Source organism: Pseudonaja textilis, chromosome Z (genome assembly GCF_049901715.1).
Source record: "Pseudonaja textilis isolate UNSWEBS1 chromosome Z, rPseTex1.2, whole genome shotgun sequence".
In the NCBI taxonomy this organism is placed as follows: Eukaryota; Metazoa; Chordata; class Lepidosauria; order Squamata; family Elapidae; genus Pseudonaja; species Pseudonaja textilis.
This window is the reverse complement of record NC_142008.1, coordinates 54,670,667-54,959,024: the sequence shown is the minus strand read 5'-3', so window position 1 is coordinate 54,959,024 and position 288,358 is coordinate 54,670,667. Positions and strand designations below refer to the sequence as shown.

The 288,358-nt window shown below is 39.2% G+C and overlaps 4 protein-coding genes across 15 annotated transcripts in view; 2 read left to right on the top strand and 2 right to left on the bottom strand.

Moving 5' to 3' along the window:
• Window positions 1-425, bottom strand: part of UBA5 (ubiquitin like modifier activating enzyme 5) — a 12,714-nt gene extending 12,289 nt beyond the window's left edge. For both annotated transcript variants that reach the window (XM_026720387.2, XM_026720389.2), the window contains exon 1: window positions 140-425. In XM_026720387.2, the coding sequence (XP_026576172.1) occupies window positions 140-291 (152 nt within the window). In that variant the 5' untranslated portion in view covers window positions 292-425. The remainder of the gene's footprint in view (window positions 1-139) is intronic.
• Window positions 426-469: 44 nt separating this feature from the next.
• Window positions 470-75,524, top strand: ACAD11 (acyl-CoA dehydrogenase family member 11). Of its 6 annotated transcripts, none has more exons than XM_026720385.2 (20): window positions 470-1,081; window positions 8,290-8,389; window positions 8,988-9,113; window positions 14,145-14,306; window positions 15,236-15,400; window positions 25,682-25,829; window positions 38,210-38,331; window positions 39,091-39,197; window positions 39,579-39,705; window positions 40,510-40,587; window positions 45,265-45,403; window positions 45,491-45,598; window positions 60,383-60,481; window positions 68,967-69,033; window positions 69,431-69,516; window positions 70,141-70,212; window positions 70,643-70,797; window positions 70,990-71,106; window positions 74,943-75,052; window positions 75,286-75,524. In XM_026720385.2, exons 1-20 carry the CDS (start codon window positions 945-947, stop codon window positions 75,398-75,400), a joined length of 2,340 nt encoding a protein of 779 aa, XP_026576170.1. In that variant the 5' UTR covers window positions 470-944; the 3' UTR covers window positions 75,401-75,524. The 6 variants fall into 6 exon arrangements, with proteins under 6 accessions (XP_026576170.1, XP_087772838.1, XP_087772842.1 ...); XM_087916712.1 differs by having other exon boundaries at window positions 483-1,081; window positions 39,558-39,705; XM_087916716.1 differs by lacking the exon at window positions 15,236-15,400 and having other exon boundaries at window positions 483-1,081.
• A 28,685-nt stretch (window positions 75,525-104,209) lies between these two features.
• Window positions 104,210-110,157, top strand: LOC113449329 (uncharacterized). Its single transcript, XM_087917158.1, has 10 exons — window positions 104,210-104,229; window positions 104,559-104,773; window positions 104,809-105,047; window positions 105,132-105,525; window positions 107,140-107,174; window positions 107,283-107,747; window positions 107,873-108,031; window positions 108,107-108,582; window positions 109,166-109,332; window positions 109,955-110,157. Exons 1-10 carry the CDS (start codon window positions 104,210-104,212, stop codon window positions 110,155-110,157), a joined length of 2,373 nt encoding a protein of 790 aa, XP_087773284.1.
• A 5,827-nt stretch (window positions 110,158-115,984) lies between these two features.
• On the bottom strand, window positions 115,985-267,787 carry DNAJC13 (DnaJ heat shock protein family (Hsp40) member C13). Of its 6 annotated transcripts, XR_015740156.1 has the most exons (58): window positions 267,522-267,787; window positions 209,003-209,083; window positions 207,203-207,278; window positions 203,607-203,756; window positions 202,937-202,978; window positions 201,520-201,720; window positions 200,952-201,158; window positions 198,573-198,668; window positions 198,254-198,345; window positions 197,400-197,566; window positions 197,215-197,294; window positions 196,884-197,053; window positions 195,325-195,424; window positions 194,595-194,702; window positions 190,945-191,100; window positions 190,492-190,569; window positions 189,065-189,186; window positions 187,525-187,600; window positions 186,559-186,654; window positions 186,250-186,393; window positions 185,189-185,203; window positions 184,104-184,186; window positions 183,864-184,017; window positions 182,298-182,401; window positions 182,050-182,209; window positions 175,812-175,874; window positions 170,039-170,140; window positions 169,574-169,678; window positions 167,457-167,659; window positions 166,838-166,922; window positions 166,520-166,674; window positions 165,714-165,759; window positions 163,241-163,395; window positions 162,841-163,042; window positions 159,660-159,775; window positions 159,287-159,365; window positions 157,502-157,637; window positions 156,512-156,696; window positions 155,928-156,002; window positions 153,489-153,608; window positions 152,888-153,067; window positions 144,293-144,460; window positions 135,198-135,311; window positions 133,838-133,954; window positions 133,330-133,507; window positions 133,043-133,134; window positions 132,092-132,191; window positions 131,122-131,196; window positions 130,895-131,007; window positions 130,379-130,548; window positions 129,631-129,673; window positions 128,964-129,137; window positions 128,125-128,304; window positions 127,181-127,321; window positions 118,038-118,181; window positions 117,719-117,818; window positions 117,214-117,328; window positions 115,985-116,776 (listed from the first exon to the last, which is right to left on the bottom strand). XR_015740156.1 is itself a non-coding variant. In XM_087916707.1 (57 exons), the coding sequence occupies exons 2-57, from the start codon at window positions 209,068-209,070 to the stop codon at window positions 116,679-116,681; spliced, it is 6,759 nt and encodes a 2,252-aa protein (XP_087772833.1). In that variant the 5' UTR covers window positions 209,071-209,083; window positions 267,522-267,787; the 3' UTR covers window positions 115,985-116,678. The 6 variants fall into 6 exon arrangements, 5 of the variants coding, with proteins under 5 accessions (XP_087772833.1, XP_087772835.1, XP_087772834.1 ...); XM_087916707.1 differs by lacking the exon at window positions 117,214-117,328; XM_087916709.1 differs by lacking the exon at window positions 117,214-117,328 and having other exon boundaries at window positions 190,513-190,569.
• Window positions 267,788-288,358: the final 20,571 nt, after the last annotated feature.

Here is a 288,358-nt window from a genome sequence, read left to right as displayed (position 1 = left end):
GCCCATCACAATCTCGAACAGCAGACTCCGAGACACTTCCTGTCACGTAGTATTGCTGCTTCAAAGAACGAATGTGAACTGCAATGTGGCTGCAAACATTTGTTCTATGATTAAGAACGATGGTGTACGGACCACTCACCTGTACGGATTGGAGTCCGTCACCTCGGGGCTCATCTCCGCGATCCGTGCTCGTAGGCCCCGACTGCCTCCTCTCTCTCGGACCAGCTCTTCCTCCAGTTCTTGGATGCGCCGCCGTAGCTGTTCTACCTGGTTCCCCGAGGTGGCCATCATCGGGGCCTGCAGTTCTAAAACAGCACCCTCTTTCACCAAAAAAAACCTTAGACGTGTAGATTTCCACCGGTGTCCAGCCACTCAACTCAGTTCAAACCAGTCAATCCCATCAATAGAGACACGTCTATGTCTCCAACGCTTCCTGGGGTAGCAGCAAAAGCCATCCCTGCCGCAACCCACTTCCGGCAAACATTGTTCCGGCGTTAAAAGATTTCTGGAATGGTATCATATGCTTTCAAATTATGGCACCTTTTAGATGGCTAAGCAAGCGCAATTCAGGATAAGTCTACTTTCTCTCTTAGTTTTTAACAGAACTGCCTTTCGTAACAAGTCTACGTTCGTTGACCTACCACATCCCTCATCCAGCAATATGTACCCAAGGAACTGCAGTCTATTCACATCAGGTGAATCTTCGAAAGTCTGATTAGGATCGCAGCTATAAGTAATCTTTTTTTTCAGAAAGTGCGATGTTACTTCTAAGAGGAGAATGTAAATTGCGTAGAAAGCCATTCGCCACACTACGGGATCTCTGCCCGCCTCCAAAAGTGGACGGTATTACGTCCTGGGCGTAGACTGGGTAGGCTTCACTTCCTGTAACCTTCGTTCTGCGAAAAGATCAGCCGGTGGTCTGAAGCGAATTCACCTCCGCAAAAATGGCAAGTGAACCTGATACTACTGAAGTGCGGGAACAGCACCAATTTTGCCAGGGAGCTTTGGAGGAATACCTTTGCCGCTCCCTGCCTGGGTTTCCCGTGGAGCCTTGCGAAGTTCTCACGATCAGGCAATACAGGTAAGGATCCCCTGACGCGGCTGGGGAATCAGAAGGAGGCAATTCCTCCCGATCTCACTTGCCAAGTATGCTTGCTTTTTTTGAGAAAAAGTCATAGCAGCAGGATTGATCTGTCTTTACACAGTCAAGGCTCCGAAGGAAATGTCCGCGAACGGAATACACATGTTTAACCTTCCCCATATTTCTTCATTTACAGCCGTTGGATGGCCATAGGAATAAAGGGGAACACGCGGCCTAAGTATTCATTGTTTTAAAGTGGGGGGATAGTTGAGGAAGATAGGGCAGTCTTCCAGTCAAATTCTGTCCGGTGCTGATGGGGCTTCAAGGTTGTCTCTAGTCTCCCACAAGGATATCTGGACTTACAAAATTCCTAACCCTATTAATTCAAGTTCCAGAAATATCTTACTGAAATGGCAAATTTGTTATCAGTGTCTGAGATTCTTTCATGACATTCATGAAATGTAGTGCAGAGAAAGACACCACGCGCACACACATAACTGAACATCTTGTTTCTTTTTCTATCTTTGAATTATTTTTTTTTGCTGCTGATATCTCATTATGCAGAAGATTATTTTGAAATCTGGACTGCTTGTATTAATTTAGAAGTTAACTATTTTGGGAATAAAATTATGAGATTTACAGCCCACCCACTCCAGTTTCTTTCTGGAGTTCAGCGTGTCAAGTAAGCAGTTCTGTTCCATTTTCATTGTAGCAACAATCCTTGTGAAGTAGTTTGGGCTAAGAATTAATAACTCCAAGTCTGAGATTTTTTTATGGTTGAAAATGGCTTTAGACTTACTCAAGTCTTTCCAGATCTAGTCCAAAATTTTAACTATTTTAAAGGTTGAAGAACCATGGTGGTGCAGTGATAGAACGCAGTATTACAGGCTAACTCTGCCGACTGCCAACAGTTCAATCCTCCCCAGCTAAATGTTGACTCAACTTTCCATCCTTCTGAGGTTGGTAAAATGACACCATCAGAAATAGAATAATTGCTCAACACTATTCATATATACAGCCAAAATGTTGCCATGGAGTTTGCAGTGGACAAATGTGCCACATTTACTATCAAACAGGGAAAAATAGTGAAAACTGAAGGAATCAAAATATTCTGTGAAATAACATAAAGAGTTTTCGGTATCCTTCAAGCTGACAACATCAAGCACACTAAAGTCAAGAAGAAGCTAAATGTGAATACATCAAGAGAGTGAAGAAGATCTTAAAGTCCAAACTTAATGGACTAAATACAATCAAGGCAATCAACACCTGAGCAATTCCATTCCTTACATACATTAGAATATTGGACTGAACTCAAACAGAACTAAAAGCAATGGATAGGAAGACCTGAAAAAATAATGACAATGAATCATGTCCTTCTTCCTTGCAATGACATTGACAGAATCTACCTTCCAAAGAAAAGAGGTAGGTGTGGAATGTTGCAGTACATCAAATGGCTGAAAAAGGAAAAATGGGCATTGGAAGAATATCTGAAGGACAATGAAGAAGATGCACTAAAGTTAGTATACCAGGAAGGCTTACTGATTACTGGAGAGACCAATCTGGCTTACAAAAAAGACCAAATAAAGAACAGAATGGAGACATGGGAAGACAAAGCACTATGTGGCCAATACATTAAAAAAAAACCTAGATGGGCTCCCAGGGGAAATATACAAAACTATGGGTGAACTGATAGAACCATTAATACTGGAAGTATACAATGATGTATTGATGGAAGCAAGATTACCAGAATCTTGGAGGAAGGCATATATCTCTTTAATATCAAAAGAGGGTAGAGACAACAAACAAATTCAAAATTACAGGCCAATATCATTGTTGAATGCCGACTACAAAATATTCACAACTATAGTAGCAGAAAGGCTGAAAAAATTATTAAATCAATCTATATATATTCAGACCAAAATGTATTTCTGCCAACAAGACAAATTAGGAATAATACAAGAACAGCAATAAACATATTGGAATATTATAAGACCTTTCCAGAAAAGCGAGCTGCTCTAGTTTTTCTGGGTGCACAAAAGGCTTTTGATAATCTTAATTGGCAGTTTATGATACAACAAATTAAAGATATGAATTTAGGAGACAAATTCAAGAAAATGATAGAGGCGATATATTCCACTCAAAAGGTGAGTATATTACTAAATGGGGAGAATACAGAGACATTTAAAATAACGAAAGGGATAAGGCAAGGATATCCATTGTCACCTCTATGTTTTATCCTGATGCTAGAAATATTATTAATTCAAATTAGACAAAATCCAAAAATAAAAGGAACTAAAATAAAAAAAGAAGAATATAAAATTCAAGCTTTTGCAGATGACCTGGTATTCATAAAAGACCCAAAGGAGGCAGGAAATATTTTAACATGAGAATTAGAAAAATATGGAGAAGTATCAGGTCACAAAATTAATAGAGAAAAGTTAAAATATTTAGTTAAAATATTAACTAAAAAATTAACAGAAAAACAGAAAAGAAAGGGTAATGAGACTGCAAATTACAAAGAAAGTAAAATATTTAGGAATATGGCTAACTGTGAGATGTTCATCGATAAAAGAAAATAACTATATGAAATTGCAACAAATAAAGATTTGGAATCATGGGGGAAATTACAATTATCTTTATTAGGAAGAATTGCCATGGTTAAAATGAATATTCTACCCAAATTACTTTACTTATTTCAAACAATCCCCATAAAATTAGATAATAATTTTTTTACGGAACTGAATAAAATCACTTTAAAATTCATACGGTCAGGTAAGAAAGCTCAAATAAAATTAATAGCGTTACAGGATAGTAGAAGTAGAGGTAGCTTTGGACTTCCAGAGTGGGAATTCTATTATAATGCTGCAGCGTTGATATGGATCAAGGAATGCGTCAATTTGAACAACAAAAGGATTTTAACCCAGGAGGGTCATGTTTTACAGATGGGTTGGTATGGCTTCCTATGGGAAAAGAAAAGTAAGAAACATATATTTTTACGGATATCCCCCACAATATGAGGGATTGTCTGATACAGATTTGGAATAAAATTAGGAAAAAACATCATATGAAAATACTGGCCTGGCTACCCAGCGTGGAAGCGATGATCTACCCCAATACATCGGATTTAGGCAAAATGGTCAGATACAAAAAAATATTAGATAATCAGGGAAAATTAAAAACAAATCAGGCTTTAAAAGAGCAAGGTGTAATCATAGGTTGGTGGCCATATCTCCAGCTGCAAACCAGATACAAAAAAGATGTAGAAGAATTTGGATTTTATACTGATTACAACAACTAGATAAAATTTTAGTAGACCCTGAGGAGAAATTCATAACAAGGATGTATAATTATTTATTAAAATTTGCTTTGGAAGAGGAGGTAGTAAAAGGTTGCATGATAACATGGGCAAAAAATATTGGACATAATATAGACTTAGAAGATTAGGAAAAAATTGGGAATAAAAATTACACATTAACTAGCTTATAAAGAAAACATATACAAGATGTTTTACTGTTGGCATTTGACACCAATGAGATTGCCCAAAACGTACTCTAATATGAATCCAAGATGTTCTATCGCATGTGGTGGTTATGCCCAGAAGCCCAAAAGTACTGGACCAAAATATGGAATTGGATACAAGAAATAGTAGATCAGATAGAGTTTAAACTGGAATTGTTCTTGTTGGGAATAATTAAAGGAAAATTTAATAAAAAGATTAAATATATTCTACTACATATATTGACAGCAGCGAGGATAGAATTTGCACAATGTTGGAAACAAAATAACATACCTTCAGAGGAATTAGTAATTCAAAAAATCTTAGATTGTGCTGAAATGGTAGTAGTAGACAGTCTAAGGTTAAAGTTTTTGGGGTTTGGGGAAGGAGCCACAGAGTCAGGTAGAGTATTCCAGACATTGACCACTCTGTTGCTGAAGTCGTATTTCCTGCAATCAAGTTTGGTGCGATTAACCTTGAATTTGTATCTATTGTTTGCGCTAGTGTTGTTATGGTTGAAGCTGAAGTATTCATTGACAGGTAGGACATTGCAATGTATGATTTTATATGCCATACTTAGATCGGACTGAAGGCGGCGTAGTTCTAGGTTTTCAAGGTCTAGAATTTCGAGTCTGGTGGCATAAGGTATTCTGCAATGAGTAGAGGAGTGGAGAACTCTTCTTGTGAAATATTTCTGGACTTTCTCAACTGTGTTTATATCAGATACATGATATGGGTTCCAGACTGATGAGCTGTATTCGAGTATTGGTCTAGCAAATGTTTTGTATGCTCCAGTTAATAGTGTAATATTACCAGAGAAAAAGCTACATAAGATTAGGTTAACAACTCTTAACACCTTTTTGGCTATGTCGTTACAGTGGGTTCTAGCACTTAGGTCATTTGAGATGAGTACTCCAAGATCCTTGACGGAGTTTGGATCATCAACAAGGTCTTGACTATTCAGCCTCTATTTTATTTTCTGATTTTTTTTGCCAATATGTCGGACAGAGCATTTATTTGTTGAGATTTGAAGTTGCCATTTGTTTGACCATTCTGATAGCCAAGATGTTTTTGAAGGGTAGCAGTATTGTCTGTGGTATTGAACAGCTTTACATCATCAGCGAAGAGAACGCAATTGCTCTTAATATGATCACAGAGATCATTTATGTACAGTATGAAGAGAGTTGGTCCTAGAACACTGCCTTGGGGGACACCACTATTGACATGTACAGAATTTGATAGGACACTCCCAATTTTGACCATTTGTTGTCTGTTTGACAGGAATGCTTCTATCCAGTAATGCAGTTGTCCAGAGATACTATAAGATTTTAGTTTTAGGAGTAGTTTGTCGTACACCACTGAATCAAAGCTTTACAGAATTCTATGTAGATTGCGTCTATTGCTTTGCCCTGATCGAGTTGTGTAGTCCATATGTTTTTGCAGTGTAAGAGTTGCAGATTACATGATAGTTTTTTCCTAAAACCAAATCATTTATTAGAGAGTAGGTTGTTTGTTTCTAAGTGGGGGATGATGGATTGGTTAATAATTGATTCCATGACTTTACAGGTGATGCAGCATAAAGAGATTGGTCTGTAATTTTCAACTAGGCTGAGGTCTTTCTTTTTAAAGATGGGGATGACCGTGGCTTGTGACCATAGTTTTGGCAAGGAGCTGGTCTTGAAAGATTTTTCAAAGATTATGCTTAGAGGTTCAGCTATGGCAGTGGGTAGCTTTTTTAAGAAGTAGGCACATATTCCATCAGGTCCAATAGATAGAGATGGTTTTAGATTGCGTAGTGCTTTTTCAACAATGTCTTCTGTAAAATTGATATGTATTAGATCATTGTAGTTGTCTGTGGTTTGACTAGGAATTACTGGGCATGATCTATTGCTCTTTACAAATATTGAGCCAAAGAATGTGTTAAAGAGGTTGGCTTTAATAGTGTCATTGTTGCAGTCTTTACCATTAGGTCTTTTTAGGGATGGGATGGACCTTGAGTCTTTTAGTTTGTTGTTTATAAAATTGTAGAAAGCACGGGTGGAATTGGTGCGTAGAAGGTTTTCTTCTTGTTTAATGTGATAATTGGTGCATTCAGTTGTTATCTAGTGGCATAAATTTTTGTATCAGCTTTTGAAATTGGCAACGTGACCAGATTTGTTTTTCCGCCAAAGTGATTTCTTTTTGGATTGAAGCTTCCTTATTGTTTTGGGTAATTTGTTTTTTTCTGGTTTTGGGAGTTGTTAATGGTACATATAGTTTGATGACTCTTTTGACTTCAAGTAAAAATATGTTGTAATGGTCTTCTACAGTATTGCATCCAGAGAATAGAAATTGCCAATCAAGGGATGAGAGATCGTTGTTTATAAGATCATAGTTGCCTTTTTTGAAGTTATAATTGGGGATTCGTCGTTGTGATGATTTTTGTGTGGACGTATGTTGAGACAAAAGTCAATCATGTTGTGGTCACTGTTGGAAAAGAGTTTACCTTTCTGGGATTATTAACAAATATGGGGCTGCTTTCCAAGAGCATGTTTCTCCTTTTCTCATCCAAGGAAATATAATATTCTGCCTTTTTAATATTTCCTAAATATTTCATTCTTCTAGGAGTGGCTGGGTGGATGCTAACTTTCTTCACATGGCATAATCAAGTTGTGGAAGAGGAAATACAAGGCTTGCCATATTTGACTAGGATGACCATCTGGAGATGTCAAATGAAGGGGCTGATGTGTAGAAAGGAGGGAACAACTATACACAGTTTAGTCAGTCTGGATTTGATGCATTCTATCAGGAGACTTCTGAAATATTTTTGTTGGTTTGAAGAGTAAAAACAATAGTGAGTTTTATGGCATTGCAATGGCTAATGTATTAATTATGTGATTTGATTTAATGAATCCCAATCTACTTCATCAATATGAAGTATTGTCTTAAGAAATTGATATTACATATAAACAAAGTTTTTGGTGGATGCAGGGAGAAGCATGGAGAGGAGAAAAAGAAACTGATGGTGAAAGGAAATGTGAAAGGCATATTTAATATAATCAGAAATTTTGATCTTCTTTTAATCTATGAGAAATAATGCTTCATCACACTTTCATCTTTCATCACACTGATAAAATAAACAACTTAGTGTGGGAGTTTTGTTTTGAAATTGTTTTTTCTCATTGGTGCAAACTGAGGAAACCCTACTCCTCCTTTGATCCCTTATCATTGTCCATACTGGCTGGGAGGTGGACCTTTCCATTTGGAAAATCATCCAAATGAAATAAAATGTGATTTAAGCATAATTAGAGGAAGAGGCCATAGTTCTATCGTTGAATGTGTATTAATATGCAGAGGACTGCTCATTCAATTCTTAACATCATCAGATCTAAAAAATACTTCTGGGAAATTATTCAAAGTCTGCTTGAACAGTACTGGGCTTGAGGAACTCAAGCCGGTGGAAGAAGCCGATAGAAGCCGGTGGTTCTTAAACTGAGGTTAATTTTGGAATATCCTGCGGGTAATGGAACAATTTGTTTGTGAGTTGAGGGACTGCTGCTGTTGAGACTTTTCTGTAAATTGGGAGAATCTGAGGCCTTTTTTGTGGAGCTAATAACTTATTCGAGGCTTGGAAAAGTCTAATTTAAGAGCCACTGATGTAAATAATAGCTTCGTATCTACTCATTAGTGTTCTTTGACTTATTATCTGTTACATCTCACTATGTTCATGTAGCTCTGGACAATCAAACCCCACCTTTTACTTGAAGAAAGGACTTAAAACCTACGTACTTAGAAAGAAGCCTTATGGCCCTCTCCTACCTCAGGCTCACAAGGTACTAAACTCTTATAATTAAGTATTATTGCTCTTTGGGTTTGTCTTGGGAATGCTTTGGCAGTTTGGCAAGCCATCTTGGGAGATACTATGATTCAGTAGTGAGTAAAACTACTGTAACACTACATTTTTTAAACCTCCAGCTGAAAGTTGTTTCTTTCCATGTCCCCTCCCTCCAGCATGATTTTCATTCTAAATTATAAATCACAAATTTTAGGATCAATTTTGATTTACTTATTCAAGACCAATGAAGCTGAAAAACTATTCAGGATCCCCAAAACACCCCAGGGGAGGCAATTTATCTCTGTACTCTGTTGATGCTCATATTCTAGTAAGTAGGAAGTCTATTTGATATTATTTTTCATGATATAAAAATAGAGTTTTAAAACGGATATGAGCTCCATTGTATTTATAGAAATTATTATGCTTATGAAGTGATACACTATCATTTGCTGAAATGTATAAGAATCAAGAACTTCATTAAATTCTTCAATTCTACCAATTTGAATGCAAAAAAACCAAACTTCTGTGGATCATATAATCTCCTATTCATATTCTTAATGTCCGTATTTTTGTATGTCCTACAATATCCTATTCAGATTGACAGAGAATATTGGATTCAGAAAGCTTTGTTTGCAGCTGGGTTTCCGGTTCCTGAACCTCTTTTATATTGCAGTGATGTTTCAGTGATTGGAACAGAATTTTATATGATGCAACATATTAAGGTTAGTATCCTCCTTGCAGCCACATTGACTTGACTGTTCACATTTTTAGATCAGAATCCAGAGATCCCTGTAGTTACTATAGCATCATAGGAAGCGGCGCCCTCTAAATCAACACAGGCAAATTTGGTGTGGCTAAGGATATTGTTTTTCTTCATATCAGAGGGTAATACTGATATGGGATGTGGCTCAATGATTTACAGCTAGACTGCATAGAAGTAAAACATGCTTGGGATTTTTTTGTGTTGGGGGAATTTAGAGGGAAAATATTCTTTGGTTGCTGTATATTTTCATTTTTCTGCTTATGATGGAAATTGTTTTTAACTTTTTAAATTTTTTTATTCTAGAAAAAACATTTATTTGACATACATTTAAAACAGACAAATCAATAAGAATATATATATTCTTAAGTTTTCACGGGTATTTATTTGTATGGTATTCAGCTTTGTTCTTCCACCACCTTTTGGAACCTAAGATGAAATGATGCTTTCTCTAATTCCATGTGTACCATTGAATCCCGGAGTTCGCAGTAAAGCTCTTTCCAATTTTGTTCTGAATCCTCTAATTTCTCTCCACTATCTCCATTCTTGCCTCTACTAAATTTAATTTCTATTCATTTTTTATCACTTCTTCCAATCTTACTATTCAAATTTCATTTTTCACTTCTCCTATTTCAGTTCTCATCTCTGTTTTCATGTTTTCATGGTTCCTCGCTATCAATTCGTGGGTTTTTGTCATCATTTCCTGCATCATAGTGAGCATTGTCTGTACTGTCTGCAGGCTTTGAGCTGAACTAGTTTTTTCTGCCAATAGCATTGCATCTATAGATCTCTGCCACATAGGTGAAGACATTGTTGTTGTAGTTTTCTTTCCTGATTTTACATTTGTGATTGATGTTGTCACCATTTTAACTATCTGTAGCAGATCTTTCCAATCTACTATCAACTATCCCTAGTAGAGCACTATTTTCCTCTCCTTTTCAATTCAATAGTAATATTAATACATATATTATTATATTATTAATTACCGAAACTCTATTATGGAAATTCACAATCAGCTCTTATTTCTATTTTTTCTTATTGAACTTATTCAACTATTACAATACTTAAGAGAATTCAATATTAATCAAATACAAATATATTTACTCACAGAATCAACAGTCTTATATGCTTAATTAATTAATTTAAAGCAGCCAATTCATTAAAGTAATTAATTTTTTATCTATGTATAAATATCAATCTATTTCTTTAGTTCTTAATTATATGCTTATCTCAGAATAAAAATATCTAAGTTTCTTACTATATGATTAATATTTAAAGGTCTGAGTTCTATATTTATACAACACACTTTCAATTGTTCAGTTATTCAAAAATTATTAACCAGTATTCTTAGCTCAATATTCTAACACATATATATCTATTAAGATTATGTTTTACCAATATTATTTAGTTATATCTATGTTTGACCAGTTGAGTGATGTCCATGATCATCATCTTTTTTTTTTGATAAATACCTTATTACAGTTCTTAGTTTGAGTTCAAAATGTCCTCTTTAAATTTGCAGTCACTTCCACATTTTGTTTCTCCTTTCTATTTTGACTTCTTCTTGCTCCTTTATTCTTTTTCTCCACACGGTCCCAGTTCCACTTATAAATCTTAGTTATCTTATTTCTTCCTTTTTTCGTTATCACAGTTACCAGACAAATATTGCAATTATAAAGTTTTTTTCCTCAATCCTTTCCTTAAATCTTTTGAAGTGTTCTCCTTTCAAGTTTTTACTCTCAGCTGTTCTTCCGATCTCTCTCTCTCTCACTTGGACACTGTTACTTTCTCTTTCTCTTTCTTCCCACAGTTCTCAAACATCAAACACCAAAAAATATAATTATACAACCCACTTTTCAACTCCCAAGATAAAAGTAAATGTTGTCTCACCCTTCAGCTCCTCCGTTTACAGCACTCCATTAATCAGCACGAATTACTGCTGTTTCTTTAGTTAGTACTCCTTCCGATGTTTCTGCCGCTTCGCTACACTGTTCGGTTTGGAGTTTCAATTTTCAATTTCCCTTTGTAGTATAAATCAGCATTCTGGAAATCTTCTTTAATTTCACCTTTCCACTACTCAATTTGCTGTTCTCCACTCTTTGCTTCCTTCCTTCTTCTTTAAGCTGCTGGGCTGCCACGTCTTTGGTTCCGATCTGTACGATCTCCCTCTTCTGATGTTGGTTTTCGGGGGGTTCACTTGTAGTCTCTGGGATCGCGGCACCTACCTGAGATCTCCAGGTCTTCCCCTTTCATCTGTCTACCCCTCCGAGGTCCATCATGCTCCTGGAAGCCACCAAACAGTGAAAATCGGATCCTTTCAGAGCAGCAATCCACTCCTCAGCTCCGCATCAATGCAGCGCCCAACCAGAAGCCTCTGTTTTTAACTTATTTTAAATTGATTCACGACCCAGATCACTTGCTGAAATGAGTAGCCATACACAGTTAATGAGTGAGTCAGTTAATAAATGAATGAAGTACATACCTCAAACTTTACAATAAAAATGATTTCCTGTGAAAGATTGTGGGACTCTCCATAAGAATATTTGAGATGCGTAGGGCTAAAATGGGAAAGGATAATTTGCAAAAAATAACTCCTTAGTGTCAAAGGTACATCTTTTGTTGTGTTATACTGCTATTCAGTTGTTTCTGGATACTATTCAAGGTTATCATTTTTCCACCCAGTCAGCGTACATTGGAGATTTCTTCCCTAAATTTTGTTATCTTGTGGGACCTTGGAAATACATCCAAGACATGATATTTCTACCCCTCTGAAACACAATTCTCCCTGAATTTAGAGGCCCTCTCCACTTTATCAGCCTTTTGGAGGGCTGTGAATATTTGCCTTATCATCCTGGCATTGGTCTAGGATAGAAGCGAACCTTGTAAATATAAATGTAGAATGAGTATGATGTTGTGATTAGGATACATGTGGCTCTGATGAATTGCTGGGAATCAGGTAGCATATACATTTAATATATTGGTAATTAATTAATTATATCAATAATGTATTTAATACATTGTTACCATGTTTCTCATAAAACACGACCCACCCCAAAAAGAAAGCCAAACACTGTTTTGTATGCATGCGGTAAAATTAAGTCCTGTCCCCCAAATTTGGCTCTATTTAAGCACATGTGCGACTGGTTTCTCATGTTGCTTGCATTGCAGACAATTCGAGGTAGTGAGGGAAGAGGGGAAAGGGCGGAGGGAGGAACTTGCCCCACTCGCCCCACGCACCTCGCCTGGCCACCGAGCCGCTTCTTTCGCAGCCCATGCCCCTTGCTTGGTCAACGGGCCACTTCTTTCCACTTCTTTCTTCCTCTGCTTTTGGCTGCACACAAGGAAAGCAGCAGAAGTCTTTCTTTCTCTCCCCCAAACTCCACCAGAAATGAGTCTTTGGGACTCTGCAAGGCATCCTGCTCCAAGAGGCTGCACTGGCGTTACAAGTCTCACAAAAACTCATTTCTGACAGAGTTTGGGGGAGACAAAGACTTCTGCTCCTTTTGCTGCTTTCCTTGCAGGAAGCCAAAAGCAGAAGCAGCAGAGACCCTGGGAACCCCCCAAATCTTCAGGAAAATCCCCCACCTCATCTTCCTACCGATTGATCATTCTTTATTTGGGATCGCAGGATACCTTATCTCTCTCTCTCTCTCCCTCCCTCCCTCCCTCTCTCTCCCTTTCTCCCTCTCTCCCGACACACACACACACACACACACACACACACACACCGAACTCCCTGACACACACACACACGCACAACCTCCAAGGCAGCCACATTCCTTTACTAACCTGCTTTCCAGCTCCATTCTCAGGGGGAGAGAGAAAGATGTTATCCTGCGATTCCAAATAAAAAACAATCGATCAGTAGGAAAATGAGGCGGGGGGATTTTTCCTGCAGATTTTTTTGGGATTTCCCCAGGGTCCCTGCTGCTTCTGCTTTTGGCTTCATGCAAGGAAAGCAGCAGAAGCAGCAGAAGTCCTTCTTTCTTTTCCCCAAACTCCGCTAGAAATAAATCTTAGTGAGACTTGTCATAATGGCTCAGCCTCTTGGAGCAGGATGCCTTGCAGGGTCCCAAAGACTCATTTCTGGAGGAGTTTGGGGGAAAGAAAGACTTCTGCTGCTTTCCTTGGGTGCAGCCAAAAACGAAGCAGCAGAGATCCTGAGAAAATCCCCCAAATCTGCAGGAAAATCCCCCCCATTTTCTTACTGATTGATCGATCGTTCTTTATTTGGGATCGCAGGGTACCATCTCTTTCTCTCTCTCTCTCTCTCTCTCTCTCTCTCTCTCTCTCTCTCTCTCTCTCTCTCTCTCTCTCCTCCCCCACCGAGAATGAAGCTGGAAAACAGGTGAAGTAATGTGGCTGCCTTGAAGGGTGTGGGGGTGTGTGAGTGAGGTGTGTGTGTGGTGGGGGGGGAGAGAGAGAGAGAGAACATTACTGCCAGCCCTCCAAGGTTAGATTGGATCTCTCTCCCTTTCCCTCTCCCTGTCCCCAGCAGCAGTGGTGGAGCTTCAGTGCCTGCCTGGCAGGGAGCCAGACAAGGCATATCGTTTGCTCATTTTGGCCACGAAAGAAGTGGCCCAGCGGTCAGGCAAGGCATGGGGGGGAAGTAGGACACCCCTTGAAAAGACGGCCTAGCCATTTTGGGGGGGAGGTCAAAAGAAAATAAGGCCCTACCTTATTTTCTAAGAAACACAGTATTATATCAATAATGTATTTAATACATTGTTATTAACACAGTTATATTTATGCAGGTTTCCTTGAATATCATTATGAGCCACCTAAGATTAGATAGGCAGATAAATATCAGAAAGGAAGGAAGGAAGGAAGATTTCACGCCCCTTTAAGTAAAATGAAATCTCCTCATGGGTCAGCAAGTTTGAATTTAATTCTGGTATTTCAAATAATTAGACAAAGATAGTGGAACCAAGTCCTTTTATATTTCAATGCTATTTTTTTCTCCTATTTCCTTATGATTTCAATTATGTCTCAGGGTCGCATCTTCCGAGATATCACATTACCTGAAGTAGGCCCAGCAGAAAGATCTGCTTTGTATATAGCAATAGTAGAAACTCTTGCAAAGCTGCACTCCTTCAATGTTAATTCATTAGGCCTCCAGGACTATGGACGAGGAACAGGTTACTGTAAGAGGCAGGTAAATATTTCATAAATCCTTTCCCATTCTGTCTACTCTTGTATATTGTAAATATTGCTGGTTTAAGACCGTAATAAAGTTATATTCATTCTATTCATTCATTCTGTCTACTCTTATGATTTTCTTAGTGAAAAATAAGTAATTGAAAAGTACAGAGACACTTGCTATTTACAGATTGAAAATTTTGATGCTTTAAACTTTGTGGTCTTAAATAAAGTTATCAGCATTTAAGGAGATATGAAATATTGGATGATGTTCAGTGTTGTGAAGCATTTTACTAACTTCTCACAATAATTACATTAGTACAGTGGTTAGGAAAAACAGCCCAAAAGGTGAAATGCTAAGGAAGTGATTATTGATTTTTGTTTGTACAGCTGTGATGGTGAACCTATGGCAAGCTGCTGTCACCAGCTGCTCTTCTGGTTTCTGGTGTGCACATGTGTGCCAGTCAGCTGGTCTTTGCGGGCACTGGAATACCAGAAAACAGCTTTAAAATGGCCAAAAACAGGCCACTTTTTGGGCTGTTTTAAGGCCTTTTTCCAGGCCATTTTTCAGGCTGGAAAATGGTCTGAAAATGGCTGAAAAATGTCCCCAAAATTATCAAAAATGCCCCCAAAACAGGCAGCTGGTCTTCGGGGTTCTGGCATTTTCGGCATACGCACATGCATGTGAATGCACACACGTTCCGGTTTGGGCACTTGGTGCTGAAAAGGTTCTCCATCACTGGTATATTGGCTGTAGCGAGGAACAGAAAGTAATTCCAACAGAGATGAAAACATAAAAATGGCAGCACACCAATAATAGCAATTAAAATAACTGGAAATTGTTTAAAAGACAGTTTAGTGAATGTGATATTCCAAGGGTTCTTCTCAAAAATCAAGGTCTCTTTCACTCGCTTCAGACTAATTTTGATTATGGTTTGCTTTTAGGTATCAACTTGGATGAGGCAATATCAGGCAGCCACTCATATCCACATTCCAGTTATGACCGAATTATCCGAATGGTTAATGAGCAATTTACCTGATGATGATAATGAAATTACTTTGATCCATGGTGACTTTAGAATAGATAACATCATCTTTGATCCAAGAGAGGTATCTTGAAATAATGCAGACAGCATTTTTAAAGTAGCTTCTTCTATTTCTTTTTGTGACAGCCTTTTATTGTTATAGTGTATAATAATAGAATCTTATAAGTGTCGAAATTTCCCTCTACCTACATTTAATACTAAACAAAATCAGGAGAGGACTTTTTTGAGTTTCTCTGCCTTTCTTTCTTCTTTCCTAAAAATAAGCTTCCTAAAACAGAGTAATCTTTTCTGGACCTCCCCCTCTTCTCTTAATGGTTTGTTCATTCATTCTCAGTGCCAAAATTATGTGCGATCACATCAGATTGCTAGGAATGTAGTTAAACAACTTTGGGAGTGTTTGAAGTATGAATTAAATCACCTTGCATAAGCAACAAATTATGCAAACCTACAGAATAAATTAACAAGAGTCATTTCTCCTATGAGCTGCTCGGAGCATCCAGTGATGGGAGGTGCTTCAGTCTCTGCTTGCTTAGGCTGAGCTTGAATTGAAGAACGCCCCTCCTCCTTCATGTGACTCTTCCCGGGCGTTCCCCAGTTTTTGCTCAGCCTCGTGAGAGACAGGCTGTTCTGTTCGTTGCTCCTTGGCTGAAGCAGGAAATTTTCTAATCTATTCAGCTCTAGATCAGCTTTACCTCCAGGTTTGATTCGTTTTCTCTCCTTAGCCCTGCACAATTGCTTGATTTGGCATTATTGCCATTAAGGGGAAGTGCAGTTTTCGCCCCCAGGGGAGGCGAAGGGAGGGGCAGTAGCGATCCTCGCACTACCTCCCATAGCCTGAATTCTCTCTCTCTGCCCTTAATCGCTGTCGCTTGCCTTTTTCGCTCTGTTTTTAAGCGGCTTGCTTTTACTTGCTCCGGGAGCCGTACTGCGATTCCCCCCCCCCATATCCTCGAACACCGTTTTTTTCTGTTACAAGGAGAAAGCCTTTGCTTTCCTTTTCCAACTACTGCTGTAAACTGAGTTCTTTTCTTGCTTGCCAGGCGGGGAAACGCGCGCCTGAAAGGCGCACAGCTATAGTGGCCGCCATTTTGGAGGCTCCCTCGTGGCACGCGCCATTTTGTTTCTATTTAATTGAGGCTGTGAGTGGACTTTCACAAGGTTACAGGCCCCGCCTGGCGTTATCTTAGCTCTCTCTTAATTTTTGGCTTGTATTTAATTAATATAATCGTTGGCTCAACCCCACAGCTTCTCTCCAGCAGCGCAGCAACTCACCCAGGCCTAGTTTCAGCCTGTGCAGAAGGGCTGCTGCAGGCCCTAGTCTTAACTCACTGGGCCCAGGCGTTCTTGTCATTTGGCTAATTGGCTCTCTTCCTTATCCCAGGAGCAGGGATACAGCTTTAATAACCATCTAAATATATTCTTGATTCAGATTTAACAGTATAATATTTTTATAATCAAAATATTATCACTGAGGTACGGCTCAATTATCTCCTCTTTGTTTTTCATATTCATTTCTCCACATAGAGATATAAATATATATATATTTTCATTCTTAAGTTTTCGCGGGTACTTACATGTATGGCATTCGGCTTTGCTTGGGTATTTTCCCACGTCATAATAGTTGTGCTTTTAAAGTTGTAGCGACGTTTCAGCAGAATCTCATCTGCCATCATCAGGCTTGTGTGTGTGTGTGTGTGTGTGTGTATGGATCTTTGGTTATTTGGGTTTTCTCCCGCGTAAGATTGGCAGTATCTAGGCAACGTTTTGATGAAGTCTCATTCATCATCTTCAGGCTTCTGTCTTCGGCTCTGTGCTTCTCAGAGTGATGAGAGCTTGCAGCTGCTTCTTCCTTTTAACTGCTAGTGGGGGTGTGACTTGACTGGGTGGGGGCTTGGCTGTGTTCTGATTGGGTGGGGGTGTGTTCTCCTTGGTAGGGGGTTTGGCTGTGTTCTGATTGGTTGGGGGGTTGGCCGTGTTCTGATTGGCTGGAGGCGTGTTCTGTTCAGGTGGGGGCTTGGTTGTGCTCAGGTTAGTCTTAGTTGCTGGGGGATTTGAGCTGGTGAGCTCTGATCTTGCTGTTTGGCTTTGAGTTCGTGGTCGTGCTGCATCTTCATAGTGGGTGTCAGTTTGCTTCATGTATGGCTCGGAGGGGTTTGAAGTGGGTAGTGATGCAGCTGCAGTGCGGCTTCTGGTCCGTGGTCGTGTCTCATCTTCTGAGGGGGTATGAGTCTGTTTTCTACGTGGAAGTGTGATGGTGCCATCTTGTGTGGCTCTCATGGGTGTGGGTCTGGTGTCATTCTTCATGTTAGGTACTCGTCTGTTCATGAGGGCGGGTTTCCAAATGGCTGGTAGGTGGGAGGTGTCATCTCGTTTATTCATGCTGTGTGGGCGTTTTTCTATCTCTATGGCTTCTCTGATTATTCTGCTGTTGAAGTGTTCGGTTTTGGCGATAGTTCTGGTATTTTTAAAGTCAATCTCATGTCCTGTGGCTTTGAGGTGTTGGACCAGGGAAGAGGTCAGTTCTTCTTTTTTGATTGAGTTCTTATGTTCTTCAATGCGTGCACTTATTCTTCTGTTAGTTTGTCCAATGTATGTGGTGGGGCAGGCATGCAAGGGATTTCGCATACTCCTTGGTTTTCTAATTCGATTTTGTCTTTGGGGTTTCTTAGGATGGTGGATATTTTTCTGTTTGTGCAGAATGCTGTTTTAATGTTGAAATGTCCAAGGATGAGGGGCTCACCCCTGACCAGCCCGCCTTCGCGGGCCTCTTTAAGCTGCAACAATTCAAATCTTTATTGTATAAGGCCAAAAATATTTCAGGTCTGAGTAAGCAATCCCCCTCAGTCCTCTCTACCCCTTCTGGGGAAGGACCCGAAGACCTCATTTTTAACCAATCAGTGGTAGAGGCCGAGACTATCCCAGCCCCCCCTATCCTCGCAGATCTGGTCCAAAAGCAACTGCGTCTGCAGGGGTCCCCACAGCCCCCTCTAACCATGAAAAAAATTTCTTCAACCTGGATCCGGATTTCCCAAGTTGTTGAACACCCCCGAGGTTGACGAGCCCATCGTAGGCCTGGCATCCTCCTCGACTCCTACTGAGGCGTTAGAGGCCCTAAAACCGGAGGAAAAGCGGGCCAGGTTGGCCCTGCGCAGGGCCCACCATTCGGACGCATGGGCCATAAGATCGGCTATGGCCACATCTTTCTTTACTAGGTCTTCCATTCTATGGTTGCGCCAGCTCAAGCAGCATGTCCCGGCTTCTAACACCAGAGCTCACCAGTACATCACTAAGATCACCGCTGCAGCTGAGTTTTCAGCGGACGCCACCTATCATACTGTCAAATTTTCTTCCAGGGCAATTACATCGCACATCCAGGCCCGCCGCCTGCTGTGGCTCAGACACTGGCAGGTGGATTTTAAAAACAAAGCCAAGCTGGCTTCCTCTCCCATAGTGCGGGACAAACTATTTGGCCCATCCCTGGACCCCTTACTCATGGAGACCAGGAACAGAAAGAAATTTCTTCCTTCCCTCACCTGAAGGTCAGATTCCAGACAGCTGCAGCCCTTTCAGAGGAGCTCCTTTCAGCCCTCCTATCAAGCCCCCTTCTCCCCCAGATATCAGAGGCCTCCCTCTTTCAGACTGGGCCAATTCCAGGACAGACCCGACTCTGGAGAAAGGAGTAGGGGGGCAACCAATATAAAAGGCCTTTTCGGGGGTCCAGAGGCAGGCCTTTCCATCATCCCAGATAAACATAAGGACTCTATGCCCATTTGCGGGCGCCTAAAGTCATTTGCCAGTATATGGGACTCTTCCACCTCTGACTCTTGGGTCAGGGATACCGTTAGATTTGGCCTTGCCCTTGAGTTCCATTCCACCACCCCCAAACTTCTTTATCTCATCCCCCCTCTCCAAAGACCCAATCAAACGCAATCTGATGGCTTCCGCCATCCAGCACCTCCTTAATATAAGTGCTATCCAACCTGTCCAGGCCAACCAGTGAGGTTGGGGCTTTTATTCCCACCTTTTTGTCGTCCCAAAGCACTCGGGGGGATGGCGGGCCATCTTAGATCTGAAGCGACTTAACCACTTCCTAACATACCGCAAGTTCAAGATGCACACCCTTCAATCTATACGGTTGGGGATTAGGCAAGGAGATTTCCTCACATCCATAGACTTAACAGAAGCTTACCTACACATCACCATCCAACCTTCCCATTCCAAATTCCTAAGATTCTGTTACAATAAGGAACACTTCGAGTACGTGGCCCTTCCCTTCGGATTGGCTTCCGCCCCCAGGACTTTTACCAAGGTCCTGGCAGCCCTGGCGGCTCATATCAGAAACACCCCCATCCGTCTCCAATGCTATTTAGACGATATTTTGATTCAGTCACCATCTATCAATCAGGCAGTAAGGGACACCCAGGCCACCTTAGATTCCCTTCAGGAACATGGGTTCCTCATAAATTGGAAGAAGAGCCAATTATCTCCTTCTACCCAGATAATCCATCTGGGGGCTCTTATCAACACAGTGGAAGGTAAGGTTTACCTCTCCTCAGAGAGACTCCTTAGTATTCAGAAATTGGTTAAGATAATTAGGCACCGCAAGGGGGTGCCCTTACTGGAATTGTCTAAATTATTGGGGAAAATGATCTCATGCATTTCTATTGTTCCCTGGGCCCGTCTTCATACCAGATCCCTACAGTGGTTCCTGCTCCCGTACCAGAGATCCAGAAGAAGCAATTCCAAGTTCCCAGTCAGGGTCCCGCTCAAGGTCCTCACGTCCCTCCTCTGGTGGGCAAGACCACTCATCAACAAGGGCTGCTTCTTCAAGGAACCTCAAAGGCTGACCATCACCACAGATGCCAGCCTATCTGGATGGGGTGCCCACTTCCAATCCCTCTCATCCCAGGGGAGATGGACTGCAATAGAACAATCATGCAGTCTAAATTGGCTGGAGCTTTACGCCATTCTCCTGGCCCTGCGCAGCTTCCTCCCCCAGGTACGCAGGCAACACCTCATTTTGACAGACAACATCACAGCCAAAGCACACATCAACAAACAAGGGGGCACACATTCATTCCAGCTGATGAAGGAAGCCGAGCGCCTCTGTCACTGGGCAGAGTCTAACCTTCTGTCCATCAAGGCAGAGCACATATCAGGGCTATCAAATATCCAGGCAGACTGGTTGAGCAGGGCCACCATAGACCAATCAGAGTGGCGCCTCCACCCATCCCTGTTCAGAGAGGCAACAAGAATATTCGGAAAACCGGTGATAGACCTGTTTGCCTCCCCTCTCAATATCCAGCTCCCGCGGTTCCTGTCAAGGTACCCGTCCCAAGGGGTGGAGAATGACAATGCGTTCTGCTGCCCATGGCCCCCAGGACTCCTCTATGCATTCCCTCCTCTGGCTCTGGTACCCAGGGTGATCCAGAAGCTGCTCCACGAAAAGGCGGAGTTGCTCCTGGTGGCCCCTTTCTGGCCCAGACGGCCGTGGTTTGCGGACCTCCTCACTCTCTCGGTGTCCCCTCCCTGGAGGATCCTTCCAGATAGGATTTCCTTGTCCCAGGGGCCCCTCCTACATCCGGACCTGCAATGGCTCTAACTGACCATCTGGAGGTTCAGCGGAGCACCTTGAGGAAAAGACAGCTCTCAAATAGGGTCATTGACACTATTCTAGCTGCCAGGCGACCATCAACCACACGAATTTATAATGCCACATGGGCCATATTCTGTCGTTGGTGCAACAAACTTAAAATTAACCCAATTTCTCCCTCCATAGCTCAAATTTTAGAATTTCTTCAGGAGGGACTTGACAAGGGGCTGTCCTCTAACACACTAAGGCGTCAGGTAGCTGCCCTGTCCTCAGTCCTTGCTTACGAGGGTCTCAGTTCTCTCTCTCACCACACCCTCATCCGAGCCTTCCTTAGAGGGGCTACCAACTTACACCCCCCCACAGGGCACTGTTACCCTACCTGGGACCTCAATAAAGTCCTCCTCGCCCTCACCAAAGAGCCTTTTGAGCCTTTGAGGGAGATGGGTCTCCAGTTCCTAACATATAAAGTAGTTTTCCTGGTAGCCATTACTTCAGCCCGACGTATCTCGGAAATAGCAGCCCTTTCTGTCAGGCAAGACCTCTGTGTCTTTCATGCAGATAGGGTGATCCTCCGACCCGACCCCACCTTTCTGCCTAAGGTTAATTCGGCTTTCCACAGAGCTCAGGAGCTCATCCTCCCAAATTTTTGTCCCAATCCGTCGCAGGAAAGGGAACAAAAATGGCACAAACTCGATGTAAGACGCGCTCTGCGAATTTACATCAAACACACAATGCCCTTCAGGAAATCGGAGGCCCTTTTTCTTTCCTTCCAACCCAAAACACAGGGACATAGGGTGTCATCTACTACCATAGGACGATGGATTAGGGCGGCCATAGCCAAATTGTATCAGTCCCAGGCCCTTCAGGTTCCTAAGGGCATAACAGCCGATTCAACCAGGAGCGCAGCCACCTCTGCGGCCTGAGCTACCCAGGCACCCATAATCGAAATATGCCGGGCTGCGACTTGGGTCTCACCTTCCCCCTTCATTCGGCACTATAAAATTGACGTGTTTGCATCTGCAGAGGCCTCTTTTGGTAGGCGAGTCCTGCAGCGTGTTCTTAGGGACCCTAGGGAAGTTCAGGACCAGACGGAATCCCCCCCTTAGAACAGGACAAGCTTTGGTATGTCCCATCACTGGATGCTCCAAGCAGCTCATAGGAGAAGGGGCGTTGGTACTTACCTGATACGCCCTTTCTATTTGAGCTGCGAGGAGCATCCAGCCCCACCCTAAATTCCGTCTGGTGGGGCCTCTCACTCCCTCGGCCAAGGACCAATATTTGTTTAGGTGATAGGGATAGGAGCAACCCTTTTTTCCTCTCGCCTTTGCAAAACTAGGGAATGCCCAAGAAGAGTCACGTGAAGGAGGAGGGGCGTTCCTCAATTCAAGCTCAGCCTAAGCAAGCAGAGACTGAAGCACCTCCCATCATTGGCTGCTCCGAGCAGCTCAAATAGAAAGGGCGTATCAGGTAAGTACCAACGCCCCATCTCATCTGAACTAATATATGCTTGAACAATATTATTCTATGAAATTGTAGTGCAACACATGTAGAAACAGATCTGAAAATAGCAAGATCTCTCCATCTATCAACTCCTTGGCATATCAGCATATCATATAGGGTAAAATGCATTTTCCAGTCAAGAGTGCATTTGTATTTTGCGGCATTAATTCTAATGGATCTATTTTAAAACAAATGCCAATAGTATTTGTAGAGTAATGAATAATCCTAATACATTTTAAAATCCTGTTGATTGAAAGATTATGCTAGAGACAAAATGAAATATGTACTGCATTTATCCCTATGGTTTAATTCCTATCCTTTATTTAGTACTAGATCACTGAAATCAGAATTAGTTTCCAAGAACTTTAACATTTTATCTTTAACTTTGAAATGGCTAAAAGGACCAAAAGATTTTAGGTCTAAGCCTGCTCGCCTGCCTCCACTAGTAATCATCACATTATTTATTAGACATACTCTGCAGCTGTTGGAAGCTAAAAACAATTGTAAAAATGTAGTGCAGGCTCAGTTAAAAAAAATGAATTCAGTAATTTGACAATAACAGTAAACCATAATATTTCTTGTGTGTGATTCTAGGTGCTAATTTCCCCTTCTGTAAAACAGGATTAGAGTCTATTATCCTTCTTGCATATTTTTGAAGAATAGCTACATGAAATGTTCCTATTAGAAATTAGAAACGCTTGGAGTATCCTTATTTGATTTTAAACATTTTTGGTGTGTTGGTTGCTATCATATTCATGTGTTACTAACACATCATTTCTGTATCATCATACAGTGAAGTGCTAACATGCTTGAGTTTACTATGCATTATATTTTGTTCTATATTTTGTCCTCATAGTTCTATATATGCAGGGATGGGATTCAGCTGGTTTGTACCGGTTCATGCAAACTGGATGTTAATTTTACATCCAGTTCGGTAAACTAGTAGTTCCGAAGACCAGCTAGCCCCTCACCACCCCTCCCAGGAGTCCCCACACGCCTGGTTCTGGCTCCCAGGTAAGTGCAGGGAGGCTTTCTAGGCCCAAAATGGGATGCAGCAAGGTGCGGCACCTCCCTCATTTTGGTTCTCCTGATCCTCCAGGGAGGCTTGCTATACCCAAAATGGGACGCGGAGGGCTGTGACGCACCTGCCCTGCAGCCCATTTTGGGCCTAGGCCTCCCTGCAGCCTCATGGGAGCAAAAACAAGGTGTGGGGAGGTGCGGTGTGCCCCCCCCATCCTGTTTTTGCGCTCAGAAGGCTGCAGGGAGGCTTACAGGGGCACAGGGAGGGTGGAAAGAAAAAAGGAAGGAAGGAAGGAAGGAAGGAAGGAAGGAAGGAAGGAAGGAAGGAAGGAAGGAAAGAAAGAGAAAGAAAGAAAGAAAGAAAGAAAGAAAGAAAGAAAGAAAGAAAGAAAGAAAGAAAGAAAGAAAGACTCCTACAAAAATGAAGGAGTCAATCTATTTTCCAAAGCACCAAAAGACACAGCAAGAAACAATGGATGGAAACTAACCAAAGACAGAAGCAACCTAGGACTAAGGAGAAATTTCCTAAGGGTGAGACCAATCGACCAATGGAATAACTTTCCTTCAGAAGTTGTGGGTGCTCCATCTCTAGAGGCTTTCAAAAAGAGTGAGGGAAAAGGACAATGCCAAGAACCACTAAAACAATGCAGAAAACTTAAAGTATATGATGAGCTTAGAGAAATGGCAAAATAAGAATATATGGAATACACAAGAATCATTCTTACCCTACAGTTGCGAATAGTTAAAAATAGCCTAGTACAGAAATCTGGAGGAGTGAAGCCTCAGCCCTTTGTTTCCTAGTTGATCCTAACACAGTGATATTATATAGTACTTGTCAGGTGGTGCTCCATTCAAAATTCAAGAAAGAAAAACTTAGACTCTTTAGATTTAGATTAGAGCAAAGAAATCTTTTAATGAAAATGAAGTGGTAGCATCAAATAGAATTCTGAATCTAAGAAAATAGGCGCGCAGACCACATATACAAAGTGTTGGAAACGTTCCCACCCCTCATAGTTCAAATGAGTCTTCCAATTAAAAGTTGTGAATATGATCATGTGAGCATCTTCAGGTGGTGATGAGGCCTCTGTCCATTGACCTTGACATATTTTGATAAAGAATTTGCAGCTGCGCAGAGGAAAGAAAGCTAAGCGAGGAATAGAAAGTTAAGAGCAGGAATTTATATCCCCCCCCCCACTCCTCATTTACACAACACAAGAATGTAACACCTCCAGCTCTCTTCCCAGACATATCCCCTCCCCCCCGTTACTTATGGCAGCCAAAAGATGCAAAACAGTAGAAAAGATCTTGAAGGCTGACAGTACTATATATTGTGCTTTGGATCTGTAGTCAACCCTTGGCCTTCCACAAAACTGGATCCAGAGGACAAATGGATTAGTTACCTTGAATATATTCCTCAGTTTCTATCTTTTCTATTCTGTCTTCCAAAATCAGTGATACTTCAAATGTACAGAAATGCATGAACTCCTATAATCAGACTTAGCTGCTAAAGAATTCAACTAATGATGATTTGCATATGTGCTGTACTTTTAATTCAGTCCTTACCAGGACATTGTTTGGTAAAGGGCTGGCTCTGAGAGAGCATAGTTGGTTATCTTTCACTCAGCAGTATCAGAGTGGTGGAAAGAGGGAGGTTGATGTAAAAATCTGTAAGATCACAAGTGTGGCCTTGCCTCCCATGTCCTCCTCTATGTACATGAATCACCTCATTCAGTTTGTTTGGTGGCAAGAAGCTGACTTCTGAAATTCAGATCTAATGCAAAGGTAACTATTTCGGTTTTGTTTTGCCAATTAGATTAGCAGTAGTCACACAATAGCACTGAGTTATATGCATCCATGTTAATATTCTCAAAAGTCATAACTATAATTCCATGTGCATGATATGTACTGAAATCATATCACCAGGAGCCTTGATGGCACAGTGATTAGAACTGCAGTATTGCAGGCTGACTCTTCCCACAACCTGGAGTTCAATCCTGACTGGCTCAAGGTTGTGGGCATCTTTGAAGGTCAGTAAAATGAATACCCAGATTGTTGAGGGTAAGTAAATATGCTGACATTGTAAACAACTCAAGAGAATGCTGTAAAGCATTATGGGCCAGTATATAAGTCTAAGTGCTATTGCTATTGCTAAATCACTAAATAGAGCAATCGTATTAAAATTTTCAACTATTTTGTCCTCTTTTAAGTTTTTATTTCTGTCTCTATTTCTAGGCCCGTGTCGCGGCAGTGTTGGATTGGGAACTTTCAACTTTAGGCCATCCTCTTGCAGACTTGGCTTATACTCTTGCGTTTTGCTTTTGGCCCAGAACCCTCAAACCTATAAAAATGCTTAATTTACAGAATGTAAACAGCATTGCTGGTATGTGCTTGTTCTTCTTCTCAGCTATTTCCTTTTTTAAAAAAAGTAAAATGTGAAAAAACAAAATGATGGGTTATTCTTACTCCTCCATTTTCCCATCTTAGATATACTTCACCTGCTCTAGGTGTGAGGAAAACAAATTCTTGGAGGAGTGAAAATGTGTTAGTAAAATAGAGAGTTAGTAAATAACTAAAATAGAGAGTTAGTAAAATATGTGCTAATTACTTCATTAAAAAAGGAATTATGAAGTACCTGCTTTTCAAGAAGCTTTATAAAAATATCTGTGGAAATGTAACTGATATGTTTCTTTCTATTAAGTCAATAGTTCTTTCTTAAGGAGAGTAACAGTAGGAGAATGGAGAAATACCTTGAAAATAGCTAATTATGAATATCTATGTTTATGTCATCTATTAACTATGTATAAGCAAGACTCTATCATTTATTTTCTTCTTTCCTGAAATACAAATGCCTTCTTTTGATTGCAGAGTCCCTCTCATTATTTTTTGGATATAATTCCACCAGTGGACTTTGTAAAATAAATAAATAATACAGTGAGCCTTGATTATTGGTTTTTGGATCCTGCATTTTATTATACAGAAGCTCTCAAAATAACTGAGGACAGAACTTGGTTCAACCACAGTTCTAAAATGGCTAGGCCTGCAGCTTCCCTAATGAAGCATGACTCTTTAGCTAGATTAGGGAAATTGGCTTAGGAACTTATTATTTTAGAAGAGATATCAGTCTTTTTGTAAAGATTTATTGAATTGGAAGATAGGGTTTTCCTTGCAATCATGATTAGAAGGAGTAAATGAAACAAAAACGATCATATAATGGAAATATAGTTGTGTGGATGAAAAAATAATGAACAAAATATATAGCTATTTGTTAAATATTAAATTCGGAAGACAAACAGGTAAAAGAAACAATTATAGTTTGGGCAAGAAACTTTGGATGTATCATAGAGCTGTGATGGTGAACCTATGGTACACATGCCACAGGAGGCACGCAGAGCCATTTGTGCACGTGAGCTGCAGACAAACTTACCTCACTGCACATGCGCATGCCTCACAGCTGATTTTTGGCTAGTTTGAGGCCTTTTTCAGCCTCTGGGAGGCTTGAAAAAAGCCTCTGCAGGCTTTGCAAGCCAAATAATAGGCTCATTTCATCACTTCCTGTAAACACCAGAAGTGATGAAATGGGCCTCAAACCAGCCGAAAATCAGCTGTGAGGCACAGTGCAGGTAAGGGGGTGTATTGCGCATGCATGTGCAGGGGGCGGAGGGCGCATGCATTGCCTTCTGAGTGCTGGCACACAGGTGCGCAAGTGTGCACACAATTTTTGGCACAGGAGCCCAAAAAAGTTAGCCACCACTGCCATAGAGCTAGACAAATGGCAAAAACTCTAGAACAGAAACTACAAATTGACCATGGCAATTACCCACCGTTTTTCTCCAAAAAGATGAAAGGAAGCCCTATCACATTTTTTTGAGCGCATGTGATCAAATTAAGCCCCACCCACAAAATTAGCACTAATTAAGACCATGCCCAACCCAGGGTGCAAGGGTGGGGCGAGGCACACAGATAAAAATAAGCTAGGGTTGGGAGAGGAGGTGGAGCTGCCCTACTTACCAGGCCTCGTACATTTGCCTTGCCTTCTTCTGTAGCTGCTTCTTCTGCAGCTGCTTGCCGCCACTCGCGCGCATTGCCCTGGCCTGTTTCGCCTTCAGATGCCTTCCAGAAAGCTCTCTGCAGCCGATAACAGAGCTCTGCAAATGCCTTCTGGAAAGCCCTCTGCAGCCGATAATAGAGCTCCAGACCAATCCGGAGCTCTATTATCAGCTGCAGAGGCCTTCTGGAAGGTATTTGCAGAGCTCTATTATCGGCTGCAGAGGGCTTTCTGGAAGGCATCTGATGGCGAAATGGAGGCTTGGACAATGCATGCGCGTGGCGGCAAGGAGCCGCAGAAAAAATGGGCTAGCAGCAGGCTCCTGCTGGTCGGGTCTGTCAGTGCCACTGCCAAGAGGTGAGTCAATAATTTGAACCGTCCAAAAAGTAGGTCTAGCCGTTTTTTCAGTGGTCAAAAGAAAATAAAACCTGCCTTCTTTTTGGAAAAACATGGTATAAAGAAAACCTGTATAAAATTTTCTACCAGCAAGACTAGCAAAGATGTTTAAAAATATGTCCGCTAAATGTTGGAAGTGCAATCAGATACCGGGTTCTTATTATCACGTGACTGAATGTGTAAAAGCAAAAAAAAAAAAAATGCATACATGGTTAGAGAAAATGCTAAAGCAACATATAGATGTAAAACCAGAAATATTTCTCTTAGGTATATTACCAGAAAACTGTAATAAAAGGATTACATATCTAATAATATATTGACAGCAGTGAGAGTTGTATTTGCAAAATATTGGAAAAATGAGGATACACCTACAGATGAAAGTATAATTAGAAAAATATTAGATGAAGATTTGATGATAATAAAGGGTAAAGAAGAAATAGAATATTTTAACATGGGATTTGTTTTATCAATGGTTAGATAAAAGAGGTAGAAATTAGAAGATGAAAGATCACTGATATGTATAAGTAAAGGATGCAAAAATTGGACTATACATAAGTAGTATTAATATAGTTGTTATTGTTATTATTATATTGTATAAGTAAACTGATCCACACAATACACTGTTTATTAAGTATGTATGTATTTTAAAGAAAAAATATAAATAAAATTCAAGAAAAGAAAAGGTTACAATGTTGAATGAGAAATTTCTTTTTAAAAAAATAAACTTTATTGAATTTTTATTACATTAAAAACATAAAAAATATATCACTCAATAACAGTTCTTTGTGGTGCTTATCATATAACAATCATTTGTTCAATATTTACAGGTATTAATTTGTGCATAATTATATTCTTATTCTATCTATATTCTATATTTAATAATATCTTATCCTTAATCTGTCTCCAATCTATCCAGCTATACCGTTGTTTCCATACCTTATAAAATATTGAAACCTCCTTATCTTTTAAACTCAGCGTTAATTTATCCATTTCAGCACAATTCATAACTTTTTGTATAACCAGTTCCATTATGGGTGTATATGGCTGTTTCCAACATTAGGCAAAGGCAATCCTGGCAGCAGTCAATATGTGTAATAATAAATATTTTGTGCTCTTTACATATTTTTTTTGAAGATCCCCAATAGGAAAAGTTCTGGTTCTAGGTCTAATTGTTCATTGGTGATTTCCTGTAGCCAATTTTTGATTTTGAGCCAATATTTTCGAGCCTCTGGGTAAGACCACCACATATGATAATATGTTCCCTCTTTTTTTTTTACCTTTCCAATATATAGGACTCATTTTAGGGTACATTTTCACTAATCTCGAAGGGGGTAAGTGCTACCTATAGAACATTTTATATGCATTTTCTTTGTATGCTGCTGATTTTGTTAATTTGTGATTTCTATTCCATACAGTCTCCCAGTCTGATAACTTTATGTTATGACCAATATTTTGACCCCATGCGATCATACATCCTTTCACTACTTCTTCTAAATCTACTTCTAGGAGATACTTGTAAATTTTGGTAATATTTTTTTTATCTGGGCCTAATAAGATTTTGTCTTAATTGAGGTTTCAAGTATATTCCATACTCCTTTACATCCTTTGTATATCGACTTTGTATTTGAAGATAAGCCCACCAGTCTACTCGTAGCCCTTGTTCTTGGAGCTCCTGTATTGTTTTTAAATTTCCACGTGTATCCAATAAGTCTTTATACTTTAACATTTTGTTCAGGTCTAAATTATTTGGGTGGATCATCTCTTACATTGTAGATAGCCAGATTGGGATTTTTATATAGTGTTTCTTTTTAACTTTGATCCAGTTGTATATCAGCGACTCTCTAATCAGATGTCTGTGGAAATATTTTTGTTCGGTGGGTCCTGTGTCCCAAAGAAAGGCATGCCATCCTCTCTGAAGATCATGACCTTCTATAGCTAATATTCTTTTATTTTTTAAATTAATCCAATCTTTTAGCCAAACTGATGTTGCTGCACTATAATACAATTCCCAATTTGGCAATCCAAAGCCTCCTCTGCTCTTCATATCTTGTAGTAGTTTCATTTTTATTCTGAGTTTTTTACCCTGTCAAATAAATTTTGCTGTCATTTTATTAAGATTATCAAAAAATGTCTTTTCTAATTTAATTGGAATGGTTTGGAATAGATAAAGAATTTTTGGTAATATAGACATTTTTATGGCTGCTATTCTTCCTAGTAATGACAGTTGCATTTTCGTCCATAATTCTAAGTCTTTTTTGTTTGTTGTAATAGCTTATTATAATTATTCTCCTTTATCGCCTTACAGTGTGCTGTCAGCCATATTCCCCGGTATTTAATTTTTCTTGTTGTTTGAAGTCCAAGTACTCTTTCTAATTCTATTGTTTGTAGATCTGTTAAATTTTTTACTAAAAGTTTCATTTTCTGTCTATTAATTTTCAATCCTGCCACCGCTCCATATCTTTCTAATTCCTTAATTAATATTTGTCCTTTTTCTATTGGGTCTTCAATAATAAAAGCCATATCATCTGCAAATGCTTGCAGTTTATATTCTTCATTTCTAGTTTTCAATCCTTTTATTTCAGGATTTTGCCTCACTCTTTCTAATAGTACTTCTAATGATAATATGAAGAGCAGAGGGGACAGCGGACAACCTTGTCAGACTCCTTTCTCTATATTTAAAGTTTCGGTATTTTCTCTGTTTATTATGATATTTGCTTTTTGTACTGAATAAATTGCTCTTATAATATTCTCAAATTTGGTGCCGAAATTCATGTCATAAATTTGCTGAATCATAAATTGCCAATTAAGGTTGTCAAAAGCCTAAGAAAAGTCTAAGAAAACAAGGGCTATCCGTTTCTCTGGGTGGACTTCATAATATTCCAGACTATCCATTATTATACTTAAATTGTTCCTAATTTGTCTATTTGGGAGAAATCCATTTTGGTCTGGATGTATGTAATCATTCAGAATTTTCTTTAATCTAGTAGCAATAATGGTAGTAAATATTTTATAATCTACATTCAGCAAAGAAATTGGTCTATAATTTTGTATCATTCTGGCATCTGAGTCCCCCTTCGGGATTAGCGAAATTAATGATTCTCTCCACGTGTCTGGCATTTTAGCAGATAATAATATCTCATTATATAAATCCACCATTATTGGTCCCACTTGTTCTTCTATCACTCTATAAAATTCTGCTGGGAAGCCATAAGGGCCTGGGGTTTTGTTACTTTTCTGGGTTCTAATTGCTTGTTTTAATTCTGTCATAGATATGTCCTTCATCAAAAATTCTTTCATCTCATCGTTAATTTCTCAAGTTCTTTTTTCTCTTAGATATTCCCTTATCTGATCTTCATCTACTCTCTATTTCTTATACAGTTTCTCAGAATATTTATGTGCAATCTCTTTTTTCTTCTCTATTGTATGTTGATAATTTCCCCTTTCATCTTGTAGTTGGTAGATGGTTCTTTTCTCTTTCTCCTTTTTGAGCTTATAAAGACAACCACCTACCAGGCTTGTTTGCTTGTTCAAAGTATATTTGTTTAGTTACTTTCAAGTTTCTATTCAATTCTTTCTGTTCAACTAAGTTGAGCTTATGTTTATAGAGAATCAGTTCTTGTAATTTAACATTTTGTGGGACGTCCTGTAATTTGGATTCTAGTTTCTTAATTGTTTGATATAAATTGTTTTGTTGAGCATGTTTTTCTTAATTTTTTTATGCAGCGTAAGATATTTACAATTCCCTGTATGACGGCTTTCATAGTGTCCCATAAATTTTGGATAGTTGTGTCTAGGTTATTATTTTCTTTAAAATAAAAAGTTAGCTCTTCCTTAAGTTTTTTTATAAAATCCTCATCCTTTAATAATCGAGCATCTAAAGTCCACCTTCTCCTTGATTTTTTCTTACCTTTCCAATTGAGGGTTATAGTCTGCCCAAGAGTTCAGTATAATTTCTACTTCAGTCACTTCTTCTACTAAATCTCCACTCATCCATGCCATATCAATGCGTGACCATGACTGGTAGGGATTTGAATAGAAGGTAAATTGTCTCTTATCTGGGTTTAAGTTTCTCCATACGTCTACTAAATTTAATTCTTTAATCATTTCTGTACAAATTTTAGGTAGTTCTCTTCTTTTTTTCCCTTCCCTTCTTATTCCCCCCATTATAATCTTTTTCATAATCTGCTACAGCGTTAAAATCCCCTATAATACAAATATTTTTCCTTTCCAGTTCAATGATTTTAGCATATAGAGCTTAATAGAATTCTTTTTGATTGGCATTAGGGGCGTAAATTACCACCAATAGAATTTTTTTTAAGTTTATCTGTATTTCTATTGCCAGAACTCTTCCTTTGGGATCTGTAAATTTGCCTTTATCTCTTCTTTAATGTAAACTGCTATTCTATTCTTTTTTTTCATTATCTGCGGAAGCCGTAAACACTATCCCTAATTTGGGGCAATCTAGATATTTTTCATCTGCTTTTAAAATGTGTGTTTCCTGTAAACAAATAATATCTGCATTTTGTTTTATCAACTTTGCCAGAATCCTTTGTCTTTTTGTCTTTGAGTTTAAGCCATTTATGTTAATGGATAAGAGTTTCGCCTCTTTTTCCATAGCTCTAATTATATCTGGTTCTTTGTCTCCTGATTGCTCTTATTTCCCTTTGCGTTATGTTCGTTGATTTAAGGTCTTCTCTTTCTTGTTTCTAGTTAGTTTTTCTTATTTCTTGTTTTTCTTCTTTATTTTTTTATTGGTCTTGTTCTTCTTGAGAGTTTGAGTCTAGATCTTCTTTGCCACTTTGATCTTCCGAGCCCACTAATTGCTCGTACAATTCTTGCACCTTTTCTAGAGTATCTACTTTAATCTTCTTTTCTTCCCAAGAGACCAACATTCCTTCTGGGATCAACCAATGAAATAGAATGTCTTGCTTATTTAACTGTGTAGCCAAAAATTTGTAATCCCTTCTCTGCTCCCTTACTCTTCTAGGGATTTATTTGAGGATCTAGATCTCCTTTCCTTTGTATACTATAGCTTCTTCTCTAGATATCTTATAAATTATGTCCCTAACTTTCCTCCTTGTGAATCGAATATGGACTTCTTTTGGAAGTTTATTTCTCCTTGCATAACTCATGCTGACCCTGTATACGTCGTCCATTTCCTTTAGCCTTTCCTCCTTGTCTCTATTTAGAGCTTTGGCTAAAATTTCTGCCATCACTAGCTCTAGGTCCTCGTCTTTAGTTTCCAATATATTTTGAAATCTAAGGTACGACACAGCTTTGTCCATTTCGATATAGAGCAGGGAATCCTCCCTCTCTTTACTCACTGTTTTTATCTAACTTGTTTCTAACTTTTTCTCCATTTGTTCCATTCTTTTCTCTACTTCCTTCATTGTGTGTTCATTTCTTTCCAATGCTTGTTGAATTGACTCTACCTTTTCATCAAATTTAGATATATCTGATCTCATTTCTGTTTTTAACTTTCCCAGTTCTTCCTTCAGTTCATTAATATCCGCTCTTGTTTCTGAGTGATTCTTTACCATCATTTCTTGAAGTTTGGCCATTGATTCTTTTTTTTTAAAAAAAAAACAAGTTTTATTGATTTTACAAACAAACAAACAAAACAAAACATCATTAAACATTAAAAACATAAAACCTCTTTCCATTGTAAATCTTTACAAGGCAGGTAACACATTGTTTTATATCACATACTTATAGTTTATCCCATTTCCATATAAACACATAAATTCCCTTTACCAAATTCCACATTATTTCTCTTTAGTCATTATTCAATCATATTTCCTTTCTAATTTATCTACTATTCAATCATCACATTTATATTTCCCTCTGGCTTGTGTGTAACTGTTCTCATCTAGTCTTCCTCCGAGATTTTATTATTTAATTCTTAATTGAACACACACACATAAGACATAAACATAAAAACATAAACTTTCTTTTAGAAAGTCACTTGGCCCCAGATTACCTCTTTTTGTATGGACTTCAATTAAGTTCATGCTCTTCTTATATACCATTACCTATCTTGTTTACCATTCTATATCTATTATATAACTCCTCTCCACTTTTCCCTCGTCTTAATTCTGTTTTATATATTTAATCTTGCTTTAAAAAAAATATTTTTATATCTTTTGTCCATTTCTCCATTTACATCTGTCTCATTTCCAATATAAAAAAAAATAGTTTCCCCTGGAATCACTAGTCAGAGTATGATGCCTTTCTATCATTCCCCTAAATTAAAATTTAAAATAACACCTAAATCCCAATCAGATTCTGCTTAGTACATTCTACTATTTCAGAAACCAATACTACAATAATAAATCCATAACAGTCAACACATTAATCCATTAAACTCTATATTTAAACTAATATTTTAGACATTCCTTTTAGTATTTTATTAAAACTTAAGATCATTCATTATTAAACATTTTAAAGTTATACCTTAATATTTTAATCTTTTATTAAATCTTAAAAAGTTCTGATTATCTACTTATAATACGAATACCACTATTACAATACTTATATGTACTTTGCAGAATCCCCTTTTTTTAAAGAAACCCCCCCCCCCATACATTACCCATTATCCCTAAAAAAAAATTTCTTTTCTCCATCTTGTTTTGTACCTTTGTAACTTTTTTCCCCCTTTTCCCTTTCCTTCTTAGCCCGCCTAAACTTTTTACCCCCTCCTCTCCAGACCTCTGCCTTCTTGGTTTCCCCTTTCTGTTGCATTCCTCTTTCCTTTTGCTTTCTAGTATTCTGTTGTTTTTGCATCTTCTTTTTCTCTTTCATAAATATTTTTTTATTTCTTAAGTCCTTCCTTTTCGCTCCTCTCTTTCTCCTTTCTTTCTTAGTCACACCATTTAGTTCGTTAAAAATGGCTTCTTCTTCCTCGGCTTCTTCCAGCTGTTGTTTGATTTGCTGACACATGACAAGCGCCATATCTAGAAAACAAAGGGCTTCTCCCATAACATCTTTGCCTTCTTTCCTTATTTTTAAATATTGTTTTTTTAGTTCATCAAGAGATAGAGCCGTTTTAAACTGTTTCTTCTTCTTTTTCTGTATCCTCTTCTTATTATTAAGCCAATCAATTATTTCCAAGCTTAAAACAGTTCCCAAAAGTCCCAAAATCCCGAAGTCATCAAACAGTCCAGGAAGAGTACAAACTTCTTCCTTTTACAATTTCTCTTCCAGGGGTGAAATCGAATTAGGGAAAAAAAACGCCCAGTCTATGCTTTAAATCTTTTTTACAATTAACATCTATTCTCTTTATCTTCAAGGCATCTCCTCCAGCAAAGTCTTAAAATAAAGTTTTTTTTTTCCAGGCCTCTCCCTTCCCACTTATAACAAAGGAGTTTAGGTTTTACCTTCTATTAAAAAGCAGGTTTTCCTTGTCCATTTGTTAATTCCATAAGGGAGGGAGAGTAACTTTCCCTTTTCAACTCTTTCTTTCGCCGCTGAAAACATCAATTGGGAACATTGTAGCGTCCAGAAAAGAGCCAATACTTTCCCAGGTATTAAATATGTCCTTAAGGTCCCAGTTCGACCAAGAAAAAACTTTCGTTTTAAAACTCCTTCTTCTTCCTCCTGCGCATTCTTTATCCAGTTGCCGGCTTCTTTGTGGCAGCCATTAAGACCGCCGCTCCACCGTCTTGAGAGAAGGGGGTTATTGCCGGCTGGGGAGGGGGTCTGCGATACCTCTCAACCCCTGTCCGGGTCCCCCCTATCTTCTGCTGCCCCAACAGGGCAGTCTTAGCCTCCAGATCTGTCAGGATCGGAGGCACCAAGGCGGCTAGCACAGCAGGGATCACGGAGAAACGCGAATCCCTGCTGTCACCGAAGCCGACAAACCGGAAGTCGGCCATTGATTCTTGTAGTACAAGTAACGAGGTTTGAATGTTAACATTTGAAGTGGTGTTTTGTTCCTCCGCCATTAGTGTTTCTTCTATTGTTTTTTGTATCCTTGGTGAAGCTGTTGTTGTTGAGGGTATTGGAATTGATGTGGTCTTCTTTCCTGTCTTGCTCATTGTGGTAGTTATAGTAGACATTTCTTCTAATATCTCTCTCTGATTATTAAGAATGTTATAAACATTATCCCAAATTGGCATTAAACAATTTAAAATTATTTTTCTTAAGGTTTAACTGTTAATGAGATATGGTACTTGTTAAGAGCTTTTATAATGTTATGTTCTTATTTAAAGTCTCAGTAATCCCAATTCTATTCTATATTTGCAAGATAAATATCTAGGTGAAAAATCAACATATCTAATTGTATAGATATCAATATAAAACTCTTTTTAGATATATAAATACATATGCATCAATATAAGTATAATTTACAGTTTAAGTTGTGAATATAAGTATTATGATAAACGTCAGAATATCTACATTCTATATTAATATAAATACAAAATATAAAGAGAAGAGTTTAATTAAGCTATAAAATATAAATATATAACTGTAAGTATAAATTACCTAGAACTTTCAATCATTAAATATACAGGTTTAATTATTTATCTTGATTAACCATTTATAAAATAAATTAAGTAATAGTAGTTCCTAATTGATTACACTAAACTCTGCTTAAATTAATTATAGTTTAAGTCTAAATCTAGAGTATATATATTATAATATATCTGAATTTAAATACCAATTAGTTTTATACTTAATAATTAATAATTTCCAGCAAGTGTTCCGGTTATTGTATCCAATAGAAGGGAATTAAGCTCCAACTTAATTCCACTAAACTCTGCTTAAGCTAATTATAATTTAAATCTGAATCTAAAGTATAAATGTTGTATTATATCTGAGTTTAAGTACCAATTGATTGTATAATTAATAATATCCAGGAAGCATTCCAGTTATTGTATCCAGTAGAAGGGAAAGAAAAAGAGAAAATAATCACCCGATGTTCAATTAGCAGATTCACCAGTTCAGAAATTTTAAGGTACAAAAGGAGTAGAAATTATCAATTTATCCAATTCTTCTTAGTACTTCAGTCTCTCAAAATTTTCTCCCAATTCCATCTTCTATGTTGTACTATGTTGTACTATCGGATTGCTGAGTAATGCTGTTCACTATGGACGTTCTCCACTTCCATTACTTTAGCTGTTTCTCAAAGTCTGTCAATCCTCAGCAAAGAGCAATTTTCACAGCCAAGTAACTTGTGTAAAACACTCACTTTACAGTTTTTCAACAGTTAGAATTTCCAAAGGTTTCCAAAGTTTAAAACTTAGTATTCAGAAGGTATCCTGGATAACTATCTTGATCTATTCTGTTCGTTAAAGTGTCCTGCTCCCCGGCTGTCTATTGTTCCCAGTCACTCTCCGCTTGTTCTCACCTCCGCTTTCTCGCCGCCTTCTTGGGTTACAATAGATCTCTCTTCTCCGATACAGCACGAACCTCCTTTCTTTTTAATCTTCTATAATGCAAATTCTTTGCACTATCCTCTCCTTGTTCTTCACCAGAGGCTGTCATTCGATCTTGCTTCCCCTTTTTGCTGGCTGTTAGGACTTTGGAGCCGCCATCCTGTGTATGCTAGTCTCTGCTGGGCTCAACAGGGTTTCTCTCTGTCATGCTGATGATCGCATATCGCCGGACTGCTCCTCGAGTATCCCCACTCCAACATGCTTCCCTTCAGGCTTCTTGTATCCCTTTGGGATCTTTCCAGCACCAGAAAAGAGGGGTGAAGAACAGAGCTAGATCTTCAGCCCTTCTGGGAGTCCCAACATGACCACTGGAAGTCAAGAAATTTCTCTTAAGGAAACATTCTACAAGCATCTCATTAAATATAATAACATATTAATAAATAATTAAATATAATAATAAATTAAATATAAATATAATAATAAATAATTATATTAAATATAATATAGGTTGGCTGGGAACTAGTCTACACAGCTTAAAGTTTCCCGAGGTTGAGAAACAGTTATAATTTGTGGCACTAACACTTAGCTGAGTTTGGATGACTCAGGAAGCTAAATGGGGTCAGGTATGGTTAGTACTTGAGACAATCACTATGAAGTTCTAGAGCAGCAACCAATGTTGAGAAATCTAAAATTATGCTGAAGAAGACCCAAGCAAACCATTTCTATGTTAGACTAAGAAAATACTTGTATGATGTGAAAATGTCAATTGCTGACCACTGCTCAAAAATAATTCTATAATTTTGTTATCTAATGCGGATAGTATGATATAAAAAAACAAATACAATATATGTGTTTATTTATTACATCTGTGATCTATGTGATGTAATCTGTAAATCATACAGTAAAGCTAAAGGTTGACATAAATGAATTTGCTTTTCATAGGAATTCCTTCCTCTGAAGAACTGATCACAATTTATTCTCGATTCAGGGATACCTGTACTTCTCCATATAATCTTAATTTTTTCCTTGCTCTTTCATATTTTAAATTGGCTTCAATAAGCCAGGTAACGTATATAATCTACACATTATCTTTTAATGTTTAATGGAGCATATAGAATGCATTTTTGTAAATTCTTTTACTCATAACAACATTAGTAATGGCATTCCAGATTTTATATTTTACTTGAAGAGAAACTGTTTATGTAATATTAAACATTATGCTATTGGTGAGACCCTACAAGTGATTATTACTGTGCTTTAAATAGATTTTTAGAACCAACGAAATGTAGTGATGAAGGTGTCAAAATAGGAGATGAGACTGTAGTTTAATTTTCTACTTGATCACATTGCTCTAAAGATATCCGTGAGAGACCTGTCATCTTTTAGCCCAAAATAATTAACAAATTATTGGAAGAAATAAATAAAAAGAGGCTTCAATTTTCTCTGTATAGGGATAGCATACAATATCATTTATTGTTTTTCATAAACAACATAATACTACCGGCACAGTAAATGAAAATTACAGTAACTTTAAATTTAATGAACCCTATGTTGAATAGTTTCACAGTTTCACAGAAATTTAATAGTTTTTTATGCTATATTTTGTAATTTATAGTTACTGTGTATATCGTGTATAAGTATGTACTATTATTATTTCTGACAATCGTGCTGCTCATTTGATGGGTTATATGTTTTTTTAACATATTGATCAAAGATTAAAATAATACAGATCTTGAATAATAATTAAACATTCCTCTGTCATATATTGTTAAAATGCTCAGCTATTTGTTAAATTTCTCATATTGAAATTACTTATTCTTTAGGGCATATATGCCAGATATCTCCTGGGTAATTCCTCTGCAGAAAACAGTTTGGAGTTCAGCAGTGTAGTGAGACCTCTGGCTGAAGTTGGATTACTGGTAGCAAAAAAGTAAGAATTGATTGTTGAAAGAGTTATAAAGATGCAACCATGTCACCTATATCTCAAACAGGTTGCACAAAGTTTTCTTTTCTTGATTGCTATTTGATGCTGCGCTCCCTATCTCTTTAATAAATTTACAAGAGCGGTATGTATCTATGGTAGATATAACAGATTTGAACTGCAGAAATATAGGTAGTATTAACTGGCAGGAGATAGATCAATTTTTCCCTGCGTCTTTCTGAGATGCATGTTTGCCCTTTCTTTAACACTCTTGTAGGACACATTGATATATCAGTGTATTGATTGATTAGATTTTTATTATTTTTGCAAATAATCAAGGGAGCCAACATACCTAATATTTCTTCCTAGTTATATGTTGCTTTCTTCTAGAATAACTTTCAACACTGGCTCACCTCTTTGCAATTCTGGAGAATTATTCCAGCAGTCCATAGAGGGGAAGAAAATCCTTCAGAAAATGAAGGATTTCATGAAAAAGCACATTTTTCCAGCTGAAAAAGTAAGTTGTATCATGAACAGTTACCAAAGTAGGACCAAATCAACATCATCTTGCGCCTTGCAAACTTCCTGGAAGTGCCATTTAATTCACCACAATGCCAAGAGTACTCATGTGATCTATTTTGCAGATATCAATCCTCTAACTAAGGCAGTGACAGAGACCAGTTCTCTGTCTTCATAAGTATATAGGTCAAGTATACAGATAAGAAAACACTTAGGTCCTAACTCTAATTTGAAATACCTTTTTTTAATTCTATGAGATTCAAGGTCTAGCGCAGAACTCCGATCTGGCCCACGGGATGCTTAAATCTGGACCATGGAGCCAGCCTGGAAATATCAAAGGCCCGGAATGCCTCTGCTGGCCAAAAATGGGCTGCAGGGGCCCTGTGAGACCTCCGCACAGCCCATTTTTGGTCTTTCCAGCCTCCAGCAGCAATCTGCCAGCCAAAAACGGGCCACATGGAGGCCTCACAAGGCCCCTGCATAGCCCATTTTCAGCCTCCATGGCTTTCAACAGTACTCTGTTGGCCGAAAGTGGGCTTTATAGAGGCCCCATGAGACCTCTGCACAGACTGTTTTTGGCTGGCAGAGTGCTGCAGGAGGTGTCCATCCTGTCTCCCCTCCCCTGCTCTCCACCCCCCTCACCAGCCCATGGAGGAGACCTACAATGCTGATCCTGCCCTCAAAGAAATCCAGTTTGACACCCCTGGTCTAGCAGGAGATTAATCAATACTTTCAATTACAGACTTCAGATGGGGTGGCATGCTAATGATTATTTGTAAATTATTTTATATATACCCTCTAGGAAATAGTTGAGTATTACGCCAGAAAGAAAAATTCACCAGATATATGGAGAAAACCTGGTGTCATGGAGATACTCAAGGTACATTTCTTTTTATTTCCATAGTATACTGTTAAAAGAAAGATCTTAGTAAAAGTAAAGGTTACCCTCACACATACATGCTACTCATTTCCGGCTCTAGGGAGCAGTGCTCATCTCCGTTACAAAGCTGAAGAGCCAGCGCTATCCAAAGACATCTCCGTGGTCATGTGGCCAGCATGACTAAACGCTGAATGCTGCACCTTCCCATCAAAGTGGTCCCTATTTTTCTACTTGCATTTTTACATGCTTTTGAACTGCTAGGTTGGCAGAAGCTGGGACAAGTATCGGGAGCTCACTCCGTTACACTGTGCTAGGTATTCGAACCGCCGAACTGCTGACCTTTCTGATTAACAAGCTTAGTCACTGAGCCTCCATGTCCCCAAAAGAAAGGTCTTATATGACGCCAATGAGTATCAGTGCAAATATAATTTAAAACTTAATTTATAGTTTTTATTCCAGTGAAAGTTATACCTTACAGAGTGAATGGAATTTATGAGTTTAATCCACAAGAGAGTCATTTTTGGCATAATGGTTTGAGGCACCAGCTAGAAACCAGAAAACCATGAGTTTTAGTCTTGCCTTAGAAAAAAAACCAGTTGGGTGACCTTGGGCCAGTCCCAGTGCCCTAGGAAGGAGGCAATAGCAAGCCACTTTAAAAATCTTGCCAAGAAAAACTGCAGGGATTGCCAGAAGTCAACATTGACTTGAAGGTAGAGTTTATCTCTTATATGTATACAATACAGTTCAAATAAAATGATAAATTTGTTTTAAAATACTTTAATTCCAGTAATTCCAGTATAAACAAACTAAAACTATGTTTCACTCTCCTTTACTCTTATATTTGAGGCTGACATGGTACTAAAACATCCTGATCTGGGTTCTTTGTCACATTAAGCCATAAGATAGTTCAATTTAAACATAGTTAATTATGTGCAGACAGTAAATAAGACATTGTAAATTTTAAACTATGGTTTATATTAGCACATTGTGTTAATATTGCAAAGGCCTTCCTAGCATATTTAGAATGAGATTGTCATTCCTGTCATTCAATCAGATAGGACCGCTTTTTTTGTTGTATGAAATTAGTGACATTATCCTTAAATATATATGTAGAAACATCCAAGCAAATTGTGATTTTATTAAATTATAGTTCCCCTTGTCTCATTTGAAAATGATCTAAGATAGCTAATTATATGAATTTACATTATACCATAGTTTAATATGTAGTAAGAATTATTCCAAAACATTATTCTTTCAAAAAATGCAACAGCTTTTTTTTTCAGGAAAGCTTAGAAATCATAGACATTGAAAATTTAATAAGCCCATGAAGCAGAGGTGGTATTCAGCAGGTTCTGGAGAACCAGTAGTGGAAAATTTGAGTAGTTCAGAGAACCAGCAAATGCCACTTCTAACTGGAGATTTTACAGTATCTTTCCCCTGCCACACCCACCAAGCCATGCCCACAGAACTGGTAGTAAAAAAATTTGAATTCCACCACTGCTATGAAGAATAGAGATTTATACAAAGGTATCTGGATAAGATTAATATTATATCACATTTTATTTTATTTATATTTCATCTTTTATATTTCAAATTTCAGTTACAATTTGAAAGTGACAATAATTTTTTATATAAAATGCATATGCATAAATTAAGATTTAGAAAAAAATAAATTTAAAATTGAGTCAGTAAAAGCAGAAATATAAGGAATCCATTTCAAAATTTTGGTTTGCCTTATTTTGCCATTTTTATTTGTTCATGCTAAAAAGCCTGCATGAAAAAAATTTTTTTTTATTCATTTCTCATAGTATATCTTAAATACATTTTAATGTAGGAACTGCAAAATCTTGAAAATTGTGAAAAATGAGGGGGTGGAATTCATGAACTTGTATTTATCCTGTGTAAATTAGAAAAGTGTAGGTGAATACTGAGAAAGTGAATTTTTTTCTTATTTGTTTACCAATAAAAATATGTTGGAGAATCGTAATTCTTGTGGCTACCTGGGGCCAGAGTCAAGAGAACTGGATGAGTCTATGGCACTAACTCCATTGTTTTCATTGCTCCATCAATGACAGCTTGTGGCCTTAGGCCATCATATGTCCCTAAGGACATTTCTTTATATGAATCTAAATGTAAATGAACATGCCCCAGTGATCTCTACTTATTGCTATGTCCCTACGGTGTTATTTTTATCTCATCTCCAGTCCACTCCTGAACAGTCTTTTGGTTCTTCCAGGTGTAAAATGCTCTGCTTAAAAAAGGAGTCGTGGCAGCTTTATTGTGTACTCCAGTTGATGTGTTTCATTGTTTCTGTTGGTGATGTGATCCAGTTCTAGAAAGAGCACTAAATCAATGATCAAAACTATTATTAAAATAGTTGGTAGATGCATTTTAGCAATAATGATCGCCCCTTGCAATCCTACACACACTTTTCACTTGTTTTCTGGCTGTTTTTGAAACGTCATTCAGTAGTGTAGAAAAGAAGTTAGCCCCATAGGAAAGTTGTGTGATGCCTCAGGTATCCTGTAGCATAATTTTTTTATATGGTAGTTTTGTGATGTAATTTATCTTCTGTATTCCTGTTTCAGTTAAAATTAAATAGACCTATTGTTGAGTTATTTGCAGTGGTGGGATTCAGCCATTTCTCACCAGTTCACAAGAACTGGTAGCTAACTATTGTGCAGTTCGGCAAACTGGCTGAATCTCACCCCATCACTTCCAACCAGTGAATGGCCAAGAGGCCAGTCTGGGTGGAGAATCAGTCCCAAGCTGGCCTTTCTCCTTTCCTTTTCCTGGCCTGACTTAGACCTTGGCCCAAAGCCCCAGCTCTCTTTAACGGAAAGAATGTCGGCGGCAGCATGCTCCATGGAAGGCGCCTGTCACTCCTTTTGGATGCAAAAAGAGCAGCATCCACTAAGGCAGCCACAGCAGTGGGTGAGAAAATGCAGGGATGCTGCCAGGAACGAAGATGCTCAAATTTGCATCTGTCCAGGCAAGCTTTGCTTGGCAACGAGGTTCCACCGGAAAAGAGAAAGAGGGGAGATCTGGTAGGTGATGCCTTTGCTGCCCCAGCCTCCCCAGCACTTTCTGCTACAGCCTTTGCCTGGAACAAAAGGGGAAGGAGCTGTATGGACCTGTAGAGAGGAGAAGGGAGGGGAAGGGCATTCCAGCTATTTGCATCGAGGCTCATTTTCAAAGCATTCGAAGCTTCATCTCTTGGATTCTCAGGCCCTAGTGCTGCAGTGGAAATCAGGCAGGAGAGTGGGAATTCTTCATCCATTCATTCATGCACACAGGGGGTGTGTTCCCACAGTGGATTTAACTAGGGTAGAATAAAGAGCCATCGAGGGAAAGGCTTAGTGCATTCTCTTCCCCTCAACCCCTTGCAAAGGCTTTTAGAACCCCTTTAAACTAAGAGTGATTTTTGAAGGTTGCCGATGCACTTTCCTTACTGTTTTGAACTGTAAGAGGTATGAAAAGTGCAAATGCTAAAATAAGCCTATTGCGATTAACACAACAAAGTGACGAATTATGTGGCAGATTCGTTCATGCAACGTATTTGTTTTGATTAGGCTTTTCTAGGGCATAGGATGCTGTGCAAACCCATTTTGTTGATGTACAGGGTTGATCAGTATATTATGCAAATCCAGAAAACATATTAATACAGAAAGCAGCCTAAATGTGAATCAGGCATAGTGTGTGTGCTGCAAGCACCATTGTTTTAATTGCTATCAAATTCAAATATACTTTTGAGTAAAGCTGGCTGTTGTTTGAGTCAGCAGGTGCAGCCATGTCACTATCAGTCTTCCAAGATGTTTTTCAACTTCAGAGGCTTACCAGCCCCCTGCTTGTCTTTTGATGTCTTCCATCCAAGTATTAACCAGACCTGACCCTGCTTAGCTTGTGCACACAGAGAAAGTCAGCCAAGTAGGGCTACTTTCTCAGACAAAAAGAAGGTTATAAGGAGGAAAACGATGCACAGTGGCAGAAATGCAGTGGAACACAAAAATAATCTGAAACCCACATGCTCTGAGCAGGAATAAATATATAATACACCAACTTTTTATGTGTTTAAATAATATGCAGAAAAATGTAACATGGTAAAAAAATATTTACCATATTATTAGATCCTCTCCTGATTGACCATGTTTTATGGAATCAAATTGAAATACATCATTTTTTATATCAAGTTAATTTATTTTGCATGTCATGTATACCAGACTGTATTCCCCAAATACTTTATATCTTTAAAAAAAACTGTACTTTTTATTCTTATAACATTCCATTCATTTTACTGGATGGACTTTTTAATGCATTGGGTTCAATAATGATTCTAATGGGGTCCTCCCACTATAGGCAGTCTGTTCATTTAGTGACTGTTTGAAGTTACTACACTGAAAAAAATGACTTACGGACATTGCAGCATTCCCATATCATATGATCAAAATTAAGAGGGAGGCCAGGTAAGGGGCAGAGGGGAGGGAACCACCCAGCAAAGAAATACTGAGCGAGGCAAGCCGCCCCTCGATGTGAGTGATGTCAAGTTGGCCACACCCACCCAGTCACATGACCACTCAGCCACGCCTACCCAGCCAGTCATTAGAACAGAGAACTAGTTGTTCAATTATTTGAATCCCACTACTGTTTACTTTGCATCAGTTTTTCTCTTTTTATCAGGAAAAGGCCAAAGCAGAAGGTCTCTGGAACCTTTTCCTGCCAGCTGTTAGTGGTCTTAATCAATTGGACTATGCACTAATAGCAGAAGAGACTGGGAAGTGCTTCTTTGCTCCTGAAGTAATCAATTGTCATGCACCAGGTGAGGGACTATTTAACTGGCTTGTCAGAATTATATTGTATGCTGGATAAAATAGGAAGGGTGTTCAATGTTTCTTCTGTTTTCTAGACACAGGAAATATGGAGGTTCTATACTTGTATGGGACAGAAGAACAGAAGAAACAATGGCTGGAACCTCTTCTGGAAGGAAAAATTAGTTCTTGTTTTTGCATGACAGGTAATGTTTCATATTTTAGACATGAAAACATTCATTTATAGTAGAGAGAAAATTTCATTTTAAAAATTTTGGGTTGAATCCTGCATGTTAGAAATTCTTCAGTTTTACTAAAATTAATGTAAGGGAATTTAGCCAGAACTAATTTGCTCTATAAATATCAGCAACTCTGAATATAGCACTGTATTTCTATAATTTCCAATAGTAAAACAGAATTAACTTCCAACTCTAAAATGCGCTCTCAGCTAATTATTACCATGTATTAGGAGACTGGATAATTCTTTTTTTTTTTACTTCCCTTCATCCCATCTGGTATAGAGATAGTTTTCCAGGTGTAATGCAAAGTACTGGTCACTGCTTAAAAATATTATATAACTTGGGGCCCGAGTATCAATCTTTACGACCATCTTTTCCCAAGTATTCCCACAGATCCTACTCAGGTAACTAGGGAAACTTGTTAAGAGACACTATTTATCAAATGGGATGAAAAGACATTCTCTGTCATAGCTTTGTTCCTGAGGAGTAGCTGTCAGGCTACAGAACTTTTCCCCTTCAATCAACTAGAATGAACTTCTGAAAACATCAAAACGTATCAAAAGGAATCCTTTATTGCGATGAGACAATTCATGTAGGGGTTAAAAGCAGCGTCTAAGGTTTCTCAGGCATGCAGAGATAGATAAGGGAGTCTAAAACTCCTCCCCTTATTTTGATGTGTATTTAGTAAAACAAAGAGCCAACATGTTAATTCCCCCAACCCCCTTTTTAGAATGATCTTTTTCAGAGTTTCCCAGAACACATCTCACTGTGGAATTTTTTTTTTTTTTGAAAACAATTTTATTGGTTTTTTAACAAACAAACAAAACAGACAAAACATAAAAGCATCAGCTCTCTTCCGTACTATACAAACAGTGTGTCGGTTGGTTCATCAATTTTGTGCATTCATTTCGTAGTCTCAATTACCGTTATGTTACATAATAACTCTTATCAATCCAAACTTATATATCCTCATATCATTATTAAAGAAAATCATTTGACTATACTTTTATTCATTCATACTTTATGAGATAACTATAATTTAAGTAATTTATTCTATAACAGATCATATAATCATACCAATTCTATCCTAAAAAAACACTTTATAGATGTGGTGTCAAACAACAAAAGAAAAAGAAAAAACAAAGATATTCCTTATTATCTAACATTCTAAATATTCTATTATTGTATTTCATCGTCCAACCATTGATAGAAAAGGTCCCAAATTTTATAAAATTGTTTATCTTCTTGCTCTCTAATTTCAAATGTCAATCTACTCATCTCAGCACATTCCAATATTTTCTTAATAATTTCTTCCTGCAATGGAATTTTCTCATTTTTCCAATTTTAGCAAATACAATCCTAGCCGCAGTTAATACATTTACAATCAGATATTTCAAGTCTTTACTGTATACATCTGGTACGATTCCCAATAAAAAGAACTCCGGTTTCAAATCTATGTGTTTCTTTGTCATTTTTTCCAACCACATGCGGATTTTAGTCCAGTATTTTCTAGCATCCTCACAAGTCCACCACATAATGGTAGTATGAGCCAGGTATCTGATGACATTTCCAGCATTTTTCAGATTTATTCTTGAACATTCTTGCTATCCTTGTCGGGGGGAAATGCCACCTGTAAAACATCTTATACAGATTTTCTTTATAAGCTGTAGACATAGTCATTTTATAATTTTGCAACCATAGTTTCTGCCATTTCTCTAAATCAATCCCATATCCAAAATTCCTCCCCCAAGCAATCATAGTTTCTTTAACTTGTTCATCCTCTAGCTTAATTCCCAATAAATAACCATATAGTTTTTTAATCACCTTTTCATCAGTACCTGTCAAGATCTTATCTAAATCAGTCTGTTTATCATAAAATCCCTCTGTTTTGGAATCTTCATCATACCTTGAGTGTATTTGCACATATGAAAACCAATTCATCTTTATACCTTGTTCCTCTAAATTTTGTATCGATTTAAGTTCACCCTTTTCATCTAATAATTCCCCATATCTAACTATTTGTTACTTCTTATAGATTATAGGATAAGAAAATGCTTCTATCGTCGATAACCAAACTGGAATTTTCAGATAACATTGTTTTTTTATCTTCTCCCAGTTTAACCACAAAGACTCCCGTATATAATGTCTTCGAAAGTAACCCTGTGTTTTGGTTCCCTTATACCATAAAAAAGCATGCCAACCCAACAACAAATCATGACCTTCTAGTGTCAACAATCTAGTCTTTCTTAATGTTATCCATTCCTTAACCCACATCAAATTTGCAGCTTGGTAGTACAGCTCCCAATTAGGCAGGCCAAAACCTCCTCTAGTTCTAGCATCTTGCAAAAGCTTTAGCTTTATCCTCGCTTTCTTACCTTGCCATATATACTTCAACACAATTTTATGAAAGGTTTAGGATCGCAGCGTTTTTTGTCTGCTTGAGCTTTAAAAACTGCTCTAGCTTCCTGTAAAGATGATCTTACCATTGGCCACATGGCTTGTAAGTTATTGATCCACTCCTTAAGGGAGGGGATTTCAGGTTCTTTGGTGGGTAGTTGCGGCATGGGGTTGAATTCTTGGTCCGTGGCTACCTGGAATGGAGTGAACCCCGTGCTGCTCCAATTGTCCTGTTGGTAATTAATAAAGCATCTTCAATATTGTTCTAATACACTATTGATCCATCCATCTGGGGGTGACTTGATGACAACAACCCCTGGGTGGAGCCTTATATGTTTAAAAACGCCCGCCAAAATTTGGATGTGAATTGAACACCCCTATCTGAGATAATCCGTTGGGGAGCTCCATGAAGGCGATAAATGTGTATTAGAAACATCTTTGCTAATGCCTTGGCAGTTGAGATCTTTTGGCATGGAATAAAGTGAACCTGTTTGGAAAAAAGATCAGTTGCAGCCGAAATGACAGTATTTCCAGCACTTTTGGGAAGCTCCACTATAAAGTCAATAGAGATCTCTTTCCAGGGTACAGAAGGGTCTGCTACTGTCTGTAAAAGTCCAGGATATTTTCCTTGTCTTCTGGTTGCAGCAGCACAGGTGGGGCAGCTCGCAACATAGTTTTTAATGTCCTTTTTGAGAGACGGCCACCAAAATTGTCTTTTGATGAGGTGCAAAGTTTTTACATTCTCTGGATTGCAGGGACATAGTTTGTTTTCTACCCAGGCTAGTCCAACTTTGAGTAAGCAAGTGTTTTTGTTAGCCTGGAGCCAGTCATCCTTAAGTAGTGCCTCCTTAAATATTGACATCGTTGTCTTCAGTCAGTGAAGATTTTTTTTTCTCTTGTGCCCGGGTGATTACTTTGCTGCTAGTTGGATCGGTTGGATCATTGGTTTTATAACCTCAATCTTTCTGCTGTTGTATTGGGGTTTTCTGGACAGTGCATCTGCTAAGAAGTTCTTTCTCCCAGGAAAATATTTGAGAGTGAAATTAAACTGTTTAAAATATTGAGCACACCTTGCTTGTTTTTCGGAGAGTTTCCGTGGATTTCTCAGGGTTTTCAGATTTTTGTGATCAGTCCATACTTCAAAGGGGATTTGGTTTCCTTCCAGGAAATGTCTCCATGTGAGCATTGCCCACCGCACAGCATATGCCTCTTTCTCCCATATGGACCACCTTTGCTCGGTTTCTGTCAGTTTCTTGGATGTATAAGCGCAATGGTTGTAATTGTCCACTTCCATTGTTTTGGAGGAGGACTGCTCCAACTGCAACATCACTAGCGTCTGCTTCGATGACAAAAGGTTGTTCAGGATCTGGGTGCTTAAGGACCAGTTCTGCTGAGATTAGACGTTTGAGTTTTTCGAATGCCACTTGGCATTCCATTGTCCAGATAAGGGGTTGCCTTGGTTTGGGTTTCTCCCCCCCCCCTTTCGTTTTTAGCAAGTTCATCATAAGGAGGGTGATGTTTGTAAAAGCTGGAATTGAACTGGCGATAAAAGTTTGCAAACCCCAAGAAGCTTTGCAGTTGCTTGCATGTATAAAGTGTGTCCCAGTCCATGACAGCTTTTACTTTTTGTGGGTCCATCTCTATTCCCTTGTGGGATATTCTATACCCCAAGTAGTCAATTTTTTCTTGGTGAAATTCACATTTAGAGAGTTTTGCATATAGTTTAGTATCTAAGAGTTTTGTGAGGACTGCACGGTGTAGCTTAATGTGTTCTTCCATACTTTCCATGTAGATTAAAATATCAAGATAAGCTAGAACCCCTGTCGGGCTTCAAAAAGTCTATTGGTTTATCTCCTGGAGTGAATCCCGACACATTATCTTGGTTGGGGAATGAACGTCCGATCTTGCCATTTACAATATATTAACTTGATCAGAAAACGTCTCCTACTTTTGAAGATCCCATCCCGGTTTGACCTATCTCATATCAGCACGAGCATGCGATAAGGATGGGGTTGGAGAAGGTTTATCACTCCAACTCCTCTCCAACTTCATTTCTCCAAAATGAAACACAAACAATCATTGGGGAAGTTACGGCACAACTCGGGAATTGAAATCACATTCTGTTTGGTAATTAGTTGCGTTTAGAATTGCGGGGTGGAGGTGTGTAGGACTAATGGGGAGGGTAGATGTTAGTTAGCTGCATAGGGTGGGGCTGCATGATAAATTGTGCTGAGTGACGAATGATCTCAGCGCTGACTTTATCCAGTATATCCGTTGTTGCCGTGTTTGAAGGAGAACGAGCGAAAATAAACATATCTATTCACAACAAATCCTGTGAGTAATATAGTTTATTGCTAGAATTCCTACGTGTACAAACGAGGGCTAAGAGAAAGTCAGCGCTCACCTTTATTCTCAAACAAACAAACCTACTTCACTGTGGATAATGGCAGAAGGCATAGATCCCGAATGGATGGTGGAAGAAAGTGTAGAAGTGGCTGAAGAGAATGGTGGAGAGGGCAATGGAAAACGGACAGGGGAAATGGAGAGAGAGGACGTGCCATTGACAGTACCACCTGTAGTAAAACCTAAAACAACTAAGGTGCGATTAAGTGACCCAGACCCTGGCTTAAAAGAGGGAAAGGGGAAAGAATATAGGCAAAAGGAACATCCACTGGATTGGAAAGTGAAACGTTGGTCTGGGTCCGATGAAAGTCAATGGGCATTTCCAGGAAGTGACACAATTAGAAATGTTCAGGATACAATTCGGAGAGGTGACTTTAAAAGGAACAAAGGAGAGGGGGACCTTGATTCGGAAACAAGTATTACATTCTGAAAAGGACCCTTTATATGCATCCAGTCCATTAGGGTTTCAGGAGTCTGAAGTCGGAAGTGGATTGGACAGATCGGGCTTACGTTCTGGGAGAATGGAGGATAGAAACATAGGGGAAGATGGACATTCCATGAGACCTTGGTCATTAGAACCACGGGACCTGGATTATGGATCATGTTGGGGAGGTCAAGTACCAGGGAGGTGGGGGCCCCCTCCTCTAACAACCATGTTTTATGGGAACACAAATAAAGTAGCTATTTTCTTAAGCCAAGTATTAAACCATTTTGATTTATACTCCCATTGTTACCACTCAAATTGGTCGATGGTAGTGGCCATTACTGGAGTGTTAATGGGAGAAGCATACGAATGGGCATCGGATCTATATTGCCATAGGGTGGAGGAGTTGGGGGATATAGGACAATTTTTGGATGCATTAAGAAATTGATTTGAAGATACATCTGCAGATAAGAAAGCAGAAGAGGATTTGTTAATGATAAAACAAAAAGGGAAAACCGCACGGGAATATGTAAATGATTTTTGATGAGTGGCTAGTAAACTCCTGTCATTACCGGAGAGTTTATTAATTCATATATTTAAAGAAGGGATGGACCCTAAATTACATCAGGCTTGTTTATATAGAGGTTCGTATGCTACATTGACTGGTATCGTGTGGCGATTGAATTAGATGATGGTTTGAGTTGTTTGAAACAGAGGCTGGAAGGATTAATACAACCATGAAAGTTTATAAATGCAAGTATAAAACCACAACCCAGGATAATATCAACACAAAACAATAGGAGAATATTTAAATGTTTTTGCTTTGATAGACCAGGGCATTGGGCTATGGATTGTCCAATTCAACCTATGGCAGTGAAAGATCAGTGATCTGCTTCAGAATTGAATAGGACTAAACCAAGTCGACGAGATTAGCATGACCAAGACAAGGCGAGGGGAGTAATGGTGAATTCATCAGATATTCCAGTGGAAGATGAAAGATCTATTATGCAATCTATGTTGGGAGAAGCTGATATGGATAATGAGATGCCAGACGACCCAATGGTAAGTAAACCCATTCATCCTTTTATTTTACCTGTGAACTTATGGAATAAACGGACTAATCAGGGAATTAAAGTGGGGGCACTGATAGATTCAGGGTGCACGACATGTTTAATAACTCAAGCAGTAGTTGATAAATTAAATTAAAGAGTTATTAAATTAGGTGTTCCTATTAAAATTTGAACAGGTGGATGGATCTATATTGGGTGGAGCTCCAGCAACTAATAGAACTGAATATATTAAAATGGTGATGGGGGAGCACTGGGAGTGGATTTCTTTTGTGGTGGTTCCTCACATGAGCAAAGCATTAATTCTGGGACTAGTTTGGCTTGATAAATGGGAACCCATATACACTGGGAAGGGGGTTATTGTAAATTACATCTAGCCATCGGTCCTAATCCACCATGCCATGATGATGGCCTGCCTCGCCTTTCAAATAATACAAAATCAAATAAGAGAGGAAACACTTACTGAAAAAATCCTATCCAATTGAGTATGAAGACTTAGCAGATGTATTCAAGGAAGATAGTACTGATTGTTTACCACCCCATCGACCTACGGATTGTGGCATCGAATTGATCCCCGGAGTGGCGTTACCCAAACCATGAATGTACTCAATGACCCAAAAGGAATAGGAGGAAATGAGAAAATACATCGATAAAAATTTAAAAAGAGGATTTATCACTCCAGGAAGATCCCATATGGCAGTGCCCGTGTTATTCCGAGAAAAAAAAAGATGGAGGGTTGCGTTTATGTGTGGATTATCGAGGGTTGAATGCCATCTGTGTAGAGCCATTGTATCCATTGCCATTAATGAAGGACTTACTAGCCACACTAGCCTGCAGGTTCACTCATTGACTGTAGCACCGCTCCAGAGCCGGCGCGGAAGCGGTGGCACATTACGTGCCGCCATGACTGCGTTCGATGTGCCGCTGGTCCCTTTGGGGATGCTAAGAGGCAGCAGGGGGGCATTCGAGGCACTGGTCCTGCAGGTTCACCCATTGACTGTAGCACCACTCTGGCGCCGGCGCTTCGAATGTCCCCCTGCCGCCTCAGCGTCCCACCAGCCCCCTTGCCTCTTACCTCCCCCCTAAGGCATCCCACCACCCCCCCAGGGGGGCAGTACCACCCACTTTGGGAACCACTGGGCTAAATGATGACCTATACGTTGCCTGCTTGGCACATGGGGCCCCAAACCTCCTGTGATGGCAGAGGAAGCGGAGATAGACATGACTTGTAACTGGTACCGCAGTGGCAAGTTTTGGAAAAGATCCTCACCCCAGGGGAAACGGGAAGTTTTCAAACCCCAATCCACCATGACTCCAAGAACGTCTGGTTGTTTTACGTGTGGAAAGGAGGGATACCGCGCAGCAGAATGCCATTCGAAAACCCCTGCCAGAAAGCCAGACCACCCATCAGGAGAGAAACCTGAAACATCCAGCCCTCAAGAAAAGTAGACTGGCCTGAAGGGCCGAGTAGCTTTGGGATTCTGATCCCCCCCCCAACCCAGAGGAAGAATCCCCAATGCTCCGAGGGGACCTGAGCCAGTCCAAAAGCAATCCGGAAGACGACTTACTGGTAAGCAACCCAATTGAACCAATCACTCTACCCTAAGACTGTTTATCCCCAGCCGAGGAAATGGGGAGGAAGTTGCAGCATTGCTGGATTCAGGATGCACCCAATGCCTTATAAAACCCTCCCTTGCAGAGAAATTGGAAATCCAACTGAAAAAAATGGAAAATTCCATCGCTTTCTGCCAATTAGATGGAACTATAGCAGGGCGGGGGGAGCCAGCTAGGTTTACCACAGAACCATTGAAAATAAGTCTAGGGAACCATACTGAGATGCTCACATTCATTGTAGCCCCAAGAATGGAAGAGCCACTAGTTCTAGGCCTCACATGGCTGTGGAAATGGAATCCAAAAATAAATTGGAGGAGAGGAACCCGTACAATTCCAGAGAGACGTATTATTTGCAAATAGCCCAGAGGAAAGGATAAAGAAAGGAACAGAGAACAGAGACCGGACAGTTGGCTGAACCCATTAACATTCCCAACGAGTACCAGGATCTGGCCCAAGCATTTAGTGAGGAAGCTTGTGATGAACTCCCACCCCATCGCGCCACAGACTGCGCTATCGAAATCCTACCAGGGGCTAAACTCCACAAACCATAAATATACTGTATGTCTCCCAGAGAACTAAAAGAACTCAGAGCATTTGTCGATAAAAATTTATAAAGGGGTTTCATTGAACCCATCCGACCAAAAACAGCTGCCCCATTGTTATTCCGCGAGAAGAAAGATGGCTCCGTACATTTGTGTGTTAATTATAAAAAATTAAACACGATTTGAATAGAGAATATTTATCCACTCCCCCTCATGAAGGACATGTTAGCCAATATCTCAAAAGAATTTTTTTTTTCAAAGTTAGACCTACGAGAGGCATATTACCGCATCAGAATAAAGGAAGGGGATGAGTGGAAGACAGCTTTTAACACTCCATTGGGATGCTACCAATTTAAAGTGCTCCCTTTTGGACTGCAAGGAGCTCCTGCCATGTTTATGCAATTGATCAATGAAACCCTTCATGAATTTTTATATAAAGGGGTTCTTAGCCCTCATTTGTACACATCGGAATTCTAGCAATAAACTATATTACTCACAGGATTTGTTGTGAATAGATATGTTTATTTTCGCTCGTTCTCCTTCAAACACAGCAACAACGGATATACCGGATAAAGTCAGCACTGAGATCATTCGTCGCTCAGCACAATTTATCATGCAGCCCCACTCTATGCAGCTAACTAACATCCGCCCTCCCCATTACTCCTACATGCCTCCACTCCGCAATTCTAAACGCAACTAATTACCAAACAGAATGTGATTTCAATTCCCGAGTTGTGCCGTAACTTCCTCAATGATTGTTTGTGTTTCGTTTCGGGTAATGAGAGGTGTTGGAGTGATAAACCTTCTCCCACCCCATCCTTGTCGCATGTTCATGCTGATATGAGATAGGTCGAACCGCGATGGGATCTTCAAAAGTAGGAGACGTTTTCTGATCAAGTTAATATAGTGTAAACAGCACGATCATTCCCCAACCAAGATAATATGTCGGGATTCACTCCAGGAGATAAACTAGTAGACTCTTTGAAGCCTGACAGGTGGCCCCCTCTACCATTGTTCTTTCTGTAACAGAAAGATTATTATTAGTTACATGTATACATCGTACTTCATCCCTCCCACCCAGCTTGGTAGGGTTTTTCATATGGAACTGTCATCTCAAACGAGACACTGATACATCTGTATAGGGTATCCATGATGCATCAGCTAATGGGTAACCTGTCCACTGGACTAAATATTGCAATACTCCATGTCTATGATGTGAATTGAGTATTTCATTGATTTCGTAATGGTCATCACGGACTGATCCTGGGCTCTTGTCGTATTTGTCAATCTAAGCTCTTGTCGTGTCATATTTGCAGGTTTCAACCCACTGATATGAAATATGGGGTGAAATCTTTTGAACCGGGAGGGAAGTCAAAGACCTACTGTCATAGGATTGATTACTCATATAACTTGAAATGGTCCAATATATTTTGGACCTAGTTTTTCGCTAGTTAAACCGAGGTGTAGATATTTAGTTGATAGATATACCCAATCTCCAATATTATATTTTGTTTGTGCTGATCTTTTTTTATCTGCTTGGACTTTATACGTTTCCTGCACTTTTTTCAAAGCGGGATGAATTGAGTTCCATTGCTTACGTATTTTATCTGCCCATGTATTTGTAGTCTCTATATTGAGTTCTTGTTCATTACAGGGCCATTTGGGTATGGGTACAAATTCCATACCGCTTACTATTTGGAAAGGGGAATGACCAGTACTGCTATGTACCGTATTGTTATACGCTATTTCAGCATATGGTATCAGATCTGCCCAATTACTTCGTTGATAGTTAACATAACGACGAAGATATTGTTCGATGGTGACATTTTCTCTTTCAGCCGCTCCATTGGTAGCTGGGTGATATGTTGTATTTAGTCCTTGTGTTGAACCAATCAAATGTATAAACCCCCACCAGAATTTTGAGGTGAACTGTACTCCCCTATTGGAGATTATTTTTCGAAGTACCCCATGTAAGTGATATATATGTTTAAAAATAATTTGGCTAACTTTTTAGCGGATGGTATTCCTTTACATGGGACAAAATGTGCTTGTTTGGAGAACAGATCAATAACCGTCCATATCACTGTGTAGCCATGGCTATCTGGTAGATCAACTATAAAGTCCACTCCAATATCTTGCCAGGGTTTCATCTTGTAGGTAAGTCGGTTGTAAGTATTGTGGATTGTAAAGATTCTATTCTATTAGTAGTTGGTATCAATGGTTAGATTATATTTTCTCGTACACTATTATACTGAGAAGCCTTGACAAAGCATCCGCCATAAAGTTTTTCCCTGATGGGACGTATTTTAGCGTGAAATTAAACCTTTAAAAAAAGATTGCCCAGCGAACTTGCTTTGGCAACAACCTTCGTGGATTTTGGAGTGCTTCTAAATTTTTATGATCGGTCTACACGTCAAATGGTTGTGAATTTCCTTCTAGTAAATGTCTCCAGTTCAGTAATGACCAGTGAACTGCAAAGGCTTCCTTCTGCCAAATTGCCCAATTTCGATCAGCTGGACTAAATTTCCTAGATGTATATGCACATGGTTGTAAATTACCTTCTTTATTTCTTTGCAATTAAACAGCTCCTACCACTACATCACTGGCATATGCTTGAATGATAAATGGTAGAGTTGTATCTGGGTGTTTCAACACTGGCTCTTTTGCAAAAAGATTTTTTAGGTTATCAAATGCTGTTTGACATTGGTCAGTCCACTTTAACATAGCACTTGGTTTTGGATTTGCAATACCAATGGATTTAGTTCGGGGCATTCGAGGCACTGGTCCTGCAGGTTCACCCATTGACTGTAGCACCGCTTTGGAGCCAGTGCCTCCAATGTGGAAGTGGTGGCACGTTATGTGCTGCCACGGCAGCGTTCAATGCACCGTCCCCCTGCCACCTCTTAATGTCCCAAGGGGGCCAGCAGAAGGGCACTAAGAGGCGGCAGAGGGGTGGCGCATTGAATGTGGCTGTGGTGGCATGTAACGTGACACCGCTTCCGCATTGGAGGCGCCAGCTCTGGAGCGCTGCTAGTCAATGGGTGAACATGCAGGGCTGGTGCCTTGAATGCCCCCTGCCACCTCTTAGCATCCCCAAGGGGGCCATCAGAAGGGCGCTAAGAGGCGGCAGGGGGGCAGCACGTCGAACACGGCTGTGGCAGCATGTAACATGCCACTGCTTCCGCATTGGAGGCGATGGCTCTGGAGCAGTGCTAGTCAATGGATGAAACTGCAGGGCCAGCTGGTGCCTCGAATGCCCCCCTGCTGCCTCTTAGCCCCCTCTGCTGCTAAGAGGCGGCAGGGGGGCATTCGAGGCATTGGCCCTTAAGATTCTCCCATTGACTCTAGTAATGCTCCAGAGCCGGTGCCTCGAATGTAGCAGCATGTTGGGAAAAGCCGCTGCCACCGCTTTCCCAAAGTGCCGCCGCTGTCTCATTCTGTCTGTTTGTCCGTCTGTCCATCCATCCATCCATCCATCCAAAAGATCTGTTTGCCTGCCTGCCTGCCTGCCTGCCTGCCTGCCTGTCTCTATCCATCCATCCATGTTCGAAACGCCGGCCCTGCAGGCACATCAGGAAAGTAGAGCAAAACCAGTCTGAGAAGGAGGGAGGGAGAGAGAGAGAGAAAGAGAGAGACCTGATGTATCAGATTGAATGAGGCCTAGTTTAGACTGAGGCCCTTTTCCACATTGAAACATCTTTGCCAGCACATTGAAACCTCTTTGGCTTCTATTAAAGGTTTTGTGGACAAAACATGGTCAAGACTATCAGGAAGATCTCACATTTTGTTGAGGCTTTAAACAGGATCCATTGGACCAGATCTCCACCATAAAAATTACTATTCCCCAATGTATTACAGTGCCAATTCTGAAGAAGGCAAAACCAAAATGTACTGGTAAATTATAAAGAGAACACACACACACACACATTCCCTTCTAACCCTGCTGGAGCAGGTGATTGAACTAGAATAGATATCTCATTATCTTTCTCCTCCCTCCTTCCCTCCTTCTTTATTTCTTTTTCTTTCTGTCTCTTCCTTCCATCCCCCCCTCTTTCTTTGTCCCTTTTTCTTTCTTTCCCCTTTCTCTTTGTTTTCTCTAACTCTTTCTCTCTTGCTTTTCTCTCTCTCTTTCCCTCTCTCAGCCTCATCTGTTTGGATCATGGGTCACCAAACTTTTGGACCTCAGGGGCCACCAAACTCATAATTTTAAAGCCTGGAGACCACTAATATGAATTTTGACTGATGGTGGCTTTTTGGTGTTGGTGGGAGGGAGAAAGAGAGACATCTGATCCAACCTCTCTCTCTCCCTCTCTCTCTCACACACAGGCAGGGGTGGGATTTAGACCCCTGATCTAAAGCTGTCAAAACTCCAAAAACTGGTCAAGTAGCTCTGGGGAGGCCAGTCATAAATTAGAACACTTGCTAAACAACCGGTCATTAAGTGAGGACCACTTGTATTTGGTTTACCAGTCACCTGGCCACGCCCACCCAGTCACATGACCAGGAAGCCATGCCCACCCAGTCATGTGACAAGCAAACCACACCCTCAAATTAGGCCACACCCACAGAAATTTGAATCCCACCCTGGGTGGGAGGCACCAAGGATGAGTTTGTAGCACCAAGGGGGCAGTGGACCCAAAAAGTTTGGGAACCACTGGTTTAGCCCATCTTTGAACCAACAGACTAGGATATCCTCTGGCCAGTTGACTCAGCCGGCCAGGTCACTTAATTCCTCAGTGTATTCGGCTACCGGGCGACAGCCTTGCTTTATAACTCTGATGAGGTTTTGGGCTTTTCTATTGGCAAGAGGGTCTTCGAAGCGGTTGTGTAGGGCCGTCATGAAGTGGTTGAGGTTCCTTAATTCTGGGACATTGACGTTGTGGAGCATCACCATTCATCTGGCTGCTGCCCCTTCAAGGGCCAGGGTGACGACTCATAGTCAGGATCCCCGTGTTGGGAAATTCTGCCCGTATTATTGCATGTAGGTGAGGACTTGCGCCAGGAAAAATCCCAGTTTCTGGGGGTCTCCATCGAATTTTACTCCCAGGGGTGGGAACCTTCCTCTGCAGTTGTATGTCTCTGGATTGGCCAGGGTTAATCCCCTGTTCTGGGGCGGTTAGGGGTCGTGTACCTGGTATGGCTGCTGGTTCTTCAGCTTGTCCCACTGCCCAATCATTGTCAGCTGAATCCGGGGTGGTGGCTCGGGTTCTCGCATTTTCTGGTTCCCTCGCTCTCCTGTGTTGGTGTCCTGGTGACAGATACATGGATCTGATAGTAGCTTTCCCTTGAAGGAAAGGATTACACCACCATAATAAATGATGGCCTTGGAATAGATTCCTTATGACTTACAAAGCCTTCAGCTTTCATTAAAACATTACTGTTGCCCTCCTGGTCCCATGATCAGATTTCTGACTCTTGGCAGCTAGTTTACACTTTACAACTAGTTGCCAAGTGTGCTGTGATCATGTGATTGTCATTTGCAATTTAATTTAATTTTTTAATTTATTTTTTTCATTTTCCTGATAGGACAATGCTGGGCAACTTACATAACATAAAAGGATAAATAGAAAAGCAATTAAAATTTAAAACATTAAAAATTTTAAACCATGCAAAAGCTATCTTCTCAGCTAGCTTCCATAGGTCAATAGGGAAACTGACAAGAAAGATTGTGAGTGGATGGGATGTTGGATTTGAGGTCTGCTCCCCCAGTGGCAATCCTCTTGTTGGAAGAATACACCTCAAATCTTGGCAAAAATGTTGGTTAAAGGATATTCTGAGCTTTACAGAATGCTAGTCCTCCCCAGCATTTTCTCCTCCCTTCTGGAAGCTTGTAAGGGCTCCAGAGTAGAGGGGGAAATGTTAGCATTTGTTAATGTCATGGGATTGCTTTGCTCAGTTACTGAGATTTGGGGCCAATTATTGTCATAAGTCAAGAACCACCTAAAGTACCACTACAGGTACTATTTCAGCTAATGAATTATAGTTTATTACTCTTTATGGTTAATTTAATTGCCGGTTGAATTGGAATTGTTATATTAAATAATAATGTTGAATTTGTATTGCAATTTATATATAGGCGCTGTAATTATCTGAAATCCAATAAATGGCAGATATAATACAAACCTCATCACTCACACATTCTCTCACTTGTTTAGAGAGAATAATGAGACAAAAAAGGGGAAAAACCCTATCCCTTCTTTGGAAGTTCATCTCTGATATCATGCTTAGCAATCCTTCTTGATGTTTAGAAAAATCTGTAAGATCTTTTCTGTTTGTTGTTGCTAAATTCTGATGTTTGGTTTAGAACCTGATGTTGCATCAAGTGATGCCACCAATATGAAGTGTAACATTCAGAGAGATGGAGACAGCTACATAATCAATGGCAAAAAGTGGTGGAGCAGTGGTAAGTAAAAATGTTTCCTCTAGCATAAAATTATAGTTGTGAGTTTTTGTATTAACACATCTGTCTCATTAAATGGACTGTTTTTTCTTGTTTTATTATATATGTTTTTGAATGAATACTTACATACTAATTCATTAATTAACTATTTATTTATTTAGCGTATGGTATTCAATGTCAGGGAAATCTATGCTAAACACAATGCAGTCCTGACACCTAAATTGCTAGTTCATTCTGTTTGGCATTCTTAATGCACCGCAGGAGTGAACTTGCTTAAACAGCTGTTTAGTGCACTCGGGTTGCTGGTTCTTCCACACTTCTCTGCTGTCTTGTCTTGCTTTGCCTTGTATGGTGTGGCCTTACATCCAGCCAGGTCCAGCACTAGCTTCACATACAAATGCAGCTAGGTTTTTCCACCAAAGTGGTACCCATTTATTTGCTTGCAGTATGGCATTCTTTCAAATTGCTGAATGGACAGAAGATTGGGAATGAGAGGCAGGAGTTCACCCTATCTTGTGGATCCTGGCTTGAACTGCTGGAATGCAGGCTATTTATGACCTGCAGTTCCAGCATCATTCATGCTGCGCCACTACATTCCCATTAATTGACTAACTTGCTGCTGGTCCCAAGATATAGGATGAGCACGTGGTGGTGTTTAGAAAAGAACTCTGCTACCTCTAAGAACATAATCAAAATATACCTGCCCCATTCTGTGATGTTAACAAGTCAATAGTGTTGTAGATCTATGAGAACAATCCACATTAACTTGATTGAAACTCCTGAATACATAGTGTTATACTATGACTTCAGGTATCTTTATGTAGGAAGAACCTTGATTAAATTAAAGATCCACATAATGATATACTTGTTCTTCATTAACACTTATTTGTTCATTAGGAGTACAATTGTAACATATTCTCAATTTTTTTTAACGTAGAACTGTTATTTTTTTTAAATATCAACTTCAATTTCATATTTCTGTAACATATTTTTTAAAATTACTTGATTTGGGAGGATTTTTTGTCTATAGAAAAATGGTGAATTTTTATGTATTTCATTTCTTTAAAGGGCAATGCTTTCCAAACATAGCAAAGGCAACTATCAACAAGCTGTTACTAGTGAAATGCCAAAAATATTAATGATCAAGACTAGATCAAATAAGTTCTAAAAGAGAAAAACTGAAGAAAATAACATAATTGCAAGGACAGAAAATTCTGGAAAGATATAGTGAATGGGCTTAGTGTAAACTAAATTTAACCATTCCCTTTTCTAATTTAATTTCTGTAATTTTTCTTTCTATTTCTTACTTTTTCATGTAACATAAATTTCCCTGAAAGGAAAAAGTTAATGGATATGTATGTCTATAAAATACGTATGATCAAATAGCAATTATTTTGTTTAAACCTAGTAATTTTAGTACGTGTAATTAAGATTATCTTTCTGTAATCTCATTCATTCAGAGCAAATAGTCACTGAGTATCTAACATGAGAAATGTTATATATTCTCCTATCCATTTTCTAAACTGTAAATCTGTTTGTTCTGCAGAATCTTCATGGTCCATAAGGATCTCTTCAATTTTACCATGATGTCTTGTCTTTTCTGGCACCTACAATGTTTTGCTAGGTTGATGTAATGAAAGAGTCTCCTATTAAAAAAAAGTAGCATAGAACTTCCAGTTGGGGCGCCATGGTGATGTGGAGATAGGAGAATGAGCTCCATTCTCTGAATCCTAATTAGCACATCTGGAAGCCGCCTTGAGGAGAACACAAATCCTGGAGGGATTTGTGAAATAAAGGGGAAGCCTGAGCAGTAACAAGCCGGAAGGTGAATATCTGCTTCACTGTAAGGAAACCTCTTTGCTCCGACGTGTGAATGTCCTGTCACTTTATAATGGCAGATCTGAGGTCGCAGCGATCTCAATAGATGAGGAAGATCGGAAGGAAAGATCGGAAGAACAATGGTGGCGGCATCAAACGGATTATTGATAATTTGGCATTGTGAAGGTGGAGTGTGATTTTAGAAGAGGAAGAGGAGATGATTTTAGAGGAGGAAGTGATTTTGGAAGAGAGGAAGATTTTGGACTCTAGAATAGTGAATCTCGGAGATAAAGGGCAGTTGTTTGAGGAGAAAAATAGCTATCTAATGGTGAGAGAAGAGGAATCTGGAAGGAGGAGGATATAACTAGTTTGATTGAACAAAGTGGTTGGATTGGAGAGCAGAATATATTAAGAAAATTAGAGTTGTGACAAGTGAAATCTGGAATGAGAAGGAAATTAACTGCAGAGGGTTGTAGAGCAAGAAATGACAAGACTGAGACAATTGCTTTTATTGCAGCTGACATTAGAGACTGAAAGGAAAAAAGAAACTGACGTAAAAGAATGTGAATAAACAGAGTGTATGATCTAAGACCAGTATAAATCTGAATAAGAATATGATTTTGATAAATTGTTTGATTACTGATGTTAATAGAAAATATTTGAATTAATTAATAGTTGAACTTATTAATGAGCTAATTAGTTGATTGGTAAATAATTTAATTGTAATAGTCTTAAGATTTTATATTCTTGTTTAAAAGGTAAATAAGGTATTTGTAAAAATATATAAATATTGGTTAATTAATACAGGATATTGGATTTAATTTAAGGAGTTGTGGAGTTAGATTTAGAAACTAAGGTAGATCTATTATACATATAAATATAACATTACATATTAAATAATTATAATTTTTGTAGTAATAGTAATGATTTATTAAAAATTTATTCTAGATTTTTGATTGAACATTAAATATATTGTAAGAACATAAAAATACAAATATATAAGAATATAAATAAATATACTGTTGAAAGTATTGACACAGGTGTTGTCTTTGTCCCAGTTTTCACCATCATGGTAGTGATGCTTGTCATTTCCTTTAATATTTTGCTCTGTTTCTCCAAATACTACAATATACATATTATCCCAAATCAGCATTCACTAGATCTTTGGTCCAATACTCTGGATTTGTCCCTTCCTAGGTTCCTATAGATTTATTCCTTGTTTTGGAATTTGTCATGCCCCTGTTGGAATCTGAGTCTGAGGGGGAGGTTGAGCAGCTGACAGGGAATGGAAGTGTGGCTCCGGTGGCTGTGGAAGAAACTGGGGAAGGGCACAGTTCGGCTGGGCATTCAGAGGAAGACCCAGAGCCACCCGCTCTTCATCCTAGGGCACGCAGGGAGGAATGAAGAAGGGAGCAATGTGAGTTATGTGGTTTATGGGAGAGGAAAGGACCCCGATCCCCTTCATTAGCTGCAGCTGGGAAAACTGTTTAAAAAGGCAAACTATGCACAGCAAAGTTGCTGGAAGCAAAGCGTACATTATCTCTGTCTGTCAAGGCTTATCTGGGCTCTGGCATCCTCCTAACTGTGTGTTTCGTTATCTTTTGGAAATCTGCAATTCCTTATCCTGCCCTGTCTCGTAATTGCTGCAGTGTGGTTTGTGTTGGTTTTTATTATAATCTATATTTATATTGGGTTCGGACTGAATTTCTTCCCTTTAAAGACTGTTCTTGGGAGAATTTTTTCTCCAGCCGATGATAACTGGACATTGGGGGCCAAGTTGGAGGTATTAAAGGGACTTTACCTACTTTTATGACTTTGTTGCTTTTGTGCCACGCCCTGGGTCATCACAGAATTTCTCTTTCTTATTTTAATGTCAATTAATATAAATTATTAGCAACAGAAATTACAAGTATTATATCTCTAATTATTAGAACTTTTAGGAATCTCACTCTTCTATATAAAACCCTTAATAACTCTACATAGTTTTAAATTGATAAAGTCTTAATGTCAAATACTATAAAATATAATAAATCTTAGAGAGAATATAAATTCATATAAGATATATACTGTAAGACACTTATTCAAATAATCACAGTTATCCCCAGTTCATGAAATTGTAATTATGACAGATAAAAGTATAAGAATAATGAATATGATGATATGAGAATTAGTTAAAGCTAGAAGGAATAGGTTAAGAAATGAATGGAAAATTTATAAATAAGCCTGAGGAAAATATCTGTGAAAAATAATAGAAAATATGTAAAGTAGAGGTTGATATGAACTAAATGTGAAAGATGAACATGTAAACCAAATTATGTTTGTATGGAGATGTGAAAACCTGGAGTCATGCTATTCACTAAAAAGAGATGTTTCTTTAAAAATGTAGAAAATTGAAATAAAACTTTTACAAAAAAAGACATTTATTCAAATAATCATTAGTTATCCCCAGTTCATCAATAGTTTTCCCCCTTATTAATATTTTTAAATTAAGAAATTAAGAAATTTATATGACTAAATAAATATATAAATCAGATTACATCAAAAGGATTTCATGTACCAACTACCCTCTCCCCTTCTTCCATGAAAAATAGCAAATACACGGATCTGACATCCTGCCCTCCTTAAAAAGCAGATAGATCTACCTGGAAAACAAAAACATGCGTTACATTTACAATTTAGGATGATTCATGAAGGTATTTCAGGTGGAAATTTCATAGTAATGTGGGTGCTTTTACATGTTGTTTGGCTACCCACTCATTTTCTGAAGAAGGAAGATGTTTCCAAGTGACTAAATATTGTGTGGATCCACAGTGAGTGCATGAATCAAGGATATCTTTAATTTCAAAATGTTGTTCCCCATATACCATGATGGGAGATGGAAGTGTGGGAAGGGGGGCGGTCTGAGGTTTGAAGTGATCTCTGGTTTGAGCAGGCTACAGTGAAATACTGGATGAATCTACCTAAGTGTTTTGGGAAGTCGAAGCTCTACCGTAACCGGGTTAATGATTCTGGAGATGGGGAGTGGCCCAATGAATTTTGGTCCCAGTTTCTTAGAGGGTTGTAATGATTTCAAGAATTTTGTAGACAAATATACACAGTCCCCAACTTTGAAAGGTTTTGGATTGCAGTGTTTTTTGCCCGCTTGAACTTTAAAAGCGGCTCTAGCTTCCTGTAAAGTTAGCCTTACCACTGGCCATGTGGCTTGCTAATTATTAATCCATTCCTTAAGGGAGGGGATTTCAGGTTCCTTGGTGGGTAGTTCCGGCATGGGGTTGAATTCTTGGCCTGTAGCTATCTGGAATGGGGTGAAACCCGTGCTGCTGTGGACGGATGTTGTATGCTACCTCTGCAAAAGGAAGGAGGTCAGTCCAATTGTCCTGTTGGTAATTAATAAAGCATCTTAAATATTGTTCTAATAAGCTGTTCGATCGTTCAGATCCACCGTTAGTCTGGGTTGATTTGATAACAACAATCCCAGGATGGAGCCTAATAGGTTTAAAAACGCCCGCCAAAATGTGGATGTGAATTGTACACCCCATCTGAGATAATGCGTTGGGGAGCTCCATGAAGACGATAAATGTGTATTAGAAACATCTTTGCCAAGGCCTTGGCTGTTGGGATCTTTTGGCATGGTACAAAATGAACCTATGTTGAAAAAAGATCAGTTACAACCAAAATGACAGTATTTCCAGCACTTTCGGGAAGCTCCACTATAAAGTCAATAGAGATCTCTTTCCAGGGTGCAGAAGGGTCTGCTACTGTCTGTAAAAGTCCAGGAGATTTTCCTTGTCTTCTCGTTGCAGCAGCACAGGTGGGGCAGCTCGTCACATAGTTTTCCATGTTGTTTTTGAGAGATGGTCACCAAAATTGTCTTTTGATGAGGTGCAGGATTTTTACGAACCCAAAGTGTCCCGCTGTTTTTGAGTTGTGGCAGTGTTTTCATGAAGTCCATCCTCTGGCTAGCAGGGACATAAAGTTTGTTCTCCACCCAGGCTAGTCCATCTTCGATTATGCAAGTGTTTTTGTTAGCCTGGAGCCAGTCGTTCTTAAGTACTGCCTCCTTAAATACTGAAGTTGTTTCACTGTCAGTCAGTAGTTTTTTTTCCTCTTGTGCCTAAGTGATTACTTTGGCTGCAAGTTGGGTCGGTTGGATCATTGGTTTTATAACCTCAATCTTTTTGCTGTTGTATTGGGGTTTCTGGACAGTGCATCTGCTAAGAAATTCTTCCTCCCAGGAAATATTTGAGAGTGAAATTAAACCGTTTAAAATATTGAGCCCACCTTGCTTGTTTTTCGGAGAGTTTCCATGGATTTCTCAGGGCTTCCAGATTTTTGTGATCAGTCCATACTTAAAAGGGGATTTGGTTTCTTCTAGGAATTGTCTCCATGTGAGAAGTGCCCATCGCACAGCATATGCCTCTTTCTCCCATATGGCCCATCTTTGCTCTGTTTCCATCCATTTCTTGGATGTATAAGCGCATGGTTGTAATTGTCAATGTCCATTCTTTTGGAGGACTGCTCCAACTGTAACATCACTAGCATCTGCTTGGATGACAAAAGGTTGTTCAGGGTCTGGATGCTTAAGAACCGGTTCTGCTGAGATTAGACGTTTGAGTTTTTTGAATGCCGCTTGGCATTCTATTGTCCAGATAAGGGGTTGCCTTGGTTTGGGTTTCTCCCCCCCCCCCTCATTTTTAATGAGTTTGTGATAGGGAGGGCAATTTTTGCAAAAGCTGGAATGAACTGGCATTAAAAGTTTGCAAACCCCAAGAAGCTTTGCAGTTGCTTGCAGGTACAAGGTGGTTCCCACTAGATAATAGTGTTTACTTTTTGTGGGTCCATCTCTATACCCCCACTGGATATTCTATATCCCAAGTAGTCAATTTTTTCTTGGTGGAATTTGCATTTGGAGAGTTTTGCATATAGTTTGGCATTTAAGAGTTTTGTGAGGACTGCTCGGAGTAACTTAATGTGTTCCTCTTCCATTTCCACGTAGATTAAAATATCATCAAGATAAACTAGAACCCCTTTATATAGAAATTCATGAAGGGTTTCATTAATCAATTGCATAAGCATGGCAGGCGCTCCTTGCAGTCCAAAGAGGAGCACTTTAAATTGGTAGCATCCTAGTGGGTTGTTAAAAGGCGTCTTCCACTCATCCCCTTCCCTTATTCTGATGCGGTAATATGCCTCTCATAGGTCTAACATAGAAAATTTTTTCCCTTTTGAGAGGTGAGCTAACATGTCTTTCATGAGAGGAAATGGATACATATTCTCCATGCAAATTGCATTTAATTTTTGGTAATTCACACACAGACGTAAGGAGATGACTTTCTTTTCGTGGAATAATACTGGGGCAGCTATTTTTGGTCGGGTGGGTTCAGTGAAACCCCTTTTTAGATTTTTGTCGATAAATGCTCTTCCTGATCTGATAGGGCCTCCAGCTCCAATTTCCACCCGCGTTTACGATTATCCCAGGTAAGGGATAATCCCCTGGTTCTTCCATCTCAGCTGTCTCTCTTTCCTATGCCTATAGACCACTGGGGCTTTGTGGAGGTTTCGGAATCAGCTTTGCTATCTTCGATGGGATACACCGAGTCAGTATCTGACTGGGTAACTGTCGACGTTTCTCCCCAGCATTCGGCTTCCTCTTGCTCCTTGCTCTATTCATTTTCCTCTTTTGCAGGGTCCCCTTGGTAGAGTGAAGGTTTTTTAAAAAAAATTCCTCTCCATGCTGACCTCTCTTGCAAACGCTGTTTTATGTCAGGCTGCAGAACTTTTCCCATTCAATCAACAAGAATGAACTTCTGAAACTAGACATATCAAAAGGAATCCTTTATTGAGATGAGACAATTCACGTAGGGATTAAAACCAGCGTCTAACATCCCTCAGGCATGCAGTGATAGATTAAAACCCCTCCCCGTATCTTGATGTGTATTTTGTAATACAAAGAGCCAACATGTTAATTCCCCCTCCCCTCTTTTGAGAACAATCTTTTTTAGAGTTTCCCAGGACACATCTCCCTGCTGGAATTTTTATGATGTCTTCAGCCCCTGGCTGTCTCTTCCAGAGGTGACAGGCTTCCGGGACATCTGGTTTCCGTCCCTCCGTTTTCCCCATATGTAGGTTATACAAATTTAATATAAGATTTAATTTATTCAGGTTACATCCAAAGGATTTCATATACCAACTTTCCTCCCCATTTCTTCTTCCATGAAGAATGTCAGATACAAGGATCTGACACTAGCTCATTTATTGTACACAATAAATTATTATTCAAATTTGTCTTTTTAGGGTATGTTTTTCTTCATCTATATTAGTGGCACAGTGCAAAACCATTAGAAAAGCTAGTAACATTGGTCTGTTTGTGAATCAGGGATGATCAGCTAAATCTTTGAATTTCTGCCTTAGTGTAAAACATGATCTTATACCAGCATAAAGCTTTTTTTACATATAGCTAGTATTATTTGTCCCATTTGGAAGTAGTTTTCCAGGTTTTCACACAATGTTCCAATGTTCTCTTTAACTGTTGCTTTTAAATTTATTAGAAAGCAAGATCTATTGATCATTGCAACTGTATTTTCTTCTCTGAAAAGTTAAAAATATTGTAGATTCTTAACCCAATGATAAAGGTTTCAACCAAGAAATTCATTTAGTGTTCATTTTTTAGGAGCTGGAAATCCCAGCTGCAAGTTTGCTATTGTAATGGGCAGAGATAAAACTACTTCGGCATCCAGGTAAGAAGAAATGTTCAGTTTGTGTTTGAAATATGTACGGAACAAGAATCAACGTTTATTTTTGGTATATTATACTGTGGAGTAATTTTTTTATCACACTTCTACCCAGCTGCTAAGATACTGTCAATAACTTCTAGGTTGCTGCTCTAATAATCATAATTATTAAAGGAAAATATTCGTAGCTTAAGGTTGACATGAGGGATCCTTGGTGCTCTCTGAGCCTGCTTGTTTTCTTGCAGACATTTCATTACCCAAACTAGGTAGCATATCAGTGCTAGTAAGAAGTGTTGTGCAAGTAGGAAAACTGATAAAACTGATAAATATTTAGAAATCATTGTTAATCCAAAGCGTATTATGTTACTGTTATATTCAGTATTATAACTTTTGTTTCAATTAGATATAAACAGCATAGTATGATTATTGTGCCAATGGATACACCTGGAGTGAAACTTATAAGGCCTCTTTCAGTCTTTGGGTATTTTGGTAAGTGGAATTGTCAGTTGCTTGTACTTTGAATGCTTAAAGTTGCGTCTGAATATTTGTCTGATTTCTGAGCTGTAGGAGGAAATAGGAGATTGGAGGGGGGATATAAAGACTTCTATATAGGCTGGGTATATGCATGGAACTGTATTTGTACCATCTATATCAGAAAAATCAATCTGAGCTGCAGTGAGAAAAATATGTGGGATGCAGTGGGTTTCCTGAAGTTCTGATGGGAAGTCTGTTGTAAAGTCAATGCAGTGGGGTATTTTTTGCTCAGTTTGAAGTGAGAGGGAGAACATGGGTATTTGCAAGAGATGGTTAAAAAAAAAGGAAAGACAGCAACCATGGTGGTGTAAACAAATTTGCTTTTTTATATGCATTACATATTCTGTTGCCAGATAGGTTGGTTGGTTGGTTGACTTGACAGATACTTTAAACTGTGCAGAAATATTATATTATATTCCTGCATTCATTTGATATTATTCATTTAATATTTGCTATATTATTTTTGTTTTAGTTCTCCAAAGAGAGAATGACTTACTGTTAACTGTATTAGATTTTTTTTTAATAACACTGCTGGCAGTTTTCCTCAAATGATACTTGATTGTGTTCATAATTTTATAGATTATTTTCATGGTGGACATTTTGAAATACATTTTAATGATGTTCGAGTCCCTGCCACTCATCTGATACTGGGTGAGTATTGAATTTCTTCTTCTGATAGTTACTGGATTGTCAACAAACCTTTGTTGTTGAATTACCTGAACTGGGAGGAACCAGCTTTGCCATGGCTTTTTGACCTTTACACAATTGTATGATACATGTGAGAGCCAATTTGGTATAGTGTTAAGAAAGGCTAGAAACTGAGAGACCAGGAATTCTAATGCACCTTAAGCGCAATGCCAGTTCATTGATCTTGTGCCAGTCATTCTCTGTTACCTAGAAAGGAAACAATGGCAATCACGTCTGAAAAGTCTTATCAAGAAAAGTGTTTTAGACTATCCAGATGTTCTGTCTAAGACCGTAGAAAGTTATTATAAGTCAGAACTTTTGCATTCCAATGTAGCAAATAATTATATATTTCCCCCAAAGAGAAAAGAACTGCCTTTTTATTTTTGTAACAAAGGAGAGGGAAGAGGATTTGAAATAGCTCAAGGACGACTTGGACCGGGCCGTATTCATCACTGTATGAGATCAATTGGAGCAGGTGAAACTGCTCTGCGGATCCTGTGTGAGCGATCAGCCCAAAGGGTCACATTTGGGAAGAAACTCTATCATCATGTGAGTTCACAACCTAATTATATAGTGTTGTATATAAAAACTCTTTTTGCAATTTGAAGATGGACATGAAGCTAATAACAAGAGATACAGGGTAGCAAAGTAAGATCATTTTTTAAACCTGAGCACTGTGTGTAGTTTTGTTTTGTTTTTAAACTACGTTTTCTAATTTGCTTTTGCCTTATTTTCCTTTAGGAAGTTGTTGCTCACTGGATTGCTGAGTGCCGCATTGCTATTGAACAGGCAAGGCTACTTACACTGAAAGCGGCTAATAAAATAGATGCCATGGGCAATAAAGCAGCCAGGAAAGAGGTAACAGGACTGAAATTTTGTATGAGGAAGACAGAAGGGACAAACTGTCAGGAATTTAATTATATTAATGAAACTGTTTTTGCTGAGAAAAAAAGAAAATGGTGGCTTTCATAAACATTTGCATATACTTGAGAAACTTAATACACCTCATTCTTAATTTGGTTTGTATGTGGTTCGTTAATTTAAATCAATGGGTTTAAATTTGTCAATGATGAGAACTGATGTCAACAGTCAATTAACCAGTTATAATTGAATAATTCAATTGATAATTGAATACATAGTAGATCATTATGTAGCTCTCAAAGTAATTTTTCAATTTTGAAGAATTATACCGTGTTTCTCACAAAATAAGGCTGGGCCTTATTTTTTTTTGACCCCCGAAAAAACGGCTAGGCCATCTTTTCGGGGTGACTTAATCCACCCCCCATTGCATCCTTGGGTGGGCGGGCGGCGACAGCTTGGATGTTCGGGAGACCTTCCGCCACCGTTGCTTTCCCTTCTCCTTGCCATGGCGTTAGAAACAACGCCACAGTGTTTGGCGCAGCCACGTGCGACCAGCCAGGGCTCCTCCCTGCAACCGGAGCCCTGCGGAGACACTGGCTTCAGGCGCTCCTGTCGCCGCCTTCCCTTTGCCTTTGAAGGTAAGCGAATTATTTTAAAATGACACCCTACTACAACAAAGCCTCCCCTGCCCAAGAGGGCAGCCCGACCCCACGTGGGAGGCGAATCTCCCGGGGCCACAGCACAGGATCGGCCCACCTTGGGAGAAGTGCCCAGCCACCATCCCTGCCTGGCGCTGGGCAGAGCGCGAAGAGCTTCGCCTGGGGTGCCCAGCGCAGCTGACAGGGCGGAGCCCACCTGCCCAATGGCAGAACTCTCACCAAGGCAGCGAGGGCCGTGCTGGCGGGATGAGCGGAGGGCCTGGCGGGAGGCGCTCGCTGCCTTGGTGAGTTCTGCCATTGGGCAGGAGGGCCCGCCTGTCAGCTGCGCTGGGCGCCCCAGGCGAAGCTCTTCGCGCTCTGCCCAGCGCCAGGCAGGGATGGCTGGTTGTTTCTCCCGAGGTGGGCCGATTCTATGATGCGGCCCGGGAGATTCGCCTCCCCACGTGGGGTCGGGCTGCCCTCTCGGGCAGGGGAGGCTTTGTTGTAGTAGGGTGTCGTTTTTAAAATAATTCACTTTAACTTCAAAGGCAAAGGGAAGGCGGCGACAGGAGCACCCGAAGCCAAGTGTCTCCGCAGGGCTCCGGTTGCAGGGAGGAGCCCTGGCTGGCCGCACGTGGCTGCGCCAAACACTGTGGCGTTGCTCTAACGCCGCGGCAGCAAGGGAGAAGGGAAAGCAATGGTGGTGGAAGGTCTCCCGATATGAAGTGCCCCACCAATGCAGGCAGCACCATATCCAGGCATGCAACAAAAGTACTTCCTAACAGCAAGCCCCCCTGCCATTCCCCCCCATTTCGCATGTTCAATATGGGCCTTAATTTGGGGGGGAGGGGCTTAATTTGATTTTATGCCAATAAAACATGGTGGGGCTTCCTATTGGTGGAGGATGTATTGTTGGAGAAACACGGTATCTTTTATTGATAAACTTAGTTAAATTTTATTGTGTATAGTGATGAATTTTATTATGGAATCCTTATCATCTCTCTACAAAAAAATGAAGGGAACATTAAGCTGAGATATAAATAATGCACAAAACTTACTTCATGACTATGAATCTTTCTTGTTTGGGAAACAGGAAGTGACATCACAATGACACCAGTAGCAAGGGAATGGAGCTCTCTGTCTCTGTGCTGGCTTCTTCATGTTTGTAGAAGCCAAAGCCATTCTGGGGGAGTGGTGAAGCAAAAGAGAGGTGCCTTGTGAGGTTCCAGGGGAGAATGAAATTCCCCTGTAAAGCCCCAAGGCTATTGCTTTCTATGTCACATTGTACAGAAGAGGCAGCCAAGATGGCTGCCACATAGCCAAAGACAGCTTTATAACTAAGAAGATTGCAGAAGCAGAATTAGTGACAGTGACTGGAAATGGGTGAGAACAATCCATTTTACTTTAAATGCAATCCTGAAAAGAATATTCAGAAAACAGGACTCATAATTATATTTAAAGTGGCAGTGATCTGATTATTGGAATGAAATGTTAAAATTCTAAGAAGTAAAGGAAGATTTAGGAAAGGACACGGAGGTTTTGAAAGAGGTCAGGTGTCTGCCAGGTGCTACTGCCAGCAGAGACAAGAGGCGTATTCTTAAGATAGTCAAGAATGCCAGTAAGGACTGTGATGTTGATGCTATTTTTCTTCCATCTTGGTACAAATGATCTGTCCCAGAAGGATGTACTTTCTGTTCAGAAAGACTTCCAGAGCTTGGGGTATGAACTTAGTAGTATGGGCTGTAGGCTTATCTTTTCAGAGGTTCTACCAGTATGCAAGGAACAAAAAGGGAAGGGCCAGCATGTAGTGGAGTTTAATGTGTGGCTGAAGGAGTGGTGTAAAAGGGAAGGCTTTGGTTTTATTAGTCATGATGTCTGCAGATGGTCCAATGAAAAACTGTACAAAAGAGATGATCTGCATCCATCAAAGAAAGGGACTGAGTTACTTGGCATTAAATTCACAGATTTGCTGGATAAACATTTAAACCGAACAGCAGGAAAAGAGAATTAATTACAGAATATTTCTGTCCCTAGCAACCTAAAATTAATAAGGATACCAGTGCATGTAAAATAGATGTTTGTGCAGGTAAGATTATCAACCTTGCTGTCAACCAAAACCAAGCATTTAATAGTGAGTGCCACACCATGTGCATTAATCAAACTGGTGGCAAGAAAGTAGGGGCAGGCAGGCAAAACACAGGTGATGTAGACAGTAAACACAGCGTCAGACATAAAGATCTCAAGTGCCTATATACAAATGCACAAAGTCTGGGGAACAAACAGGGTGAAGTTGAACTACCAATACATGAAGATAGATATGATACAGTTGGAATAACAGAAACTTGGTGGGATGAAACCCATGATTGGAACATACTGGTAGAAGAATATAAACTGTTCAAAAAAAAAACCAGACTCCATAAAAGAGGAGGTGGACTTGCACTGTATATAAAGGACCATTATATTGCTACAGAAATGCATGAAACCAAAGATGAAAACCTCCTAGAATGAATATGGGTCAATATAAAAGAAAAAAAGAATGACATGGCCATAGGTATATATGGCCACCCAATCAAGCAGAAAAAAATAGATGTCCTTTTTGCCAACCAAGTAACAAACATATGCAGGAAACACACAACAATAGTAATGGGGGACTTCAATTATCCTGACATCAATCCTGATATCAGAACTAATTCTGCACCAAGTGAGAAATCAAATAAGTTCCTAACCAACCTAGCTGACATTAAATATGGAGAATATTTTCATATTTGTACTAAAATGTAAGACATTCTGGAACACACTGTTCACACAATGATATGTTTGTTGTAATAAAAAAATTATTGCAAAAAAAAAAATTCTTGTTCGGACCAAGTTTGATAAGATTATCCCACACAGTGCTTCTTCTGGTTGTCCTCTACAATGCAATTATTTGTGTTGATTTAAGAAAGCAATTAAATAGGGGTCACAGGGAGACATATATAGGGAGTTTTATTAACAAAAGTCTCAAGGTGGGATTGATACTCATATTAGAAGGCCTCATGCCCATTTGTTATGTCCCACTCAGAATCTCCCAGGCTTAGAAACAATTAAAAATAAAAGTCTAGATTTTCACTTCCTTAGATTCAAAAGTCAGCTTGCCATGAATGACATCTTTTTATTTCTACACTAATTTAAAAAAATTCTAACTCATCTTCACAGATTGCTATGATCAAAGTGGTGGCACCCCGAGCAGTCCTTAAGGTGATAGATTGTACTATTCAAATTTGTGGTGCTGCTGGATTCTCAGAAGATTTCCCATTGGCTCAAATGTAAGTAGAAAATACTACTACCAACCCAAGTCACTAGAACTCTCCCAAAAAACATATTTGCATACATATATTTATGTTTTACTATTGTTTTGCACTTCTAGTTAGATGCTAACTGCATTTCGTTGTCTGTGTCCATGGCAATGACAATAAAGTTGAATTTAATCTAATGGCTATTAAGTAGCAGCTATTCTATTCTGTACTGTTGAATTGGCACAATCTTAATATTTTCACAGGTTTGCCTATATTCGGACTTTGCGTGTGGCAGATGGGCCTGATGAAGTTCATCTCTCAGCAATTGCAAAATTAGAATTGCTTGACCAAGCCAGGCAAATGAATGCACACCTATAACAACTATTTTATTTTGTGATGGCAGTGAAAAATCCAAACTTTCCTCCACACAGCATTTTTCTTAAAATTAAGTATAACACCTAAAGAGGAACATTCCAAAAAATAAAGCAAAACCTTGATTAAATTTTAGTAATCTGTTTTTATTTCTGCAGAAAAGCTAAGTCATTTAATTGGAAAACTAGAATAATAAGCACAAATATTGTTGCCAAACCATCCCAACAGAATTTATCATCCCCCCTGTTCACTGTTGGGGATGATGAAAATGAAAGTTATGCTATATTATGCTTATATACTTTTACTATGCCAATACTAAGATTTCCATTCATTTAATCTCTAGTGGTTATTTCTTCTTTTTTGGAAGCTGTGGTAAATGTAAATACAGCCTTTGAAAATGGGCATCAAACAAATAAATGAACAAATCCAAACATTTTTGTAATCTGCTTTAAACAATAAAAATATTTTAATTAGTGAGCTGATTGGTTTTAAATTTATCAAATAAATAACTCAGTGAGCAAGAACCTTCCTCAGCAAAAATCTTTTAATTCTAGAAAGTGTGGGTATCTTGGTGGCAATAACTATTCAGCTCAGGTACTCTTGAGCAGCTGCAATAGTGATGAAGATCACAGCTAATTTATCTTTTTAAATTAAATGGCAAATTATTAGCATTTTGCATTTATATCAGGTTGTTTAAAAAGATCTTTTGGAGTTTTCCTATTTTTATACTCCATTTTCTTCTAGCTGATTTGACCTTCCCTAGTCTGCCAGTTGATGAACAAATTATTGTTCATTATGTTGGTATTTTGAGCCTGGTTCTGTCCTTAGCAGTTAAATACCAGTTATGTATGCTTCTTGCAAACAAATTATTTCTGTGTCCACTTTTTGTAATTGTGTAAAAAAAATTCTTCGTTTAGCAGGGGACTTTAATTCATTTATATTCATTGAAAGGATTCCATTTCTTTTCTCCAACTTATTATATTTATTATATTTAGGGTTTGGTATCTTTCTGTCTTTGTTCTGTCACTAGTCCCTCTTCTTCTTGGCCAGTGTTTTTTTTTTCTCTTTGTCTTCTTCATTTTGTATCACTGTATCTTCTGCTGTTTTTTCTCCCTGGTTTCTTTTGGATTCCTTATCTTCTTGTGCACCTTGTGTTAGCTTACATGTCTGTCATAGAAATCCGCTGCCTTAAAGGTAGAATCCAGTCTATATCTTCTAGAGTGCCAGTTAATTAGGATCTCCTCCGGAACCAGCCATCTAAAATTTATTCCTTTTTTATTCAGCTTTGTTGTCTTCTTAGATCTTTTATCTTCCAGGGGCTCTATTTCAACATTGTAATTTTATTTTGTCTATATTGTAATGGTTCTTCCCTCACTCTCTTCAATATTTCATCCCATATTGTTCTCTTGACAAATCTAACATGGATCTCTCTGGATACTTTCTTCTTGCATAACTTGAGTTTAGCCTGTAAATTTGATCAATGTCCTCCATTATTAAAACTTTGTCAATTTGCAAAGCATCTGGCAGCAGATTCATAATCACTTCCATCAGGGATGGGATTCAAATCTTCTAACAACCAGTTCTGTGGGCATGGCTTAGGTGGTGGGTGAGGCTTGGTGGTCATATGACTGGGTGGACATAGCTTGGTGGTCATGTTATTGGCTGGGTGTGATCAACTCAATATCACTCACATCAAGGCATGCATCTCCTCGCCTGGCCTCTCATGACTGTGGGGATGCTGCAGTTGTAAGTGTGAAAAATGGTCATAAGTCACTTTTTTCAGTGCCATTGTAACTTTGAATGGCCACTCCACACAAGCAAAATACCAGCAAAGGAGGGGAAAAAAACTCCAGAGACGTTCCAGAGACAGGAAGTCTAGTCCTGCCAAGAATGTAATAAGGGTTAATGGAGAGGCAGTTTCTGTAAGCAACACCAGAATGTTTCCTTCCTGCCTTCCTTACAGGATTAGGCCAGTAATTTCTTCTTCTTCTAACTGGTTCTCCGAACTGCTTAGAATGCTAACAACCACAGGAGGTTGTTAGGGAGGGCGGAGCTGGCGTCTCAGTGGTACAGCGTGCGATCTTGAAGCTCCAAGATTGCCACTGATATCTCCATTGCAGGATGGTCCACTGGACCTAAACTGTCCTGTAAGGATGGTGACTAAGGAGGGCACATCCTGTCGATCCCAGGGACATCGCAAAGTCCTTGGGTGATCCAGGAAAAGCCCTTTTGCTGGCGGCGGAGAGGCAGCGATTCAAGCTGCTGAAGCTGGGACAGCTCTGGAATGGAAGACATTGAAGGAAAGTGTGTCAGCTTGGTGAGATGAACTTTTACCTATTATTGCTTGAAGAGAACACACTGAAAGGTTTAAAGTTAAATTAAAAGTGAAGAGAAAAGTGTTCAAGCAGCAAAATTAAGCTAGTTAAAGTGAAAGTTTTTTCCTTTTCCCTTTTTATTGGAACTTTGAAGTTGGTAAAGTTACTGAATTTTAAACTGGACTGTTTTTTTAAAATTTTCTATCTTTGTTTTTATTTTTATTTTTTAAAACAATTTTTTGAAAGTCTGTTTTGATTAAGACTCTTCTTTTGGATTTGATTTTTTTTTTTCAAAAGGAAGGATTCCATTTTCTTTTTTTGTTTCTGCTATTGGATACATGAGGGGGGGGGTGAAAGTGAAGGGGGGGAAAAGTAGCACTGCCATCTCGAGGCTTGGACATATTGTTTCTTTCTTTCCTCAATATGTTCATGTACTTGTGCTATACTCAAGGACTCTGAGCTTTGCACTGGAAAAGATAGTGGGATGAGCATGACAGATTGTTTATACAGGTGCCCATCTGTGAAACTAAATAATTAGAGCTTTGAGCTGAAGTTGAAAGAAAGAAGATTGAAGTGACCTTGAAAATACTGGAACCAGAAACATTGAGTTGATTTATTAAAGAGCCTTGGATACTCAGTAGCAGTGGCTGGCTTAACTTCAGGTTATTTTCCATCTCCTTTTCTACTCCCCGCCCAATTGGATTTTATATTTGGATTTTAACCTTCTATTCCAGAAACTAGAACATAAATTTTTTACTTCTTTTTTTATCCTCTTCCTTTTCTCTCTTTTATTAAGAGAAATAATTGGATTAAGGTACATAAGTGCCTGAAGATTTTTCTTTTTTTTCTTTTTCTTTTTTGGAGTGGCAGAATTCTACTTAAGATTTCAAAATGTAGAAGAAGGGAAAGGTGAAAATCTTGCTGAAATAATGACAGAAATACTGGCAGAAGCATTAGAGATAACTAAAGAGAAGATGATGGATGGGATGGATGAAGTGTTCCATGTCTATACAAGATACGCAATGAGAAACAGACTGCGTAGAGAAGTTCATATCAGATTCCCTAAAAAGATTATTAAGACACAGATACTGCAGGTGGCAAGAGAGAAAACTTTAAAGTACGAAGATAAAGAAATTGTGGTGCTGAAACAGATACCCAGAAGAGTAAGAGAGGTGAGAAGAGAATATTTATTTTTGACCAAAGCGTTACTTAAAAGAGGAGTAAATTACAGATGGCTGATGCCAGAAGGCCTCTTGTTCTCCTGGCAGGAAAAAAGACACAGAATTGACACAGTTGAAAAAACTGAGCTATTCTACTTGGAATATTTCAGAGGAAAGGAGGAAGAAGCTAGAAAGGAAGAGTCACTAATTGAATTCCAAGAGGAGTGTATAGCAGTAATTGAAAAGGAGAAAGAAGGTGCAGTAGGTGGTGTAGAAAGAGAGAGCAGTGAGAATTAAGACCTACTAGAGTAATAAAAACCCCTCACAAAGCTTAACATGGATGAAAGAAAATTGATTACGATTAACATAAATGGACTTAACTTGGCTACTAAAAGAAGGAAAGTATTTCACAAATTAGAGAAATTAAAATTTGATATAATTTGCTTACAAGAAGTACATATTAAAAAACAACATGAATATATACTGAAACAAAAAAAAAATAGGGAAATTATTTGCATCGCTGGCACAATCTTAAAAAGGTGTGGTTTTATAAAAGACACAATTTTGGCGGAATTAATTTACGCAGATGACGATGGAAGGATTTTGATGGTGGAAATAATGGACAATAATGTTAAAACACTTCTAATTGCAATTTATGCTCCGAATGATAACCAAGAAGAATTTTACAGGAAATTACATATGAAAATACTTGAACTGGACTATGCTAATATTTGTATGATGGGAGATCTTAATGGAATAGTTAATGATCGGTTGGACTACAAAACACAGAAATCAATAAAGAAAGCTAGAAAGATATTACCAAAATCTTTCTTTCGAATAACAGTAGAATTCAGCTTAAAAGATGCATGGAGAGAGAGAAATGTGGAGAGTAAGCAATACACTTTTTACTCAAACAGACATGCTTCATGGTCTAGAATAGACATGATATGGATATCAGCAGAATAACTGGCTAACCTACGAGAGATTGAAATAGAAACAAGCACTTGGGCAGACCATAATCCAGAGACAGTTACTTGGAAAGGATATAAGAGGAGATCCAGATGGACCTTAAATAATACTATATTAAAGGAAAAAGATTTTAAACAGAAAATAGAGAAAAAACTTGCTTTCTTTTTTAAAGAAAATAGAAAAGAGGATACATCTTTACAGAACCTCTGGGACACAATGGAGGCCTACACAAGAGGCTTGATAATAGACTATACAAGGAAAAGAATTATAAGACAGAAAAAGACTTTCAAAATAGTGGAAGATGACTATAAGAGACTGGAAAAAAGAATTACAGAAGTTTCCGCAAAAAAGAGATTAAAATTAAAATGGACATAACTAAACATAAAATGGGACAAATAGAAAAAGAGGAATTAGCACAAAAAATTAAAAATGCTAAACACAATTACTTTGAAGATGCAAATAAACCAGGTAGATGGCTAGCCTATAAACTGAAAAAGGAGAGAGAATCAAGAAGGATTATCCAACTAATAAATGAAGAAGGACATGCTTGCTATGGAAATGAGAAGAAAAAAATTATACAAGATTACTATGGGAAATTGTATTTTCAAGAGAATATTCAAGAAGAAAAAGTTAAGCAATATTTGCAGAAAGTGAATTTATCCCCGATACCCAAAGATATGGAAACAATGCTAGAAGGGAATATAACAATGATGGAACTAACAGAAGCCTTAAAAAAACAGAATGTTGGAAAAGCACCAGGTCTAGATGGCTTACCAGCAGAATTTTACAAGACTTTCCAGGAAATATTGAATCTTCACCTATTAGAAGTAATGAACGAAGTTATGTTAAAGAAAAGAATACTCAAAACATGGACAGAAGCATATATTACACTTATACTGAAGGAGGATACAGACCTGCAGCAAGTTAAAAATTATAGACCTATATCCCTATTAAATTCAGACTATAAAATTTTTGCTTTAATTTTGGAAGAAAGACTAAAAAGATATTTAAATAACTTTATTCATATTGATCAAAATGGATTCCTGCCAAAGAGACAAATCAAAGACAATGTGAGAATTATTTTGGATGCTCTGGAATACTATGAGACACATCCTGAGAAGCAAATGGCTTTGATGTTTTTAGACACACAAAGCCTTTGACAATGTGAGTTGGTGATTTATGTTTTTGCAATTGGAACAAATGGGCTTTGGTAAAAAATTCATTCAAGCCATTGAAATGATATACTATGAACAAACTACAAAGGTTATGGTAAATGGAAAACTAACAGAATCTATAGATATAAGAAAAGGGACAAGACAAAGTTGTCCACTGTTGCCCCTGCTGTTTGTGTTAACATTGGAAGTGTTGAATAAGAATATTAGAGAAGACAAAGAAATAAAAAGAATGAAAATCAAAAAGGAAGAGTATAAATTGCAAGCCTTTGCAGATGACCTGGTATTTATATTAGAAGATCCATTGGAAACAGCACCTAAATTAATAAAAAAAATAGAAGAATATGGAAAAGTAGCAGGTTTGAAAATAAACAAAGATAAAACAAAGATATTAACAAAGAATATGTTAGTAAGACGAAATAAAGAGTTGGAAGAAGTTTTAGAAATACAGGTCACAAACAAGGTTAAGTATTTAGGGATATACATCACACCAAGATGTAGCACACTGAAGGAGGATAATTATCTTAAACTCAAACAGCAGATTGCGACAGATTTGACAAAATGGGGAAACTTACAGTCATCATTGATTGGGAGAATATCTACAATTAAGATGAATGTATTGCCTAGAATTTTATATTTATTCCAGACAATTCCAATCTGACTAGGGAAAGAGTTTTTTGAAGACTTAAATAGCATTGTGTTGAAATATATTTGGCATGGCAAAAAAGCAAGAATAAAATTAAAATTGTTACAAGATGCAAGAATAAGAGAAGGGTTTGCCTTGCCTAACTGGGAGTTGTATTATCAGGAGACAAATTTGATGTGGATAAAGGAATGGATAACATTAAGGAACAATAGAGTATTGATCTTAGAAGGGTATGACTTGCTGTTGGGATGGCATGCCTTCCTTTGGTATAAGGGGACTAAAACACAGGGATATTTTAGAAGACATTATATTCTAGAGGCATTGTTTTTGAATTGGGAAAAGATAAAAAGACAATATTATTTAAAAATTCCATTATGAATATCTACCATTGAAGCTTTTTCTTATCCAATAATATATAAAAAGGAACAAACAGATATGGTGAGATATTGAATGAAAAGAGTGAACTTAAATCTATGCAAGTGTTGGAAAAACAAGGTGTAACAATGAACTGGTTTTCATATTTGCAAATACAATCTAGATTTGATAAAGATGTTAAAACAGAAGGTATCTATGACAAGTTGACTGATTTAGATAAAATTTTGACAGGTACTGATGAAGAAGTAATCAAAAAACTTTATGGACATTTGCTAAAGTTTAAATTAGAGGAAGAACAAGTAAAAGAAACAATGATTGCGTAGGGGAAAAATTTTGGATATGGGATTGATTTAGAAAAATGGCAAAAATTCTGGTCTCAAAATTATAAAATGACAATGTCAACTGCATATAAAGAAAATTTGTGTAAGATGTTTTACAGGTGGCATCTTCCCCTGATGAGACTTGCGAGAATGTTTAAGAATAAATTGGATAAATGTTGGAAATATCATCAGATACCTGCTTCATATTACCATATGTGGTGGACATTCTTGGATGCAAAAAAATATTGAACTAAAATCCACACATGGTTGGAAAAAATGATAAAACAACATATAGACTTTAAACCAAAGATCTTTTTATTGGGAATTATACCAGAAATATACAACGAAAAGTTGAAATATTTGATTGTAAATGTATTAACAGCGGCTAGGATTGTGTTTGCTAAGAATTGGGAAAATGATAAAATATCTATGCAGGAGGAAGTTATTAAGAAAATTATGGATTATGCTGAAATTAGTAAACTGACATTTTAAATTAGAGAACAAGAAGATAAACAATTTTATATGATGTGGGATTTTTTTATCAATGGTTGGATAAAAAGAGATGGTAATGTAATAGACTAGATAATTCTGTGATAGAAATTTAATAGATTGATATAAACATAATATAGACATATATAACCATTGGTTGAAAGTATAACATAAATTTTAAGATAAAATTTGGAATATCTCATATAAAATGATGGAATAAATAGTTTAGTCATGGATGATTAATAACTGATAAATACATAAGCATGTTAGTTTGACAGTATGAAAATTGATATAAACTGTGAGTAAATGACTATAAAAGGATAGCACAAAAGATTTGTAACCAACTGACACACTGTATGTATATAAAATGGAAGATGGTTTTATGTTTTTATGTTTTGTATGTGTATGTTTGTTTCTTTTTAAATAAAAACTTTTTATAAAAAAAAGAATGTTAATAACCACTTCTAGTGAATAGGTGCAAACTGGTAGAATCCCACCCCTGACTTCCATTAAATTTTCCTCCTTATCTTCAAGTATGTTCTGAAATCTTAATATGTATGACACTTTCTCCATTTCTAATGTTACTACTGTATTTTTCAGATTTTTGTTTGCCTGTACCATTCTTTGGTTTTATTCTTTTATTTCTTCCATCTTTTTTTTATTTCTTCTGTTTTATCTTCCATTTTCTGAATTCTTTGTAATCCTTTTTTGAAACATTTCTAGCTGGGAATTTATGTTAAGAACCTGTTCTTGTCTATTTTTTTCCATTTTGTATTGATTATTTTTTATCTCACTTTTTATCTCATTGTGATTTTTTTCTTGTATCTTCTTTTTGTGAAGCAATTGCTTCCTGAATCATCTGTAGCATTGTCAGCATTTCTTTTTGAAAGTTATTAGATTTTGCCTGCTGGAGCATGGAATCTATAGATCTTTGGTGTACAGGACTAATGAGATTTGAGACATTCATTTTTACTTCCCCCAACAAATATTCAGTTCTTCAACTAATAACTAATAATATATTAGTGTTATTTAATATAGCCCACTAATTAGTTATCAAAAAGCAATTTATTTTATATTTTAAATCTTACAGCTTTTAACTTTAGTTTATATTCTTTCCTTTATCTATAGACTTTATAATCTAACAGTTGTGTCCACCAAAATAAAATAAGGTTTTTAAACTAGCTCCCTCAGTCAACATTCAACCCATATTTGTAATCCAAACTCCGGGGTTTATATAGCCAGCTTGTCTTGTCCCATCAATAAATACAATTCAATTGATGTTTACAATCCATAATAGTCCGCAATAGCCCATCAGTTTTAACTAATACATCCCACCAAACAATAAACTGCATTGCATTGTTCTCTTTATTTGCCAGTTGTGTCTTATTCTACTGATGACTCTTGCTTCAAGGTCACCAGTCCTTATTTATTAGAGCCACACCTGCTATTTGCATATAAGATGTTTCAGCAACTTTCTCTTTACCACATGTGTCACAATCTTTCAAATAATTCCTTGAGAGTTCATAACACAACTAATGTTTAGTATTCTTTGATTAGTTATTTTAAATTGTCTTTGCTTTCCAAGACTTTAGTAAAACTTTAAAAGTTCTTAATGTCTGCCAAATAAAGTTTGTTTTCCTAATAAGTTCACTCTGGTTTTCTATTTTAAGTTCCCTTTTGGGCCCCTCATTAGTTTGACTGCCATTTCTTTTTCCTCTGGTGAAGTGGGGTTTATTTTCCCTCCTTCTGAGGGGCGTCTGAAGGGCTTTTCTTTCTTTTGAGATTTATCTGTTGCAGAAAGAGAAAAAGTAGTCTTATCCAGTTTCAGAGCACAATGTTAATAATCTTTCAGAGCTTTTCTCCCCAGTTATTGATAGGTTCAAGCAAGTTGCACAAGTGCAGCTAGCCCTTTCTCCTGACAGTTTGTCAGTTTCCCTGGATCTAACGAGCAAACTGCTATCTGCTCATGATCTACAGAAGTGACTTTGACTCCCTTGGGGGCCTCTGACAGGATGAAATCAATCATGGAAAGCCAAGCTCAGTTTTCCCATGACTATATCACCATGACACCAAACCAGAAATTATATTTTACATCAGCACAGCAAAAAAAAAAAAAAGAGTAGCCTTATATATTAAAGAATCATTGAATTCTAAACAGATATACTCAGCTGAAGAAGGAATAATTTTGATGGTGAAAATAATAATCAAAAAAAGTTTTGATAATAGCAATATATACACCAAACAATAAGCAAGATTTTTTTTACTAAGCATTACATAAGAAAACATTGGAAATGGACTATTAAAACATTTGCCTTCTAGATTTTAGTGCAATTGTAGATGAAACACTAGGCTATAAAAGCACTAAACTAGGGAAAAAAGGAAGAAAGAGACTACCTAAGACTTTCTTCGAAACGATAGAAGGAATTTGTACACAAGATGTCTAGAGAGAATTTTTTTTTAAAAAAAGACCCAATATACATTTTATTCAAATAGACATAAATCATGATCTAGAATTGATATGGATGTCTCCGGAATTAAGAACTGGTATACTGGAAGTGGAAATAGAACTGAGTGTTTGGGCAGACCATAATCCAGTAAAATTGATTTGGAGAGGAGTAAAGAAGAACCTTAGGTGGACATTGAACCAAGCCATATTAAGAGATAAAGAATTCACAGAGCCTGAAGCAATGGAAATTGAATTTTTCTTTAGAGAAAATAAAAGAGAAGATACATCACTCCAGAACCTATGGGACACAGCTAAAGCATACTTTAGAGGGTTAGCTATAACCCATGTAGCTAAAAAAAAGAAAAAGTGTTGGACTATGATGTTGAAAGAAAAGTATAAGAAATTGGAGTTAGAGCTTCAAAGAGATCCCCAAAAGAAAACGCTTAAAAGACAAATGGAGATAATTAAACATGAATTGAACTGAGTAGTTTTCGAAGAAATAGCTTAACAAATCAAAAGGGCAAAACAAATCAAGAAGATGGTTGGGGTATAAACTGAAAAAAGAAAAAGAGAAAAAGTTGATAAATAAATTGCAGGATGATCATGGATATATACATTTTCAAAGTGAGTCAATAAAAAAATAGTTAAGACTATTATGAAAAGTTATATAATTCAGAAAATAAGCCTATGGAAAAAACAACACAATATATGGAAGAAGTCAACTTACCCAAAATCCCAGAAAACTTTAAAACTATACTAAATGGGAAAGTAACAGAAGTGATAAAAAAGACAGAAAAATTATAAAACTCCAGGTCCAGATAGGCTACTAGCAGAATTTTATAAATGTTTTGCAGATACATTAAGCTTGCCACTGAAAGATATCTGTAACAAACTAATATCGGAAACTAAGTTACCAAATACACGGACAGAAGCAAATATACTAATACCAAAAGATCTGACACAGATGCAAAACTATTGACCAATATCCTTACTAAATGTGGACTATAAAATCTTTGCTTCAATAACAGCAGAAACTGACTTTTTTTTTGACTGAATTTATTCACCCAGATCAAAATTGCTTTTTACCAAAAAGACAAATAAAACACAATTTAAGGATTATTTTGGATACATTAGAATATTATGAAGTACATCTAGGAAAACAAATGGCACTAATCTTAGATGCCTAGAAGGCCTTTGGCAATGTGAGTTGGCCATTTATGACATATCAATTAAATTGACTTTGGAGAAGAATGTATAAATGAATTAAGATGATATAAACAAATAGCTTAGGTAATTGTAAATGAGGACTATACAGAGAGTTTTAATATAACAAAAGAGACAAGGAAAGGATGCCCGCTATCACCTTTACTATTTATATTGACTTTGGAAAATTTTGAACAGGAATATCAGACAAAATTCAGAAATTAAGGGACAGGAGATAAGAGAAGAAAGATATAAATTACAAGCATTTCCAAATGATTTGATATTTATTGTAGAAAAACTGCTAGAGACAATCCCAAAGCTGTTAATAGAGATAGAGGAATTTGGAGAGGTAGAGAAAATAGAGACAAAACTAAAATTATAGTAATAATCTCACACAAAAACAAAATCTGGCAGAAAAAGTGGACTTTCAAATAGTTACGAAAGTAAAACATTTGGGAATATACTTAACAGCAAGATGTACAATGATAAAAAAGACAATTATATAAAACTACTTAAGCAAATAAAATTAGATTTAGAAAATTTTTCAATGTTAGGAAGGATTGCCACAATAAAAATGAATATCCTACCAACTGTTTTTCCTGTTTCAAACAGTACCTATAAAAATTGAAAAGAAATTCTTCAAGGATTTAAACAAATTGATGCTGAAATTTATTTGGCAAGGGGAAAAATTAGAATAAAGTTGAAAATGCTACAAGAATCTAAAGAAAATTGAGGGTTTGGATTACCAGATTGTTTTTTTATGTGGTTAAAAGAATGAATAACTCTCAGACACAAGATACTGTTACATTTAGAAGGACATGATTTACAGTTAGGATGGCACACCTTCCTATGGTATGAGAAGAATAAAATTCATAGATTTTTCAAAATTACTATATAAGAAATTCACTAATATTGACATGGGAAAAGGTAAAATATACTTGAAAATTCCAGAATGGCTGTCAGCAATGGAAGCTTTTTGTATATAAAGTATATAAGCCTTTATATACTCTATATACAAATCTGGTGAAGCTTGAAAAAAATCATAATATATAAAGATGTTTTAGACATTGAAGAGAAATTAAAATTGAAGCAAACGGCATTATACTATCATTGTGGTGTCAATTGCAAATATAATCTAGATATGATATAGATACAAAAAAGTATGGCTTCTATAAAGCATAAACAGCATTTGATAAGATACTGTTGAACTCTGATGAAAAATTAAGAAGGTATTTGACTTTTTGCTAAATTTAAAAATGGAGGATGAACGAATAAAAGACACAATAGTACAATGGAGAAAAAAACTTTGGCTATAATACAGGATTAGAGAAATGGCAGAATTTATGGGAAGGGAACTATAGATTAACAATGGCAACTTCTTATAAAGAAAATTTATATAAAATGCTTTATAGATGGCATTTACCACCTGCGAAGTTAGCTAAAATGCTTAAAAATATGTCTAGCAAATGTAATCAAAAGATGGGCACATTTTATCATATGTGGTGGATTTGTGCTAAAAAAAAATGGGGCAAAATACATAGATGGCTAGAAAATATAATAGGGAAACATGTAGACTTTAAACCTGAACTTATTAGGGATGATATCAGGAAAAAAATTGATAAGAGAAGTATGTATTTAGTATTATATATTTTAACAGCATTGATGATTATCTTTGCACAATATTGGAAAGATGAAGAAACACCTCAAGATGAAGAGATAATTAAGAAAACATTAGACTGCAGAAATGGACAGACACATTGAAAATAAAACAAGTAAAGAGATCAAATAGATAGTAAAAAAATAAACAAACGATCCAGATAATAGAAGAGAAATCAGAACAAGCAGAGAAAAATGTAGATGAGATAAATCAAAGGTTGACCCAGGTAAATGAGCTAGAGCCATTGTTGGCAAACCTATGCCACTCATGCCGGAAGTGGCATGCAGAGCCATTTCCTCCAGCACGTGAGAGGTCGCCCAAAAGAGCCCCACTGTGCATGCGTACGTACACCACTGCCCAACAGCTGATTATCAGGTATCTGGCATGCATGCACAGAGGGTGAAGGGTGTGTGTGCGGAAGACTTGTGTGCATGCACAGGGATGTGCTGCGCACGAAGGGATCACATGCGCATGCGCAGACATGCTGTGTGTGAGGGGGAACCATGCGTGCATGCGTGGACACGTGCGCAAGGGAGTCATGCACATGTGCAAAGACGCACGTGAGGGAATCATGCACACATGCTCAGACATGCAACACACGGAGTCATGCACATGTGCAAAGTTGCACAGCGCGCAAGGGGGAATTGCACATGCATGTGCAGATGTGTGGTGCACAAGGAGGGAGTCATGTGCGCATGCGCAGACATGCGGTGTGCAAGGTGGTCACATGCACATGCACAGGGGGCATGGGGGGCCCAGCATGCATTGCCTTCTGGGTGCTGGCACATGAGCATGCACAAGCGAGTGAGCAAGCACACAATTATTGGCACGGGAGCTGAAAAAGGTTAGCCACCACAGCTAGAGGAAATTGTGGTGATGTTGGAAATGGAGAAGATTGCTTACTTCATGAGATTTCAAAATATTGAAGAGGAAAAAACCTTGACATCATGGCAAGAGTTGTTGGCTGATACTTTACAGATAAACAAGCAGCAGATGAAGGCAGACATGGATGAAGTATTTAGAATACATACAAGCTATATGAGAAGTTCATATTATAAAACAACATAACGAACTACTGGAAAATGCCAAAAATTGGAAATTATATTTTCCATATTTTACAACAAAAGAGGGGGGGGGGCATTTATATATAAAGGAAACAATAAATGCTAAACAAATTTATATAGATAAAGTAGGGAGTATATTAATTGATAATAAACCAAAAGTGAACACTTTTCATATGCACCAAATAATAAACAAGAAGAATTTTATTAAAATCTTCATATGAAAATAACTCCATAACTGAAATGGATTATTTGTGTGGTAAGAGATGTCAACACAATTGTAAATGCAAAACTTGATTATAGAATTAGTAAAATAGGCAAAAGGCAAGAAAAACTCTTCCAAGATTTTTTTTTTAATGGCGGAAGAAATAGGTCTTCAAAATATATGGAGAGAAAAAAACCCAAAGAAAAATCAATATACATTTTACTTATATAGACATCAAGCATGGTCAAGAGTAGATATGATATGGATGTTGCTGGAATTAATAGCAAATGTACAAGAAATAGAAATAGAAATGAATATATGGGCGGACCGCAATCCAATAAAAGTTAAATGAAAGGGACAAAATAAAAAATTGAGATGGATGTTGAATCAATCTATATTAAAGGGAAAAAAATTAAACAAGGAATGGAAAAAATGGATTTCTTTTTTAAAGAGAATAGAAAAGAAGAGGTTTCATTATAAAATGTATGGAACACAACTAAAGCATTTATTTTAGAAGAACCACAAGAAACTGGACCAATGGTAGGATTCAAATAATTTAACAACTGGTTGTCTGCCCTAATGACTGGATGGGCATAACTGGGTGGGCATGTGATTAGGTGGGCATGGCCAACTTGACATCACTAATGTTGAGCGGTGCCTTGCTCCGCTTGCCTGAGCTCTTCTGGTCTTTGTCTATTAATTTGTCTAGTACTACAGTGCCTGGTTGATTATCTAATGCCTGCCTGTCCTTCTGGATCTGGATCTCCCACAGATTCTTAGCTCTATTATTCTCCATGATCTTCTGTGGAAACTCCTCGATTGCTGGCTGGGAAATTCTGGGAATTAAAATCCATATATCTTTCAGCTGAGAGGCACTGATCTACCCCTTGGGTTCTATCTAGTGTGGTAAATCCCTGCTTCTATGGATCTGGTGCTTAGTGCCTGTTGTGCTGGTATGATCAGTGGTCAGTGCTGCCTTTTACACATACACACACACACACACACACACACACACACACACACACACACAGAGCAGGGGTCTGCAACCTTAAACACTCAAAGAGCCAGTTGGATCAGTTTCCCACAGACAAGAAAACACAGTGAACCACAAAACCCTTGAGACATCTAAAATGAAGATAACACTGCATATATATATATATTTTAACCTCCATGCTTATAGTCTATTTAACACAGTACTATTTCTTCTGGGCCTTGGGTGGAAAAAGAGCTTTCCTATCACTTGCTGGAGATGTCATGGGTTAATCTGGAAATTTCTGTGAACAAATTCTAATTGGAATTGCATCTTTGGTTTAATTGTAATTATATATTCAATTAAATTTGAGGCATTTTATGTAATTGTTTCTTCCACTTCAGGAATAATTATAAAATGATGATTTATCACTTATTTCTTTACTTATAAAATGAATCACTTGTAAAATAATGATGGAATATAAATAGTAGAAGCAAAATAAGCAGACATAAATGTCACCTAAAGTTGGAACCCTATATTTGGATTCTGATAGATATTTATTGTTGTGAATGCTTTTGCAAAACAGTGGCCAGTAGGAAGACTTGCTACAGATAAGTTTACAAAGCACCTATTTCAAATAACATTTCTTGATTGTGTATTCTTACTTGCCCTCTTGTACTGTATCACTACATTTTCAAATGCAAAAAATATTTTGGAGAGCATAAAGAAAGGAATGCTGCACCTGTTTGCAATTCTTTAAGGCAGCTGCATTTTCCCTCCTGGGATTATGCAGTTTCCTGGGATTATGCAGCTGCCTTTCTTCCCCAGAAAAGGCCATATTTTGTTTAAAGAATTGCAGACGAATGCATCCCTGTCCACCATAGCAATGCACAATCCTATGCTTTTCTGCTTATACAAGACAGGTGGACGCACTTCTAAACAAAACACTGGCTGCAGATAGCTCTCTTGATCGCTCGGGGCCTGGTAAAAGCCTAAAGAGTGAAGAAGGTGGTGAGGTCATCCCAGGGCCACTCTATGTGGTAGGCAGTCATTTTGGAAGTGCCAGGTGGCCATTTTGTTTCAGGGGAAAGTGCTTCCCCAAGGCTTCACAGTCTCCGGACTCACCTGGCCTTAGCAATAAGCAGCACCTACGTGGGGGAAGCTCACAGCACCTTTGGTGTCTGCTCTGTTAGCAAGATGGAGAGGGAAGCCCCCCAACCTGGCCCCAAAGGTTTGGAAGACACCCAAGACTCTGAAGCCCCTTTGAGGAAGAAAAAAAGACAAAGAGGCCATTCTGCCAACAGAGAGGCTGCTGCAAAAATCAGAGCCAAGGCCCTAGCACCCAGAAAGACTTCAAAATTGGAGCTTAGGGCTGAGAAGAGGTCTGCACTTGAGAAGCAGTTTGCAAAGACTTTGGCACAGATGCAGGCCCAGATTCAACAGGTTTCTCACTCTGGGGAGGTTCACGTTAGCCCTGAAGTTTCTTCCGGGTGTGTGTGTGAGTCTGCTCCCAGTCACCTGTTAGCTTGGTCCCCAGAGAGAGTAGAGGAATAACAGTTTCTCCAGGACCGAAGCAGATCAGGGTCTTCCTCTAGACAAGCTACCTGGGGGCCTGGCCCTTCCTTCCTCAGTGGTCAGGGGTCTCAAAGGGAGCAGCAACCTACACTCCCACAGCTGCGGGCCTACATCCTGAGAATAGGCCCAAGGACCTTAGGGAAATGGTCTCTGTAGCCATAAGGCAGGGCCCAGCAGAACAATTAAACAATTCCTTTATCCACAAGGGGGAGGCTTGGCCTTGTTACACCAGGGTTTTCTCCAAGGGGTCCCCCTCTCTCAATAGGGTGTTTCCAGGCAGCAGTTCTTTCTCTAGCCCTCCCATTCGGAGTGGGGGGAGGAAGAAGAGGAAGACTATTCCAAGGCCTCTGACCATAGTCGCTCTAGTCATTCTGAGAAAGAGGAAGGGGAACTCATAGACCCCAATGTGCCTCCCTTAGCAGGGGTTTTTAGGCCTTCCTTATTCAAGCCTTTGTAACACAAGACTTTGGTCACTGCTTAGCTAAGCCCTAAGGAGGTGGCCCCAGAACCACAGGTGACCACATCTGGTCACACTGATTCGTTGTTCTCCAAGCCAGTGGAGGTTTTCCCCTCCCCACTACTTTTCCTTGATTTAGTGAAAGAACAGTGCACCTCTCCAGGGGCAGGGCCTAGCCCATCTGCTCACAACAGATGATTCTATAACGTGGGCCCGTCCCTGGCCAATGCCCTGCTAATGCCTTCAGTGGATGCTCCAGTGATGGCATCGTTTTCTTCCTTGGGCACCCCTACCAAACCAGATGATGTGCTCAAGGCAGAGGACAAACGATTTGAGCAGATCCTCAAGCACACTCATCAGGCAGCAGCTTGGGTGATTAAAGCATCAATGGCACTCTAGTTTTTTATGAGATCTTCACTGCTCTGGCTTCACCAGCTTCAGGAGAGGCTCCTGGCCACTGAATTCAGAGCACACCAAGATCTCAATAAGATAATCATGGCAGTGGAGTTTACAACAGACAGCACTCTGAACTTGGTCAAGTTCGCTTCCAGGCCCATGGCTTCTTCAGTGGCAGCCAGGCAGCTACTTTGGCTGTGCAACTGGCAATCTGACCCCGCTGTAAATGGAAGTTGGCATCGGCTCCGTGCAGGGGTGATAAGTTATTTGGCGACATCATTGAACCATACTTGACGGAGACCAAGGACAAGAGGAAGGTTCTCTCTTCAGCAAGGAAGAGGTCCGAGTATTGCCCCAGGCCATATTTTTACCCCTCATCTTTCAGACCCAAAACCAGCTCTCTGTTCTCTAAAGATCAGAGGTCCGTTCCTGCTTACCAAGAATAGTGTCCTAAAGCTTCTGGCAGACAGCAACAGCCCCCCCGGTAAACAGCCCTTTCCAGGGGAAGGAGGTCATTCAGTCAGACGCTCAAAATGAATGCCCCATCTCCCCCTCCATCAGAGGCCGTTTGGCTTTCATTGCCTCCAGATGGGAGGAGTCTACATTGGACACCTGGGTTCTTGAGACAGTGAGGTCAGGCCTCCAACTGGAGTTTCTCTCCCCACCTCCATGATGGTTTGTCCCTACCTCCAGGAACTGTTCTAAATGGGCCGTTATGGAATCGGCAATCCAACATCTCAACATATGAGCCATTCAACTGATTCCTGAGGATCAACAAGAGCAAGGCTTCTATTCTCACCTCTTCGTGATCCCAAAGGCCTCTGGGAGGTGGCAAGCCATCTTGGACCTTAAATTCTTAAGAAATTTATCCCATACAGGCATTTTAAAATGCAGACCTTGCATTTTATCCTTGAGAGCGTTTGGGAGGGCGACCTCCTCTCCTCTATAGACCTCAAGGAGGCTTACCTCCATATTCCTATCTGGTCTCATCATCGCCAGTTTCTCCATGTTTGTTATCAGAACGACCATTTCCAGTACCGGGCACAACCCTTTTGTTGTGTCTATAGGACTGGTTGGAGTCCCCAACCAGGTCCGTCGTTCAAGCGGGAGCGCCGAACGCTCCCATTGGCTGAGCCGTCTGACAGCCGGCTATAAAAGGGAGCTGTCAGACGGCATCAGCTGTTGCCGCCAGCTGATCTGCCGTGTTGGCCAGGCAGACGCGGCAACCCTTTATTCAGCTGAATAAAGCCTTAAAACGTTCGCTCTGGCTTCAGTCTAGTGTCTCCGCCGCTCTACAACACTGGCGACGAGGGCGGGATACCAATAAGAGGCTACCAGACGTTCATTGCGAAGAGCTGGTCACTACAAAAAGAGCAAAGTCACGGGCGCTGAAGCCGCTGGCGCTGGCGCTCACCAAGAGCGCGAAGTTTAAAAGCCTCCTCAAGCCGAGGAGACAGATGCCGCCTGACAGGCGCAGCCGCAAAACGCTCTTTTAAGAGCGCGGGTTTTTTTTTCAAAGTCACAGCTGCTGAGGTGACAAGCCTGCCGCCTCAAGATGAATACCAACCCGACATTCCCACCCTTCAAGCCAGCCGAGGAAACGTGGGAATCATACAGAAACCGATTCATCTACTTCCTTGATGCTATTGAAGAAGGACCAGAAAAGGGATCCATTTTATATAAGTTAGCTAGCTCCTGAGCATACTATAACTATCTAATATAAAAGTCATAAGGACAGAAAGCAGCTCTGTCTGTATTACGCTGAATAATTAAGAAATATATTTAGAGGAAGTAACGATGTACCTAAAGTTGAGAACAAGGAAGCTGCAAACAAGGAAAGGTCATGGAAGAACATCTGAAGGTGTAAGATAACGGTAAAAGATAACATATACTTACAAACATCCTGTCTTCTTTACCACATCCTCTTTGTTATGTTCTGTTCCCAGGAAAAATATGTTTTTATGTATTTTGTAAGCATACAATCCATATTTGGTAAATAGGTCATAGATGAACGCCCAGGCTTGGGCTGAAATAATCATAAGGTATAAAGGAACTAACCCCAGCATATGGGGGGGGGGGGTTCAGAATTTGTCATGTTAATGCTCTGAACGCTTTGCGCAAATAAACCTGTATTCTTCCATCTCTCATGGTCTCTTGTTCTGCATTGAAAACGTGATTGCTGCAACATTTTACTGGCGACTCCACCAGGACTAGAGGGGCCCTGAGGCCCTCTGGGTGGTCCATCCCGACAGTCAGTGGATCGGTGAGTTGGAGGGAACCTCCCAGGCGCCATCGGACCCTTGAATCTGAGGGACTTCCCCAGACGGCTGACTGCTGCTGTCGGCGATCGACGGTCCCAAGAACCACTGGTGAGAGGTGAGAAGAACAGGACTGGGGCTGGCCAGCTGTGAGGAAAAAAAAAAAAAAAAGGAGAAGACGCCTGCAGGCAAGTATTGGATGGGAAATATAATCCCTCCCTGTAAGCAGGGACGGAGGAGAGGACTGATCACCCTCTCTTAACAGGTAAGGTGGGTGGACTTGTCAAATCTGATTGGAAAAGAGAGAGAGCCTACTGCAGTTCCCATTGGTGACTGTGAGCCTCCAGCACCGTGGGTCAGTAGAAAGCGAGTGGCGTCCGCAGTTCCCATCGGAGACCGTGAATATCCGGCTCCTGGGTGGGCGTGAGTGAGTGGGTGTCCGTGTGAAAAATCCCCTGCTGTGTTTGAAGAAAGTGGGACCCCTTACCCTCTTCTTCAACTCCCTCTCCCTCTCTCTCTTGTCTGTTTATGTGGGAGGATTATGGGTGGGAGACAAAGTAGAGAGGTAACCCCCCTGGAGGTTATGATGAAACATTTCAAGGAGGCTTACCAATCTCAGGACTATGGGTGCAAATGGGATAGGCAGAAATTGCGAAAATTTTGCGAGATTGAATGGCCCACCCTTGGGATTGGGTGGCCCCCGGTGGGTACACTTGATATTCCTACTGCTGTGCAAGTACATCGTAGGGTCTTCCACCCAATGTTAGGTTACCCAGATCAGGGACCGTATATAGACGTGTGGCTGGATTTATTGAACCATCCACCCCCTTGGCTACGACGACTTAAAATGCAGCGGTGCAAAGCCCTGTTATCACGACATGTTACCCTTAAAAAATTACAGAAATCTGTACAAGTGCTACCTAGTTGTCCCGAGGAAGTTCCTCACCCCCCCCCTTATGTACCACCGGGAGGTTTCGAAGAAGGGTCGGAGGGAGAGGAACCGGCAGGGGTATCAGATTTTATGGCACGATTAGATCGACTATCCCCATACCTAAAAAGTCCCCCAAGGTCGGAGGCAATAGATCGATCAGTCCAGGTGGACAGATCACAGCCTTCAACATCCACCCCAAAGGAAGGGTCCGGGGACCCTACCTCATCCACCTCAGCCCCGGGAACATCTGCTATGACCGAACCGGTCGCGGCCAGAACTCGGGCAAAAACAGAACAGGCTTCCCTGACAGCCCCCTTGAGACAAGTGGATCAGTTGGCAATTAATCCAAAGGATCCATCTGAATTGGTCACCCTGTCTTTATTCCAACATGTACCGTTCACTTCTTCAGATCTGCTGAATTGGAAACTTCACTATGGCCCATTCAGTGAGAAGCCCACAGAGGTGGCAGATCTAGTTAAGACTATAATGGATGCACATAACCCCAACTGGCTAGATATTCAACAGTTATTGGGGACACTTTTTAGCCCGGAGGAAAGGGAGAAGATTAAGAATGCAGTGACTGAAATATTAAAACCCGATGTGCGGCTATACCACTCAATGGAGGATCTTTTGAGAGAGAAATACCCCTCAAGTAACCCAGAATGGGATATGTACCGGGATGATGGGAAGGATAGACTGAGGGATTACCAAGCTTTAGTGGTCCGAGCAATACGCCTTGCGGGGAAGCCTGTTATTAATATGTCAAAACCTTCCCTGGTGTTGCAAGAACCCACTGAAAGCCCGGAAGCATTTTATACCCGTCTTATTGATTCCTATCGTATGTATACCCCCATAGATCCCACTATCCCTGAAAACGCCAGAATGTTAACTATGGCGTTCATTTCCCAGAGTGCTCCGGACATAAGGCGAAAGCTACAATGATTGGAGGGAGCCCTGGGAAAGCCTATAAGCGAATTAATGGAGGTAGCTCGAAAAGTTTTTGCAAATAGGGATAAAGAGGAGGACAGGAAAAAAGATCAGAAAATGCAACGCAAGGCTGAACTAATGGCAGCAGCCATGATGTGGGCACCACGAGGACGGACTAATCCACGTGGTGCGGGGTCCGGCTCACAAAGGGGCCGGGGCAATAGTCGGGAGAAACTCGGCCATAACCAGTGTGCCTTATGTAAGAAATATGGGCATTGGAAAGGTGAGTGTCCCGAACGAGAGTTACCCAGAAACAGGGGAGGACCCCCACGAAGCCTCAGTTTCGTGGTGGAAGATGGCCAGAGGAGGTTGACCCAGAGGGGTAGAGGACAAACAGAAACTAGACGGGGGTTGGGCGGACCCCCTCTGGTGGGCTTGGCCCAAGCAGAGGAATGGGACTGAGATCGACCGGGTTCAGTAAGCCTCCCTGAACCTATGGTCAGACTGAATGTTGGAGGCAAGCCAATTACATTTTTAGTGGATACCGGAGCGACCCGATCGGTTTTAACCCAACCCTTAGCTCAGGCATCCCGTGACACTATTAATATTCAGGGAGCAACAGGGACAACTTTACAACGTCCCTTTCTGGAGCCCCTTGAGTGCACCTTAAAAGGGCAGGCTATAACACACCAGTTCGTTTATATGCCTGACTGCCCTGTCCCATTATTAGGGAGGGACCTGCTCTGCAAAATGAGGGCACAATTATCCTTTAATGAGGACGGTTCCATGAACTTGGGGTACGGAAAAGTAACCCTGTCTGTACCTTTGGAAGAATCCTGGCGGCTTATGGTGGCTAGGGAGCTTGGGTGTGCTGATAAGGATGTCTGGAGGCAGTTTAATGTTCCCTATTTGTGGGCGGAAGATAACCCCCCTGGTTTTGCAGCACACCATCCACCCATTCTAATTGAGGAAGTGCCTCTGAAAGTGCCTGTGAGAATCCGGCAGAGGGCATATCCTCGCCACATTATGAAAGCTATCCAGGATATTATTGACTTATATCTAGAACATCATATCCTGGTGCCCACTGAGTCGCCCTGGAATACCCCCATATTACCAATTCCAAAGGGGGATGGTCGTTTTCGCCCTGTTCAGGATTTGAGACCTGTAAATCTAGCCACTGTAACAATCCATCCAGTAGTTCCCAATCCCTATGTCATATTGGGACTTATCCCTCGGGAGGCCCAGTGGTTTTCTGTTATAGATTTGAAGGATGCTTTCTTCACCATCCCCATACACAAGAAAAGCCAGCATTTATTTGCTTTTGAGTGGGAAAACCCTAACACTGGTAGGAAGCAGCAATATACCTGGACCAGGCTGCCTCAAGGATTTAAGAATTCACCTACACTTTTCGGTGCAGCTCTGGCCAGGGATCTGGAGGCTTTACACATACCAGCCCCAGATGTGGTCTTACAATATGTGGATGATTTGTTAGTAACAGGATACACTGAGGACGCTTGTTGGCAAAATACAGCTGATTTACTTTCACTCTTGCAAGATTTAGGTTATAAGGCCTCTAGAAAGAAAGCACAGTTGGTTCAGCAAAAGGTCAGGTATCTGGGTTATGACATTGAGCAAGGGAAGAGGACGTTGGGCCATGAGCGGAAGGAGGCCATATGTCAGCTTCCTGTTCCAACTAACAGGAGAGAATTACGAGGGTTTCTGGGCGCGGCTGGTTTCTGCCGTATCTGGATTCCTAACTTTAGCTTAATTGCAAAACCTCTCTATGAAGCTACGAAAGGGGCAGAAAGTGCCCCACTCTCTTGGAGCAAAGAGGAAGAAGCTAGTTTTCAATCCCTTAAACAAGCCCTCCTTCAAGCTCCCAGTTTAGGTCTCCCGGATTTGGAAAAACCGTTTCAGCTGTTTGTTGACACTAAGCGAAACATCGCGGTAGGCGTCCTCACCCAGATAATGGGGACATGGCACCGGCCGGTAGCATATCTTTCCAAACAACTAGATAATGTAGCCAAGGGGTGGCCAACCTGCCTTAAAGCAGTGGCTGGTACGGCAATTTTGACTCAGGAAGCAAATAAGCTAACCTTTGGTCAACAATTGCATATATACACACCACATGCCCTCAAGTCAGTACTAGAGATGAAAGGCCACTTGTGGTTAACTAACCCCCGGATGCTTAAATACCAAGGCCTTCTGACTCATAATCCTATGATTACCCTCTCTCAGTCTACTACATTAAACCCAGCCACATTATTACCTGAGCCTGAAACAACAGTAGAACACAATTGTGTCCAGACTATTGAAGAAACCTATGCTAGTCGTCCTGACATGAAGGATGTACCCCTTCCTTCCCCAGATTACACTCTGTTTACTGATGGCACCAGCTACTTACAAGAGGGAGTGAGAAAAGCGGGATATGCGGTAGTCACACTGGATGAGGTCTGGGAAGCAAAGCCACTCCCTCCCGGAACTAGTGCTCAATTAGCCGAGTTACATGCCCTCACCCGGGCTCTAGAGCTGGCACAGGGGCTGGCAGTAAATATATACACGGATTCTAAATACGCTTTCCTCACAGTTTAGGTCCATGGGGCTCTATATAAAGAGAGGGGACTAATAACTGCAGGGGGAAAAGAAATAAAGTACGGCCCCCAGATATTGCGCCTCCTAGACAGTGTGTGGGCTCCGAGTAAAGTAGCAGTCATGCACTGCCGAGGCCACCAGAAGGTGGTGACAGATATAAAAAGGGGGAATGAGAGAGCTGACAAATTCGCACGTGAAGCAGCCCTATTAGACTTCGCCCCCCTAGAAAGGCACCTTGCCATATGGATGTCCGATGCTCAACCCCAACCCCATTACTCGGAGGAGGATAGGGACCGGCTAGAGGCACTCGAGGCTCACCAAGAAGGTCAGTGGTGGATCTTACCAGACAATAGGGTGTATATTCCTGCTCATTTGGCCTGGGACGTTGTACGTCAGCTACATAAGCAATTGCACCTGGGTAAGACTGCCTTGACAAAAGTGCTCAGGAGGGAGGTGTATATAGATAAAGTTAGCAGCATAGCAGCCAATGTATGTGCACGTTGCGAAATATGCGCAGCTAATAACCCCAGGCAAGGCCCGCAGCCACCAATGGGCCACCAACCCCGAGGCTGTTACCCTTTTGACTCTTTGATGGTTGACTTTACAGACATGCCGTGTTGTGGCCCTTACAATGCACTATTGGTTATTGTATGCACATACACGGGCTGGCCAGAATGTGTACCTACTCGCACAAAGAAGGCCACCGAGGTCGCTCGAGCATTACTTCATATTGTAATACCAAGGTATGGGTTACCCTCTCGGATCTCCTCGGACAATGGTCCGGAGTTTATTCACAAGGCAACGCAACAGCTAGCAAAAGTTCTAGGAATTACATGGAAGTTACACTGTAGTTTCCACCCTCCTTCGGGGGGCCGTGTGGAAAGAATCAATCGAACAATTAAGGACAAGCTGGCAAAGATATGCCAGGAAACACATCTTAAATGGACTGATGCCCTGACCCTAGCTCTGGTGGCGATACGTTGTGCACCACGTAAGGATATTTCGGTCTCCCCTTTTGAATTATTGTATGGCCAAGTCCCTAACTTGGTTAGGTTTGATATGCACGCTACCGCAAATGTATCTGATGTTATTAGGTTAAGACAACTCAAGGCCCTCAACGAAATTATCCATAACCTACAAGAATATGTGTTAACGTATAAACCTCAAGTTTTGGTAACCTCCCCCCACAACATACGTCCAGGGCAGGAGGTTTGGGTTAAGGACTGGAAGCGAGAAACATTGTCTCCCAAATGGAAGGGCCCCTATACTGTAGTCATGTGTTCTCCCCTTGCTGTTAAGGTAGCGGAGATTAAATCGTGGATTCATTGGTCTCGGGTTAAATTAGCCGCACCTGCCTGTTGGAAAGTCGAATCTCAACCTGATGTTCCACTCAGGTTGACTTTAAAAAAGGTGAAGAGGACTCTCTCCCCTAGTGGTGACACTCCGGAAGCTGTCCCTCTACCTACGGGAGACGAAGAGGAACTGCCCTCCCCTAGTGGTGACACTCCGGAAGCTGTCCCTCTACCTACGGGAGTCGAAGACTACCAGATCCCCACTACTCCTAACTCGGAGGGTCTTCCCTGGTGGCTTAGGTCTCGCGCCAGGCTTCCCTAATAAGTTGGAAAAAGGGAGGGGGAGGAAACAGTAGGAAATGGAGCCTAGTCAAAGGCTAAGGGAAACTGCTTGTATCCGAAGGGGTCTTATGCCGTCTGTCTGGGTTGTAACCATGTTACTGGTGTTAAGTGTTGTGATTAATTCATTGTATCTTTATTCAACACTGATAAAAGGAAAAGCGACCCCGGATGAACCCTTACCCCTAGAGGAAGAGCAGTTGGAAGAATGGTACTCCCCTGACCCTTTTTATGATGACCCTCCTCCAGTTATAAACCCCAGGGAAACGGAACAATGTATTGATTGCTTCCTGGTTCGTAATACCGGGAGACACTTTACATTTACCAATACTAGGCCCCCAGGCTGCCATATCACAAGTTTCCCACAATGTGAATACCAAGGGACACGATATTGGCAATGTGTACAAAATGGAACAATAAGATGTTATTTTCTCCGTTCCCCATGGGTCCCTGTCCGCCATAATCGGGTACCCCGTACCCTAAACTCCCTCCATAAAGATCAGAGGTGTGACACCCATGTGGAATGTAAGGATGGAAAGGGGGGTCTTAACTATAGGGTAGGAAAGCCCACAATGTGCACAGACTTCACCCTGCCACAATGTAAACATACCACATGGTCTCCTCCGACCTCTTGTAATGGCACTAAATGCACAGGGGTAATGAGGGTTGAGATATTTGTCAATCGTTGTCGGGGGAAGCAGGGCTTGGTTTGTTATGTAAATGACAAAGCAGTGCCTACCCCATTTTGGAAGAATCCTAGGGAACATCAAACCCAGCCACCACCAAAGAACCCCAGGTTCCCTGGCCATCGAGGCCAGAATAAGAAGGTGGGAGTGATCCTCCCTAAACTATCCCATACCCCTCTGTGCCCCAACAATTGCACAGTATGTCTAAAAACGGTGTTGAGGGGAAGGGAAATCCGGACTACCCTGGTATATCATACCCATTATAGATGTTCAAGTACCCCCGTTCCATGTTGTTACAATGATACCTGGTATTCTGTTTGTCCCTATAAAAATGAATGTTATGATCCAAGGGTGCAACCGGCCCAGACCTGGCTGGTCGTTAGAAGTCAGGGAGATCAAAATGGTCCTATAATTGCCCAAACAAGGATTCGCACGCCAAGTAGTCCCGCTACTATATTGTTTGACATCTGTAAGATAGCTCAGTGGCCCACTTCCTGTGGGATCTCTCTATCGTGGCATAGAACATACTCCGAATCAGATATTTATATCTGTCCATATAAACACCCTGGCAATAGTGGAAAGTGGGACTGTAGTAGCAATGTAGGCGAAAGGTTCTGCCCTTATTGGGGATGTGTTCTCTGGGCCACCTATACAGATTCAGGTAAGGGAACAACCATCTCTATCTCACGGGCCCTCCAATCCGATGACTGTACACTTTACAATTGTAATTGGGTAAACATCACAATTCCCAATCCTCAAATACTTATACAAAGATACGGCCCGACATTGGGGATCCGGATGTATGCAAAAGGGACTGATCCAGGAGGTATTATCCACCTGTCAGTTGAGACTCGACAATATGCCACTAAATCGCACTCAAGATACTTCTCTGAATTCTGGCAGGAGGTTGATATAGAATTTCAGCCTTCGCAAGATGCACCTAATCTTTTCCTAGAGCTAGCTTCCACAATAGCTCATACATTTAATGTTACGAATTGTTATATTTGTGGGGGAACTAAGATAGGCGATCAGTGGCCATGGGCGGCTCAAGAATGGAATTATTCCATACCATATAACCTCACAGCAATGCCCCCACACCAATCCCATTCACGCTGGGAATTATCCAATCCCATTGTTGCTCATTGGTGTCTGGCCAATACAGAAGGGGAAGGTCCCCTGATAGGGGAAACAGATTGTTTAGAGGTCCACAAGTGGAATCTTGCCACGAGATCTTGGAACTATTGGCCTAACAACACCAACCATTTTTGGGCAGATCACATTTCTTTAGAAAATATCATGGAGGCTCCCCCTGGGGTACATTGGATATGTGGTGAAGTGGCCTATAGCTCCCTTCCCTCCAATTGGAGAGGTGCTTGCACTTTGGGAGTTATAAACCCTTCTTTCTTCATGATGCCATTAGACATACCCCAAACTGTTCATGCTGATCTCTGGCGCAGTAGAAAATTGCAGGCTGATTACAAAATAGGTAATTGGAAGGACAATGAGTGGCCGCCGGAGAGGGTCGTCCAATATTACGACCCTGCATCCTGGGCAGTACGTATCAAGAGGGATATCGTACCCCTATATATATGCTCAACTGCATTATTAGATTGCAGGCGGTTCTTGAGTTGTTGACGAACGAATCTGCCCACGCTTTGCATACTTTAGCCACCCAACAGAGGAAATTCAGGGACGCCATTTACCAAAACCGGTTGGCACTAGATTATCTCCTGGCGACAGAAGGTGGGGTATGTGGGAAATTCAATTTCTCCAATTGCTGCCTTGAGTTTGACGATGTTGGTGAAATTGTTGAACAAAGTATCAGGCGAATGCAAGCATTGGCCCATGTCCCCATCCAAAAGTGGAAGGGATTCAATCTTGGAGAAATGTTTAGCTCCTGGTTTCCGAAATTTCCAGGCTTTCAGGCCATCATTGTGTTTGTAGGCATCCTGGTTGGGGCTTGTGTCATCTTGCCATGTGTGATACCCCTCTTGATACGTACTGTTTCCAGCTCTGTCTCGTTGTTAGTTGAAAAGGCAACTACCGAAAAGCTAATGGCCCTCTTGGTGCGGGAACCTATAGGTATCTACGAGGAACTCCTTCCACTATGTCCTCCTTCCCGGGAAAATGAAACTACACATTAATCTCTCGATTTAGGTGAAGTTTCAAAGGGGGGAATGAAGAAGGACCAGAAAAGGGATCCATTTTATATAAGTTAGCTAGCTCCTGAGCATACTATAACTATCTAATATAAAAGTCATAAGGACAGAAAGCAGCTCTGTCTGTATTACGCTGAATAATTAAGAAATATATTTAGAGGAAGTAACGATGTACCTAAAGTTGAGAACAAGAAAGCTGCAAACAAGGAAAGGTCATGGAAGAACATCTGAAGGTGTAAGATAACGGTAAAAGATAACATATACTTACAAACATCCTGTCTTCTTTACCACATCCTCTTTGTTATGTTCTGTTCCCAGGAAAAATATGTTTTTATGTATTTTGTAAGCATACAATCCATATTTGGTAAATAGGTCATAGATGAACGCCCAGGCTTGGGCTGGAATAATCATAAGGTATAAAGGAACTAACCCCAGCATATGGGGGGGGGGTTCAGAATTTGTCATGTTAATGCTCTGAACGCTTTGCGCAAATAAACCTGTATTCTTCCATCTCTCGTGGTCTCTTGTTCTGCATTGAAAACGTGATTGCTGCAACACTATCAGTCTAACAGACGCTGCTGAGCTCAGGAAAAAAGCCTTCTTCCTTAGTTACTGTGGGGCTGCGGTTTTTGACACCGCTACAGCACTAGTCGCCCCTCGCTCTGTCAGGAATCTCTCTTGGGAAGAACTCCTAGAGGTTCTTACCAATCACTACTCACCTAAGCCCTCCCAGATAACTAGAAGACATGCCTTCAGAACTAGGAAGCAGACTGAGGGGAGTCAATTAGAGAGTATATGGCAGCTCTGAGATCAGCTGCCTTACAGTGTGGATTCAGAGACTATCTGGAAGACATGCTACTAGATCAGATTGTCTGTGGAGTTAGGGACCTCAGGCTTCAAAGACGCTTACTAGCCAAAAAGGACTTAACGTTAGCTTTAGCTATAGAGGAAGCTCAAGCTGCTGAACTCTCTGCTCAATCAGCAGCAGAAATACAAGGGGCTCCTATTAGACCCAGCAGCACCACTATTCACTCTGAAGAAGTCTCCCTTGAAGAAGATCCCATAGGCACTACAGACATAAACCGCCTCAGGCAACTAAAACCTTCACAAGAAGGAGTAGGGCAAAGAAACAACTTCACCCCCAAACAGCCTCCCTTTTGCCCAGGCTGTGGAGGTTCCCACACTAGAGCATCCTGCAGGTTCAGGAATGCAATTTGTTTAAACTGTCAAAAAAAAGGCCACCTAGCTAGGGTCTGCCTAGCAGGGCGAACCTTCCCTCAGAAACCTCAACCTACTGCTAATTTTCAAAGGCAAGTGGAGGACTGCTATACTTGCTACCACGCAGATCACATTTCCAGAACCCCTAATAAAATAAGTATTTTTGTTTTCCTAGAAGGTAAGCCTTGCAGGATGGAGGTGGACACAGGATCTGCGCTTTCAATCATCTCCTGGGAGACCCTGAAGAAGATCCACCCAAGGCTGTCAAAAAAGAAGCTACAGAAGTGCCACCTGTCCCTGCGAGACTACCAGGGCAAGAACATTCCTGTCCTCGGAAAGGCAAGTTTTTAGTTCAGTTCCAAGGTTTTAAAGGCCATTTGCCTTTGGTGGTTGTTAATGGTGCCCTCCCAAGTCTGCTGGGACTAGATTGGTTCCCCTACCTCGGCCTTAGCATAACTGGGATCCATGCTGTCTCAACCTCAGACGTAGACACCCTATTTAAAGACTATCCTGATGTTTTTAGCAGCGAGTTGGGCTGTTATTCTGGCACCCCCATCTCCTTCACTGTAGACCCCCAGGCAATTCCCCTTCGCCTCAAGCCACGCAGAGTTCCCTTTGCCATCCGCCCAAAGCTAGATCTGGAATTAGATAAGCTACTTAAGCAAGGGGTCTTAGAGCCAACTGATTTTGCAAAATGGGAGACCCCCATAGTCACCCCACTCAAGAAAGATGGCAGCGTGAGAATCTGCACTGACTACAAGACCACCCTCAATCGTTATCTGCAGGTCAGCGCATACCCTGTCCCTGTGATCCAACACTTATTACACTCTTTCGAACCCGGCACCATCTTTGCAAAATTAGACATGTCCCAGGCATACCAGCAGTTCCCTGTTGATGATCAGACAGCTGAGCTTCAAACCATAGTCACTCATAGGGGGGCGTTTAAATGCAAATGCCTTCAATTTGGTGTTAGTGTAGCCCCAGGTATTTTCCAGTCCCTTATGGAAAGGATTCTCCAAGGTCTCCCAGGGGTTGTCCCGTACTTCGATGACATTTTAGTTTCAGCCCTTAACAGGACTCAGCTCATACAAAGGGTCAGAGCAGTCCTAGACAGGTTTAGGCAGCATGGCCTCAAACTCAAACGTGAGAAGTGCACCATCGCCACTAAGCAAGTGGACTTTCTGGGGTATAGGATTGATGCCTCTGGCATTCACCCAATCGAATCAAAGGTCAGGACTATCCACGAGGCACCCACACCAACCAACAAGACGGAGCTCCAAGCCTTCCTGGGGCTATTGAACTTTTACGCTTCATTTCTTCCTCATAAAGCATCCATTGCAGAGCCCTTACACAGACTGTTAGACAAAGAATCCCCTTGGCATTGGGGACCAAGGAAGCCCAAGCTTTCAACTCAGTCAAATCCTTACTTACATCTGATGCAGTTTTAATCCAATTTAATCAACAACTTCCCCTGGTCCTGGCAGCTGATGCATCCCCTTTTGGTATTGGGGCAGTCCTAAGCCACAGGCTCCCAAATGGTTCTGAGGCACCAATTGCCTTCTTCTCTAGGACTTTCTCTGCTGCAGAAAGAAACTACAGCCAAATAGATAAGGAGGCCTTGGCTGCAGTGGCTGCAGTAAAAAAGTTTCACGAATTCCTATTTGGGCACCATTTTGAACTCATAACTGACCATAAACCACTTCTGGGGCTTTTGTCAGGGGACAAACAAACCCCACAGGTACTATCACCTAGAATGACCAGGTGGACCTTGTTCCTAGCCGCTTACTCGTTTAAATTGGTGCATCGCCCTGGAAAAACTTAAGTCATGCTGATGCCCTTAGTCGCTGCCCCCTACCTGTTCCAGTCGAAGACCCAGCACCTATCCATTCCATCTTTGAAATAAATGAACTTAAACTGCCTGTTACAGCTGAAAACATTGCAACGCATTCAAAAAAAGACAGGGTAATTGCCCAGGTTCTGGACTGGGTGGGAAGGGGGTGGCCGGAAACACAATACACTCCTGACTTCACTCCTTACAAGATATGCAAGCAGGAATTGTCAAACCTACAGGGTTGTCTGTTGTGGGGGACAAGGGTGGTCATCCCAGCCACTCTCCGTGTTCCCATTCTAAAGGTCCTTCACGAGGGCCATCCGGGCATCGTAAGGATGAAGGCCCTGGCCCGCAGCTACGTTTGGTGGCCAGGCATGGATGCCCAAATCTCCACCTGGGTTAGCTCGTGCCAACCTTGCCAAGCAACCAGACCCGCCCCACCAGCAGCTGCTCCTACTAGGTGGGAAAGTGCTGGGGGACCTTGGTCTCGCCTGCACATTGACCTGGCTGGGCCAGTACATGGAAGGACCTTCTTGGTTGTAGTAGACTCATATTCCAAGTGGATAGACTTGGCCCTACTACCTTCAACAACCACTCAAGCAATTGTTAAGGCCCTGACTCGTTTGTTTGTTACCCATGGGCTCCCTGACACGCTGGTGTCTGACAATGGCCCCCAGTTCACATCTTGTGAGTTTAGCATGTTCATTGCCAACTTGGGTATCAGACACATCCTCACAGCCCCTTTTCACCCAGCTAGCAACGGGATGGCGGAGAGGGCAGTCAGGTCAGTAAAGAGGCACTTGCTAGGTTTGGCCAGGAAAACTGGCACTCCAAACTGTCACGATACCTTCTTAGCCAACACACAACCCCATGCACCACCACAAATAAATCTCCTGCAGAACTTTTAATGGGGAGACGCCTTAGGACCACCCTGGACAGGCTGCACCCTCATTACTGCCCAGATACCCCTATTGGATCTGACAGCTTGGTCAGGGATTTCGCCCTGCGTGACCTGGTCTATGCCAGGAATTATGCAGGGGACCCTCTGTGGGTACCTGGGCAGGTTGTGTCAATGCAGGGCCAAGATCTTACAGAGTCCTCTTGGAAGATGGACGCCTGTGGCGCAGAACATGTGGATCAGCTAAGGAGGCGATGGAGAGGCGCAGCTGAGGGGTTCCTTAACCAACCAAGCGACCCGGTCTACCCAGTCCAGCCATCCAGCACCAAAGACTCCCTGCAGGACCCGCTCTACCACGACGACGACGAGACCCCCCTGCAAGGCCCAACCTACCCAGCCGAGAGTTCCCTGCAGGGTCCGACTCGCCCCTCCGACAACGAAAGTTTCCAGCAGGCCCCGGTCTACCGCCCCGACCAAACGACGCGCCAAAGACAGACCGAGCAGGAAGGCTTACCCAACCTACAGATGGACCACGCCGACCGAGCACGCTCACCAACGGCCTCTGAAACGCTCCCGGGGACTGAGGACTTTGTTCCAGCCAGCAACCTGCCTGAGCTGCGGCGGTCCAGCCGCCATCGCAGGCAACCAACATACTTGCGGGACTACGCATGCTCCTGGCCGGGGGAAAGGAGTGTTGTGTCTATAGGACTGGTTGGAGTCCCCAACCAGGTCCGTCGTTCAAGCGGGAGCGCCGAACGGTCCCATTGGCTGAGCCGTCTGACAGCCGGCTATAAAAGGGAGCTATCAGACGGCATCAGCTGTTGCCGCCAGCTGATCTGCCGTGTTGGCCAGGCAGACGCGGCAACCCTTTATTCAGCTGAATAAAGCCTTAAAACGTTCGCTCTGGCTTCAGTCTCGTGTCTCCGCCGCTCTACAACACCTTTGGTCTCTCATCAGCCCCAAGGATCTTCATGAAAGTCGTGGCAGCTTTGGCAGCGTTGCTTCACACCATTCCAGTGAGGGTCCAGTGCTACCTGGACGACATACTCATCCAGTCGTAGTTGATCCACTCAGCTCATTGCAACCTTCACATCACACTGCAGAGCCTATGTGACCACAGGTTCTCAATCAACCTAAGGAAAAATCACCTTTCATTGACGACCAGGTTGCTTCACCTCGGGACGATTATAGATATGTCACTCTTTGAGGTGTTTCTCTCCCCAGATCGAGGGGAGGGCCTTCACAGTTGCATCCTTTAGAATCAGAGTCAGAGCACTGTCCCATTGTCTCTACTATCCCAGATCCTGGGAAAGATCTCCTGCATTGGACTCACCCTGTAGGCCCATCTCCATGCCCGGGAACTCCAATGGTTCTTGCTCCCCTTTCAATGGGTAGGAACCAGCCATTCTACCTTAAGGGTACAGGTTCCTTCTCAGGTCCTTCGGTCCTTTGCATGGCCCTAGAGAGGAGTCTTACATTCAAGAAGCCAGACAGGATCTGGCTCACCACAGATGCCAATCTCCACAGTTGGGGGGCCCATCTGGAGGAAGAAATAGCCCAGGTTTGTTGGTCACAGGCAGAAAGAAATTGGCTGGAGCTCAGGGCTATTTTCCTAGCCCTGAAACACTTCTGGAACAGGGTGGCTGGTCACCATGTGCTAGTCATGATGGACAATGTGGTTGCAAAGGTCCATGTCAACAAGCAAGGGGGGACCAGGTCCAGGGCCTTGAGAGAGGCAGAGCACCTGGGGATGTGGGCGGATCATATATCGGGGGTCGACAATTTCCAGGCCGACTGGTTGAGTCAGTCCACAGTGGACCAGGCAGAATGGAGTCTCTAACCCTCTCTGTTTTGGGACTTGTCATGCCGATTCAGTCCTCCATCCGTAGACCTCTTTGCCACCCCTCAGAATGCCCAGGTGGGTAGGTTCTTCACCAGGTTTCCAACCCAGGGAGTGGAGCGCCTGGCCTCTGGGTCTCCTCTACTCTTTTCCCCCTCTTCCCATTATTCCAGATATAATTTGGAAGTTGTTGGAGGAAAAGGCAGAGCTAATTCTCCTGGCGCCCCATTGGCCCAGGAGACCCTGGTTCGCAGATCTAGTAAACCTGTCTGTGGTTTACCTGTCAGCCATGGAAGATCCCAACTTCCAGGATCTCCCTGCAGCAGGGGGCAATACTTTTGCCCAAACCCCCAGTGGTTCACCGTTTGGTGCTTGAGCAGCAATCTATGAGGGCTTCCAACTTTCCTGACAGGGTGATTGACACCATACAAGCTTCCCGAAAGCCATCTACTATGTGCATCTACGATGCGACTTGGAGGGCCTTCTGCCCCTGTGCATTCCTTCGTCCAGAGCCCCCTCTTCTGCTTCTGTGACAGGGGTGCTAATGTTCCTACAAGGTGGCTTAGACAAGGGACTGATCCTAAACACGCTTCACTGCCAGGTAGCGGCTCTCTCCTCTGTTCTATCCTGGGAGGGATATGCTTCTGTCCCATCCCCTTCGGTGTGCAGGTTCCTAAGGGGGGCATCTAACCTTCAACCTCCTGTTGTACATAGGTTTCCCACTTGGGATTTATCTAAAGTTTTACAAGCTCTAATGAGGCCCCCTTCTGAGCCCCTCAGATCTGTATCTCTACAAATGCTGTCCCTCAAAGTAGAATTTTTATTGGCCATTACCTCGGCAAGGAGTGTTGAAATTAGTGGCACTTTTGGTACGACAGGACCTGTGTCTTTTCCATCACAACAGGGTAGTTCTTAGGTTAGACCTCACATTTGTCCCTAAGATAAACACTTGGTTTCACTGGGTGCAAGATGTTGTGACTTTTGTTGTGACAAGACTTTTGCCCCTGACCACAACATGAATTGAAACACAGGTGCTGGATGTGAGGTGGGCCCTCTGAATTTACATCAAACGGACAGCAGCCTTTCGAAAATCTGAAGCCATGTTTGTGTTGTTTCATAACTACTCTGGGGAACAAGGTGACTTCATCGACAATAGGAGATTAGAGATTGTATATCCAAGGCATACCAAACTTTGTCCATGCCAGTCCTCAGACATGTCACTGCTCACTCCACTAGGAGTGTGGCTACTTTGGCCACCTGGTCTGCTCAAGTGTTGCTGGAGGAGATCTGCAGAGTGGCTACCTGGGCTTTGCCTTTGCCATTTATATGGCGTTATCGCCTGGATTCATTTGCCTCAGCCCAGGCATCGTTTGGTCGGAGGGCGCTTCAACAGGTGGTTCCTTAGTGGGAGTGACTGGCACAGGCATTGCCCCTCCCATGGACATGCAGGCTTTGATATGTCCCATTCCTGGACTCTCAAGGCAGCATGGATGAGAATGGGCATTGGTATCATTACCTGAGAATGCCCTTTCTATCTAGGCTGCAAGAGAGTCCAGCCCCACCCTATACATCTGGTTTTGATGGTTGGGGAGGGGTGAAATTAATTTCTTGCTTATCTTCCAGAGACACATTACATCTGTCAAGTATCCTCACCTAAAAGATGGGTGGGCCAGCCAGGGCTGGCTTTTTTATAGTGGCAGACTCAGCTCTATGACGCCAGGAAGAGGATGTCAGCTTCTGGATTTTTCCCATTCAACTGAAAAGAATGAACTTCTGATCACTGGATGTTTCAAAAGGAATTCTTTATTGAAATGAGATGATTCCAGCAGGATTCAAAGCAAATTCTAATGGCTCCCAGGCATGCAGTGGTAGATAAGGGAAGTTAGGACCCTTCCCCTTATCTTGATGTGCATTTTGGCAAAGACCCAACATGTTAATTTCCCCCTCCCCTTCTTTGGGAACAATCTTTTGAAGAGTTTCTCGGGGCTTATCTTCCGGAGCTGGAATTTTTATGGTCCCTTCTGCCCTTGCTGTCTCTTCAAGAGGTGACAAGTTTCTAGACATCTGGCTTCAGTCCTCCAGTTGTGTATCATGTGCAAGTTATACAGATTCAATATAAGATTTAATATATTCAGGTTACATCAAAAAGGATTACTTATACCAACTTCCCTCCCCCCTTCTTCTTCCATTGAAGAATGGCAGATACATGGATCTGACAGAGGAGCTTAACCCATTCCTGGACTTTCTTGCAGCGTAGATAGAAAGGGCATTATCAGGTAATTATACCAATCCCCAATCTTAGAGGACCCTTTCTGCAAATTTGGAGCCTATCAAAATGGTCAACATGAAGAGTTTGTAGGATAAGTTATCACATGAGCTTATTTAAATAATTGGAAAATACAGTAATTGTGTGGAAACAGGGTCCAATGTTTTTATTTTCATTAAGCATTGTTGCCAAAAATAGTTTTCAATTCTAAGGTACTTCTAACTACTGCCATTAAATACCTTTTACTTTCAGTCACCAAAAGTGAATAGTTCCAAAAGTTTCCAAGATATAAAATCTAAAATCTATAGGATCACCATGAGTTGCCATATAGTCCATTCCAACACCACAAATGTGCAGGGCTTTCTCCTCAAAAGTCCCTCATTTTTTTCTAATCTATTTAAAAAATTAATCTTCCCCCTTCACCATTCTCCCACCCCTTTCCCACCCACCTTGGGACAAAACCTCACCAAAGTGACCACCCTATACCTGCCAGGCTGTTGTAACAGTAGATTTTGATGCTCATCCATGTTTGCCAGGCCGATAGCCCCTGTGGAGGAGGCAGTCGAAGTGGTGGCATCCTCAGAGTCTTCCTGGACCAGCAACAGCCCCTTCAGGTCCAGCAATGCCCTGTGATATTTGTCAATGGCGAGGAAGCACTTCTCCTTGTAGCACTGATATCCTTGGCTTTTGAAATCCATCACTCTTGGATCAGCTGCTCGGGCTCAGCAGTTAGAGAAGCGGCACTGGATTTCAAAAGCCAAGGAGCTCAATGCTACATGAAGAAGTGCTTGGGAAGCCATCGGCAAGAGGCCTGAGAGGAGAGCATTCAGAGACAACTGGGAAATGGCGGGAAACGGTCACAAGCAGCCTACCTTCTGGGGAAGAAAGGCAAGCGGGAAATGGTGGAAAACACATGGGCGAAGGAAAGGCTACACATGGCTGGGCATGCTTGGCAGGAGACGCAATGCGATGGGGTTATTTTGTTCGTTGCCAACAGAGCCACCAACTGAAATGTAAAAAGGAACTGGAACAACCAGCATGTGGGAAGGAGGAGTAGGGAGAAGAGGGGGAAAGTGGCCTCCTTACCTCACGCCAGCCGCTCCATTGCCCATTTCACCTTTGCAGCCCTGCATGACGGAGCTTTCCTTCACCCTCCACCATCCAGATGCCCTCACTTCTCTCAAATATTTCTTTGCCTACCTGATTTCCAGCTCCATTGTGTTCCTCGCCATCATGTGCAGGGAAAGAAAAGTTTGTGTGGGGCTAAAAAAAATTCACTCATTAATTCCAACTTCATGAGATCTTTTTTAAAATGAGAAGTTGGAATTGATTGAAATGTTTTTAGCCCCACACAAGCTTTAGTTTCCCTGCACGCGACAATGGAGCTGGAAATCAGGTGGGCAAAGAAATGCTTGGGTTATTTGGGAAAGTGAGAACATCTGAGCAATGGTGGGTGGAGAAAGCTCTTCTGCCAATAAAAACCTTGTCTTTAATGGCTGACACTGAAAGACAGAGCAAGAGCTATCTGGAAGAAACCAGTTGGCCTGGTAGTCAAGCAGGAATACTTTTTCTCTCACACTCCATCTGCCACACTCCCAAATTGCATTGAGGTAGTGGGATGGCTAAGCAATGGGCAGGAAGCCCTGCCATGCCCGGCGATGGTGGGGAGAAAAGATGGCAAGAGGTGGTCTGTCTCGTTCCATGCGTCCCAATGAAAGGCAGCGGCAGCGCAGCTGCTTCCGTCCCCGCAAAGAGGGCAGGCAAGCACCTGGGCCATGGGCACCACAGGGGAAGGCAGCAGGGAAGGCAGGCAAGCAGGCTGGGCTGCAAGAATCGCATGGGAAGGCATGTCAGCAGGCTGGGTCATGGGTACTGGGTGAGAAGGCAGCAGGGAAGGCAGGCAAGCAGGCTGGGAGGCATCTGGGTGCGAAACAAAGGGAGACTCACCAGGCAGAGATCAGCTGGGCTGTGTGATCAAGGTGAGGGAACCAGAGAACAGCAGTTACGTCTCGGGCATGACTCTAGGCACCGGCCAAGGCAGGAGAAGTGACTGGGAGGGGGCAGGGTAGATGGTGCCAGCCAGTGGTGCAATTTGTTATCCGAACTGCGCAAAATTGTAACAACTGGTTCACTCGAACCAGTCCAAAACGGCTGAATCCCACCTCTGAACTGGACACAAATTAATAAAAAAACATATGGAAGAATATGGTAAAGTTGCAGTATTGATAATGAAGAGCAAACTAGGATACTAGTCAAAATGTTACAGATAAACAAACAAAAAAGAATTGATGAAGACAGACATTCAGATAGTTAATAAAGTAAAATACTTCAGAATTCAATTAACAGCAAGTTGTACAACCATTAAAGAAGATAATTATTCTAAGCTGTTGCAACAAATTAAACTAGATTTGGAGAAATTGAGATATTTGCAATTATTGATGGTAGGAAGAATAGTTGTAATAAAAATGAATAACTTACTGAGAATATTATTTTTGTTCCAAACAATTCCGATAAAGTTAGAAAAAATTTACTTTGAGGAGCTAAATAAAATGATGTTAAAATACATTTGGCAAGGGAAAAGAGCAAGAATAAGATTGAAAATGCTACAAGACTGTAAAAGGGGAGTTTGGATTGCCAGATTTTGGATTTGTGATAGCGCAGTGGTTAGAAAGCAGTACTGCAGGCTACTTCTGACCACAACTGGCTGCTGGCAATTTGGCAGCTTAAATATCACCAGGCTCAAGGTTGACTCAGCCGTCCATCCTTCTGAGGTCAGTAAAAGGAGGACCCAAAAGGGGGGCAAAATGCTGACTCTGCAAACCACTTAGAGAGGGTTGTAAAGCACTATAAAGCAGTATATAAGTCTAAGTGCTATTGCTATTTGATTTAAAATCAGAAATATTTTTGTTGAGTATTTTACTAGAATAGTATAATAAAGGGAATTCATATCTAATTTTACATGTGTTAACAGCAGTGAGATTTTTTTTTTGCACAACAGTGGAAAAATGAAGAGATCCCTACAGATGAGTGTTATAAAAAAATTAGAATGCACAAAGATGGATAGATTAACACTCAAAATAAAGAAGGAAGAAATAGAATACTTTTTAACATGGGACTTGTTTTATCAATGGTTAAGAGAAACAAAGGTTAGAAACTAAAGAGATTAAGAGAATGATTAATTATATAATGAAAGTTTACTATTATGGATAAGCTAATATTACTATTACTATGTGATTATTGTTATCTATATTATCTTTTTTGTTGTTCAAAAATAACTACTCAGACAACATGCTGTTCATATAGATTTTGAGTTTTTATGTTAAAGAAAAATGTGTGTGTGTGTCTGTGTGTGTGTGTGTGTGTAATCAAACAGAAAGAAGACATAGAATATTATCAAACTTGGAATTTAATTTACCAGTGATTGGAAAAAAGGAGTGGAGAGTAAGAATTGCATTTGTATTGTTAAGCAAATTAAATACCCAGACAACACAATGTTTATTAAGCACTAAGGAATGTAATTAATAGAAACTGAATAAAATTTATTAAAAATAAATACATTTATTTAATTACACACTGCAATCCATGGGCTTCTTTGTTGTCAGTTTCACAAAAAGATTAATAGGCACTCATACAAGAGCTGAAACAGTGTTAACCATTTGCTCATATATAACTGCATATAGTGGAGGAAAATTCCGATCTAATTTTTCCCCTACAATTCCCAAGTTATGTTTTGTAAAAACATAACAGTTTTTGTCTCTGTTGTTGACAGTTCTTGTGATTTCTAGCTAGAACTCTGAAAAATAACTGAATAATTCTGTCTTACCTCATGCCATCAGAGCCAGTATTAACAGAAAAAATATACAATTTTAGATCAGTATTCATAAAACTATTTGATTTTCCTTTTAGCTTTACCAAGAAATAAAACAGTAATACAAGCTTGTTTCAACAAGGCTTTCGGTTCCCTTTATTCTTTTAAATTTTATGTACTTATGAATGATTTGTATAATGTACATTCAATATAGAAAGTTTTATATACTGAATAATGTATAGAACATATCACAATGACACAATGCTTTTATATACCATGTAATTTTTAAATATCATTTTGCTGTATTTTAGTTTTTTGATTTGGTAAATCCAGTTAAACACACAAGGATCTTATTTATGCTAATGATTGGGAATATAGACAAACAACATCAAGCCAGTCAAGTTCTCAGAGGATGATCAAGTCCAACTTGAAGCATTGAAGAAAGAAACTTCTAGTGCAATTTGGGAGAATCAAATGATTTAGCCAATTCTTTGAGACTGCAGTTCAACTTCAGTCATGCTAGTTCATATAATACAAAATACTAGGAAAATTGTTTCAATTCACAGTCTTGTAAACAAAAATATAAAGAAATAAATGTGCTTATGTACAGCAAGAAAAAAAATCTTGTGTACTCTTTTAGGCTGATCCACAAAGTACTTTCTTATGTTACAATGCAGTAGAATTGTAAATTTTCTAAAAAAAATATTCATAGAAAAAGGAATAACACTGTTTTGAAATTGGGAAAGGCAGGCAAAATTTATTCTAAAAGTTTAAAGCAATAAATCTTTGCCTTTGAGTCCCTTGTGTAGGCCATTCATATCCCTTAGCCAATATCTCCAGCTTCATGATCTACAGGAGGTGGAACATTGGGCATAACAGATGAAGGCCTCCCTGCAGTAAGGTAGCCAGCAACTCCAGGACCTGTTCCACAAGGAAGAAAAAAAAAACACAATATTGAGTATGTTGTTAGGTCAGTTCAGACCAGACTAAGATTACTTGTTTTATCTGTGGCATGGCAGTTTTTATTTCCAAATCCCTTTAGCTAGATTAATTATAAGCAGTCTGCTATCAGAGTTCAGAATTCCATCCTTCCCATATGTATCTTCAAGCGTTCTTTAGATAATGTTTTGACATAATTGAAAATAGGTTTTAACAAATATAATTATAAAAATTCTTATTTAGATAGCCTTAATTTGGCACCCTGAAGTCAATGACCCCAAAAACACAGCAGCAAGTACAGCATTTTGTACCAATTTAAAACAGCCTATGTTTGCTACAATGGTACATCATGGACCTTGTAAGCATATAATCTGTGGGATAGCACAGAGGCTACATGTACTGAGCAAAATGGTATCTACCTGCTTTAGTGAATGCAAGAGAGAAGTTTAGCAAGCTGCCTGCCAAAGGAGATCTAAAGCCCACTTCTGAGATGAAGGGGACTGCTACCAGATAGAAGGGAAGGAGAGGAGATACCTGAAGGAAAAAGAAACCGGAAGCAAGGGAAGTACAGATGGCAAAGCACTTCGAAGCAAAAAGTGAAGCATAACTTTATCACATTTTGAGGCTTTGTGGTCTGATGTTTGAAACATAATCTTGTAATCCTTTGAGAATTAAAGATGGATTTGAAAGGAAGTCACCTTTATATTTATTCCTTAGACCCTTCAAGTATTTGTTGCTGCTTTCATAATCATCTATTCAGATGTAAACCCTCAGAAGAAATGATGAATGGGAACATCACTTTAGTCTGTATTGTACTATGTAGCAATTTCATTAACAATTCTACATGAAAACCAACTAGAAGTCAATTAAGTGATCTTTCAAGAACAGACAGACAAGGAATCCTCACTGTAAATGTACACTGACCTGTGAGGTATCCTGCTGTCTGAGTTTCAGATATGAACAAGTCATGTTTCTGATCTTTGAAGGCACTCCATATAGAAGATTGAGACAGGATTTCATTCACCTACAAAAGTGGGAAAATAGAGACAAAATTGTATTTGCTGTACACGTTGGAGAGGGCTCACTTATGGAAATTAGCTTAGTGTCATTTTTGATTTTACCAAAACCTTAGTTTTTATAACTTTACCAGTCAGAAGAACTTGTATTTTCAAAATAAATGTTACAATGAATCATCTTATTCCATGTGCTCTAAAATGAATTTAAGACATGTTTGGGATTTTACCTGTTCTCCATACTGTAAACTGCGAGTCATTGATTTCAGTGCTTTAACAATTTGAGCTTTTGTAGCTGAAGGGTTTTCCAGATTCTCAAGGCCAACACCTTCAAGCAATTTTAGGAGATAGGGTACTAAATCTGCTTTCAAGGCCTGCAAGACAATGTGAGCATATTCTTAAATTCAAACTAAGACATTTTGATTAAGACTTCTGTGAGCCATACTATTGCATTTAGCTGAAATTAAAAATATTTCAAGAGCAAATGAATATAAATTGACTACAAATGTGGAATCATGAAATATATGAGCTGGAAGGAATTGTATGGATGTTGTGTAATTCTATGTAAGAATCCTTTTTTTAAAAAAAAATATTTTTTTTTAATTAACTTTACAGAACAATACACAGACAATCAAGGCATAATAACATAAAAGATCTTTTCTGGAAAAACCAGTAGAACATACAAAATATTTCCAAATTGTAATATGTATATTTACATTATCTGCTCAACTTCATATCTTATCCCAATTTCTCCTTTTCATTCTATTATCCAAATTATATTTCTTACTAATTAAAATTTTTTGCCTTTCAAAAACAATACACAAACATACAAGACATAAAACATACAAGACATAAAACATACAAGACATAAAACATAAAAAACATAAAACATCTTTTCTGAAAGCTGCTTGATCCCGGGTTAAAACTCTTCGCACAGATGCAAATTCAAAAATCATATTTACTTTATATATCATTCCATATCTTATTATCATTTTCAATTTCCTGTATAGCTTCTTCCCTCTTTTATCTTTCTTAGTTTTATTTTATTTATCTTATCTCAATACAATTCATAATACTTATCATTCTTTGTCTGTTCTTTTCCAGTTATCCATTCATCTTTTCTCTTTAAATATACTTCTCCTGTACACTGATTGGAGTGACGCCTTTGACTCTTTCCCCTAACTTAATAATACTTAATATAACACATTATATTGGGATTCTGATTAGTACATTCTAAAATTACACAATAAATTTTATAAGAAAAGCAAGAACACTACAATTACAAAATAAAAGCATATAAACCACCATCGATACCATTAAAAAGCTAATCATATATATTGATACTCATTTATATCTTAAACAATTTACTCTAAATACACATATAAAAACACAATCTTATGTACCTTCCAGAATCCCTTTTTCAATTAGATTTACCCATTGTCTCTAAATAGGTTTTGTTTCTTTAAATCTTGCTTCCCACCATTAAGGCTTCTCATCCCCTCCTTTCTCTCTTGTTTATTTTTCTCCTCACCCTTTTTACCCCATTGTCTCTCCTCCTCCCTTTTCTTCTTCTGCTTACCCCCTTTCTGTTGTTTTCTAACCTTGTATCCACCTTTCATCTCATTTTTCTCTTTTTGGACTGTTTTCTCAAACCTTAAAATCCCCTTTTTCTTTTCCTCTTCCTCCCCAAAGAAAACCCATTGTTCATCCAAGATGGCTTCTTCTTCTTCTTTATTCCAGTCATTCTGCTGTGTAGTCAGTTTTTCATAAGTGCATACCGCCATTTCTAGAAATTGAAAAAGAGTGCCCAAAGTGTCTTTTCCATCTTGCTCTTCTTTTTTATATTTTTTATATTGAATTTTTAGTTCATCCAGAAGCAATGCCATCATGAAGAGAAAAACTTCTTCAAAAACAACCACCCAAGTATTTTTAATCAAGAATAATTCCAAAAATTTCCAAAGTCACTAAGAGATCCAAATAAACTATTTCTTTTAATACTTTTTCTTTCTTTCTTCTCTTTCTCTTTCTGGGGTTACTGATTGATCAAAGATATATCTTTCTTTACAGTTCTAGGCAGTCTCCTCCTTTTTCAAGTTCTGCTCCAAAAATTTTTTTTCCTCTCCCCCCACTTACAACAGCAATTTCCCTTTAAACGCTCAGAAATCCATACCTCAAATACGGGTTTTCCAATTTCTGAAGTTGTTAAATCCAATGTCCAGAAATCCTTTATCCCATGTCTTTAACTTTCAAATTGAATTACCTTCGGTGCCCAGATATATTTTCCAAGTCTCCATCTGCTATTTCTATGGGGTGGGAGAGTGAAGAAAAAAAAGTTTTCCCTTGACAGCTTTCTCCGCCGCTTTTCTCTTCTTAGGGATACAATGTATCTTTCAGGCAATTCAAGCAATTCCATTTCCAGGGTTTTAAAAGTTGTTATTTTCCTGGCTCAGCCAGCACTTTCACTTCTGATTCTTCTTTCTCCTTCTTCCTCCAGCACAATCTTTTCCAGCTGCCGGCTTCTTTGTGGCGGCCATTACTGACCGCCGCTCCACTGCCTTGAGAAAAGGAGGTTATGCTGGGTGAGGAGGGGGTCTGCGACACCCCCTAACCACTTCCCAGATCCTCCCTATCTTCAGCTGCCTCTACAGGGCAGCCTTATCCTCCAGACCCATCAGGATCGGAGGCACCAAGACAGCTAGCGCAACAGGGATCGCGCACAGTCGCGAATCCCCGCCGCCGCCGATGCCTGGCAAACCGGAAGGGTAAGAATCCTTTCTTAACAGGGATTATTCAACCTGTTTGAGGGATACAATATTGTTTTGGGCCAGAGGTGGGAAACTATGTCCCTTTTATGACTTATGATGGCTGAGAAATTCTGGAAGTTGAAGTCCAAAAGTCATAAAGGGACCATAGTTCCCCATCTCTGTTTTAGGCAAACAGCTTAATGCTCTGTCAAAAATGTCTTAATATTTGGTCTGAATCTTATTTTTTAATTTCATCTCTCCATATTCAAAGAACAGATCTGTAAACAATGGACTTTTCCCTTCAACCAAAAAGAATGAACTTCTGAAAACTAGGTATTTCAAAAGGAATTCTTTATTGAAAGGAAGTGAATCCATTACTAGTCAAAGCAGAATCTAAGATGCTTCCAGGCATACAGTAATAGATAAAGGGAGTTAGAACCCCTCCCCTTATTTAGATGTGGATTTAGTCCAACAAAGAACCAACATGTTAATTCCCCACTCCCCTTCTCTGGGAACATATCTTAGAAGAGTTTCCCAGGGAGTATCTTCCAGAGCTGGAATTTTTTTGGTTCCTTCTCCTCTTGCTATCTCTCCAAGAGATATCATGTGTATCATGTGCAAGTTATACAGATTCAATACAAGATTTAATATATTCAGGTTACATCAAAAAGGGTTACTTGTACCAACTCCCTCCCCTCTTCTTCCCCAATTGAAGAATGGCAGAAACATGGATCTGACATACTGCCCTCCTCAAAAATATGATAAATCCACCTGGAAGACATAAAACATGTGTTACATTTACAACTTAGGATGGTTTGTGAGGGTATTTCAGGTGGAACTTCCGTAGTAATGTGGGTGCTTTTACACATCGTTTGGCTACCCACTCATTTTCTGAGGCAGGAAGGTGTTTTCAAGCTGAGGAAGGAAGATGTTCCCAAGCCACTGTGGATCCACAGTGAGTGCGCGAATCAAGGATATCTTTAATTTCAAAATGTTGTTCCCCGTGTACCATAATGGGAGCTGGAGGTGTGAAAAGGGGTGGTCTAAGGTTCAAAGTGATCTCTGGTTTGAGTAGGCTACAGTGAAATACTGGATGAACCTGTCTAAGTGTTTTGGGAAGTAGAAGCTCTACCATAACAGGATTAATAATTATGGAGATGGAAAATGGCCCAATGAATTTAGGTCCCAGTTTCTTAGAGGGTTGCAACAATTTTAGGAATTTTGTGGACAAATATACGCGATCCCCAACTTTGAATGGTTTAGGATCACAACATTTTTTGTCTGCTTGAGCTTGAGCCTCTTGTAAGGCTAGTCTGGCCACTGGCCAAGTGGCTTGCAAATTATTAATCCACTCCTTAAGGGAGGGAATTTCAGGTTCCTTGGTGGGTAGTTCTGGCATGGAGTTGAATTCTTGGTCTGTGGCTACCTGGAATGGGGTGAAACCAGTGCTGCTGTGGACGGTTGTTGTATGCTACCTCTGCAAAAGGAAGGAGGTCAGTCCAATTGTCCTGTTGGTAATTAATTAATCTTAAATATTGTTCTAATACACTGTTCGATCGTTCAGATCCACCGTTAGTCTGGGGGTGATTTGATGACAACAATCCCTGCGTGGAGCCTAATAGGTTTAAAAATGCCCGCCAAAATGTGGATATGAATTGTACATCCCATCTGAGATAATGAGTTGGGGAGCACCTTGAAGGCGATAAATGTGTATTAAAAGCATCTTTGCCAAGACCTTGGCTGTTGGGATCTTTTGGCATGGTACAAAATGAACCTGTGTTGAAAAAAGATCAGTTACAACCCAAATAACAGTATATCCTGCACTTTCAGGGAGCTCCACTATAAAGTCCATAGAGATCTCTTTCCAGAGTGCTGAAAGTTCTGCCACTGGAGGTTTTCCTTGCCTTCTTTTTGCAGCAGCACAGATGGGGCAACTAGCAACATAGTTTTCAATGTCCTTTTTGAGAGATGGCCACCAAAATTGTCTTTTGATGAGGTGCAGGGTTTTTACAAAACCAAAGTGTCCCGCTATTTTAAATTGTGGCAACGTTTCATGAGGCCCCTGGCTGGCAGAGACATAAAGTTTGTTTTCTACCCAGGCTAGGCCACCTTTGAGTAAGCAAGTGTTTTTGTTAGCCTGGAGCCAGTCGTCCTTAAGTAGTGCTTCCTTAAATATTGAAGTCATTGCGTTGTCAGTCAGTGATTCTTTCTTCTCTTGTGCCTGGGTGATTACTTTGGCTGCAAGTTGGGTTGGTTGGATCATGGATTTTATAACTTCTTTTTGCTGTTGTAATGTGGTTTCCTGGACAGTGCATCTGACAAGAAATCCCCCCCCCCGGGAGATATTCGAGAGTGAAATTAAAATATTGAAAATATTACTGTTTTTCTGAGACTTTCTGTGGAGTTTTCAGGGCTTCTAGATTTTTATGATCAGTCCAGACTTCAAAGGGGATTTGGTTCCCTTCTAGGAACTGTCTCCATGTGAGGAGTGCCCATCGCACAGCATATGCCTCTTTCTCCATATGGCCCATCTTTGCTCGGTTCCTGTCAGTTTCTTGGAACTATAAGCACATGGTTGCAACTGTCCACATTCATTCTTTTGGAGTAGAACTGCTCAAACTGCTACATTGCTAGCATATGCTTGGATGGCAAATGGTTGTTCAAGGTCTGTGTGTTCCAAGATTGGTTCTGCTGAGAATAGTTGTTTAAGTTTTTCGAATGCCACTTGGCATTCCATTGTCCAGGTAAGGGGTTGCCTTGGCTTGGGTTTCTCCCTCCCTTTCGTTTTTAACAAGTTTGTGATGCGGAGGGCGATATTCACAAAAGCTGGAATGAGCTGGTGGTAAAAGTTTGCAAAACCCAGGAAGCTTTGCAGTTGTTTGCAAGTATGGGGCGGCTCCCAATTGATGACAGCTTTTCCTTTTTGTGGGTCCATCCCCTCGGGGGATATTCTATATCCCAGGTAGTCAATTTTTTCTTGGTGGAATTCACATTTAGAGAGTTTTGCATACAGTTTAGCATTTAGTTTTGTGAGAACTGCTCGGAGTAACCTGATGTGTTCTTCTTTTGTTTCAGTGTAGATTAAAATATCGAGATAAACTAGAACTCCTTTGTACAAAAATTCATGGAGAGTCTCATTAATTAATTGCATGAATACGGCAGATGCTCCTTGTAATCCAAAAGGGAGCACTATAAATTGGTAGCATCCCAGTGGGGTGTTAAAAGCCGTCTTCCACTCATCCCCTTTCCTTATTCTGATGCAGTAATATGCCTCTCGTAGGTCTAACTTTGAAAAAAAAATTCTTTTCGAGAGGTGGGCTAACATGTCCTTCATGAGGGGGAGTGGATACATATTCTCTATGCAAATTGCATTCAATTTTTTGTAATTAACGCACAAGCGTGCTGAGCCATCTTTATTTTTGCGGAATAACACTGGAGCTGCTACTTTTGGTTGGGTAGGTTTTATGAAACCCCTTTTTAGATTTTTATCGATAAATGCTCTGAGTTTAGTTCTCTTGGGGACACGCAGTACATTTTTGGTTTTGGAAGTTTAGCCCCTGGTAGGATTTCAATGGTGCAGTCTGTGGTGCAATGGGGTGGGAGTTCATCAGAAGCCTCCTTATTAAATACTTGGTATCTCGTATCTAAATCCTGGTACTTGTTGGGGATCTTAATGGGTTCAGCTGGCTGATTGGCTGGTTTTCTGTTCTCTGTTCCCTTTCTTTTCCTTTCCTCTAGGCTGTTTGCAAATGCAACATGTTTCTGGAAATGTACGATTCCTCTCTCCCAGTTTATTTTTGGATTCCATTTCCGTAGCCATGTGAGACCTAGGACTAGTGGCCCTTCCATTCCCGGTGCTACAATGAATGTGAGCATCTCACTATGGTTCCCTAGTCTTATTTTCAATGGTTCTGTAGCAAAACTAGCTGGCTGCCCCCGCTATAGTTCCATCTAATTGGCAGAAAGTTATGGGATTTTCCATTTTCTTTAGTTGGATTCCCAATTTCTCTGCTAGGGAGAGGTAGATTAAGCACTGGGTGCATTCCAAATGCAATAACACTGCAACTTCCTCCCCCTTCCCTCGGCTGGGGATAAACAGTCTTAGGGGTAGAGTGATTGGTTCAATTGGGTCGCTTATCAGTGGGTCATCTTCTGGATTGCTTTCTGACTGGCTCAGGTCTTCTCGGGGTGTTGGGGATTCTTCCTCTGGGTTGAGGGGGAATGCAATCCCACAGCTAGTTGGCTTCTCAGGCCAATTTCTTTTCCTTGAGGTCTGGATGTTCCAGGTTTCCCCCCAATGGGTGGTCTGGCTTTCTGGCAGGGGTTTTTGAACAGCATTCTTTTCCATACTTAAAGAAGCCAGATGGTCTTGGAGTCATGATGGTTTGGGGTTTGAAAAATTCCTACTTTCTCTGGGGTGGGGATCTTCTCCAAACTTTGCCATTGTGGTACTGGTTATGGGTCATGTCTATCTCTGCCTCCTCTGCCATCAGGTACCATTCATGCAGGAGGTTTGGAGCCCCACGAGCCAGGCAGGCAGTGTACAGGTTTGAGTCCATCTTTGAACCAACAGATTAGGATATCAACTGGCCAGTCAACTCGGCCGGCCAGGTCACAAAATTCCTCGGTGTACTCAGCTACCAGGAGATGGCCTTGCTTTACAACTCTAATGCGGTCGCGGGCTTTTCTACCAGTGAGGGGGTCTTCAAAGCGGTGGTGTAGGGCTGTCATGAACTGATCAAGGTTCCTCAGTTCTGGGGCATTAACATTGTGGAGAGTCACCATCCATCTGGCTGCTGCACCTTCTAGGGCCAGGATGACGACTCACACTCAGGCCTCCTGAGTCAGGAAATTCCACCCATGCATGTAGGTGAGGACTTGTGCCAGGAACAATCCCAGTTTTTGAGGGTCCCCATCAAATTTTACCCCAAGAGCGGGAACTTTCTCTGCAGTTGTATGTCTCTAGGTTGGCCAGGGTTAATCCCCTGCTCTGGGGTGGCAAGGGGTGGGGTACCTGGTATGGCTGCTGGTCCTCCAGCTTGTTCCAATGCCTGATCATTCTCAGTTGGATCAGGGGTGACGGCTCAGGTTCCCTCAATTTCTGGTTCAGTCACTCTCCCACGTTGGCGACTTGGTTCATCCCTCACATTGAGGTCCTCCAGGGCTTCCCTCAGGAGACGATTTATATACCATTTCAATTGGTCATCTGCCGGTGGCTCCTTGACCCAGCCTCCAGCTCCATTTTCCACCCAGGTTTACGGTTACCCAGGGTGAGGATTAGTTCCTTGGTTCTTCTGTCCCAGCTATCTCTCTTTCCTATGCCTATAGACCACTGGGGCTTTGTGGAGTTTTTGCAGGCAGCTTCACTGTCTTCGATTGGGTACACAAAGTCAGTGTCTGGCTTGGTAGTTGTCGAAGTTTCTCCCCAGCATTCAGCTTCCCCTTGGCTCCTTGCTATATTAAGACATTTTTGCAGGGTCCCCTCGGCAAAGTTTTTTTTAAAAAAAAATCCTCTCCGGGTTGACCCATTACTAGTCGAAGCAGAATCTAAGATACTTCCAGGCATACAGTAATAGATAAAGGGAGTTATTTAGATGTGGATTTAGTCCAACAAAGAACCAACATGTTAATCCCCACCCCGCTTCTCTGGGAACGTATCTTAGAAGAGTTTCCCAGGAAGTATCTTCCAGAGCTGGAATTTTTATGGTCCCTTCTCCTCTTGCTATATCTCCAAGAGGTGACAAGTTTCTAGACATCTGGCTCCAGTCCTCCAGTTGTGTATCATGTGCAAGTTATACAGATTCAATATAAGATTTAATATATTCAGGTTACATAAAAAAGGATTACTTATACCAACTCCCCCCCTTCTTCTCCCATTGAAGAATGGCAGATACATGGATCTGACACCTATACTCTACATTTTCATAGACAACGAACATATTGTCAATCATTCTCTATGGAAACTATGGATCTTCAGTTTCTTTAACCATTCATCAGAGGGCTTGATTTGCAGGCTTATGGTCATAATGAATTCCTCTCTGAGCCCATTTCAACTTTTCTATGTCTCTTAAACTAGTATACTTTCATTACTTATATACCTGCCAATTTTGCTTGAAATGTAAATGCTGGGGAATCTGGCATTTCTTGAGGGTTCACACCATATTCCTAACATTTGATAGTAAGCACATAATCATATGCAAAAAGTCCACCACCTTAACACTGTTGACAATACAGTGTCAGATAATCCAAGGAATTTTGATCAGCAGAAATCAAGGAGAAAAGTATTCTCTTCCATGATCTCTTACCTCCAGAAGTTAGATCCACCTTCACCTTCTGGAAAAGTCTTAAAACCTGGTTCTCTCTGTACCCCCAACGGGGTATGCTGTGGTTGATAGAATGAGAGACAAAAGTACACTCCTGTACCATCCACCAACCTCTTATTTGTTTAATTGTTAACCTTAGTTTTAATGCTTTTAATGTCTTTATATCTATGATTTTATATTATTGTAAGCTACCCAGAGCCACTTAGGATAGTGAGACAAGACATAAAAAGTATAACTAGGAAAAATGCACAAGTATTATCATAAATCAAAGAACCATTTTATTAGAAAATTACAAAATTTGCTTACTTGCACTACTAGATCATTTTGTTCTTTTTGAAACATTCGATTAAGTGCTTCACAGGCTATGCCAACGTTATCTGATCTTTTCTTCATTCCATTCATCAAAGGGCCAATGGTCTCTAACACTGCCATTGAACGAACACAAAGCTATAAAAATAAAAGTTTGCCAAATATTAATATCTTGCAATTACCCGTTAAAGATTGATTTGAATCCTGACTGAGGATTCAAAGAGACTTCAGTAGAAACATGAAATATTGTGAAATGTGTGAAATATTAGGAACAGTCTTATGAGCTTTGTTCTATATTCCATTTCAGTCTGCTCATGAAGAAAGCTTGCTTGCACTCTTCTAATTGGAATACATGTAGGAGATGAACAGGCAAACCTGGGGCAATGGAATTTAAAAAGTATCAGCCTAAAGTCGTTACTTTCCCAAAAACCGTCTAAGTTCAACCCCTCTTCCACTGACCATTATCAACTTCCAATTTAGAATTGAACATTAGTTGACTATATTTATGTCAAGATTTATGTCAAAGAATCAGAACATATGTTAAGTTGCAGTTAAGATTTATTGTTCAATCCTATTTAAGAATCTAGCCAATTAATATTGGAACATAACAACTGTGGGCTGATGATTCATTTAATTTCATCCCTTGGCTCTGCTTGTTTATCTCCTACAATGAACAGTTGACTATTGAACAGATGCAGGCAAAAGGACACGAGGAGTGGCATTTAAAGACCTACCTTCAAAAAAATGGCCCTATTGATACCCTGCCTAATACCCTGTTTGGTCTGCCTAATAATTGTCTCAGCAGAAAGATGGATTACCTAATTTATAAATGAGAGACACACAACAACTAAAAAGAGATAACTGTAACCAAAGAATGACCTTCTTGTAGAAGGTCAACCCTCAGGAACATACACCTTTTTTTGTGACTTAAGGTTACATACCTCATTATCAGATAGCATGTGTATGACTCGCATAGCACTTTTAGGAATAGCATTGTTCTTATGATTCATAGCTTGAAGAATCTTGGGAAGATGACCCAATGGGGGAACCTGGTCCGCTAGCTGAGGTTGAGCACTAAAGAGGCTTACAGTTGCTGTTGTTATTGTTTCCAAAGTTTCCCCCTATTTCAAAATACAAAGAAAGTAAATTATACAACAGCACAAATAAACTTTAATCACATTAATCAGATTGAAAAACATGACTGAACAGCACTCACAAGTTTTACATGAATGGAATATTTTAAAATTGTATTCACAACATAGCTTTTCTTATTGATAAAATTATACTCCAGGTAGTTTTTATGGTTTGGAACTTACATTGGAGAAAATTCAAGTTGCATAGTTTTTATTATATTTACACGAGTTGCTATGAATAATGAATCAATCATGCATACATTCCATGAGGTACTGCTTCTAGTTTATTTTTGACATTTGAAAAACTATTTTCATAGGCTTCACTGATTTCAATCTATATTAATGTCTTTTATCATCTTGAACTGTTAGTCAATATAAAATATTCTATTATCAAAATAAAAAAGTAATCTTATTTTAGATTTATTGAAAAATAAAATTAATTATTATGTAAATCTACTCCAGTGAATGCTGCTATCAACAGAAACACTCAATTTTAAATTAGCAAGTATCAGCTAGAAAAGAATTCAAATTTATTTCTTCCTCAATTTATTTCTTCTTCTATGAATGAGAAGGATTCTATCATCATTTTCAAAAATTTAAATTAACAATTACACAAAGCTGAAGTCAAAGTTAGAAATTAAACTTACATGGGGATTATTCTTCTCCAGTAGTTCAGTAAATTTTTCTAATAGGGCAATGAGAAATTCTCTAGGTTTCCGTAGGACCCAGGCTGGCTGGGCAATAAAGATTCTTAGGAAGACACCCCCTACAGAAAGTTCACCCTCTGCTTCACCATATACTACAGCAAAGTCCTCCGGCAACTAAATCAACCCAAAAAAGGAGAAAAAAGTTATTCTGTTTCTCTGACATAAAAGTTTCAGCTATTTTTTATTACTTATGAATAAAAAGAAAAAAGTTAGAATAAAAATATCTAAAACTGAAACCAAGCATCTCTACTAGATTACTTTGCAAATCTGATAATTGAATAGGAAGCCAGTTGAGCCCTAGCTTGAATAGCTGCTGATTAGGAAAAAGAGGAGCTCCAACTTAGCTATTTAATACATGATAATATATAGTTGCCACTTCCCCAATATTGCCCTGCAAATAACCACATTATCTGGAAATTGTAAGAGTTGCATATTGATGTATTTTGAGTGTACCAGCTTTAAGAAATATGTTCCACATAGTCCTAATATGATAATCACGGCAAACAATGAAAGAATATTTTCCCAGAATGAAAATGGACAGAACAGAAGCAACAACATAAAACAAAATGTAAATATTTGAATTATATTTATATTAGGATGTTTTTACCTTCCAGTTAATGTCAGGGTTATCCCTTTGCAGTTTAAAGTGCCTTTTAAAAAGAGGAAAGAAAATTATTAATTTCTCTGAAAACAGATTCAGGCTAGCAACATGCAATGTTTAACTAAATTATTTCTAAGAGGTTCGATGAACTTATAAAGACAAAAATTAAAACAACAACAACCCAGACATTAAATACCAGCTCAGGGTTGAAATGAGGAGTCCATGGTGCTCTCTGAGCTTGCTTGTTTTGTTGTAGACATTTCGTTACCCTTAACTAGGTAACACCATCAGTGCTAGTAAAGGAGTGCTGTTTGCTGTCAGTTTATATTCTGGTGACTTGTCTATCTGTTGTCTGCTGAGACAATCAACCAGCCCAAAAGAGAAAGACTCCAGCATCTCTCCTCTGGTAATCAGCACTCAGTTCAGCATAAATTAACTCCAAGATCAACTTCAAACCAACGATCAAACAAGCAATACCCCAATAAAAAACCCCTGCCAAACAGCCATCCGTAAACAGCTCAACCAAAGAATCTTTAAGATTGCTCCCACCCCCACAGACAAGTCACTAGAATATAAATAGACAGCAAACAGCACTCCTTTAGCACAGATGATGTTACCTAGTTACGGGTAATGAAATGTCTGCAAGAGAGTACCAAGGATATTAAGTACTTTAAACCTACAAGAAGAAATTGTTTTCAAAGTAGATTTATTGGGAAGAAATGTAGAGAATTTATTTATTTTTATTGTGACATACTCTAGCATCATTTCCCGAATGGTTGTAGATACTTTTTCTCTGGAGTTGTCATTCCATATTAACTCTGGATTTTCATGTGTTCCTTCAAAAATGTGAACAGCAGCTTCAGGATTATCCCTCATAGCATCCATGAAGACACTAGGTAGAAATTTCATTAGAATAATTCTAACCTAAGGAAAAAAAAAACACAGACATGGAGCTTACAAATTTGCCATACCTATTAGTGTTCCAATTCAGCAAACAAGTATCAGTGGAATGAAGCAAAATAGATTTTTTTTTCTGAATGAATTACTAGAAATGATGTCATTTCATAGTGCAATTGGAAACCAAGCTTATGTGCCTGCTATTTATTTCTGGCCATCCAATTTAATTATTTCAAGTCCTGCAAGGGTACAACATTTCTGAAAAGTTTATTTCAAGCCAAATCCAAGACATTATGTATATACTATATGGAATGTATGTCTTGGGTTGCTTTTAAAATATCTGTGAAACATCTACTGATGATGTTATACTTACCTTTGGACCAACCAGCTTGTCTGTTGTCATTTTAGCAAAAAGCTCTGCTGTCTGAGATCGAACTTGTGGATGTGTTGAATTACAGAACATATCAAGTAAGTAGATTAATGCACCTAAAAAAGTACAGAACTGCTAATATTTCTAATTACAGGAATTTTGGAGATATTAATTTTGAATGCAACAAATATTTGTAATAATACTGCTGGAAACAATGACGGTTGTCATACCTTTTAGCATAGCTTCTTTAACTATTTTGGTATTAGATGTCAAAGCATACAGAGTTTCAAGAACTAGCTGCCGACCTGCCAAAATTAAAAAAAATTGTGAAACTTTATAGTTAGCTATTTGACATAGACTAAGAGAATACAACAGGGTTTGTTTAAAGTTATACATCAAGTTTGTAGAATTTCCTGGTTTATTTGTTTTACATAAGGCATGTGACAGGTGGACATCAATCTCCAATTTTATTTCAAGAATATACTGTTCTATAGCAACTGGAGTAATTAACTTTTATGAGTTAATTGCTAAGTTAATAATTCAACTGAATTCTTTCTGTATCTAATGTGCATCTATTTAAGGAAGACATTATTGCTATTTGACTATTCAAAATTCAGTAGCTACTTTACTATCAAAAGTATGACATAGTAATTAATCTAGCAAAAATATCCCTTATGTCTTCTTTTTAATTATCTATAATTAGCAGTATTTTGAGACTTTCTAGCAAGCAGCAACACTTAGCGAACCTTGGCTAATCTCAAAAAGATAAATATAGTCTGCACCAAATTATTATATGGATGGAAGGCCCAAATGAAAAATAGGAGGGGAAAAAAATCCCAGCCAACATGATTGAAGATAATAGTAAAGACTTTGAAACTGTTCCAAGAGTATGATAATGAAATAACCAAGAATCATGTTTGACCTGATTGAACTATTTGACTTTTAAGACTAGGTTAATATATGGTTAGCTACAGTAAGATGCAACACATACTATTAAATCTTCCAAGAGTTAAGCTTTAAAAGACAAATATTTAAAAGCCTTTCTAAATTGGGTCTTTATTATTCCTAGATAAAATAACACAAGTATACTCTTCAAGACAGAAATATGCTTTTTTGTATCTAAAAGTTCCTCTTTTTGTACTATTTAGCTAAAGAGTAAACGAGAGAGAACTTAAATAAATTAAAATGTGATCCACATACTTGAAGGCAATGAATGCAGGAGAGCTAGTAAATTGGAAAGAACTATTGCTTCTGCAATATTATTTACACAATCTTGGTTACTTGTCACTATGTTCACCACCTGTTAAAGAAAACAAAATTAGATTACCAAGCTTTAGCCTAGTTTGTATGGGTCTAAGAAAATATGGAATGTATGTTGAATGTATAGCTACTCTGAATTTTAAAGAAGATTTTTATAGCAAGAAAAATGGTCCTTCCTCAACCGTAACAAATCTCCATTCCAACTGAATTTACATTTTTGTTTCAATTTGCTTGCTTTCTGTCTTTTAGCCTATTCCAATTAATCAAAAATTAATAATAAATTCAATTTAGTATTAAGTTATTATTACAAATAGTCCTCAATATACAAAGTTTGTTTAATGACTATTTGAAGTTACAATGGCACTGGTTTATCACTATTTTTCACACTTACAACTATTGCAGCAACCCAATTTTGTGGTCAAAATTCAGTCTCTTGGCAAATGATTTATATTTATGACAATTGTAGTGTTCCAGGCACATGTGATCGATCACTTTTTGCAACCTTCTGACAAGCAGAGTCAATGGGGAAGCCAGATTTGGAACATTACATTTCTCTTCCAGACCTTGTTGATCTGGCTGTTTCGAGAGTGGCTGGCACTTTCCCAGAAGTTAGTATTCTGAATGGAAAGCATTAAAGGTATTTGTCCTTGAACCATGTCTAGTTTTATCCAGAAATCCATTTACTATTTTCAGAATCAGAATCAGAATCAATACTGGCTTCATATAAAACATAACCTTGGTTCATTAATGACAGCAGTCTCCAATCTGTTGTTCTAACACAATAGTTGTACCCTAGCATATTGGAAGCACTAAGCTGATGAAGGCTAAACTACAAAGTATAATTAAGACTCTATAACATTTAAAAAGTGATAACAGTAACCATTATTATACCTCCAGAGCCAACTGTTGCACTTGACCAGCTCCATGAACACGTAGAAGGGAAAATAACAGCTTAAAGTGACCTATACATTCACATTCTGAACCTACAGAAATAAAAAAAAAGTTTTTTTTAATTAATAGTTTTAAAAGACTTCATTGATAAGATGTATAATTGAATTGGCATCTAAATCCCAATTTTTTTTAAAGGAAGTAAGTATGTATGTATGTGTATATGCATGTAAATGTACACACACACACACACACCCTTTTTAAAGACATGTTCAACATGCCTCATTTACCTGGGTTGTGCTTTATCACATTTCTCAGCGCTTCCAGAGCCATTTCAACTCTTCTGAGTCGCTCTCCATGTCGGTTAGATTCAACTTTCCCTGTCTGAGTTATGGCCATTAACGTATGAAGATACTGGGCTTGTGACCCTATATAATCCAAAAGGCTTGCAGCAAATGCTTTTGGAAGCTGCAGGATAATACAAGAATTATGAAGAAAGTTTCAATAGGTAAATAAAAAGAAAACATTTTTAAAATTTACACAACTTGAGTTAAGGGATAAACATAGTGTATTTTTATATCAGACTACCATCCTTTCTTAACTTAATTAGGCAACCAAATGATTTTTATAACCTAAATAATCAAAATGATATTCTTCAAACACTTGCAAGTAGAAAGCCTATATATCATACTAGTTATGACTGATAGGAATTACTAAATTACCAGTCCCTGTTCTAAAATATACGATTCTTATAAATATTTGTTATCAACGACTCTATTTAAACCTAAAGACTCTTACCTCTAACTGGAATGTGGGAACTTCATTGTAAATTCTAACAAAAATCTCTCCTACAATAAGTTCTTTTGCATGATCACTGAAGACAAATTCAGATCCATAACTTTTATCACATTCACCCTTTAGAAATAAAAATATTATCTTAGAATTTGTAATTAATAAATTATACTCTTAACTGGTTGACGTAATGAGAAATCTTGATTTAAAAGCAGCACAATCTCTATTATAAATATATCTGAAATTATGGATATAGGTAGTCCTTGACTTTTGACTGGTCCCTTAGAATGAGTGCTTTAGTGTCCATTACGCACTTACGGACATCATAAAATATTGCATTACCACCACCACCCCCAGCATTTTGGGTGCTTGACAACTAGTTCACATTTACAACTGGTTGCAACTGTTTTATCAATCTGTGGCAAAAAATACCCATTCAGAGAATGAGTTTGTATTTATGATTGTGTCATTTGCTTAACAACTATGTGATTTGGACTTATGATCCCATTATTCACTTAATGAATGCCATAAAAGAATTGTAAAATGGGGTGTAGTCAATGGGTGTCTTTGACTTATGACTATCACAACCAAAATTCCAGTCTCAATTGTGGTTGTAAGTCGAGGACTACCTGCAGTTGATTTCAGAATCTTACTTCATTTGAAACTAGCAGTGTAGATAGATGAAAACAGGAGGTATTCTCATTTCTATTAATCTTGAATGTATATATTGGAAGACAAACAAAAATATCAACAATTTTAAACTATGCAAGAGGTGCAGTGAAACTTCAATTTAACAAATTAACTGGTGGGGAGTGGATGTATTCCCAAATGTTAGTTAATTAAATCACAAATTATGCCATTTACTGCATTTGTGCGATGACATCACTGATTTGCATTTATGCCATGCATGTAATAATGTCACTATGCAAATGATGAAAATTGCTGAATATGATGTCAAATTAATAGATTTAAATGCTTTTTCCATATTACTTTGGATGGAACCTTTTTATTACTTCAAGATATCTGGACAGACCAGTCTGTTGCATTCGAGATTCATTTGTCTATTAAATGGAAGTTTCATTGTATATGAACATATCTGTGTGAGTCATTATAAAAATATACACAAAAAATATATGATCATGTTCAACAAATTCAGATATACATCTTGTTGAGCAATGAAAAACTCAAGATGTTTTTTCACAAAGTTTTTTCATATTAAAATAATCAATATACATTATAGCCCAGCACATATGAAATAATTTATTCATTCTGTAAAAAGCAGCACCTATACTCTGCATCTGCTCCTTACAGTATCAAACTTAATCCTTCAACATGCCATTCTAACAATTTTGAAAAAATGCCTCACTGTTTTAATCATGCTTTCCTGCTGAGATTCCAAGAATTCAAGGAGTTCAACTCTTGTCTGATTATTCCAGATCAGGTAAGGGCTCTCTGTGTTGCTGTTGAGCATTTTCAAAATCTGTATAAAATATTTAATTAAAAAATATATCCAAGATAAGAAAATCGATACTATCAGCCAAAGTATCCGTCAATCTTCTCTTTACTTCTATTTAACATTTACATGGCGCTACTAGGAGGGGTGGTTCAGCAGATTAAAGTCCAGTATCATCAATAAATTGTAATATGCTGATTTACATCACTACTTCAAAATGGGTTGATGATCTAAAATCCTGTCCCCTTCAGTCTGGAGCAAGATGAAGTAACTATATTGTTGTGGTAATTCCCCATTAGGAGAATGAGTGCACACAGGGAGACATAGTGAGAGTGGTAAAGAATAACAACACACAACCAGCACACAGATACACTGCATAGTAAAATGTAGGTTTTTACTTCCAGTAAACGGTTAAGCAAAGGCCAACAAGCAGTCCAAGTCATTCACAGTTAAAGCAGTCAGTTTTCAGTCCAGGGATAATCCAAATAACAAAGTCCAGTATCATAAACAGTTTAGTAACAGACTTACATCAAATCCAAGAAGAACTATGATCAGTAACAGTCAATAGGGAAATGCAGGAACAGCAATACTCTCAGCAACAACAGAACAACCCAGGTTTCTGGCTCCATCTTATGGCCATTTGAGGAACCACACCCAATTACAATTTTAGCATTCCCTTAAAGAGACAGTATTAAAATGTCTATCCTGGTTTATATATTTTCCAACCCAACTGTTAGGTGACTTACATTCCTAACATTCTCCCTTTTGGGTAGGACAATATATACAAGCTTGCATTCTAAGTCCACAATCCTCACAGCAAGCCTTATGCTTTACAGAGCCTTGGGCTTTTGTAAAATGATCTGCGATGTTATTTTCTGACATACAGTATTCCAGCTCAATCATCTTACTTTGCACACATTGTCTCACATTTAAATATCTTAAATCTGTGTGTTTTGATCTTGTCTTTACAGCAAGATTTGAAGCCATCTGTATTGCTGATTGGTCGTATTCATAAACAACAATAGAATCTGTTACATCAATTCCCATATCAATTAATAGTTGCTTATAACAAACTAAATCTGTACATAATAAAGACAAACATGAGAATTCAGCCTCCATTGTTGATAAACTTAAATGTTTCTGTCAAATAGAACTCCATCCAATCAACACCTTTCCTAATAATACTACAGTACCTGATGTAGATTTACGTGTATTTACGTCTGTAGCAAAGCTTGCATCATATGCAGTTAGACTTAGTTCATCCTTAGGCTCCAAATACAATGCATAATGCATTATTTGTTTCAGATATCTTAACACAAGCTTAGCAGCTTGCCAGTGCCTTTCAGTTGGCTCAGTGTTAAATCTCGTTAATTGGTTAACACTGTATGCTATATCTGGCCTTGACCAATTACTGAGATAAGATAAACTATCAATCAAGGACTGATAAATGTTCTTACATTCCTAACATATATATTCACCACCATTCTCTGCATGGTCTAGTGGTGGCTTATGAGAAGTAAAGGAAAGGAACAAATCTGTAACTTGTGTGTTCTCCTGGACGAGCAGCTCTATTTCTTCACATAACTTTATATTGCCTTTCAAGGCAAGTCAGAAGCTTCAACTGATTCAAAACTGGCAACTTGTGTATTGGCCAGCATTTAGACTCTTTGCTGGTTGTCAACAGTGCAATTTAAAGTTCTGGTGCTAAGTGGCTTGAAAGCCAAGGTATCTGCAAAATTCCATTCTCTCATTGGAAATGGCTGGCCAATTCGTTACAGCTGAGGGAAGCCACTGATTTTAGGAGGTAAGTCTACAGAAGTAGTATTTTTCAGGGGCAATCCCAGTTCTTTGGAATGGCCTCCCAGTGGACATTAGGTCAGCTCCCATTCTCACTGCTTTCTGAAAACAGTTGAAGGGAACATTGGCTTACCTGAATGTCCATTTTCTGTCTATGTGGAGTGAGTCCAGATAGGATGGGGTTAAGTCTGCTTAAACCCAAGCTCAAATTCTGCTCAAATTCAAGCTCCGCCCCTTTGCTGAGGCCACTCCCCCGTTTTCGACAAAGCATCAAGGCAGACGAGATGTGATTCCAGTAGTATATATAAACAGACACACATTAATGCACACACCCCTAGCCCACTCCAGACCAGATGAACCAGGGTGGGGCTGGACTCACTCCACACAGACAGAAAATGAACATTCAGGTAAGCCAATGTTCCTTTTCCTGTCTATGGTTATGTGAGTCCAGATAGGATGGGACATACCCAAGCTGCTAATTCCAGGGAGGGCAATAGTCTGGTCCTACTTATATCAGTGTTCATGTACACTTTGCAGGACTCTTCTGCCGAAAGAGGCATCTGCCGCAGCAAAGGCATCGATGCGATAATGGCAGATAAAAGGAGATAAAACGTGGCTGCTGCTCTGCAAATCTCAATGGGGGCTTGAGTAGCCCAGGCCGCCATTGTCACTGCACTCCTGATGAAATGTGCTGTCACTCCTCTTGGAATCGGAAGAGCCGAAGTGTGATAAGTCTTAGCAATGCAGGCCCTAATCCACCTGCCCACCATCGTTGGAAACACCTTCAACCCCAAGGAACTGGGTTGAAATAATATGAACAGGGCCTCCATCCTGCGGAACGGAAGAGTCCTCTAGATGTAAGTCTTCAAAGCCCTCCATACACCCAGAGTGTGCCATGATCGCTTGAGAGAGTGGGAAGGAGTAGGACAAAAATTGGGAAGGACAAGTTCCTGTGCTCTATGATATCTGGAATTGATTTTAACTATAAAGGAGGGATCCAATCGCAACACCACTCTGTCTGCATGGAAGACACACAAGTCCTCCTTGACAGAAAGAGCGGCTAACTCCGAAATCCTCCTAGCCGAGGTAATGGCTATGAGGAAATACAAGGTTATGGATTTAAGTGTTCAAAAGGTGGAGACATTAAGGCTTTAGAACTTTGGGAAGGTCCCAGGTGGGAAATCTGTGAACCAGTGGTGGCCTTATGTTGGAAGCCCTTTTTAAAAATTTATGAATGGTCTGATTGAGAGACAGGGAACCTTTATGATGCAAAAACAAAACTGAGGAAAGGGCTGCTACCTGTCTATGCAAGGTATTAGCGGAGAGTCCCTTGCTGAGACCCTCCCGCAAAATGTCCAAAATATTGGCCACAGAAGCCAAAATGGGGGAAATCTTGGATTTCAAACACCACTGGCAGAAAACTTTCCAAGTGGCTTGGTAAATTCTGTTAGTGGAAGGTTCTGGCTGCTAGGATGGTCTATATGGCTTTCTCAGAAATCTTTTGCTTCCTCAGTGCGCTCTGCTCAACCGCCATGCGGTTGGAACCACTGAGGGTCCAGGTGTGAGACTTCTCCTTGGAGTAGAGAGACTTTGAGAGGAGGGATTCTCCAAGGTGTGGAGCATGAGAGGTTCACCAGGTCCGCGAACCAAGGATGTCTGGGCCAGTATGGAGCTAGTAACAATACCTCCTCCTCCTCTTCCTCCAAGATCTTCCGAATCACCGCTGGTAACAATGGAAGAGGAAGGAAGGCACACAGTAGCCCCTGAGGCCAATGGCATCTCAGGGCTTTGGTCCCTTCTGCTCCCTGGTGCGCGAACCTGGTGAAGAAACTGGGAAGTTGGGCATTGATTGGAGAGGTGAACAGGTCCACCACTAGAAGTCCGAATATCTGAATCAGCTCCTGAAACAGAAGAGGGGGAATACGCCACTCTGAGGGGTCAATTTTTGCTCTACTTAGCCAATCAGCTTGTGTATTATCCACCTTAATAGAAAGTACATTCTTTTCTGCCCAAAGTTCCAGACACTCAGCCTCTAACATAAGAGCTTGGGATCTGGTACCTTTCTGTCTATTAATGTGAGCCTTGGCGGTGGTATTGTCCATCAAGACAAGGACATGGTAGTGAAATATGTGTGACTTAAATTGTTTAAGAGCAAATCTGACTGCTCTTAATTCTAGCCAATTAATACTCTTCCCTTTTTCTGTTGGAGACCAACAGGCTCTGTGCCAAATTTGAGCCTAGATGGACTCCCCAGCCAGAGAGACTGGCATCTATGGTGATGACTATACAGGAAGGTTCTTTGAATAGTTGTCCAGCATGTAAGGCTGGAGAAGACCACCACAACAATGACCTCTTGATTGATATAGGGACAAAACCCTGATAGCCGAATGACTCCTGCCAGCCTTTTGATGAGGCAAAAGGAACCACTGAAGCTTTCTGGAGTGAAGCTCCAAGGCACAATGGAGATGGTAGACATCATTTTCCCTAATAGTTGGGATAGAGAAGCTAGGGTGGAAGAACGAGCCTTCACAATCTCCCCAATCATAGAATGCAGACTGTCTATCCTCTCTTGTGAGAGAAAAACTTTGCAAGAAAGTGTATTTATGTTAGCCCCCAAATGCAATAAAGTTATGGAAGGAGAAAAATGGCTTTTTATTCTTATACGCTTTTACAAAACAAATTTATTGAGCCTTTTAAGATCTAAGATGGCTCACCATCCCCCAGAAGATTTAGGTACCACAAACAGACGGGAATAGAATCCCTTGCTGTGTTAGTTAATGGGGACCTTTTGTATGGTCCTGATATCTAATAGGTGTTAAATTGCTTGTTCCACCAACCGTCTACGAGAGGCTATTCTGGAGACTGAACAAGGTACAAAAGATTTGGGAGGAGGGGATCGATAGAACCTGTCGAACAGTTGTAAGACCCAAGCGTCGGACGTGGTAGTTTCCCATTGGGCAGCAAAATGGGATAATGTGCCCCCAATGGGAAGTCTACTGCTATCTTTATCAGGAGTGTGTGAAGAAGTGACTTCCTCTCCCACAAAAGGGCCGCTTGCCTGAATACTGCAGTCTGTCACGGGCTGCTCTGTCATGAGGGTGTTCCTGCCGGTAGTAGGGTTGCCTCTGGGACCCCTGAGCCCGTGAAGTGCCCTCTCCTCTGTAAGAGGAGCTATGGTTAGAAGAAGCAGCTCTAAAACTAGAGTGCTGATTTAGAGAAGGAAGATACTTCTTCTTGTCCCTGGTTTCAATCAGGTGTGACTCCAGGATCTCACCAAACAGTTTGTCCCCTTTTATGGGAGAAGAGGCCACCTTCCACTTGTGCCGACCGTCTGCCTGCCAATTCTTCAGCCAAAACATTCTACAGGCAGCTATGGATGTGGCAATGGCCTTGGAGGCAAACCTGGCATTGTATCTGCAGTGAATTCTATGGCTTTGACCAACTTATGAATATCCTGATGGATTTGCATGTCAGATGCAGGGACACATTCCTGCAATTGGCAAAGCCACCGTAGAGAGGACCTTGTGAAAAAGGAGGCGGCCAAAGCAGCTTTAACTGCCCAAGTGGCTGCCAGGTGAGTGCGTTGGAGGGACTGCTCGATCCTCTTATCCTCAGCTTTTAGTGCCTCTTCAGGATCTGCTGGATTGGATGAGGCAGATACCATAGCCGCAAACGGTGCATCAACTGTAGGTACCCGTAGGGAGCTGGTTAGCTCGGGCCCCATAGTGAAGAAATGCCTCTCGTTGGCTGACAGTGAAGAAGAAGTACCAGGGGCTTCCATCTGTTTTTGTATAACATTGAGGAATAACCTAGGGACAGGCACCATTTCTGGTCTTACAGCTGGTTCATCAAAAAGTTGATCAGGTGGCACCGTGCAATCACCCTGTTTCACCAACATCAGCTCCAGGCCCCAGCTTTGCAGTTTTCTTGGCTTTGAATAATAAAGCCCTAAACTTTTGTGCATCAAAAATACCAGTAAAGGAAGGTCTTTGAGGGGCCATATCCTCATCCTCTGAGAAATCAGATTCTTTTTTCTTATCCTCAAGGGCTCTGCCCGAAATGCTGGGTAGCGAAGGCACTGGGGAACCTCTGTCTCTGAAGGAATAGGTTTCTCTGGCCTGACTTGTCCGGTTCTGATTGATCTGAGGCTTCAGAGATATTTCCTTTAGATGCTCGAAGAGCCTCTACCACTCCCCTTCTGATAGCCTTGGCAATAATGGCTTCCAAATGAGCTGGAACAGCCTCTTCCTCTTCCTCAGAATTGTAAGATTCAGGAACAGGTCTGGCCCTTTTAGGAGGAGGAGGAAGCAGCTCCTCCACAATTGAAGGCTCCCTATCATACCTCTCAAGGTCTGCCAAAGTAGTTGGATCCCCAACTGCAGAAGAATTATCAGGGGACCAAATACCAGGGCGAGGTGGCCCAGTAAAGGTAGAAGGCCCTACTTCCAGTTGTAAAACTGGGGGTTGTGCAGATTGACCTGACCCAGCATCAGAAGGGGGAGATCTCCTGTGCTTCCCCCCAGCTACATGGTGGCGTTTCTCCAAACTTTTTCCGGAAGCCTTTGGTTCTTTCTGGACCTCTGGTTCAGCTCTGGCTTCAGGGGCCTTCCTCTTCTGTCTGCTCCTGGATTTTCCTTTGGAAGTGGAAGGGTTGGGCTTCCTTTCTTGTTCTTTATCAACCATCTCACCTGGAGAACGAATTAATTCACAAGAAAGAAGCAGGGAAGGGAGGGAACCTGCTGGAAGGAGTGAGGAGTATTAATAAATCCAATCACAAAGAAATAATGCAATAAAAAGCCTTATGCAGAAATAAACTATTCAGCTTACCTGGTTAGCCGGCCTAGCAAGCCTGTAAAAGGCTACTGCTGGGCTGCAGCCACACCGTGCCAGTCTCCCACCAGGTTTTGGACGTGAAAACAGGTCAGAATGGCACCCACGCAATTCCTCAGTGCTGGAGATGTTCCACCAACCACTGTAACTCAGCACTGGCAATGTGGCCGATAGCGCTCTTCAGCTGGGGGTAATCCCTGCCAGCTGGGATTGGACCGATGCCCAATCAAGTGGTTACTTTGCTTCTTCCAAGAGATTTCCTTGCAAATATCTCCTGCTGCCTGGTCCTAAAGCCGCTGCTGCAGGCTGCTGCGCTATGCGTTTTGCAGCCAAGCCGATCCAAACAGCAAGCCAGGAAAGCAAAAAAAAAAACCCGCAAGCGGTTTCTGCTGCTGCTGTGCTACCGTGCCAATCAGCTGGCTGCCTTTATTGGGCTGATCGCCTGGAGCCCTCCCACATGGTCCTAGCTCCCCGCACTGAGCCTGGAGCCCTTTGCGCGATCTGGAAGCTAAAATTAGCTCACTCATCAGAGTTTAGCAGATTCCAAGCCTCAAAGGTCCGTTTAAAACTTTTTTCCCCTTTTTACAATCCGGCTCCAATTACAGCTACCTTGGAGCCTTGTAAAACACGTCTAGTCCTGGCTAAGACTGAGTCGTAAACTGGGGAGTGGCCTCAGCAAAGGGGTGGAGCTTGAATTTGAGCAGACTCAATCCAACAGGTTTGAGCAGAGTTAACCCCATCCTATCTGGACTCACGTAACCAGACAGGAAAACGAAGTGTTTCCAGAAGGCATGTGATACTTTCTTGCCTAGGTATCAGAGATTGGTTGTTTAAATGATTTGCATTTTATGTTTATTTAATTGGATTGTGCATGTTTAGTCGTACATTTGTGAAATGTCAGGAATCCTTTAGGACTGTGACAATTTATAAAATAATGAATAAAAACACTAATAACTTCTTCCACTTCTCACAATAGCTGCCTCTTATAAGCCTAATAGAGTATTAAACACATTTTGAAGTTTTAGTTTTGGTTCTAAATTGTATAATACCCTGCCTATCTCTTTGTGTATTCTTTAATATATACAGATGATTTTTTTTCCTTTTTAATAATTTAACTCTGGTTTATTAATCTCATTTTTATTATATGAATGCTACATAAAAACATATGAAATTGTCTTTGCTCTGCAGTTGCTGTATAAATTAAGAGATGTGCTGTCATAGTGCAGTTATTACGGTGTTAGATGTAGGAAGATCTCTCTCAATTACAGAGTTTATTGGGTAACTTTGCGTCAAATATTTTTTCTCATTCTAGCTCAGTGGTGGCTATCCATTTTGGGTTCCTATGCCAAAAATTGCGCTCACATGCCAAACTCAGAAGGCAATGCCCCCCTGCCCCATGTGTGTGCAATGCTCCCCGCCCTTACCTGCACTGTGCACGCAGGTGCCTCCCAGCTGACTTTCGGCCCATTTGAGGCCTTTTTCGGCCTCTCAGAGGCTTGAGGGAAGCCTCTGCAGCCTTTGGAGGCTGAAAAATGGGCCTGTTTTATCACTTCCTGTATTTCCAGAAATACTGGAAGTGATGAAACAGGCCTGTTTTTCAGCCTCCAAAGGCTGCAGAGGCTTCCCTCAAGCCTCTGGGAAGCTGAAAAAGGCCTCAAATGGACCAAAAATCAGCTGGGAGGCATGCAAATGCACAATACAAGTTTGGCTGGGGCTCGCGTGCCTGCACATATGGCTCTGCATGCCATCTGTGGCACATGTGCCATAGGTTCACCATCATGGTTCTAGTTATTTAACATGTTATTCTTTTGGAGAATAAATTATGGAGGAGACTCCATTTAAGTTGCCTTCAGCTTTCAAACAAACAGACAAAAAATGAAAAAAGAAAACTTGTACTGTCTTGTCACACAGGTCAACTTCAATTTCAAATCACTATTGCGAATGTATGTTCTCCACTAGGAACACTTGAGCAATGTGACAGCAATGTATACATAACATGGTTCAAGCTGCAGTACATTAATTTACCATATATAGCATTCAAGAGCTATTTCAAGCAAGTTTCATGTGGCAGACAGAAGCCTTGATGAAACTTTTAGTGTTAACCACTCTCTATTACAACCTGACCAGGAAGGGTATGTGATATTAAAAAGGCAGGTTTAAACAAATTCCTACATTTTAAAAATATTTTGAGTAATAAACAGAAGCTAAAATACTGAAAACTAAAGATCTATGCAAGGTTTATTTTCCAAAACTGTTATGACTGAATATTTTCATATCCTATCACTATTAAAACTAACACATATTTTAGTAACATGATACAGTATCTTCATTAAATAAAAATAAAAGAATTACTATAATAAAATATCACACTTTTCATGTACCTCAGCAGGACTAACCACAGCAAGTTTTCTTGTAATGTAAGGGGTCAGCAGGACTCCAAGACTTTTTCTGATTGCTGGATTCTCAGGTGTAGTTTGCGCTTCAGAAAAGTATCCACCAAGTCGACCCAAAGCAAGAAGACTGAGTTTGGCAAGGGTATTAGCTACTTCCTATGAACAGAAAATATGAATAAATCCAATGCTTGTTATCTATTCTAGTAGCATCTTCTCTCTTTACAGTCAGAATATAGATGCAAAATAAAGCTTGAATTTTAACAATTCTGGCAATTGCCATTTACTCTATGCCCAGTGTCACTCTTCAGGAGAATCTTTCTAAATGAATAAATGAGAACTTTTCTGAAGGAACAATGGAAAGGAATAGGAATTGGAATGCCCCTTTCTGTGAAACTTCCATGACTCTTAGTTAGAGCTACATGGAAAAAATATGATATTGATAAGGAGGAACAGCTTCAGATTACAACCAAGTCATAGATTTGCAAAAGCTTCACATATCAACCAATCTTCAAGGTAACTTATAAAACTCCTTTGCTGGTAACATATAAGGTTTTCAAGCTGAAGAAGCAGCATGATGATTTACATTTTTTCTAGACTATCCTCTTTTAAGATTCTTGTGCAAAAGCCCAGGTTTCTAAATCCCTGCATTTTGTGACTATCATTTGAATCTTTTTTCCATGTTCTTCTTGTGTTTTATACTTGTGTTTTGGTCTGTGACTGCAAATAAAGTATTATTATTAATCTTGTATCCTCAGGAATCTTAAATTCTTAAATTCTTCCTGAATCTTCCTAGAAATATAGTTACTGTAGATTACAAGGAGTCCTCATTGAACAACCCTAGTTTGGAACTGGTAAGTCATGTTAAATGATGTGGTTGCTAAGTGAAATGCCACACAACCATTTTGCTTGGCAATGGCAATTCTGGCAATTCCAGTTGTAGTCATTGAGCGAATCCCTGATGGTCATTAGGTAATGATTCACTGAGATCCAAGCCATTCTTCAAGCCATCCAAGCCATAAATAAGGAACTATCTCCATTCAATTCTTCTCACCCACCTATCTCTCCCCTATCTCTGTTCTTTTGGCTGCCCACTACCAGTGGCTCCAAGTGCCTAAATTTGCCCTACACCCCATATCTGCTAGCATCTTGTTTCATGTCACCTTCTTTTGTACCAACGTGGATAGTGTCTCTTTTGTGTGCCAACAGATGCCACCTTTTATGAAAGAAGAACTTGGCTGCACCAGCATGAAAGGACACTCTTTTTACAGGCCATCTTCCTTTTGTTCTGGTGTTCAGACATAAAAGGGTGCCCTGGCTGTCATGCAAAAGGAGGTCTTGACCATAATGATGCATGGCGCAGCACACGTGTCGACTTATAGCACTCGTCTGCTGGCCTATGGAATATTTCTCGTGTGCTCGGCTAGGATAGTGAGAGGCAAAGTTGACAATGAAGGTCATCCGGGAATGGCAGTGATCCTTAGACTTAGAATAACTTTATTGTCACTTTGAATGTACACTAATCGGCATACATTAAAATGAAATTTCGTTGCATACAGCTCTCAAAGGGTCTCTACCACTAATATACACTACATAAATCAGAGATGGTATTCAGCAGGTTCTGACCAGTTCTGGAAAACCAATAGCAGAAATTTTGAGTAGTTCGGAAAACCGGCAAATACCACAAAATTTTACAGTATCCTTCCCCTGCCACGCCCACCAAGCCATGCCCACAGAACCGGTAGTAAAAAATTGTGAATCCCACCACTGACATAAATATGACAAAATAAATACATACATACATACATACAAAATTATGCACATACCCACATATATATCACAGAGAAACAACACAGTCTAATTCAGATATATACATGTACATGGCAAGAGAAACAAATCTCGCAAGTTTACCAGACGGATGGCATAGGGAACAAAGCTGTTATTGAATGTGGTAGTCGTTCTAGAAATACTTTGAAATCTCTTCTCAGAGGGGAGCAACAAAAAAAGATCATGAAGTGGGTGTGTGAGGTCTCTAACAATGCTTTGTGCTCTAAGCACATAGTGCTAAAAAACCAGTATAAATGCAGATGAGCCCAATTTTGTGTCAGCTGGTGCTCCATTCAAAATGCAAGAAAGAAATACTTTGACTTCATTAATTAGAGAAAAGGTATCTTTTACTGGAAATCAAGTGGTAGCATCAAAGGAATTTTGAATAGGAGAAAATGAGCGTGTAAATCATATATACAAAGTGATGGCAACGTTCCCACCCACAATAATTCAAACTATCCATCCAATTAAAAGTTGTATGTAACATCATGTGGGCATCTATCTGTCCATTGATCTTGACATATTTTGATAGAGGTGCGCTTGCGCATAGCAAAAGAAAGAAGCATAAACAAGAAACTCCCCCCCCAACTTATACAGTTTATTCTGAAACCTCCAGCTTGCTTCCCATAACTATTTTACCCTGTTACTTATGACAGCCCAATGATCGAAAGATGCAAAGCAATGAAATTTTGAAGGCTGACATTCGGCCCTCCTGCAAAAGAGACGTTAGCCCTATAAAAGAATAGAATACCTTTATTGTCATTGCATTCTACAAACACAATGAAATTTGAAAGCTACTCCAGCACAGTGCTCCAAACACCACATCACAATCACACTACAGAGTATTTAAAAATTAAAATAATTAAAATAACAATAATACTAATTAAAAACCTAGTCTAAAACTTATCTAAAACATATAGTAAGTTAGATAGTTTAAAAATGCTACTGTATACATAGGACTAAATCACATATGCATTGTTTGATTCAAGACAATTATTGCCTTGGAAAAGAAACTGTTTCTCAGTCTATTAGTCCTCATTTTAAGACACCTATAGTGTCTCCCTGATGGTAACAGTTTGAAATATGAATGACCAGGATGAGAATGGTCTGTGGAGATTTTTAGTGCTCTAGAGGAGTCTGGTCTTTGCAATCTCTTCCAAAGAAGAAAGACAGCAACCAATGATTTTTTGTAAAAAAATTTGTAAAAGGAAGAGAATACAAGATAAAAAAATAATATACATGTGACACACTACTATAATATTTTAAGGTTTGTCAGGATATTTAGCACGAAATGCCTGTACAAGCCTAGGGGCTCGAACATCCTTTTCATTCACCCATTCCAGCTGGGAAGGAGGAAAGTGTTTCTAGACAACTAAATATTGAAGTTGACTTCTTTGTTTCCTAGAATCCAAAATTTCTTTAATTTCAAAATGTTGTTCATCCTCAATTAGAAGAGGAACGGGGGAATCGACCTGAGCCGGTCTCAGGTCGGAGGTATGTTCAGGTTTCAATAAACTAACATGGAAGACAGGATGGATTTGTCTAAGGGTTTTTGGTAATTGCAATTGGACTGCAATGGGATTCACTATTTGTTCAATTGGAAAAGATCCAACATATTTAGGCCCCAGCTTTTTTGACTTTTGTGTGGTTTGAAAACATCTAATGGACAAGAAATCTTTGTCTCCAACTTGATATTGTTTCTGTGGAGCTCTCTTTTTGTCTGCAAATTTCTTATGAGACTGATGAGCATCGTCCAATGCTTTACAGGTAACCTGCCAAGTAAGCTGGAGTTGGGTTATCCACTCAATGACTGAATATTAGGTTTCTCCTGTGGAAGCTCGGATATGGGTACAAAGTCTTGTCCCAAAGCTACTTTAAATGGAATAAACCCAATGCTACTATGGACCAAATTGTTACATGCCACCTCAGCAAATGGCAATTGGTCAGCCCAATCATCTTGTTAATTAAGATAGCATCTAAGATATTGTTCTAATACCGAGTTAGTCCTCTCACAATCCCCATTGGTTTGAGGGTGGTGGGCAGAGCTTAAGCCTTGGGCGGAGCCCAATAACTCCAGGAACTCTTTCCAAAAGTTTGAGGTAAATTGGACACCCCTATCTGAGATTATACGTTCAGGAACACCATGTAACCTATAGATATGTAAAATAAACAGTTTAGCTAAGGTATTCACAGATGGGATTTTTGCACAAGGTATGAAATGTACCTGTTTGGAAAACAAATCTGTTACCACTCAAATAACTGTATTTCCCCCACTTTCAGGTAATTCCACTATAAAATCCATAGAAATTTCTTTCCATGGGGCAGTCGGTCTAGCTATATTTTGTAGTAGCCCCACTGGTTTACCAGGCAGCCGTTTGGCTGAGGCATAGATAGGACAACTAGCTATGTAAGTTTCAATGTCCTTTTCCAAAGTAGGCCACCAAAATTGCCTTTTAACCAAGTGTAAGGTTTTTATGAACCCAAAATGTCCAGCAGCTTTAGAATCATGAACTTCTTGTAAAATTTGGTTTCTCAACTTTGCTGGCACATATAATTTAGCCCCCACCCATGCCCATCCACCTCTAATCATAGAGTTGTTTGAGTGAGTCAGGAACCAATCATCAAGTTTCAGAGCTTCTTTTAACTGTGCAGATAAATCATTTGATAAATCAACTTCCCCTTTTTTCTGGGCCCTGGTAACCATTGGAGCCGCCAACTGTCTAGTTGGGACAATAGGGCGGATCATTTCTGGACAGGCCCTATTATACTGAGGCAATCTAGGTAATGCATCCACCATGAAGTTCCTCCCCCCCTGGAATGTACTTCAATGAAAAATTAAACCGTCTGAAGTATTGTGCCCAGTGAATTTGCTTAGGCGACAATTTCCGAGGCATTTTTAGGGCCTCTAAATTCTTATGATCCGTCCACACCTCAAAGGGTGTTTTGCCCCTTCTAGAAAATGCCTCCAGGTTAACAGAGCCCAATGAACTGCAAAAACTTCTTTTTCCCAAATGGCCCATCTTCTTTCTGTCTCAGTTAATTTACGGGCAGTATATGCACACGGTTGCAGAGTCCCGTCTCATTTGCTTGTAGTAACACTGCCCCCACTGCTATATCATTCACATTGGCTTGGATTATAAAAGTATGTCTATGTCCAGCTCAGCGGCAAAAAGTTGTTTTAACTTCTCAAAAGTGGCTTGACATTCCATGGACCACTCCAGCAGCCTACTAGGCTTCGGTTTCACCTCCCACTTGGTTTTTAGAAGATTTGTAATAAGCAGTGCAATCTTCACAAATGCCAGAATAAACTGACGGTAAAAATTAGCAAATCCCAGGAAATTTTGTAAATGCTTCCTAGTGCGGGGAAGGGCCCATTCCAAGACAGCGCAAACTTTCCTCGGATCCATTTCTATACCGTCATGTGATATGCGATAGCCCAAATAATCAATTTCCTCTTGGTGGAATTCACATTTGGATAGCTTTGTGTACAGTTCAGCAGCTCGAAGTTTTTCTAAAACTGAACGCACTAGTTTCACATGTTCATCAAGAGTGTAGTTCATCAGTGTATCACAAGATAAACCAGCACCCTTTGTATAAATGTTCATACAAAACTTTGTTTATCATTTGCATGAATACCTCAGGGAGCGCCTATAGACCAAACGGGAGAACGTTAAACTAGAAACATCTCATTGGGCAATTCAAAGCAGTTTTCCATTCATCTCCTTCCTTGATTCAAACTTGGTAGTAAAATTTCAATACTGCAATCTGTTGAGCGATGGGGGGAAGCTCGTCCGAGGCCTTTTCACTGAACACCTCCTTTAAACCCCAGTATTCTTCAGGAATTTTCTCCTCCCCCCTCAGGTTCTCATTGCCCACAGATGCCAGCTCTGTGGAATTCTGGGGTTTCAGTTGAGATTGCCCCTTCCCTTCTGGAGGTTGGTCAGTATGTATGTGTAATGATCCCCTCCTCCAATCCACTTGGGGGTTCCACTTTTGGAGCCAGGGCAAACCTAGCAATAGGGGACGCTCCATCCCAGGGGCAACAATAAAACACAAAGTCTCTCTATGCCTCCCCATCGTCATTTCCACTGGTTCCGTTATGAAATGTGCAGGGCCTCCCCCAACTACCGATCCATTCAGTTGGCAAAATGCTATGGGAATTTTTAAAGTTCTTTGCCTTAAATCCAGTTTCTCTCCGACTTCTGAACTTATTATGCATCTTGTGCACCCAGACTCTAACAAGGCCAACATTTCCCCTTGGGCTCCTGACGTGGGTACCCTTAATCTCACTGGGGTGATCATGGGGCCCTTGTTTGGACTTACCAGAGGGTCGTCTTCTGAATCAGATTCACTTTCATCAGAAGAGGCTGGAGTTCTCAGCTCCTCTCCTTTTGGAGGGGCGATCTCTACAACCTCCTCCACTTTAAGAGCCATTTCGTGAGGCTTGACTGGAGTTCTTCTGGGTTTTCTTCCTCCTCCTGGAGCCCCCTTTGGCTCTAGCTTGGCATGACAGTCTGCAGTCCGGTGACCTTCCTTCCTACATTGGAAATATGCAGTAGTCTTGCTGCTAGCCCTCCCTTTTGAGGTTTTGAGGCTTCTCGAGGGCTGGTGGGGGATGGCTTGCTCCAACCAAGCCCTCCCCGGCGTCTGTTTCGGGTCAGATCAATTTTCACTTCTGCTGCCAGCATGTACCAGAGCTGCAACTCACTGGGGTCTCTTCTGGAAATGCAGCTTTGATAAACATTCGTTCAGCCCATCTTTAAAAGCTTCTATCAGGGCTCCCTGGGACCAGCCTCTAATATGGCATGCCAGCTCTCTAAATTCCTGGATATATTCGGCCACTGATCTCCGCCCCAATTTATGGTTTTCATCCTAATCCTAGCCTTACATTCAGCTAGTGGGTCTTCAAATCTGCTGCACAATGTTGTCATGAACAGGTCATAATTCATCCGCTGGGGGGCATTATTACCATCCATTTTACAGCTGTCCCTTCCAAAGTCTGGGTAACACATCTGACTTTAGCTGCTTCTGAGGAAAAACCCTCCCCATATTCTTCCATGTGGCTCCAGACCTAGGCTAGGAAGAATCCTAACTCCTTGGGATCCCCTCCATATTTTACTTCCAATGGAGGCACCTCTGGAGTTTGATGCCTTCGGGCAATTGCTCCCCTTGCTGGGGGGCCCTGCGCTGCTGCCCTCTGTTGGCTGGCTCAGGTTGATTTATGAGGGCAGCTGCTTGGGCTCTACCAGATGCCTCCCCCTTTTCCCTGTCATATCTTTGATCAGCATGAGTTCCTCCGAAAGCTTCATTCAGAAGATGCAAGGCTTGAGCTAATAAAAGATTCCTTCTTTCATCCTCTTGCCATGGTTCTTCTCTTCTACGCTGTTGAGTAGTGGTCACTCCTGGAAGGGTTTCTTCCTCTGGATCCTTCCAGCTCACTCTCAGTTTTACGGCTTGTTTCTCATCAAGATGTAGTTCTGCTAACAACTCAGCTTCCCCTGCAGCATCTAGCAGCAAGGAAATTCCCGCCGCTCGCAGGTCTTCTTGGTCGCTGGCTGGATTAGACATTGTTTTCAGACCCCCTCGGAAGAAAAATATTAATTCTCTGGGTGGGCTGGTAAACTGAGATTCAGAATAATGTCAGCTGGTGCTCCATTCAAAATCCAAGAAAGAAATACTTAAGACTCCATTAATTAGAGAAAAGATATCTTTTACTGGAAATCAAGTGGTAGCATCAAAGGAATTCTGAATCTGAGAAAATGAGCATGTAAATCACATATACAAAGTGCTGGCAACGTTCCCGCCCACAATTATTCAAACTGTCCATCCAATTAAAAGTTATATGTAACACCATGTGGGCATCTTCAGGTGGTGATGTGGCATCTGCCCGTTGACTTTGACATATTTTAATAAAGAAATGTGCTTGCGCATAGCATAAGAAACATAAACAAGAAACTTCCCCCACAATTTATAGTTTATTCTGAAACCTCCAGCTCGCTTCCCATAACTATTTCACCACCACCACCCCCATTACTTATGACAGCTTATGCAAAGCAAAGGAAAGAAATCTTGAAGCTGACATTTTGCTTATGTTACCATGAAGAAGCTTCAATGGTTGCAATCTCAAGGACTGAATATAAGTCCCTTCATTTAGTGCAGTCAAAATTTCAACCAGTTGCTGAATGAATGTAATTAAGTGACCATTACCGCTTTTGTTAGAGACTGGTACAGTGGCTGTCACTTTTATTAAAATTAGTACTTGCTGATGAAATGAGCCATATTTGTGATTAAATCTGAACATGCTGTATCTCACAGGCTACTGGATTGCAAACTTTATTAGGATAAATATAAGACAGAACAGTTGGTGATAGCTTATAGATTAAAAAGCAAATTAATGTAGATTTACTTTCTGGAAGAGAGAAAAATCTCTATGTCCCTCTTAAAGCAGAATGAATTTTCAAATTGTACTACTATACTCTGCTTTGAACCAACAGGAGAACACTGAGTATTGTGTTATTTATTTATTTATTTACTTACTTACTTACTCATTCATTCAGAATGCCTCTTCAATTATTTATGTAAAATTCATGATACACATTGAAGGGTTTATTTAAAAGCATATTAAATGATCCTGTGTAGGGATTTAAAATTAATCTGTACATTCCTAAAAGCATGTTAGAAATATTTTTCAGGAAATTTAAAATGTAGTATTTCATTATTTTAAAAATTAGCAGTCTATTAGCAATGCATAATTATTACCTGCTGATTAGAGTCTTCACTCTTTTTAATGCCACTCTCTTCCAGTGTATAATCATAGTTAAAGAGGTAGTCTAATAAATACCACAAAACGCCAGCTTGGAACAGATGTGTTTGTAGCCAATAATCCACCGCAAATGAGCTGACACACTCTACTCCGATTGAAGCCACACGTGGAATGTTCTAACCAGGAATAAATAAATTTGTTTTGGGATTTTAGTGGCAGCTGTTGAAATTTACTAGAAATTAATAAAGAGATCTACTAATGTAAAATGCCATAGTTCCTTGCACATTTCTGCTTCCCACTCCCCCCACTGAAATGTATTGCCTATAGTATAACTGCTTACTATAATATAGTGTACTATAATATAGCAAAATAATATAATTGAAGTGCAATAAGATAAACAGATGGTCTACTGATGCCAGAAGAAATGGAAAACAAAATTAGTTTAGCAGGCTAAGGCAAAAATATCTTCTTCACATGCTAAGAAATGTGAATATCTTTTTAATGAGATCCTCTCATAAATAGCATCCATATCCATATAGGAACTATTTTGAAAAAGTTGGAGAAAGGCTTTAACACAGCTGCCAAGCAAGAGTTTACCTTGCCATAATACAGCACTCTGCACAGGTCCTTAATAATATTGGGCATTTCAGTAATTTTCTCTCTGCAATCTTCAAACTGAGAAGCCACACTGTAACATTTACTAATGTGTCCACACACCTATGAATAGAAAAAAAAAACATCACGAGCCTGACGAGCACTGTAAGCTCCATTAACTTTTCAGTTTTTATCTCAGTAAATGGGCCTAAATTTGGATCCAACCATTGTTTTTCCAATGAGAACCATTATCAGGCGCTTCTCGACTTACAACCATTCATTTAATGATCTTTTGAAGTTATAAAAGCACTGAAAAAAGTGGTTTATGTCCGCTTTTCATACATATGATCGTTGCAGCATCTTGGTTGTCCCATGATCAAAATTCAGATGCTTGATAACCGGTTCATATTTATGACTGTTGCAGTGTCCTGGGTTATTTGATCACATTTTGTGATCTTCTGACAAGCAAAGTAATTGAGGAAACCAGATTCACTTAACAACAGTGTTATTAACTGAATAACAACAGTTATTCATTTAACAGTTGAAAGGATATAAAATGGGTAAAATTCACTTAACAACTGTCTCACTTAGCAACAGAAATTTTGGACTCAATTGTAATTGTAAGTAGAGGACCATCTATATTTATATATTATTAATTTCCTACATCCTGATTTTTATTTGAGGCTTAAAGGAGTTAACTGGTCACTTTTTGCTTTAATTTTCTCTATTCCTGCCCCTTTTAACAGTTGCCTGGCTTGTAGAAATATAGTTAAGTGATTTTTTTCCCATAATGATTTTCATATTTAAAAGTGCCTTTTTCTTAGGGCCTTTGATTGTATAGAGGGGAACATTTGGAATAAGACAATCATAACTTTGATTTTCTATAGAATGGTTTTCCAGTCCAAAGATTGGAAAAGAGCTAACGTGATTCCCATTTTCAAAAAAGGGTAAACAAATGATCCAGAAAACTATAAAGACCAATCAACACTTAAGAAAATCCAGGGGAAAAAATCTGCCCATGCTTAGAGGCAAGCAAAAATATAAGTAAAAATTATAAGGTCTGACAGATATGTTCTTTGATAAACTGTGTGTTATTATTGCATTCTTTGGCAAACTGACTAGTGAAATGTTGTGGACATAATAAATTTGGACTTTAGTAAGACATTTAACAAAGTGGATTACAACGTGCTACTTGGAAAGATAAAGAATTGTGAATTAGAATTACCACCAACTGGATTAATAACTGGTTGACCAACCACCCTCAATGTCTAGTCCTTAATGGAAGTATATCTATATGGAGGGATGTATTCAGCAAGGTACTCCAAGGCTATGTCTTAGGACCAAGTACTCTTCATAAATGATTTAGATGAGGGGATAGAAGGGAAACTCATCAAATTTGTAGATGACCCCAAGCTGGTGGGAATTATAAGATAAGCTCAAGATCCAGAATGGTATTTACAGACTGGAACACTGGGACGTATCCAACAAAATGAAATTCAGTGTGAGAAACGTAATATTTTACACTTAGGCAAGAAAAAACAAATGTATGGGTATAAAACAGGTGGTACCTGGCTCAATAGCAGTAACTGTAACAGAGATCTGGGAGTTCTAGTGCACAACCACTTAAACATGAGCCAACAATGTGCTTTAGTCACCAAAAAAAGCCAATGCAGTCCTAGGCTGCATTAACAGAGGGATAGAATCCAGATCACATGAAGAGTTAGTACTTTATAATGCCTTGGTAAGACCACCCTTGAGTACTGCATCTAATTCTGATTGGCACAATACAAAAAAGAAGTTGAGATTCTAGAAAGAATTCAGAGAACAGCAACAAAATGATTAGGGGGACTGGAATCTATTGGAAGAATGATTGAGGAACTGGATATATCTGGTCTAATGAAGATAGGGGTGACATAATTGTAGTCTTCCAATATTTAAGGGGCTTCCACAAAGAAGAGGGAGTCAATCTATTTCCTAAACCATCTGAAGGCAGGACAAATAGAATCAATAGAAACTTACCAAAGGGAGTTCCAATCTAAAACTAAGGAGAAATTTTCTGACAGTGAGAACAGTTAAACAGTGCCTTCAGAAGTTGTGGATTCTCCATTACTGGAGGTTTTAAGAAATTGGACAGCCATTTGTCTGACATGGTATTGGATCTTCTGCTTGAACAGAGGGTTGGACTAGAAGATCTCCAAAGATGCTATTGACTTGATGTGTATTTTCATTGTGTTTTAACATGCTGCTATCTATTTACAGTCTCTTCAGTGAGTTGGGCAGTCATATAAATGAAATAATAATAGAAATTAAAAAGAAGGGTATTGGTGCTTAAGCAAAATGGACTGCTGTTCTAATCTATCTTTGCAGTTTCCTGTATAGTTGGTATTTTATTTATATTAGACTATACACCAGTGTGCACGGTAGGATTTCTTGAAGAATTACCTGGACTGACATATCCTCTGGTTTACTAGAACGTGTTAGGACTGCAACACAACGATTAAAAGCTTCTTGCAAAACCTGTAAGGATGGATGACATTTGTTCTGTAGATTGCCAAATGGAAAACTATCAAAAGTTGGTCATAGAAAACTATATCTACCGACTCTGAACAATATTTTAAAGATATAATACAGATGTAGACAACCTAGTATTTCCACACCAAATCCCATTAATCTTAGCCAGCAGCAGCAAAGGCATGGATGGCATATGAAGAAGTATGTAACACTTGAAGGCACTATGATGTCTATTCCTGCCATAAGCTGAGATTTAATAGCCCAAATATTTATTTGTTCATAAACATTTCTTGTATTCTACAATATGAAATCAAAACAGCAGAGGTTTAAAATCTCTTTTGTTTGTACAAACTCAAAGGCAGTTTTATGTTTAAAACTTTGTATTTATAACATGGTATCTATAAGAGCAAATTAAAATTCCTGAAAATATTTAGTAATAATCATTCTTAAGATCCATTTCTCCCCTTTGTAGAATATAATACAACAAAAATTTATATTAATAAGTTTGAATGTACCTCTATTCCATTCTCTCTCCTTAGTTCTTCCACATTAAGTGCTGAACAATTGACTGTGTAGAAAGCTAATTCTGTGGCAGCTGGTAGCAGAGGAGACTCTTTGGAAAACAAGAGGTTATCTGAAGTTTCTATCATGATAGTCTTGATTAACATTGGATAGCCAGCATACTTATACGGCTTCAAATCTGGAAAGGAACATAATGTCAGAAATCAATATCTGCAATGAAATCTTTGAAGTTAGGGTTCTTAGTTATTCTATGCCATGTTATATTTCTATGGTTTTTAAAATATTCCTGCTATTAATATTTTAGATGAGTCATCAAATCCTACTGAGAACCCCAACATGTAATATCTTTTGCTGGCTTTTCTTATCTAAAACAACAAAGGCATTTCCTCAGAAACTTTTATAAATTAAAACTAAAGAAAGTTTAATAAATGTATGAAATTATCTGGAAGTCATTCTTTCTTCATATTTCACATCAAAATCTACTATACACACAGAGTCGGTGATAAGACTAAAGATCTCTGATAGCTCAGAAAGTTTCTCAAGCAAGAATATAGTTGAAACATGCTTTTGGGAAGAGTGAACCAGAATTACTTCTAAAAATATAGAAGTTGCCCTTCTGCTTTACAATCAATTGTTTTTTCCTTTATATTAAGCTTCACATTTTCTAACAAGTTCCTTCTTTTTTTGAGAGAGAGAAAATACATTTAATATAATATTCTGAGACTAAGTTATTTTATATGGATATATTTTCTACTATTTTTAGTTTGCTATATTCATTTGCAACTGTATATTAAGATTTATTCATTAACTACAAGATGAGAATCTACCAAACACAAGCTGAAACTGCAGCAATTTTGCTTATATATGATTGTTAATAATGCCTGAGGATTATTGTATTCTAGCACTGAAATTATTTAATAACTGTGAATTATATATTTGCTAATTTTTTACTGTCTAATACATTGGTTACTAAATCTAATTACCTTCTCTATGTCTGTTAAAAAGGATACTCTGTGTTTTCAAAATCAGAATTATATTCTCAGGATCTGGACCATCGATAATTTTAGAGGACTTTGTGCAGAGAAATTCATATCCTTTATTGACCTTTTCAAACATATCCTGTAGTTTTTTAAAAAATGTAAAGAAAATGAATAAAGAAAATGTATATAAATACTACCTGAAAATAAATTTAATGTCGCAAAAAAGTAATTTTTTTAGGAGTAAGCATACATAATTTTCAGTAATGCTGTTCCTTCTTTTTTTTATTCTACAATCTATTATCTGTCAAAAAACTTGCATTATGCAAATACTAAATACAGTACTTGCTATAGCATAATGTCGGTGTTCTGAGTAACACACTTATTGAAAGCAGAACTCTGAGGCAGGTAGATTCCTCAAAGAACATTTTTATTAGACACATCATTTCAGCACAGCCGGTGAAAACCAGCTCTAAAAGTTCACAGTTTTCACCTAATTAAAAGTGTAAAACTCCCCCTCCCAGCTATCACCAGTCACATTGTTCAATGAATATAGCTGGCAGGCTCCACTCCTCCACCACCAGTCACGTGTTACGATGACCTTGGTTCCCACAGGAAAACTTTTTATTTTGACTGGTAGCTAGATTATCTGACTATCTACTTCCCCCTCCCTTCCCCATCTCAGGCTTTATGGCAACTATGAGGCAGCACAAGATGGCTTCAGCCAGGTTTGCTTCAGAGTTGACACAAATTCAGAGCTTGTCCACAACCTGATAGGGTAATTATGATTTCTAAGGGCAGTAATAAGCTAATCTTAACTCTGACAACATTTCGCCTTTACTCACACCTGTCTCACCTCAAGTTTGATCTCCCTATACTTATCCTGCTGCAGTTTGAAAGACTCTTTTCCTTAAATATTAAGTGGAGATCTTTACTTCTTTATAGATTAACTCCAACAATTAACCAGACATATCACAGAGAAAGGAATGCCTTTCAACTGAGTTAGAGCCTGCCAACAGCTCTAATTATTGCATTTTGCAACATTTTTGCCATTTTGCAGCAAAAAATGCCCACTGGATAAACTGGATTTGGACTTATGACCATGTGATTTGCTTAAAAATCACTCACTGACTCACTTAATGACCTAAGTAAAAACAGTTGTAAAATTGTGTCGTGGTGATTCAACTATGACTGCAAAAACTATGGTGAAAATTCCAGGCTCAATTGTGGTTATAAGTCAAGGACTACTTGTATGAAAATATCTTCAGGAATACTTGACCACATGAAAGAATGAATTACCCATTACTCTTTTGGGACAAAAATGTGGGAGGGCACAGCTGCAAGGAAATTATTAAACAGAGAAATGACAACTTCAGTTCAGATTGGATTTCTTTAAACTAGCTTAGAATCAAGTCAGCATAAGCATACAACAGCAAAGCTTGAACGGTAAATGTAGATATTTTAAGGTTTTTTTTCTTATGGGATTAACTGACTTATTCCAGGTTCTCCATAGCATCCGCCTCTTTCCTAATTCATGGATCTTTATTTATAATATTGCTTAATTAAGAATATTTATAAGCTTGTAAGTGAATTTGTGATGATCCAGCCTAATAAATGTTAGTTAACATGGATTTTGGATGAGAGAACTAAGAATATACAAAGAAATGCATATATTAATGAATTCTATTTTGTAAAGTAAGTGGGAAATCTTAACATACTAAAGGTTCTGTTATTGGATTAGGATACAAAAATTTCTCTAAGCATCACACATATTTAATATAAGATACTTACCCGACCTTCTGGATTCTTGTCAGGATGGTATTTCTGAGCCAGTTTAAAATAAGCTTTCCTGATCTTACTTTCATCATGTCTATAAAGTACAGAAAAGATTATATGTATTGCCTATAATTCAATAATCTTGTTAGTCGGAAGTAAAAACACGTTTGTAGTTACCTTTTGCATGTATAACATTAAATATATTTAAATTTTAACTTCAGCAACAGAATCTTTGAAATAATTGATCTGATCCACTCAAATTATACATTTTGTATAACATCCAAGTCTGTACCTTACACTATGCTGAATTCAGACAGCAGTACAAAAGCCTTAAATCCATTCATTTTAGAATGCTGGTTTCAATTATATTTTATAACTAGAAACTTACAGCCCTTGACCCTTTGGTAGATTCAGAACTTCATAAGCATCATCTATGGACATTGTAGGCGCCTTCTTTTCAACCTCCTTCTTCCAGGTTTCTAGAGTATCTTTTAAGAGTTTAACCTAAATATACAAGATTTCTGTTTAGCTTTTCCATGTAAAGGCTTTTTATGCAGTATTCACTCTTCTAATATTTCTAACTATGTATGGTAGCTATACCTAACAAATTTAGGATGGTGAAGTATATGGACCATAACAAGCAGGGTGATAGTAGTAAACATATGGGACTAGAATTTTCTAGTTTGGTGAGGAGGGCAGCGGAAGCCATAGCGAAGAGACGTGGACGAGCGGAGCTCCATGAAGTCCCGTCTATTTCTCCTGCTTGGAGAAGCTATATAGGGCCAAGTCACCCTGGAGAGGTGACAAAGAAAGAGGGGGTGCTTTGGAAGTAGCGAGGAGAGCACAGTCCCTTTGTTTGACCCAAAGAAAACCCCTTTATCTGGTGGAAGAGAGGATGGCCATAATGGCTGAACCAAATCTGTGACAGCTGAAAAGATCTTGCAACAGTGTGTACAATGTGAGTGAGAAATCTCTAATTTTTGCTGTGAAATATTCCGTAAAGCACCCTCTAAGGAGAGTGAGACTCAACTGAAGTGGTAGTAGGGTTTTTCCCGAGCCACAAAGAAAAGCGGCGACTAAAATTGGGGGTGAATATTAGACCCAGAAAAGAAAGAACAAACAGAAAACGTTAAAAATATTAAAGACAAGGGATTAGACTGGACTGGCTAGTTTTTCAGCAAACTAAATTGTTTTAAAATATTGCACTATGCATTGGTTATCATCTTGAAGTGAGGGAGTTTGGAAAAATGATTAAAACAAGAAAATAAAAAGAAAATAGCAGCGGGGCCATATCTGCAGCTGAACTGGAAAAAAAAGACTAAGAGTGATGCCTCCTGGCCGGGGAAGACATTACAGACATGGGTAAGCAATAAGTTAAGATCTGTTATGTCTAAAAGAGAAGCTGAAGACATCTGCAATTGATTATATTTGCTGTTTGGAGACAAATCTGATGGGCAGTATGTGAGTGTGAGTGTGGACTAAGAAGAGATGGCTAATAGACTAATCAACAGAATGATCTGTGAACTGCTGGAATATTGGCTCTTTTTTCCCCGTCTTGGTATGATAGACAATTAAGAAATTGGGATTTTGAAAGACTTTTGGGTAAAACTTTAAGATAAAGTAAAACAAGGCAAAATGTCACAAGAAGAAATAAATTTATTATTAAAAGGAATATTATTAATGTCCCAAAACTTTCAGGAAGAGATGACAAGAAACCATAGGGAGATAAAACAATTGATTCGAGATATAATTGTGAAACCAGAGAGCGATGAACAAACGGCACTGAATAAACAATAAGGATCTCAGGAAATAGAAGACAAAATAGAAAAGAAAAAAAGAAAAGACAGGAAAAATATGACAAACGATACAAAAAGATTAAAAAGAGGAGATAGTAAAAACATATGAAATAGAAAAAGCAAATTATAGTTTAGATATTTTTCGTACTTCAAGAGACCAAAATATAAAAGAGGTTAAACAAAAAGATTCTCACAAAAGTGAGGAAAGAATCAGTGAAAGGCCTTCTGAAGACTCAAAGGTATGAAGAAGTGATTGAGATAGAGGAAATACCTGGGTTGAATGCGAATGAGGCAAGAAGAGACAAGATCCCAGGGAAGGAGTGAAGGAGATGTGCCAAAAAGTTAATAAAAGTTTTTTGGGGGAAAATGGGCAGGAGTTGAGGGATAGATGTAGAATACCTTTTAAGCCAGGAGTTGTGTGTAAAACTAGGAGAGACACAGAACCAAGAAATGGGTAAAATAGCACTATGTATATCTCTATATAACAACATTGAAGTATTAAATAGATTAGAAACTGAAAGATGACTGTATGTATCTATCAATAGTTAGATAATAGAAGAAAACGACAGAAATTAAAAGGTTAAGAAAATGATTAATCAAATACTGAAAAATTATTAATATGAGGAATTATTATCAATATGTTATTATAACTATGATTAATACTGCTATCACCAATAGATTTGCTATATAACAACAGCCAAGCATTAAGTAGATTAGAAACTTAAAGATGATGGTATGTGTCTATCCATAGCTAGATAACAGAAGCAAAAGAGAAAATAAAAGGTTAAGAGAATGAGTAATTAAATACTGAAAAATTATTATTGCAGAAAACAAATATTATCAATATGTTACTATAATGATAATGATTATTGCTATCAATACACTGTTCACGTAGATATTAAGTTTGTTTTCTTTTAATGTAATCTCAAGAAAATGTATAGTTATATTTGAAAGAGACTGCACTTGGAAAATACACTGTACTTTGTAGGGAAATGGAAATTTATATACAACAAAAGGAAAGAGATGGAAAGAAAGAGAAATGGAGAGATGAAGGGACAGAGGGAAGTGGAGTAGAGGAGAGGAGAAAGGTTGAGGGAAGAAGAGAAGGAAGGAGACAGAAGAAGGAAGTAGAGAGGGGAAAGGAGAAAAGTGGATGGAAGGAGAGGAGTAGGAAAAAGGAGTGGGAATTGGAGAAGAGAAGAGGGGAAAGGAAAGGAAAGGGGAGGAGGGGGAAGGAGAGAGGGGAGAGAAGGAGGAGAGAGAGGAGAGGGAAGTGGAGGGGAGGAGAGAAGAGGGAAGGACAGGGAAGCAGAGGGGAGAAAGGAAAGGAGAAGGAAAGAGATGAAGAGATGGACTGTCAATGTAAAATTGAAAATATGATGTATTATAAAGGAAAATGCATAATAAAAACATTTAATAAAAAGAATTTTCTAGTTTGGGAGAGAGGGCTCTTGTTAAAAATTCCTTATATTATACTTTCCATGTCTTCCGGATGATAAATGGCTATGGTGCTAATTTTCAATAACATGGTCACAAAAGCTCTTTCAAAGAGTTATTTTCAAGAAGAATGAAGAGGAATAAACTATTATCTTATTTTTCCTTTATTTCATATTTTTTGAAAATTTGAAAGAATAATGTCAATTAATTTAAATTAAACATATAAACATTTATGTCACAATTGGAGCATGATCACCTGACAGCCATGATCTCATGTTTTTTGGCATACAAATCCCCAATGTTAGAAACTACAAAGATGACCACAAATTGACTTACAGGATCTTTAACTGGCCAATCAGGAAACCGAAGTTTATCACAAAGATGTCTGAGGTAATAAATATTGCAAAACAGCTCATTTTCCAGTTGAGGATAATTGATAACTGGAATGGGGCAGTACTGATAAAGTGCTCTTGTATTACTTTGAAGACGAGGGGTGAAGTCAGCAAGATGTGCCGCTATCTTCTCTATCATTAGGCGCCTGCAAATTGCAAATATCTCTTTAATCAAAGAAACATTAACATTCTGTCAAAAATTGATTTTTCTTATCAGACATTAAAACTGCTACTTTGTGACAAGCTGCAAAGACATCTAATGAATTAATTATAGGCAGCACTTGTCAATGGGAATACAATGAAAAATGTATTTTGTTTTATACAGGATATGTTAAGTTAATTACCTCATTTCATTGCTCCAAATGGCTTCTGGAGTATCAAATTCACCCAAAAAAATTTCAGAAAATTTTTCTGGTTCATAGTTTTCCAAATAACACACCATAGCTTCTGGGAGGATATGCCCCAAGATGCTTCTCTGAACTATATCTTGACCTTTTGCCTAAAAAAAAAGGAAACCAGGAACAGAAATAAGTGTAAATAAACATGCTAACATATGTATTAAAAAGTTTCTTATTTTCTAGTAACAAAATCGTGAATACTTTTCCAGACATTCAGTATAATTTATTCTTAAGCGTTTGAGATATTTATTATATTTGAATGCTCTCCATTTCACCTACAGGTTGCCCTCAATGTCTTACAACCTAATAAAAATAGCAAAATAATTGCTTTACCCATCATGATGCCCACCTATTTATGTCAGATTTTAATATTAGTTGACAGGATGTGAAATTTAGCAGGTCCAAAATGACTGAACTGCAGCTTTATTTACTTGAACTATGAGATAGTTTGTTGACTGATTAGCCTTATGACCTACAACCATATCAATAATATAAAGCAAAAATAAAAATACAGAATACATGTCCAGGATAAAATAGATAAAAAGAAAATATAGAAATATAGAAACGAAATAAAATATATGTTTATATGTTGTAAATATAAATACAAAGAATCAGTATTCAGGTAAATTCATCATCTTTATAGGATGTCTCAATATAACAGATTCTTAGACCAAATGCCCCAACTATAAAATTAGCAGTTCTGCTCACAATGTATAGATTCCAGTGAGTTGTGCTTTCAAGCAGGGATGTTAAGTATCAAAGGCTAAGAGGGGCATATAGTTGACAAACAATAAATGATCAATATGTTTGATGGCTGAGACACCACATATAGATGTCCACTCATGATATGGCAGATGATAGAAATATCCTTATTTGTCCATGAAATCTACCAATTCAAATCCAATGCTAGAATAGCCTATTTTTGAGAATTGGGTTAGACTTATTGACAGGTATTTTTTAAGTTGAAAAATTGTTTGGTTCTTAGGTAAAACAACTATTTCTTTTAGTAAATGTATATCAGTCTCCTATCTTTTAAATACTTTATGTTTTAAAAATTTCCCTTGCCTGGGAGACAGTTAAGAATAAATAATTTTGAAATAATTTTGGAAAATTGGATTATCCAGGAATTGGACTGAGCCATACTTATTCCGCTAAACATTTATCGGATAGTCTGTAACAGTCCATTGAATGGATCTTCTGCCAATATGCAAAATTTTTAATTATGAATTGGTTATATATGAAGTGGATATCTGATTCTACTGTGACCTGGAGGGCTGACATGATCTTATCAATTCCTAGAATGTTTCTTAAAAAACAGTTCTGATCTTGTTCATATGAGGTAGTTTTGGTAAGGTCCCACAATTCTGCATTGTAAGTCAGAATTGGGATTATTTTTGCTATGAAAATTTTCAGTACAAACCTCTCCTAAATAAGTTTTAAGGTTCCTTATTTATCTGCCAATTATATTTCATCCTATTTTTTGCTAAATACCATCATTTTAAATTTGATTTTATTGATATTTAGAAAGTTAACAGCACAGCAGATATTTAGTTTTCACATTAGTCTTCAGGTCAATTTGAGAGTGCACCATTAGAACTATATCATCAGCATACAGAAGAATATTAATGAATTTATTATGGATCTTTTAACTACTTTTGAACATTAAAATACCAGGGCTCAGAATACAATTCTGTCCAACACCACTATGGGTAGATAAGCTCTTGGTAAAGCAGTAACATCTATACAGGCTTTCAAACGAGTGTTTGAGTATAGGGCTCTGACCAAGAAAAAAAGTAAGAGTAAGAATCTGGATTTCATGCTTAACTTAGCCAATTTCTTCCACAAAATGTTTCTGTTCATAGTGTCAAAAACAGTACTGACATCTAGAAAGACGGTAAACAGTTTCTTATTATTCATTAGTTGTTTTGTTATCAGAGGGCATAAAATAAAACAAATGTCTGTTGTGAAGTGCTCCAGTTTAAATCCAACTTGTTTCTCCATTAAGCAATTTATTTCCATTACCCAGAATTCTATTTTGCTCAAATATTTAAAAACAAGTATTTCTTCAATTTTCCTTTCTATCAATATATCATAATTAAATTATGATAATTAGATTATTTTCTTGAGGATTTTTTTTACATTAACCTATTTAGTTTCTTTAGAGTTGATTTCTCTCATTATAACAACAAAATAATTTGAGCACTATATAAACAGAATTCTTTGGTGTAAAATAATTACATAGATAGATAAATTTTATTATCGGTAGATCAGCAACTATACCTAGTAAAAGGTAAAAATATTTTGTTTGCAGCAAAAAGTTAAGAGAGTACAAATAATCAAAATAATGCTTAATACAATATTAGGATTGGCTTATTTGCAGAAAATTTAACTGTTCGTTTTTACTATTAATATATCTTACCTCTTCAGATTTGAAAGCTTGTTTTGAGTGTGAGTACTTCAAAAACCTAAAAGATAAATGTATTTGATTAAATGCCATGAATTATTAATAATTCAAGTACTATTAAGCTAGCATTTCTCACGTATTTTCTGCAGTCTTAGGGTTCAGTGAGAAATAATGATTAAAAAAAGTTTCTAAGTTTGCACATCTTAAAATGCTAAGGTTCACAGTGGTTAGAATTCAGCTTATTGGTCATGCTAATATACCATGAGCTTTAGATAGATTTTTATGCAGACATTCACTGAGAATTATTTCAAAGGGTTTCCCTGGGAAAAAATGTTGAGGAAGAATGCTCTAAACTTTAACTCTTACTAGTAATTTAATACTATATTATTTAGGGAATGCGTTATCATCAGATTGACTCTAATCACCACTACAATATGATGGCTTAGTTTGCACGTATTGCCAAGAGATAATATGGAGAGTAAAGCTATCTATCCTCAGAAAGAAATAATGGTTTACAATAAAACAAAATGGTTTTATGAAATACAAAGGTTCGCAATAAAACACAATTCAAAATCCCTTTGATTTGCAATTTCTGGTTTGTGTACTCAAGGCTTGCTGTTTGTATATTGTATCTTTCTCATTTCTTCTAGGGATAGGTGGAAAAAATAAGCGGGAAATGGCTGGATCTTTTGACTGACCTTTAAGAAAAGTTCGGCTTCCATATTGATCTAGGATTGAATAGCATGCTAAATCAAAAATAAAAGACTTACGGATTGCTAGATTGTATGTTACTCAAACTAATATGGAAATTTTGTTTTCACCTTGCAACAGGGAGCACATTGGAACCAGTGTACATCATAATGAAGAAGAATATTCCACTGAGATAAAGACGAGGTAACTGTGGATTGTCTTGCATGATATGGAAGAGTAATATGGCAACCTTCTCAACAAGAATGGGATCAAAAGTCAGCAAAAGCTGTAGTGTAAAAAAAGTTAAATATTTATTTAAAAATTAAAATATTGTTCAGCAACTATCCAAAACATTACTCACTTAAAAAAACTCATGAACATGTAGATTATGTTGAAAATTAAGCAGGAAATAAAATATGCCTGAAAAGCAAGATGGAATGTCAATTTACCTGAATGATATGAGGAAGGCAAGTGTTGTCTGAGAGAAGCCTCTTCACCTTGGGTAAAGGTCTTATAATAGCATTGTCCTGATCTCTAAAATAAATATATTTTTCTAATCAGTATATTTGTACAAAATCATTTGCTTCTATTGTCTTTTGGCTAATAGCAGATGTTCTTTTGTGCTTCATATTCTTGTTTTTTCCTAGAAAAAACTCTTTACTAGCTCAACATATTATAGAGGTTGACTTCCTTTACAGTGAAGAATTATGCTTTTTGGAGAATGGCTTCTTGAACAGTTTTTCACTATCTTCATTCCCAGGAATGGACCATTTAAGATGGGGTGTTAAACTCAAGGCCCATGGCCAGATACGGCCTGCAGGGTGCTTAGATCTGGCCCGTGGGACCACCCTAGAAACAGCAAGGGACCAGCCCTCCCGAGCTGTTTTCACTGGCCGAGCGCTCGAGCCATGAGTGACTTTGAGCTGGCCATGCCCATCCGCCCCACCCCCCCGCCCAAGGTCAAACACAAACCTGATGTGGCTCTCAATGAAATCGAGTTTGATACCCCTGCTTTAAGACTTTTGCAATAATGAAAAATATTAGTGATCAGAAATCTAAGCTCCTTACCTGCTGGGAAAATAGCTACACATTGTGACAAGCATGTTGAGAATAAGTGTAGCCAGATCTGTCTCATTTAGCACAGCTTGTCCAGTGGCCAGTAGACACCATTTCAACTGAGGAATAACTTGCAATGGTCGCCACCCATCCATGCCTTGGGCCCAGCAGCGTGTTTTTGAAGTCAATTTTCCTTCTGTCCACAATTCCTGCATCTGAATTAGAAATTGAATACTTAATAAATACTGTTTTTGGAACAGTACTTTGACAATTCTTCAATGTTTGAATGCAAACCGGAGCTGGAGCTGCATTTAGAAGCCCTTAAAGCTTGTTCAATTAGCCATGAGGAGAAATCCCTGAGGAGGGGGCCCAAGGAGCAGAATGGAAAATTCCACAGACTGGCTGTCTCCAGAGAAGAGAAGAGCGGCAGGGGATATCTGATTACAGCTAAGCAGAAAGCCCAACAACAGACACCATGCTTCATTTGTGGACAAACAACTCATTTGAAGAAAGACTGTTTGCAAAGGGACTGTTTGCAAGACAGAAGAAACAGTTTGCAAGAAAGACAGTTAACTTGATAGGCTGCTGTTGCAAAGTCAGCTATTGCAGGAGAGATCAATGGCTAATAGACAGTGGTGCTAGCCAAACAAGTATTAATAATGTTAAATTGTTTTACAGGATAGATGCAGCTGCTGGAGACACAGTAGCCTTGGCAAATGGCAAGAAGTCATTGGAAGAGGCAGTGTGCAAATTCCATATTTGGAAACAAGGTTTAATAATTTTTTATGTGTGCCAGAAATGGAACATAATTTGCTGAGTGTCTCTAGGTTAGACAAAGAAGGAGACCGTATTTGTAAATGGACAGTGTCTTATAAAGAAAAATGGAATTGTATGTGCAAAAGGCATAAAGCATGATAACCTTTATATGTTACAGGACAAAAAAGTTCGAAGTGCACAAACATTTGGCAATGTTGCAAAACATGATTCATGTGTTTATCTTTTGCATGGGAACTTAATCATGCCAACTTTAAAGTTGTTCAAAAGAGAGAGCAGTATGCAGAAGGATTGCATTTAAAGGGATGTAAGGCATATTTGGTTTATGCAGTATGCAAAACATCAAAGTCCAAGGCATTCCCAGTAAGCAAGAGTAGCACGAGACAGACAACAAGAGCTCTAGAGCTGGTACATTCAGACTTGGTGGAGCATTTTTGCATTTAGTCTTTGCATTTCTTCCCTGTCACCAATGGCTTTTTCTTTCCTTCTCTCTTTTGCAGTTTGTACTATTATATCCATCTGGCCAATTTTGTTTGTTTCTTGTATGCAATATGTGACAATTGGGCTACTTTTGTGACTGTATGTAATATGTTTTGGTCTACTTTAATGACAGTTGGCCTGTAACTCATCTAATTGTCTTTCTGGGATGTTGAACACTTCAAATCTGTTCTTAACTTCAACTGCATATGCCAGGGAATCTTCTTGACATTAAATTTCTGACTTTTGGGTGTATGTTTGACATTGCAATATCTGAAACTTACCTTGGCAGCTAACAGTTCATGATCTGAACCACAAACAGCATTACAGAATGTTTTCACAGTGAACATGGAACTTTTCCACCTCTTATGGCATAATATGTAGTCAGATTGGTTTTGATGTTCTACGCTTTGGTGAAATCCAAGCATATAGTCACCACTTGGGTTGTTCAAACCATATGTACATTATGCTTAGCTGTTGTTCGTGGCATAGCTGAATCAAATGTTCTCCTGCCTCATTTCACATCTAATACATATTATCTCAATATCCCAATCAAGGAACTGCTAACAGTAAACAGCTAACAATAAACAACCCAACCAATGAACTACTAAGACCATTCTCAAAACTGACAGGGCAAGCCACTAGAATATATATTAAGAGGAAACTCCTATCCCTACTAGCACTGATGATATTACCTAATTTGGTAATGAAACAATGCCAATGCCAATAATGAATGCAAGAAAACCACCAAGCTCAGAGAGCACTGAGGACTCCACATATGAGTTCATCATTTATAAACATACTTCCTGAGAAAGATTACAAGGCCATGAGCCAACACTATATTATTGTCAATATGAAACAAAATTCTTGAAAGATACCTCATTAAAGCTGTATGGGCCTCTTCTCTCTTTCTCTGCATTGCCATAATACCATTCTTTTTCACTATCTCTTTTCATATCTGGTGCTGCTTCAATAACATTGCTCTTAAAAAGAAAAGTAAGTTTTGCATCACATAACTAGAAAATAGTTTACAGTTTAAGAACCAATTTATATGTACAAATGTCACTGTATTGTTAGAAAATGTACACATAGTCGGACTCATCAATTTTTCAAGTTACTGGACCAAAGGATGAGAACTTAACTATACAGGGAAGGGTGGATGAACTTTATATGACAGGTGTCTTAAATGACACAATTAGTAATCAAACCCAAGTCTTAAAAAAATACATTAAATAACTTCCCAATTTTGAACAGGCTAAGTTTCAAATTAATTCTAATATGATAAATATTTTTGATTTTATAAGAACCTGCATACAAAGCTTAAAAAAATTAAAATGACATACTTGGAAAGGTACTGTTGCCCTGCTTATGTGAAGATGGGCCAGAGTAAGCAGATCCACAAGGATTCTGATACCATTTGAATCCATAAGCTCTTTAACATTTTTCTGTAATAAGAGTGTAAAGAATTTATAAGAAATCACATACTTTTAAAAATGATTTTTTTCTGGTCTAATTTTTATTGTAAGTCATGCTACTCTTAAAGAAGAAAATTCAAACTTAGAAATAAAGAGTTCTGTTGATAAAATTGGAACTAGCTTTCATTTATTTCTAATCTTTCATTTTACATCATTTACTGATTTTATTAGTAATAAATATTACATTTCAATAAATTATTGAATAAATGATGAATGATTGGTACTTGCTTTCACTGTTAACCAATACAGGGGTGGGCTTCAAAAAAATTAGCAACCGGTTCTCTGATTAGTTGCTGGGTTGCTGTGGCATAGTCGGCCTCCTACACCACCCTGGCCTGGGAGTGAAAAGGGGCTAGGAAGAGGCTGTTTTTGCCCTCCTCAGGCTCTGGAGACTTTCCTTGAGTCTGTGGTGGTTTTCCAGCAGCAGGTGTGGATGGCTGAGGGCTCAGAGAGTGAAGACTCAAGATGAGGAGCCTGCATGTGATGCAGGGATGGGGCCAGGACCATCTGGGAGTGGAATGCTGCCTTTGGAGATTGTGGAGGCTGGCAGCAGCAATGAAGAGGTCGCTGAGGAACCCATGCTCAGCGCACATACGTGCAAGGCTGCTTGAAGGAAAGAGCAGCTGCTGCAGCATGGGTGACTCGGGAATAAGGCTGCAAGGTAATGGCCCCTCCCTGAGGAGATAAAAGCCAGCTGAGAAACTGCAGTTCTTTGCAGAAGGCAAAGAAGTTTTACACTCAAGCCTGGTGGACAATAGGGATATCTGAGTTGGTGTTTGGAGACTCTTTGTGTTGAAATTATTGCTTAGTAATGTTATCTGTTGTTCTTGGCATCCTTGCAAAACCTTGGCAAGGCTCTATCTTATTGGAGCTAATTGGTTTGAAGCAGCCTTTTACCCGGGAAGGAACGGGATTCATAAAGAAACATTAAAAGGTTGTGCTGTTACCTTTGTCTCGTTTTGCTTCCTTAGAACCAGGTCTGGGTCAGAACAGAGCCTTCGGAGGGCAAAAACGTTTCCGGCCTCCCTGGGCTCTGCATGGGCCCTGTACTTACCCTCAATCCAAAATGGGCTGTGCGATGTCTCCTGAGAGGGGCGAGTCAGGGTGGATGGGATTTGCCCATTCGCTGAACTGGCCATAAAATTAACAACCGGTTCTCCCAAACTAGTGAGAACTGGTTTGCCCGAACTGGTGAGAACCGGTAGCAGCCCACCCAAGTATATATCAGTGGTGGGATTCAAATAATTTAACAACTGGTTCTCTGCTCTAATGACCCGCCTCCCAGCCACTCTCCCTTTCCCCAGGCATTGGGTCTATATGCAACACTTCCAGAAATGAAGTTTCCAGGTGCAAATGCCAACCCCACCCGAATGAAAGGATGGAGAGAGACCAGCAAAGCATTCTGCTCCCATCACCAAGGAAAGTAAGACATTGAGCTTATTAAAAATCAATATATTGTGTCATAACATTTCACACCTGAGGTGGCAGAGGCAATAAATCCCATTGACTTCTCAGAAGCAATTTACAATTAAAGCCCATTTGCACCCCCAAAATAATAAATAAACAGCAGAAGGAAAAGGATTGACAATACTTCTGGATTGACAATACCTGTGCAGGCAATTTTGAAAGAGGCTAAACTAAAGCTGGATTAACCCCCCCTTCCTCCTTCCTCTCATCTCTCCCCCTTCCTCTCTCATCTCTCCCACTCCCCCATATAACAGCTGAAAATAGTCTGGAAAACAGCCCAAATGGATGAAAAATGGCCCAAAATACAGCCCCAAAACAGCCATTTTCGGACCATTTTTTCAGGCTGTTCTTCACCAGAAAAAGGCCCAGAAAACAAACCAAAAATGGCTCTAAAACAGCCTGAAAAATGGCCAGGGGAGGCACCAGCAGTGGTAGGATTAGCTGGTTCATGCACACTCACATTTTCTATTCTGCACTAGGCAAACCAGTTTTTACATTATGAGGAGTCCACCTCTAGTCCTACAGTCATCATCATTTGTGAACTTCACCACTGGCTTTTGACAAAGACAAAAACTAGCAGAAAGTCACAAGTCATGATTGTGTGATGTTGAGCTTAATGGCCTCAAGTGATTTTCTAACAACTGCAACTAGAAGTTCTGCTGAAGTCAGCAAGATCATATTATTTTTCTCTTCACAGCTATATCACTTAGCGATGGAGTTGCTGGTCCCAATTATGGTTGTTAACTGAGATCTATCTGTATTATCTTACATTTCTTATGACCCTAAGCCTATTTGCATTTTATTTATCAAAAAAAAATTATTAAAGGAAAGGTAAAGGTTTCCTTTATCCTGTTGAGCCTGACTCCATGGGGTAGTGCTCATCATATATTAGCTGAGGAAGCCAGCATTGTCTGAAGACACTTCTATGGTCATGCAACCAGGATTTCTATTCATATACAGGTGCATTGAATGCTGTTATCTTTTCACCAAAGTGGTACTTATTTATCTACTTGCATTTGCATGCTTTTGAACTGCTAGCTAACTCCCCTGTTAGCAGGAGCTGGAGCAAGTAATGAGATGTCACCCTGTTGCCAGGTGCTTGGATTTTGAACCAGGGCTATCAGCTATCCCGCTGACAAGCTCAGCATCACAAATAACACTACTCAAGATGTAGCCAAAATAGTTTGTCTCAAGTACTCTTTAAACAAAACATCAAGCTGAAATTAATCCACCCACTGGAAAATAATTCTATCAAATGGTTGTCTTTATAATTACAAAACATACAAATAAAGCTTACATATTACATGCTATAATATCATCATTAATAGAATTATATATACCAATGCACAGAGTACGAATAATAAACAGGGTGAATTAGAAAGTCAAGTAAATGAGGGAAGATATGATATTGTTGCCATTACAGAAACTTGGTGGGATGAAACCCACAAATGGAACATATAGCTAGAGGAATTAGACCAAATATAAGAGGAGATGGAGTTGCCCTATATATAAGAAATAACTACATCTCTACAGAAATAGAGCACAACAAAACTGCCTTGAATGCATTTGGATCAATATAAAAGGGGGAAAATGATATTGCCATAGGTGTATACTATAGGCCACCGAATCAGAGGAAATAGACAAACTTTTTGCTAGTCAATTAAGGTATATAGGAAGCACATCACAATAGTAATGGGGGATTTTAACTACCCTGACATCAACTGGACCAAGTGGAAGATCAAACAAGTTCTTGACAAACCTAGCAAACAACTTTGTTTGTGGAAGATCAAACAGGTTCTAGTCAAAACTAGCAAACAACTTTGTTTCCCAAAAAGTAGAGAAAGGAACAAGGGAATCAGCCATATTGGACTTAATTCTCACTAACAGAGATGAAATGATAGAAGGTGTTGAAGCTACAGGAACCTTGGGGTGGTGGTAGGGGTGATCATGCGATATTGGAATTCAATATTATGCAAGTACAAGCAATAGAACAAAGTCAAACTATAGTCTTGGACTTTAAGAGAGCTAATTTCAATAAACTTAAAGAGAGCTTGGGAAGGATTCCATGGATGAAAATCCTCAAGGGGAAAACAACACAAGAAGCTTGGGAAATTTTGAAAAATGAGATTATAAAAGCCCAATCTAGCACAATACCAATGAAGAAGAAAAATAACAAAAGAAGCCAGCATGGCTGTGAAAAGAAATCTCTGATAAATTGAAAGACAAAAAGAACAAGTATAAAAAGTGTAAAGAGGGGCACATAACTAAAGCAGAATATCAGCAAATAGCCTGAGCCTGCGAAGATGAAGTGAGGAAAGCTAACACTCATAATGAACAAAGGCTTGCAACAAAATAATAATAAAAAAGCTTCTTCCAACATGTTAAAAGCAAGAAAACAAAGAAACAATTGGTTCATTTCTGGGAGAAAGTCACAAGAAGATGACAAACAACCGTGAGAAAGCAGAACTACTCAACTCATTTTTGCATGTCTTTACACAAAGGGAAAAAATAGTCCAACAACCCAGCACCCCCCAAAAACAGATTAGAAACACAAATTAAAATAGGGAAGAAAATAGTAAGTGAGCATCTGTCCACTCTAGACGAGTTCAAATCACCAGGATCAGATTGATTACACCCCAAGGTATTGAAGGAACTGGCAGATAAGATCTCAGAACCACTGAACTATATCTTTCAAAGATCCTGGAGCACTGGAGAACTGCCAGAGGACTGGAAAAGAGCTGATGTAGTTCCCATCTTCAAAAAAGGAAAAAAAACAGATCTAGGAAACTACAGACCAATCAGCCTAATACCTGGGAAGATACTGGAAAAGCAATGAAACAGAGAACACCTAGAAGCAAACAAAGTAATAACCAAAACCCAACATAGGTTTGTAAAAAACGATTGTGTCAGACCAATCTTATTGCAAAGTGACAAAGTGACAGAATTAGTAGATCAGACGAATGCTGTCGATATAATTTGCTTGGACTTCGGTAAGGCATTTGATAAAGTAGACCATAACCTACTACTTGATAAAATAGAAAAATGTAGATTAAATAGCATTACCACTAGATGGATTCATAACTGGCTGACCAATCACATTCAACGTGTAGTCCTCAATGGAACTGCATTTACATGGGGGAAAGTATGCAGTGGAATACCCCAAGCTTTGTTTTAGTCCTAATACGCTTCAACATCTTCATCAATGATTTGGACAAGGGGATAGATAGGGAACTCATCAAATTTGCAGATGACACCAAGCTAGCAGAAACAGCCAACATTCCAGAAGATAGGTTTAAGATACAGAAGGGTCTTGACAAGACTTAAACATTGGGTGCTATCTTTATAAAATGAAATTCAATGGTGAAAAAGTAAGGTTCTATGTTTAGGCAAGAAAAACAAAATGCACAGATACAGTATATTGGTACCTTGCTCAGTAGTAGTAACAGAGAGAGGGATCTTGGAGTCCTAGTGAACAATCATTTAAATATAAGCCAGCAGTATGCTGCAGCTTCCAAAAAAGCCAACCCAGTTCTAGGCTGTATAGACAGAGGGATAGTATCAAGATTACATGAAGCGTTAATACCAGTTTATAATGCCTCGGTAAGGCCACACTTGGAATAGTGCATCCAGTTTTGGTCACCATATTGTAAAAAAGATGTTGAGACTCTAGAAAAAGTGCAGAGAAGAGCAACAAAGATGATTAGGGGACTGGAGGCTAAAACATATGATGAACGGTTGCTGGAACAAAGAATGACTAGGGTGACATGATAGCAGTGTTCCAATATCTCAGGGGCTGCCACAAAGAAGAGGGAGTCAAGCACCTGAGGGTAGGACCAGAAGCAATGGTTGGAAGAAACCTTGAATTAAGGAAAAATTTCTGACAGTTAGAACAATTAATCAGTGGAACAACTTGCCTCCAGAAGTTGTAAATGCTCCAATGGAAGCTTTAAAGAAAAGATTGGATAACCATTTGTCTGAAATGGTATAGGGTTTCCTGCCTAAGCAGGGGTTTGGACTTGAAGACCTCTAAGATCCCTTCCAACTCTGTTATTCTATTCTAACATATGTTTTTCATTATTTTATATTTATAAAATAATAAAAAGCTTGAGTTGTTTATAGACAGATGTGTACATGGCTAGCACTTTCAATGCAAGTTGTTTGAATTCTTGCTCACCTTGTTAAGAATCAGTTTGTTAAGGAATATTATCAGCCGATCCCGTTCCAGTCTGTCAATGCACTATAAAAAAATATAAGCCTTGTTTTTTAACAGAAACAGCATGAAAATGTGTGATTAAATGCTATTCCAGTGTCCTTTAATGCATCATTAGTAACATACTTAAATATGATTATCTTTCAATCTCCAAAGACTGAAAATAATAAAAATACTATGACTTTTGGAAATAGTAGCTTTGTTTCCACAACAATCACAATAAGGCAAGCCATCAACCCAATCAAAGCAATGGTTAAAGAAATCACAATATCACAGTAGTTAAATCAAATATTATTCCCTGGGAAACACATAGCTCTGCTTATTTCCTCCAATACATATCTAGTATCCCATGAATTCTTATGCCTAGAGAGCATGGGCAAAGTTTCACAGTATGACTACTGACCAGCCAGCTTCTCATTCTTCTGGCAGTCAGTCAACAGGATGGCTTGGCCATTCCAGGCAATATATGGGAGTTGTGTTTATGCTGCCATGTTTTTGTAGCAGATGGTCATGGGAAGGATTTTTCAGCTGCTTTTCTTCCCATTTGTTTGTTTATTTGGAGGAGGATGCAGTATAGTAAATTGACTAGGTTTAGAATTTCTTACAACACAATTGTCTGCAAAGAATCAATTAACTCTGTGCATGACTGTTTAAGGTGAAATGAATGTTCTGGGGTAATTAATTTAGTCTAGTGACACTTCTTTGGTAAATCCCACAATACATAAATCTTACTAATCCAAATAAGGGATTCAGAACAATGTTATTATGATTATGGCAAAATCTACAAAATGTATCTTTGTGTCAAGGAATAAGGACCTATAGAAGTGGAGGGTTCTGAAAGGGAAGAAAAGAATTGGGAGAGGTGGTTGAAAAATAACATTGTAGTAAAGCTATTTAAAATGACTAGTAATACAAAACTCTATAAGATAGGAACCAGAAAAACAATACCAACACAAACAGTGACAATGGTAACAGCGGCAAGTCCCTCCATCTATTGATGAAATGCTGCCAAAACTCTATAAAAGATCTATAAGGCCTAGTGTTGTGTATGCAAGAAATGTTGTTGAAAAACCATGAAGATTTGAAAAAAACGAGATGGAGTTGGTAAGGACTGAATTAAAAGATACAAATTATAGATGAAAAATTTGAATGTTATCAATAAGAGATGCAGAAAAATCAAGAGAAAATAGCAGAAATAGAGGCAAGAATGGAGGAGGAAAAAAGGATGGATGACCTGACCAGAAAGCTGATGCAAGCAAATAAGAACTTGGAAACAATTGTAATTTTTCTGCAGTTCATTACTTGAAATTCCAAAATGTGAAGGAGGAAAAAGGAGAAGACTTGCCAGATGTGATGGCGGATATAATCACTAAAGCACTAGGGACAGAAAAAGAAGAGATGTTGACGGAAATGGATGAAATGTATAGGGTGCAGACGAATTATGCAAAGAGACACAACTTCCCTAGAGAAGTTTATGTCAGTCTAGTTAAGAAATCGATCTGCGACTAAATATTGCACAGAACGTGAGATGACCCAATACCAAGAAGAAAGCAGACAATTGTCCTCAAACAGGTTCCGAGGAGAATAAAAGACTTAAGACCCTATCACTTCTTGACAACGAAACTTATAAAATACAATGTTAGCTTTAGATGGTTGACACTGGAGGGAATTATGGTCAATTGGCAGGAGAAAAGATATCAATTAGACATACTTGTCAGAGCAGAAGAATTTTATGATTAGCAATTTGTCAATGAAGAAGAAGTAGAAGCAGAAGACGCGGTTGAAGAAAAAGATACGACAGAAGAAAGAGGAATAGAAGCTACAAGTACAGAAGGAAGCTCACTAAATAATAAGGATAGAAGATATGGAAGATGAGGAAAAATGGAGGAATATGAAAGAATGGATACAGAACCTAAGGAAATTAGAACAAGAAGAAGCACTAGGCAAAGAAACAGATAAGATAAGAGAGAGATGTGAACTGGTATCGATGAATATTAATAGCATAAACTCTCTGGTGAAAAGGAAAAAAAATCATAATCTACAAAACTTGAATGCGGATATAATAGCCCTACAGGAAGTACACATAAAAGAAAAACAGAAATATCTGTTAGATAATAAAAAATTAGGGAAACTTTTCTCGTCATTAGATGAACAAAAGAAAAGGGGTGTGGTGTTATACATAAAAGACTGGATTTTGGCTAAAGAAATTTTTAGAGACAAGGAAGGTAGGATATTGATGGTGGAGATAGAATTAGAAAATAGGAAGATCCTTCTGGTAGAAATTTATGCCCCAAATGGTCCACAAGAAAGTTTTTTCCAAAAACTATAATAAAATTAAGGATATGCAATCTGAAAAAAATTGTCTGTTAGGTGATTTTAATGCAATCATAGATAAAACACTGGGTTATAAGGATGACAATAGGAGAAAAAAGAAAAAAAACATTACCAAAAATTTTCCATGATTTGGCAAGGGAAGTTAAGATTTATGATGCATGGAGAGACCACCACCCAGATAAAAAGCAATTTACCTTCTATTCAAACAGACATCAGTCCTGGTTGAGCCCAAGAAACTCATCTCAGAAATAATTGAAATTGAAACAAACCTGTGGTCAGATCATAGTTATATTAAACTTAGCTGGAAAGGTCGAACCAAACCCTCAAGATGGAGATTTTAAAGAGCAATTTTAAAAGAGGAAGATTAAATTTTAAATTTAAAATGGAAAACGAAATGAAGCTCTTCTTTATAAAGAAAACAAAGAGGATACATCCCTATAAAACACTTGGGATACAGCGAAGGCATTTATGAGGGGTGACAATAAATTATATGGTCAAAAACAATAAGGATAAGAAGCAAAACTAAGAATATTAGAAACAGAATATAGAAATTTGGAGATGAAGTTACAAAGAAAACAAAAAAAGGAAATAATATGACAAATGTACTTAACAAAACATAAAATAAACCTGTTGGAGAAAGAAGAGTTAGCTCAAAAATTGAAAATGACAAAACAAAATACATTTGAGAGTGCTAATAAGCCAGGAAGATGGCTAGCCTATAAGTTGAAAAAACAAATAGAAAGAGATGGATCACCAAATTACGAAATAAACAAGGGAAGATATGCTACCAAGATGAGAAGAAAAGGAATATAACTCAGAAATTTTATGAGAACTTATACAAGGAGGAAGATGATTTAATGGAAGAAAAGGTGATAAAATGTCTAAGGAATGCAGAGTTTCTGAGAATTTCAGAAGAAAACAGTATGTTGAATGAAAAAATAAGATTGGAAGAAGTGATTTAGGCAATAAATAAGCAAAAAATAGTAAGGCCCCAGGACCAGATGGGCTATCTGCTGAACTATACAAGACCCACCAAGATATATTAAGTAACAGATTGCTCAAATTATTTAATGAGGTCCTACGTGAAGCAAAAATCCCACAATCTTGGAAAGAAGCAACGATCACAATTATCCCTAAAGAAAAAAATGATCAGACAATTATAGGAAATTATAGACCGATAGCTCTCTTAAATGTGGATTATAAAATTTTCGTAACTATAATAGCTGATAGACTCAAAAAAAATTTAAACAAATTTATTCATGTGGATCAAAATGGTTTTCTCCCACATAGACATCTTAAGAATAATATAAAGACAATTTTAGATGTTATAGAGTATTATGAGGATAGTGGCGAGCAGGTGGCATTATTGTTTTTAGATGCCAAGAAGGCATTTGATAATGTAAAATGGAATTTCATTTTGCAACAAATTAAATATATGGGTTTTGGAAAAAAATTCTTAAATGTGACTTCAGCAATATACAATAAACAGGAAGCTAGGATATTGATGAATGGCCAAACAACAGATAAATTTGAAATCCAGAAAAGGAACAAGACAAGGATACCATTAACGCCACTTTTGTTTATTTTGACCCTAGAAGTACTAACAAGAATAATCAGGAAAAAATGGAAATAAAGGGATTAAAATAAAAAAGGAAGAGTTTCAATTACAAGCTTTCACTGATTTGGTTTTTATTTTAGAAGATCCACAAAATTCGGGACCAAAACTTATAGAACAATTAGAAAAATTTGGAGAAGTTGCAGAGCTAAAAATTAATAGGGAAAAACTAAAATACTTACACAAAATATGACAAACAAAAAGAAATTTTAACTAAGATAATGGGTATCCAATTAACAAATAAAGTTAAATATTTGGGGATTACGATTTCGGAAAGATGCGCAACACTTAAAGATAATTATAAACCATTAATTAAACGAATAACGGAAGATTTGAGAAAATGGGAGAATTTAAGATTATCTTTTATGGGTAGAATTGCATCTATAAAAATGAATATACTACCAAAATTATTGTTTCACTTTCAAAATGCCCCCCTAAAATTGGGAAAAAAATTTTTGGATGATTTGGACAAATTAGTATTGAAATTTATATGGCAAAAGAAAACCCCCAGAATCAAATTAAAATTGTTGCAAGATGTGATGGAAGGGGGAGGATTTGGCCTATCTGATTGGGAATTGTATTATAGAGCGGCAACTCTGACTTGGGTTAAAGATTGGATAAATGTTAATAATAAAAAAATGTTAATTCTAGAAGGATATAATCTACAGGCAGGGTGGCATGCTTTCCTGTGGCAGGATAAACAACATGTTCATGGATATTTCCAGAGGCACAAAATTAGACAGATCTTGTTAAATGCATGGAATGAAACCAAACGACAAATTTATGTTGAAGTACCAATTTGGCTATCCACATTAGAAGTGTTGATATATCGACATCTACTTTGCCAAGGGGAAGATATTACATATGAGGACATCTTAAATGAGAAAGGAGAACTAAGAACGAGGCAAGAGCTGAAAGACCAGTGATTAGAAATAGAATGGTAGGCTTATTTACAATTACAATCGAGATATGGAAAAGATATGAAAGAATGGGGAATTAGTAGACAGAAAACAGAATTCGACGAAATATTATTGGGAACAGATGAGAAATTGATTAAAATAAATCTATACAGTGTTATTAGAATGTAAATTAGAAGAAGAAAAGGTAAAAGAAACAATGCTGGCCTGGATGAAAGATGTTGGTCATACTATAAATTTGGATGATTGGCAAACCTTATGGAATAGAAATAAAAAAATAACCTTGGCAGTACCATTTAAAGAAAGCTTCTATAAAATGTTTTACCGATGGCATATCCCACCATCAAAATTGGCAAAAATGTACCCTAAGTTATCCTCCAAATGTTGGAAGTGTAATAAGAAAATCAGAACATATTATCACTTATGGTGGAATTGTAAGAAAGCCCAAAATTATTGGTGAAAAATTCAGAAATAGATAGAAGAGATGTGTGAAATTAAAATAAAATACAGACCCAAAATCTTTCTATTGGGAATTAATGTGGGAAAATATAATAAAGATGTAATATATTTAATAATCCATGTCACCACAGCTGCAAGGTTAATTTATGCTCAAAATTGGAATGTAACGAAACCCCGGATGAGATGGAAATAATTAGGAAAATTTGGATGTGCCGCCAAAATGGACAAACTAACCCAAGAATTAAAAGATAAGGTCGAATCTGATTATTATAAAATTTGGGAGAAGTTTTTCCACTGCTTGGAAAAAAGGAAGGAACAAGATTATCAAAAATGACCAAAGTTTATGTATATATGTAAATTTGTATTATTCTTATACTTATTAATTAATGATGTAAAACAATTATGTGTGTCAGGATATATGCACCATGTTCACTATTATTTTTAAATGTCTTTTCTTTTTTGTATATTTAATAAAATTTATATTAAAAGAAGATAAAATGAATGTTTTGGGGTAGTGACACTTCTTTGGTAAATTCCACAATACATAAATCTTACCAATCCAAATAAGGGATTCAGAACAATGTTATTATGATTATGGCAAAATCTACAAAATGTATCTTTCGACCTGGCTTTATTGTCTACAATTCATGATTAGCTAACATATTTTAATCCCTTTGAAACACAGGAACAGATACTATAAAAATATGTTCTAGTAATGTCTATGCTAAAGAAATTCAGAAAATATCAATTTATATTCTCATGAAAAATATTCAAAGACAAATCTTAGCTGCTTGCTAGCCAAATTTGGAGGGAGGCATTGATAAATTACATTTACTACCTGCCTTCCAAAACTGTGCAATAATTAGGAAATGCTTACTCTTTCCAACATCCCTACAATGTATCTAGTATCACCAAATGGACCTATCTCTTCATAGCATCTTCCATATACAATAGCCAGGGCTTGTAAGCAGAGACATTTCATATTTATTTTAGGAGTGAGCAGGAAACGATGATACAACTCATTGAAAAATTCAGACCTGTCAAGAAAAAGGATAAAGAATGGTTTAAGACTTAAGTCTTTACATCTAAAATGTAACTTTTAATGTTAAGTTAAAATCAACTTACGATTTTTTTATTGCTTCACTTTCCTCACTCTCATCTTCTTCTAAAAGCAACCTCAAATAATAATCCCCTATTTTAATTTCTTCTGACAGGCATTCATATTTCACCTTTTACAAAGAGAAAGTAGAGAAGGTTCTAATATAATGTCTATGTGTGAGAAATGAAATTAATATAATAAAATCTCAGAATTTTTTTGTACAAAATTGAGATTGTAAGAAAGATCATGTGTAGAAAACAGAGAAATGTTTGCTTATTCTTGGGAATTGTACATATCTGAAGAAATGATTTTTTTGTTGTTTACAACTATTATTTTTTATGTGATACCATAATGCAATCAGTAATTGAATAGCAATCTCAATTACCCATTAGGATTAATAAATCTTATTCTAGAAATGACATCACAGGATGTCATTTATTTTGTTTATTTGCTGGGGCTAACATATTTTTCTAGTTGAAGATAACTCTGAACAACTTACATTCACTTCTACAGTTAAAAAGGTCAAAATACAATAGTATAATAAAATAAAATAATAAAAAAAGAAATAACAAAAAAATTACTAAAAAGTTCAAGGCCAAAAAAAAAAAAGTCAACCATAGGTAAAGGTGAGAGTTCTAATTTATCTCAGATATGGCCCTATGGCTTTTTTTAAAAGTCCAGTTTCCATGACTTTCTTTAATCTATACCACGAGATCTACTTCGATCTCAAGGGGCAAACTATTTCCAATAAATGAGGAAGCAACAGAGAAACTTAACTCTTTGGACTCTGTAGATGACATCCCTTAGGATGGAAAGAATCTGAATCATAATCACAGTGTATCAGCAGAAGCCACTTGACAATTCCATAGATATCCAGGACTGGAGGCATATTGGGCTTAACTTGATAGGCTAAATTTTCTTACTTTTATAATACTCCCAGTGATTATAATTCCAATATGATTTTTTTAAATAGATAGGGCACTGATTCGTATCTTTGTAAATAATTTTTATCAGAATTGTATGTACTAATAGTTTAGAAAAGGCTGTAAGGATTGTCTCTCCTCCTAATTTAAGAAAGTGAAGACTTTTGAAATGAAGTATTTCAAAAGGAACCTTTTATTAAGCAGAAGTGACAGCAATACATTCAAAGCAATGTCTGAATACCCTTACGCAAGACAAGTAGAATTAAAGCAGTAGAGACCCCGCCTTTTAGCTGGGTGCGGATTCAGCCAATCCATAGATGTGAAGATGTTATTGTACTGGCTGCTCTGAGAAAGAGATAAGCAGGCATTCCCATGGCCATCTCCGCTGGCTTTCAAAATGAAACAACCCACATGGCCCTCCTGCCTACCACATTTCCCAAGAGGTGGGAAAATCTCAGGGCCCTCCGGCGCCAGGATACAAATTATAAAATAGTAGTTGTCACAGGCAATAGTAATGAATTGAATTTATGACCACCCTTCTCCCAACTGAATAGCAGTATCACTTTTAGGGATCTGACAATGGCACTACAGACCCAGATGAAAAGATATTTAGATTCAAAATAAACTAAGCTTCTAATTTCATGGGATAAATATCAGATGAAGACATACTTCAAATTCATGGTGATTCCAGGAAATGACATTGGTACTGCCAAGTTCTCTGTCAATCTGAAATGCCCGCATTTCAGTCTCTAAGGAATCTCTTAATTCTTCCCTTGTTTTGAAATTCCAGATCAAATTGGATCTAGCGTGATCTTGGAGAAATCTATACAAACAGCGTAAGAAACAGATTATAAATAATAATTTTTAAAAGTAATAAAGAGGCACACCATTTCTTTCTGAATTGATTACCGGTAATAAAAGAGATCCCAGTTGGCTTGAATTTTTATCCTTTGCCTTCGTTTCCGCAGTATTACTGGCTTCTGATTGAGGTTCTACAAAATAAAGTCAATCAAATTATGTCCAGAAAGTAACTAAACATACAGTGAAATGAGTTCATGCGTTTCATGGAAATACGAAGCTTTCCTTTTATGAAAAGTAGCAGCTTTCTTCAAAATCATAAATACCTTTTTCCCCATCTAAAGCAGTGAGGCAGGATAGGCCATCATATCAATATGGATCGATTTTATAAAAATTAAGAAATGAGGTAAATATGGCCTCAAACGTTTCTGCTTTGTACTAGAGATAGCCTTGATTTACGACCTGTTTGTTTAATGATAGTTTAAACCAACTTCAACCTAAAGGTGATGTCTTAAAGTTACAGTTGTCACACTCCACAGTCATGTAATCACAATTCAGATGCTTGGAAACCAAATTCCATTAACACTGGTTATAATATCTGGCTGTCATGTGATCACAATCTGTAACCTTCCCAACTACCTTTTGGGAAGCAACATCAATTGAGGAAACCAGATTAATTTACAACTGCTTGATTCACTTAATGAACCCATGCTTCACTTAACAACTGCAGTTATTTGCTTAATGGCCAAAGTAAAAATGGTTGTAAAATTGAGTCTGCTCATGAGATGATTTGCTTTATGATTGCATCAACTTACAAAGGAAACTCTGGTCCCAGTTGTAGTCATAAGTCAAGAACTACCTGTAGCTTCTTTTTTCATTGTTATGGAATCTGAATAATTCACTGCAAAAGTATGGTATAAAACCACTTGACTATATTGTTACATGATGTGTGAGAAAGCAACTTCTTTACAATGTTTATGAAAATAACTGGAAATATAAGGCAATCAATTTGGAGAAGCATAACCAAGATATAAGATATGTTAGCAAGTAAAGACTTCTATGTTTTTATAGAGCTGAAACATCAATAATAAGCCAATCTTAACCAAGCAATAGTTTTCATCAATTTTATATTGGCAGACAAGTTGCTATACACTAAGCTAATTCAAGGCAGTTTGCAGAAAGGAATAAAGACTCACCATATTGTTTCTATCCTAGTTGTATTTGGGAAATAAAAGAAAAACAAAATTTATATTTAACAAAAATGCCTCTCAAAGGTTTTAATATTTAGAACAACCTCCTACAAATAAGGTATTTGTACATAATAGCGCTATGGCCTGAGAACCTTATATCACACCTCTAATTTCTACTAATTACATTTCTGGTGGGAGGAAACGTTCATGGGCCAAAGTAATTGAAAAAATAAGCGCTGGAAAATGTAATGTCATTTAATGAACTGGATATATAGCAAATGTATGAATTAAAATGGCTCCTCATTTTTCTTCACTTATTCCACAAAAAACAGTCTAGAACTTTAGGTTTAGTTACAACTGAAATTACATAATATGTTAGTCATACTCATAATTTAATAAATTGCTATGTATGGTACTCTGAACCGAATGGGTAATAAGGCTACTTACAATGTTTCTATCTATTCTATTATGTCAACATCAAATGTCATATATTTATATCATATATGTCATATATTTTATATTTATACCACTAATCCATATTGAAGTTGGTTTGTTTTTGGATTACCATCTTGCACAACCCCCTCTTCAGAATAAAACTATGGTTTACTTACAGACGAATCAGCTAAAATATAAATCACACTGTAAATCATATCACAACCATGTAATGTAAAAAGCCATAAACAATTATATGCATAAATACATAAGGTACATAAATACATAAGTAAGCAGAAGGATGGAAGGAAAGCAAATTAGACAAATTGAGAATTTGTCATAAAGCGATATTAATATATTAACTACTCAAATTATACAGGTGTTGCCTTAAACTTATATTTCACCTTTATAAACAGCAATTATCTCAAATAGCAATTCCCCAGTTTCAAGTAAAAAAAATAGGCTTGATTAGGTATCACTTTTAATACAAGAAAATATCTTCAATTTTTCTGTAGATGAGGATATACTGATAATATAGTCACCTATAAAATCAACACAACCAAACATATCTAGACAAACTGAAATGGAAAAAATCATATTAACATTAAATATGAACACAAAAAATAGTATTATACCTCTTTTTGCGCTATTCCCATTTTGTCTCGCCAGTGCATCAAAACCAAATCCACCTTCTCTTTAGCAAATTTTTCAACTCCTTTAGCAGCTTTTCCTGCAAGTCGTTGCCATTCTGGCACTTTATTAAACTTCCCATACTGATCCTATAGAGGAAAGTTCATCAATCACCAAAATTAATTTAAATAAATCAATTATCCACAGAAATAATGAAAATTGAGCTGAGTTATTTTTACTTTCTCTAAAGCCATGATCTATATTTTAAATCAGATGTACAGTAAAACAATTCAAGAGGAAAATTTCATACTTACATTTGCAATTTTTAAGTTATCCCTAATATGCATCCGATCCCAGTCCTTTTCTGGAACAGGGTCATTATTGTCCAAGTAAGCAAGTAAACCTGATGGCTAAAGCCACACACATACAAATGATGAACAAAAAGCATCAAATGCAATTATATTACTTATGAAAACTTATAATTAATTTAATAAGATTTGTTATAATTTTCTACAAATTTAAGCATCAATTACTATTTGACATACATAATATACATCTTTATTCAACTGTTATTTTTAAATCAGATGTTTTAGTGCCTTTTTATTGTTATTTCATTTTCCATACATCACAGAGTGTTGACTATCATTAAATATTAGTCCATAGGTAGCAATTTTCATGTGTATATCTTACATTCTCTAAAAATATTTTAACATTATCAATATAGCTACTAGAAACAGTGAAGAATAAAAAAGCTATATGGGGCTTAGTTATGCCTATCTATGCCTTAGTTAGGTTAGTGTTCTTTTAAAATCCCACCTATTAGAATTTTCAAAGTTTAAAAGATTGGAACACTGGGGGCAAAGGAAACTTTGAGAAATACATTCTAAAATGCTTTAAACATGATAGATCTTACTATAATTGAGTGAGGGGAAAAAGCTCTGCTGCTAATTCCATATTCACAATACAGTTCAAAGCCATCTTTCATACCAAAAACTATTTCCAGCTCTGTCTAACATGCTTTTGCTAAAACATGGAAAACTCATATAATAGCTTCTGTTAATGCAATGACTTGCTATTTGAAAATCTACAGTTATAATACTGCAGAAGTGTTCGTGTATACCTAAAAGATCTTCTAGCCTTGGCTAACATTTACCAATCTAAAAATATGTAATAAATTTTTTTACTAGAATACTTTTCATAAAGGTATTTAAAATGTCTATTGCTGAAAAATAGCTGAAGTCTCTCATAAATAAGCCTTCCCAAGACACATTTTCACTTACCAAGATACGCTTAAGTAAGTTCAAAGCAGTTGTATTTTCAGCTGTCCAAAGACCCACTAGATGTCTACTCAGCTGCCTAAGAATTAGAGTGGAAAAAACAATTTATTAGATAAAAAATGAAGTTCAGAAGACAACAGTCTTCCAACAGTGCTATTGCTCAGCAACTATTCAGAATCTTCAATTTATATTCCAAATTAAAACTGCTGTCTAATCTACCTCATTCTAAAGTCTTGTGATTTAATAAACATTGTAGCTTTAAAAACCCAATCAATGTTAAAAGGCAACTTAGTACCTACTACACATTACAGCAGTTTTCAATCTATCAACTTCCAAAATTATGTATCTAGGTTTTTTACTAGAAATAAAAGTAGGACAGGTGTTTGGCAGGATGAATTGGTCCCCAGCTTAAAAGAATGCTTCTGTGAACTCTGTAATTAAGTTAAATTGCAGTAGTAGAAATTATTTAATTTAATAAGAAGATAACACTGCTGATAATGATATCAATGTAAGAGAAGAACAACCCCAAGCCAATGAGAAAGGGAGATAGATAGATCACTGTGGGAAATGACTACAAAGACAAGTACCAACTGAAAAACAGTCCAGACAGTATAGGAGATCTTCAATTTACAACCATTCATTCTGTGATTTTTAGAACTTATAATGATGCTGAAAAAGTGACCTGTGGCCATTTTTCATACATAATTATTGCAGGACTCCCATGATCACATGATCAAAATTCGGACACTTGGCAACTGACATGTATTTAAGACAGGATCATGTGATCATCTGTTGCAACATTCTTACAAGCAAAATCAATGGGGAAGCCAAATTCACTTAACCACCGTATTATTAACTTAAAAATGTAGTGATTCACTTATGGCAAGAAATATCATAAAATGAGGCAAAACTCACTTAATAAATATTTTGCTTAACAACAGAAATTTTTGGCTCAATTGTGTCTGCAAGTCAAGGACTATATTCAATACTGTAGTAGAAATAATTGTGATCATTTAATGTAATGATTAAAGTGCTAAAACTGGGAGAATATAAATACTAGTCCTCCCTCAGAGTCAGAAGCTGGCTGGGTGATATTGCTCTTTTTCAATCCAAGCTACATAAAAGTCTGTTACTGTGGAGAAAATAGGAAGCATTATAGATGTTGACTTGAGTTTTATAAATAAAGGTACGGTATAAATCAAACAACTGGGAAGAGATAGAAATGTAATGAGTGTATATTCTTTCAGCATATAGTTCTTCTGCAGCCATCAATTTTAGTATGGAAGACAAAGATCACTGCCTTAGAGCAGGGGTTCCCAACCTTTTCTATACCCCGCACCCCTAGAACACTTTTGATATATTCTCGCACCCCTTAAAAATAATTATATGCATATAATTATACATATACACTATAATTTTAAAGCTGCTAAACCTGTTTTCGCACTCCCTAGAATATCATCTCGCATTCTTAGGGGTGTGAGCACCCCCAGTTGGGAACCCCCGTCTTAGAGCATTTAAACAAGTAATTTAAGTCTGGACTTACCTATTGGTACGCATCCTTTGATCTGTGCTTATAGTAAACATTGCGGTATGCAAATGGCGAGGTAAGGCACCTTCACTGAGAGCAAGTTCTTGCATTTTAGTTGCTATTTCTTTATCTCCCTCCTTTGGGAAAAATGGAATAAAATTTAAAAAACAATTAAGTTGTTAATTGTTTGCAGTTTTTGGAACTAGAAGTAACTACCTGCACATTAACACTGTTAATGCTAAAACATAAAACTAATTTCTCATATCAATATTTCTGCTTTTATTTCTGCTATGACAAGAAACATCTGAAGCAAATCTGAATGTAACGTATAATTATTTCATCCTTAAAAATACAAAAGTAGTCTTGGAAAAAGAAACACTTTCTTATTAAGAATTTCACAAAATAATTCAAAATAATAATTTCCTGGAATACATTAAGACCATAAAAGGCAATATTTTTTGCAATGCCTAATTGATTCTATTAAGATTTTAACAGCTGCAATTCACTTGCAGTCAAAAACTTCCCTTGTAAGAAAAAATAGCAATATAAAGAATTATATTTATCATGGAAGAGAATATTCCAAAAAATTCTAAATTGTTTTATTTCCCTCTGCACCCTGCCAATTCATCTCCCAGTACATGACATTTCTTGGGCAATTTGATTATTTCCAGAAATAATTCTGAAGTACATATGCTCCACCCCAGAATTTAATTCTCATTGCCATGTCCAGAACTTCTCACACCATTTCTTCATAAGAGGATTTACTTCTTGAAACTGTCAAATAATTACCAGAACAACATAATCTAGAACTTTGGCATGGGTTATGGATAGATTAATTTTGCAAAATCAAAGGAAGAAAAACCAAACCTAATCCTGTTTCTGCAGGTAGTCCTTAAAATTACAATGGATCTAAAAAAGATATTTAGAACCCAGATTTGAAATTCTGATGGCTGCACCCCCTCAGTCTTCGTATTACTCCATTTTTGGGGGTAAGCAACTGACCTGCACTTAAGCCCATTTGCAGTGTTCTGCAGTTGCATCATTTTCTTCAGTATCTGACAAAAATGATGCATAGCAAACAATGGATTCACTCACTTAATTATTGTATTGTTTTATGACTGATGTAGTCACTTTAGAATTGCCACAAAAAAGGTTGTAAAATTGGGTGTGGTCACACAACCTGATTAATGACCATATTGACTTACAACTATAAATGTGGATTCAATTATAATCATAAGTCGAGAACTAGCTGTACCTTACTTGTAAGGCAGAATAACTTTAGAACAAAAATTGTGCTGAAGAGTCAAATATTTTCACTAACACAGTTCATTCTAAACAACTGCTTTTAGATGAATGAAAAGTAAATTAAGTTAAATGAAAAATTAATCACCATATTTCTTCATATGTTTATTTTATATGAATTGTTTACTGCTCAAATGTACCTTATTTAAAATAAGCCTTACTTCTATTATTGCCTTCATAACCAGTCCAGCTCCTTTCACAATGGCCATGGAAGGGTGCTGTGAAAATAACGCATAAGAAAGCAATATAGCAGAAACATAGTGAATTGGTAAGTCTAAAACCGGGGTGTGGGGGTGTGATTGACTCTCATTAAGTGATAAACATTTTTATAGGATTGCAATTGAGAGCCTTCATATTCTATAGCAAATCAGCTTCTATTTAATTTAGAATGTTCTTGAAAAATCTAATGCAAATGTATGCAAGTTATACATTCCATTTACAATACAATTTTCCTCTTTATAATATTCATTCTGGAGCATTTATTATTTAATTTATAAGGTTGTCCATTTCACCAGGTGATTCTGGTCAGCGAACAATTAACAATGGGAACAAAAGTAAATAATTTTTGAAATGTTTCTTAACACCATATTAACCTGAAAGAGCTTGAAGAGGGTTCTTCCATTAGATGCAACCATCTCTAATAACATATCAAACTGCTGCCCTTCTGTTGTTTCACTATAAGGAGCACAAAGTGCAAAAGTAAGGAAGTCCAGAAGTGAACTAATAACTAGGGCACCTGTTCCATATTCCTAGAAATGAAAAATATATTCATTTAAAAAGATTTCACAGAAAAAAAATCAAATACACATGAACTATTCTTTTTAATTCAAAGGAAAATGAGCTTTATCACTTTAACTCCAAAGGAACAGAATAAAACCTATCTATCACTTCTGATTCTGGAAAGTTCAATTTGTATGCACAACTCATTGTCCTTGCTGAACATAATTTATCTTCAAAAAGGGTTAACATTCAGCCCATAAGATATTATGATTCACAAAATACTCACAAAATAATCTGCAGTGATTGCAGTCACTTGTTTGCTTTCAACAACTATACACTACTTCTATTTCACAACTACAGTACTAGGTGATATCTCACTAGATATTTGGTTTCAATTACACCTCAGAATTTTTAAAACAGAGAAGTAAGCTTTTCATATAGGCAGATTTCTAATGATAAACATACACTGTTGGTATGCTCAGAAAATAACAATAGGAATGTTTATCTTGTCACATAATGGCCATATTAATAGATATTAAGTAGAAAACACCTTTTTAGCTGAAGTATATGTGATATCTTTCAGAATTGATGAGGTGGGAACCAATCTTGGGGTCACACATTATTTATTATGAGACACTTCAATCTGGCTCACTCCAAAACAGTTTATGATTATTTATACAGTTATTCAATAAAATTAAGTAAATACTTCCAAAAAGTTGAATTCTTGTAGGAATATCAGAAAAACGATTTATCCTAACTGTTTTTTATTTGTTATATGCTACCTTATGTTTTAATTTACCGTGTTTTCTTCCAAATAAGACCAGGTCTTACTTTCTTTTAGGCTTCAAAATAAGCACTCAGGCTAATTTTCAGGGAGGTCTTTTTTTTGAGGTGAAGGAGGTGAAAAGCGTGGTTCCCTCATGGCTGCTCAGCCCCTTAATTGAAGCCCATAGATCAGCTGAGTCAGTGAGGGTCAGGAGGTGCCTCTCATTCTGTCTCTCTGGATGCCTGGAGATGTTTATGGTGCACTTTTGCCAGCTCTGCCTATAACACCAAGCAACCACACAACTGAGGGCCCCTTTCTTCCACAGCTCACCTTGTGGTGCTGGAGCAGGCAGCGACCAGTTTGCGCTCTGCCTGGCTTGGAGCTCAGGTCTTGGTCAAGCTGCTGCTATGATGAGGCAGAAGACCGCATGGCATGTTGGAATCAGCTCTCCCACCACCTCTTATGCAGCTGGTGGACCTGCTGCTGATGGCCTCATGGGGCTCATCGCCCTCCTGGCTGCACTGCTCTCAGCACAGGAAAATGGGGGTGGTGGTGGTGGTCCTGCTAATCATCCTGAACCCAGCACAGACACATTGTCAGGCCTGCCTCCATTCAAAACCCAAGAGAGAAAACCCCCAACTCCATTGAGACAGAGAAAAGGCACTTTTACCGAGTTTGAAATGATAGCAGCAAAAGCAAAGCAAAATCTGAGCCAAAAGGAGTGAAAATTACATATTGAAAGTTTTCCCAAATCCCTCCACCCAGGGACCCAGGCTGAATGTCCAATCCATGACCCACAAAGTGTCACATGGGGCATATTTTCAGGTGTTTTCATCCATCTGGAGTTCTAGAATGGTGGCCTTGACTGGGTGTAAACAACTCCATTCAGCAGCTCAGTAATTCTTGAGAGCAAACCTCCCTTTTAGTTCACATGGGCATTTCTCACATCAGCATACTTACCAAACCCCAATGCTATGCCCCCCCCCCATTACTATGGCAGCTGATAGCAAGCAAGCATCAAAGGGAAAACCCAGGATGGAAATCTGGCTGACATACAGAGTCAAGAATTGCAAGGCTGAAGCTTCGGATGTGTGTTTGTGCTGGGATGGAGGAAAGGTCAATCTGCAGAAAAATACCCCCCTCCAAACGCCCTCTATTGGTGTTTGTTTGGTGCAGACCCAGGCAAACAGAGAGACAGTGGAATGGAATGGGTGGTGCATAGGGATCGCCTCTGCCTCCACCATACTCTGCCTCCACCTTCTGCCAGTACAACCATGCAAGCCTCCTGCGAGTCTCCCATGAGTAATAAAAAGAGGGAAAAACAAAGTGGCTGGCCATGGAGCTTCTGGCTTTGGGAAGCAGCCCAACAAGCAGAAGCACCGTGCACAGAAATAGACGGGCAAAAATCATGCCGCTAGTTGCATGCATGTGCTTTGCTCCATCCCCCCTCAGCTGTAGAGCCTGCCCAGGAAGGCAGAAGGCAGAGTCGCACGCAGTTTCTGCAAAACTTTCCCACCTTTCACCAGATGAGCACGCATCTCCTCACCTTTGCTCTCGCTCCCCCTGCTTGCAGATCCCTCCCCCCGGGCCCTCTTTTGACTGTTTGGCTCCGCTGGAAAGGAGATCGTGCTTTACTTTCAGAGCATGGTGCTCTCCATCTTAAGGTGGCTGCGCTTGAGGGGCATAGGCAGCGCTCCCTCCAACCAAGCTTGTGCGCCAGGCAAGCTGACCCTCCCAACTTGCAGAACGGCAGAAGCAGTACATTTCAATTCCTCAGAAGCTGCATTTGTGGCACATGGCATGATTCTGAGGATCTTCATTCTCTTTTGCACAGAAAGCTTATTACTAGTTGTGAGGGCCTACAGGGGAATCAATTTCCTTTTCATGGCAACCAGCGTAAGAGTGCTGGGGGTGGAAGAAGAGAGAGAGAAAGCCTCTTGATTTCTGTGCATGTTTTTAACTTTTCACTAAGTTTAAACATGCATGTGTGTTTGTGAGGTGCGGAAGCGGAGCAGAGCTCTTCCCGAGGGAGAAGAGTGCAATTTGAAGGTTGTCAGCAAATACACACACAACCCAGCCAGTGAAAGATATGGCGATCAATGTGCATTTTCAAGACAGCAAGAAGACTTGGGAAGAGCTCCGCTACACACACACACAAATACACAAATAGACACAGTTACACTTAGCGAAAAGTAATAAGACATGAACAGGAATCAAGAGGTTTTCTCTCTTGTCCCCCCACGCTAAGCTGTAACATGGTGATCGAAACAGGTTTTTTCCCCCTCCCCCTTCTGCAAAGGAGACATATGCTTCAATGATCGGAATTAGTGGTATTTGCAATTTGAGGGGGCCAGTAAACTGCAGCTCCCCTCCACATGCTCACCGCCTCTCATGGTGGCCATGTCCACCCCCCTCGGCTTATTTTCAGGGTGGATCTTATTTTTGGAAAAACACAATAGATTCAAAATATAAAGTCATACAGCACAAAGAGCTACCCAAAGAAGTTTTATAAATTTGCTGATGCTTATGGGCACCACATAATTTACTTATAACCTGATTTTTCAAATATAATTGCAGACATAATTGTAACACAATAGAGCCATAAAATTAATGTGCAGCATCTTGCACCTTCTAAAAATTATGATTCAGTAAACAACAACAAAAAATCAAATTTCTGAGCTATCAAATCAAGAGGACCTTTCACTGCATCTCTTAAACACATAATTTTTAAATATTTGAGTCATATAAAACACTGACCACATGGGAATTAAATTTCTCCAACAAGTTTTCCAAGAATTTTTTTGAAGAAAGAAGTGATGCCTTGTTTAACTGTTCTTGCCTCAAGTCATAGTCATCATGCATAGGCTATGGATAAAAATATGTCATTAATATAAAGCTACAATTGTGTGAATTATAAGGTAAAAATGATAAAAATGGAAATATATTAAATCTCTGACAATTTTATAAAACAAATATAATATTGAAATGATATAATACAGGCATCAATTCATCTTATATAGCAATTTTAATTCAAAATCTTTCCATTACAACTAGCACATGATGTCAGTGAGCTCACAAGTTTAAAAACAACTGCAACTTCCTGAAATTTAACCCTAATTCCTTTAGTTTTTTTCTTCCTAGCTGTGTCCATAAAGACAAAGTAAAGTTGCAACCCTCTTGGCTAAACTGAAAAAAAGCAAATACTTTTTTCTTAAAATTGCCCTCTTTTGTAGATTACATCAGGATGATCTAACTAGTCTCTCCAAATTCCATCCATACTGACTTGAAAATCTGTTAATTTTAATATGAATTACATATGCAGGAAATTAAATTGGTGAAAGCTATTTAAATCATGTATTGGATTGATTGTCCAGATGAAACAACACAATTGAATCCAGTGCAGTTCAACATTTTGTAAATCCCTTCATTTTAAGAATCACTGCCTCTAAATTAGATCACAAATATTCTACTAAACATAAATACTTACACACATCAGGGCACAAAGCATATCAATGGAAGCATGGGTAACTTCATCATTGTTCCTTTTAAGAGCCTTTACTACCTTTACACCCAGACGCTCTCGAAATCTTTCAAAACAATAACACAAAGTATTACATATATTATTCCGATCAGTATTAAAACTCAAAATTAAACAATTCAATTAATTTGAAATGTTCAGTTCAGCTTATGTGAATAGATCTAACAACATAACATTAAACTGAAGGTAGATAGATGATAGCTCAAAAGGAAAAGAACATTGCCATAGAAAAACACTGTATATCCATTAGCAATTAGTTCATACTAAGCTGGAGTTTATAGGCAGTATAACAAAAGTTGCCAACATTTAAGGGCACAGAATTTTTGAATAGGGAATTTTAGTAGAATAAATCAAAATGTTCTGGGAATTTAGACAGAAGAGGAGAAATCAGTTGTAAAAAAATGTTACTATAGAACAACAGAATGTGAGTTGTAATTTATTTTCCATTTACATCACAAGGATACTATCGTTAGTAACAGGGTTTTCTGTATTTATTTCCAATAATGCTGTGGAGACATTGTTAAAACAATACAATATAAATTGATCAAAACAGAGATCTTGTCCAGATAACTGCTCTATTTGTGTTGTAAAAACTGGCTGCCAATAAACATATCACATGGACAAGCAGGATAATCCAACTTTTGCCTTGTACATTTAGAATTCCTGTTTTAAAATTGAGTTGGCTTTCTCTAAGCATAATGGCAAAGAGTCCCAGAAAAAGCCACCAAAAATTCTTTCCTAGAAGTAGATGGGTTTTTTTACAGATGGAATCAAAATTATCTACTATAGTTAAGGGGACCAATCCAACAGGACTATATAATACTTTCAACAAAATGTTAGAGATAATTTAAAGACCAGAATCAACTCTACTTGTTTATTTATTTAGCATATGGCAGCAGTCCCCAATCTTTCTGGCTCCATGACTGGCAGTGGCTGCGGAGGAGGGGGATGATTTTGTACGCAAAATGGAGATGGTTTGCTGTTTGTGCAAATGGAGCTTTGCATTTGCCTGCTGCTTGTGAGGCTCAGTTTCCAACAGACCATCGACCAATACCAGTCGGCAGACCAAAAGATTGGGTACCATCGTTGTATGGCATCTACAAACATCAAACAATCACTCATATATAAATGTAGTTTAAAAAAAGTGTAAGCAAATGTATGTGTGAGTGTGGTCCTGTGCGTGGATCTGTGTATAAAAGATATGTGGACTATACAACATAGGAGGTAATATAATAAATTAAGATAAAATCATAATAAGATCATCATCATATGGAACCATAGAACCACAATGGGATAGATGTTATAATTCAACTATTGACTGCTGCTTTTTAACAAACCTTTGTATCTGGGATTAAAAAAACAGCTCTCTCTACTTTTACTCCAATGCAAGCTATAGATGTAACATTGAAAGTACATGTCATTGAGATCAGTAACAGAACAAAAGTAAAAAGTATCACAAATTATTGTGAAAGACATTGTGGAATATATATTGAGATTCAAATACTTACTTTGGAAGTTGTGTGAAAGCAAGAAATCCAGCTTTGGAGGCAACTAATCTTCTAACAGCTTGGAACTGGCTTTCAAGTTCTGCAATAGATGCTGTAATGTCACCTTCTTGGGAGAGTAATGCTGTTATAGCATTATTTATTAATTTTTCTTTGTTTTCGGAAAAGAGACCCTAAAGGAAGAAAGAAAGAAAGAAAGAATGAAAGAAAGAAAGAAAGAAAGAAAGAAAGAAAGAAAGAAAGAAAGAAAGAAAGAAAGAAAGAAAGAAAGAAAGGTGTTTCACCAACAACAAAAAGAATAATGAAAAAAAATATTGATGCATTTTCAACTTACATCTTGTGTCACTGCATGCAGAACTCCACTGTATGAAATGTTGGAATTAAACCTAAAGACAGCATCTGCAAAATTGCCATCTGCAGCAGAACAAGTCAGAACCAAAAATTAAAAAGTTTTCTGGATCTGCAGGAAGACCACAAATCAAAGTATAAAGCAATATAAATCCCAAAGAGAACACTTACTTGGTGGTGCTGCCAAAAATCTTAGATGAAGGCTTTCAACTTCCTCGTCTACTGGCATACTCAAAAGGCCCCATCGCTGCCCTTTTTCTGTTGGTGTCATTTTCACACAAACATCCCTATTACCAGATGCTCTTACTCCATCCAACAAACTGGCTAAAAGTGAATCCCTAGGGAAATTTTTCAATTTTTAGCTAATATCGTCATGAACAGCAAAGGCATGATGCTTTTCTACTGAATTGTATAAAATATGACAAGGCAACATTTGCAAACATAACATGTTCCGTAATATACAGTATCAATTTGGCTACATCTGAAACCACATCATCTTTCTGTCTCATGTCTGTCAGGAAGATGGAATAAAGAACACATTTTTCCAAAATTTACATGTGAGGAATTGATAAACAGTTCAAGACATAACAGGAGACAAATGAACGATTAAATGTATTACTGAGGTAAAGCAGTTGATAATGGACCATATTCTATTTCCTCAATGTCTGCATTTATTTGAAAAGACATGCCTTGGGTAAGTTAGCTTCCAAAATGAATAGGATTGATTTGTTGTCCTTGAATACTGGAAGGTTTATTTTATTTTAGATACACTTTCAGTTATTAACCTGTAGTAAAGCTTATTTTCTAGATTGCAATTTTAATTGTCTCTTTTTTTCAGGACTGCTAAGAGAATTTAAAAACTAGTGTCTTTTCTTATCAATATAAAAACATAAGCTATATCTAAAAAATTATGAATAACTATTTAATTTTGAAAAATAAAATAAGTAATATATGGTGTATATAAGAATACTCCTAAGCTGACATACCAACAAAGTAATTGATAATTCAATAATATTTTAAAATACCTCTCTGTTGAAGAGTATTTTCGGATTTGTCCCTTGATAAATTCTATGGTAAAAAGCTGTGGATTTTCAGAATCGCATACTAGCGCAAATACCTTTAAAGAAAGAGTTCATCAAATAGAACTTGTCATACTAAATCTATTATTCTATACATAAATACCACATTACAAATGCCAATATTTCATAATCTTTTCTAAATTTTAATGTAATTTATGAACTCACAAATTATGTGTATTAAGAGTTTCTAAATGATTGAATCTTGAAGTGGAGCTGATTGTCAGGTTATGCTTCTGCGATCTATTAAACTTCTATTAATTCTTACCTCTCCTAAAGGTTTTAGTGTTGCAATATTGTATGTAGCTGGGTCACGTTCCACCAGGCATGTTTCTGTAAGAGCTAATATCCGTTTCACGGGTTCCTTGAAAAAAGACATATTTTACTTAACAATGCAATTAAATAGGAATTACAAACCAGATTAAATGGAATAAACTAAATGCTAAGCTCTCCTTATGCAGGCAGTCTTCGCCTTATAACCATTTTAAGTTATGATGGTGTTGAAAAAAAGGCTTATAACTGGTCCTTTATTTATGAATATAGCAGCATCCCCATGATCACAAGATCAAAATTCAGATGTTTAGCAATTGGTATATTATTTACAAATCATAAATAACATCAGAGGTGGTATTCAGCAGGTTCTGATCTGTTCTGGAGAACCGGTAGTGGAAATTTTGAGTAGTTCGGAGAACCAGGTAATACCACCTCTGACTGGCTCTGCCATCTATTCTCTGCCTCTCAAGTTCCAGCTGATCAGCTGGATCTTCTTTTGTTGCCCTGCAAAGGAAAAGGGGAGCTGGAAAGCAGGTTAGTGGGGTGGGGAGGGAATGGGGATTTTACAGTAACTTTCCCACAGGAGTGGGGAGGGAATGGAGATTTAACAGTATCCTTCCCCTGCCACGCCCACCAAGCCACGCCCACAGAACTGGTGGTAAAAAAAATTGAATCCCACCACTGAATAACATGCCAGTTGCCAAGTATCTCAGTTGCAGTATCCAATAGTCATATAATCATCATTTGCAACTTTCTCATGGATCTGCTGATAAGCAAAATAAATAGGAAAGGCTGGATTTGTTAACAATCTTGGTGATTTGCTTAAAAAGCTTGATAAAAAAGAGCCATAAAATTAGGCACAACACACTTAATAATTGTATCACTTAATAATGGAAGTCTGAGTCTAACTGTGACCCTAACCCTAACCTTTACCCTAACCCTAGGACTGCGTGTATTAAGATGTTTAATGTTAACATATATTGAGGTCCATGAACTATATAAATGTTTGCAAATGAAATGCAGATTCCTTAAGATTCCTGACATATTTTAATTATAATACAAACCTGCTGTGGGGATTGATTTTTCACATGTATCTGGAAACTGTTCATTTGAGAAAATAGCAAACTGACTTTGACTCAAATACAGCTAATATTTGTAAAATAAGTTTCTTTGAATCTCTTGATCAACCCCAAAACAAGACAAAGTTGGTACTGTTAATGGGTCTAGTTCAAATGTACAGTATATCTACAAGTAAACTGCACAGTGAAGACTTTTGGTACATATCAACCTTTAAAATTTGTTCTAAAACAGTTGTTCAATTAAAGTAGTAAAAAAGTAGCAAACAAAGCAGATATCTGTTATTTTGACTTAAAAGTTTTTTCATTTCAATGCTGATTCAACATTTTGATAGTTGTTACATTTCACCTCTGTGAAATTATATCTTTCTGCCAGCATTTATATACCTTTTTCCTCATGAAACAACATTTACCGTAAAACTGTATACTAAATGAGACCTACTATTTTATATGTTTATAAGTTACATTTGACATTTTTGTTTCTTATTTTAAAATTGTTCAAAGAATGACAGATTTTAATAAGTACAAGAAAATTTGTAAACCAGCAAAAAAGTTTGTTAAGTATACATTTTTCAATGCAGAGAAAACTAGGCACAAAGCTTTGTTGCTCAGCGATATGGTGCAATTCTGGAAGTAGCCACCATATTTACACTCACCAGATTGATTTCTGGTAGCTGTAAACACTGCTGCCACTTTCAGAATTGCACCACATGGCCACGTAATAAAGCAACTCATTCCAATACTCTGGAAGGTCTCGGAGTTCTTGAAAAGATGTGAAGTGGGTCTGGGTCCTGGGGCAGTGGGAATCAGGTTGAAGGACTGTGAGAATTTTAAAAGAGGGAGAAAAAGCTTGCAGGTACCCAATGTGGGGGGGAGCCTATGGAGACCTAGTGTGGAAGGGAAAATCCTCCAAAGAGTTGATGGCAGGGAAAACCCTGAAGGATCAGCTGGGGAAGTAAGCGGAATATCTATATCTCAAAGACAGGGGTGGCCTTGAAGCTCCAGTACAGATAGAAACACCCTGTGCTCCACTTAACAACACATTTATTCAATAGGAAGAGCAGGAGATGACGTTCATTAAGCAAGGTAATTCTTGCTTAATGGCAGTCACAACATGTAACCATAACCGGCAGGCTTCACTATGGTCTTATTTTGAGAATTGTCTGTAATTTTATAAAAGTTATAGACTTCTACGAAGATTGAATTATTACGAAGTTGGAAAGGGATCAATAAATGATAGCAAAGTAAAGCATGTATAAAAAAGAGTACTTGTAGATATTGCAGATTGTAGAACTTACCACATGCCTTGGAGATATCTTTTGGACCACAAATTCTGCTAAAGATGTAATATATTCATCACTGCTGTATTTCCCAAAACGAAGACTCAAATATTGTTCAAATTCTAAAGTCTCCTTTCGGGTTCTCAAGGAGATGCCAATGTAATTGCCAGCATGTTCAATTGCACTTTTAATAATGTCTTCTCTTTGCTCAGAAGCAAATAAATGCTGCAAATTTCAATAAATTCCTTGATACAAATATTCTAAGGAGATTGTTAAATCTGAAAGACTTTATAGTTTTAAAAACAATGTAGTCTGTAATACTAAAAAATGTTTAAGTGATGCTAAATAAACAATATTCATTGTTCCATTATCGATACTGTTAAAATAGTCTTATCTTTCAAAAAATAAAAATACTGTATGAAAGTAATAATGTATTAATAATCAATTATAGTAATTAAGTTCAAAACTTCATTTAGGTAATAATGACATAATAATGTATGCCAAAAAAATTCTCATTTTTAAAGAACTATCAAATAAGTATATTAGATATTAAATACAGGTAAAGTAGGTCTTTTATAATACTTACTAGTCTACTAAATCCTCCATAAATTATACAAAACCCTCCTGGATAATCAGACATATCAACAAATCCTTCAATATATCTATAGTCATAAGAACACAAGATTGTATTTGTTGTAGGATTAATTTGGTCAAAGCCTCCTGGAGTCACTTCTAGAATTACAGGTTTACTTGAATCACTCCAGTGGTGCTTATAACTGTTGTATCTCTATGATAAAAAAAAGGAGTATTTTAAAAAATGAAATGCAACAATCATATTAGATGAAAAAAGTATAAACATATTCTGGTAGATCAAATCTAACAAGCATACTAGAGCTTCATAGGTTATATTTTCCTTCAAAGATCAAACCATAAACAAAATCAGAAAATTTGTTTCAGGATGAGGCCACAAGATTCATCATCTAATTATATAGGATTAACAGTTCCCGAGACTGTGTATGAACAGTGAAACATTACATATGTAAGTATCATATGTTATAATGTGTATTTATATTGTTTCTTATACACAAGTTCTTTGTAGAGAAAATATGTAACAAATGAAACAGATGTAAATATAGGTTAATGATATTTCTATTCTAAGTTGAATAGTTTAAACTGATTTTAGTGGCAAACATGAACGTAAATTAGGAAAGAACTGAATCTTAATTATTATAATTTATTTTAGTATATTTTTTTCTCCACAAAGAACAAAACATGAAAAAGAAGACAAGTGGGAAAATAGAATGTTGCATACAAAATGTTTCACACACTTCTACAATAATATGCTTCAAATAAATTAGCTTCAATGCACCGAAAACTCAAAATATAATTACAATCCATCTTTTGATTAAAAGTTCTAAAATGCAATCTAAAACACTAACGCTAAATTACTTCCTCAGATGCAACAATATTTGGATTTTTTCCACTTTTTGCCGAACAATGCAATCACATGGCAATTATCAGAGCAGAATAATAGCTGACAGGAAGGTAGAGAAAATGAACATTCTACTCCACTACTTCTTTTGTGGTCACTAGTTGAGATCAGTTTTTTGCTTATCCTTCTCGGAGATAGTTCCTTCAAGAGTTTGTTTTTAAGTGACATACCTCTCAGTGAGCTTTTCAAACTTAGCAAATTTAAGTGTGTGGACTTCAACTCCTAACTGCTGGAGAATTCTGAGAGTTGAACTCTACACATCTTAAAAATGCCATGTTTGAAAAATATTGCTTAGAAGAAGACCCCTCTTCTTCTGCTATTTCCAGAATACAAATTTATCCTCAGTGTGCACGCACGCACATGCGTGTATGTGTGTGTGTGTGTATACATACACACACACACACACACACTCTAATCTAATTTAATCTAATCTATTTGAAAACTTCAGCATGAAAGGAAATCTAAGCAAGTAATAATTTATTTTCTTATTCAAAACATAAAAAATACTTGCCCTTCCTGTGATTTTTCCTTCAGCAAAATCAGTTCTAAATCGCTGAGACAGAAAGAAAAGGAAAAGAAAGTAATCAACAAAAGATGCACAAAGAAATTATATTATGTGGGGAAATATGTGCCATAAACCAATGTTCATTTTAGCCATGGCTTGCTAGATAAGCCAGAGCTTTGGTTCATGTATAATATTAATTCAAATCATGTTTGAATAGCTGGTTTCATATATCACATTAATTCAAAATCAAACAAACAAACCATATTATTGGTTTCAACTGCTCACCTTTGAGAGCTCTCAAATAATTGAAAGCCAATATTATTAAGATTGGTCAAGCCACTGAACAAGAAAGACAGAGACCTCTCAGCCCTAGAATTTTCTGGTGACTTTAAAATTATAGTCATTTTCTCTCAGCTCAAGTTACCTCAGTGGTCTGATTTTTTAAAGTAGGACTAATCTGTGCTTCATGTAAATAAAATATGAAGCACATGATCTGTATCCAAAGCTGCATTAATAAAATATGCATTTTATATTAGAACTTGAGAAATGTATGAAAAATTAAAATAAATAAAAAATAATGGTCTTTAGCATGTGCAAGAGCATGTCATATTATTTATAGCTGTAAATATAGTGCAAAGTAACAAAAAAATCAGTTCTTTAAATCAATAAATCTTACCAGTGCTTCTGTAAGAAGTTCTGTTCTGTGTTCTGTAGAAAACTTAAGTGTCTCAGATTTTTTCCCACTTCCTTTACGAAATGTGAGGCTGAATTCTGTTCCTTGTCCTTTTCCAACAGGGTTGATGCTACAAATGTCTCCATATGGCCACTAAGTCAAGAAATCACAAACTGAGAATATTCAATTTTATCCCTACAGAATATGAATTCTTACATCAACATGTACTATTTCAAAGATTTCCCTAACATGATAATATAACACATTTTTAATTAACTATTTCCTAAACATAAATAAAATCTTATCCCAGTGTCTTATATATTGCCATTACAAGCTACTAGCTTTAAAATGTGACTTATTATAAGGTGAACATAGAGACAATTGTTCCTTCTGAAATACTGATGTGAATTGCAATTGCAGGCCATTAGAAGGATGGTAAAATATTTCAATGAGTGTCTTATTGTGTTGCAAGCTCCAGACACCTATTATGAAATTTCAGGCTCCCAATTAATATTTCCCAAAGCTGTATAGCCAAGCAAAATAAATTTCCATTGCATTTATTAGTACTGTTTGTATAATTGACTGTTCTATTTAATAAGAAAGACAGCTATGATTCAAATTCTCAAATTACCAAAACATTTAATTCTAAATCTAATCACTGCAATCATTTTTTAATTTTACCTAGTTAGGCCACCTAACATCAGACTCTTTAATGATTTCATACTGGATATTGATTTGGTATCCAATCATGGTACTCTCATTATTCCAAATGTTTAATTATTATGAAAGATATTAACTTTACATGAGTTAATATGGAAATGTGGTATGTATAACCTACACATTTTAATTACAGTGATGCTTCATTGTTTGTTTCTTATTTCTGTATAAATATGATATAAAATGTTATCTGTTCTCCATGTAAGTCCTAAAACTATATAAAGAGAACCAAATATAATGAGTCAAAAACATTATTTATTGGGAAAAAAAAGCCACTTATCTGAGCGTGGCTAAAGTATTTGAACCTCTAGGATTATCAGTTCATTTGAAGAAGAAATTTAAAATCATGTGTTTCAATCTAGAGGATGATAAACATATGTGACTGGGAGTTCTGCTTTATTTAAAGAACAGAATTCTGGGATTCACTATCAAACAACAGTGATTGGTCTCATTCGAGACAATGATGAATCCGCATACAGACAGGAGGTTGTACAACTTGCCTCGTGGTGTCACTGAACAATCTGGAACTGAACACTCAAAACCGTAGAAATGGCGGTAGATTTTAGAAGAAACCCTCCCATACTATCACCTCTTACAATACTAGACAACACAGTATCAACAGTAGAGACTTTCAAATTTCTAGGTTCTACTATATCACATGACCTAAAATGGACACTTAATATCAAAAACGTCATCAAAAAATCACAACCAAGAATGTTCTTTTTGCGCCAACTCAGAAAGCTCAAACTGCCCAAGGAGCTGCTGATACTGTTCTACAGAGAGAATCACTGAGTCTATCATCTGCACCTCTGTAACTGTCTGGTTTAGTTCTGCAACCCAACAGGACAGACACAGACTTCAGAGGATCATTAGGACTGCAGAAAAAACAATTACTACCAACCTGCCTTCCATTGAGGACCTGTATACTGCATGAGTCAAAAAGAGGGCTGTGAAAATATTTACAGACCCCTCACATCCTGGACATAAACCACCCATCCCCTCCCACTTGTGACTGTATGATTGTAACTTTGTCGCTTGTATACTTACGATCTATAGACTGTTTCCTAGTATGATTTGATTGCTTACTGTACCCTATGACTATCAATTAGTGTCATACCTTATAATTCTCGACTATTGATGAATGTATCTTTTCTTTTATGTATAGTGAGAATATTTACACCAAGACAAATTCCTTGTGTTTCCAATCACACTTGGCCAATAAAATATTCTATTCTATTCAAAGTGTTAAGACTTGAACAAAGCAGATTTCTGTTCTCCTCTGAAAAACAGGCTGGGAAATATTATAAACCTCTTTCCAAAGAGTATGGACTTCCACTGTCAGGCAAACTACGTATAAATGGAGACAATTCAATAACGCTCCCCAAGAGTGGTCAAGTAACCCAGATCATTCAAAGAACATAGCATGTAAGTTCCCTTCCACTTCTGTTATTCTATTATTCTGTTTGGGCTTGCTTTCTGCCACTAGAGCAAGACAGTTTGTCATCTTTAAGGGAACTGTTCCCGCAAATTCTACAGGAGACTATCAGAGTATCTATCTGTGAAGCTCAAGAGAAAATGAGCCATATAGCAAGACAATGACCAAATCACACAAGTTGAGTGGCCAAAGAATGGTTAAAGGAGAAGGAAAGTTAATGTTTGGAACTGCCAAATCAAAGACCTAGAGAAATGTTGCAGGAACTGAAAGAATCAGTTCACACAAGGAAACCAAGCAACATCCCTGAATTGAAGCTGCTCTGTAAGAAGTAAAGGGACTAAAACTCCTCTAAGCCAATGTACAGGACTGATCAACAGTTATTATATTTTAGAATCTGAAGTTCCAATTACTGCTGCCCAAGGTACAGGGGTTGAATGCTACTGGTTCTGCCTGGCTCTATAGAACCGGTAGCTCTGAAGAGCAGCAGACACCGAACCGGTTCTGTGTCTGCTGCTGTTTGGCCCACCTGCCCGCCCGGGCTCTTACCTGTCCTTTATTTCCTGCTTTTTCAACTTCAGCTGCTTTGCGCGGCACAGCTGAGGTTGAAAAAGCAGTTAAAAAGTGGCTTTCCAAACGCTATGCATCTGCACGCAGCGTTTATCAGCTGTCTGGGCAGCATAGCTTAAGGTTTATTACACCGAACCAGTAGTAACACTGGTTGAATCCCACCCCTGCCAAAATAGGCACACACCAGTTTTTGAAAGCAAAGGTTTACATATTTTTGCTACACACCTGAGGTATGTAGCTTTGGACCATTTTCCTCAATAAATGAATAATAATAATATTTTCACTCATTTGTTTTAATTGGACCCCCTTATTTAGTTTTATGACTAGTGTGGAGAACAGAATCTTAGGCTGTATTTATGCAAAAATATTGGACACTGAAAAGGATTCACAAACTTTTAAGCACTGATATGAATCTTACAGCTCTACAAAGGAAATATTAAGCCATCATGCATAAAATAAACTGCAAATTATACTAATTTAAAATACATAAAGTTGCAAATAAACTCCACAAAGCAGGATGAAAACTAAGAAATTAAAGTTAATAAATATGAAGTATCACTTTAATAATTAGCAATTATTATCATCTAATCCCATAAAACCAACTCTATCTTTTATCTATTTTAAGTAATACTGGTAATCCAACTCCATAATTCAGTATTCCCGCTTAGAGCTAAATGGTCATAAAATATATGCTGCTATTTTTCTAACTAGACATTTTTTAAAAGAAGTTAATTATTCTGAATATATATCAAACAGCATAAATTCATTTTACCTTTATTAATTCATGCAACTGAGACAATATTCTTTTCATTCTCTGAGAGAATCACTTCCACACAGAAGATATATACTAACTTTTGGGGAATATATTATTTTTCATTACCTGATTTGTAACTTCTAATGTATTAGGATTGTATGTTGTGATGCCATGAGTTCCAACTGAAAAGACTCGTTTATACCTATATTAGCATGAGAAACAAGGATTTTGATTTACATGAAAATATACAGAATGTTACCTTTATTATTATCTTTACTTCTAGACTATATAAAAGTATACAGCTTATTTTTATGTTCTATATTTATTAAGTTTTGCTGCTAAGATTCATAATCTTATCAAAACCAGTTTGATGCAGTGTTAAATGCTGGCCTAGAAACTAGAGTTCTAATACTGTCTCAGGCATGAAAGCTAGCTGGGTGACTTCGGGCCATTCATTCATTCTATCTCAGCTCACCTCACCTCACAGAACTGTTATGGAAAAAATAGGAGGAAAGAGAATTATATGTTTGCTGCCTTGAGTTTCTTATAAAGTAATAAAGGTAGGTTAAAAATCTAATGAGCAAAAATATATTATGATATAGAAATTATACAATATTAAAATTATCACATTTATTTTATAGTAAGTATATACTATAATAGTAATTACAATATGGCCTGTTTTCACTTAAGATAATATGTGAATCTACCCACAACTTAATTTTATTTCCAAACTAGGGCACTATAGTTTATTCAACAATAGGAAACGGGTGGGATGCAAATATTTTTTCTACCAGTTCTGTAGGCGTAGCTAGGTGTGGCCATGTGATTGGGTAGGCGTGGCTTCTTTTTTGCAGCAGCACCAGCATCCCCCGCGCACCCCCTTTTGCCTCCTGGGCCTCAGGGAAGCCTCCTGGGCGCAGCAGTAAGACAGCGAGGGGGATCCTGGTACAGCTGATCATCAGAACAGCTGATTGTCGAGAGAGAGAAAAGAAATACTGTAAGGAGACTGGGCTGGGTGGGCGGGGGAGAATGCAGTCAGCTATGTCGTGCATGCGCGATAAGGACTGACTGGTCGGAGAGGGACCAGCCAGAGGCACGATTTGTCTGTTCTCCAAACTGCACAAAATTGTAACAACCGGTTCTACCGAACAGGTCCAAACTGGTAGAATCCTATCTGATAGGGAAATATTTCAGTTTAATATTAAATGTTAATCAGGCTATTATACACTGATAATTCTTTTTCAAGAGGCATGCAAAAAATGAATAGAAAGAATACAAACAGTTGTAATAATTATCTGAAATAAATTGCCACCAATATTAAAAAAGGGGGGGGGGGTGAATTAATGTCCATATACAAAACACATGTCATGCTCCTGTCGGAATCTGATTCCAAGGGGGAAACCGAGCAGCTGACAGGTAGTAGGAGTGTGGGAGAAACTAGGAAGCAGAGCAGCTGACAGGGAATGGCTGTGGAAGAAACTGGGGAAGGGCAAAGTCCGGGTGGATAGAGCAGGGGAGAGGTAGAGCAAGGCAGAAGGAATTCAGAGGAAGATCCAGGCCTATCCCCTCTATCCTAGGGCACTCAGGGAGGAACAGAGAAGGGAGCAATGTGAATTGCGTGGCTTATGGGGGAGGAAAGGGTCCTGATTCCCTTCATTAGCTGCAGCTGGGAACACAGTGTTTAAAAAGGGAGACTGCGCACAGCAACTTGTTGGAAGCAAATTGTGAGTTATCTTTTATTGTCGAGGCTTATCTGGAACAAGTAGATAAGGTTTCAAGGAACTTGGCTTAGTCTTAACCTTTTTGCAGTTGTGTATGACTCCAGGCTACTCTACACTTGAACCCTCTTCCTTGCCAGGCTGAATATTTCCCAACATGTGCTGACAATTCAAAACAAAAATTTCAGCTCATAGCTAGGTTACTTACCTTCCTCTCCATGAATGCTTTGTTGTATAAAAGCAGGCCAAATCTTTATTTTCCCTAATTATGTTCATTTTGTGCTACAACCTGTAACAAAAAATCTTAATATTGTAAAAGTATAATAACAAGAGCTAAGAATTTGGTCACAATATATAGATGAATAGCTGAAAAGATTGAAATTTACACTATAATTTAAAAGTGCATTTTTACAAAATAATATACTTTTGGACAGACATCATAAAAACTTTCCAGAAAGTATAAATGTATGTCAAATCTATGTTGGAAATGTGAAAAATATCTCTTTATCATGTCTGGTGGATTTGTTGAAAAGTTTAGAAAGTTTTGGGTTATAAAGAGAAAGTTAAAGATTAATATTCATCTGAAACCAGAACTTCTCTTTTCGGGACTAATAGACAGACAACTACAAAACACTTAGGAATGGTTTTTTTATACATGGTAACTGCAGAAAATTGATGATGTGCAGAAAGGTGGAAAGACTTAAATACCTACAATGGAGGAATGATTGGTGAAGATGATAGAATTTTCAAAGATAGCAAATTGACTGTTTGATTAGGGAAAAGACAACAAATACATTTGTTAGTGAAACAACCTTTATGGATTTTTTGCAGAAAAAAAAATGAACTTGTGACTTATATGTCAGACAATTAAAAAAAGGTAAAATATGAAAAAAGGGAGCTGGGCTGTAACCTTAGAAAGAATTAAATAATATCTCTTTTTTGGTCTTTTCACTTACTTTCTTGTGTTTATCACTTTTCTTTTACCTTACTTTTTCTTTAAATTTGTATTTTTTATTTTGTAAAAAACCTAATAAAAATAATTGAACAATAATTAACAACTATTTCAAAAAGGGCAACTTCAAGTGAATGTTTCATTTACTATTTAAAGTGAACACTGTCTTTTTATTATTTTTAAATACTTTTTATTAGACATTTTCCAACAATTTATAACAGATTAACACTTTCAACATTACAGCATCATTGACATTCATATTCATATGTTAATTATTGTGTTACTTTTGTTACTCGTGTCTATGGTCGAACCATGCATACTAGGCGTCCCAGATCAAATAATACTGTTTCACTTCTATCTTTTAGCTCTAGGGTCAGTCAGCCTGTCCATCTCCACGCAGTCCAGAATCTTTCTTATCACTGTCCCCTCAGAAGGTATATTTTCTTGTTTCCAGTACTGTGCATACACAATCCTGGCTGCAGTTATTATATGTAAAATGATATATATGTCTGTCTTCATATGATTCCCCCTTAATATTCCCAATAAAAACAGTTCCAGCCTGAATTCAATTTTTTGTTTTGTTATTTCCTCTATCCACTTATGGATTCTACTCCAATAGCTTTTGGCTTCCAAACATGTCCACCACATATGGAAGAAGGTGCCCTGTTTGTTTTTACATTTCCAGCATTTTGGGTTCCTGGTTGGGAACATCTTTGCCAATCTGGTAGGGGGTAAATACCATTTATAAAACATTTTGTATGTGTTTTCTTATATAGTTTTCCCCCCACATTTTCTCCAAATATTCTAATTCAATATTATATCCCAAATTTTTCACCAAAGCTATCATTCTTTATTTTACAATTTCCCTTTCTATTTTAAAGTTCAAAAGAAGGTTGTATATTTTGGATATCATTTTCTCTTCTTAATCATTCTTTGATATATACCAGTGTTCCTCTTTTGTGTGTGAGAGAGAGATAAAGATTTCCAAGCTTTGCTAGTTCTAAACACTTGCCATGCTGTTTTTTGATGTGTACTTCTTGTAGACATGTGATATCCATCTTTTATTTCTGCAATTTAGCTAATATTTGCTTGCTCTTTGCTGGGGAATTTAATCCATTAATATTTATTGAGAGCATCCTAATTTCCTCTTCCATCTTATTTCCTATATACAACTTGCTGGCATCTATTTGTGTTTGTTTCCCTCAGTGGTCTTGTTCTTGTGCCTTCCCTTTTAAATCATTCAGTTTCTTCTCATCTTTTTCTTCTTGTTTTCTTTCTGTTGTTCTTTCTGACTCCTGCTTTCAATTTTTTTCTCTGCTTCCTTGATATTCCTTGGCCGCTATACAGAGGTCAAAAAATTCTTGTGCCTTCTCTAAGTTGTCTATTCTGAATTTCTTTTTTTGCCAGGTTATTAACATTCCTTCTGGGATGAGCCATCTAAAAAGCACATTATATTTAACCAATTGTGATGCCAATAACTTATAATCTTTTCCCTGTGCTCTCACTCTCCTTGGGATTTGCTTCAGCATTTGTATTTCTTTTCCCTTAAAAGTCAGTGGTTCATCCCTTGTTATTTGATAAATTCCATCCTTTGCCTTTTTTCTAAAGAATCTTATATGGACCTCTCTCGGTAACTTGTATTGTCTTGTGTAATTAGTATATATTCTATATACCTCATCTATTTCTTTTTGCACCTCTTGTTTGCTTCTCTGCAATGTCTCTGCCAACAATTCTGACATAACTCTCAACAAATCTTCATCTTTGGCTTCAGGCATGTTTTGAAACATCAGGAAGAAGGAAACCCTCTCCAATTCTTAAGTGGACGATTGCTTCTCTAAATTCCTGTTTGCCGCCATCAGCTTCTGTTCCACTGTGACCACTTTTTTCAGTTTGTTCCACCTTAGTTTCTTCTGTCTTTAGTTTTTGTTCATTCTTGTCTATTGCTTTGTCCCTATCTTATCATCTAATTTGCGTATCTCACCTTTCATTTCCACCATCTCATTTTTGAAGTCTTCGTGATTTCTTGCTATTTTTTCATGGGTTTTCATCATTTCCTGTATTGTTATAAGAGTCATTTGTATTGTCTGCATGTTTAAGGTAGAGCTTGCTTTTTCAGAACTCACCAGGTCTTCAATTGAACACTGACCCAATGGGGATGCAATTGTCAATGATGGATTGGGTGTTGTTTTTTTCCCTGCTTCTGTGATTGTTGCTGTATTTGATAATTTTAAGGTTCTAAAAATACCTTTCAATACTATCATTAATTTTCCTTTCCACTTCAATAATCTACAACAGTCTATGTCATATCAGATTAATATGAGTATGTATAAGTAATAAGAAATTTATCTATCTTTCACTATTCTCCCAATCCTTCAATTTGACATTACCAACTTTGCTTATTGAACCCAGTAAATAGAGATAATATATAATAATTATCAATATATAAAAATATGTTTAGTATGGATATTTATATATCTAACAATCTAGGATAATCACAGTTGAAATCACTGGGATTTAAAATTATGAGTTTGGTGGTCCCTGAGGTCCAAAAGGTTGGCGACCCCTGTGCTAAAGGATAGACCAATTTTAATATTTTCAAATGTAGGTAGAGTCGAAAGAAATGTTTGTTAAAGGAAACAAATATGGCAATGCATTAAAGAGTGCCTCTGCCTACTTTGATATATAGAAGTGAGAACTCAATATTTCATGTAAAACTTAAAAATAAACTGAAGGTAGCTGGAAAGAAGTACCTAAAATTGTGTGGTAAAACAATAAAGTACAAATGGTGAAGAAATGTGGACTGAAAAGTGAGTGACCATTGCAAAAATAATATTCCATTTGATAGTGTAGAAAGAATGAGGCAGGGTGGATAAAAATAGATGATTTTTTTAAATAAAAAAATTAAAATTGGACTTTTTAAATTTAAATCAGATTTTTTCAATTTTTATCGAATTTATTTTAATAAAATGCTTTTGGAGTAAAAAATCTATCTAAAGATAGTTTTCTATTTAAGATACATTAATAATTTAGTTTATTCAACATGAAATAGAGTTTAGTTATGTAGCATATATTCTGCAATATTTACATTTATTGTAAACTCATTCAATGAATCCAAGCTCTGCAAGCTGAGATTTGATCTGTTGATCTGTTCACACAATTCTGTTCACAATTCACAATTTCACAATAACCATGACATAAATCATAAAGCAAAGTTCAGGAAATTCCTTTATCCCATTGTTTTGGAAATCTATGTATACTACAAACTGTATGTTTGTTTGAAAAGAATTGCATCTGTACCACCAGGCTCTAAGTGTGAGGAAGAAGGGCATGCAATAAAAATGAAAGTGAAACTTTCTAAGCAGCTTATAAACCTTGTTATCTTTCTGCACATAGCTTGAAGTGCTTTATTCCTCTTTTGAGCAGCAAAATGGCAGCAAGCCATAAAAGAGACCCAGTTTGGGAATATTTTAATGGAGTTCTTCTACCCATGGGTAAAGCATGCAAAATGCAAGCAATGCAGCAAAGAGATGCAAAGCCTGGTGGCCCAAATGAAACAACAACATGAGAAACGCTGTAATAAAAGGACCTTCAGATTGGTGAACTGTTTCTATTTCACCATATTTTTAGACTGCCACGAGGTATTGCTATAAAGCAATAATATATATCTGCTATTGTTACTACATGGCACTCCATTTTTATACAGTTGCAAAAAGAAATGAGTTGAAATATGCAAATATTCCTTTTTTAGGTTGGACAGTGTATTAATACAATGATAAATTTACAATCAGCATACATGGTTTAAATAATAAAATAACAGCACTGACTTGCTGCTTGAAAACCCACACTTTGTTAATACCAGTCAACTGAGAGTAGGATACAGTCTATCAAGTAGATTAGATGTTGCAGGGAAACTGCTGGATAAAGTATATGATGAAGAAATTATGCAATGTGCAACAAGTCTAGAAGGTAAAATTGTTAACCTAAGTCTTGATGGACGGAGTAATGTCTACAATGATATAACAATAAAAAAGGGAATGTATTCCTTGAAGAAACAATTGATACTTCAGGAAATGCCCACACAGCAGCATACTAGAAGTAGCAGCAAAAGTTATCATTAACACGCAGGAAAAAAATTGTAAGGTCTTGCCTCTCCAAATCTTTGCAAGAAAGCGGGACTCTTGAAACTAAAGTTGTTCCCAAAGAAGCTTTTATTGAAAGGCTTGTGATAGCAAGAGATCTAGGCATTAATTAAATTGTCCTCTTAAAAACCAGCAATTTAAAGCAGTGTAAAGAAAACCCCTCCCACAGTACAGCAACGCAGGAAACAGAAACTCACAGCAAAGCAATCCAGGAAACAGAAACTTCATATTGCAATCTCTCCAATCCTCCCCTCCCACAAGAATGCCAGCATCCCAATTGAAATATATGGGATATGACATGCTGCCCCCCGCAAAATGGGAAGCCCACCTGAAAAACAAAAACAAAAAGAGGGGAGACAAAAAAACATAAAATCAACGAGGTTTGTCAGGGTACAATTGATGAAAAATACGTATTAATTTAGGGACATGAACATGTTTTTTGTGAATCCATTCATTGTGTGAGAAGAGGTGTTTTCAAGCCACCAGGTACTGACTCAGTATCTATTGGCTCAGCGGAATTTCCTACCTGAACACTTCTTCTCGGGGGGGCAAAGGGAGAATCCAGGACGGGTAGTATCTAGTCTCATAGCTCTGCAGACCAAGTTGAAAACTGAGGACACCCCCTCCCCCAGTTCTGTACGACGTTGAAGCAAATTCAGCTGCTCCTCGTCCTCTAACAGATAGCCTATTTGATACTGCGAGAAAAAAACATTTCCTCCCTACTTTGACCAGACAGAATACAGGGCGGGACTGGATTCTCCCTCTGGCCCCCTGAGAAGAAGCGTTCAGGTAGGACCAGCACCCCTTCTCCACTGAGCCGAAGGGAGAATCCAGGATGGGACATACCAAAACTGGCTGATGGCTGTCCTACGGGAGGGAACTGGATTGGTTGAAGGTCCCCATTTCTACATGAACGCCCTGCAGGACTTGTCTTGCAAAGGGCGCCTCTGCTGAGGCAAAGGAGTCAATTTTATAATGTCTTTTGAATGGGGTCACAGATGGCCAAATCGAAACTCTACAAATGTCCAGAACTGAAGCCTGTGTTGCCCAGGATGCAGCGGTTGCTGTACTCCTGGTTGAGTGCGCAGGATTCTCCTGGGCACAGGAAGAGACAGTAACTCATAGGCCTTCTCAATACAGGTTCTGAGCAGGCGACCCACGGTAGAAGATGTCACCCTGCAAACCAAAGTTGATGGCTGAAAGGAAACAAACAAGGCTTCAGTCCTCCTAAAAGAGGAGGTCCTTTAGACGTAAATACAGAGGGCCCTCCTAACGTCCAAGGTGTGCCATTTTCTCTCCAGTGCATGGGTAGGCCCTGGACAGAAGTCAGGCAAAATCAACTCCTGTGAGCGATGGAATAAGGAGTTCATCTTGGGCAGAAAGGTAGGGTGCAACTGCAAAACCACCCTGTCTGCATGGAAAACACACATGGATAAGGCCGCCAACTCTGAGATACGCCTGGCTGAAATAATGGCCACTAAGAATGATACCTTGCACGTGAGTAGGCGAAGGCTGACTTCATGCAAGGGTTCAAATGGAGAAGTCAGTGCCTGCAGGACCCTAGGCAAATCCCAGGTGGGGTAACGGTGGACCACTGGTGGCTTCAAATTAGTGGCTCCCCTAAGGAAAGCTTTCATCCTGGGGTTTTGGGCCAGAGTAGTTGAGTCCTTGACCGGAAACACAGAGGCCAAGGCAGCCACCTGTCTCTTCAAGGTACTGGAGGTGAGACCTCTGTCCAACCCGTCCTGCAGGAACTCTAACACATTTGCCACAGACACAGCAGTAGGTTCGAATAGGTGACTGGCACACCAGCCTCATCTTGAAAAACCTCCATGATGTGTCATATATCCTGGTCGTGGAAGCTCTTCTGGCTGCCTGGATGGTCTGAATGACCCTTCTGGAAAACTCCTGTTTCAGGAGCACCCGCTCAAGTGCCAGACGGTCAACCAAAACCAAGCTGGATTTGGGTGCTCGATCGGGCCCTGGCTGAGGAAGATCTTGTGCAGAGGAATTCTGCAGGGTCTGGTGACTGACAGGTCCACCAGATCGGCAAACCATGGGCGCCTGGGCCAGTAAGGGACTACCAACAGAACCTCTGCCCTCTCTATCAGTTGTCACCTGTTCATCCGATATTGAGGGGGTAAACGATAACAACTCACTCGTGTAGCTTCAGTGAAGTTTTTATTCATCTCCCACACCACAACAACAGGTAACAGCGATCAAATTATGTTTAAAGTCAGCTCTGGTTTTTGTTGCAGAGATGTATTTATACATGCTATACCTTGGATAATAACATAATTACTATAACCACCTTCGGGCCGCCTTCACTGCCTAACATCTCACATCCTTAAAGAAACACGGTAACTGCACCTTTCCCCTGTTCAATGAATCCACGCACCCCCGTGACAATTCACCCCATACCCCATTTTCCCCACACCATTATTACAACACCACTTCCTTGACATTCATCCATGAATCATCATTATTGCACCACTCCTTGTCAGGAAATTGATGTCAGTCATTTGAGGAATTTTCATCGTAACGCCAACGTTGTAACAATCAATGTAAGGTAAGTAAAAGACTAAGGTCGTATTGCATCTTGGCTGTCTTGGCTCCAGTCTGTTCTTCATTGGAGTCGTGACAGGCAGCTCCCTCTACCAAGATTCTGCCTAGAATACAAGAACACATTAGACAAAGGGATACGGTGTATAGGGGTTATACAACAGCCCCGGCTTATCAGGATGAAGGTTGTGGAATCTTTGCCTCAGTCTATCTGCACATATATCCGACTCATTCACCCAGGATGTCTCTGATTCAGGATACCCTTTCCATCACACTAGGTACTGAATATTACGTATTCGTATTCTAGAATCTAGTATTCTATTTATTTCAAATTGTTCTGATTCTCCACGTACTGGTTTCATAGGTATCTCGTCGTTTCTAGTGACACTTGTTTTAAGTAAATTTGTATGAAAAACGGGATGAATCCGCCCTAGTCATGATGGTAATTTGAGTTTAACCGTCACAGCGTTGACTATTCTTACTATATCAAAAGAGCCTAAATATTTTGGACCCAGTTTCCGGCTGTTCAGTTTTAATTTGATATATTTGGTAGAAAGATATACTTTATCTCCCACCTGGAAGGGTTTAATATCCTGTCATTTTTTGTTTGTTTGATTTTTATATTCTCTGGAAGCTTTTTCTAATGCTTTTTGTACATTATTCCAACATCCTTGTATTTTTTCTGCCCACTCTTTAACACCAGGTGGATCTTCTTCTTGACAGGTGATCTCCGGAATTGGGCTGAATTCCATACCATGGACTATATAGAATGGACTGTACCCGGTACTGCTATGCAGTGCATTATTGTAAGCAATTTCAGCGAATGGTAATAAATTTACCCACTCTCTTTGTTGATGTGAGATATACGATCTTAAATATTGTTCGACCATGGCATTAGCTCTTTCTGTGGCTCCGTTTGTGCTTGGGTGGTATGCCAAGCTGACTCCCTAAGAAGAACCCATCAAAACGAGGAATACCTTCCAAAATTGTGCCGTGAATTGCACCCCCTGTCGGATATTATTCTTCTGGGAGCCCTGTGTAATCTATACACTTGTGTTACAAACATGTCTGCCAATCAGCTTGCCGATAGTAGGCCTTTACAGGAGACAAAGTGCACCTGTTTTGAAAATAAGTCAACTATGGGCCATATTACAATGAATCCCTTGCTGTTTGGCAATTCAACAATAAAATCCATGGCTCTATCTTACCATGGACATGTTGGCTCTGATACTGTTTGCAATAGTCCCATTGGTTTGCCTACTCTAGGTTTAGATGTTGCGCATACATGGCATGGCTTTACAGTGTTCAACATCAACCCTCATTTGGGGCCACAAAAACTGACAGCGGGTTAGACGTAATGTCTTTAAAAATCCGAAATGTCCTGCCTGTTTTACATCATGACAATTTGTAAGTATTTCGTCTCTACACTTGGCTGGCACGTACACTTTATTTCCTCTCCAAGCTATCCCATCTTTAAATGAACACAAATGGGAATTTTTTTCAGCCAATCATCCTGTGCAGTAGCATTTCGTATTGTGTCATAGGTTGTTTCCTTTAAATGAGTCACTTGACCAACGTTTTTGGATGAGTTATCAACAATTAGGGGTTGAATAATAATATCTCATGTTGATTGATATTGAGGCAACCGGGACAAGGTATCTGCCATGAAATTCTGTCCTTTAGGTACATACTTTAATTTGAAATTAAATTGATTAAAGTACAGGGCCCACCTGGCCTGCTTAGGAGACAATCATCTTGGTTTTTGTAATGCTTCTAAATTCTGTGATCTGTCCATACTTCAAAAACCTCCTGTGCTGCTTCCAGGAAATGTCTCCAAGTGCTTAGTGCCCATTTTACAGCAAAGGCCTCCTTCTCCCATATCGCCCAGCCTCTCTCTGTGGTAGTAAACTTCCGTGATGTATATGTGCATGGCTGTAGTGCTCTGGTTTCGTTCTCTTGTAACAGGACAGCCCCTATGGCCACATCACTCACATCCTCCTGCATGATGTACTTCTTCATTGAGTCAGGATGTCGTAAAATGGGTGCTTGAGAGAATAACAATTTCAATGTTACAAAGGCTTCTTAACTTGCTCCGACCATTTAACTGGTTGGCTTGGCTTTGGTTTTTCTATTTGTTTCTTTGTTTTTAGCAACTCAGTTAATGGCAGTGCAATGTGGGCAAATTTAGGTATAAATTGTCAATAAAAGTTTGCAAAGCCCAAAAACTTTGTACCTGTTTTCTTGTTTGGGGGATTTTCCATTCCATTACAGCTTTTACCATCATTGGATCCATCTCCAATCCTGCATTAGAGATTTGGTATCCCAGGTAGTCTAGTTTCGTACAATGGAACTCACACTTAGATAATTTGATATATAATTTGGCATTTAATAATTTAGTTAATACTCTCACCAATTGGATGTGTTTTTCCATAGTTTCTGTGTAAATAAGTATATCAGCCAAATATACCAGTACACCATGGTATAAATGTTCTTGTAGTACACCATTAATAAGTTGCATGAACACCGCGGGGCCCCCTTGAAATCGAAAAGGCATTACTTGAAATTGATAGCTTCCGAGGGGACAATTGAATGTTGTCTTCCATTTATCCTCAGGTCTTACTCTCACCCAATAATATGCCTTGCGCAAGTCTAATTTAGTAAAGAAACGTCCAGTTGATAAGGTAGCCAACAACTCACTGATTAATAGTAACAGGTACAGGTTATTGACACAGACTGCATTCAGTCCTCTGAAATCAACACAGAAATGTAGGCCACCATCTCTTTTTTCTCGAAATTGTACAGGGGCAGCTATGTGCGATTGTCCGGCTTTAATGAATCCCCGAGCTAAATTATTGTCTAGAAAGTTCTGCATTTCTGTCATTTCCTTCAGTGTCATTGCATATATCCGGGGTTTTGGCAATTTTGCCCCTGGAATCAGGTCAATAGCACAGTCCGTTGGGCGGCGCAGTAGTAGAATCTCACACTTCATCTCACTAAATACTTCTGCCAAATCCTGATATATTGATGAAAAAGAGGAACTACTACGTTCATCGAGCAAACTAATGGGCTCCGACCTTGAACTCTGTTGTTGAACTTCTAGTTCTTGTTGTGGTGGTTCTGGACCTATAGTAAGCCTCAACCGTCTAAAACTGGCTTCCCACCAAATGGTGGGATTCCAACGATCCAACCATACTAAACCTAAAATAACTGGCTCTCGCATTTCCGATACTACAATAAACCTTAATTTTTCCCAATGGGCTCCAATTTCTAATCGAATAGGAACGGTCATCAAATTGGCCGGTACCTTCCCCAACAATGACCCATCAACCTGCTCGAACTTAATGGGGGTAGGAAGGGGTTCTAATGACACATGCAGTTCATCGACCACACGTTGACTACTAAGACATCTGGTACATCCAGTATCTATCAATGCTCCTTATCGGCCTCTAAGTCCTACATTATCTAACACTGTAGGTATTATAAATGGCTTCTTATAAATCAATTCTTGTTGTGCGACACCCTGTGGTTTTTCACGATTACTAACTCCCCTGCCACTACATCCAATTTGTGAAACATTTCCAGAAGGACTCCTCGCTGTTTGCTTCATACATCCTGTATCTATTGTAGGACATTCAAATGCCCTATGTCCCCATATATTACAATGAAAACGCCTAAGATTTAAATGACCCCTGGTATTTTTGGCCACAATTCCTTGCACACCCCTTCCTATTCCCACATTAGTTCCAACCAAACCAGTTTTTCGTGGAACTTCAGATTTCTCTCTAAATTCCTTCAATCCTATGTCTAATTCAACAGTTTTATACCAGTCAGTTATTCATTGGGGCACACCCCTGTAGAGACAAGCCTGTTGTAATCCTCGATCTAAACCAGCCCTGAATTCCCTAATCAATAGATGTTCTGGCCAACTTCTCAATTTCCCAGCCAATCTTCTGAGCTCCCTAACATATTCAATAGCTGGTCTTCCATTCTGTTTTAATGCCATTATTGCTTCCTCAGTCTGCTGTACTCTACATTTATCCTCGAATTGATTACAAAGCGAATCCAAGAATAACTCTACATCAATCAATTCTCTAGCATGGGCACTATGCAACTCTGCCACCCAACCTGCTGCATCTCTGGTTAACATCCCAGTAATAGCTATTATCATTGACCATTGAGAGGGGTAATATATTGCATATAATTCCAAATGATTTACTACCTGGCTGAGAAATAAAGCTATGCAATCGGGATTTCCATCAAAAGAAGTTTGCAGTGGGGGTGGCCCCCGTACCATGCGCTGTTCCCAGCGGCCAGTCCTTCTGGGGGATCCCCAAGATCGTTCCTGCTGTTCATGTTGAGGTAAGGACTCTGAACATTCGCCACTAGATGTCATGTGTGTGGCTCCTCTTCTTCTGGGCTCTGAACCCACCACCACCTCTGCAAGTGAGGAATCAAACCCAGCTAAAAAGTCATGTGTTGTTCTTCTATGGGTATAGTCTCTTTCATCCTGGGGCAGAGAACTAAAGAAAGAAATGTTCTCTGTGTTGCTTCCCCAAGAATGTTTGATGTCACGGCTGCTGATACTCAATTCCCCATATTTTACACAGAGAAGTTCAAGAGTACTAGCTCCAAGGCTGGATGGGGATGTGCTCCAGTTGTCTCCCTCGCCTATCCTCCTTTCTCTCCACTTCTCAACCGTGTCAGAGTGTACAGGGACATGAGTAGGAGGCTTACTCCGAAGAAACCCCATGTCCTCCGTTAAGTCAAACCCACTCCTCCGTCCTGGCCGTGTTTTTGGTCGCACCACCTTTTGCAAACTGTCATCGGTTCCTCTGCCTGAACCTCCCGTTCCTTCATCAGGTGGGATATTAGTGGCAACAACACTAGCGCCGTCAGCTTCCAGCTGGCTCTCCTCCTCCGCCTTCTCATTTTCAAACTGCAATTCATCCTCACCATCTTTACCTTCAGCCATAGTTCGTCGCTCCTAGGATTCCAAAGGAATGGAAGCTTCCGGAGGAATTACACAGTGTGAAGGGAGAGAGCTGACTTTCTCTGTCAGATGTTCATCTGATATTGAGAGGGTGAATGATAAGATACCAACTCACTCATGTAGCTTCAGTGAAGTTTTTATTCGTCTCTTGTTACAACAGGTAACAGCGATCAAATTATGTTTAAAGTCAGCTCTGGTTTTCGTTGCAACCCAGAGCTGTATTTATACATGTTATACCTTGGATAATAACATAATTACTATAACCACCTTCCGGCCGCCTTCGCTGCCTAACATCCGACATCCTTAAAGAAACATGGTAACTGCGCCTATCCCCTGTTCAATGAGTCCATGCACCCTCGTGACAATTCACCCCATCCCCCATTTGCCCCACACCATTATTACAACACCACTCCCTTGACATCCATCCATGAGTCATGGATGCCACGCCTTGTCAGGAAGTCAATGTCAGTAATTTGAGGAATTTTCATCATAATGCCAACGTTGTAACACAATCAATGCAAGGTAAGTAAAAGACTAGGGTCATATCGCATCTCGGCTGTCTCAGCTCCAGTCCATTCTTCATTGGAGTCATGATATCAGTACCTTTTTGATTGTCCCTGGAATCAGGGGAAGGGGAGGGGGAAGGCCTGCACCGGAGAGCGATGGCGCCTTCTGCTCCTGGTGCTGGGAACCGTGCAAAGAACCTCGGGAACTGCGAGCTCTCCGGAGATGAAAAAAGATCCAGAATTGGACGGCCGAACCATTCCGTCATCTCCTGGAACAGACTGGGATGCAGTCGCCATTCCAACTGGTTGACTGTGGCCCTGCTCAATCAATCTGCTTGCACATAGGAAACTCCTGAGATGCATTCTGCTCGCAGGGACAACAGGTGTCTCTCTGTCCACCTACACAACTGAGTCGCCTCCTGCATTAAAGATCTGGAGCGAGAGCCCCCCTGCCGGTTTATGTGGGTCTTGGTGGCCACATTGTCCGTGAGGAGAAGAACCTGTCTCCCCACCACCTCCTGCCTTAGATCCTTGAGAGCTAAGCGGTCAGCCCTGAGCTCTAGCCAATTTATGTTGTGGGCAAGCTCCTCCTGTGACCTGGACTCCCAGGTGGGCCCCTGGTTATACAGACTGGCGTCGATGGGGATGGTAATCCTCTGGGGCTCCCTGTACAAGCAACCCTGATCCATGACTCAGGACTGCCACCAATGGAGAGAATAAAGAACCAGCAAGGGGATGCAAATCCTCCTTGGAGAGTCACCCCTGCCTGCCTTCAGGTAGGGGAGCAGGAACCACTGCAGGGTTCGGGCATAGAAGCGGGCCCATGAGACAATCCCGATGCACGATATCATCCTGTTGAGAAGTTGAGACAGTAAGATGATAGGCACCTCTCTGGCAGACAGGATCTGTGATGTGACGTCCCTTATACTGTCTCAATGCTCCTGTGAGAGAAAGACCTGGCCAGTTAAAGTGTCTATGATAGCCCCTCCCAATGCAAGAGACGGGTCGAAGGTAGTAGGTGGCGTTTGTCCAGGTTTATCAAGAACCCATGCTCTCAAAGGATCCTGATTGCTGACATCATATCCTCCTCTGCCTGGGGTCTGGAAGAAGATGCTATCAGGATGTTGTCCAAATACCATTGGATCCTTATAGGTAAGGATCTGAGGTATGCCGCTACAGCTGCCAGGAGCTTGGTAAAAGTCCATGGGGCTGATGACAGGCTGAACGGGAGGGCCCTGTATTGAAAATGGTGGCCGTCACAGCCAAACCTCAGGAACTGACAGTGGTTGGGGTCTATGGGCACATGGAGGTAGATCTCTGACAGGTCTACCAAAGCCAAAAAATCTCCCTCCCACAGGCCCCGTAGGATAGAGAGGGAGTGCATCTTGAACCTTCAAATTAGATGCCTGTTGAGCCCTTTCAAGTTGAGGATTCCTTGCTGGATGTCCCGAATGTACAGCAGATGGTGGATCGCTGATTCAAAAAGATCCCTCTTTGAAGGGTCCCTTGAGACAGGGCAGCACATCAAGGCATGGGGGAGGGGAGGAAAGAAACTCCAGAGAGAGACCTGACTGTAAAGTTGTCAGGATCCAAGCGTCCATTGTGGTCTGTTCTCACCTCTGCCAGAACAGTCCAAGAAGGCCCCCTAGGGGAGAGGAGGTTTGGGTGTCACTTGTTGCATCTAAAAGGTCTGTTAGAACCCCGAAAGGACCTTCTGTCATCTTTCCTCTGACACCATCTGGAGACAAAGGCCGGTCTATCAGCCTGAGATGAGGATCTTTGGAAGAAGGGACTACTTGCCCCAGCTTCCCCTTGTTTGAAGGAGGGCTTTCTGTAGTAAGGTGGAGACCTATGATCAAAGCACCTCCCCTGGGAGGTCAGAATCTTTTGCTTGTCCCTGGTTTCCATCAAAAAGGGATCCAGGGCCTTCCCAAAAGTCCTCTCTCCCTTGAAGGGAGCAGATGCCAGCTTCCATTTGTTTCTGGCATCCATCTGCCAATTTCTTAGCCAGATGAGGCTAAGTGCTGTTACAGATGAGGCTATGGCTCTGGAAGAAATTTTGGCTGATGTGAGGGTGGCATCAGCTGTCGATTGAGATATGGGTATTATCTTATTTAAGTCCTGATGCACCCTGAGGTCCTCAGGTGGGATTCTACCCTGCAGTTGCCTCAACCACCCATTAAATAAGGTAGACTCAGACCCACTGGGGTGAGTGTACCCCCCCAGGGGGCTCCCACTGCCTTTTAATCACATTCACAAACGTCTGGGACACAGGTACAGCATCTATCACAGATGCTTTCTCAGTGAATAGGTAATCTTGATCCTCTCCCTCTGGGGGAAGATCCTGAGTGACTGTGTCCTTTTTAAGAGGAGCCGTGCTCTTAGCCTTAACCAGAAGAGTCTTGAAGAGAACCAGCTGGAAAAGGTCCTTAAAGGAGGGGGGACTTGCTACCTCCGACTCCCCAACCGAAAAGTCCCTCTCTGGAAGGAAGTCCCTCTCGGAAACATAAGACTAGCTTCTTTCCAAAGGGGATGCAGAACAATTTCTGAAGTAGGTCGGCTGTTCTGCAGAAGCCTGCCCTGAGGAACGCCTCTGTTGGTGTCAAAACCAGGCAGCTTGCCCAGCTGGTTGACTTCAGCCTGAAATTCTTGACTGTTTGGGAGATCCAGGCTCTCATGAAGGATGGCATCGCTTGCCTCAGGCGGCAACCCAGCCATTGTAAGGGTAAAGGTGGCTTCAGGTGCAGTCTGGTTCTGCTGGAGGCTTGGCTTCCAGGTACATCAATCAAAAATCCTTGTGGTGGCTCAGAATTATTATAAGCAGCTTGTGCCTTGATTTGGAGGTTTCCCTGCAAATCCTGAGTACTTGAGCCACCAGGAGATCAGGCATTCAAATATTGTCTATCTGCCAATTGGTCTTGCTGCCTGCCATCTTGTGGGAGCAAAGGAGAGATTGCCCTGTTTTCAGCCATCTTGGAGTCTCTCACCGCCTTATCAACCTCCTTATCTAGGGCTTTTTGTTTATGTCTGGCCCACTTATCCTCTTCCCTAGAGGATCTTTTAGGGGCTAGGGCCCTAGCTATGATCCTAGCTGCTGCCTCCAGCCCAGCAAACCTGGACTTAGTTGATCCTCTTGCAGCTCTCTCCCTACGCTTTAAGCATATACACATAAATAAACTCCCTTTTTTTTTTACAATCACATAAATATAGCCCCTATTTAGCGAGAAATATCTACTGCTACATAGGATTGAACTCTCGACTTTCTAAGTGAAAGGCAAGCATCTTCACCATTAGGCCACCATGCCACTCTGCTGAGGAGCTGATAATTCTTGACCAGCTCCTCTGGTGGCCATTTTGAGCCCACCAAAAATAACTGCCATTGACAGGGAGAGAGAAAAAGAAAAAAGGGGCAAAAGAAAAACAAAAACAAAATTTATTTGATCTAAAGCTGTCTGCTTTGGTCACAGTCTCTGTCCACCACTTCAGAAGGCTAGTGCAACCCAGCAGTGGTGACCTCAGCACAATTTTAGGCAAGAGTCAAAGCAAAAAGGAAAAAAAAAACGGCTGACTCTTTAAATTGCTACAAGCCCTGACGGATCAGAGGCTTGCGAGCCAGTGCTGGCTGCACTGGAATCAATTTGGCAGTCTCAAGCATCTCACAGCTGCCACAGTGCTCTGGTGACTGGACAGGGGGTCAGGATTCAATCCAGATGGCCAGTACTCCCCCAAGGGACAATCCTGGAGATGAACTGCAGAATTGTCCTGAAACATTTGAAATGGCCTCCAACGCTGAAAAGGGGGAGAAGCACCTCATGGTTTTCACGCTAGCACAGATCAATAACAACGGACCAGGAGAAAGTGACTTGAATAAGACACTGACTCCCGCCGCCCTCAGCCTGGGCCACACAGGCTCTCAGGGGCACCTCCAACCAAATTTACAATTACAATTCCAAAAACTAGTCCACCAGCAAAGACATTTTTAAAAGTCAGTCAAAAAACCGCGAACTTAAAAAAGGGTGGAAAAAAGCAAAAGTGCTAACCGGCAAGCTGGCTAGCTGTCAAACCTGCTCTAAGCCTCTCGAAGAGAAAAAGCTCAATCCAGGGGGTGATTCTTCTACAATCTTAACTATTCCAAGCCCTTAAAGGGTGGTCTGAACATGTTGAGACTGAGTGAAGAATTGGGGACCGTTACCAGGGGGTGTGTCCTTAGTTTTCAACTCAAGTCTGCAGAGTTATGAAACTAGAGACTACACATCCTGGATTCTCTCTTCAGCTCAGTGGAGAATCTAGAATTTCTTGAACTTTGAAATGTTGTTCGCCCTCTACCATACATAATAGGGGATGGAACAGGGATAGCAAGTGGTCACAGTGACTTAAGATTTCAACAAGCCACAATGGAAAATGGGGTGGACTTGCGTAATGACTTAGGGAGTTGCAATTCCACTGCAACAGGATTAATAATATGAACAATGGGGAAAGATCCAATGTATTTAGGGCCCAGCTTTTTAAATTGCTATAAAGATTTAGAAACTTAGTAGAAAAGTAAACTTTGTCCCTCACTTTGTAAGGTCTAGGTTCTATTCATTTTTTGTCTGCTTGTGCTTTATAAGCTTGGCTTCATCCAAAGCTTTGCGGACCACTGGCCAAATAGTTTGCAAATGAATTAAATCTTCCCACTTAAAAACCAGCAATTTAAAGCAGTGCAAACAAAACCACTCCCACAGTACAGCAATGCAGGAAACAGAAACTCACAGCACAGCAATGTAATGCAGGAAACAGAAACTTCATATAGAGATCCAATCCTCCCCCTCCCACCAGAATGCCAGTGTCCAATTGCCAAAGTCAAATGTCAAGTACACAGTTTAGTCAAAGAGAATGCTGCAAATGTGTCCGAAGTGAGAAGAAATTTAGAACAAAAATGAAAAAACTACCAAGCTAATAACATATGTTTGTAGTGCTCATTTGATGTACTTCCTAGACAAAGATTTCTGTCTCCCAGAAACAAAGAATAATGTTGCTGAAATTGCTGATACTTTCGTAACAATTATTTTGCTGCAATCAGCTCTGAAAATAACGGGTGGAGCCAAGCTAACACTCCCACAAGATGCTAGATGGAACTCTGTAGGAGACTGTTTTGAACAATATATAAAAAAACTGGCCTATTCTGATGATCACTTGTGAGCAAAATTGAGAAAAAATAGATGGCACCATCACAACCAAAATCCTCAATTCTCTTAAAAGAATTGTTGAACATATGCTGAGCAACCTGAAACCACTTCTGAAGCTTTAAACAAAATCTAGAAAAATAGTTGTTTTATTGCTGATGCTATTGAAATTTGGAAGGCTGAGCACTTAAAAACAGCATTACACACAGACAAGCAGAAATTACAAGATTTAAAACAGTGAATGAGACAAACACTGTCTCCAGCTCTTTTTCTCACAAACATTGTCAATATTTGGTACCAGAGTCAAACCTTAAGTGCTGAAGAAAAGAAGTTAGCCATGACATGGGTATCCAGCAATCATCCTTCTCTAGTGCCAGCTATAATGAACTTCGGAGCTAATCAAAAATATATGTTTTCTGATGAGGTTTTAAAGGAAGTTTCACCAATGAACTTCCTTTTTTAAGCACTTGGATTCAGAGATTGTTGTGAAGTAATGATTTCACTTTTAACTGCACTGGCCTCTTTTGCTAGCATTTGAAGAATAAGTTCTTCCTTTTGACTTGTTCACTCTGAATCTGGGGCTTGATAAAGCAAGAATGCTTATTTTTCTTTTCCAGAACATGAACAAATAAGGAAATGAAAATGAAAATGAGTGAGCTACAGAAGACCATGTTTGACCTTTTTTTAAAATGTGGACCAAGGTGATATATTCGGTTTAAGTTCTTTTGTTTGTTTTTCAAAGGGGTCATTCCATGTCAAGTGGTCTGGGGGGCCCTGCTTAACCATCATGGATTTTGATGAAATGTTGTGTGAATATGCACACATGTTCCCAATGAACATTGGTACAGTGTTATGTTTGCCAATGCAATACTTGCGGAGATATAGCCATTTGTTTGACCCCATATCAAAGCCTTCTACTCAGGTTCCAGCAACTTTGAGATGTAATATCTCTGGCAATATTTTGTTGAGAGGAATAAAACTTGGCCATCTTGTACAACTTTTTGAGCTCTATTAAAGAAAATGATAAAAATATTCTCATGAGCAATCACCATCTAGATAAAGTTGGCTGAAAATATTGCATCTCGAAAAAAGGTTAAAGTTTGGCTTTTTATATCTCTGGAAGGAAAAGTATGATGAACATGAAACTGCATGTAATAACTTAGCAACACAAGGTTTTCGACTATAAAATTTCATTCTCCCATTGCTTTCCAATACTTTACAAATTGAGTGTAAAGACATTTTGTGTAAAAATGCCCAAAATACAGTATTTTCAATCCGCTTTTATAAAAAAAAAACCTTTTGGAAACTCTGTTAAATCATTCTCATTAGAAAGAGCATATTTCAACCTCCCTAAAAAGTAGAGTTGGTTTTTCATCGTGGACATATAAAGCCCTAATAATAGGGACAAAATTGAGGACATTGCTATGGCAATGTTATATCAACATGCATTCTTTTATATTGTGCCGCTGTCATTTCATTTATGTTGGGGTTTAAAGTGTGTAATTCATTTCTTGCATGCTATACGAATCTGTCAGTCTACGCAATGGTGCTTCTACACTTAATGACAGGGGTTAAATGTGCTGTAAGTGCTTTAGTGACGCCACACATTAGCATGTTGCAGCCATAGAATTCTGAACTGTACAGGTGTAGTTGTCATATTTTTGTCATAACATTAGAACCTTATATAACTTCTGTGTTTCAGATTTTGCAGTAATACACTTTATATCAGGGCTTCCCAAACTTTTTCAGTCCCCTTGGTGCTAACACTCATCCTCAGTGCCCCCCACCCAGGGGTGGGATTCAAATTTCTTAACTGGTTCTATGGGTGTGGCCTAATTTGTGGGTGTGGCTTGGTCATGTGACTATCTGGGTGTGGCTTGCTGGCTGGGCGTGGCTTGGTCATGTGACTGGGTGGGCATGGCTTGGTGGTCATGTGACTGGCAAACCAAAAACAAGTGGTCCTCACTTGATGGCCGGTTGTTTAGCAAGTGTTCTAATTTATGACTGACCTCCCTAGAGCTACTTGACCTGTTTTTGGAGTTTTGACAGCCATGTGCGTGCACACACACACACTCCTTCTAACCCTGCTGGAGCAGGTGGTTGGACTGATATCTCATTCACTTTCTCCTCTCTCCCTTTATTTTTTCTTTCTTCCTTTCTCTTTCTTTCTGTCCCTTCCTTCAATCCCCCCTTTGTCTATCCTCTTTTTTCCATTCTCTTTTTTCTTTCCCTTTTCTTTCTTCTTGTCTCTTCCTCTCTCCATTTTTCTCTCCCTCCCTCCAAATATATCCCATTCACTTTCTCCTCCCTCCCTCCCACTTTCTTTTTTTCTGTCCCTTCCTTCCATCCCCCTTTTCTTTGTCTATCCCTTTTCTTCCTTTCTTTTCCTTTCTCTTTTTCTTTCTTTCCCTTTTTTCTTTACTTTCTTGTATCTTCCTTTCTCTTTTTCTATCTCTTTCTTTCTCTCTTTCCCTCTTTCTCTCTCTCTATCTCTTCCTTTCCTCCTTCACTCTCTCCTTCTAAGCTAGAAGACCCACCTGAAACACGCTCACTCTCTCTCTCTTCCAACGAGTAGTCACCTGGCAGCGTCACTCATGATGAGTCTCTCAGAGTCCCAGGGACCAGACGCGATTGTTCATTCACGCTCAGTCCCATGTTGCCTGGAAAAGCTGGCAGGCAAGGCTTCCGGGTCCAAAAAAGGGGCTGCGGGTGGGACTTCCACCCTTCCCTCTTTTGGGGGAAGGGCTGGGAACTTCAAGCGAGGCTGCAGCCTCACCCACCACAGGAGCTGTGGGAGAAGTGAGCTGCAGGAGAGGTGAACCAACCCATCTTGACTGGCTCACCTTCCCCTCTGCTACCAGCTGTGGGAGGAAGGTAAGTTTGTAGGCAGTCAGAAAAACCGAAACTGCAGCATACAAACTTACTTTCCTCCTGTGGTGGCAGAGGGAAAGGTGAGCCAGTCAGGGAAGACCCATGGCTACTCTGCTCACCACCAGCCCACATCTCGTCAGCTGCTGGGGCTCGCGGGTCAGAGCTACTGAGGGGGAGTACGGGAGGCAACCGAAACATGAGGCTTACGCCGCCTGCATCGCCCCTTGCCAGCCATCCCTGCAATGTTTTAGCCAAGTGCAGGCTGCTGCTATGGAAGCTCCATGGGTGGAAGATCTGCTCTCACGAAGCTTGACTTGCATGATTCTCACAGCAGTGGCCTGCATTCAGCCAAAGCGCGCAGGCTGGCAAGTGGCAGAGGGAAGGGGCTGGAAACAAGACGCGATGCAGGAGGCATAGCGCTCCCTGGTCGCCCTCATCCCACCCCCACCAGGCAAGGCCCAGAAGGTGCAGAGAATCCAGGCGGGACCCAAGCAGCAACAGGTCAGCCCTGGCTTGCCTTCCTCTCGGCCACCACAAGTCAGGCAAGTGGGGTGTGGGGGAAGCTGAATTGCGCCCTGCAAGAGGACCAACGACAGCACTCCTCTGCCACCCTCCCTTGCTTCTTTGTGCCCACTGCTGCTCCCCTTGCCTCTTATCGCCCTGCTAAGTCATCCCACCACCCCTCAGGGGGCGGTCCACCCACTTTGGGAACCACTGCTTTATATTATTGCAAATTTGCATAATATGCGAAACGGATGTAGACGAGTCAACTGGCAATCTTTCTTTACTCAAATATGTTGTTGGAGAAAAATTGTCATCAACTTGCTACCATGGTTCATCTTATTCTAATGAAATTGGGCTGCATTATGTGGACAGTTTGTCCACTGGAAAAAAAAATAGAAATTACTCAGCAATCTGAGGTTGACCTCACAGATGATGACCAAATCAGTTTGCATCACAAAGCGATGTATCTGAAAAAGTACAACATGAAGCAAAAGTTGTGCTGAAACCCATTCGACAAACAAAATCACATAGCTAAACATGGGCTGTTGAAAGTAGATCTAGCCATGTCCAATGATTTAATAAGTGGCGAAAACTGAGGGAGGGCCTGACATCGCTAAGAAACGTAGGATCTTGGGTCTCCAAGACTGATATCCCCACAGCTGGACAGTCCAACTCATCCAGAAGATACATTGAACATGGAGAACACGTCAGGCTACAGAACTTTTCCCATTCAGTTAACAAGAATGAACTTCTGAAAACCAAACATATCAAGAGGAATCCTTTATTGAGATGAGACAATTCATGTAGGAGTTCAAAGCAGCGTCTAAGATCACCCAGGTATACAGGGATAGATAAGGGAGTTTAGAACCCCTCTCCTTATTTTGATGTATATTTAGTGAAACAAAAGCCACTATGTTAATTCCCCCCACCCTTTCTGTAGAAACCATCTTTTTCACAGTTTCCCAGGGCATACCTAATATCCCCCCACCCCCTTTTTAGAACGAACTTTTCCAGAGATTCCCAGGACACATCTCACTGTGGAATTTTTATGATCTTCTCATCTACTGGCTGTGGCTCTCAGAGGTGATGGGTTCCTGCCATCTGGCTTTTTTCCCTCCATTGTATCATGTGTGGGTTATACCAATTCCATATAAGATTAAATATATCCTGGTTATATCAGGAAAAGATTTCTTTATCAATCCCCCCTTACTTCTTCCACTGAAGAAATGACAGATACATGGATCTGACATCCTGCCTTCCTTAAAAAACAGATAGGTTTACCTGGAAAAAACCAAAAATCATGCATTACATTTGCAATTCAGGATGGTTTATCAGGGCATTTTAGGTGGAACTTTTGTAGTAATGTGGGTGCTTTTATGTGTCGTTTGGCTACCCACTCATTTTCTGAGGAAAGAAGGTGTTTCCAAGGTACTAAATATTGTGTGGATCCACAATGAGTGAGTTAATCAAGAATATCTTTAATTTCAAAATGTTGTTCCTCATGTACCATGATGGGGGTTGGAGATGGGGGGAGGGAGGGTCTGAGATTTGAAGTGATCTCCGGTTTGAGCAAGCTACAGTGAAATACTGGATGAATCTGCCTAAGTGTTTTTGGAAGTCGAAGCTCAACCGTCACGAGGGTAATAGTTCTGGAGAAGGGGAATGGGCCAATGAATTTTGGTCCTAATTTCTTAGAGGGTTGTAATGATTTTAAAAATTTTGTGGACAAATATACACGGTCCCCAATCTTGAAAAGTTTAGATTCACAATGTTTTTTGTCTGCATGAGTTTTGTAAACTGCTCTAGCTTCCTGTAAAAATAATCTTACCACTGGCCACATGGCTTTTAAGTTATCCATCCACTCCTTAAAGGAGGGAATTTCAGGATCTTTGGTGGGTAGTTCCAGCATGGGGTTGAATTCTTGGCCCATGGCTACCTGGAATGGGGTGAACTCCATGCTAATATGGACTGAGTTATTGTGTGCTACCTCTGCAAAAGGAAGAAGGTCAGTCCAATTGTCCTTTTGTTAATTAATAAAGCATCTTAAATATTGTTCTAATATGCTGTTAACTCTCTCTGTCGATCCATCCGTCTGGGGGTGACTTGATGAGGACAACCCCTGGGGGGAGCCTAATAGGTTTGAAAATGCCCGCCAAAATTTGGATGTGAACTGAACACCCCTATCTGAGATAATCCATTGGGGAGCTCCATGAAGGCGATAAATGTGTATTAAGAACATCTTTGCCAATGCCTTGGCAGTTGGGATCTTTTGGCATGGAATAAAGGTTGGAAAAAAGATCAGTTACAACCCAAATGACAGTATTCCCAGCACTTTCGGGAAGTTCCACTATAAAGTCCATCGAGATCTCTTTCCCGGGTGCAGAAGGGTCTGCTACTGTTTGTAAAAGTCCAGGATATTTTCCTTGCCTTCTCTTTGCAGCAGCATAGGTGGGAAAGCTCACAACATAGTTTTCAATGTCCTTTTTGAGGGACGGTCACCAAAATTGTCTTTTGATGGGTTGCAGGGTTTTTACAAACCCAAAGTGTCCCACTATTTTGGAGTCATGGCAGCATTTCATGAAGTCCATTCTCTGGCTTCAAGGGACATAAAGTTTGTTTACTACCCAAGCCAACATCTCTGAGTAAACAAGTGTTTCTGTTAGCCTGGAGCCAATTGTCCTTAAGTAGTGCCTCCTTAAATATTGACGTCGTTGTGTCTTCAGTCAGGGATGATTTTTTCTCTCTTGTGCCCGGGTGATTACTTTGGCCGCTAGTTGGATCATCGGTTTTATAATCTCAATGGCCCATCTTTGCTCAGTTTCCGTCAGTTTCTTGAATGTATAAGTGCATGGTTGTAATTGTCCACTTCCATTCTTTTGGAGGACTGCTCCAACTGCAACATCAGTAGAGTCTGTTTGGTGACAAAAGGTTGCACAGGATCTGGGTGCTTAAGGACCGGTTCTGCTGAGAATAGACGTTTGAGTTTCTCGAATGCTGCTTGGCATTCCATTGTCCAGATAAGGGGTTGCCTTGGTTTGGGTTTCTTCCCCTCCACTTCGTTTTTAGAAAGTTTGTGATAGGGAGGGCGATGTTTGCAAAAGCTGGAATGAATTGGTGATAAAAGTTTGCAAACCCCAAGAAGCTTTACAGTTGTTCGTGGGTCCCAGTCCATTACAGCTTTTACTTTCTGTTTTCTTGGTGAAATTCACATTTATTTATTTTATTTATTTTTTATTTATTTATTTTTGTCAATTGTTTACGAGATAATAGGTATAAGTAAAAACATAGTTATGGTTACATGGATACATATAAGAAAAATAAAAAAAAACAAAAGGACAGGAACAGTGGGCACGTTGATGTGCTTATGCACACCCCCTAAAGACCTTAGGAAAGTGGTGAGGTCAATAGTAGAAAGTCTGAGATTAAAGTTTTTGGGGTTTGGAGAAGAAACCACAGAGTCAGGTAGAGTATTCCAGACATTTTGTTGCTGAAGTCATATTTCCTGCAATCAAGTTTGGTGCGATTAACCTTGAGTTTGCATCTATTGTTTGCTCTTGTGTTGTTATGGTTGAAGCTGAAGTATTCATTGACAGGTAGGACATTGCAATGTATGATTTTATATGCTATACTTAGATCGGACCAAAGGACGCATAGTTCTAGGTTTTCTGGGTCTAGAATTTTGAGTCTGGTGGCATAAGGTATTCTGCAATGAGTAGAGGAGTGGAGAACTCTTCTTGTTAAATATTTCTGGACTTTCTCAACTGTGTTAATATCAGATACATAATGCGGGTTCCAGACTGATGAGCTGTATTCGAGTATTGGTCTACCAAAAGTTTTGTATGCTCCAGTTATTAGTGTAATATTACCAGAGAAAAAGCTACGTAAGATTAGGTTAACAACTCTTAATGCCTTTTTGGCTATGTAGTTACAGTGGGCTCTAGCACTTAGGTCATTAGAGAGGAGTACTCCAAGATCCTTGATAGAATTTGGATCATCAACAAGGTCTTGACTATTCAGCCTGTATTTTATTTTCTGATTATTATTTTTTTTGCCAATATGTAGGGCAGAGCATTTACTTGTTGAGATCTGAAGTTGCCATTTGTTTGGCCATTCTGATACATAGTCAAGGTCTTTTTGAAGGGTAGCAGTATTGTCTGTGGTGTTGAATAGCTTTACATCGTCAGCAAAGAAAATGCAGTTGCTCTTGATATGATCACAGAGGTCATTTATGTAGAGTATGAAAAGAGTTGGTCCTAGAACACTGCCTTAGGGGACACGACTGTTGACAGGTTCAGAATTTGATAGGATGCTCCCAATTTTGACCATTTGTTGTCTGTTTGACAGGAATGCTTCTATCCAGTTATGCAGGTGTCCGGAGATACTATAAGATTTTAGTTTTAGGAGTAGCTTGTTGTGTACCACTGAATCAAAGGCTTTACAGAAGACTATGTAGATTGCATCTATTGCTTTGCCCTGATCAAATTGTATAGTCCATATGTTTTTGCAGTGTAAGAGTTGCAGATTACATGATAGTTTTTTCCTGAAACCAAATTGTTTATTAGAGAGTAGGTTGTTTCTAAGTGGAGGATGATGGATTGGTTAATAATTGATTCCATGACTTTACAGGTGACACAGCATAAAGAGATTGGTCTGTAATTTTCAACTAGGCTGGGGTCTCCCTTTTTGAAGATTGGGATGACTGTGGTTGGTGACCATAGTTTTGGCAAGGAGCTGGTCCTGAAAGATTTTTCAAAAATTATGCTTAGAGGTTCGGCTATGGCAATGGATAGCTTTTTTAAGAAGTATGCACATATTCCGTCCGGTCCAATTGTTAGAGATGGTTTTAGATTGTTTAGTGCTTTTTCAACGTTGTCTTCTGTAAAATCGATATGCATTAGATCATTGTAGTTGTCTGTGATTCGACTAGGAAATGCTGGGCATAATCCATTGCTGTTTACAAATACTGAGACAAAGAATGTGTTAAAGAGGTTGGCTTTAATAGTGTCATCATTGCAGTAGAGAGTTTTGCATATAGTTTAGCGTCTAAGAGTTTTGTGAGGACTGCACGGAGTAGCTTGATGTGTTCTTCCATTATTTCCGTGTAGATTAAATATCATCAAGATACACTAGAACCCCTTTATATAAAAATTCACGAAGGGTTTCATTGATCAATTGCATAAACACAGAAAGCGCTGCTTGCAGCCCAAAGGGGAGCGCTTTTAATTGGTAGCATCCTAATGGTATGTTAAAAGCTGTCTTCCACTCATCCCTTTCCTTTATTCTTATGTGGTAATATGCCTCTCATAGGTCTAACTTTGAATTTTTTTTTCCTTTCGAGAGGTGGACTAACATGTCCTTCATGAGGGGGAGTGGATATATATTCTTTATGTAAATTGCGTTTAATTTTTTGTAATTAACACACAAACATACAGAGCCATTTTTCTTTTCGTGGAATAACACTGGGGCAGCTATTTTTGGTTGGGTGGGTTCGATGAAGCTCCTTTTTAAATTTTTATTGATAAATGCTCTGAGTTCTTTTAGTTCTTTAGGAGACATGCAGTACATTTGTGGTTTTGGAAGTTTAGCCCCTGGTAGGATTTCAATAGCGCAGTCTGTGGCGCGATAGGGTGGGAGTTCATCACAAGCTTCCTCACTAAATACTTGGGCCAGATCCTGGTACTCATTGGGGATGTTAGTGGGTTCAGCCGACTGTCCGGTCACGGCTGACTCTCTGTTCTCTGTTTCTTTCTTTGTCCTTTCCTCTGAGCTATTTGCAAATATTACGTCTCTCTGGAAGTGTAAAGTTCCTCTCCTCCAATTTATTTTTGGATTCCATTTCCGCAGCCATGTGAGACCTAGGTCTTGCGGCTCTTCCATTCCTGGGGCTACATGAATGTGAGCATCTCACTATGGTTCCCTAATCTTATTTTCAATGGTTCTGTGGTAAACCTGGCTGGCTCCCCCTCCTGCTATAGTTCCATCTAATTGGCAGAAAGCAATGGGATTTTCCATTTCTTTCAGTTGGATCCCCAATTTTTCTGCAAGGGAGGGATTTATTAGGCATTGGGTGCATCCTGAATCCAGCAACGCTGCAACTTCCTCCCCCTTCCCTCGGCTGGGGATAAACAGTCTTAGGGGTAGAGTGATTGGTTCAATTGGGTTGCTTACCAGCGGGTCACCTTCCAGATTGCTTTCAGACTGGCTCAGGTCCCCTTGGAGTGTTGGGGATTCTTCCTCTGGGTTGAGGGGGATCAGAATCCCACAGCTACTTGGCCCCTCAGGCCAGTCTCCTTTCCTCAAGGGCTAGATGTTCCAGGTTTCCCCCGATGGGTGGTCTGGCTTCTGGCAGGGGTTTTCGAACGGCATTCTGCTGCGCAGTGTCCCTCCTTTCTACAATTAAAGCAACCAGATGTTCTTGGAGTCATGGTGGTTTGGAGTTTGAAAATTTCCCGGTTCCGGTTTGAAGTCTCTTCGGCGACAGACAGAAATCCGCGATCGTGTGCAGTTTTGGTCTGGGCTCGCCGCTGAAGTGACCCGAGCTGGCTGGTTTCGGGACTAAGCCACCCCGTAGAGGTGGTGAAGAGGGGGAAGACTGCCAGCAGGGTTGAGGAGAGCCTCATCTCTCCTCCTCAGCTGGCCATTACTCCTTTTCTCAAAGGTAGTTGCAGCAGTGGTGGTCAGAAATGTCCACCACCTGGGCGGAAGGCGGAGCCACGTCGCTGCGATACAGCTGCAATCTCGGGGCTCCGAGATCGCAGCTAATATCTTCACCCCTGGTCGGACCTAACGGACCTAAACCGTCCCGTAGAGACGGTGATAGTAAGGGGTGTGTTCTGCTGATCCCAGGGACAGCACAAAGTCCCTGGTTGATCCAGAAGAAGCCCCTTTACCATCGGCGGAGAGGCAGCCATTAAGCTGCTGAAGCTGTGACAGCTCCGGAAGGAAGAGACAGAAAGAGAAAGTGTATCGGCTGGTGAGAAATTTCTTTTTTTATTTATTCGGGACTTAAGGACACTCTAAAATGAGAAGAATCCTGTAAGACTTTGGACAAAAACTGATAAAACTGACTTAGTGGTGATTTTTTAAAGAGAACAGAGGCTCCCTTTAGTAATTTTTTTTCCTTAAATATATATATATATATATATATGTATATTTCCTTTTTTTATCAGGCTTTTTTTGGGAAAGAAGGGGGAGTGGATTAAAGAAACTTTGTAACACTGCCAACTAGAGGCTTGAAAATACTTTATTGAAAGTTGAGAGGACTATGAAGAAATCCTTCTCAAGGACACTGGAACTTGATAAGATAGAGGGAAGAACACTGGAGAATGTTTTAACAGGTGTTCTTTGGAACTTCTATTATTGAGTACTTGAAGCTTGGGTTTGGAATTTGTGGAGAAGCCATAATAAGAGCCTTGGATAACTAAATAAGATGCAGTGTGCTTTCTTTTTTAGCTTCTTTTAGCTGTTCTATCCCTCCTCTTCAATCCCACAGTATCTTGTAATATTTGTATACCTATTTTTTTTCTTTCTTGTTTGACATTATTTTTATTTTTCCTCTTAAAGGGAAAGCCTCAGAATACTTTTCTTTTTTCTTATTGAGATTTTCATCTTTTATTTATGGTTATTTTTTTATTTTTTGTGACCTCATAATTGGATTAAAGTGTGAAGAACCTGAACAATTCTTTTTTTTCTTCTTCTTCTTCTTTTTTATCATTGTTTTTTAATATTATTGGGTTTTACTCTCTTTTTCTTTTTTTATTATTCTTAATTTTTATTTTTGAATTATAATTGACTATCCCACAATAGGATTAAGGTTTAGAAGAATCTGAAGAATTTCCTCCTTTTTCTTTTTAATCTTCTTTTTCTCCTTCTCTTTTTAATTCTGGACTTTTTATTTTTTATTGGCTTTTTTAAAAATGTTTTTCTTCTTCCCAATTGGATTATAATTGGCTATCTTATTAATTGGATTAAAGAAGCGTAAAGATCCTGAGTTATTCAAATGAGTAAGAAAACTTTAGCTTCTGGCAGTTCAACTTCTGCTCCTGCTTCTCCATCAACTGGAGGACGACTATCAATAATGGCGAAGCAAGATAAAGTACAAATGGACCTAGCGACGATTATACAAGGAATACAAGAACTCAAAACGAGTATTGACCAAAGAACAGAGAGTATTGAACAAAGAATTGCGAAGATTGACGAAAAAATTGAAAATTTTCAACAAATGATGGCGAAACATGAGGAGAGACTCCAAAAAATTGAAGAGAAAGACAAAAAAAGAGATGAGACAATTGGAAATATCGTTAACAAATTAACAATGGTTGAACAAGATATAACTGGGATGTTGAAGTGGGAGATGGATAGGTCAGAATTTTATCTCAGACTTCAAAATAAAGAGGAAGAAAAAGGACAAGATTTGGCGGCTGTAATGATAGAAATCTTGGCTGGAGCTTTGGGGATAACAGAGGAAAAGATGATGGACGGAGTAGATGAGATATACCGTGTCTTCACAAGATATGCGATGAGGAATAAGCTACCAAGAGACGTCCATGTCAGATTTACTAAAAAGACTATTAAAACACAAATACTACAAGTGGCAAGAGATAAGGCGTTGAAATATAAAAACAAAGAGATTGTGGTTCTAAAACAAGTGCCCAGAAGAGTGAGAGAGATGAGAAGAGAATATCGATTCTTGACCAAAAAGTTATTGGAAAAAGAGGTGAATTATAGATGGTTGATCCCAGAAGGATTAATGTTCACATGGCAAGAACAGAGACACAGAATCGACTCAATTGAGAAAGCAGAAACTTTCTACAATGAATTTTTTGGAAGAAGAGAAATAGAGACAGAAAAAGAGATTATCCCGACTGAACCCCAAGAAGACCAAATGGGAATGGGAAAAGAAGAAGGTGCGGTAGGTGGACAAATGGAGACCAAAGAACAACGTGAAGTAAGATCTACGAGAACTGTTAGACCTAAATACAAAACATAACTATGGAGGAAAAAAATTGATTTCTATGAATATAAATGGATTGAACTCAGCTATCAAAAGAAGAAAAATCTTTCATAAATTAGAGAAGTTAAAATTTGATATAATTTGCCTACAAGAAGTACATATTAAAAAACAACATCAACGATTATTGGTATGACCAAAACTGGGGAAAATTTTTACTTCCTTGACTAACTGTAAGAAAAGAGGAGTGGGGTCTTGTACATTAAAGAAACTATTGCAGCAAAATTGATTTATACTGATGAAGACGGAAGAGTATTAATGGTTGAAATAATGGATAACAATACAAAAACACTCCTGGTTGCAATTTATGCTCCGAACGATGAACAAGAAGAATTTTATAAAAAGTTACATATGAAAATAATTGGACTGGACTATATCAATATAGTTATGATGGGAGATTTCAATGGAATTGTAGATAATAAACTAGACTATACAGCGACAGCAACAAAACAAAATAGAAAGACTCTCCCTAAATCCTTTTTCAAAATGATAGATGAATTAAATCTAAAAGATATATGGAGAGAAAGAAATGGTAAAACTCAACAATATACTTTTTATTCAAATAGACGCTTATCATGGTCCAGAATAGATATGATTTGGACTTCATCAGAATTAATATCTAATATTCAAGAAATAAATATTGAAACGGGTATATGGGCAGACCATAATCCAATGACAATTAAATGGAAAGGACAAAGAAGAAGATCTAGATGGACATTAAACAATACTATTTTAAAGGAAAAAGATTTCACACAATGGATGGGCAAAGAATTGGCTTCTTTTTTCAGTGAAAATAAAAAAGAAGATACTTCAATGCAGAATGTTTGGGATACAATGAAGGCATATGCGAGAGGATTAATAATGGATTATACAAAGAAAAAGAATATTAGGAAGAGGCAAATTATTAAAGCTTTAGAAGATAATTATAAAAAACTGGAAAAAGAATTGCAGAATATGCCACAGAAAAAAGATACTAATTTCAAAATGGATATAATTAAACATAAGATGGGTCAGGCAGAGAAAGAAGAACTGGCACAAATAATTAGAAGTGTTAAACAGAATTATTCTGAAGATGCAAACAAGCCAGGTAGATGGCTAGCATACAAATTGAGAAAGGAGAAAGAATCTAGGAAAATATTACAGCTAATAGATGATCAAGGTCAAATGTGTTATGGTAATAAGGAGAAAAAGGTAATTATTCGAGACTTTTATGGACAATTATATAAACAGGAGGATTTTGATGAAGAAAGAATTAAACTTTATTTACAAAATGCTAACCTACCTAAGATATCTGAAGAGACTGAAAAAATGTTAGAAAGCACTATAACAATGATGGAACTAATGAAGCATTCAATAGGCAGAATAATGGAAAAGCACCAGGCCCAGATGGGCTCCCGGCAGAATTTTATAAAACACTACAAGAATCGTTGAGCACTCCACTGTTAGAAATCATGAATGAAGTTATGTTAAATAAGAAAATACCTAAAACATGGTCAGAAGCTTATATTACACTTATTCCAAAAGAAGGGGCCGATCCATTACTAATTAAGAACTATAGACCTATTTCTTTACTGAATGCAGACTATAAAACTTTTGCTTCAATCTTGGCAGAAAGGCTCAAAAGATACTTAAATAACTATTCATCCTGATCAGAATGGATTCCTGCCAAAGAGACAAATTAGAGATAATATGAGGGTAATTCTGGACACTTTGGAATATTAAGAGGCGCATCCTGAAAAACGAATGGCTTTGATATTTTTAGATGCCCAAAAGGCATTTGATAATGTGAACTGGAGATTCATGTTTTTGTTAATGGAACAGATGGGCTTTGCTAGAAAATTTATTCAAGCAATAGAAGCCATATATGATAAGCAAACGGCAAAAGTAATGATAGAGGGAGAATTTACAGACTCTATTAATATAAGAAAAGGCACAAGACAAGGATGCCCATTATCACCTTTGTTATTTGTATTGACTTTGGAAGTGCTGAATAGAAATATTAGAGAGGATCCAAATATAAAAGGAATGAAAGTTAAGAAGGAGGAATTTAAACTGCAAGCCTTTATGGATGATTTGGTTTTTATTCTGGAAGATCCTCTAGAAACAGCTTTAAAACTATTCGAAAAGATAGAGATGTATGGTGAGATGGCGGTTTGAAAATAAACAAAAGATAAAACAAAGATTTTGACAAAGAATATGCTACTAAAACAAAGAGATGAATTGGCAGACTTATTGAAAATTCAGGTTACTTAATAAGGTTAAATATTTGGGGATACATTTGACGTCAAGATGTACTACATTGAAAGAGAATAACTATATTAAACTTAAACAACAGATAGCATCTGATTTGAAGAAATGGGAAAACTTACAATTGTCATTGATAGGTAGAATTTCAACAATCAAGATGAATATTTTACCCAGAATTTTATATTTGTTTCAAACTATACCAATTAGGCTTGGTAAAGACTACTTTGAAGAATTAAATAAAATTGTGTTGAAATTTATATGGCAAGGTAAGAAATCGAGAATAAAATTAAAACTTCTACAAGTTGCTAGAATTAGAGGAGGATTTGGCCTTCCGAACTGGGAGTTGTACTACCAAGCTGCAAATTTAATGTGGGTTAAAGAATGGGTAACATTAAGAAAGACTAGATTGTTGACATTAGAAGGACATGATTTATTACTGGAATGGCATGCTTTTCTGTGGTATAAGGAACTAAATCGCAGGGCCATTTTAGAAGGCACTATATAAGGAGTCTTTATGGTTGAATTGGGAGAAAATTAAGAGAAATGTTATTTGAAAATCCCAGTCTGGTTATCAACTATTGAAGCTTTTTCTTATCCTATAATATATGAAAAGGAATAAACAGTTAGATATGGGGAAATATTGGATGAAAAGAGTGAACTTAAAACAATGCAAAAACTAGAAGAACAAGGCATAAAGATGAATTAGTTCTCATATGCGCAAATACATTCAAGGTATGATAAAGATTCTAAAATGGAGGGATTTTATGATAAATTGACTGATTTAGATAGGATTTTGACAGGTACTGATGAAAAAGTGATTAAAAAATTATACAGTTATTTGTTGGAAATTATATTAGAGGAGGAACAAGTTAAAGAAACGATGATTGTTTGGGGGAAGAATTTTGGATATGGGATTGAAATGGGAAAAACTGTGGTCTCAAAATTATAAAATGACAATGTCAACAGCATATAAAGAAAACTTGTATAAGATGTTTTACAGGTGGCATTTCCCCCCGACAAGAATAGCAAGAATGTCCAAGAACAAATCTGAAAAGTGTTGGAAATGTCATCAGATACCTGGCTCATACTACCATATGTGGTGGACTTGTGAGGATGCTAGAAAATATTGGACTAAAATTCGCATATGGTTGGAAAAAATGATAAAGACACATATAGACTTGAAACCAGAGTTTTTATTGGGAATCTCACCTGATACATATAATAAAAATTTGAAATATTTGATTGTAAATGTATTAACAGCGGCTAGGACTGTATTTGCTAAAAACTGGAAGAGTGAGAAAATTCCATCAGAGGAAGAAATATTGGATTGTGCTGAAATGAGTAAATTGACATTTGAAATTAGAGAACAAGAAGATAAACAATTTTATGAAGTTTGGGATCTTTTTTATCAATGGTTAGATAATAAAACAAAATAATAGAATATTTAGATTTAGGATATAATTTTTTTTGATATTATTTTTATAAAACTTTATTAAGATAGAATTTGGTATGATCTTAAGATTCGTTGCAAAATAAATTAAGTAAATTATAGTTATCTCGTTAAAGTATGAATTAATAAAATTATAGTTAAATGATTTCTTAGTAATGATACTAGGCTATACAATTGTTGATTGATAATATGAGTTATTATGTAATATAATTATATTAGCGTTTAGGAAATGGATGCACAAAAAAAATGTGGTAAACCAACTGATACACTGTTTGTAAATTTATGAAGAAGGATGATGTTTTTATGTTTTATGTTGTATGTTTTATGTTGTTTTGTTTGTTGTTAAAATAAAAAACTTTTTTTTTTAAAAAAAAAGAAATGGCCACCACAAAGAAGAACTCGACCAGAAAAGAATGTGCAGGAGGAAGATAAGAAGTGAAAGTTTTGGCTGACTGGGTTAAATTGTGAAAGCAACAACTAAGGTACCCTGGAAACTTACAAAAAAATAACATCACTCCCAAAGAAGAGTCGGAAGCAGCAAAGGAAAGTGAAAAGGAAAAGGTGTGGCTTTTTTTTCTTCTCTCTCCTTCCCTATACTGACAACTAAGAGACAAATAAGAAATTGGAAAAATCCGCTTTGATATCAATAGGCAATTAAGTTGAAAATAAAATAAAATGCCAAAGGGATAATAAAGATTTCTGGACACTGAAAAAAATTTTTTTCATACGCAGGAAGGGAGAGAAAAAAATAAGAGCAGGATCTGGAAGACGGAGGAGACTGCCTGGAATTAAAAAGAATCTACAGTAAAACTTCAACAAGACTTCTAAAAGATACATTTTAACTGTGTAACTAAACAGTAACCCCAAGAAGAGAATGTGAAAAAAAAGAGCAAAAAGAAACAGCTTGCGTGTATTTGGATTATTTGGTGATCTTTGGATTCTTGGTTATTACATTTGAATGACTAAAATTAATTGGGTGATTGTTTAAAAATGTATACAATGGCACCACTTCTGGATGAATTGAAAATGGAACTTAAAAAGTACAAAGAAGATGCACAAGAAGGGAAGGGTTCTTTTGGCTTCGTTTTTCAATTCTTAGAAATGGAGATTTGGAACGATGAGAAACAACAAGAAACGTCTGCAAAACAAGAAGACTGGGACAAAGAAGAAGCCATCTTTAATGAACAAGTAATTTTATGTGGGGAAGAAAAAAGAAAGGGGGGAAAGAGAATGGAGAATTTAAGATTTAAAAAAACAACCAAAGAAAAGAAAAATAATTCGAAAAATAAGTACAATACTGGAAAGCAACAGAAAAGGGGAATACAGAAGAGAGAAATAGAGGTAGAGAAACAAGGGGGTAAAAAGGGGAGAGAGAAGAGAGGGAAGAAGGAAAGGAAAAGAAGTTACAAAGGACCAGAGCAAGATATAGAGAAACAGGACCTATTTAGAGATAATGGGTGGAAATCTAACTGAAAAAGGGATTCTGTAAGGGTACATAAGATTGTATTGTTATATTAGTAATAGAAATAACTTTAGAAAATTGGAAACAATGTATGATTAAAATGAGGGATAAAATAGTGTAATTTAGTGAAATGTTTGTGAATAAAATAAGTGAAATAAAAAATGAGAAAATTGAATTAGGAAGGAACGGGAACATTTTAATTAGTTAATGTTTTATAAAATATAAGTGAAGAGGAGGGGGCATTAACTATGGAAAGCTTATAATTGTTCCCATAGAAGTATGATATTTAATTGAAAGGGTTAAAGAAGTTAAGACTTTAATGAATATTAATATTAATGATAGAATTGAATTGGAATGGAATGTGTTGTTTTAATTACATACATTTATACTTTTTTCTTTTTTTAAGAATATAGTGTGTATTTTAAGAATGTACCAAGCAGGATCCGAATGGAAGTTATGTATTATATTGAACGCTATAACTTTAGAGTATATATTGAAGGCTAAATAAGAGTTAAATGGATAAACTTAAAAGATATAAAGGCATCATACTCCCATCAGTAACTACAGGAGAAATTTTGTTTAGTGAAAAAAGATAATAGACAATTGAAACAGGACAGACAAAAAGTACAAATATAATGATTTGAATTGAGATGAGATAATTAAAATAAAATTGAGAAAATTAAAAGAGGGGAGAAGCTATGCAGAAAATGTAAAATAGTAATAAGATATGGAATAGAATATAAAAATGAGCATGAACTTGAATTTGTGTCTGTACGAAGAAACGTAACCCGGGATTACGCTACTTTCAAAAAAGATGTTTTATTTGTATTTTTTTTCTTTTTGTGAAAACTTAAATAAAATTTACAAAAAAAACCCCAACCCTGTTTTCCCATGGGTGGGGATCTTTTCCAAAACTTGCTACTGTGGTACCAGTTACGAGTCATGTCTATTGCCGCCTCCTCTGCCATTCATGCAGGAGTTTTGGGGTCCTATGGGCCAGGCAGGCACCGTATAGGTCATCGTTTAGTCCATCTTTGAAATAACAGACTAGGATATCCTCTGGCCAGTTGACTCGGCCAGCCAGATCATGAAATTCCTCGGTGTATTCAGCTACTGGGTGATGGCCTTGCTTTACGACTCTGATGCGGTCTTGGGCTTTTCTATCGGTGAGAGGGTCTTCGAAGCGGTGGCGTAGGGCCATCATTAAGTGGTCGAAGTTCCTTAATTCTGGGGCGTTGACGTGGAGCGTCACCATCCATCTGGCTGCTGCCCCTTCAAGGGCCAAGGTGACAACTCGTACTCGGAATCCCTGGGTTGGGGAATTCTGCCCATATTCGGGTGAGGGTTACTCCCGATTCTTCCGTCCCAGCTGTCTCTCTTTCCTATGCCTATAGACCACTGGGGCTTTCTGGAGCTTTCATAGGCAGATTGACTATCTTCGATGGGGTGCACTGAGTCAGTATCTGGCTGGGTAACTGTCGACATTTCTCCCCAGCATTCGGCTTCCCCTTGGTCCTTGCTGTACTGAGACATTTTCCTTTCTTGCAGGGTTCCCTCGATAGAGTTAAGGTTTTTTTTTTTTTTAATTCCTCTCCGGGCTGATCTCTATTGCAGACGCTGCTTTATGTCAGGCTACAGAACTTTTCCCATTCAATTAACAAGAATGAACTTCTGAAAACCAAATGTATCAAAAGGAATCCTTTATTGAGATGAGGCAATTCATGTAGGAGTTCAAAGCAGCGTCTAAGGTCCCTCAGGCATACAGGGATAGATAAGGGAGTTTGAACCCCTCCCCTTATCTCGATGCATATTTAATGAAACAAAAGCCAGTATGTTAATTCCCCCACCCCTTCTGTAGAAACAATCTTTTTCACAGCTTCCCAGGGCACACCTAATTTCCCCCCACCCCCTTTTTAGAACAAACTTTTCCAGAGATTCCCAGGACACATCTCACTGTGGAATTTTTATGGTCTTTTCATCTCCTGGCTGAGCCTATCACAGGTGATAGGTTCCAGCCATCTGGGTTTCCTCCCTCCATTGTATCATGTACCAATTCGATATAAGATTAAATATATTCAGGTTACATCAAGAAAGGATTTCTTTATCCGTCTTCCCACCCTTTTCTTCTTCCACTGAAGAAATGACACATACACGGATCTGACATCACGTCCTGTTGATCCCAGGGATATCACAAAGTCTCTGGTTAATCCAGGAAAAGCTCTTCAAACCAGCTGTGATGGAACAGACAATAAAGCTGCTGAAAGTTGGGGCAGCTCCGGGAAGGAAGAAGAAAGAAAGTATGTCAGCTCTGGGTGAGATTCAACTAATTTACATTTGAGACTGATAACACTCTAAGGGGGGAAGAAATACTAAAGACAAAAGAAGCCGCGAAAATAAGCCTGATGTCAAATTGATTTGGTTTTTCTTTTTTAATTACTATATAGCAGGGTTGCCAACCTTTTGCATCTCAGGGACCACCAAACTCATAATTTTAAATCCCAGGGACCACTAACAGGTTCTGTAGGTGTGGCCTAATTTGTGGGTGTGGCTTAGTGGTCATGTGACTGGCTGGGCATGGCTTGTATGTAAATATTATAAATATTTATATAAATACTGAATTTTTTATAAAAAAGAGCAACTTTTACCCAAAATCATGCAAAATAGGCAGATTGAATTGCTCACAGAATCACAGATTCATCCAGAGATCTATCTGCCATTGGCTAGCTCAGTCTGTCACATAAAATTTGCTTGCAAGCAAACTCATAAAATTAATCCACAACACACCATGTATGTAAATATTGAATTTTTTATATGAAAAAAGAGCAACTTTTACCCAAAAACAGGCAAAGCAGGCAGGCAGATTGAGTTGCTCACAGAATCATTCAGTGATCTATCTGCCATCGGCTAGCTCTCTCAAATTTGCTTGCTGCGAGTCTGCACTAATAACAGAACCTTCTGTCCTAAGGGAAGTTCGGTTGTGCTTAAAAGCAGAGTCGAAAATCTTAAGACTAGCTAGAAAGCAAGAAATCCAACCATTTCCTGCTACCTAGCTAATCTAAATCTCCTGGCACAGTAGAACACCTGATGGTCGGAAAAAGGTAAAATAGCAATTTAGCAGGCAAGTTTGCTAGGTAAGGAGTGGGTGGTGAGGGTTCCCGCGGGCCATGTGGGTGGCGCAGCCTTGTGTTTCTGCGCAGCCTGGATTAATTGCTTTAGGGGGATGCTCTGGGGGTGAGATTTCTCTGCAGCCCACAAAAATTTTCTCACGGCCTACCAGTGGGCCCATCTATTGGCAACCACTGCTATATAGTATACAAAAGGATTTTTTTTCCAACTGGACTGGAATTTTTTTTATTTGATAAGTATTGAAGAGTGAAATTTAACGTTGGTTTTAAAAAGGTAATTTGGTTTTTTTGTTAGTTTCTTTTGTTTTCTCTGAAAGAAAACTTCAAACTCTTTTTTCCTGTTTTGGTTACACTGTAAGAGTTTTTCTTCCCCATTATTTTATAGTACTGTTGGATTAACTTTGGATTAATTTTGTATTCCTTTTCTGGTTTTTTGGGCCCTTCCATGGATTTAATTTTTACAGAGAATTTCTATTTTCCTTTTTACCTTTAATTTTTAATTTTTTTTACACATATATCTCCCTTTTTAATTGGTTTAAGGTAAAGAATAACCTGAAGATTGTATTTAGTGGTTGTTGATTAGAGCTACATTTAATCTGAAATGAAAAAGACAAGTGCCACAGGCTCACTGATACTCACCTCTTTGTCCCCGCTTACTGGACAGCAATCAATACACACGATGTTGAACCAGGAAAGGGAAAGAGAGAAGGAAAAAGAGAAGGAAGTTACACTACAAATGATAATGCAAGCAATACAAAAAATAGCAGACAGAACAGAGAAAACAGATGAGAAAGTAGAAAACATACAACAAATGATGATGAAATGAGGAAAGATTTCAAAAAATAGAAGAAAAAGATGACCAGAGAGACAAGAAAATTGATACAATTGATAGTAGATTGACTGCTGTCAAACACAATAGAGGAAATGGGATGCTGGGCTGGGAGTTGGACAGGACAGATTTTTATCTCAGATTCCAAAATATGGAAGAAGAAAAGGGAGAAAATCTTGCTGAAATAATGATAGAAATGCTGACAAACGCCTTGAAGATATCCAAAGAGAAAATGATGGATGGCATAGAGAAATAAACTACCTAGAGAAGTCCAGGTAAGATTTACCAAAAAGGCAATCAAAACACAAATACTACAAAGTTCAAGAGATGAACCACTGAAGTATAAAGATAAGGAGATTGTGGTCCTAAAACAAGTACCAAGAAAAGTGAGAGAAATAAGAAGAGAGTATCCATTCTTGACAAAAGTCCTAATTAAGAAGGGTGAGAATTATAGATGACTGTTCCGTGAAGGTCTTATGTTTTCCTGGCCAAGAGCAAAAGCATAGAATAGATTCAATAGAGAAAGCAGAACTATTTTATGAAGAATACTTTAGAGGGAAAGAGAAGTAAAAATTGCGAGAAGAGGAAACAGTCAAAACCCAAGAGGAAATGAAATGATTGAAGCAAGAGATAAAACAATTCAAGAAGAAGCACATGTGAGCAAGGAGCAGGAGGAGGAAGAATGGAGTATAAAGAAGCAAGGGAGCAAAGGTCTACCAGAGCTATAAACCCCACATATAAGGTATAAACAATGGAAGAAAAGAAACTGATTACAGTGAATATGAATGGATTGAACTTGGCTATAAAAAGGAGGAAAATATTTCATAAATTAGAAAAATTAAAATTGGACATAATTTGCTTGCAAGAAGTTCATATAAAAAACATGTTCAGGTGTTAAAGAATATTAAAATTGGGAATTTATATACTTCATTGGCCCAAAAGAAAAAAAAAGGGAGTTGCACTATACATTAAAAATACAATTAAAGCTGAACTAATCTTTAATGATGAAGAAAGAAGAACATTAATGGTGGAAATAATTGATAACAATGTAAAGATGCTCTTAGTAGCAATATACGCTCCTAATGAAAAACAAGAAGAATTCTATAAAAAACTACATAACAAAATTTTTGAATTGGAATATGATAATATATGCCTCATGGGAGACTTTAATGGAAAAGTAGATGCAAACTTGGACTATACAACACAGAAAACTAATAGACAAAATTGAAAGATATGACCAAACCCCTTTTTTCAAAATGGTAGAAGAACTAAGCACTAAAAATGTTTGAAGAGAAAGAAATATAAGGAATAGACAATACACCTTTTATTCCAATAGATACTTATCATGGTCAAGAATAGATATAATCTGGATGTCAATGGATCTGATTTCTAATATAAAAGATGTAAATATCGAAACGAGTATGTGGGTGGACCACAATCCAATACAAACTGAGTGGCAAGGATAAAGGAAAAGATCTAGATGGACTGTGAATAATACAATACTGAAAGAAAAAGTATTTACAGAAAATATGGAAAAGGGATCGGCTTTTTTCTTTAAAGAGAATAATAAAGAGCACACCTCACTGCAAAACCTATAGGATACCATGAAGGCCTATGGCAGAGGACTGATAATAGATTACAAGAGAAAAAAACATTAAGGAAAGACGAACACAACAGAGGTTAGAGGACTACAAGAAACTTGATAAAGACTTACAAAGGTATTCACAAAAAAAGGATATCAAAAATCAAATGGGCATAATTAAACATAAAATGGGGTTGATGGAAAAAGAGCTGGCCCCCAAAATTAGAAGCATTAAACACAACTTTTTTGAAAATGCAAATAAACCAGGCAGGTGGTTGGCATGTAAGTTGAAAAAAGAGAAATAAAAAAGATAATGCAATTGTGAACTTCCAGTGATGGCGTGTGGTCGAGTGACATGAAGGAACAGTGCTCTGTTCTTACTTGCCGATCTTCAGCATTCTGGGAACCAACAGTGGCGAAATTGTTCCTGGAGGATTGGTGACAGAGAGGGGAACTTTCGGAGCTGAAGAGGGAAGGTGCAATCCCCAGCAGTGCAATCGGAGGAGCCCTCGAAACCGATGCTGAAGAGTTGGACTTTGGTGGCCAACCCAGAGACCAGACGACACATGAGATAGGAAAAGGAAGCAAAGAGAGAGTATGTGAAGAAGCGGTGTGAACGGTGAAACCAAAGAGAGTGGAACTGTCAAAATGAGCCCAGAAAGATACGGTGAGAGGAAAGGCTCAAAGCGGCACCTGAACAGTGAATACGGTGAGGAGAGCGGATAAGGGAGATAGCAATAGTGAAAGATTGAATAAAGAAGAAGATTAGGTGATAGACTATATACAAACTAAGTGAAGAGGGGAAGTGAAAGTGGATTGTTTGAAACGAGACAATTGAAACTTTTGTGCTCCTAAAAGAACAACATTATTGTAACAGAAAAAGAAACACAGTTAAAAGATCTGGGGAAAAAAGTGTCTCTGACAGTGCAGAAAATTGAAAGTCGGACATTTTGAAGAAGAGAGTGAAAGTTAGCTCTTTAAATACACTGCATCTAATGTTAAGTGAACTGGTTGGAACACATAGAATAACCTTTGCAGAGAACAAAAGGAAAGTTGTGATTATAAGAAATATTGCCTGTATATTTAAAAGTATTGTAATTAAACTATATTTTTATTTACTTCTTCTCTTTTTCTCTCCATCTTTTTTCTCCTTTTCCTTAGTGATTATATTAGAAGTTAAAATATTTCAATATTTAAATATATATTGAATGATTTATATGGCAAATAGAGTATAAAGAAGAATATATTTAGAGAAAAGCAACTGTTTAAGTGCTATATACTATAAGTTAAAGAACTTGATAGATATTTTCTAAGAAACGTATTGACTGAACTATCCTAGGAATTGTATTGTTTGCCAGTATTAGTAAATTCTTATTACTATCAAATGTATTGTAAAATAAGTATAGTAACTTCATAAATTTAAATTGACTTAGTGATAAGAATTTATTTAGATATAAAACATAAAAACAAAACAAAACATAAAAAAATGTTTTATGTTTTATGTGTTTTTATTGTTAGTCAATAAAACTTTTTTTCAAAAAAAAGAAAGAAAAGAATGTATTTAGATAAGTTTAATTGTTATGTAATCCATTGTTTAAACATTTCAATATTAAATGCATTAAAGTAATATAAAGTCTTAAGGTAAAAATAAATAAAAATATATAAGAATATTAAGAAGTAATTTAGTGGCAAGGAATTAAGATAAATAACTTTGGATATCGGGATTGATTTGTATAACTGTATAGATTAATTAATTTGTGAAAGTTCTTGATTCAATTAAGAGTTAATGGGGCGTTGGTTCTTACCTGATACCCTTCTTCTCGTCGAGCTGCGTAGAGCATCCAGAGTGGGAGGTTCTCCAGTCTCCACTCTCACAGGCTGAGCTTGAATTGAGGAACGCTCCTCCTCCTCCACATAACTCCTCCATAGAGTTCCCCAGTTTTGCGAAGACGAGAAGGAAAAGGCCTTGTTCTCATCCTAACTGATAAACAGTCCATTGGCCGAAACAAGATTCCCCACCAGACGGTGACATTAGGGTGGGGCTGGATGCTCTACACAGCTCGACGAGAAGAGGCGTATTAGGTAAGAACCAACGCCCCTTCTCCATAGAGCTGCTGCGAGCATCCAGAGTGGGACATACCAAAGCTTGGCCAGTCCTACGGGGGGGGGGGGACTCCGTCTGGTTCAAAATCTCCTCTGGGTCTTCAAGGACCCGCTGTAGGACTCGCCTACCGAATGAGGCCTCTGCCAAAGCGAATACATCGATTTTGTAATGTCTGATAAAGGGAGACGGGGATGCCCAGGTAGCAGCCCGGCATATGTCGGTTATTGATGCTTGCGTGGCCCAAGCTGCCGAGGTAGCCGCGCTCCTGGTGGAGTGCGCAGTTATGCCAGAGGGAACAGGTAGGGCTTGTGCCTGGTATGACCTCGTTATTGCAGCTCTGATCCAACGGCCTATGGTGGACGGGGATACTTTGTGACCGAGTGATTTGGGTTGGAACGACAGGAATAATGCCTCCGACTTCCAAAAGGGCTGGGTGCGCTTGATGTAAATCTGCAAGGCACGCCTCACATCAAGGGTATGCCACTGTCTCTCCCTTTCCCGCGAGGGTCTGGGACAAAAGTTTGGGAGGATGAGTTCCTGCGCTCTGTGTAATGCCGAGTTAACTTTAAGTAAGTAAGGTGGGGTCGGGCCGGAGAACCACCAGATCAGAATGGAACACGCATAGATCCTTCCTGACAGACAGGGCTGCTATCTCCGAAATCCGACGGGCGGATGTGATAGCCATGAGAAACACTCCCTTGAACGTCAAAAACTGGAGGGATGACTCCCTCAGGGGTTCGAAGGGGGATTTGGTAAGCGAAACGAGAACTTTGTTGAAGTTCCTGGTTGGGTATCGGTGAGCAGTAGGAGAGTTTAAGTTGGTGGCTCCTCTGAAGAACGCCCGGATATGGGGGTGATGGGAAAGGGAGCCCTCATTACCAAGAGAGATGACGGTTGCTAGGGCTGCAACCTGCCATTTCAAGGTATTAGGGGATAACCCTTTATTAAGGCCCTCCTGGAGAAAGTCCAAGACTTGTGTGACTGAGGGAGAGAGAGGATTGATTTGGGATTTGTGGCACCAGTTACGGAAAGCGACCCACGTGGCGTTGTAGATGCGGGTGGTTGAGGGCCGTCTGGCAGCTAATATGGTATCTATGACTTGGCTAGAGAACTTTTCTCTCTTTAAACGGTCCCGCTCAACCTCCAGACGGCTAATTGGAGCCATTGAGGTTCCGGGTACAGAAGTGGGTCTTGAGACAGTGAAATCCTGTCCTGAGGGATCCTCCGGGGGGGGGATGAGAGGTTGCAGAGGTCCGCAAACCACGGACGCCTGGGCCAGTAGGGGGCCACCAGAAGTTCCGCTTGCTCCAGGATTAACTTCTGAATGACCCTGGGGACAAGGGCTGGGGGGGGAAGGCGTAAAGAAGCCCTGGGGGCCAGGCGCAACGCAGTGCGTTGTGGTTCTCTGCCCCGTGGGAGAGGTACCTTGAGAAGAACCTTGGGAGCTGGGCTTTGAGGGGGGATGCAAAAAGGTCCAATACCAGAAGTCTGAAGATTGAGGACGCCTCCCTGAACAGAGATGGGTGGAGGCACCACTCTGACTGGTCTATTGTGGCCCTGCTGAGCCAATCTGCTTGGGTGTTTAACGCCCCTGAGATATGATCTGCTTTGATAGAGAGGAGATTTGTCTCCGCCCAGCGAAATAAGCGTTCGGCCTCCCTCATTAGCCGAATCGATTGAGTACCCCCGTCTGTTGATATTGGCCTTGGCCGTCACGTTGTCTGTGAGGACCAGGACGTGTCGTCCGCGTACCTGAGGGAGAAAGCTGTGTAGGGCCAGGTACACGGTGTGAAGCTCCAACCAATTTATGCTGCGGTGTCATTCTGTTGTCGACCATCTGCCCTGAGACGCGAGAGAATGGACATGTGCGCCCCATCTGAACAGGCTGGCGTCTGTAGTGAGGGTGAGCCTGTGGGGCTCCTTGAAGTAGTGACCCTTGTTGATGACCGGTCTGGCCCACCAGAGGAGGGACGTGAGGACTCTTGGAGGTACCCTGCCCATGAACCTTGAGTTGCTCCTTCCGGATCGCTGGTACGGAAGCAGGAACCATTGAAGGGATCTGGAATGGAAACGGGCCCAGGGAACAATAGAGATGCATGAAACCATTTTACCAAGTAACTTTGACAAATCTAGTAACCTTTTTTGATCGCCTGATCTGTTGTACAGATCTTTGGATGTTAAGGAGTCTTTCCGGTGACAGGAAAACGAACTCTTGAACTGTGTCAATCACTGCCTCCAGGTGGGTTAGCCGGGTAGATGGGGATAGGTGGCTCTTTTTCCAGTTTATCAGGAATCCATGTTCCTGGAGAGCCGAGAGGGTGATTTTGGTGTCCCTCTCTGCTTGAGGTTTGGAGGGGGTCAGGATGAGAATGTCATCCAGATAGCAGTGGAGGCGGACTGGAAGGTTCCTAAGATGGGCTGCCAGGGCCGCGAGAACCTTGGTGAAGGCTCTGGGGGCCGAGGCCAATCCAAAGGGAAGGGCAACGTACTGAAAGTGTTGTTTATTATAGTAGAAACGTAAGAATTTGTAATGAGCGGGCCAAATTGCGATGTGTAAATATGCCTCTGAGAGGTCAATGGAAGTGAGCCAGTCCCCTCGTCTGGTTCCCAGAAGGATGGATTATAACATGTGCATTTTAAATTTGCGGGGAGCCAGGTAGCAATTGAGCCGTTTTAAATCTAATATCGCCCTCCATCCCCCCGAATGCTTTGGGACCACAAACAAGTGAGAATAGAAGCCCTGCCCTCGTTGAGCGGCGGGAACGGGTTGAATAGCCTTTATGTTGAGGAGGTGCCGGATGGCGGCATCCATGAGGGTACGCTTACCACAGTCTCTGGAAAGGGGAGATGTCATGAAGAAGTCAGGGGGGACTGAAATTTGAGGGCAAGACTGAATCTAACAGTGTCTCTGACCCAGGCATCGGATGTGAAGGAATCCCATTGGCTGGCGAAATGCTTGAGACGCCCGCCGATGGGAAGGGAGTGGAGTGGGTTATCTTGAGTGCCGGAAGGGCCTGCCCCCTGGTCCCCGAAAGGGCCTTTTGTAGGAACCGCCCCTTCTATTCCTATTGTTCGAGTTGGCTCGATCCTGGGAGGGAGGGCGGCCTATAGGAGGGGGATCTCTGGTACCTGGGGGAGAAAGAGGTCTGGTAGGAGGGACGAAAGGACCCTCATCGAAAAGGCTGGGAGGCCCTGGATTTGGACCTCCGAAAAGAGAGGGGAGATATTTTCTCTTATTCCGACTCCCGACTAATAAGGGATCAAGGGCCAATCTGAATAATTTATCTCCCGAAATGGGAGCTGATGCCAATTTTATTTTATTCTTGATGTCCGCCTGCCAATGTCGGAGCCAGAGCAGATGGCAGGCTGTGACACGTGATGTTATCGCCCTGGTGGAGAACTTCACGGAATGGTAAGTGACGTCGGCCAAGAACTCAGCTGTGGCCATGAGTTTTGCGATGTCCTGATGCGCCCTAACGTTGGATGCAGGGACACGTTGCTTTAGCTGGCGAAGCCACCGGATTGAGGATCTGGTAAAGAAGGATGGGGCCGTAGCCGATCTAATGGCCCAGGCATCAGATTGGTGAGCCCGGCGTAAGGCCAGCTCGGCCCGCTTGTCTTCTGGTTTTAGGGCCTCCAGAGCATCGCTCGGGGTCAAGGAAGACACTAAGCCCACTATGGGCTCATCGACCACGGGAGTGTCTAGTAGAAGAGAAAAACCTGCGTCGAGGTTAAAAAACCTCTTGTCCTGGCTGGAGGGGGCGGGAGGCGCCCCTATGGAGGCCAGCTGCTTTGAAACCAGATGGGAGAAAATAGGTGGGGCTGGAATGACCTCAGCCTCTGCTACCGGCTGCTTAAAAATGGAGTCATCGGGACCCTCTGAGGCTGCAGGGAGGGATTCAGAGGGTGGCTGGGTGTTCAGGCCTGAGATGTTTTTGGCCTTGAAAAGTATGGACTTGAACAGGTGCGGTTTAAATAACCCTACAAAGGCAGGCTGGTCAGGGGTGAGACCCTCATCCTCGGACATCTCTCCCTCTGTTGGCTGCACCTCCGAAAGGGGCTCGCTATAGATCATGGACCCTAACTTGAAGTCTTCATCATCCCCGAATTGATTTGGGTCCCTTTGTTCCTCCTCCTCCTCCTCCATCCCGTGAGAAAGAGGGATGGCCCTCTGCGAGAGTACCTGACCATGGGAAAGATCCGATCTGGGCAGAGATCTGGCAGATGGAGACTCGGGTTCAGGAGCCATAGGCTGGAAGGCCGGTCTGGCCATCTGCTGGAGACCTTCTGCAATCCCTTGGCGGATGGCCAACTCCATCAAGGATCTTACTTTCTCTGGAATTTCGACCGTGGTTTCCTCCTCTGGTTCCTCTTGGCGTAAGCCAGCAGCTGTAGGGGTGAAGGTAGCTTCAGGGACTCGTCTGGCCGTTGAACCTGAAGTCTGAAGACTCTGGGCAGGCGGACTGTGCCTAGACAAGGAGGAATAGTCTGGAGGAGGGGGGGTTGTGTAGAGGTAGAGGGAGTGGAGGGAGAGAGGACCGGAGGCACTGAACGTGACTCTCTAGTTCGCCTATCAATTTCCTTCTCCAATGCCTTATGGCGCCTGAGGGCATCCCTCTGGGAGGCTTTGGAGGTTTCCTTAGCCTGCCTGCGCAAATAATGGGTTTTGGATTTGGCCTTCAGAGAAGGTCCTCTAGAAGAATTGTTCTCTGCCATCTGAATAATGCTGGAAAAAAATTCAAAGTTAATATGAGATGGTTGGCTCGTCTAGGTGTGCGACCTGCAACAAGGCCGGGTGTCCTAATGGTTGTTTCACGCCCCCTTTTTTGGAATTTTTTTTTATATATATCCAGCGGGAAAAATGAGGTTCTGCCCAAAGAAAAAAAGGGGGGAACAGGAGAATTTGCCAATTAGCCAAATGAACGCCTGAGGCCTAGAGGAAAAAAAGGGAAGGAAGGAAGGGCCTCCAGCAGCTGCTTCCCCAGGCGGAAACTGGGTGGTTGGGTTGTGCTGCTACTTTGCCTGCTGATGGGCTGCGGGATAGCCAACGGAATTTTCTCACTTAAATCCGGCTCTAGGAGCCTCAAAACACAGAAGGAAGAGATAAGTAGCTCTAAACAGTCCCCGGGGATCTGCCTAGTGAGCTCAAGAAAAAAACAACGCAGCCTCCACAAGCGAGCAAAATGGCACTCGGCCACGAGGCGGTGCCCAAAATGGCAGCCACGAGCCGACGCTGGTAATCCGAGGGCTCTCAGCAGCAGAAATCCTTCCCCAATACAAAACGGCCTGCAAGGGCAAAAACGGGAGAAGGAGGGGAGAGATTAGCTCTCCCCTGATAGACTGGCGTTCGGTGGGGGGGGGGGAAACGACCGTTCGGGTGGCAGGGAATCAAGCCGCTATCAGTTAGAGAGAGAGAAGCGGCGTAGAGAGAAAAGGGATTTGATGCGGTTGGGGGAACAGCGCGAAGTGCTGGTATTCCTCCCGATTGTCACCCCCTGGGGTGGAGAAACGCACCCCTGGGGAGACTATCGACCCCAAAACTACTCACTTGCGCAGGCTAAAAGAGAAAGAAACAATCCAACCTGAAGAAGATTAGAGAATCCTGAATCGGCGAAGAGCTCTGAAATACACAGCCTGTCTCACATGAGGCTGAGCTAAAACTGGGGAATGCTACGGAGGAGTCACGTGGAGGAGGAGGAGCGTTCCTCAATTCAAGCTCAGCCTGTGAGAGCGGAGACTGGAGCACCTCCCACTCTGGATGCTCGCAGCAGCTCTATGGAGAATAAGTTATTGAGGGAAGATTACAGAGAAGAATAGGGACTGTGATAAAACCTAAATAAATAGTGATCATTGTATGGTGTTGTGGGATAAGATAGAAAGAATATTAGGACAACAAACCAAATTAATTCAAGAGATGACAAGCATTACAACAACAGTAGTGAAGACTGGGAAGAAAACCCACCCCAACAACAACTACAGCGATTCCATCTACACAAAGATCCATTGAAGGAATGCTTACAATGGAGAAAACAACTTCCTTCTTTACAAACCATCTTTGCATAAAGTTGTAATAGAGTTTAATTGATTATATTTTTTTTTAAAATGTGAAGAGAAGTTTAAAGAACAAAAAGCAAAGTGTTAGGCAGTTTTTCAAAATGATGGAAAGAAGGATGGTTTGTAAGGGCAGAAGGTATGAAAACAATTAATGGTTAACAGTTAAGAGTTAATGTTTCCTTTCCTTTTCTATGTACTTTTAAGATTTTTCAAAATCCAACAATGCGATAATAAAAAACCTTCCATATATTGAAAAATAATCAATTACTCAAACTTTTTCTTAAGTGGGAGAGAAATGTTGCCTGCATGGCTGAAACCTTCTGAAATGCATCAGTCCATAAAGTATGTGGAAAAATCAAGAAAGTATTCACATAAAGTGACTCATGTTTATTTTGAAATTCTGTTTATAATGTAGTTCTCATTAGTAATTTAAGTGCAAATCAGAGATGGTATTCAGCAGGTTCTGACCAGTTCTGAAGAACCGGTAGTGGAAATGTTGAGTAGTTCGGAGAACCGGTGATAACCTTCCCCCAGGAGTGGGGGGGGATTGGAGAGTGTGCAGTATCCTTTCCCTGGAGTGGGATAGGAATGGACATTTTACAATATCCTTCCCCTGCCACATCCACATGCCCACCAAGCCATTTTACCCCCACCAAGCCAGACTCACAGAACCGGTAGTACAAAAATTTGAATCCCACTACTGGTGAAAATGTATGCTTAGATATACTAGTTTATGAAACTTAACATCAGCCAAAATCTATTTGCAGTTCTTACATTCTCTGTCTAAAAAAGCAGAATGTTTCCTCTAATAATAACATTTTATTTATTATATATAAAAAAGCTGTTCTATTCTTAAACATGTTTTATCTGCATGGTTATAATACATATATTCTACATACATCTTTCACATTTCAAGATTAAACATTTCTAGTAATTTCTTCAAACTTAAATTAAATTCAGCTAAATCTTGTTAGGTATTACAAACATGAAACGCTGTTGCAAACTTAAAGAATGTTTTTTTTCAGAGTAGTTTTTATTGAGCTAAGTTAATTTTTATAACTATTCCTTATGCACCAACATATAAAGAAAAATAGAAAACTGTGTGTGTGTGTGTGTGTGTGTGCGCGCGCGCACGCACGCATGCACGCGCACATGTGTATCACCATTTAAACTGTTTTTCACTGCAGTCAATGGCATTATATAAACTTTGCTAACAAAAAAGGGCAATGTCCACTTACCAGGAAGTAAATCTCAATGTAACTGGCGTTATTTCTAATTTGTCAATCACCTAATTTATTAATTTTTTTTTCTAAACTGAAAAACACTACTGAAAAGTAAAACATTGTACTTAAAATACTTTGTAAGCTGTCTTCACTGATTTATGTACTGTTTCATTCATAAAAAATGAAGACTAGTTTTATTAAAATTAAAAAGTGATACTCAAATATTATCCCCAAATAAACAAGTCAGTATAAAGCTACAAATATTATGTATAGTATATTAGCACTAAAATACAGTGATGATTTGAACACAATGGATTTTTAAAAATGAAATATTTTCCCTATTAATAATCAATCTGAAAATCAGTGAAGTCAAATATTTTGCCTCTTAAATTTAAAACACAAAACTGAATTTGGCAAATTAGAGATATTGATAGAATCTTATTCAAATAATGGAAACTGAACTTAAATCCATGAATATATTTCTTAAAGTTGTATATTAAAAGCTTTTCCATACCTAAAGGGACTTGGTTCTGAGATCTTATTTATTGAACATATATAGTTTTCACTTTATTAAAATTCTGAAATCATTCACTGTAAAACTAGACAGTAAACCCAGGGTATATCAAAAGAAGACTAAGCAGGCAATATAAGATCAAAGGAAATTGTCAGATCCGTGTATCTGTCATTTCTTCAGTGGAAGAAGAAAAGGGGAAGGAGGCTGATAAAGAAATCATTTCTTGATGTAACCTGAATATATTTAATCTTATATCGAATTTGTATAACCCACACTTGATACGATGCAGGGAGAAAAGCTAGATGGCCAGAACTATCACCTCTGAGAGGCACAACCAGGAGATGAGAAGGTCATAAAAATTCCACAGTGAGATTGTACTTTGGGAATCTCTTGAATAGTTCGTTCTAACAAGAGGGGTGGGGAGGAATTAATTTACTGGCTTTTGTTTCACTAAATACACATAGAGATAAGGGGAGGGGTTCTAAACTCCCTTATGTGTCCCTGTATGCCTGAGAGACCTCAAACGCTGCTTTGAACTCCTAAAGGATATTGTCTCATTTCAATAAAGAATTCTTTGTGATACGTTTGGATACGTTTTCAAAAGTTCATTCTAGTTGAGTGAATGGGAAAAACCCTTTCACTCTACCGAGGGGACTCTGCAAGACAGGAAAATGTCTGAGGACAGCAAGGACCAAGGGGAAGCCGAATGCTGGGGAGAAACGTCGACAGTTACCCAGCCAGATACTGATTTGGTGCACCCCATCGAAGACAGAGAGGCTGCCTACAAAACCTCCACCAAGCCCCGGTGGTCTATAGGTGTAGGAAAAAGAGACAGCTGGGACGGAAGAATCAGAGGAGTAACCTTCACCCAGGGCAATCGTAAACCTGGGTGGAAATTGGAGCTGGAGGCCCAATTGAATCAGGAAGAATGGGACGAGGAGCCACCGGCTGATGACTGAATGAAACGGTACATAAAACGCCTCATGAGGGAAGCCCTGGAGAACCTCAAGGTGAGGGATGCACCAGGGCGACATCACAGGAGAGCGAGGGAACCAGAAAATGAGAGAACCCGAGCCACCATCCCGATCCAGCAGAAATTGAGCGGGCAGAGGGACAAACCGAAGGACCAGGAGCCATACCAGGTACCTGATCCCTAAATGGATTAAACCTGGCCAACCAAGAGACATCCAACTGCAGAGGAAGATCCCACCCTTGGGGGTAAAATTTGATGGAGACCGTCAGAAACTGGGATTTTTCTTGGCGCAAGTGCTCACCTACATGCAAGAATATGGGTGGGAATTCCCAACCCAGGGGTCCCGAGTACGAATTGTCACCCTGGCAATTGAAGGGGCAGCAGCCAGATGGATGGCGACGCTCCACAACTTCAATGCCCCAGAATTAAGGAACTTCGGTCACTTCATGACAGCCTTACGCCACCGTTTCGAGGACCCTCTTGCTGATAGAAAAGCCCGCGATGGCATTAGAGTCGTAAAACAAGGCCGTCACCCGGTAGCAGAATACAGTGAGGAATTTTGTGACCTGGCCGGCAGAGTGGACTGGCCAGATGATATCCTAGTCTGTTGGTTCAAAGATGGACCTATAGGCTGCCTGCCTGGCCCGTGGGGCTCTGAACCTGTTGCACGAATGGTACATGATGGCAGAGGAGGCGGAGATAGACATGACTCAAAACCAGTACCGCAGTGGCAAGTCTTGGAAAAGATCCCCACCCCTGAGGAAACGCGAAGTCTTCAAACCCCAATCCATCATGACTCCAAGAATATCTGGTTGCTTTAAGTATGGTAAGGAGGGAAACCACGCAGCAGAATGCCATTCGAAGACCCTGCTAGAAAGCTAGACCACCCAGCAGGGGGGAAACCCGGAACGTCCAGCCCTCGGGGAAAGGGAACTAGCTTGAGAGGCCGAATAGATATGAGACTCCGATCCCCCACCAACCCAGAGGAAGAACCCCCAATGTTCCGAGGGGACCTGAGCCAGTCCGAAAGTGATCCAGAAGACAACCCACTGGTAAGCAATCCAGTTGAACCAATCACCCTACCCCTGAGACTGTTTATCCCCAGCCGAGGGAAGAGGGAGGAAGTTGCAGCGTTGCTGGATTCGGGATGCATCCGATGCCTAATAAATCCCTCCCTTACAGAGAAATTGGGGGTCCAATTGAAAGAAATGGAAAACCTCATTGCTTTCTACCAATTAAATGGAACTATAGCATGGGGGGGAGAGCCAGCCAGGTTTACCACAGAACCATTAAAAATAAGACTAGGAAACCATAAGGAAATGCTCACATTCATTGTAGCCCCAGGAATGGAAGAGACGCTAGTCCTAGGTCTCACATGGCTGCGGAAATGGAATCCAAAAATAAATTGGAGGACAGGAACTGTACACTTCCAGAAAGACATAGTATTTCCAAATAGCTCAGACGAAAGGATAAAGAAAGGAACAGAGAGTCAGCGATGACCGGACAGTCGGCTGAACCCTTTAACATCCCCAATGAGTACCAGGACCTGGCCCAAGTATTTAGTGAGGAAGCTTGTGATGAACTCTCACCCCTTTGCGCCACAGACTGCGCCATCGAAATCCTACCAGGGGCTAAATTCCCAAAACCACAAATGTACTGCATGTCCTCCAGAGAACTTGGAGCATTTATCGATAAAAATTTAAAAAGGGGTTTCATTGAACCTGCCCGTCCTAAAATAGCTGCCCCAGTGTTATTCCATGAAAAGAAAGATAGCTCAGCACGCTTGTGCGTTAATTACAAAAAACTGAACGCAATTTGCATTGAGAATATGTATCTACTCCCCCTCATGAAAAACATGTCAGCCCACCTCTTGAAAGGAAATTTTTTTTCAAAGTTAGACCTACAAGAGGCATATTACTGCATCAGAATAAAGGAAGGGGATCAGTGGAAGACAGCTTTTAACACACCATTGGGTTGCTACCAATTTAAAGTGCTCCCCTTTGGATTGCAAGGAGCGCCTCCCGTGTTTATGCAATTGATCAATGAAACCCTTCATGAATTTTTATATAAAGGGGTTCTAGTGTATCTTGATTATATTTTAATTTACACGGAAATGATGGAAGAACACATCAAGCTACTCCATGCAGTCCTCACAAAACTCTTAGCTGCTAAACTACATGCAAAACTCTCTAAATGCGAATTCCACCAAGAAAAAATTGACTATTTGGGATATAGAATATCCCACGAGGGAATAGAGATGGACCCACAGAAAGTAAAAGCTGTACTGGATTGGGACCCACCGCATACCTGCAAACAACTGCTAAGTTTCCTGGGGTTTGCGAACTTTTATTGCCAATTCATTCCAGCTTTTGCAAACATCGCCCTCCCTATCACAAACTTGCTAAAAACGAAAGGCATGGAGAAACCCAAACCAAGGCAACCCCTTATCTGGACAATGGAATGCCAAGTGGCATTCGAGAAACTCAAACATCTATTCTCAGCAGAACCGGTCCTTAAGCATCCAGATCCTGAACAACCTTTTGTCATCCAAGCAGAAGCTAGTGATGTTGCAGTTGGAGCAGTCCTCCTCCAAAAGAATGGAAGTGGACAATTACAACCATGCGCTTATACATCCAAGAAACTGACAGAAACTGAGCAAAGATGGTCCATATGGGAGAAAGAGGCATATGCTGTGCGGTGGGCAATGCTCACATGGAGACATTTCCTGAAGGGAAACCAAATCCCCTTTGAAGTATGGACTGATCACAAAAATCTGGAAGCCCTGAAAAATCCACGGAAACTCTCTGAAAAACAAGCAAGGTGGGCTCAATACTTGAAATGTTTTAATTTCACTCTCATATATTTTCCTGGGAGAAAGAACTTCTTAGCGGATGCACTGTCAAGAAACCCCCAATACAACAGTAAAAAGATTGAGGTTATAAAACCAATGATCCAACCGACCCAACTAGCAGCAAAGTAATCACCCGGGCACAAGAGAAAAAAAATCATCCCTGACTGAAGACACAACGCCGTCAATATTTAAGGAGGCACTACTTTAGGACAACTGGCTCCAGGCTAACAAAAACACTTGTTTACTCAAAGATGGACTGGCCTGAGTAGAAAACAAACTTTATGTCCCTGCAAGCCAGAGAATGGATCTCATGAAACACTGCCACGACTCCAAAATAGCAGGACACTTTGGGTTTGTAAAACTCTGCACCTCATCAAAAGACAATTTTGGTGGCTGTCCCTCAAAAAGGACGTTGAAAGCTATGTGACGAGCTGCCCCACCTGTGCTGCTGCAAAGAGAAGACAAGGAAAATGTCCTGGACTTTTACAAACAGTAGCAGACCTTTCTGCTCCTTGGAAAGAGATCTCTATGGACTTTATAGTAGAGCTTCCCAAAAGTGCTGGAAATACTGTCATTTGGGTTGTAACTGATCTTTTTTCCAAACAGGTTCACTTTATCCCATGCCAAAAGATCCCAACTGCAAAGGCATTGGCAAAGATGTTTCTAATACACACCTATCGCCTTCATGGAGCTCCCTAACGGATTATTTCAGATAGGGGTGTTCAGTTCACATCGAAACTTTGGCGGGTGTTTTTAAACCTATTAGGCTCCACCCAGGGGTTGTCGTCAGGAAATCACCCCCAAACAGACGGATCGACGGAGAGAGTGAACAGTGTATTAGAACAATATTTAAGATGCTTTATTAGTCACCAGCAGGATAATTGGACTGACCTTCTTCCATTTGCAGAGGTAGCATACAATAACTCAGTCCATAGTAGCACGGAGTTCACCCCATCCCAGGTAGCCACAGGCCAAGAATTCAACCCCATGCCAGAACTACCCACTAAAGATCCTGAAATCCCCTCCCTTAAGGAGTGGATGGATAACTTACAAGCCATGTGGCCAGTGGTAAGATTATTTTTATAGGAAGCTAGAGCAGTTTACAAAATTCATGCAGACAAAAATCATTGTGAACCTAAACCTTTCAAGATTGGGGACCGTGTATATTTGTCCACAAAATTCTTAAAATCATTACAACCCCCTAAGAAATTAGGACCAAAATTCATTGGCCCTTTCCCCATCTCCAGAATTATTAACCCTGTGACAGTAGAGCTTCAACTTCCCAAAACACTTATGCAGATTCATCCAGTATTTCACTGTAGCTTGATCAAACGAGAGATCACTTCAAACCTCAGACCCCCCCTTCCCACACCAACCCCCATCATGGTACATGGGGAAGAACATTTTGAAATTAAAGACATCCTTGATTCACTCACTCACCATGGATCCACACAATATTTAGTAGCTGGGAAACACCTTCCTTCTTCAGAAAATGAGTGGGTAGCCAAACAACACGTAAAAGCACCCACATTACTACGTAAGTTCCACCAAAAATACCCTGATAAACCATCCTGAATTGCAAATGTAATGCATTTTTGTTTTTTTTCCAGGTAGACCTATCTGGTTTTTAAGGAGGGAAGGATGTCAGATCCATGTATCTGTCATTTCTTCAGTGGAAGAAGTAAAGGGGGGGTGGAGGCTGATAAAGAAATCCTTTCTTGATTTAACCTGAATATATTTAATCTTATATCGAATTTGTATAACCCACACATGATACGATGCAGGGAGAAAAACCAGATGGCCAGAACTATCACCTCTGAGAGGCACAACCAGGAGATGAGAAGGTCATAAAAATTCCATAGTGAGATTGTACTTTGGGAATCTCTTGAATAGTTCGTTCTAACAAGAGGAGTGGGGAGTAATTAACATACTGGCTTTTGTTTCACTAAATACACATCGAGATAAGGGAAGGGGTTCTAAACTCCCTTATGTGTCCCTGTATGCCTGAGAGACCTCAAACGCTGCTTTTAACTCCTACAGGAATTGTCTCATCTCAATAAAGAATTCCTTTGTGATACGTTTGGATATGTTTGCAGAAGTTCATTCTAGTTGAATGAATGGGAAAAGTTCTGTGGCCTGACAGAAATGTACTGTAATTTATAGAATTGCAACAGAATTTTGGAAAAAGTACTAAACTTTGGTAATTAAAATCTGTAAATAGCATTTGAAAATTAGTCAGAAACACTTTCACCAAACTATATATATTAAACTATTCTTGAAACTGTAAAACAGAGTACAAAGGGCTAGCAGTCTAATTTATCTACATCCAGAATTGGAATATTACAGAATTTGCATGTTAACTTGCATAAAAAAAAAACTAGCATTGTATACAAAATTACAAGCCACGAACTCTTTCTTTTCAGAAAACCTTATTTTACGGATAATGAAATCTCAGAATGCATATAATAGGGGTGGGTTTTTTTTTTAGAAAATGCAGTGAGATGAGCAGAATGGAAATTGAGTGAATAAGTAAATGCACCACACTATAGTTATGAATCCTAAATCCAAAAGGTAATATAGTACACTGAGTTCTAATGATTGTAGAATTGTAATCAGAAAATCATTCCTTTAAGTCCTTGTACATATAAACATTCAAGCTTGAATGATACAGAAGATAATATTCTGCAACTGCTTTAGAGTTTATATAATACCTTCCCTGACAAAAGAGGAACAAATATACTGACTAATTCTAGTGAAAGAGCATCTCTTAATTTTTTTTCAAAAACAGAACTTGTAATACACAAGCACATTTACTTTTCTAGAAAAGGCTATTGACTTAGCTATGATTACGTTTGTGAAACATCAGTTCTCTGAAAGCTCTTGCAAAATACAATATAAGGAATTTCAAACCACCACGTGTAATTTAAAGAGAAAGACATTTTCATAACTGCATCTTGAAACCCATTGTATCAATTTCGGTTCCTGGCCAAAAATTACCATGTATATTATAAGCTACATAATTGCCAAAATTTTTGAAAATGAAAAGCATAACTGGCTGTTCTGCTTGTTGTGTTACTACTAGTGCTGTATACTTTTCTGAATGGGCAGATGATACTCTCTGCGGTGGACAGGAAAAAGAGATAACATAGAAGAAATGCTGTGTCCATCAGTCTTCGGTATCCTGAAAGCTAGGACCAATAGAGCAGGAACGACCAAAAGAAGTGTGATACTGTACCCCCTACGGGAATAAATTGAGGTACATGGACGCCTCTATGGTAATTAGCTGCTTGCCTAGGGCCCAGCTGAAGTAAAGCTCGGAAATTTCACATAAAAGTTTGGAGAGGAAGTGGGGAGGGGAAGAGCTGGATACTTGTTTCCTCATTTACTATTTCTGAGCATGGGGAGGAGATGGGGCGGGCGGCACACGGTATCAACAGAACCTCGATTCAAAAAAGAGACAGACCACCCCTAGTTACTCTTTTTCTCTTCCTAATCACGCTTGTTTGCAAAAGCTTTTCTTGAATCTCTCTTGCCATTTTCATCTTTCCATCTTTCCATCCACCTAAACGCCGTTGCCCGAGGTTCGCCAAGCCTTGAACAGCAAAGAAACATACCGAGGCAGAAATAACCGAAACTATTTCAAGTGATGTTGCGGATCAGCTTCTTCCTAGTTGGACTTCTCGGCTATTCGAAACTCTAGTCCTCTTCAAAGCTGCGCTGTGGAAGTCGCCATCTTCACTCAGGCAGGGAAGCCAGCCACCATGCGCACGCGCAGACACTGCAGATCACGAGACAAATCAAAGTCAGCTGATCGTTTGCTGCTTCCCCCCGTCTCCTGTTTCTCAGAATTCGCCATTTCTCACGTCGCTTCCATTTTTTCAAGGAATGGAAGCATGCGCAGAACGAGCAACCGCAGGAAAGAAAAAGTCGGCGGCTTCCTAATAGAAAAGGAACGACCTCGTTCCGTAGGGCAAGTGGCGTGGGGCGGCAGGCTAAAAATGGAACAGGAGGACATTTCTTATTTATTCGTTTGTTTATTTGTTTATTTATTTATTTATTTAATATTGCCACCTATTCGGCTTACACAATGTAAAACCATATTTAAAACAAAAAATAAAAAACGATAAAAACTAACAAAAACAATCAAATAAATTGGTAAAGTACAATAAAACAAAATTTGGAAAAAAATTTAAAATGTAGTGGGCTACGTCGTTTTTGGGAGCGGAAGAGTAAACGGGTACACGTGGTAGTTTTAGGATGGTAGAGCCCCAAGTTTGTTTTGTAGATTGGCCTAACAAGACTGGAAAATCATTTGAAAAAATGAGGGAATAGAGTGAAAATTATATAATTCTGATAGCACTTAAAATTGGGGGAAGAAATCGAGGGTATAATATGTTTGTGCCATTATCTAAGCCAGACAAACCACTAAATGGCTGAGTATGTTGGATGAGACAAGCTGATGGAATTTGTAAATCATAGTTTCCATTGTGAATCTTATTTATTCAGAAAATTGTGCTATTCGACTGTAGAAAGTTAACACCCACCACTCTCTTAGAAGAATGAAATATTCTAGGAAATATTAAAAAGGCAGAATATTATATTTTCCTGGATGAGAAAAGGAGAAACATGTTTTAAAGACAAAGCTCCCTGCAGCTCCCTGCAGCTCCCTGCCCGCCTTCAGCTCCAGGATTAAGACATGGCCCTCAGGACATGATAAGCGCACCAACGTGCCTACCATCCCTGTCCTATTGTTTCTTTTATTTTTCTTATAAGTACCCATTTCATGTATTCATAACTATATACTTATACCTATTGTCTTGTAAAAGCGATTGACAAATCAAAATAAATAAATAAATAAATAAATAAATAAAAGATTACTCATCTCACCACATGGCCTGGGAAGATTGCATCAGCCAGCACTCAGATGGAGCCATGTGGTCCAGACTACAAAGTTAGCTAAGACCCCCTCTCCTGGGAGTCTGACAGCCAATGGGATATGTTGTGGAGCGGCGGAGATATGAGGCAGACTCAGAGGATCTTGGCCCTGCAACTGATATAACCTGTCCAGGTACCCACAACGGGTCCCCTGCATAATTCCTGGCATAGACCAGGTCATGCAGAGCAAAGTCCCTGACCAAACTGTCAGACCCCAAGGGGGTGCCTGGGCTGTAATGGGGGTGTAGTCTGTCCAAAGTGGTCCTAAGACTCCTTCCCATTAATAGTTCAGCTGGTGATTTGTTTGTTGTGGTGCATGGGGTTGTATGCTGGCTCAGAAGCTATCTGGATAGTTTGGAGTGCCAGTCTATCTGGCCAAACCTAGCTAATGCTTCCTTTACTGACCTGACTGCCCTCTCGGCCATCCCATTACTAGCTGGGTGAAAAGGGGCTGTGAGAATGTGCCTAATCCCCAAATTGGCAGCGAACATCCCGAACTCACAAGATGTGAACTGGGGGCCATTGTCTGATACCAATGTGTCAGGGAGGCCATGGGTGACAAAAAATTGGGTCAGTGCTTTAACGATGGCCTCAGTGGTTGTTGAAGGAAGTAGAGCCAAGTCAATCCATTTAGAATAAGAATCTACTAAGACTAGGAAGGTCCGCCCGTGTATTGGTCCAGCCAGGTCAATGTGCAGGCGAGACCAAGGGCCCCCAGCACTTTCCCACCTGGCAGGGGTGGCTGCTGGTGGGGCTGGTCTGGTAGTTTGGCATGGTTGGCACGAGCTTACCCAGCTGGAGATTTGGGCATCCATGCCTGGCCACCACACGTAGCTGCGGGCCAGGGCCTTCATCCTCACGATGCCCGGGTGACCTTCGTGAAGGACCTTTAAAATTGGTTTGTGAAGAGTGGCTGGGATGACCACCCTTGTTCCCCATAACAACAACCCTGCAGGGATGACAATTCTTGCCTGCGAATCTTGAATGGTATGAATTCAGGAGTGTATTGTGTTTCAGGCCATTCCCTCCCCACCCAGTCCAGGATCTGGGCAATTACCCTGTCTTTTTTTGAGTGCATTGCAATGTCTTCAGCTGTAATAGGTAAATTGAGTTCGTTGACTTCAAAAATGCCATGAATGGGTGCAGGGTCTTCAACTGGAACTGGCAGGGGGCAGTGACTAAGGGCATCAGCGTGACACAAATTTTTTCCAGGGCGATGCACTAATTTGTATGAGTAGGCGGCCAGGAACAGGGTCCACCTGGTCGTCCTAGGTGACAGGACCTGCAGGGTTTGCTTGTCCCCTGACAAAAGACCTAGAAGTGGTTTATGGTCAGTTATGAGTTCAAAGTAGTGACCAAAAAGGAATTCGTGAAACTTTTTAACAGCAGCCACTGCAGCCAAAACCTCTTTATCAATTTGGCTGTAGTTTCTTTCTGCAGCAGAGAAGGTCCTTAAGAAAAAGGCAATTGGTGCCTCAGAGCCATTTGGGAGCCTGTGGCTCAGAACTGCCCCAATACCAAAGGGAGAAGCATCAGCTACCAGGACTAGGGGGAGTTGTTGATTAAATTGGATTAAAACTGCATCAGATGTTAGTAAGGATTTGACTGATTTGAAAGCGTGGGCTTCCCTAGGTCCCCAATGCCAGCGGGATTCTTTATCTAAAAGTCTGTGTAAAGGTTCTGCAATGGATGCCTTATGAGGAAGAAATGAAGCGTAAAAGTTCAGGAGCCCCAAAAAGGCTTGGAGTTCCGTCTTGTTGGATGGTGTGGGTGCCTCGTGGATAGCCCTGACTTTAGACTCAATTGGGTCAATTCTGTAACCTAGAAAGTCCACTTGCTTAGTGGCGATGGTGCACTTCTCCCTTTTGAGTTTGAGGCCATTCTGCCTAAACCTGTCTAGGACTGCCCTAACCCTTTGCATGAGTTGAGACTTATTCAAACCAAAATGTCGTCAAAGTAAGGGACTACACCTGGGAGCCCTTGAAGGATCCTTTCCATGAGGGACTGAAAAACACCAGGGGCCACACTAACGCCAAATTGGAGGCACTTGCATTTGAATGCACCCCTATGGGTGACTATGGTTTGCAGTTCAGCTGTCTGGTTATCAACAGGGAACTGTTGATAGGCCTGGGACATATCCAATTTGGCGAAAATAGTGCCAGGTTCAAAAGTATGTAACAGGTGTTGGATTACAGGGACAGGGTATGCGCTGACCTGCAGAAAACGATTGAGGGAAGTCTTGTAATCAGCACAGATTCTCACGCTGCCATCTTTTTTGAGTGGGGTGACTATGGGGGTCTCCCATTTAGCAAAATCTACTGGCTCCAATACCCCTTGCTTTAACAATTTGTCTAATTCTACGTCTAATTTGGGGCGGATAGCAAAGGGTACCCTGCGTGGCTTGAGGCGAATGGGAGTTGCCTGGGGGTCTACAGTGAAGGAGATGGGGGTGCCAGAATAGCAACCTAATTCATTGCTAAAGACATCAGAATAATCTCTGAATAGGGTGTCTACTTCAGAGGTTGAGACAGCATGGATACCAGTTATACTAAGGCCAAGGGAAGGGAACCAATCTAGTCCCAACAAACTGGGGAGGGCACCATTAACTACCACCAAAGGCGAATGGCCTTTAAAGCTTTGGAATTGAATTAAAAACTTGCCTTTCCTGAGGACAGGGATGTTCTTGCCCTGGTAGTCCCGTAGGGTCAGGTGGCATTTCTGGAGCTTCTTTTTGGATATTCTGGGGTGAATCTTCTTCAGGGTCTCCCAGGAGATGATTGAGAGAGCTGATCCCGTGTCCACCTCCATTCTGCAAGGCTTACCTTCTAAAAAAACAAAAATACTTATTTTGTTAGAGGCTTTAGAAGTGTGGTCTGAATGGTAGCAAGTATAGCAATCTTCCACTTGCCTTTGAAAATTAGCAGTAGGCTGAGGTCTCTGAGGAAAGGTTCTCCCTGCTTGGCAGACTCTAGCTAGGTGGCCTTTCCTCTGACAGTTCAGACAAATAGCATTCCTGAACCTGCAGGATGCCCTAAGGTGGAAACCCCCACAGCTCAGGCAAATGGGAGGTTGCCTGGGGGTGATGTTGTTCCTTTGTCCAGCTCCTTCTTGTGGGGGCTTTTGCTGTCTAAGGCGGTTTATGTCCATTGTGACTACAGGGTCTTCCTCTAGGGAAACTTCCTCAGAGTGGATAGTGGAGCTTCCTTGCCTGATAGGAGTTCCTTGAATCTCAGCTGCTGATTGAGCAGAGAGCTCAGCAGCTTGGGCTTCTTCTATTGCTATGGCTAAGGTTAAGTCTTTTTTTGCTAGTAAGCGTCTTTGAAGCCTAAGGTCCCTGACCCCACAGACAATCTGATCCAAAAGCATGTCTTCTAGGTAGTCTCTGAACCCACACTGTAAGGCAGCTGATCGCAAGGCTGCCATGTATTCGCTAATTGACTCCCCCCCAGCCTGCCTCCTAACCCTGAAGGCATGTCTTCTAGCTATCTGGGAAGGTTTAGGGGAGTAGTGGTTGGAAAGAATCTCTTGGAGCTCTTCCCAAGGGATGGTTCTGACAGAGCGAGGGGCAACCAGTGCTGTAGCGGTGTCAAAGACCGCAGCTCCACAGTAACTAAGGAAGTAAGATTTTTTTCAGTGCTCCGCAGTCTGCGAGGTCGATGGCATCTAGGAAATAGATGAAGCGATTCTTGTAGGACTTCCACGTCTCTTCCGCTGGTTTGAAGGGTGGGAATGCCGGGCTGGTGCTCATCTTGAGGCGGCAGTGTCAGTCGCCTCAGGTGCTGAAGGCATCAAAAATCACGCTCTTAGAAGAGCGTTTTACAGCTGCGCCTGTCAGGTGGCGTCTGTCTTCTCAGCTGAGGAGGCTTTTAAATTTCGCGCTCGCGGTGAGCGGCGGCGGCTGTGACTCTCAGCTCTCGGTGGCTTCGCTCTTTTTTAGTGACTTGCTCAGCGATCGGATGTCTGGTAGCCTCTTATCGTATCCCACCCTCGTCGCCAGTGTTGTAGAGCGGCGGAGATACAAGGCAGACTCAGAGCATTCATTTCAAAAGGCTTTATTCTGCGAATAAAGGGTTGCCGCGACTGCCGGGCTAACAAGGTAGATCAGCTGGCGGCAACAGCTGATGCCATTTGACAGCTCCTTTTATAGCCGGCTGTCAAACGGCATCAGCCAATGGGAGTGATCGGCGCTCCCGCCCGAACTGCGGACCTGGTTGGGGACTTCAGTCAGTTCAATGGACACAACAGGATACATTTCTTACACAGGAACAGGAAACACTAAGGTGGGGCCCAACAGAGTTTGTATAACTAAGGGACTCTCAGCATCTCAGCCCTTTTCACTCAGGAACTCCAAGCCATGTTGTCCTGTCCACCATTAAAACTTCTTTCCAAGCAACTTCCATGAATCCAGTGTCGTCTTCCCCACTTGGAACTGAACCCAGAAGGATATTTCTTTCAACAATTTGGCACCCCAGATGGGACTCCAAGTTAATCTGATCAATGGACCTGGTCCAGGTAAGCAGACTCTTGCCAACAGAGACCCATTGAGTCTGTGGGTGAGTTTTCCTGGACCTTGGCCATTTGGAACAAAGGTTTTAAAGGTTTTTTAAAAAAAAATTTTTATTGGTTTTTAAGACGAACATAGAAAAAACATAAAAACATCAAGCCATCTTCCATATATATACATACAGCGTGCCGGTTGGTTTACAAATTGTTTTGTGCTTCCATTTCATAGTCTTCAATTACAATGACATTGTATATATTCTCATATTTTCAATCAAATATTAAATACATTAATATCATTGTTAATCATTTGACTATACTTTTATTCATTCATGTTTCACAAAATAATCATATTTTACTTAATTTGTTTTATAACAGTTCATATTATCATCCCAAATCTATCCTACAATCATTTTGTAGATTTAATAAGAAAAGAATACATCTTTATATATTTATTATTTTCTAAGAATCTACATATTTCATTACCATGTTTTATTGTCTAACCTTTGATAGAATAGATCCCAAATTTTATAAAATTGTTTATCAACTTGTTCTCTGATTTCAAATGTCAATCTACTCATTTCAGCACATTCCAATATTTTCTTAATGATTTCCTCCTGTGATGGTATTTTCTCATTTTTCCAGTTTTTAGCAAATACAATCCTAGCCGCTGTTAATACATTTACAATCAGGTATTTCAATTCTTTACTATATATTTCAGGTAAAATTCCCAATAAAAATATCTCTGGTTTCAAATCTATATGCTTTTTTGTCATTTTTTCCAACCATGTGTGGATTTTAGTCCAATATTTTTTAGCATCCGCACAAGTCCACCACATATGGTAATATGAGCCAGGTATCTGATGACATTTCCAACATTTTTCAGATTTGTTCTTGAACATTCTTGCTATTCTTGGGGGGCGGGGGGAATGCCACCTGTAAAACATCTTATACAAATTTTCTTTATATGCTGACATTGACATTGTCATATAAAATGATATTGTCATTTTATAATTTTGAGGCCACAATTTTTGCCATTTCTCTAAATCAATCCCATATCCAAAATTCTTCCCCCAAGCAATCATAGCTTCTTTAACTTGTTCTTCTTCTAGTTTAATTTCTAATAAGTATCCATACAATTGTTTAATCGCCTTTTCATCAATACTGTCAAAATTTTATCTAAATCAGTCAATTTTTCATAGAAACCTTCTGTTTTAGAGTCTTTATCATACCTTGAATGTATTTGCGCATATGAAAACCAATTCATCTTTATACCTTGTTTCTCTAATTTTTGTATAGATTTAAGTTCACCCTTTTCATTAAATATTTCCTCATATCTAACTGTTTGTTCCTTTTTATATATTATAGGATAAGAAAATGCTTCAATAGTTGATAGCCAGACTGGAATTTTCAAATTCCACAAATAACATTGTCTTTTAGTCTTCTCCCAATTTAACCACAGAGACTTCCGTGTATAATGTCTTCTAAAATACCCCTGTGTTTTAGTTCCTTTATACCAGTGGCCCCCAATCTTTTTTGTGCCACGGCCTGGTACCGGCATCAGCACACGTGACAAGGCAAGGCGAGCTGAGCGATCCCAAAGCAAGAGCCCCCTTTTTTGGCTTCATTTGTTCAACTAGAACCGATCCAACAAAGTGGAAAACTTGTCCTTCCACTAAATCCAAATTAAATTTGTTTTCACTCAGTTTTTTTTTTAACAGCGGCACCCCATCTGACCCCACCTCCCCACCTCACGGCGCTTACCCACCCGCTTGCCTTGCAAAGAAAAGATTCTCCTGCAGAAGCGGCACAACCGACTCCCTGATATCCTCCTACACGGCCGTTTGAATTTAATCTCGCGCCTGAAGGTCACATGAGCGACACGGCCCTGCCCGATTAGTGCAGCCGGGAGCTTGAAATTAGTCAATCAGGAAGCAACAAAATGTTACTCACTCACTCTTTCTGTCCAGGGCTCAGCAGCCTGTGTAGTTCTTTTGAAAAATGCATGCCAGCTGTTACCATTCCCCCCACTTCCTCAGGGCTAACCGCCCAGATTGGCTATTTTTGCATATAAAGTTTTGCGTCTGCCTATATCCTGGTCCTACCTCTCTTTTTTTTTTTTGTTCTGTAATTTGTGAGTTTCTTTTGGGGAGAACGAATGCCTGCTGTAGCAGAACTTTATGCAGTTCATTTTTCATATTTTCATTTTGGGAGAGAAGAAAGAAGAAAGAAGAAGAAAGAAGAAAGAAGAAAAATTGGAGTCTTTAAAAAAAACTTTCTCATCGAAACAAGATGGCGGCGCCCAGCAAACCGGTGGCCCGGTAGAAAATGTTCCATGGACCAGTACCGGTCCGGGGACCAGTGGTTGGGGACCCCTGCTTTATACCATAGAAAAGCATGCCACCCCAACAACAGATCATGTTCTTCTAAAGTCAACAATCTAGTATTTCTTAATGTTATCCATTCCTTATCCCACATCAGATTTGTAGCTTGATAATACAACTCCCAATTAGGTAAACCAAATCCTCCTCTTATTCTGGCATCTTGCAAAAGTTTTAACTTTATTCTCGCTTTCTTACCTCACCATATATATTTCAACACAATTTTATTTAAATCTTCAAAATAATCTTTTCCAAGCCTAATTGGAATTGTTTGGAACAAATATAAAATTCTGGGTGATATATTCATCTTGATTATTGATATTCTCCCTATTAATGACAGTTGTAAATTTTCCCATTTTGCCAAATCTAGCGCTATCTGCTGCTTAAGTTTGATATAATTATTCTCTTTTAGTGTACTGCATCTTGCTGTCAAATGTATCCCCAAGTACTTGATCTTATTCGTGACCTGAATTTTCAATAGATCTGCCAGTTCTTCCTTTTGTCTCGATAGCAAATCTTTGTCTTATCTTTATTCAAACCAGCCACCTTTTCATATGCCTCTTATCTTTTCTATCAATTTTGATGCTGTTTCTAGTGGGTCTTCTAAAATGAAAACCAGATCATCTGCGAATGCTTGCAACTTAAATTCTTCCTTTTTAATTTTCATCCCTTTTATATCCTTTTCTTCTCTAATATTTCTGTTTAGCACTTATTGTTAACACAAACAACAGAAGTGATAGTGGGCACCCTTGTCTTGTTTCTTTTCTTATATCAATAGAGTCTGTCAGTTCTCCCTCTATCATTACCTTTGCCATTTGATTATGATATATAGCTTCTATTGCTTGAATAATTTTTTTTACCAAAGCCCATCTGTTCCAGCTGTAATAACGTGAATCGCCAATTCACATTATCAAATGCCTTCTGTGCATCTAGAAATATCAGAGCCATTTGTTTTTCAGGATGTGCCTCGTAGTATTCCAAGGTGTCCAAGATTACTCTCATATTATCTTTAATTTGTCTCTTTGGCAGAAATCCATTTTGATCAGGATGGATAAAATTGTTTAAGTATTTTTTAAGTCTTTCTGCCAATATTGAAGCAAAAATTTTATAATCTGTGTTTAGTAAGGAAATAGGTCTATAGTTCTTGATTTGTAACGGATCAGCCTCCTCTTTTGGGACAAGTGTAGTATAAGCTTCTGACCATGATTTAGGTATTTTCTTCTTTAATATAACTTCATTCATAACTTCTAGCAATGGAAGGTTCAACGATTCTTGTAGTGTTTTATAAAATTCTGCCAGAAATCCATCTGGGCCTGGTGCCTTTCCATTATTTTGCTTCTTGAGTGCTTCAGTTAACTCCATCATCGTTATATTGCTTTCTAACATTGTTTCAATCTCTTTAGGTATCTGGGGTAAATTAGCATTCTGTAAATACTGTTTAACTCTTTCCTCATCAATATTCTCTTGTGTGTATAGTTTTCCCAAAATAGTCTCGTATGATTTCCTTCTTCTCTTTACTATCATAGCAAACTTGGCCTTGGTCATCTAATTGCAATATTTTCCTTGATTCTTTCTCAGTTTATATGCTAACCATCTACCTGGTTTATTTGCATCTTCAAAGTAGTTCTGTTTAGCACCTCTGATTTTCTGTGCTAATTCTTCTTTTTCTATTAGACCCATTTTTATGTTTAATTGTATCCATTTTTAATTTAATGTTCTTTTTCTGTGGCATTTTCTGTAGCTCTTTTTCAAGTTCTTTATATTCATCCTCTAATGCCTTAGAGGCTAGTCTTTTCATGGTATTTCTTTTCCTTGTATAGTCTATTATGAAGCTTCTGGCATATGCCTTCATTGTATCCCATACATTCTGAATTGATGTATCTTCTTTTTTGTTTACTCTGAAGAAGAAAGACAGTTTTTTTTCCATCCATTGTGTGAAGTCTTTTTCTTTTAATATAGTATTGTTTAATGTCCATCTAGATCTTCTTCTTTGTCCTTTCTATTTAATTGTCATTGGGTTGTGATCTGCCCAAGTACTTGTTTCAATATTTATTTCTTGAATATTAGCTAACAATTCTGTTGACATCCATATCATCTCTATTCTGGACCATGATAAATGTCTATTTGAGTAGAAGGTGTATTGTTTAGTTTTAGCATTTCTTTCTCTCCACGTATCTTTTAAGTTTATTTCATCTACCATTTTAAAAAAAGATTTAGGGAGAGTCTTTCTGTTTTGCTTTGTTGTTTTCTGTGCTGTATAGTCCGGTTTATTATGTACAATTCCATTAAAATCTCCCAACATAACTATATTAGCATTGTCCAGTTCAATTATTTTCATATGTAGTTTTTTATAGAATTCTTCTTGATTGTCATTTGGAGCATAGATTGCGATCAGGAATGTTTTCATATTGTCCATTATTTCCACCATTAGTATTCTTCCATCGTCATCAGTATAGATAAATTTCGCTGGGATAATATCTTTAATGTATAAAACCACTCTTCTTTTCTTGCATTGTATCAAAGAAGTAAATACTTTCCCTAGTTTTGGCTGTATCAACAATTGTTCATGTTGCTTTTTGATATGTACTTCTTGTAGGCAGATTATATCAAATTTTAATTTCTCTAATTTATGGAAAGTTTTCCTTCTTTTAACAGCTGAGTTAAGTCCATTTATATTAATTGTAATCAGTTTTTTCTCTTCCATGTTATATTTTGTAATTAGGTTTGACAGCTCTCGTGGATCTTGATTCACGTTGTTCTTTGGCTTCCTCCTTTCCACCGACTGCACCTTCTTCTTTTTCAGTCATCATTTGGGAGTCCTCTTGAAATTCAATTAGTGAAATTTCTTTTTCTGTCTCTTCCTCTTTCCCTCCAAAAAATTCTGTGTAAAATGATTCAGCTTTCTCAATTGAGTCAATTCTATGTCTCTGATCTTGCCATGTGAACATTAAACTTTCTGGAATCAGCCATCTATAATTCACCTCTTTTTTAAGTAGCATTTTGGTCAGAAATCAGTATTCTCATCTCTCTCACTCTTCTGGGTACTTGTTTCAGGACCACAATCTCCTTGTCTTTATATTTCAATATTTTCTCTCTTGCCACTTGCAATATTTGCATTTTAATGGCTTTCTTCGTAAATCTGATGTGAACTTTTCTTGGTAAGCTATTTCTCATTGCATATCTTGTGAAGACTCAATAAACCTCATCTATTCCATCCATCATCTTCTCTTTAGTTATTTCCAAAGCCCTCAGCCAAAATTTATATCATTATCTCAGCTAGGTTTTGTCCCTTTTCTTCCTCTATGTTTTGGAATCTGAGATAAAATTCTGATCTGTCCATCTCCCATCTCAGCATCCCACTTTTATCTTGTTCAACCACAGTTAAACTGCTATCAATATCTCCAATCTTCTTATCTCTTTGTTTATCTTCTTCAATTTTTTGGAATCTCTCATCATACTTCATCATCATTTGTTGAATGTTCTCCACCTTTTCATCAGTTTTCCCTGTTCTTTGTTCAATATTCTCTGTTCTCTTTTCAGTGTTCTCTGTTCTTCTTTGAATATTTTGAATTCCTTGCATAATCATCTGCAGGGTCACTTTTTCCTGTTCTTTTTCTTGCTGTAACATTGTCTGTAATGAACATTGTCCTCCAGATGGTGAAGAGGAAGAAGTAGAAGTTGAGGAACCAGGGGCTGTTAGTTTCCTACTCATTTCAAACAATTCAAAATCTTCAGGTTCTTCTAGACCTTAATCCACTTGTGAAATAACCAATTGCAATTCCAAATAAAAATAGTAGGAAAAAACAAACCAATAATATCAACAACAACAACAATAATAATAATTGATTGGCTAGATAGCAGTAAAAACTCAAAAATGGAAGAAAAGACCTTAAACACACACAAAAAAGAAAAAATGGTTAAATCCCGAAAAAGGCGGAAAAGTAAAAAGTAAAAAACTAAAACAGAGAAAAGAAAAAATCTTCAGGTTCTTCAACACCTTAATCCAATTAAAAGGTCTCAGGTATAAAAGGATGCATAAGAAAAAAAAAAAGAAAGCCACAAAAATAAAAAATAAAAAAGCCAATATAGAAGGTTAAAAAAAAAAAAACAAGGGAGAGAGAAAAAAAGAAAAGAGACTACTCCCTTAAAAAGAAAAGGAAGGAAATCATTAATACTAAAGCTTTTCCTTTAAAATAAAATGCAAACGTAAAAATTTGACTTCAAAAGACAGAAGACAAAAACAAGTTCCAAAAGGCCAAAAATCCAAATAGCTATTACGAAAAGTAAACTAGTAAGGAGGGGGTTTGTTAAAGTAAGAAATAGCACAGCTTAAAAAATCAAATAAAAAGAGTACACTGTACCTTGTTTGATTATCCAAGGCTTTGGTTAAAATTTATAACTCTCTTCTCCAGAGACTTATCACCTTTTTTCCCCTATAAGCTTCAACATCAGACTCCAGCTGTTGATAGAAACCCAGAAGTGCACCTGTAATAATACTCTCCCATGCTCTTCCCTCTATCTTATCAAATAGCAATGTCCTTGAAAAGAAGTCTCAGTTCTTTCTCAGCTTTGGCTGGTCAAGAAAAAGAAATAGAATATTTCCAAGCCTATAGTTGGCAGTGTTACAAAGTTTCTTTGCTTTCACTTTCCCCCTCCTTTTCCAAACAAAATATAATGAAAATTAATTAAAAAGGGAAAAATATATTAGAAAAGATGACTAAAAGGGAGTCTGTAGCCTAAAATATTATAAAAACAAAAAGGAGAGAAAGAATAGGTGGAAGAAGAAAAAGCCAGTCCAGTTTCAAAATATAAAATCATGTGTAGAAAATCCAGCAATGAGAAAAAAAAAATTACTTTGACATTCCTGTTTAAAATCGCCGCTTAATCACTTCTGTCAAAACTTTTACAGATTCTTTCTTTTCCTTAGGGTGTCCTTTCAAATCTTGAAATAAAGAAAAAGTTCTCACCAAACTGGCACACTTTCTCCTTCTGTTCTCTTTCATTTCGGAGCTGTCCCAACTTCAGCAGCTTTAATGGCTGCCTCTTTGCCGCTGGCAAAAAGAGCTTCTCCTGGATCTACCAGGGACTTTGCGATATCCCTGGGATCGACAGGATGCGTTCTTTACATTCACCATCTCTTCGGGATGGTTTAGATCCAAATGGACTGTCCAGGAGCAAAAATATTGGTAGCGATCTCAGACCTCCAAGACTGTGTGTGTGTGTGTGTGTGTGTGTGTGTGTGTGAGAGAGAGAGAGAGAGAGAGAGAGAGAGAGAGAGGATCTTACTTCCTCTGTTCTACCAAGAGAGCTAGCATCATTTAGTGCTATTTGTGTCATGTTATTTGTATAACCGAGTTAATGTATCTTCCTTATATCACTAATTCTTTCATATATTTCCCCTTTTCTAGCTCCTCTTTTTGTCTGCTAGCCATTGAAAAAATAAGACCCAAGAGTGGGGGTATTAATATTCAGTTTCTTCTTTTTCCTTAATTGTGTTAGCTTATTCTGATTGGTTGGGATCTCTTCACTTTTCCATTGTGCAAATTCTATTCTGCCTGCAATCAATACATGTAAAATACATTCCCTTTGTTATACCTGTCTGGTAGTATGCCCAACAAAAATGTCTGGTTTCCAATCTGTATGTTGTTTTATCATTTTTTTTCAAGTAATGTATGTATTTCTGTCCAATATTTTTTTCACTTTTTGACATGCCCACCACATATGATAGTATGAACCAGGTATCTGGTGATATTTCCAACATTTTGCAGATTTATCCTTAAACATCTTTGCTAACCTTGAAGGTGGAAAATGCTATCTATAAAACATTTTATAAAGATTTTCTTTGTATGTAGTAGACATTGTTAATTTATAATTTCTATCCCATAATTTCTGCCATTGATCTAACTCAATCAAATAGCCATTTTTTTCAGAATTTTGCAACATTTTCAAGTTTATCCTTGCTTTTTTCCCTTGCCAAATATGTTTTAATATTGTTTAAGTTTTCAAAATATTTTTTCTCTAGTTTTATAGGCATTGTTTGGAATAAATATAGTAATCTGGCAGGATATTCATTTTTATGGTGGCTATTCTTTCCATCAATGACAGTTGTAGATTTTTCTACTTCACCAAATTTGTTTTGATTTGTTGCGCCAATTTATAATAACTTTCTTGATTATCTGTATACCTATTTTCTTTCTTTTTTCTGTATGTCTGTAAACTATTATTTTGGGTTTTTTTCTTCATTTATTTTCAGTCCCGCAACATCACCATATTCTTCTATTTTCCTAATTAGTTTGAGTCCATTTTCTTTCTTTTTTTTCTTTTTCTTTTAAATAACAAACAAAATATTAACAATCAAATATGTCAATTCTTTACTGTATCCTTCAGGCAAGATATCCAATAAAAATATCTCTGGTTTCAAATCTATATGCTGTTTTATCATTTTTTCCAACCATGTATGAATTTAGTCCAGTATCTTTTGGCTTCCACACATATGGTAATTCCAGAGGTGGTATTCAATGGGTTTGCACTGGCTCGGGTGAACTGGTAGCGGTGATTTGGCATGGGTTGCTGAACGGGTGGCTACCCTTGACTGGTCACGCCCCCAAACCGGTTGCCCAGTCACCCACTTGTCCCGGTCGCTCTCCTAGCTTTCCCAATGATGTGGCTGTGGCGCAACTCGAGCGGATGTCCCAGGGCTGCTGCACAAGCACATTACATGTGCAGCTGCTACACATGCAGCATGCATGTGCAGCAGCCCCGGACATCCGCCTGCCTGCCCACCCTCCCGGAGCACATTTTCTTCCTTCTCCTGGTGGACACGCCTCTTCCAGCCTGGCCCGGCCCGGCTGGCCAGCAGGTGGGTAGGTGGATGTCCCGGGGCTTCTCACCCCCTTTGTCACAATATGCCTGCAGCAGCCCCTCGGGCCAGCTGAGCCGGGAGCCGCTGTTCCCAAGCTTCGACTCACCTGTGCTTGGTTGACTCCTCTTCACCTTGCCTGAAGCGGCTGGTCTTGCTCCTCACACTCCCCGCTCTCGCCTGGCCTGAGAAGGTAAGGGCGACGGCAGGGGATAGCGAAGCAGCCGGGTCCCTATCTTCGCCTCTCTCTACCCCACTCTGTGTGTGTGTGTGTGTGTGTCTGTCTGTCTCTCTGTCTCTCTGTCTCTCTCTGTGTGTGTGTGTGTCCCTCAAAACCATGGCTGGGCTTTCCTTGGTGCTCTTCGCTACTTTCATTTCTTCTTTTTGGAATCCAGACTGGCTGAACACTGATTGCCAGCCATGCTGGAAGCGTCCCATTGGGTGACCCTTCTCCTCCTCCTCGCATGTGCACGCCACCCTCCCGAACCCACCACAGTCGCTCAAAGGGACTGGCTGAACAAGGATCGCCGGCCGTGCTGGAAGCATCCCTTCGGGCGACCCTTCTCCCCCTCCCCCTCCCCTTACGAACGGCGGCTGTGGCGGGTCTGGGAGGGTGGCGTGCACAGGCAAGGAGGCGGAGGAGGGGAGATTGCATAAAATGACACTTCCAGTGCGGCTGGCGATCCTTGTTCAGCCAGTCTGGATTCCAAAAAGAAGAAATGAAAGTAGCAAAGAGGGTTTAGTCCAGCCGTGACTTTGACAGCGAGAGAGACACACACAGACACAGAGAAAAAGAGTGAGGGAGAGAGGGGAAGATAGGGAGAGGGGCACAGAGAGAGAGAGAGAGAGAGAGATACAGGTGGGGGAGAAAGAGCCATAGAGAGAGACACACAGGTGGGGGAGAGAAGGGGGAAAGAGGGGAAAAGAGGGAAAGAGAGAAAAAGCGGGAATGAGAGAGGAAGGGAGAGAGACAAGAAAGAAAAGAAAAAGAAACAAAAAAGAAAGGAAGCAAAAGGAAGAAAAGGGATAGACAAAGAAAGGTAGAGATGGAAGGAAGGGACAAATAAAGAAAAAGAGGGAGGGAGGGAGGAGAAAGTGAATGAGATATATGAATGGATAGATAAATACATGGAAGGAGGGAGGGAGGGAGAAAAAAAGGAGAGGAAGGAAGGACACAAAACTCTGAAGCAGCACAGCAAACTAGGGCTGGCCTGCAAGGGATCTCGGAGGTCATCTAGTCCAACCCCCTCCTCCAGCAGGAGATCCTTACAGAATGATAGAATAGCAGGGTTAGAAGTTTGTGTGTGTGTGTGTGTGTGTGTGTGTGTGTGTGTGTGTGTGTGTGTGTATGGCTGTCAAAATTCAAAAAACAGGTCAAGTAGCTCTGGGGAGATCAGTCATAAATTAGAACACTTGCTAAGCAACTGGTCATTAAGCGAGGACCACTTATATTTGGTTTGCAAGTCACATGGTCACGCCCACCCAGTCACATGGCCACAAAGCCACACCCATCCAGTCATGTGACCATAAAGCCATGCCCATCTGGTCACATGACCAAGCCATGCCAACACAGTCACATGACCACCAAGCCACAGCCACAAATTAAGCCACGGCCACAGAACCAGTAGTAAAAAAAATTGAATCCTACCACTGGGTAATACGATCCAGGTATCTGATGACATTTCCAGCTTTTCTCCTATTTGTTCTTGAACATCCTTGCTATTCTTTTTTAAAAAATAAATTTTATTAAGTTTCCAAATTTTAAAAACATAAAACTTTATACATTGTTATCAACATCAAGGCATCTTTTGCATCTCCTCACATTTTTCAGTATATGTAGTTATTTATTCCTTTACCATTACATCTTACTCTTACTCTCAATATCTTTTATCCTTACATATCAATCTTCTCCATGGTATATTTACATATTCCCCCATTCTTTTCCTAATTGCCATTTTATTTTCTTTTTATTTCTAAGCCACTCATCCCAGGCATCTCAGGCCCTATAATAAATTGAATCTTCTCTGTCTTTTATTTTCATCGTTAGCCTGTCCATCTCTATACAATCTATTTTTTTTTTATAACCATGCCTTCTGGTGGAACCCTTTTTTCCTTCCAGAGTTGTGCGTACAAAATCCTTGCAGCTGTTAATATATGTAGCATAATATATCTGTTTTATTGCATTTTTGTGTCATTATACCTAATAAAAAAGTTTCCAGATTAAATTCAATTTTCTGATTTGTGATTTCTTCTATCCATTGTCTAATTGTATTCCAATATTTTTTCACTTCCTGGCACGTCCACCAGGTATGAAAATAAGTGCCTTTTTCTTTTCCACATTTCCAACAATTTGGGTCTGAGTTAAACATTTTTGCCAACCTAGCGGGGGGAAGGTGCCATCTGTAGAACATTTTGTATTGATTTTCCTTGTATGCTGTGGATGTAATTAGTTTCTAATTTGATCCCCACATTCCTCTCCCAATTTTTCAGGTCTATATTATGGCCAACATTTTTCACCCATACCACCATCGTTTCTTTGACCACCCCCTCTTCCATTTTAAAATCTAGTAGAAAGTTATATATTCTTGAAATCATTTTCTTTTCCATTTCTTGTAGAATTTTATCTAATTGATGCTTTTCCATGCAGAAACCAAATTGTTCTTAGTCCTTCTAGTATCTCGCCTGAATTTGCATGTATGGCCACCATTCTATAGTTTCTTGCTGTAATTCTTGTCTCGTTTTTAATCTTCCTTGTGTGTCTAATAGGTCTTCGTAATTCCTCTTTTTCTCCAGATCCAATGCATTTGGGTAGATTTGTGCTTCCATAGTTGACAACCAGTTTGGTATTTTAGTATAATGATTCTTTTTAATATTGTTCCATGTCCGAATTAATGAATCTCTAATCATGTATCTTTGAAAATATGCATGCTGTTTACATTTCCCATCCCATAGGAAACTATGCCATCCTCTGCAAGTCATGACCCTCTCTCGACAATACTCTTCAATTTTTCAGGTTGATCCAATCTTTAATCCATAGCCGCAGCCTGATAATACGTTTCCCAGTCAGGGAGTCCAAAGCCACCCCTTTCTCTTTTCTCCTGTAACAATTTCATTTTTCTCCTGGCTTTTTTTCCCATCCCAAACAAATTTACTTATTATTCGATCTAATTCTCTAAAAAAGGTTTTATCCAATCTTATTGGTACAGTTTGAAAAAGATATAGTATTTTTGGTAGGGTAGACATTTTAATTGCCACAATTTTCCACAGTAGTGATAGCTGTAATTTCCCCCACATTTCCAATTCTTTTTTTATTTGTATTATTAATTTGTATAGTTATCTTTTTTGATTGAAGAGCATCTTGCTGTTAACCAAATGCCCAAATATTTTACCTTTGCATTTACACTTTGCATTCCCAATTTTCCTTCCAATTCTTTTTTTTTTTTGCTTATCTTTTCAATTTTTAGTCAATAATTTTGTTTTGTTTTTATTAATCTTAAGGCCTGTGACCTTGCCAAATTCCTCTATTTCCTTTATTAATTTTACTCCCGTATCCCCTGGATCTTCCAGAAAAAATACTATATCATCGCAAATGCCTGTACCTTATAATGCTCCTTTTTAATTAAAGCCCCTTTGATTTCTACATTTTTCCTAATGTTTTCCAATAAGTTTTCTAAGGTAAGAATAAAGAGAAGGGGTGACAGTGGGCATCCCTGCCTTATTCCCTTGTTCATCTTAAATGTTTCCATTCTGTCACCGTTCATTATTACACTGGCCATCTGTGTCACATAAATTGTTGAAATCAGTTTAATAAATTTATTGCCAACTTGCATGCTTTTTAATTGTTGTATTATGAACTGCCAATTAACATTGTCAAATGCCTTTTGTGCATCGAGGAAGACCATTGCCAATTGTTTTCCTGGTGTCAGTGTGTGCTCCCTTCAAAATCCAAGAAAGAAATACCCAGACTCCATGGATCAGAGCAAAGTTATTCTTTTACTGGAAAATGAAGAGGAAGCTACAGATGGAATTCCGAAACTGAGATTTTGGCACGCAGATCACACATACAAAGAAATGGAATTGTTCCCATCTCCCGAAGTCCAGAAGTCTCTTCCAATTAAAAGTTCTGAATATGATCATGTGGGCATCTTCAGGTGGTGATGAGGCCTCTGTCCATTGACCTTGACATATTTTGATAAGACATCGCAGCTGCGCAAAAAGGATAGAGGCTAGCAAGGAAATGGAAAGTTGAAAAGAAGAAATCATACACCCCCTCCTTTTGCTTACCCACAGTAAAGGAATGCAAAACACCTCCAGCTCTCTTCTGCCCCACAATTACCCCTCCCCTGTTTCTAATGACAGCCGAAAGAATTAAGCCTAGCAGTAGAGAAGATAAAGTAGATAGGATATGGGAGAAATAAATGAGATAGATAGCAGTTAGGGTACCCGAAGAGATCTTGAGGCTGACACCTGGGTTTGCTTCATAATATTATATTATATTTAATTTGTCTATTCGGTAAGAATCCGTTTTGGTCGCTATGAATGATCTGATTAAGGGTTTTCTTCAATCTTTCTGCCATTATGGACATAAGTATTTTATAATCAACATTTAAAAGGGATATGGGCCTATAATTTTGAATTAATTAATGGTCCGAATCTTCTTTTGGGATCAATGCTATGTATGTCTCTCCTCATAACTTAGGTAGTTTTGCTGTCGTCAGTACCTCATTATAGAGTTCTAACAATTGCATTTCTAATTTTTCTTGAAGTGTTTTATACAGTTCCCCTGGGAGATCATCCCTTCCTGGTGTCTTATTGTTTTTCTGTTTCAGGATTGCCTCTTGCAGTTCTCTCAATGTTATTTCCCTGTTTATCTCTTCTTTATCCTCTTCCGGGATCACAGGTAGCCCTTTTCCTTCTAAGTAATGTTGGATATTTCCCTCTGGTACGTCTTCCCTACTATATAATTCTTCAAAAAAAATGTTTAACAATATGTTTTTTCTTTTAAGTTTGATGTTGTAGTGTACCATCAGTGTCCTTCAATTGTTGGATTGCTCTTTTTCTTTTTCTTTCTTAAGCTAGCCACCTTCCTGGCTTATTCGCATGTTCAAAATAATTCTGTTTCATCATTTTCATGTCCCGTAACCATTCATCTTGTCATCTCCTTATTTGCTGTCTTATTATGTGGTGTTTTTTCTAGTGTTTTTTCTAACTCCTTAAGAGTATCTCGTAGTTTAGATTGTTCTCCTTTTTTTCTTTGTATCTACGTGTATTATATGAAATTGCTAGGCCCCTGATGTATGCTTTAGTCATGTCCCATAGGTTTGGAATTGATGTTTGTTGTTTTTTGTTTTCCTTCAGAAAGAACTCCAATTCTTTTTCCATCATCTTAACGCATTCTTTTTCTTTTAGGATCTCCTTGTTTAGCATCCATCTTCTGTTCTTTTTCAATCCTTTCCAAATTATTTTAATAAGATTGTGGTCCGCCCATGTGTTAGATTCAATTTCTATTTCTTTTATATTACGTTCGATTTCCCCATTTGTCCATAACATATCCAATCTTGACCATGATGTGTGTGGTGCTGAAGTATACTGTACAGTATACTGTAAGTATACTGTTTTTTGTCTGGATTTCTTTCTCTCCAAATATCTTTTAATCCTAATTCTTCTGCCATTTGATAGAATACTTTTGGTAATGTTTTCCTTTTCCTTTTTCCCCCTGGATTTTCATTATTGTAATCTTTTCCTAAATTTGCTATTGCATTGAAATCACCTAGCT

Coding starts and splice junctions, on each gene's coding strand:
- ACAD11 (XM_087916712.1), top strand. CDS start 945: ATGGCAAGTGAACCTGATACTACTGAAGTGCGGGAACAGCACCAATTT. Junction 25,830..38,209: donor GAATGTAAACAGCATTGCTG/GTATGTGCTTGT, acceptor TGCTTTTCATAG/GAATTCCTTCCTCTGAAGAA. Junction 70,798..70,989: donor GGAAGAAACTCTATCATCAT/GTGAGTTCACAA, acceptor ATTTTCCTTTAG/GAAGTTGTTGCTCACTGGAT.
- LOC113449329 (XM_087917158.1), top strand. CDS start 104,210: ATGGAAGAACATCTGAAGGT. Junction 104,230..104,558: donor ATGGAAGAACATCTGAAGGT/GTAAGATAACGG, acceptor CAACACTATCAG/TCTAACAGACGCTGCTGAGC. Junction 105,048..105,131: donor CTGAAGAAGTCTCCCTTGAA/GAAGATCCCATA, acceptor AGAAACAACTTC/ACCCCCAAACAGCCTCCCTT.
- DNAJC13 (XM_087916707.1), bottom strand. CDS start 209,070: ATGAACATAATTAGGGAAAATAAAGATTTGGCCTGCTTTTATACAACA. Junction 194,703..195,324: donor TGCTTTGTGCCCTGATGTGT/GTAAGTATTTAT, acceptor TTTTATCCATAG/CCTATGCATGATGACTATGA. Junction 186,394..186,558: donor ATAACTTAAAAATTGCAAAT/GTAAGTATGAAA, acceptor TTTCCTCTATAG/GATCAGTATGGGAAGTTTAA.